This window comes from Nannobrachium achirus, assembly GCF_963921795.1.
Source record: "Nannobrachium achirus genome assembly, chromosome: 12".
Taxonomy (NCBI): domain Eukaryota; kingdom Metazoa; phylum Chordata; class Actinopteri; order Myctophiformes; family Myctophidae; genus Nannobrachium; species Nannobrachium achirus.
This window is the reverse complement of record NC_137832.1, coordinates 58,815,573-59,101,397: the sequence shown is the minus strand read 5'-3', so window position 1 is coordinate 59,101,397 and position 285,825 is coordinate 58,815,573. Positions and strand designations below refer to the sequence as shown.

General features: G+C 41.4%; 14 protein-coding genes across 17 annotated transcripts in view; 11 read left to right on the top strand and 3 right to left on the bottom strand.

Annotated features, from left to right (window-relative positions):
* Positions 1–15,503, bottom strand: part of tcf7l1b (transcription factor 7 like 1b) — a gene marked incomplete at its 5' end in the record, with an annotated part of 42,206 nt that extends 26,703 nt beyond the window's left edge. Inside the window, 3 exons of the mRNA XM_080739136.1 lie at positions 14,863–14,990; positions 15,109–15,181; positions 15,318–15,503. Coding sequence (XP_080595262.1) covers positions 14,863–14,990; positions 15,109–15,181; positions 15,318–15,503 — 387 coding nt within the window. The remainder of the gene's footprint in view (positions 1–14,862; positions 14,991–15,108; positions 15,182–15,317) is intronic.
* Positions 15,504–44,193: 28,690 nt separating this feature from the next.
* ube2d4 (ubiquitin conjugating enzyme E2 D4) lies at positions 44,194–55,219 on the top strand. The gene is made up of 7 exons (XM_080739692.1): positions 44,194–44,471; positions 47,925–47,988; positions 48,265–48,296; positions 48,401–48,478; positions 49,440–49,545; positions 50,974–51,067; positions 51,207–55,219. The coding sequence occupies exons 1-7, from the start codon at positions 44,448–44,450 to the stop codon at positions 51,250–51,252; spliced, it is 444 nt and encodes a 147-aa protein (XP_080595818.1). The 5' UTR covers positions 44,194–44,447; the 3' UTR covers positions 51,253–55,219.
* A 1,528-nt stretch (positions 55,220–56,747) lies between these two features.
* dbnlb (drebrin-like b) lies at positions 56,748–256,144 on the top strand. 4 transcript variants are annotated; one of them, XR_013962616.1, is made up of 16 exons: positions 56,748–56,905; positions 59,884–59,939; positions 60,137–60,249; positions 60,358–60,432; positions 60,748–60,894; positions 65,429–65,506; positions 69,478–69,629; positions 70,332–70,386; positions 71,101–71,175; positions 72,704–72,827; positions 73,734–73,853; positions 74,810–74,932; positions 75,679–75,758; positions 75,887–75,962; positions 76,455–78,038; positions 256,134–256,144. XR_013962616.1 is itself a non-coding variant. In XM_080739683.1 (15 exons), the coding sequence occupies exons 1-15, from the start codon at positions 56,823–56,825 to the stop codon at positions 76,589–76,591; spliced, it is 1,494 nt and encodes a 497-aa protein (XP_080595809.1). In that variant the 5' UTR covers positions 56,748–56,822; the 3' UTR covers positions 76,592–78,970. The 4 variants fall into 4 exon arrangements, 2 of the variants coding, with proteins under 2 accessions (XP_080595809.1, XP_080595810.1); XR_013962617.1 differs by lacking the exon at positions 256,134–256,144 and adding an exon at positions 210,408–210,536; XM_080739683.1 differs by lacking the exon at positions 256,134–256,144 and having other exon boundaries at positions 76,455–78,970.
* Positions 89,217–92,162, top strand: arid5a (AT-rich interactive domain 5A; the record flags this gene model as incomplete). The annotated part of the gene is made up of 5 exons (XM_080738808.1): positions 89,217–89,310; positions 89,658–89,710; positions 90,395–90,492; positions 90,592–90,751; positions 90,888–92,162. The coding sequence occupies 5 exons, from the start codon at positions 89,217–89,219 to the stop codon at positions 92,160–92,162; spliced, it is 1,680 nt and encodes a 559-aa protein (XP_080594934.1).
* gins4 (GINS complex subunit 4 (Sld5 homolog)) lies at positions 95,558–103,099 on the top strand (the record flags this gene model as incomplete). The annotated part of the gene is made up of 7 exons (XM_080738807.1): positions 95,558–95,659; positions 98,726–98,812; positions 100,295–100,408; positions 100,798–100,895; positions 101,619–101,707; positions 101,826–101,916; positions 102,993–103,099. 7 exons carry the CDS (start codon positions 95,558–95,560, stop codon positions 103,087–103,089), a joined length of 678 nt encoding a protein of 225 aa, XP_080594933.1. The 3' UTR covers positions 103,090–103,099.
* On the top strand, positions 115,581–116,838 carry ppp1r3c2b (protein phosphatase 1 regulatory subunit 3C2, duplicate b; the record flags this gene model as incomplete). Its single annotated transcript, XM_080738806.1, has 2 exons — positions 115,581–115,597; positions 115,980–116,838. The coding sequence occupies exon 2, from the start codon at positions 115,993–115,995 to the stop codon at positions 116,836–116,838; it is 846 nt and encodes a 281-aa protein (XP_080594932.1). The 5' UTR covers positions 115,581–115,597; positions 115,980–115,992.
* On the bottom strand, positions 119,670–127,467 carry phyhip (phytanoyl-CoA 2-hydroxylase interacting protein; the record flags this gene model as incomplete). Its single annotated transcript, XM_080739006.1, has 4 exons — positions 119,670–120,216; positions 120,856–120,973; positions 121,837–122,011; positions 127,291–127,467. The coding sequence occupies 4 exons, from the start codon at positions 127,465–127,467 to the stop codon at positions 119,670–119,672; spliced, it is 1,017 nt and encodes a 338-aa protein (XP_080595132.1).
* On the top strand, positions 140,597–147,363 carry polr3d (polymerase (RNA) III (DNA directed) polypeptide D). The gene is made up of 9 exons (XM_080739210.1): positions 140,597–140,708; positions 141,289–141,459; positions 142,165–142,208; positions 142,789–142,946; positions 143,068–143,192; positions 143,616–143,775; positions 144,630–144,889; positions 145,568–145,720; positions 146,868–147,363. The coding sequence occupies exons 2-9, from the start codon at positions 141,295–141,297 to the stop codon at positions 146,982–146,984; spliced, it is 1,182 nt and encodes a 393-aa protein (XP_080595336.1). The 5' UTR covers positions 140,597–140,708; positions 141,289–141,294; the 3' UTR covers positions 146,985–147,363.
* On the top strand, positions 152,165–182,101 carry LOC308295273 (glycerol-3-phosphate acyltransferase 4-like). The gene is made up of 13 exons (XM_080738299.1): positions 152,165–152,247; positions 153,221–153,874; positions 158,891–158,960; positions 161,456–161,762; positions 167,618–167,692; positions 169,806–169,895; positions 174,570–174,663; positions 174,807–174,922; positions 175,358–175,413; positions 175,539–175,624; positions 175,724–175,852; positions 180,152–180,231; positions 180,868–182,101. Exons 2-13 carry the CDS (start codon positions 153,704–153,706, stop codon positions 180,974–180,976), a joined length of 1,383 nt encoding a protein of 460 aa, XP_080594425.1. The 5' UTR covers positions 152,165–152,247; positions 153,221–153,703; the 3' UTR covers positions 180,977–182,101.
* inpp5l (inositol polyphosphate-5-phosphatase L) lies at positions 186,150–224,651 on the top strand. The gene is made up of 16 exons (XM_080739685.1): positions 186,150–186,626; positions 194,483–194,524; positions 198,430–198,530; positions 199,631–199,718; positions 209,725–209,788; positions 211,645–211,748; positions 213,053–213,105; positions 215,147–215,266; positions 216,753–216,837; positions 217,592–217,687; positions 218,056–218,130; positions 219,082–219,155; positions 220,989–221,100; positions 222,228–222,296; positions 222,887–222,947; positions 224,394–224,651. The coding sequence occupies exons 1-15, from the start codon at positions 186,567–186,569 to the stop codon at positions 222,926–222,928; spliced, it is 1,185 nt and encodes a 394-aa protein (XP_080595811.1). The 5' UTR covers positions 186,150–186,566; the 3' UTR covers positions 222,929–222,947; positions 224,394–224,651.
* On the bottom strand, positions 232,077–236,523 carry nkx6.3 (NK6 homeobox 3; the record flags this gene model as incomplete). Its single annotated transcript, XM_080739227.1, has 3 exons — positions 232,077–232,313; positions 234,571–234,740; positions 236,109–236,523. 3 exons carry the CDS (start codon positions 236,521–236,523, stop codon positions 232,077–232,079), a joined length of 822 nt encoding a protein of 273 aa, XP_080595353.1.
* On the top strand, positions 243,640–247,071 carry LOC308295758 (E3 ubiquitin-protein ligase NEURL3; the record flags this gene model as incomplete). The annotated part of the gene is made up of 4 exons (XM_080738805.1): positions 243,640–243,667; positions 245,359–245,871; positions 246,357–246,500; positions 246,923–247,071. The coding sequence occupies 4 exons, from the start codon at positions 243,640–243,642 to the stop codon at positions 247,069–247,071; spliced, it is 834 nt and encodes a 277-aa protein (XP_080594931.1).
* On the top strand, positions 252,249–269,080 carry unc45b (unc-45 myosin chaperone B; the record flags this gene model as incomplete). The annotated part of the gene is made up of 19 exons (XM_080738804.1): positions 252,249–252,410; positions 253,053–253,089; positions 255,069–255,244; positions 255,629–255,718; positions 256,575–256,742; positions 258,019–258,184; positions 259,257–259,427; positions 261,599–261,773; positions 262,249–262,549; positions 262,862–262,956; positions 263,104–263,245; positions 263,816–263,956; positions 264,948–265,075; positions 265,290–265,356; positions 265,561–265,674; positions 265,836–265,951; positions 266,403–266,520; positions 266,993–267,148; positions 268,805–269,080. The coding sequence occupies 19 exons, from the start codon at positions 252,249–252,251 to the stop codon at positions 269,078–269,080; spliced, it is 2,799 nt and encodes a 932-aa protein (XP_080594930.1).
* A 5,225-nt stretch (positions 269,081–274,305) lies between these two features.
* On the top strand, positions 274,306–285,676 carry rchy1 (ring finger and CHY zinc finger domain containing 1). Its single transcript, XM_080739192.1, has 9 exons — positions 274,306–274,422; positions 277,323–277,442; positions 278,442–278,557; positions 280,644–280,722; positions 280,839–280,883; positions 281,070–281,128; positions 282,072–282,101; positions 282,613–282,733; positions 283,538–285,676. The coding sequence occupies exons 1-9, from the start codon at positions 274,372–274,374 to the stop codon at positions 283,748–283,750; spliced, it is 834 nt and encodes a 277-aa protein (XP_080595318.1). The 5' UTR covers positions 274,306–274,371; the 3' UTR covers positions 283,751–285,676.
* The last annotated feature ends 149 nt before the right edge of the window (positions 285,677–285,825 follow it).

Sequence of the window (285,825 nt, the reverse complement as noted above, 5' to 3'; positions counted from 1 at the left end):
AAGTGAGCATACATGAGCTTGTATATCATCGTTGACGGGTGGAAACCTTGTATGTATTTATCATTTTAAAAAGGATCTAAACTAGTGAAAACAGCCGATCTACAAGCACACAACGCCTCGCGGTGCGAGGCGTTGTGTGATTGTAGATCGGCTGTTTTCACTACCTTTGTGTGACGGCCTTGTATGATGAAGCAGGGCTTTACTTTGTGAAAAAACATACAAATTTGAAACTTGGAGATATGAGATTTCTGCCCGACAGTGACAATATGCTATATATGCCTATACCTATATGCAGTTTCACTATGTTAATTACACAATATAAACTCAAGGCATAAAAATGCATTCGGTTTTTGCTATTACTATCTTCCAATCTCAATACATTGTGATGAGAAGGCAAGGTAGGTGATTATGATCAGGGGCTGGTGCAAATATCAGATTTCCAGGATGGAGTTTAGGAGAGGCCCCTACCAATTACACAGTATTCAGGAATGCAGAATCTGAACCACAGAAAAAGAGCTATGGACAAAGGCTCGTGGCTATCCCATTTTGGTATATATAAGTATGGGCTTATGGCGTGTCACAGAAAAAAACGTTTATGAACAGCATAAAAATAGGAAAAGTTTCTGTAAAGCCCTGTTTTGTCTCCGTAAAGCCAAATATGTGCCACAACGCAATGAACTTTACCGATTCCAAACTGCTGCACTTCTGCAAACAATTAGTGATGACCCAAGCACTGTAAGCTGTGTTACAGAGGGAGAGGGAGAGGGAGAGAGAGAGAGAGAGAGAGAGAGAGAGAGAGAGAGAATTCTTGTGAAGGAAAAGAAGGGGGAGTGACAGAGAAAAGGGAGAGGGGGGAACTTGTGCACAATTACAGCAGGGATTTATAGCCTGAGAAACAATTTATAAATCACAGCGCCTAAGCTTAATGTGCTCCAGATTGTTCTCCATGCAGCTGCAATTTTGGTCTGCGTGAAACGGCATAATAAAGCTGGCTGGAGGACATGTTTGGGTGGTGGCGGGTGCGGGCGGGCGGGAGAGAGAGACGCTGAGATTGTGGGTGGGGGCTTCGGAGGGCGAGGTTCCTACGTTCGCAAACTTTTGGAGGTGTTTTTGGACAAAGAGACTGAGAATGTGTGCGTATGTGTGCGTGTGTGTGTGTGCGTGTGTAGTGTGTTTTTTTTTAAGGGCCTGTGTGAGATTTTGCTGGAGGTGCGAGACAGATTTGTTGATCTGGTTCGACATGTGAGAATGTCTTCGCACAAGCTTCACAAATGGGACCTCTCAAATAACGCAAACAATATCAATGAGAAGTAGGGTTTTGTGTGCGTGACTGTGTGTTTTTTCTTTTTCTTGGGGGGGGGGAGGGGGCATAGTGGTAAGTCAACAATTTGGTACAGCAAATGTAGCACACTCAAAATTATGAGCACAAAAGCTGCAATGGTACAATTGTACAAGTTGCTGTGGCACTGATTCTGATTTATATATTATTTTTGGCATGGGACATAGTTGTACGATTACATATAAATCAGGCTTAATACTTAATCCACAATAGCAAAAATGACATACCGGTAATTTCAAGTGGAAAAAGTTAAATTTGGCCATGTCACTTCCAACACTTGTCGGAAGTGGCTAAGTATACATTTTCTGTAAGCCTCTAAGCTAGCATCATTAACTTGTGGGAAACTATACATCCATGACAAAGGCATCACCGACAGCTTAGGTGAAAATGAATTTTATGCAGGCGATTATGATAAGAAAACTCAAACGTTGAAAATTAATCCTTTATTGTCGCTGTAGGCTGTTTGGAAGAGGGGATCGGATCTGTAGGCTGGTGTGGACAGGGGCGTCACAAGGGGGGGGGGGAGTGGGACTGAGTTACTAGGGCCAAGGTTGGAGGGGCCTTGATTATTTTATACTTTAGCTATGGAAAAATAACAGAAATACAAGCTCACAACGCAACTGCGAGCTTGCAGATCTGCTATTTTGAAAAGTCGTGAAAATGTGTGCAAATCTTTGATATATGTATTTTTTAAGCGAACATTTGTAACTCAAATTTTGCTTCTTGGGGGGTCCCTGCAACTAAATATTTTGAGATGGGGGTCCGTGACCAAATATATAATTTTGGGGGTTCTTCGTATGAAAAAGTTTGAGCACCACTGAAACATAGAAACACAGGTTTTTCAAAAAAGAAACCTTTGAAGGATTTGAAATATTCAAAGACTTGCACACATTTTCACGACTTTTCAAAAATAGCAGATCTACAAGCTCGCAGTGCTGCGCTGCGAGCTTGTATATCTGCTATTTTTCAATAGTTAAAGCACAAAATAATGCGTAATAATGCGTTGTGTGAATCCTTGTACCCAGGGCCCAGAATGTGGTGCGACGCCCCTGCAGAGGGGATCGGATATGCTGAGGGGAGACCGGGCCACTCGGTGGCCACTCAGCCAACTGGCCCCGAACCTTGACCTCTGACCCTTCACCCTGGGGGGCAAACAAAGCTCTGAGTGACATCTGAAACTAGACACTCTATGGGGAGAGAGTGTCTGGACAGGACTCAAATGACCCATTAACTCTGCAGAAAAGATTTATGGGGATTTATTCTCCCCTCTTCAAACTCTCTCCAAATGAAGATACGGCTCTTATCACACCACAATCCAGCAGCAACGCTACTAATTAGAGTTCTATATATAATTTAATCTTGTTTACTTGGCAACATCTCCATCTAGCATGAATTAAGAAAAACATTCATTAATCCACAGCAGCTCTGAAACAGCTTCATTCACATGAGTCGTGGCCGTGTGTGTGTTGTCGAGTATTAACAGAGTTAATAAAGAGAAAAGTATCGAAATGAATTCTGACAAACGAACACGAAGACTAAAAAGAGAACTTACTGGTGCGTGTTCACCACCCTTTGAAGGAATCCATAGAATGGATTACGTAAACGGGACCCTTGGGGCCATTAGCATATTGTAAACAAAAACACAGAGAGAGAGAGAGAGAGAAAAGTTGATGGTCGAATGTGGCAGTGGTGAATGTGAGCCTTCATCTCTCCAGAGCGCTCAAAGCCACTGTAGTATTTAACCCATTTAGGCCTGGGCATTATTGAATGCTTTAACATTTGAAAAATAGCAGATCTACAAGCTCACAGCGCGGCACCGAGTGCCGCGCTGCGAGCTTGTAGATCTGCTATTTTTGAAAAGAGTCGTGAAAATGTGTGCAAATCTTTGAATATATGTATTTTCAAAGCGAACGTGTGTAACTCAAAATTTGCTTCTGGGTGGTCCCTGGAACTAAATATTTTGAGATGCGGGTCCGTGGCCAAATAAATATCATTTTGGGGGTCCTTCACATGAAAAGGTTTGAGAACCACTGACATAGTGGTCTCTCAAGAACAGACTAACTGAGCTCCAGTTAAGTGAAAAGGACCTTTCTTTGACGATGGCTGGCCAGATTGCTGACATAGAAACATAGGGTTTTCAAAAAAATCTTAGAAGGATTCAAAAGACACTTATAGAATCGGGACGAGATTCTAATTTTCAAGATTTTTCAAAAATAGCAGATCTACAAGCCCGCAGCGCGGCACTCGGTGCCGCGCTGTGAGCTTGTATATCTGCTATTTTTCAATGGTTAAAGCATAAAATAATGATACACAAAATGTGTACCCCCGTTCTAAATGCGTTAAATCAGGCAAGGAGGGAGGAAGACGGGGCCGAGCATTCTGTAGCTCAGCTGTGAGGCTCTAAGCCGGTTGCCCTAGGGGTCTTTGTCCTGCCTTTCAGGGCAAGTCTGAGGTAGTCAAAGACCCTATTCATGGCCGGCAGCTCCCCCTGCCAACACACCCATACAGCCCCAGTCAAGTCAGCCGAGAGCTATAGAGCCTCCCCATTTCACACGAGAATCAGACCTGCCCCTAAAGCCTGCTTCAGGGATTTCCAATAGCCAGCCCTCCAGCCCATGTACAAAATCAAACAAAGGGGCTCCTTGGCCTACTCCATGTCATATAGGGCCGATTAGACCTTTTTCTCCCCCCCCCCCCAAATGTAGCTACTCTGAATTTGAAGCAAATAAAGTCAGTCACATTTGTAGGGATTTGGTATCCAGCCATGTAAATGGATGAGGGATTATGTCAGTGGAGGTGCATGCAGGACACCCCCCCCCCCCCCCCCCCCACACACACCCCCATCCACATACGGGGGGGGGGGAAGATCCACCATATACCAGTACACACCAGCGGCGACCGAAGATGTTCCAGAAGAAATCTTTTGTATTCTTGTGTAGTAAACAATATCGCTTTGGACAATGCGTTGAGTTAACAATAGGCACATGTTTCAAAACTCAAAACCAACAAAAGAAGGAAAAAAATAATCCAATTCACCCCTGTGTCTGTGTATCAACAATGGGGGGGGGGGGGGGGGGGGCAAAAGAAAAACATAAATAAACCAAAACATCGATCCTATCAATAATTTAGGGAAGCCGGTCACGGGGGAAATCCCAATAACGAAAGAATATCCATGTCTGCGGAAAACGAAAAACTGCTGTCCTCCAGAAATAAAGCATAGCGTAAGTTTATGCAGGGCATGGGAGTCAAGTCGCCGCCAGTCTGAGTGTCAGTTGTCAGTCAGCTCTGTTCTCATACCTCATTAACATATCTGCTGGTCATTATGTCACATGACTGCCATACTCCAATCAGAGCTCTCAATCAGTAGGGAAGGCTCCTTTAAATAGAGCTTGCTTTCCCTACCAATGCTTGGTTCCGAAGCTTCGGAATCATTTGCTGCTTGCTTCCTCCTCCACCCCAGCCTCCACCTTTGCATGATCACTCTGGCTAAGCTCAAATACTTGTGATTGTCTGATTAAGTTACATGTCAATGTGGTTAAGCAAGTACTGTGATCTTGTCTAAGTTTCATGTCATGATGTTAAGCTCATACTGTGATTTGACTATGTTACATGTCACGGTTATTGCTATTTGCTATTCTATCCCTATGGGGGGTATTGCCGCGTTCCCTGATTTTGCTTAGCATGCTCAGAAATGCCTGCACAAAATTCAGGGAGCATCTCCGATCGCGGAGCCCTTCAAACGCCAAGTTTAACTGTATTCCATTTATGCAATAAATGGTTAAATATCCTTGCCAATATCTTGCCGAGTCTATCTGTTCATTATGTTATTAATTGTTATATTCTTGACGTGAATGTTCCTGCCTAAACTACTGCCCCTTTCCCCAGCATTTCTTCTAACAGGATCCACAAGTGTGGCTGGAGAGATAAGGAGGACTACACATTTTAAGATGACTTGTGTCTTTGCTCTGGCTTTAATCAAATTCGACACGCTGCAGAACATTGTGAGTCATTAACAAGTGCAATTGGTTTACTGGGGGGGGGGGGGGTTACTGGAGGTAGCAAAGGGCACCCAAAGGCAAAGTCATTATCAGCGTCAGCCAGGACAACAGCTCTCCCAACAACATGAAGAATAACTCAGCTATGAGAGCAACTCGAAGAATTGTTTCTTCAACATGCCCTGGTTGTCATACTCATAAGCACCACAGGGACTTAAGCATACAGACAAAGGCGTATTGTTGAAAATGAATGTACAGCAACATATATTATCCCGAGAACATTTTTCCAAATCCCTGCTTCATCCCACTGACCTTTTCAACTCGATCACTGCGACTTGCACCCCTGGTGCACCGTTAGACAAACCTCATAAAAGTGATCATATGGAAATATGTGGTGTGCTTCTACATACTCATAAAACCGGGAAACATCCACATACCTCCCTATAGGACCCAAGTGTTCCTTCTAAATCATGAGCAATGCAATAATTACGGCAATACATTTTAGCTACTTGCGGTTTTAAATCAAGAGTTGAGACGGAGTGTGTGGAGTAAGCGCGTCAGTTTCAACTTAACATTTTGATTGTGTGCACATGTTTTTTAAACAATCTTAGCCAGTTTGGATAGGACAGTATAGATATACAGATATACAGGAAAGCGAGGGCGGAGAGAGGGGGGGGGGGGGGGGGGAGGACATGCAACACAGCCAGAATTGAACCGGGGACATTGCGATTATGTGGTCAGCACGCTATCTGGTCAGTTACTGGCACGCCCCGCCAGTGTTCATGTTCAGAGTCACTTGGGGCGGGGGGTATTTTATCAGGGAGCGGAAGGTTGATATCCATGCGCTGAGCCGATCACAGGGAGTACATAGGTTGCAGAGAGAGTGCTTGCAGGTGCAACGCTTCGACTTGACACCCATCTACCAAGAGGCCTTGAGCTGAATCAGCAGTCCAAAAGGCAGTGCACCGTTACGGAGGACGGACGTGCTCAGTGGGAAGCAGCCGAAACTGATTTATAACTCCCACCAGAAGAACAGCTGCTCTGCTCACTGTCAACTAACCTCATCCTTGGACTTGATATCCATCCACTGCTTTATTTAGTACACCTCGGACGTCTCCGAGAGAGCCCTCGCCGATACTACACGTACACATGACATGGCCTTTAACAAAACACACACACACACACACACACACACCAGTTTTACTACTTAAAGTGTGTAGGGCCCGGGAGAAAGCATTTCCAATGCCCTATGTGTGAACTTCAAGTGAAACCTGATAAAAATCTTTGACTGTCGCTGATACTACACGGTGCACGATCTGATAGCCCTCCCGCTGCTGGCCTGATTGGGCCGCGGTGGCTGAGAGTGTACAGGGAAAACGGCAGCAAAGCATTCTGGGTGCGTGGCGTAGAGTAGCCCTATAGCTGCTGCTCTGTGGGAGACAGAATCCCTCAGATAAGTAAGAGCCTCAAGGTCTGGAAGCAAGCCCACCTCAGGATAACAGGCAAAGGAATAGCAAGACCCATATCTGCCCCAGTTTATGCCCCCCCCCCTCACACACACACACACACACACACACACACACACACACACACACACACACACACACACACACACACACACACACCATCTCATCAACAATCTCTGCTCTCTCTCTCCCTCTCTCTCTCTCTCTCTCTCTCTCTCTCTCTCTCTCTCTCTCTCTCTCTCTCTCTCTCTCTCTCTCACACTCTCTCTCTCCTGCTGCCTGTGTTGCTTAAACTGAAAACAGCTGTTTGGAATACCAGACTGATGAAACCCTATTTAGAGTTTTTTTTTTTCTTCCTGCTGTACAATCAAGTTTTATTAGCACGGAGTGAAGAGTTTAAGGTACAATTATGGAGGGCAAACATTTCTTTATATGAAATAAACAATGAGGGGTTGCGGCCATGTAGCGGCTACTTATTATACTTGAGGGGCAGCCTTATGGCAGCATGTCACCGACACTAAACACCCCCAACACACACACACACACACACACACACACACACACACACACACACACACACACACACACACACACACACACACACACACACACACAATCACACACGATCACACACATTCTCATCAATCAAACAAGAGTCCAGATCACCTGGGAGTGAGGAGGCTGATTAACCCCCGACCCCCCTGATAAAACTAGGGAGGCCGCTTCCCTCGTTCTCCACCCCTCTACAGTGTACCCTTGTACACACACACACACACACACACACACCGTACACCTCCGTCCATCACTTTATTTTCATGACAATCTGTGCTTTCACTTTTGATGATTATCACCTGTCTCTGACATTGAGGGGGGAAATTCTATTTTTCGGCGGGGAAACTACACTTATAGTCACGGCCTTGACAGTGAAGTTGAGCACTTTTCGATTGCTGCCTGCGACTAACTCTGTGAGCACCGTGACAGCCCATCCCAAGCATTATGACAAGAGAAAAGGAGAGCATCTGAAATGAGAGGACTGCTATTCATTAGAAATACGCTAACAATATGAAGTGTGTGTGTGCATATGAGTAGCAAATGACTATATGCATAAAAAAAGGCGATTCTCTTCAATAATTGACCGCGAAATGAATGAGCACCACGGGGACCAAGAGGTATTCCAGCTCATCTCCGTTGTCAAGACGTTGTCACAACACATTCTCAAAAAGTGCCCTTAAAAATTACACATTTCCCACTGAGGGAAAAGCACACACTGTACATACTGTTACTGTACGCCAACTCAGGTATATATACGAGACATATCTCGAGTTAGGGAAAGCAAGTTGTACCAGATCTCAAACTCGCACACAGTAGCGCCGGCCATACATAACCAATGTTGAAAAACACATAAATTGATAAAAACACATTTGCACACATATTCATCTTTGGCACATCAAAGGGATTCATTGATGTCACTGAAACGCAGGGAGTGTGCGGCTGGAGAGGGGAGAGGGGTGGTTATCCTCGCCTCAAAGGGTGCTGAGATGCTCCTGATGGGCCCTGCTCTTGAGAAGCCAGAGAGTGCTATAAACAGAATATCTAATGTCGGGCGGGGAGGGTGGGTGGGTGGGTAGGTACTGCACTAGGCAGGCTACGGGGGTGGCGAGAGGAACTGACGCCAGCTCGCGCTTTCCACAGAGACCGGAGCAGAGGGGGGAAGGAGGTGGGCGGGGAGGGAGGGATGGAGACAGGGACTGACACCATTTCACACAAGTTCTACACAAGTGCAGTTAGGAAAGCGAACATGTAGCCTCGCTCCCCAAGTCTGAGCTCTGAAATGCAAAAGCCCCCTACACACCACGAGCCCTATACAACACGCGAGAAGAGTAGCAGGACAGGAGAACATTCTGAAAGTCCAACGTGCAACAGATACTGACGAGTCGTGTATTCTCTCTTCAACTATAACTTCTACTGACACATACTGTGGACCTGTGACAATTTCTTTCCCTTTTTTTTTTTTTTTTTGGTGTGGAAATTCTTTTGCTGAAGAAACACAAAACTCTGCAAAGCTGAAGATGCTTAAACGTTAACACTTGCATTCATATTTTATGATGACACTATAATTGCATCAGGCACTGATGAGTTAATTGAATTGCTTTGATTTACGATTCAGTAATTAAAAACTGGTGACTGACCTTAATTCCACTTGCGTGATATAATATAGTAATCTTTCGGTAATACATTTGCGTAAAACGCACGGCGGTTTTGTAGCGCGCGTGTATAACGTGAAGTCAAACTGCTGCTAATGCAATGCAAAGCATTGAAACATGAAAATCCACAGTTGACTACTCCACGGTCAGTTTCCTCAAGACTTAAAATAATTTAAAACGTATAAATAAATTACCCGGGAACAAGACGTACTGTACACGCCAGCTCAGGGTCTTTTGGAGACTGCCTGCAATCTTTCTTTTAATTGAACGCTGAGACTAAATTGATGTAGATTTGTTTGCCTTTAAAAGAGAAAAAGAAAAAAATCTTTTCAAAAATATAAACTTAGTCAAAAATGTTAGCTCTGTTGACACAGTCCTTGGTTAAAAAAATATTTGCACGCCAACATTCAGGATTGCTCTCAGCAGTGGCATACAACACTGAGGGTTGTCAGAATGTAAGCTCCATACACTGGTTCCCTCTGTTGCACAGAATCCACAGACCCTCACCTGAAATCCACCCCCTACCCCCCCCCCCCCATATACACAGACATGCTCACCAGTGCATGCACACAGACATACTTACAACCCAACCACACACATGCACGCCACGCATGCACACACACACACACACGCACACACACACACACACACACACACACACACACACACACACACACACACACACACACACACACACACACACACACACACACACACACACACACACACACACACACACACACACACACACACACACACACACACACACACACGCACACAGCAAAGTAATGCTGCCTGCCTTATACTTAGTTGCGCGTGTGTGCCCTGCAACAAAAATAGCAGTTCTACAAGGTCTCAATGCGTCGCAGCGAGACACATTGGGGAGTTTATAGATCTGCTATTTTCAGTGTGCGACACCCGCGCGCAACTAAGTATATCTCGGGCTTAAGTGGAAAAGCCAAGTGAGTAACCTGATGAAAAGATACCTCCACACAAACACGGTTTGCTTATGCAGGGAGAGGCTCTTTTATTCAACAGGACAATGTCGCTGTTGACTTTTCTTTGTCTGCACATTTTTAAGCACCAAAAGCAACAGAAAGAATGGAGAAAAAAAGACGTCAGAGAGGCATGCAACTGTAGTCTCCTAACATGTTCAGACTTATACAAGCTTTCCATTCAGGGCTCAATCCCGAACATTTTTCTATTCAGCGGGCCATGCATGGGATTTTGAGAGCCCCCACTGTGTTGTTTGATAAAGATATATTTGAGTGACTAACCTCCCTCTCACTTACTTGCCACATCTCACACACAAGAGACATTTCACTCTTTACTGATGATGATGTACTAGGAGAGTTATCTAGACTGCTGATGAAGCTGATAGAGGTGGTGTCGAGCAGTCTGTGCTCGGCAATTAAACCTTGCGCTAATCCTGCGCTTACGACGCAAGCGAGTGAAAAAAATAAATAAAAAACATATCAATGAATCTCTAGACCACACCTCAAAACAATGACTGGGGATTTTGACAACTCTCAACCCAAGGGGGTGTGGGTGGGGTTGGGGGTGGGGGTGGGGGGCTCGCTATGGGCCTCCACCACACACCAGGCAAAACGTCTGGTGGAACATCTTTCCAAGCATAAAACCTTCCTCCTCCTCCAGTCTCCATGGATTACAGCGGAATGTCATCTCAGAACAGGCTTTAAATCAGTTATGCTTGCCCCTCGGGGGAACTTTGTGCTGATCCCATCTAGGCCTGTCTCTCATTGCTCATGATAGGGGTTGCTACATCCACACTTAAAAAAGCTATGTCTGAAACCATAACCAGCCATTGTGATTCTGCAGCGCACTGCAAGAATTGCAAAGTTGTGTTGACTGTGTTGAGCACATCGTCGTTGTCGGGTGGAAACCTCGTATCTCCAAGTTCCAAAAATGTCGTGTACGTTCTTTCGCAAAGTAAAGCCCTGCTTCATAATACAAGGCTGTCGCACAAAAGTAGTGAAAACAGCAGATCCTACAAGCACAAAACGCCTCGCGTTGTGTGAGGCGTTGTGTGCTTGTAGATCGGCTGATTCAGATTTAGTTTAAATCATAAAAAAACATACAAGGTTTTCACCCGACAACGACGACATACTTATAGAATCGACAGGAAAGGAATAGTCATCAATGCTCTTTTTAATATTCATGAGTTTAAAACATGTCGTGTGTGTGTGTGCGTGCGTGCACGCGCGCGCGTGTGTGTGTGTGTGTGTGTGTGTGTGTATGTGTGTATGTGTGTGTGTGTGCACGCCACTCTCCGCTATGACTCGGTAAACTGTGCCATCGTCAAATCACAACAGAAGTTTGTGAAACTTCCTACATTATGTCTTTCTGATATGTGATTAAAACTGGTGGGCCAAAGGTCAAGGTCGGCAATGATGAGCCACCATGTGGCTCAACGGTGCACAGACTGCACACCTCTAGCATTTCCTTCTTTTAAATGGTTCAAAAATGAGACGTAATTATTGAGATGTCAGCCCAGAGGAGGGAGTAAACAGATTCAAGTGGGAGAGTAAGAGAAAGCACGCATTCCTAAAGTTAGGAACCTTCCTATTCTGTCAGCCAATTAGGAGAGCCTGCAGACATACACAGGGTAGGGAGAGTGTGCATGCATATCACAGTAGAGCTCATTAGCTAAACTAACTGGTTGACCCAATGTTTGCACAGGCTGGTGGGCAAATAGTCCCCGCTAAAATCCTACTGTCTCCCAGTATTCTCCGTTAAAAGCTTGCCACTGAACTCCAGTGATTTGTATAAACAAATCTAGCAAATTCTTTATAGCATGGCGCAGGTAAAAAAAAAAAAAAAAAAAAGGTAATAAGTTCAATGTCTCATCATTCAAATTCACAGCGTTTTCAGTGAGGAGGAGTGAGTTTACCTTGCTGCAACATGGCAAACACTCCGACAGCTTAAGATGCCTCAGTTTGGTATACATTCTAAAGTATGCCAGCTATTGTCTGTCTGCCTGCTTTCTTTTCTACCATGGTGGTGATTGACATAGTAGGCACAGACTGCCCCGTTGACCTCGTTCTCAATTCCTTCTACAATATGGGGGCTTTAACCACCAGATTTTAAATCCTTAGTAATTATTAGTTACCTTGCAGTGAGCAATGAGAACAACCTTTTTTTCTCACTCCAATGTTTGCTTTTGCCGAAGACAAAAAAAAAACACATACAGGGAGGCGAAAGGATTTTAAATTCTATGAGCCATACAGAGACATAACAAAGTGACGACAAGATAAAGGCTTTCTGACATGTTTAGGCACTTAATTCAGCCTATGTGTCTGTGTATTCCCAAAGAGTTGCCATAGTTTTCTGGGAAGAAAAAAATAAAAATCTGATCATTGCTGAAGGGAGATAAATAAATCAGCACGCAGCAATAAAAACACATTTCCATGACAGCAGCACATGTACGCTAAACACACTAGGGATGGGACGATATGAAAATGTCATATCACGATTATTATTATGACAAAAGAAATTTACAATGTTATTGCGATAATCAAAATCCATTATCCTGTGCGGAACACGACGGGTTGTGAGCTTGCAGATTGGCTATTTTTTGGCAAAGACATTTGATAGAGTGAAAAAAAGAATGTATCAAGTACGTACATAGTACCTTTTACCAATTATAGAGGGTTTAAATGGTACTGGACATGCAGCTCGGCAAATACAAGGTGAATTGATCCCAGTGCATGACGGAGGACGATATCACGATAGATAAATCTCCACGATACGATTATCATGAGTGTTTTTTTATCCCGATAAACGATAATATTGCGTATCATCCCATCCCTAAAACACACATTATCCTTCAAACTCCTAAAAAACAAAACAAATGACAGAGGTTCTCCACAGAGGTATGTGTAGCACCTAGTGTGAGAGGAGGAGAGGAGCCATTTAGTTAATGAGCCCCGTTGGAGACCTCCAATGAAGCCATCAAGCCTGTTCAGAATAACAATGGTCAACTAACGCCTTTCTAATTGAATGGAAGGTACAGGGGAGGCAGGGGGTGGGTGGTGGGGGGGGTGAGCTTGGAACAGTGAAAAGGAGATAGGGAGGGAGGGGGGGGTCTTTTCAGTCAAATGCGTGCCCGGTCCTAACGAAAGCGCTTGTTTTTTTTTCCTCCTTTTCGGAGGGCTGGTCTCAGTGGGCTCAGTGGGCTGGGGGGCTGGGGGGGCAGGTTTGGGGGATGGACATGCTCTGAGAAACACAGTAATTCAGTATGGGTTATTTCAAGGAAGTTTGAATATTCATGTCCTTCAAATGCATTTCAGATTGCCCCGCACCAAATAATGCACATACTATGTAAAAACACCAATGTTTTACATATTTCAGTGGAATTAAGATTCGATCCTCTTGTAAGCTATAAATCTGTGTTTTTTTCCCCTCCCCTTTTCAAATGTTACAGTGATCTATGTGCGTGTAATAATGAATTACTGTATAATACGTGTCGAGAGTCCGTGCACCAGAAGTTCACTGTTCATTCAAAATATATCAATGTGGAAATGTTCAAAAGTGTGTTTACTGTAGTAGGCCATGTCCAGAAAGCACTTCTACTTAAGTGAAACATTGTGTTAAAAACATGGTAATTCAGCTGTTGGCCATAGTAGATGCATATCTATGGCTAGAGCTAATCTCTTGCCTCACTTAAAAACACCACAATTGATTTAATGGTCAACCAAAAGGCAATAAATTCCAATAACGATACCAGTTTAAAAAACCCACCATAAACAACATCTGTATGGTCGCCACCCTTGGTCAAGCAGCACTTAATAAGTCCAACTGGCTCAGCTGATGTCATATACAATTCGATTCTTGTTTTGTATATGTGTGTGTAAAAGCATTATCATAATATTACAGCATGACTTCATGCAAAGTGCCCAGTATTTTTCTGAGTTTTTACTGGTAGTAGCCTCCCTATGCCTATGAAAGAGGGCTCGGGCATTTAGCCTCTTGGATGTACAACACAACTCAACATTTAAGTTAGTAAACTAACTAATTCTTTAACTTAAAAAATAATCAACAAGCATGGCAAAGCACTCATAACGTGAGTAGCCCATAATAAGTAGCCGAGGCTGTCACAAACGGTCCCAAATAGGCTACGACTTGTAAATAAAATCAACACCACGTCAAGTTGTGAAAACTTTGGGGCTTCATGTGAACTTGTCAAAACAGAAGGGTGGCAGCCAGGCAGGGGGGAGAAACATCCCAAAAGAACAAAAGAAGTAGTTAGTTGCTCCTTGTGTGAGCAGACTGAGGCCACTCCGGGGAAATATGGCGGTCCGATAGACTGCAGAAATAACTTCAGTGGTGGAAAGTAACTAAGTACATTTACTTACGTGCAATGTACTTTTACTTCTATACTGCACTACATCTTGGATCCAAATATTCTACGTTTACTCCACTACACTTATTTGACAACTTACCAGTTACTTTGTAGATTTGATTGATTATTATTATTATTACAAAACATATTAACCAATTCAACTCTTATTAGGTTTGAAAATATTTTCAAAAGATTGTTATACATTTGAAAACTTCAAATGGGACATTCTGCATAATGAGTTTTAAGCACATTAAGTGCATTTTGATGCCAATACTTTAGCACTTTTACTCAAGTACATTTTGAATTCTAGACTATTTCTAGACTAGACTATTTCTACAGTATTGCAGTATTGATACTTTTGCTTAACATGTCAATACTTTTCCACCACTGGACCTTTTCAAGGCATGACACCCCTGGCTGTTGTGTCGTGACTGTGTGGACTGAGGGAGTGATGGTGGAGAAAAAAGTAACAAAGTTGTTTCACTTCTTTTCTTACCGTTCTTGCGCTGGGAGACAGCGAGCCGTTGGGCAGGTAATGGTTGGTGAGATCAGGGATCATTAGAAATGGGTAGCCAGGATAGTGGGGACTCTTGAAAAATCCACCATCTTGCTGTCTCCTTAGTGCTGTGTGTATATATGGGACAAAAGCGAAGAAATGTCAGAAGAATTATAAGCACCAGAGGGGGAAAAACAAGCCAGACTTTTTAAAAAAACGAATAGATTTTTTTTATTGTATTTTTACCTTCATGGAAGTAATCTCTGGCTTTCTCGTAACTTTCTAAGTCGGGTCTGGTTTGGGGGCGCCTCTCAGCTTGCTGATAAGGAAAGGATAGACCACTAGTGAAAGTCTTCAAACAGCAACTTTAGATCATAATACAAAGACCCCTTATTGGTCATAAGGCGTGCAAAGCAACTAGTATTTCTGTGCAAAAACCCTGCAAAAAGTCTTACCTCTGAATCCGACGAGCTGCTGTTGTTCTCCGACTCGTTCACTAGCGACGATTTCACATCGTCCAAATCCCTTTCTGCCGAAACATTTTCGGATATTTTCTCCTCTTGCTCCCCTTCGTCTTTGAAAGAGATCATCTCATCGTTCGCCCCCAAATCATCCCCACCGCCTCCGTTTAATTGTGGCATTTTTGGGGGGGTCAATCAAGAAAGGGGACACTAAAGCTACTCAGAAAAGTAAATAAAACACTGCGTCTAGTTAGTAGGTCTACAACACTCTGATCAGCTCTAAGAAATTAGTCCCAAATCGCTTTTTGACAGTTAAAACCCTAAAACTAAAACTAAAATAAAAAATAAAAACTTCAAAAATCAATGGTGCATTTTTGTTTTCTTCTTTAAAGCTCCATGCTGACTTTCTGCACGTTTTCCAAGTTTTCCATGACGATCTCGATCTTCTTCCAATAATAATCCACCGTGAAGTCCTCAACAGATTTGGCCGTGCATGGAGCAGCCTGCCCGGATGCTGCTGGCTGCGACTAAACTTCAGACAAAGTTTTGGTCTTCTCGTGGTGTCTGTGTGTGTCAAACAACTTGTAGCCTTGTTGTTGTATCTCCTCCTCGCTGAAAGAAGAAATGCGACGCTGTCTGTTCCCCCCGGGAGAGAGAGCACGATAACACTAATAATATTACTAATGATGAACTCTAATAGCGTCCAAAGAAACGATTGATAGGTTGGTGATAAGATTGAAGAACGAACGACCGCCCCGGTCACCTCCTGTTATCCATGTGTAAGCAACAATAGTTCAGACAAAAAAAATACTGGACGGGACGTCTTCTTTTACTGTAGAACCCACGGGATACGAGCAGTTTTCTTGACTTGTGTCTGACTGAGCAGTCGATCTTTCCCCCCCGAAGTTTTAAGCAAACGTTTCACAATATATAATATCCTACAAAGAAAGCGCGATCAAGCCCATAAATGGCCCCCCAAAAAATGCAATGAACCGGTTGCGATGAAACAACAATAACAATGAAAATGTTCAGCTAGACATAAGAAATAGCTGTTTCCCTCCACATTGCAGCCGGGGAATGCGCTCTTCTAAACAACTTGGTTGTTCAAGTGGAAGAAAAGCGCAGCTTGTCCGTAGAGGAGGAGTTTGCGCTGAAAACCGACACTTCATTCACCAGCACCATGTAGATAAGCTATTCTTAACCCCCAAACGACCAACATACAGCCCAGCATGCTACCCAACATAACCATAAAACTAATTACAGCTCATCATACAGGAATAAGTGGTATAGACAGAAAGGCTATTATGTCTGACTTCATCTCATATAGAATACTTTTTTTTTTTTTACACATGCAGACTAAATAAACAAATAACTGTATTGCTTCATGATGGATGTTTATGCATTACACATTCGGGTTATGGTGTTAAAAGTGGGCTACATTATTAGGCTGTATTATTATTATTATTAGCCTATAATATCAGTATTATGCCCTTTGGCTGTTTGTGTCAATGTTATTTTGTTGTTGATATTGATATGAGTTTGGCATTAGATGAATAACACACAAAAATCTATGCATCAAAATCATAACAGTTCCAAAACAGCCCTTGTAAATCATGAGAGGGAAACTTTCTAAATATTAGTGTAAGAACCATTTGGCAGGGTGGTCTATTAGTCATTCAGGGTAGTAGTATCATGAATCATGCAGGCAGACAAAGGGAAGGGAACTTCACTTTCTTTTGTTACAAGAAGCAGAGGGACAAGCTTAGTAACTATCCAACTCTCGCCCAAAGTGACTACATCCTTATAGGCTGATTCCAGAAGTTTCAAACTATGGCAACGCAAGAATGTGAAAGACTTCATCAGACTATACAGCCCGATTTAGATTTACACTTCATCGTACAAAAGTGCATCCCTATGCAATGTATGGACATGAATTTGACTTGGTGACAATAGGCGCAGGTACACCACAAGACATCACATCACACCACACACAACTGACAAGAAGAAGGACGGAGAGCAAAATGACTTAAGAATACAAATATGTGTTGTTGGCTGTTGTTGTCTTCTGTCTACTGTTACATGAGAGGCTGAGTAAACTGTCCCTGTTGTGCACTAGCCTCTACGACAGTGATGGCCATGTGTGTGTTTCCTATTTAGTGTTAGGCTACCGCCGGCACCCATGTTGCCTTCAGCAGTGTTATAATGACAGGCCAGGCTTAGTGAGAAAGTCATAATTACACACTGCCATGCAAATTGTATGTCTGTGTGTGTCCTAAAACAATACACTGGGAAAGGCAAAGCCCTTCAATACTGGGGATAAGCATGGCCTGTTATAGCACGGTCATAGCAGGTTTGGCTTGGGTAGCGAAAACCATGCAATATTGCAGGTTGGATCTCCAGGCCTCCCACCTTGACAGGAGGACAGCCCTGGCTCAGTGCCCCCCCATAGACTGAAATACATGGCTGCATTGTTGACTCGAGGAATTGAGTTGGAGTCCTGATTCTGCACACACTCTTAAAAAGAGCAGAATAAGTCCTTGTGACTTTCTTTGTTCGTCCAAAAGATGGCCTATATATAAAACTTTCACAATTCTTGGAGGATGTGGTTTAGAATGCAAGAGAGAGAAAACTGCAATGCAAACTCCGAGATGGGCACAGAAATCAAAGTTTTTCCTCCTCATTTCCCCCAAAACATCTCCTGCCTTGTTACCTATTATTCTGAGTTTGTCTCTTAAGTTTCAGCCCGGCTTTCATACCCTCTCTCACCTCTTCTCAGCGAAACTCCTATGGACTTCCGATTTCTCTTAGCTTCGGATGCAATTTGACAGGCTTCCCTCTGTTTGAGAGAGAGAAACTCATTGATGTTGTCGACCACGTGTCAGCAAGCTGAGGTTTGATTGACAATCCAGCAGTGTCTCCACGGGCCTCATTAGAACCCCACACCTCATGGGTGCTTTGTGTGTGTTTGTGCGTGTCAGTGTGTGTGTGTGTGTGTGTGTGTGTGTGTGTGTGTGTGTGTGTGTGTTTTCAGTTAAGAGCAATGTGTGGTTGCATACTGTAGCACTATGAATCCAATGCATGGTGGTCGTGGACAATGGGTTTTCCTTATACACACAGACACACACATACGCATGCATGCACACGCAGGTGAATATTTGCCCTCCGGGCTACATATCATTGTCTTTCTGTATGGCTGTGTGCGCAGAACGTAATAGAATGCAATTTCCAAATGATGCTTACACAAGCCATGTTCATTTCAGTCATCCAAATTAATGATGCAACCGTCCCGCTTTCCCTCAGCAATGACACCTAAGTTATATTTTTAAACTAAAATAAAAAGTGAAAGCATACGCTGGTAGAAAAGTTTTGTGAAAAGATAAGTATTACGAGTGAGAAATATGACAGATTGTGCATGTCCCAGCAGGCATAATTACATTATACCCAGTGTTCATATAGAATACACTTATGAATGATTAATAGATATCAAATATTAAATCAAATCAACATAAAAACATCACAATGAGACACATTAGAGGTCATTGGTGAATCTAAACAAGATGATTTCTCAAACATTGACACTTCTCACCCATGCACAAGTTTCAGTAGTGTGCTATTAAGTGCCATTTGCATGTAGTATTTACACTGTTGTCCACAGTAACCTGTAACAGGACAATGAGATATTACACATCCTTGAAAAATGAAAAACAAAAAAAGAAAGGGAAAAAAAAAACACACCTCATAGCCCGGTGTTTGAAATGGTTCATTTCAAAACAACATAATCACCAACTGAAGAAAAAGAAAATTATGCTTAGGAGGCTATACTCTTACAAAATGATTGCTGGCTGTCTCAAAAGTAAAGCACATTATAGAATTACTATATGCTGCACCATCTCAAAACCTTTGCTTGCTAAATAGTTTTTGATACATAACAGAATTAACCCCATGAACCCTAGCGAGAATGTTCTGTTTTCACATCAGATTTGGAGTGGAGTGAAAAAGGAAGGTCAAACATAGAGCCCTGGGCAACCACGGTCAACAAAGTATTTACTGTTAAGTAGTTCATAAGGGGTTTTTTTTTCTATACTTGTGACATTTCAGATATTGAAAACGTGAAAATATTTAGCCTATGTGTAGTATACTCTGAGTGAAAACCTTCAGTTTCCTCAATATTTCACTCATGGGGTAAACTGCACTCTTAAATGAGCCTGTGCTTTTCAAGAGATTATGCTAAAATGGGTGTTTGATGAAAATGGAACGTAGCTTTATTCCTTACACCCACTACATGTCATACAGTAGAAGGTTTTTTTTAATGTCCTTTAAATCTACCTACTGTATGCTTCTCTTCCTCTCTCTATGGCTCCCTTGCTAGTGTGGGATCGGTCTTAACTGGAAGCTGATGAGGGGTCAGGAGAGATGCGAACAGCCACAATCTTAGCCTGAGGGCAGATCGACTGGTGGCCAGAAAATTAATTCAGTGAGAGCTGTCCCCGCATCTGCCTTACTTTGAAGTTGCTCTCTCAACTCTGACTTGTCGTACGTGACTGTGTGTTCGTTTTTTCCCCCCTGCGAAAAGGGAGACTGTGGATAAGTGTGAAATAGAGGGATTGTGCACTTGTGTGTACACACGCGCGCAAGTGTGTGTGTGTATGGGTGCTTGTGCGCGTGTGTGAGCATGCACGCGCGCAAGTATGTGTGTGTATGGGTGCGTGTGCGCGTGTGTGAGCATGCACGCGCGCGTGTGTGTTGACATGCTTGTCCATTCCACTAACCTATTTGTGTATGTGTGTGTGTGTGTGTGTGTGTGTGTGTGTGTGTGTGTGTGTGTGTGTGTGTGTGTGTGTGTGTGTGTGTGTGTATGTATGTGTGTGTGTGTGCATGAGGATGTGGATGTGGATGTGTATTGGGGAGACATACACAGAGAGAGAGCTAGAGGTGCTGTGTGCCAATCCATACTCGCTTTGGAGAATTCAAGGTCATCCTTTCATGTTTTGCCAACCATCGGTCAATCAGTTTCTGATCAAAGTGGTGCTTAATTCAGCAGTAATTCCCAGCCGAACTCCATCACATTTTTTTTCCCTTTTTCTTTTTGTGCCTCACTGTTTGAGAGGTGTAAAAGACTTCCTCATGTCGTTCCCCTGATCTGTTGCATTGTGTCGGACATATCTGCCTGTGCCATATCTACTGTACATGATCAATTTGAATTTATTTATTAATTTGACCAAATATTGCTATATTGTACAGTTTACAGTTTAGGCAATTAGCAGACGCTTTTAATCCAAAGCGACTTTAATACGTCAATATAATAAGCAAGATAATATGTCAGTACATCAACAGCAATACAACAAATGCATAGGTATGTGTGATTATGTTGTGGGGATAAATATCAGTGCTTTCGCCCCCAAAAAGTACACAATGATAGTTTTGCTAAATAATTATCAGTAATGACTACATAATAACTAAGAGGGCAAATAAAAGTTCAGAAAAATGCATCACTTCACTGAAGTTATTCAGCCTTTCAAACCAGAAAATATCCCAAATCCCTGACAATATCTAGTGTCATTATGATATGATATGATATAAAGTTGATATATTATTGCCCATGCAGCCCTAAAGCTAATAGTATTTATTAATGTGTGGGGAGAGCCAGTCACCTCACACAGGCACAGCTGCATCACTTCAACACATGTAATTCTTACTTCATTGTCTTTGAAGCTTACATCACTTTGGATCATTATTATATCTTTTGATTATCTTGTAACGTTATATTTTTTGATTTAGTTTTAGTTTTTGCCATTTGTCCCAGCCCATGTCACATTCTCTATTAGCTTACCTGTTACATAAATGCTAAATAATCCATAAATACATAAATACGATTCTTCGATTGTACAGTTTTGCATACAAAGACACACGCATTCAGACATAGACGTACAGACACACACACACACACACCACAAGATATGCTTTCATCCCATCATTTGTGATTGATTGTTTTGTCTTGATTTTGGCCACATTCTTGTATTACTGGTCTGTTACAATTAAACAAATTAAATCATGACATATTTGTTTCCTTTTAAACCATATATTGGATGACAGTTTGCCCAAAAATATGTGAATATTGTTAACTTATAAAGCGCTTCATGGTCTAGTGGCACCTTGACTGGTTGGTTACCCAACTGAGCTCCTAATTTCATATAATATGCCAGCTTGTAACCTGAGGTCATCTGATACGGTTCTACTGATTGTTCCTTTGTCAAAGTCGGTGACCAAGGGTGACCGAGCCTTGGCCATCGAGGCCCCAAGACTCTGGAAAAGCCTGCCTGAGAATCTTAAGTTAGGAAGCAGTAAGTATACGTATATATTTAATATATATACCACCGGTATAACTGCACAATGCCATTTTTTTTTTCTTGAGTTTATTTTACAGTACAAAGTATCCCATTTCAGAGTAAAAACTGGAATATCAATTTAGCCGTACAGGTCGGTTTTATGTTACATTTAATTAGCACTTAGTTTAGACACTTAGACGGTAGTTAGCTTTTAAATGGAACCCATTTCTTTTGTTTAACTCAAAGGACAGGACCTGATTTTAGCTGATCTGCTTTGCATCACCTCTTTGCTATTAGCTCAGTGCTTAATCCCAAGCTCCCTCCTATCACCTCCTCAGTCAGTCATCATTGCTGACTCTGGTTGGGAGTGCCTCGTCGTGGCCTCATGCAATCACACATCACACCAAAATAACCTCATATCCGTTTTTTTCTCTCCCTCTCTCTCTCTCTCTCTCTCTCTCTCTCTCTCTCTCTCTCTCTCCACACAGAAAAGATCCCCTTTTCAGGCGGGCATGGGCGTATATGGCATTTAAGACTGTGAGCACACTATTAGATGACAATTTTTTACTGCCTGGAGGGTGTAACTGAAACACTAAACTGAGCTGAGAAGGGAAAATAAAAGACCATGTTTTGAAATTGTATTCCCGCCTCTGCTTCTCTCTGGTGTTGTGTTGCGCTTATAACGGTGTACCTTTCCTTATAACGGTGTACCTTTCCAAAACGTTCCTATTTTCAAGACGGGAATTTGTTGTTTATGTACTGTGCAGGCAGTGTTTCAAACTGTAGGTGTTTCTTTGTATACACTTAAGCCCTATTTTAAGATTTTTCATATGATGGTGTCGTGCTGCGAAAACAGCAAATCTATCAAAGCTTGTAGATCTTCTATTGTCACTATTTATACCAGTTCAAAGTGGCAACTATGTATGAGGAGCAACAAACATATTTACTATTTTGAATACCATATAATCCACACTGATGGACAGCAATTATATTTGTTCACACCATCATTTGAATAAAATATCATCATCACCATAATGTAGGCTCATCAATATCCTGCTTTATCAGAAACTGTAGCATTATGACTGAAAGGCTCCTCAAGTTCAAGTCGTAATTCTGAATTTACATGGCTCTTAAGAAGTGCTCAGGCAGGCCTTTTGAAATAGCCATTCACCTTTTTCTGTATCGCAGAAGATGCTTTTAAGTCGCATTATTTCTGAGAACTTCAAAGCCTGCCAAAAGCACTCTCCTTCTGAACGTGAGGCCTCTTGAAAACATACTTATATTTTCCAAATGGACAGGAAGAGGCCCTCAATGGTATTGAGGTGATGCTAATGCAGTGTGTCGCTTGTTTTCCATGTCGCCAGTGAGGAAGTATATGCTATAGTCATTCCTATTTACCTCTTGCCGAACAAACTGTGCAAGCTTTGCACTTTAAATAGAACAAAATGTAAACCGCATGAAAACGTACTGTACAACTGCACTACACTAACAGAGCAAAATATGGCAATACATCCACCAATTCACAGTAGAAATACTGATTTACGTTCTACAACTCTTTGAGAGATATCATGACTTCAGCCAGTCTCTAATTCCACAATGCCTGAGTCAGACTCTGTCCAGATGCTGTGTTCAGGAATTCCGCTATCACCAGTTTTATTCAGTGCTTTTCAAACATTTTCATGTCAAGGACTCCCATATGAATACATATTAGGCCGTAGATTGAAAAGATTTTGTGCCAGGACCCCCATAAGAGATCTTTCTGTTGGTTTATTTGATTTAGTACAGAATTCTACAGCTGTCTGTACTGTAGGGGGAGATAGTGATACCTATGATCTGAATAGTCATTCATAGCATTGACTCATTCAATCGGCCATCCCTGGTTTGGACATACGGTATGTTAATAGGCCAAAACAATAGCAAAAATAACAGATCTATAATCTCACAACATCGCGTTGTGATTTTGCAGATCAGCAATCTTTGCGATGTTTGATTACAATAAAAATAGGCCTCAAATTGTTCAACTGTTTCTCATTTTCCTGGGGACGCCCCTGGAACCTCCCCAAGGAACCATACAGGGTCCCCGGACCCCACTTTGCGATCCATTGGTTTTATTGATCCAGTTAACATGATCAGTTACGAGTCCAGTCTCTTTAACAGCCTGTGTTTTCTCAGCTGAGGGATGCATTGCACTACTCCTCGGAGGATCGGATGCGCTTTCCTGTGATGTAAACCCTATGCAAGTGAGAGGCTGTTGACTTTATTTAATATGTCCGCCAGATTTTTTATGAGTGTTCTGCGAATGAAATGGTTTGCATTATGCGTGAACCATACGTTCCGCAGAGGCATGCATGGCTGCAGACAGCTGGAAGTAACTCGAGCCCCTCAGTCACTTATCAGCATTGGCATCCCTGCCATTTCCCATAGCCATCTTCAAGCCAGAAGAATCCTGCCATTGTTTTCATCTATGTGGCCCCTGTGTTAACCCAGCAATGCCTTGCTGATTGTTACAGAGATATTAAAGAAAATGGCAGATTTGTCTTTGTCCATATACCCCTGTCTTGTGACATCCAAGATGTGTGCATGCGTGCGTGCTTGTGCATGCGTGCTTGTGCATGTGTGCATGCACGCGTGCATGTGTGTCAGTATTTGTGTTTGCCCGTGAGTGTTTGAGTCTCTGTTGCATGTGGTTGTGTGTTGTGTGTGTGTGTGTGTGTGTGTGTGTGTGTGTGTGTGTGTGTGTGTGTGTGTGTGTGTGTGTGTGTGTGTGTGTGTGCGTGCGCGTGCGTGCGTGTGTTTGTGTGTGTGTTGCAGAGAGCAGCTGCACCTGCCCTACATGTCAACAACCGGGTCTGGAGCAGACACTCAAGAGGAGAGGTGGCTTTCACACCACTGGACCCGCTAAAGCTGCTTACTTTCCAAAGACAACAATGACTACACTGCTCTTCTGTGGAAAGGGCCAGGGCCATGCTGGAGGGAGCTATCCTATAGGCTTGGCGCCTGGTCTGTGTGGCCTCCAGATTATCTCGTGACTGAGCCCTCTACATACAAGCTTATTGGACTTCCTCATGTCCCCTTGTTTTTTCGGGCTCTAAAGTTTCCAGGATGCTTTTTGACTGTCTGTTTTACACATAGAGACAGGATCCCCCGTGGGGGTTGTTACAAGGTTAGAGGGGGGTAGTGAAGAGGTCAGGGAGAAACTGTCAGTCTATTTCCTTTCTCTGGCCTTGGGAAACTGCACCACAAGTCTTTTGCATATTTTTAGTGTCCACGTTTTTTTTACTTTACTTCTCCGGCCTCTGAGAATACACAGGAGAAGATATTATTCCCAGTTTATATGGGGGTTTCGTTTCTCTCATGGATTACTTATTATTAGTCTTGTATTTTTTTTTCCTAGGTATTGAAAGACCATGTCCAGCACACAATCTGTTGGAATAATGTGCTGTGTCTGGAAGTCATCATCTTTATGTGTTGGTGTATAAAACTTGGCTCCATAGAATTACAGTACAGTCTTCTGCTAGCAGTTAGTTGACTCGTACTTGTGAGTACCAATACTGTGTCTATTTAGCTGTGAAAGTGGGCGTGGAGGAGACGAACGCTGTGGAAAAACAAGTCATAGTTAGTAGTGTTAAATTCTCGTTTTCTCTTTGAGACTATGACGTTTCGCAGTAACAAATCATCACTACTCGAACTTAAAGGGATATTTCACTTCACATCGTCTACTCAGGCCTTTGTGAACACTCCAGACAGTTTTTAAGTTTCTCGATTCAGTATTTAGATATGTGATATTCATTACTTAACCGGACACGTTCGTCACGTTTCTGAGAAAAATCCAGCGCAAAATTCTGGCTGAATGTAAGAATGACATTGAATGTAATCATTAAATGCAGAGGGGGTGAAATGGGCAACGTGTTTGTTATTTACTAAATTGATGTGCTGGCAGTATATTCCATGGGGGAAAGGGAAGCTGGTTGATTGGGAGGAGGCATAGAAACTCTGAGTACTAAAAATTGATGTGCCGGCAGAGGAGAGAAGAGAAAAAAAAAGTCTTGTGAGCGAAATAGTATTGGATACGTCCGAGTATTGAGTAGAGCTCAGACTGTCTCTCTTCCTTGGCCAACTCCAACTCCAAGGTCAGGCGGTATTGAGTGAGTGTATTCAGCAGAGGGAGAACTCCTCAAGATCAGCATGCTGGCCAGTCACCACTCTTTTCCTGTACTTTGAGTCAGCCTTCAACACAGCCAGCGCAGTGGAAAAGTATATAAGCACAATTTACCCAAATATACTGAACTTGCAGACCAATTTTGAGGTACTTTTACTTTACTTGAGTATTTCCACATGTCGATAATTTATCATTCTACTCCACTGTACAACTCAGCAGCAAATAATGTATACCATTTTTATTACTTTACCGATTCTGGTTATTAGTACAAAACAAACACGAACCAACTAAGCCCTATATTTTGTGCTTCGGCTCTAAGCCCACAATGCAATGCAAAGCAACGCGTTGTGTGAGCTGGTAGATCTGCTATTTTTGAACGATCGTGACAGATTTAGAAAACTCCATAATGAGTACTTTTACTGTGGTCCTGTGTACTTGAAACAGTATTTATGTACACATTGTGTTATTATTGGTACTTGTACTTGAGTAACAGTCTTCTTCCATCACTGTCTACTGCAGAACAGTCCAACCGATGCCACAGATCAGAAGTTCCCAAACCTTGTCAGCATGAGAACCAGCAGAGATGGATTTGCCCCAGGACACCAACTTTATGAATGAATGAATCACTTAAAGCAGTGGTTCTCAACCTGTGGGCCGGGGCCCACTGGTGGGCCGCAAGGGTATTGCAAGTAGGCCCCCAAAAATAATTGTCAATACACTAATATCTTAATGGTAATATAACATCAATAACACAAAATAATACCAATAAATGAAACCTACAGTATAGTAGACGCTATTTCCATTGATTCAAGGTGGAATGTAATTGATTGATTGATCATTAAAATAAACAAGCTATGGCAATGCACGAGGCCCACATATCTGTCAGATGGGTTAACATTTTAAATAAAAAAACACCTTAAATTATTTTATTTATTTTAGAAATAGTTGATCTTTTACTCAAGGGGGACAATGCTCGTGGCAAGTAGATGATGTAATCTGTCCATGTGTGGTCCAGGCCCTATGGAATGTATGGCATGCATGTGCTAACTAAAAAACAACTGCACCTAAGTTTAATATATCAAAACAATATTTCAAATGTGTTTTTATTAGCGCATGCATTGCATTCATTCCATAGGGGCTGCACCACACATGGATAAATTACATCAGCCATGGGATGATGTATCCTTTTTAACATTATCTTCGTATAATTGGTCCTCCTGACAAATGCTCATTAAAAGATGGCACAATTTCCGCCTACTGCATCTCAGTGGTGGTCTCTGGACAGTTCAGAAACCTGCGATCAGCGAAGGGGATTCCAAGCTAATAGAAACTATAAAGCCTTCCTCTTCCTGTATAGTTAGTGTAGCACCCCACAGTTAGTATCAGCCATGAACCAGTGGGAGTCCGGGGTTCAAACCCCGCTTCCGCGTATCACTACATTAGCATGCTGAAATAAAAGCCATAAAAAGTTTGACATTTTGTTTGAAATGACCAACCCCGCTTAACCATGATGTCATTTATGGGCAGGTTTCTGAACTGTCCGCAGCCCCTCCTCAGAGACACAGATAGAGTAAACAGAGATTGACAAATAAGGAAAAGGAGTAGACCGGAATCTTGTGAATTAGTGAGGACCAATTTTATGAAGGTATTGTAGGTTTAAAATGGGTGATGTGGTCCTTTATTTAAAAAAATAGGGATAATAGAAGATCTTCAAGCTGACAACGCGTTGCATTGTGAGCTAGATTGGCTATTTTCGCTATGAATACGCCTTGAGATTTTGACTGGGCTACCTATGTTCACATTTTTTTTTAAAAGAAAAGAAAAAAAAAGAAGATTTTGAAACAACACAACAAACAGGAAATGGACTTCAAATATAGGTCCGCGGGGCGTTATTGGAAAGGACACCGCAGCTCCAGGGAAACCCCGCCCACCGAAGCTTTTGATTGGCTGAAGCGGAGCTAGGGAGCGCTCAATTGTAGTCGCTTGGACAGGGCGTTTATCGTGCGCTTGCCCAGGCCTTACGGCCTGGGCATAAATATAACGATTGCATTCACCACGGCTTCGTAACTCGCGCGGCGCTCCGCCGGCCGCGCGGCCCAAGGTCCGCTGGCCTTCGCGCCGCTTGCAGTGTCGTGGACAATCGAGCGGCTCCGCCTGGAGCTGCGGCGTCATTTCAAATAACGCGTCCGCGGGCCCTATATTTGGGATACACTCACTGCCATACATAGACAAAATACTGCCTACAGACGTGTCTCACTTGCCCGCCCGCATTCTTACCCGCGTCGAGCTGTCCCTAGATTCACCTTAACTTAACACCTCTCTCTACATCCTTATGCATACACAGCTCTTCCTGCAGGTTATGCAGAATGACCAGCAAGCCCTGTGTGATGCCAAGAGATAAGCAAACATTTAAATTAGATATAGGCCAATAGCATGGGTAAATACAGAGGCTTATGCAACAGGTCAACCTCATCATTAATGTGCAGTGGGACAGCTAGATCTCTGAAATAGCTTGTGGAGTTATATGTAGGACTACTGTAGGGTCAAAATAACACAGAGTGCATGAAGCAAGCCATCTTCCAAAGTATGGAATATCTAAGTAGAGTGCACATTTGGCCACATTAAAATGGTGTTAACCAGACTGTTGTTCTTATCCTCTAATTCCACAATGTAATTATCACACGGTGAATGGGGACTGTATGTGCCAACGAAAATACAGTCATTTCTGTTTAGCTTTGGCCTGTACCTCTACTAATGCACTGCTCTGCAGCTGCACGGTGCTGTGGAAAACAAACAGTGCAGTGCAGCTGGGCTCCTCAAGACAGCGAAAGGGGAATTTTAATCCCCCCCCCTTTTTTTTTTCTTTGGCACCAGACAGATTTATTTGGTCATAAAGAAAAAGGAAAGGCACCCCCACCATCTGAGTGGGATTGCGAAGTGAGAAGGCGAGTCGTGCCAGACCCCCAGTATGCAGACGTACAGTGTAGAAAGAAACACAACGGACCAGGAAATTAAGCCACGAAGGGTCAAAGTGCTCCAGGAAAATTCAAAGCACACAGTGTCTAACTGGCTCAGATAGTGGCACATTGCTGGCATGCCAGGACAGCACAGCCTGCTCACGGGGGGGTAGTGATCCCTCGGAGCCAACCTGACATTCTGTGCTACACAAATGTTCACTGTGACATCGTTCGGCAAGTAAAGTTACTAACGCCAAGAGAGGAGAGCAGCACCGTCGAACCGACGGCTTTGACATGCACGCGTCCGTCATCCACGTCTCCCTGCTCATTCCCCTGAAGCCTGGTCTGAAAACAAACTATCCCAAGACACCCCCCACCCACCCCCAAACCATTTCCAGCTGTCACCTCCCTGCTCCAGTAACTCCTAACCTGATACGATAGGGCAGGTTGGGGGTGAGGGTCAGGCCCGGGGGAAAATGCAGAGTATGTAACCCAAACTATGAGCATTATATTCAGAATTGCCCGTGGTTAGAAAAGTGAAGATCATGGTGTGTAACACCTAACATCGATCGCATTACCGTTGACGTCTCACTTTACAGCTACAATTCTAAGTTGTCAGAAACACAAGTAGAAGGTTAAAAATAAGGTGCAGTCATTGAGCAGCGCTCGACACGTTTAGGAAATCTTTTTGAATACGAAGGATCATAGTAGCCACTGCTGTGTGTAGCCTACAGCAATGGTTTTAGCTCTTTGTGTCCAATCTCAAGGCACACCTGTATTCTATCCACAAGTTTCCAGTGTCCCATGTTCACAGAAGGTGGGCAGCAGTTCCGGTGTCGCGGCCGAGTCGAGCCGAGTGTGATCTACAAGCTCACAACGGTCGCATCTGCGACGCAACGTGAGCTTGTATGTCAGCTGTCCCACAAATAATTCTACAGTAAATTCCCGCGGAAACAGGAGGATAGCAGACATACAAGCTCACAATGTGTAGCGATGCATTTATGTTTTTTGACAATTTGTGAAAACGTTTTATGATTAAAATATATATTAAACCTTTCGCCTATAAAGACATTCCCAAAATAGGGACTAGTTGTTGCAATAATAATGTCAGGTTGTTACAAAATCCCCAAAGCGCACCTGGAGGGCACGCCAGTGTGCTTCGGTCGGTACACCACCGGCCGATAGTATGTATTGCCGCGTTTACCTTCCAAATCTGTGCAGAAACGCGGCAATACTGTTGGCCAGTGGGTAACATGTCCTTACTAAGGTCGAACACCCTTTGGTACGACCACCAAAACCTAACCTTAACCCTAACCTCAGTAAAACTATGCCTAAACCTAACTCTAACCCTAACCCTAACATCAGTAACCGTGACGTGGGTGATTAGCTAACCTGCCGACGCTGGTGAGTATAGCTAACCTGCCGACGCTGGTGAGTATAGCTAACCTGCCGACGGTGTTCCACCCAACGGGAGTTCGACCTATGGGGCAGTCCCCATTTGGGGTATGGCCGTTGAAAAAAAATCTAAATGTATTCAAATGCACAAACATCACATTACTGTTGTCTGAAGGCACTGCACAAATTACTATCGATGGCGTGCCACCATAGGCGATTCTAGCCTCTTCCAGCAGGGGCGCGCACGCGAAAAAAATTGCGGATATTAGCGGTTTTGTAATGTTGTTTTAGCGGATTTCTGCAGTTAATTTTGTACCCAAATGTAACACAATATAAACAAAAAAAAGTGTAAAACAGGTGCTTCTTTTTCTAGACACCATATGTCTATCTATAGGATTTATTTACTTATTTTGCAGACAGAGGCAGCACAGCCAGGACATATAAAGCCAAACATCAAGTTAATCATCATTCATCAAGCAATCAAGCAGTCATTTACAGTGTCAAATAAGCATTTCACAAAAACAAATAGTAGACACATCCTTATTACACAATGAACTGCAGCCTTACATTGCCAAAGCATTAAAGCAATATAACGAAACAGTTGAAAAAAGGGAACATAATAGACTATGCACTTGGAGGGAGTACAACAGCATTGTGTAAACAGAGATGTGTCTTTATGTACCTGTCCTCCTGAAAGCTTGCTCGGCGTTCTCAGAACCAAAGGCCCGACATGGAAAGCAGAACGCCCGGTCATGGCGCACGCTATACTCCAGCCAGGCAAAATCTTTAAACCACTCCTTTCTGAATTTGCGTTGTTTTTCGCCAGCGGCCTTTAATGGACATTCTACATCTTCTGGCTGATATGGACCCAAAGCCAAAAACTGCTTGGCTTTATCCGGGCCATGGCAAGGGTCTCTTTCATGAACAAAGTTGGCTTCATTTGGCTCCTCTGGGTCTGGGCCTGGGGTAACAACAGTTGAGTCTGGAGTGGGGCTTGCTTGCTGTGGAGGAACCGGGGCCTCGGTCTCCAGCAACGGCGAGCCTTCCACAGTGATGTCGGTGGCTGGATCACTGCTGCTGCAAGCTCCGTCCACCTCCTCTGGTTCACGTTCATTAGCATTACTGTCAGTGTCGAGTGAACCCGTGTTCACATTTCCTGATGATGAATTATCGCTTGTGGCACTGGGTTTGCTCTTTTTTATAAAGAATTGGTCAATTGTCTTTGTATTTATAGTTCGTTTCGCCATTATTGCTGCTCTGCTGCTGTATCCATATTGTTTTAGGCGGGCGGAAACAGATAAGGAAATCACGGAATTGTGGGTCATCATATCAGAGAGTCACACAGCCGGCCAGCACAGGTGTCAATCTCACAGCCCACCCACAGTGCCTGCCAAGTCTGCCAACAGCGCCGTCGCCAAGCAAGCTGATAGGTCTTACATTGCAAGCAAGCAAGCTGAAATACTTGCCCCTCCACCTCTCTTTTTGCGCACATTTTACAAATCACGATCACTGTTTTATTTAATAATTATAAAATAAAGTTACATTACAAAAAAAAAAAAAAAATCAAAATGGCCGCCTGGCGGCCAGGGGGTGCACGTGCACCCTAGGACACCCCTTAAAATCGCCTATGCGTGCCACTAAAAGACAGGTAATAAGATGACAATATGCTATATGGAAAGGAGCATCTGGTATATTGTTCAAAAGCTGTGGCCTTTTGCATCATAAAAAAGATGAATGTGTGTCTGAAAATGTCCAGAGAGAAGTGTAATGTCTCATCCCAGTCCCTCAGTACACTGGGTAGAAGACCCGCGCTTCAGGGCCCTAAATCTCTTTAGTTCAAGTGCAATAAACAAAAAGTAAGAGAATATTTCTCACAAGTCTTCAAAAATAAACGGAATAACTTTACAGGAAATGTCATATACAGGCTGTTACGCACACACAGACACGCATGCATGCATACACACACGCACGCACGCAGGGGCGTCACAAGGGGGGAGGGGAGTGGGACTGAGTTACTAGGGCCCCAGGTAGAGGGGGCCCTAGTAACTTTAGCTATTGAAAAATAGCTTGTAGATCTGCGAGCCTGTAGATCTGCTATTTTTAAAAAGGCGTGAAAATGTGTGCAAATATTTGAATATATGTATTTTTTAAGCGAACATTTGTGATTCAAATTTTGCTTCTGGGGGGTCCCCCCTGGAACTAAATATTTTGAGATGGGGGTCCATGGCCAAACACATATCATCTTGGGGGTCCTTGACATGAAAAGGTTTGAGCACCACTGACAGGTTTCTTGCACACATTTTCACAATTTTTCAAAAATTGCAGATCTACAAGCTCGCAGCGCGGCACTCAGTGCCGCGCTGTCAGCTTGTATATCTGCTATTTTTCAATAGTTAACATTCATGGGGGCCCGCAGTGAATCCTTGTACCCAGGGGTCAGAATTTGGTGTGACGCCCCTGCACGCACGCACGCACGCGCGCGCGCACACACACACACACACACACACACACACACACACACACACACACACACACAAACCTCGACGGCACCTGCTATCCTCTGTAGCCTCAAGAGTGGTGCAAAGAGATTTCATTATGGTTGTACGGCGTCTCCATTCTGATTTTATGGAATGCCATTCTTAATCTAGCTGTAAAAACAATATTTACACGCCTGTTTATACAGTTCTGTTGAAAGGCTAGTCATTGTCAATGCGGTGGATATCATAGCTTCTTCGGTCAGTCTGGGCTCTGACTGCGGCTGAGGTTGGCTGAACATTGTGTGACAAGATACAAATAGACCTTTCTTAGCTGTTTTTTTCCCCCTTCCTTCTTTAATGATACGCCTTACCCCTAATTTGCTGGTCAGAATGAATTCCTCATACTTCTGTGGGAAAGCATGCATACTATGCCCTCCATTAAAGGAAAAAATCGCTACACTGAAGGACCTAATAAAGACATACAAAGGACAGCAAACAGCGAACAGTGGCCTACACATGGAGCATTGACCAAAGGCAATCAGGATGTTTAGTATTAAATGGTCAGTCCTCCCCATTGTGCTTTCAAAAACCCTGACTTAGTTTCCTGAAATGCTTGAAATGAATGTGTCCTCCTAGAGTGAAGGATGGCATGACAAGAGAGGAAAAAAAAAGGACCAATTTTGGAGTTTTGTTTTTAAAGGGGACGTTGGGGGGGGGGGGGGGGGGCTCTTTATCATACCTCAAATCCAACCTCTTACCTCCCCCTTTGGGCCTTTTAGGAGCATCCTGTGACCCCTGACCCCTGGCACAATAGAGGCCAGGACGTTTCCCAGTGAGCAGCGACGGAGCCAACAACAGGAACACGAGGGTTGCTCCTGGGAAACAAACTGTTTATTGTGTGACAGGATGGACAGGCCCCCGTGTCCCACTCACTTATACTTTCACACGCACGCACGCACACGCACGCACGCACGCGCGCGCGTGCGCGCGCACACACACACACACACACACACACACACACACTAGGGCATTCACCAAATATTCGAATATTCGAATATCAAAGTCACTATTCAACGTTGTTCACCGAAGTCAAATATTCTCTTTTTTTTTTTTTTTTTTTTTTTTATATATATAGTTTATAAAACTTGGCTAGATGAATTTGTTAATGCTCTATACCAGGGGTTCTCAAACCTTTTAAGGCTGTGACCCCCAAAATAAACATATTTGAACTGGGGACCCCCACCCTGACAAGCACTTGGAATTGTAGGTATTAAATGTAATGTGACTCGGTTCCGCAGATAAATATTGTGATGCTCACAACGCCTCACAATATTGTGATGCTCACGATCTACATGAGCATGTAGATCGGCTATTTTCACAATGTTCGCCTCTTGCTTACTTAATATTTGACAGTTTGGCCAGTCCTGTCGAATATTCGAATACTTTGAGGTCGAATAATTAGAATACTAGAAATCACTATTCGTGAATGCCCTAACACACACGCACACACACACACACACACACACACACACACACACACACACACACACACACACACACACACACACACACACACACACACACACACACACACACCGATATTAACATAATTCTGGTAAATAGTAACAGACACAATGTGTTACCTTTCACTCTTATCTCTCTGATCTAAACTACCAAATCTATTTTCCCTGTAAAGAGTGGAAGAATGACACAGCTGTTTTGTGGTGGTGGTGGTGGTGTGTGTGTGTGTGTGTGTGTGTGTGCGTGCGTGGCTGCGTGCGTGCGTGCGTGCGTGTGTGTGCGCGCGCTTGCGCGTGTGTGCGCGTCTGCTATAGCAAAAACTAAAGATACAAAGGACATTTTTCATCATCCTAAATCATTAAATATTACAGTTGTCTGAAGCAATCAACAGAACCTGAGTTCTCTTCTCCCCATTTCCCGTTTCTGAGCTAATTCTATTGTACCCCCTGACAGGTCACTTTACCTTTGTACTTGACTCTGAAAGTAAAAGAACCTCTTCTGTCTTTTGTTGTTTTCATTCAATATAAACAGGCCTGTGTCTCTACCTGCATGTTTCAAGGACAGAGTCAAGGCCCCTGCTTCAGTCAAGGTAACAAGACAGGAATGAGAAATCCCAGTGAAGAGCTGGCTACCTGTGTAGATCTGCAATGTTTTGTATTATTATTACTACGGTATTTCATTGAAATAGATTATGTTTTAATAACAGATTTGAAAAGAATAGTTTGAATAACTTCTTCTTTTGGCTAATTCCCATCAGGGTCGCCACGGCAGAATATGTTTCCATCTGGTCCTGTTTTCTAGCCCGGCGGCTCCAGAGATAATTGTTCACTTTGTGATACAAGCACCACATTTTGCACAAAGTTTCCTCTGGACCTACTTTTTCCAAAAAGCAAGTTAGCCACTCAATTAAAAACAAATAGGGTTGGGTCCCATTGACTTTCTATACAGTAAAATAATACAACAAAATAAATCTGCTTTAAGTAGCAAGTGAGGGGTCAAACTAGGGTTTTTTCATGAGCCTGAATCCAATGCAAACATTTGTTTTGCACGAAAAACATTCCTTGGGCAGAAAGGCCCCCACAAAAGCGTGAAAACCATGGTGAAAAGTGATGACTCATCACTAAACCATAGTGTTGTGTTGGCCTTTCTAGCCCAAGGAGTGTTTTTTGTGCAAAACAGATGCTTACAATGGATTCAGCACCATGAAAAACCCCTAGTTTGACCCCTCACATGCTATTTGAAGCAGATTAATTTTTTTGTATTATTTTACTGTATAGAAAGTCAATGGGACGATTGGGACCCCAACCCTATTTGTTTTTAATTGAGTGGCTAACTTGCTTTTCTGAACAAGTAGGTCCTAGGCATTGTTCATGCCAAATTTGGTGCTTGTGTCAGTTCTGTTCTGGCCTTGTCATTTCTAATGAGAATCGTAACATCCTCAATCCTGTCACCTCCAGATCCACCTTCTGTCTTTTTGTCAGTGCCACCCAGGGGCATCACAAAGGGGGAAAAGTGGGACTGAGTTACTGGGGCCCAAGGTGGAGGGGCCTTCATTATTTTATACTTGTGATTGTGATTGTAGATCTGCTATTTTTGAAAAGTCGTGAAAATGTGTGCAAATCTTTGAAAATATGTATTTTTTTTATGCAAACATTTATAACTTTTGCTTCTGGGGGTCCCTGGAACTAAATATTTTGAGATGGGGGTCCGTGGCCAAATACATATCATTATGGGTCTCCTTCACATGAAACAGTTTGAGCACCACTGACTTAGAAACATAGGTTTTTCAAAAAACCTTAGAAGGATTTGATATATTCAGACTTTCTATGATTTTTTTTTAAATAGCAGATCTACAAGCTCGCGCTGTGACCTTGTAGATCTGCTATTTTTCAATAGTTAACACACAAAATAATGTGTATAATGCGTTCCCAGTCTAACCCCCTCCCCCTATGAAGAACATTCATGGGGTGCCCACAGTGAATCCTTGTATACCCAGGGCCCAGAAGTTGGTGTGACACCCCTGTCAGTGCCACCATATACCCTAGACTTAAAGGACCAGGTCACCTCTGGGACAACCAGATCATATTGTATTGTTGTGTGGGACACACGATCAACACAATCCTGAATTATTTTTTGTGTTCAATCTGTGTTTTTAGATATTTTAGTATTTCAGCCGATTTCAGCATGCTACAACTGGTCATATGATGCAAAATGCATCATATGACCAGTTGTAGCATGCTGAAATACTAACATATCTAAAAACACAGATTGAACACAAAAAATAATTCAGGATTGTGTTGATCGTGTCCCACACAACAATAAAATAAGATCTGGTTGTCCCAGAGGTGACCTGGTCCTTTAAAGCATGGCTGGACTCACTGCTCTCTTATGCTGTACATCTTCCCTCTGCATGCTTGCTGGTACACTTCTGTCACAAATCACTCCTGACACTTTCCTCCATCTGTTCCAACCTGCGTGTACACTCTCTCTCTCTCTTCTTAGGTGCGGCAGTGGCTCAGGGCCAGGGGTAGAGTGGCCGGTAGAGCGGCAGGATGGGAAAACGCAAGGTTCCCAGTTCGATCACGGAGTTAGTGTCAAAGTGTCCTTCTGTCTGAACCCCAAATTGCTCCCGATGTGCAAATATTGGTGACTGGCATGGTATCCTCCAGCTTCAATCTATGTAAAGCGCTTTGGATAAAAAGCACTAAACACACCATTTATTTAAATGCATCATTCGCCACCTCTACTCATTGCTTCCTCACCATCTCCATTGGTCCATCCTGATGCGATGCTAGGCCAATCAGTTAAGCCGAAGGGTCGTGTTGGCCAATCAGGGAAGCAAGCTGGTTGCTTCACACAGGCCATTGCTCCTTCTTAGGTATTCGGGAATACACTGCTTTGATTGGTTCGGTTATTGGGAGTACGCCGCTCTGATTGGTTGGAAAAGTTGGTTCCCAGAAATATGTATCCCAATATTTATCACCCATTCAAATGTATAGAAAAACATCAAATCACTGGCAAAGTGAAATGCATTGTGCAATGCAAAGTGTCCGCAAACTATTGGTTCAGGTCTCTTTGCTAGAGCTGCCCTTCAGCCAGCTCAATAGATCAGGCTTTAGCAAGAAACTCACTTCCTTCCCACAGAAAACAATCTGGTGCATTTCTGAAGCATAAGCACAATGATAATTAAGCTGATGATAAAGAAAATGTACACTGATTTATTTTGCCAATGACAAAATGATTCCATTCTACTTTTTCCAGCTGAGCAATGTATTGCTTTCGTAGATCCTTTCTCTTTAGATCTCAGTGCAATCTGTCATTGAAGCATTGATTTCCCAGGGTTTTTTGAATAATATTAATAACCAGTAAGACGCCTAAGGGAGAAAAACGACCTCAACCCTTTAGGGCGATGTCGCGCAGAGGGCGAGGTCGCGCAGGACGGAATTCGCACAGGATAAAATTAATTATTAATTATTAATAAAATATATATATCGGACCAGTTACCCATATATGGAGATCCCTGATACCCATACTGTATATGGAGATCCATGTATATGGAGATATGGTCATATTGGTTGGATCGAAGGTTCTACAAAAAAAAATTGTTTCACATGACTGTACATTGTGCACACAGTAACGTACAGTAACGGCAGGGGAAGCAGCTAAGAATATAGACAAAAGTCTGAGCTATCCATGTGCAAAGGTTGGAGTCTGTAGAACCAACCGTGTGCTGTGAGACCCCAGACATGCTTACTCGGTTACTCGTTATGTGAAAGCCCTATGACGTCTATGACGTCTGACATCATATATACAATCCATCCCTTTTATGCACATATATGGAGATCCCTGTCTGTAGAACCAACCGTGTGCTGTGAGACCCCGGACAGACATGCGTCTGTGCGTGTCAGTATTTGTCTCTCGTTGGATCGGCGGTTCTACTGAAAACATGTTTTGTACAACTGTACATCAGGGATCTCCATATAAGGGCATACAAGGGACGGAATGTGATGTCACAATGGGATGTCACAATTTGATGTCACGGATATCCAGGGTTTGATTTTTGATGAGGTGATGTCACAACAATGTGATGTCACAATGTCAACAATGTGACAACAGCTATAGAATGACATTCGTAAAGAAATACTTGTATGAGTCCATGATGTCCCCTAACGTGACTTTAATATTCTGCTGCAGCATGCTAACTTGTATGAGTCCATGATGTCCCCTAACGTGACTTTAATATTCTGCTGCAGCATGCTAACTGTCATGTGAAGCTCAACCAATATTCCAGCTAACACCACTTCCAATTGCACCTCATTGGCCTTTATACTGTCTGGTGGAACTTGATAGATAAATAAATAATGAAGATAACATAGTGTTCTCGCCTTTCAGGCAAGCCCACAATAACTAAGATCTGTACAAGTGATATTTTTTATCATTGCATAATGCATTTCAATTCATTGGTCCTCGTATTTGCTTATATACTCAGGCCGACGTTCTATATCTGATAACAGCACTAAGCCTGTTCGTTGGCATTACCACCGCCTGTCCGTTTCGGAGGAAATCCCTCCTTTGTCTCTCAAGGAAGCTCGACAAACTGTGAAAACCTGAATTTGTCATAGAAATTCAAACAGCTGGAACACATTTAATAATGGTTACACAGAGACGGTAATAAGCGTATTTTAGACAATATCCCAGACTTGTTATTACCTCAAGCTCTGGGGACCACTCATTCCAAGAGCAGCACAGTAAAACAGTTGCTCTAGCTGTCAATCAAATTGCCAGACCTGAGGTGAATCATACAGACAAAGGGGGCTCTGGGGATCATTGTTTAAGTACTTATCCCCCAAGGAGTACTGCTTCTTTATGACTTTATGTGTTGCGTTTCTCTTTCCACCACACAGTGTGATAAGGGTGGCTCAGTGAGGTGATAGACAATGGTGACTTGGCCCACTGTGTTCTCATTCAATTCCTTGCTCTTTAGTAACAGAGCGTTCCAATATGATAAACAAAGAAATGTTAACCAACCAAACACAGGGTCAGAGCAAACACAACTATGTTGTCCTACAACACCATTGGGTCCTACAAATAAACACAGGGAATGGGAAAATGCAAAAATGTGTGTTATTTACTATTACAATACAACATTGTTGGCTTCATTCTTATGCACAAAGCTTTAGCAAATAATCTGAAGCGAGCCCCAAGTTAAACTCATTTAAAGACATCATTGAGCTGAACAAATTAACCACATGTTATCTCAAGCTAAGGCTATATCCTATGCCTATTTGTCTGGAGATTTTTAATTATACGGAAATACTTCAGTGTTGCACTAGAAAACCTAATTCTATACAAGAGCCCTTTTCACCAGTTAACTAATTTGATCAGTTACATCCCACAGAGTTCACTACAGCCAGCCAGACACAGTTAATAAAGCAAATAGTGCCACTTAATGAATACATCCTTGAGGCCATAAATGTTTACACTGTTGTGTCATAGGTTTGCAACAAGCTCTGCAAATCTGAACATGCCACTGACCCTGGAAAGGAAAGCAGGCTAATGCAGTCATGTAACATATGGTATTCATTTCCACAGATATGGAGAAAAGGGGAGGCTACTGTAAGCGCTCATCCTTAGTGACTGACCAAGGCAGCAACTGGAAGAGGAATATTCAAATAAAGATTTAGATATCCTCTGGGTCAAACGGCTGTCAGCTGCCACCTAAACAATGACAAACCAAATCAAATCAACCAAGGAAATGAGCCATGAAAAAGTGATTGCTCTGTCTAGAGTCTAGTCTATACATAATGCCTTTTTTTGCCATTCCGTAACTGGAGAATTATGGGATTGTGTAAGGCTGCTGACTTCACTGCAAACATGAGAACTGCATGCGCATATTGCCTGAATGTATAATCAAATCAAGAACATTGATACAGAGAGTGTACAAATATCTCTTAGTATGTGAGAACAATGGATCTTTGTTTCATGTGAGGGCTCTTAGAAAGCTGACAGACTGTCCGAAGGTAGAGCACCTCCAGGGACTCTCAGAGGCCATTCTGTGCTCAGCGTTAATTTGTTGTGCTTTTATTGGATAATTCAGACATCAGCAGGACCCATTTAAGATAATTGTGTAAATTATTGTGAGCATATGTGCTTTGTCATGGCAACCATGGGAAACGTATCACAGGGAAGATAATGCAAAAGCTAAGCTGGAGCTTTTAGTATGTATGACGCACAATAAATTGAGTTTGCACAATGCATGAGTCCACCAGAGATGATCCATGTGATCGAGAAGACGGAGCAGTAATACACTGTGCTTAGTGCGTGGTCTCAAATTACAAAACTAGACTGCACTCTTGTGCAGCACCGGATAGGTCAACTAAGCCCCCACCCCCACCCATATCATCCCATTGCTGATGTATCCACAGTCACACCTTTGGCTCATACATCATTTTGGATCTGGGGGCGCCAGTCCTGTAACTAAAACCTCAACTACAGGGGATAGGTGGGGATTTCCCCATACAGACCAGAGAGAAGATAGGCCTACCCAAGACACAAAGAAAGTGCAGCCCTCAGTGTTAATTAAACCCTGCACGTGTAAAATATTTACACTTTCAGAGTTAAACGAACATTGGATTTTACAGTGGTCATTTCCTTGGAGGTTTCCTCCAATTATCTGTATGTCTCTTATATCACTCTTAAGGCCAATGCATACTCCACAATTAGAGCCGAGTATAAATTGGTTCAGTCGACTTTACGCCCCCTCGAACCTCTGAATGACATCATATTGAAGTTTGGACAGAGCAGAACTGATTTAAAGTCGGATCTAAAAGTTGAGTATGCATCGGCCCTTAAGCCATATTTCAAAAATTGCAAAAAAGCTGATCTACAAGCTCACAGCGCATCACAATGTGACATGTCATGAGCTTGCAGATCTGCTATTTTAACTATTTTTTTTAAAAAGATTATAATTATTTGTTTTACTTCACCTATTATGACATGCCCAAAATAGAGAAGCCAGGGTGAAAGTGGTTAACGCTCCTGGTAGTAGCAGCCGCTGCTAACTATGAAGGGCTCTCTTGTGGCCTAGAGTCACAAACCCCCCAGTTTGAAGTGCATACAGTAGCAGTTAACAAAACAGTGCACTTTGAAATTTCAGAGGAAAAACTACAGTAAAATGACTGTGGGAAGCGTTGCGAGCCAAGGCTTCGGGCCAACAACGTGTGGGCTTGACTGGGCCTGAAAACCTCATGCTGATAAATGGCCTTTCCAAGTAGACAAACTAGGAACACAAGGCCCCCGCTCCACAAGACTCAAACTGCTACCTCTACTGCTGGCTGAATCTGATTACAGGCAGCCCCTGAGGACAGTCAGGTCATTGAGAGCACAGAGATGAGCAAACAATAAGATATTATCTGAAGGAATCTCCAGCCTTCCAAAGGAAAATGCTCCCTCTCAGTGTCACATTGACGATAGGATCCTCAACCTGACATTGAATCAGCCATTTAAGAAGAATGAACACTGCTACCCATTCATAGATACTCACTAAAATAATGAGAGCTCTTTTTTCACCCTTGTTTAAGACATATAAAGGGAAGCTCATGAGGCTTTGCAAGACAAGGCTGTGCAGAAATTGGAGCATGCAGCTGACTCAGATGAATATGCCTTTACAATGATTGGGTATTGAATGAACAATTCTATAGTCTTTCATTACAGTCTTTGAAAGAGGGATATAGTATACGTGTGCTTGATTTCTTGGCAATTTGCTGATTCAGTGTATGCAAATTTGTACTTACCAGTATAAACTTTTATACTTACTTGTATTTTATATATATATATATATATATATATATATATATATATATATATATATATATACTGTGTGTATATATATATATATATATATATATATATATATATATATATATATATATATATATATATATATATATATATATATATATATATATATATATATACTGTGTGTGTGTATATATATATATATATATATATATATATATATATATTGTTAGGCTGGCAACTTCAGCTTATTCATTTTTACATTTAATATGTTGTTTGTAAAGGACAAATGTATTTCACATAGATTTCCCAGTAGTCTTTCATAACTATGAGAGCTGTAGGCTGAACAAACCTACTTCTCTGGTCATGAAGTTTTTGGACGTGGCAATTCCACTTCTTCATCTTTTCATACAGTGACATCTTGTGGTCATACACCCTCACGTATTGTTGAACTGCAATGAATACATTCTAATGGCAATTGGTAAACATTAGTGTCAGTAAACAACACTGTAGTCTGTTACTCACCAAGGGGTGCCCAGAGGTGCTTGAGGGGGTTCCAGCCAGGGGGTCCCTAGATGATTGAATGATAACCAAATGTATCGTTAGGGGTCTAGAACAACAACAAATTAACATTTAGTATTTTACAATGTAGATTGGGTCCCAGGTATTGTCCCCCCCCCCCTTCTTTTCTTATTATTTTATTGGGGTCCTGAAGCCTAATGGCATCTTGAAATGACTGAAATTGAAATTTGACAATGTCACATAAAAACCAGATGATGAATTATTGATGTGACATATAGCTTCAAAATTAGGCTATATAACTACTTAATAATATATGTGTAATGTAATATATATATGTGTATATTAAAATAAAAAAGCAATTAGGCCTATACTTCAGTCAATGATCTATTCCATTTGCAGTTAAGCCATTCAACATGTTAATAACGTTGTATATGAGACATATTTGGGGGCAATGTCAGTTCACTAGTAGAATTCAGTGAATACTATTCAGACAAAACAATTCTTCTTCAGGGGCATTTTAGCCATGAACAAATTATAGACAGGGGTATAATGGGGCAAATGCCCACTTGCCCAGCGGCCCCTGACTACCAGGGTAGTCTTGGACCATGAGGTTTAATGACTATTGAATACCCGTATACTAAAATTACAGTAGGTTAACGCTCAAATATTTATAGGCCCCTCAGCCTTGTACAGTAGCATTCAAAGACTGTGGCTGAAACCATGGGGCCCTGGCCTTTCTATAGTGCAAGATAATCTGACAGCCCTTTCAGTAAAATAAATCCTGCTAACAGCTTTCCACAGGTGCTTTCTTGACCCAGAAATACCTTACGTAGTCCTACATGTGTTTGCGTGCCGTGCCCTGCCCACCCGACTTTCCATTCTGGGTATGGGTAGCATGGGGGCCCTCAAAGATAATTGGCCCAGGGCAGAGCCCTCTATTGGAGAGTCGCGCCATGGGGCCAACCCAGGTCTTCTCTACATACACATCTATTCATGGGTTGCATTTGTAGTCCTAACCCGGCCATATTGAGGACCAACACAGGTGTTCAATTTGTCTGATTGGCATAGAACCAGTGTTCTACGTTAATCAAAACACCTGTGTCTGTGTTGGTCCTCAAAATGGCTGGTGTAGGACAACAAATGCAACCCATGAACTGGAAGTTTATAGAATTTGGAGTCTATGAGGGAAAAGTGACATTTCGAGTTACATGAACCATGTGACCGGCACTGTTTCTGACCCCCCGCATTGGCAGAACTCTCTAATACAACGCTCTGGCCCAGGGGTCCCTTTGTAGCCATTATGATTGAGCGAAATTATAGCTCTGCCTACATGAACAGTTAACAGTTTAAAAACGTTTAAAAGTTGCTATTTACTTGCCATTTCACTTGTACTCTTCATAAGATCTTGACTGAATCTTCTTTTAATAAATCCTAGTTGACTATTAAGTAAGCCCATTATTGCTCCCCCTCTCTACACACAACAAATATCGTCTTCGCCGAAAATAGCCGAAGAACAGGTTCGCCAAGACTCGCCATGTCATGATGTGTGCGGCTGCTAAAAAACGCATGGGATAAAATTAGGGTTTGAACTTGAAAAAACTACAATCATGGAGAGGCACTTACTTCTTGTCAACTCTCGCCACCGTAACAACGCGATATCGCCAAGCCTGCAAGGCAGCACGAAGAGGGAGAAGAAGAGTACAGGGATGATGATGATGATGAGAGGAGAGAAGACAGTGAAATATCTTTAAGGCTGCTGTGGTTTGTAAAGAAAGCCCAAGTAAAAGAACGAGAATTGATCCAACATTTGGACGCAGAGATTGTGCTTGAAGCTGAGAGTCGCACAGTGTTTGTTTCCACTGGCTGGTGGTGTGATTTGAAAAGCAGCCCAAGCTGAAAAACCCCCCAAATCGTATGGTGTCAAGTGCTAACTGTTAGCTGTCAGGCTAGCTAGCATAGCCATTTAAGCAATGGCGTTGAAAAGAATTCAAAAGGTGAGTGAGTGTGCTCGATAATATTGTTTTTTGCATGTTTTTGTGTCCTTTTAGAACACTGTTCTCGTTTCGTTTCTGACCAGGGCGTCTTTTTTTTAAACGCGAGGCGGTGGATGGAAATAACAGATACTTTACATGATGACCCGTAGCTTGACTTCATGGTTGCTGTTTTGCTTTGTGTGCCCCAAAGATACTTGACAGTTGTACATTTATTATACTCAGTGGTGGTGGAAAAAAGGACTCACATTTTCTTTTAAGTAAAGGGATAAATACTGCAATGTAGAAATACTCTGTTACAAGTAAAAGTCTGGAATTTAGAATTTACTTGAGTAAAAAGTACAACAGTATTGGTATCAAAATGCACTTAAAGACAAAGCACCAAAAGTAAAAGTACTCATGAGGAAGATATATTATGTCCTATTTCAAGTTTTCAAAAGTATACAAATCTTTTGAAAGTAGCAGATACAAGCTCTCGGCGCGACGCATTGTGAGCTTTTAGATCGGCTATTTTCGAAATGTATAAACGTGGTTAATGTATATTTTTGTGATACTAATCAAAATCTAGAAAGTCTAGAAAGTTCTCAAACAAATTTAGTGGGGTAAAAGTACAATATTTGTGTCCGAAATGTGGTGTTGTAGAAGTACAAGTATTGGAAATTGAAAATACTCTTGACCCAAGCACAACCACAAGTACAAACACCTCAAAACTGTACAGTACTGAAGTAAATCTACTTAGTTACTTTGCACCACTGACTATATACTTACTGTCTGGCACTAGCGTGTCGATGGACAAGTAATGTCTTTATTCGCACGACGATGTCGCTCGATAAAGAAAAACGAGACGTATTTTCTACTTATAGAGGTGTTGGCTCGGCCTCGACGCTTTCTTCTGTTGAGAATACACGCATTGTTTGATTTATTTGTTGTTTTCGGCGACGCGTTTTCTAGTTGGGAACACTTAAACTTTTGTTGACACGGTGGTGCGAAGAGGTGTTATTAATTGGACAAAAGACGAGCCAGACACAATGGTGGCCAATTATTCGACTCGTTGGTTGCTTAACCACTGTGGCAAGTTATGTCACAACAATAACATATTTACTCTTATCACCACGCTACAATTACAGTTGTGTAGTTGTAGTACACCTTATTTTAGTGGTGGACTAGTTCATCTCTAAGGGGGTCTGAGTGACAACTGTAATTTACAATAAAATGGTTTTATCTTGTCAACTTGTCGAAGGTGGTCGTGCTTGTTGCTTGACAGCTGTTTGCATGTTGCCAAAATTGAACCCCAACGTCAACGTGGCCATATATGGGGTGGCAAATGGGGCACTGGAGCAGGCCAGTGTGTGTATTTATATAACAGAATGGACCATGCAGGCTTCATGTTAAGACTTGTAATCATTATTAACATAAGAAATGCTAGCTTCTTATGTGAATTCTAGTTGCTATATAGAGTTTGTATCTCTTTCGTTTTGTGTTGGTATCTTTGGCAGGAATGGTTTTAGTTAGCTCTGGTCCATCGCTTTCACCTCCCGCATTGCTCCCGGTGAAGCTCTGACAGACCCGTCGGGAAACGCATGGACTCGAGATTGTCGGCCCCGCCGAGCGCTCAATACTAGTGAAAATAAACAAAACCGTTTCACTACTCACCAAACCAAAGGTCGTTTTGCGCTGTTGAAAGTCTATTCTCCGCGGTGGTGAACCCCTCAGCACCCCACCTACTCTGTAAAATACATTATTTTTGGCATGAAATAAAGTGCATCCAACTCGACCGCCGCTTATTTCCGGGTTGTGAACCATTGTATCTGCGGTGGCCGCTAGGTGGCCTGAGGTGTGTGCGTTTTATTTCATGACAAAATAATGTATTTTACAGAGTAGGTGGGGTGCTGAGGGGTTCACCACCGCGGAGAATAGACTTTCAACAACGCAAAACTACCTTTGGTTTGGTGAGTAGTGAAACGGTTTTGTTTATTTTCACTAGTATTGAGCGCTCGGCGGGGCCGACAATCTCGAGTCCATGCGTTTCCCGACGGGTCTGTCAGAGCTTCACCGGGAGCAATGCGGGAGGTGAAAGCGATGGACCAGAGCTAGGTTTTAGTTAAAGCACGAATAGGTCCCAAACCATTGAGCTGGTTTAGATTGTCTTATCGGCTCTCTCAAAACCACCATGCTACTTGGCAACAGTCACCGAGAATGAATTTGGAGTGGACTGAATGAACATGGCTGCCACTGGAATTTGAAATAGTCAAGTTTGTCTATAGACTAGCTACACACAGTATGACTGTGTAACATTCATTTTAAATGTGCATAATTCTCCATTCAAACTTGTTATACTTAAATAAAGGACTATCAATAATAACTTGTAATATAAAATGTTCTCAGTGTGTAGAGCTCATTTTCCTCTAAGGTGGCAGGTGCTAATCTACACTGCCACACACCCCCTTTTATTTCACCAATCTCTGTAAAAAGGATAACCAGTTCTTGATTGGCCAGTACCAAACTACCAAGTTTTTAGCAAATCTGTTCCAAGTGGACTAGCCTGGTATCACTACCATTTTCGGGTTTCTGATCCGGTCGGGAACAGCTTGCGTCATGTTGTAGTCATCAGATGGACTACACTTTGGCCCGGAACTACCAAACCGGAACCCGTTTTAACCCAAAGTAATTCCCTGTGTTCAAGGCATACTTTTAGGGCCTATAATAAAACCCTTGCACGCTGCCAATAGGCAGAGGAAGTAAATCCCCAGTTTCCGTGTGAGAATGTTTTTCACGTTTTGTGAATTGATCATAATCTCAGATTCTCTGCCCTGCCGTCTGTATTTTGGCAAGACTGATGTTATCAATATGATGTCATCAACATGAAAACGGATGATTGATTAGAGTTGGAGTTTTAGAATAATATTCGATTGCTGTGAAATTACCAGCCCAGCCCAAAAGAAAAAAGAATAGCCTAGAATATGTTGATGGTGGTGGAGGGGTATTGAACAGTTGTACATCTTGGAGTGAGGGGGGTTGAGCTTTGTTACATCTTGGACATTAACTTTTACACGTTTCCTGTCTACTTACCAAGACAGTTGCATCTTTGTAGAGAATAAGGATGTCAAAGTTGCATTTTGCAATTTAAGAAAAATTCAGTTAAAACTCTGTTTACTGATATCTCTTGCCTACTTTTCTTTTTTTAATCTTAAGAGAACAGATTTCCCATGTATTTTCATTCTATTTATGTGATTTGATTTGATTTGATTTGATTATCAGCATGCTGGCATCAGCACAGATTTTACCGGTTTACAGGTTTTACCCCTTCTCATTCTCTGGCAATAATTACAATGAAGTTGTTTACATAGTTTAAAATAGCCAGAATTCAATGCCTGCCCCATATAGGGATCTAATGGAATTAGTGTTGTGTAATTAATGGTGGAGTCTGTTTTACTGTCTTAATTTTGTTATGGATAGGAACTCACAGACCTTCAGAGGGACCCACCTGCACAGTGTTCTGCTGGACCAGTTGGAGATGACTGTAAGTAACAACAACAACAACAACAACAACAACAACACAATCAATTCTTCATCTTTAAGCAAACGCATAAACCTAATTCCAGTACTTCATCAAAGTCTATATAGTGCTTGGTTTCTTGAGAGGCACATTTATTCTCAGAATGCATTCTGAACCAGGGATTTGTTTTGACAGAGGCCACCCGCACTAGTCGTGTGCAGTTGTGTTATTGCAGTGTAGCGTGAATACATGCCTTGACTAGATGCCATGTTATTATAACCTGCATTTTCATTTTTTCAGTGTTTCATTGGCAAGCGACAATAATGGGTCCAGTAAGTGAATCTAACTGTTCACTTACACTAAGTACATTATGTAGCAGATGTTACATATTATGATTTATCTCACTAACTACCATGGTTTTACATTAATTTAACAGAACGACAGCCCTTATCAAGGTGGCGTGTTTTTCCTCACCATTCACTTCCCCACCGATTACCCCTTCAAACCACCAAAAGTAAGTAAAATGGACTGCTATCATTAAAGGTGATATATCATTTCTGAAAATGGTAAATATATCAGACCTGTAAGCTTGGAACACTTTGCGATGCTATACATTCTGAGCTTGTAGATCAGCTATTTTTGTCACATAAAACCATCATACAGAGAAGTATAAAATAGGATAAATAAATATGTAGGTATCAAATTTAAATTCTGCTTGGGTGGGTGACTCAGTCTTATTGATGCATATACAAGATCATTTCAGTTTCAAAATCATAATTTAGTCTGTCTCAAGAGCTGTTCTCTCCCTTCATCTATTGTGCCGGTGTTCTCTGTTATTACTAATATAAATAACACTAGTAAGACGCCTCAGGGCGACAAGCGACCTCGCCGCGCCATGTCTTGGCCATCTGGGAAGTGATGTATCAGAGCAGTTACCTATATATGGAGACCCCTGGTACTTTATGTGGAGATATGCTGTGAGAGCCCAAACATGCTTACTCAGTTATTCGTTATGTGAAATGACATCTGAGATCATCCCCTTTTATGCCCATACATGGAGATCCCTGTATGTAGAACACAGATATGGGCTGTCTTCGCCATCTGTCGTGGCCATATACAGTATGGATTCTGTTAGTGTGGTATGTGACCGATGTGTCCTCCATATATGGGCTTTCCCATATGAAGTCCTGTTAGATATGGGCTTAATATTGATGACATCAGGGAACTCCATATTTGGGCATAAAAGGGATTCTGTTAGTGTGACATCACAGTGAAGCCAGAGCGTGATGTCAGAGCGGCAAAACCATTCTGTTATAGTGGTTCCCCTGACATCACAATGATGTCAGAGCGGTAAATCCATAGAGCGTGAAAAAGTGTACACGTCCTTCGGTCGCAATTAAAATACAAATAATTTTGCTAATCTAAAAGAGATTGTTACCTGTATAAATCACAATACTGTTGCTGTTCCATCACAGGTTGCATTCACAACAAAAATCTACCATCCGAACATCAACAGCAACGGAAGTATTTGTCTGGATATACTGCGATCACAGTGGTCACCTGCGCTAACGGTATCAAAAGGTAGGTCATGATGGGGTGTTTACCGTAAATATCTGGTATTTTGATTCAGCAATGGGATTTATTATTGTCATCATGCCTGTCCATGCCTAACTATTTAACTACAGTATGTTAAAGATGGTCCCATAATCCAGAATAGACAAGGAAGTATTTGTATTGGATTGTGTATCAAAACATTTATTTATTGGCAGGTGTGAGTATAATTGATCAAAAGTGCAGCAAGGTTGTATTCAGTAAACGGTTTAGGTTTAGTTTAATGGTTGCAATTATTCTGCAAGAAAATATTTTTTGAAGTTAGCTTTCAGTACCTGAAACCTTCCAAAGATAACCAACTTATACCCAGTAATAATATTGTTTCTTTTTAAACATAGGGTGGTCAAAATATACATTTCCCATAGTCCATACACGTTCTGACTGAGTGTTTGAATGCCCCCTTTTATTACACTTAAAAGCATGGTTATAAATTGTCAGAAGTTTTGTTTGTAATAGAATATTAACATATTTCTTCCATGGTGGCTGCCAGGCATGCCATGGGCACTGGACATACAACGCTAAATTCAGAAAAGGCACATGCCTGCAAATGTGCATGGACGAACGGTGCATGCATGGCACCAACTATTTAGTCCATGGATAAACAGCGCATGAGAATGGAAACAGATTTATGCAATGTGAGAACAGTGGTGAAATCAAAATATAAAAAGAATTAACAAAACATGTTTGTGATATAGTGCGGAAACTTAAAAATGTGCATGGTAAAACGGTGCATTTGTGGGATAAACTACTGACATCCATTGACAAACACGGCATGTGTGGAGGGAACTGTCCATAGATGAATGGTGCATGCATGAGATGAACACATTCAAGGAAGCTGACACTTGCATGTTTTCCTTTCTGTGAAACTGTGAACGTTGGCATGAACAGCGCCACATTATTGGTGTTTATTACACCAAAGCATGTTGTTTGTAATCATCATACATTTAGTTATGTTATGCTGGAAGCTGTCATGACTAAACTAACCTGATTTAGTGACCATTTACCTTATTTGCGACACGTGTAGCATTTGAATGTCACTATACCACTGATCCTTTTTTCTACCCACTTGCTGCTAATGCTGCTACTTATACTCTGACTTTACATACCATTCTACACTGGAAAAAAACAAACACACAAACGTGAACAAAGAGGCTAAAAGCCAAGCTCAATCTGAATTTAGAATCTCAATCCAATGAACAAGGCTTTGGAAACGTGGATGCATTCGGCTCAGTCCTGTTGAGACCATTTGTGTTTAGAATATTTCAAAACGTAGGTGGTTTTAACAGAAAATGTTTTTTTTTGCATGTCTGCATAGATACTGCTCCATCATTAATTAATCATACACATTTGTTATGCAATCTTGTGTTTTGATTTCTAATCATATTCTTTTGTCTATAGTTCTATTGTCTATCTGCTCTCTTCTTTGTGATCCAAATCCGGACGACCCACTGGTACCAGAGATTGCTCACACATACAAAGCTGACAGGGAAAAGTGAGTGTACAACATAGTATATGCCTCTATCAATGTTGTCTGCCTCTGGCTTATATTAACAACATAAGTTGCAATGTTGTCACTCTTATTATAATTGTATTGTATGAACTTTGAATGTGTTGTTACATTTCTTTCCCAGGTACAACAGACTTGCAAGAGAATGGACACAGAAGTATGCAATGTGAGAACAGTGGTGAAATCAAAATATAAAAAGAGAAAAGAAGTAAAGAAACATGTTTGTGATATAACGCAAGGCAAATGAGCAAGGGAGGGGGAAAAAAAAACTAATTACACTACACACTATTGGCCAGAATTAAGGAGGCGGTACAATGAGGTACAGCGCCACCTGGCTTCCATGTGCTGAGCTGCTGCCGTGTGCTCGCTGTTCTCCATGACTTTTATGGAATCTGTTGAGCAGGACCCCAATGAACTCCTGAACACCCTCCCATACGGATTACAGGAACCACCTGCTCACGGTTCAACGCCACCCACCACCACAACAACTATCACCACCCACACACTCAGACTTAATCTATTACTACTGCTATCGTGATTATTACTATCAGTGTTAATCGACATACTCTTATCATGATCACTGTGGATATAAATGTCATATCATTGTGTTACTGAATGGTTAAAATATTTTTTGGTTGATGGCAGGAGATTTGGCGTTTCTCCCTCATTGTCAACGGTACTGTGTCCCACTGGATGTCTTCTTGTGTTGCTGTATTTTCCATTGCAGTGGCCTTTTTTTTCCTGTATTATTGTTTTCAGACATTTAGATGTGCAATTGAGGCAGAATGTTTCACTGTGGAGCGCAATGCGGTGCATGGCTGTTAACCAGCAGTTGATCTGTTGCTCACGTTCAGAGACTGGTTTTGCTTGTATACTGTCTCTACTAGCCCCCAAAACAATGTGAAAGAGATAAAAGAAGGATTTGTTTTATCATACATGGCATTTGTGAGATGCAGTAGTATTTGGTGTATTTTGAGGAGACTGGAAAGCTACTATAGAAGCTAGCTGACTCTGGCTTTTGTGGGGCTTTAATTGGCAAAAGACAATGGGAATGTCCCACCCATGTCCTTTAGGGCTGAACAGTTGGTAGAAAAGTAATCAAAAATTGCAATATGATCTACTGCAATTTCCAAATCAGAAACTACAATGAGTTGCATAGAATAAAGGGGAATGAACTTAATTTAAACCAGGTTTTCTAGGGGCTTGGTTAATATGTGGTTCTTGAATCACATACAATATTTTCACCCTACCAAAAGGACCACATGTTGCATTTTTAGCTCACTGTCTAGGAGTCATACATTGTATACTTAATATTTCTACTGACCAATTTTCCATTTTTGTGACCTTCCACAAAGCCATTGGTGTCCATTTATTTCAGTATGTTATGCAAATCAACTTGCAGAGAGTTTTTTTTTTCTCAGTTCCATTAATATTGCATTTTTATGCAGTTGAGGGGGTGGATTTACTTAATCTTCATCATGGACATGAATGAATGGTTGACTTCATCACCTGGAAGCTTGAGCTACAACTCAAACTGCCTTAAATTTGGAATTATAAGAATTATATATGTTTGTGGAAACTGTCAATAGTAATGTAAAACATTCATGCCTTGTAGAGACATTTGGCTAGGTTCAGTGGGCAATAAAGCAGTATGGTCCTTTTGAATATAAATGTTGACAGTATAATGTAGTTATACTGTACTGTATGGCAATTATGTAAATAAAATAGCTTAACCTAAAAGATGAAATGGCAAATCAAATCGCAATATTTCGCCTGGAAAATTATTTTTTCTAAATTGTTCAGCCCTATTGTCTGTATGCCATATTAAATTCCCATCCATGGCTGATGGTGTTTATAGTACACAAACCCCTACTGTTGTATTATGTCTGTCTCTTTCTGTAGTTCTGAACATAGCTTCACTTTGGCATACAACTCAGCCGTGTGCCACCTCAATATAATCGCTCAGGTATCTAGCCAAGTCATCAGCCTTTTAACGGCGTTACCGTGACCCATGGTGAGAACAATGACCAGGGCCCATATCATACTGTACTTCTTCAAAGAAACGAAACGGTACAGGTTTAGGTATCAGTGGTCAGTTTACATGACAAAATAGAAACCACGCTATGACAGGTGTCAAACCATGTCAGAGCTGCACTCTTCAGATACTTGGTGCATATAGGCCCTGATCAACTGTGTTGCACAAAACTACAGTTCTAGAAGTACTTTCATTTTCCTTTTGAGACGGGACTCCTGCTCACTATTCTCGCCATCGCCACAGGTTTTCTTTGTTTTTGAACAACACTTGGATGTGAATGTTTTTAAACGGCTTTCGCGCCGTTGACAAACGTGTACTGTACATGCTACTGTTTTTGAAAATTGAAATAGTCCTTTGGTTATGCTGGGGGTCATTCATTACAGTACCCTAAGATGGGAACTTAAACAAACTCTTTGCAGACCTTAGGATTTTGAAATAATGTTGGGAATATTTACTTTAGGCAAAGATCTTTGTATTTGTGGACGTTCTTAGTGTTGTCCATGATTTAATTGGTTTTAACATAGGTCATTGTAACTTAATTCAATTCATAGTAACTGATCATATGAAGCATTGTACTATTTCGTTCATCTTTCATGTTCACATCTTATTTATCCATGGGTCTGTTGGTTTGTTTTAGTATATTAACATCTAAAGAGCAAAACAAGTTTGCCTAGGTGAAATATTCACAACCTTTTATTTTGATTGAAATCTTATACAAAAGCTTATTTTTTGTCATAGGAAATGAACATGATTGTTATACAGTATGTCTTGTAATAATGGTTTAAATATAATCCTGTGCTGGTGCTGGACTGACTTGTAAGCATACTCCAGGTATTTGAATTAAAGTAGCCTATGGAGCTCGAAATGCTGCCAATATAAAGGGAGTTGAAACTTCTGCTGGAAAGGGATAACAAAATGCTTCTGGTGTTATATCGGATACAGGACATGTGGGCATTAGGGACATCTGAGCACCTTGATGTAAAAACTGGCTATTTAAAAAATTTAATGTTTGAAAAATGGTCTTAGTAATGTTAAGTATACTGTACATGATGTGAACATGCAAGGTACATCATTATCAGACTTAATTTTATCCTTCAACTTATTTTTTTTTATGCCACAGAATGGCTGTGTGTATATACAGGTGTTTAAGCATGTTCTTTATTTTTTTAAAACATTCTCAAAATATATACATTTTTAACATTTTGGAATAAATAGCCAATTTAACACAGAGGAGCCCACTCTTCCTTGGTGCCCACCTATCCTGTTACCTTTTATTCAATGGATTCATAGAGAAGGGATTAGCTATAAACATTTAAAAACGTATATGGACCTTGTTAGACTTGAGCTCACAGTTTTGACGCCAAATACAATTTTCCATTAGGAAGAGCTGCAAAGAGAGAGAGAGGGAAAAAAAGAAAAATCTGAACTGGATGTCCTAAATTATATACTCCACTCTGAATGCAGCCAGGAATCCTCTCGCTGCCCCGACCATCTTTGAAAACCTTGTCATCTGTTTTGTTTGCTTTGTGTGGTTATTTATTTATTTATTTGTAAGCTGTGTATCTTCCAGTAGTACGATTGAGAGCATTGGCAGCGCCTCCTCGGTCCCTGTATTCCCCCATTTACAGCCTGGTGTGAGTGATGCTAAACTAGATTGAGCTCATTTTGTCCAGAGTCCTCTACTATGGAGCTCATGTAGGCAGCTTGGCATGCTTTGCACTCTGGAGAATCTTCTCCCAGCCATTTGCCAGATATCAGGGATTTCGTTACAATTCATCTGCCTGACACCTCTGAGTAAATCTTAGCCTTAACCCTCATCTTGTATATAGATACAGAGAACATTAAATGTAAATTTGCTATCAGGGCTGTCCCCCCCTCCTCCCCCCACCCTACAAGGGGTGTTTCATTTCATAAGTAGACTTGCAAGTTGCTATAAAACTATTTAAATAGTACTATTATTAATTCTTTTTTTAATGTTCAGCCTAGCTTTCTCTGAAATACAGGACCAGCCTTCTAACATGAATATAAATGCATCTTAAAAATATTGGAATATTATGTGCTTGACCATTAAGAAAAAAAGAAAGGAAGGGAAAGAAATACTCCTTGCATACACACAATATGGACAAATATCCAGCATTGACTGTAAAAACAAACGAATAAAGCTCATTTTGTTTTACTGGTCTGTTATTATTTGTGTATAGCTGCCAACCTTCAGTTGAGGAACTATATCAACTGTCCTCCCACCACCATGAATGTAACTGATGACTGTGTATCCAGGAATGAATGTCTATATCCACTATAGGATGTGCTGAAGGATTTAATCCAGTTCGTGATGGCAGAACGAGTATTGTTGTTGTTATCTATTATTCTCTGTCCTACAAATATGGGCCATTGATTGATTGATGAATTTATTAGAAGTTTGCAATAGAAAAAAGTACAGTTTCATGACAGCACAAATCACTGGTACAAGGTCAACCAACGTGGCTTCTTGGTAGTTGTGAGCGTTGCGAGGTGTTGTGAGCATGTAGATCTGCTATTTTCACAATTTCTGCTTCTAATATTTGACAATTTGGCCAATGTTTCATTTGGTATTAAACAAGGTATCAAAACGTCCTTAAATTGTCACTTTAGAAAATGTGCAGATACTCTATACACTTAACCTTTATGTTGGTTTGTTTACTGTTGAGAGCGAAAACAATGTTGCACATTAAGTTAATCATCTGGGGACCCCCCAGAATAATTTGGGCCCACAGGTTGAGAACCACTGAGAAGAATTCACAGTGACATCACACAAACTGTCAAGTTGGCTCCTGTCATCATCACCACCAGAGGGGACACATTTTTGGACCAAATTATCCAAGATTTTGCCTCCTCCTCCTGGCTGTCTCCTCCTTGCGTTGGTGGTCGCCTGGCAACCAACTAGCCAATCACAGTGTGAGGGGGCCCTCCAGGCTGTGGGATGTAACTTTTGAAGTCAGGAGTAGAGATGGGATTTATGGTTCTTTGAAGTGAGCTGGATCTCTGGGATTCGTTCCTTTCAAAGAGCCGTTCGAAAGACTGGCTCATTTTAGTTACTATTTACTCTTTACTGTGTAGATTTTGATTATAATTACAAATTCACTTCAACCCTATACATTTCAGCCAAATACATAGGCTACATTTCCGCCATTTGAAAATAGCCGATCTACAAGCTCACAATGCGTCGCGTTGCGGCGCATTGTGAGCTTGTAGATCTGCTATTTTCAAATTATTTTTCTACATTTTCTACATTGGAAAAACTGTGAAATGGGACATTCTGCATAATGACTATTTTAAGTGCATTTTGATACCGATACTTTTGTACTTTTACTCAAGTAGGCTACATTTTAATTCCAAACTTCTACTTGACTTGTGGCAGAGTATTTCCACGTTGCAGTATTGATACTTTTACATAATAAGTAAAGAAATTGAGTACTTTTCCCATCACTGTTGTGTTCATTAGAAAAGAGTACGGCTCCCTACCTACTGCGAACCGGATCCCATCGTTCATTTCAAAGAGCCGTTCAAAATACTCGATTCGTTCGAACGTCCCATCTCTAGTCAGCAGCAGCAGGAGGAGGAGGAGGAGAGAGCAGAGCAGAGCACCGCCCGTCGCCACACCTCCACAGAGGAAGGGCGCATCCCGGATAGCTAGCTGGCTAGCTATATTTCACTGTGTTTAAAACAATGGCAGTTAACCTCAGCAAGAATGGCCCTGCTCTGACAGCTGCATACAAAGAGGTCGTGGACGAAAAATCAGACACCAACTGGTAAGATGGCAGAAACAGGCAAATGAAATGGTTCTTCTTGTGCCTATATATGGGTTAGCTAGGATCAGCTCAGCTACCATCGTTGGCTAGCAGCGAATCAGCAGAGTAGGCAGTCCACTTGATTATCTGTGAAGTGATCTATATCTACCCCGCAGTTATATATCTGTGGTATGTATCAGTATCTAGGTTGCCATAACTTTTAAGCAGTATGTGGAATTATGTCTGACATTAACCTCCTCTTTCAGACATGGATGTTAGATTGGATTAGATGGCTTTACAGGACAAGACAGCCCTGAAGTAGAAACTTATTCATCCATACAAGTTCTGTAATCTGAGCCAACAAGTCGACAGCAGCAGCAGCAGGGCTTTTAGAAAGGAGTTTGCTGCAGCCTTCCTTTGTCTCTTCATCTGCTTCTGGTCAAGCGTGTCTCTATCATTATTGACAGATATAGACTTTAGACAGACACTCATTGTTATGAGCCTACTTCCTGGTAATTGGGGAAGCAATGAGGAACATGATTCCCTATCTCTGCATAATGGCTAGGATTGAAACCTGTTGGCCATGAATGAATGATGGTGTTTAAAGATGACCCGAATAAATGAATCTCATGGAGCCGCTGTGTCTCTATGGGTTTGCATTTCTTTTTCTGCCAAGTATCACTGGCTCCACATGCACTCATAAAATTACTTTTATGATGGATTAATCCACAATCCACTTAACTGGTGAAGTGTATTCTGATTGATATGACATCATGGGAATATGCCGGTTCCTTCCCAGAATTGCCAGCCACTATTATCATTTTACCTTCAGAAATATTTCAGTGACTGAACAGATTAGGTCCTGTCCAGTCCATATGATATGACTGTTGGCTGGTTGAACACCAACCAACCCCACTGCCAAATTGTGGCTACTGTAAATTCCCCACCCTGTTGACGGGCCTCACATGCAGATGTGAAGCTGATGCACTGATTGGGGTTCAGTGTCAGCAATAACCAGTCACGTCTTAATTCTGGGAGGAAGATAATGGCCATGATGAAGCTGTTGATTTGTTAAATGCAAAGAAAACTTGTGCATAAAGGCATTGATCTGTGAGCTCCAAGTGCACTTAAAAAAACACTCTAAATGATATTGTACTGATGCTCATGTCCACTCCAAAATAACGGAAATCCAAAAACAGCTCCTTTTTAATAATTGAGAATTCTGTCAGACTAAGTAGGAGTTGCATAACGACAAAAAGAAAAAAACATGTCCTGCAGAAAAAAGGGAGATCTTTCCAGTAGAGTCACAGTGTATTGGACCAGTCAGCAATCTCCTATTTAGGGGAATGTCCACTGCCAGAGAATCATGGTGGTGTAGAAGCATTCCATGGGAAATGGAATATGAGTCTTTTTGCATTGTTGAAATGAAAGCTACAATTTAGGATTATAATGAATACAATTAACCAATCTGTACAGAGTATGTTAGTATAATAAAATGGTACATTTGCAGTGGTTGTTAGGTAGGGTAGGGCACCTACTGATTGACACTGTCAATAAAGCTATTGAAGCGGACGGCACATCGTATTGGACACTAGATGCTTCGGCATTTTTTTTTACTAATTAATTGCAATTACGTATACCGGGAGAGACAAAACGTATGGATTGTATCTTCAAGACTACACTTCTCTTTGTTCCACATAATTTTAGCCCAAAAGAAAATGGCTTCAGTGGTTTATTGCAATGGTATTTATACTAACGTCGTTCATTTAAATATAGTATCACTCTTATTTTCTACATGATTTCATGATGAAACTGTTTAATAATTCTCTCCAACCACACTTCCTGTTACTAGAGCGTAGCCTACTTGCACTTCTCGTCAGCTCTTGGACCGCAGACTTTGTGGACAGGACGTTGTTGAAATAGTTTTTCCACACAGCTTTTTAGCTTTCTAGTTCTCCACTGTGGCACATTTGATCTTTCCTCCTTTAAGGCCATGAATAATGTAATGCTTTAACTATTGAAAAATAGCAGATATACAAGCTCACTGCACCGCACCGAGCTTGTAGATCTGCTTGTAGATCTGATATTTTTGTATCATTTGTAACAACATTTTGAGATGGGGGGGGGGGGTCTGCAGCCAAATACATGTAATTTTGGGCGTCCTTGATCTGAAAAAGTTTGAGAACCACTGATTTAGAAGAAGGATTTAGAAGACATTTATAGAATCGGGTCAAAAATATTCAAAGACTTGCACAAATGTTCACGATTTCTTTTAATAGTTAAAGCATAAAATAATGGTTAAAGTTGTTCCAATCTAAAGTGACACAGATTTGCGTTCAGGCCTAAATGGCTTAAGCCCTTTGCACACAGGACAGTTGCGTTTTTTTTCGTTTGCTGCATGAATAAAACGCATTGGATTTGGTGTGCAAGGATGTGCGGAATCGGCGCTGCGGATCCAAAAAGGAGTCATAAAAGGAGTGATGAGTTTTTTACCGCATGCGACGACGCACAAATCGAACTGGGTTCGATCGAGAAAAAAACGCACGGCGGCAGCCACTCGTCGCACGGCTAATTCGGAGCCGGTGTGCATGAGGTCATAGAGAATCATTGTTTTCTTTTCAAAAAAATATATTGTCCGTTTTATCCGTGCGGTTAAACGCGCCTGTGTGCAAGGGGCTTTAACATCACCCAGCTCGCCAATGGGGTGACAGGTCCGCACAGGGATAGCTAATTCAAACATGTATTGGCTTACGATATGTAGTTGAACTGTCATATATAAAGAATAAGATATACAATGGTGGTCATAACAGCTGTTTTAAACATGCACATTTTAAAAACATGGATCTTTTCTTGTTTAAAATATCTCCTCACAGCATGTTTCCAATTTGCAATGTATGTAATCCTCTTGTGTATGGGTTACCGTCTTGTCTGATTGTGTGTTTTGTTGTGGGCTTATTTATTTTGGTCTCTCTGTGTCCTTCTGCTTTTCTTATCAACAGGGTCTTGTTCACTTATGAGGGAAACAGTAATGACATCCGTTTGGCAGAGAAGGGGGGTGAGTATTGTTTATCCTTACCAAGCATTTTGCCACAAAACTGGTTCGTCATGACTTGTTTAGTTTCTTTTTAACTGTAACAGCTGCACTGTCAGCATGTAGGTTTGTTGACCGAGGCTTCCTCTAGCCAATATTTTGAAGGGGGGAAAAAGGCTTCTCCAGTTCTACAACAAACAGTATGTTTGTGTTTGGTTCAGATGGAGGACTGGAGGAGATGGTGGAGGAGCTGAACAGCGGGAAGATTATGTATGCTTTCTGTCGGGTCCAGGATCCAAACTCTGGCCTATGCAAATATGTCCTCATCAACTGGGTCAGTTTGTCATTGTCAGCTCCAGTCCACGCCTACTACACTCCTCTGTTGGAGCTGTCCTTGTAGTAACTGTTGAAGAATTATTTATTTTCCCTTCTCTTCCCCCAGACTGGAGAAGGAGTGAAAGATGCCAGAAAAGGGATGTGTGCCAACCATGTCAGCTCCATGGCAAATTTTCTCAAGGTGATGATTGTACTCTGCATACTATGATCATGTTAGTTTTGTTTGAATATTTGAGTTCATCTACCTCTTTGTCCACTGGCTCCTCATGTGAATGACAACAGGATATTATATGAAGAAAATGGATACAAATGCCATGCATCATGCAGCAAGCAATGTTGGATTGTAATTTATATCATGCCATCTCGGACCAGGCAATTGGGCGATGCCTGCCATAAACCAAGATAACGGCGATAAATTGGCCCCGTTTCTTTGTTTGCTTGTCTGAGCGTTAGAGGAACAGTGATTTGACAGCTACAATGCCTGCCTTATTTCCAGGGGGCCCATGTCACAGTAAACGCCAGGGCAGACGAGGACGTGGAGCCTGAGGCGATCATGCAAAAGGTGGCCAAGGCATCGGGAGCAAACTATAACTTCCACAAAGAATCTGACCGCTTCCGAGACGCTGGTCCTCAGGGTCCTGTGGTATGCATCCACACACACACACACACACACACACACACACACACACACACACACACACACACACACACACACACACACACACTGCACAGTACTCAATCCTCTCTGGACCCTCCAGTCGTCTAATCTTCCATCAGAGATCCTATCGAGGTCATTTGAGACCAGCGAGGGGCGGATGGGCTGGTGCTGGAGTGCGTGTTAAGAGTTGAAGTCCAAGTCTTGAGACCCTGATTTCAAAATCCTAATAGGATTGCAAGCTACATTGATTTTAACTTTCATCTCATTAACTCATTCGTAGTTTACGGCCGTAGAGCCCGGAGATTTCTCTATGTCTTTCACTGCCGGCTTCTCCTACCTGTTAACGTGGGCGCTCATCCAGTTCCCATCGTGCGTGATCGGACACTGCTATGCATCGTGTGTTCGCGTATTCCATCAGCTTCTCAAATCCGTTGAAATTTTTTCAATTGATCAATCCGTTCTCCATCTGTAAGCCGCGGAGTTTATACAGAAAGCTAACGGGCCAAAATAGACGACGGACCATCAGCTTCCGGTTCACGGGCTCAATGATAAGTGGTCCGCTCAATAATGTGTCCGTGTAGAAACCGATCACGGAGCATTAGTTCCGGCCTATTTTAGTTCCGCTTCGATAAAAACATTTTTTTTAATTAAAGCTTATTAAATCTCCGGGTTCTACGGGCATGGCAGAGAAGGGGTACAAAGGGGTATTTTTTTGGCAGCAAAATTGTTAAAGCCCATTGTCATAGCATGTATTATTCACTGCAGCAGCCAAGATGACTGGCACCGTGGCACGATCCTACGGCAAGAATCTGATTTGTTGAGAGGGGGGTCATTACATGAGGTCGATTTTTTTGTAGACGATAGTTTTTACTATTGATTCGGCCATTTTGACACACGGAGACGCGGTTTCATGACCCTAACCGATACTTTTCGGAATTCGGCTCTGAAAGTGCATTTCTGCGGTTTCGCATTGGTTTCGCACCGGTGTAATATAGGAAATCGGCGGCGAGGGAGAGTGCGATGATGTCATAGCCCCCTGCTCCCCCTCCCCTGCTGCATACAGTGTCAGTCTGTCATACTAACCGAAAATGTATTATTATTATTTGTGTTGTTGTAGGCCCAGAAAATAAACCCAGAAAATAGCCAAAACTGAACACATAGTGATCTATTAGCCCAAACCTCATTTGGAAAATATCAGGAGTAGGCTAGCCTATATGAAAGCCTTTTAAAAATGTTTATAGCCTACAATTGGAATCCTTCTCCAAACCAATCAATTACAACTGCCAGCAAAAGACGTAAAGATTATGTAGGTGGGATCAATTTAGTATTTAGCGCAGCTGGCTACTATACAGCTCGTTTGACTGGAGTCGCAAGCCCACTAGGCTACCAACAGCTCTCCTCTCATCAAAGTTACTTTAAACCAGTATTCCATTCTCAGCCAACTAATTATTAAATCCATTTATTTCCGAGTTTCCAAGAGACCGACCATTTAATGATTATTAAAGCCCATAGTTGTGCGTCCCTCTCTGCCTTCATGTGCCGATCCATACACTTGCAGTGCAGCCGTGCGCTGTTCTGATTGACAGCGAGGAGTACACTTTATCATGTAACATTTATGGTATTCCAGGCAATAATGCATTCCCCTTGTTTTTACCTAAAAACTGGATTAATTCTTCAAAATGTGGACTACATCACGTCACAGATGCAGCGCACTCAAGGCCTAATTATTGTGACTTATCCAGATGCTTTGCAATTAGGCTACTCACACGAGTAATGAATATGCTGACAGACAGACAGACAGACAGACAGACAGACAGACAGACAGATAAAAGAAACGGCTTATATCACAAAAAAGACAGAACTCACTTTATATAGCCCATCCCCGTAGATAATGTCCAGAAATATGCTCCATAGGCTATAAATGTTCCGACCTTCATCTTCCAGGTGACTTTTGTTGGTGATTCACTTCACCTCGCTAAAAACCTCCTTTTGCGGGACTCATTGAATATGCGAACAGACGATAATAATATGGATTTGGGAGCATAGCCTAATTACAAAGCATGTCTCATTAAAAACAATATATAGACCTATTTTATAGTTGAAGGGTAAATACACAGTATAGGCCTATGTAGGCTGGGAACATGACACATTTTGCTTGAATTCATGCGTTGTCAACTTGTCGTATAAACACAGAAAAACGAACCAACAACCAGGTGTAAACGCGACGTTTTTTGGGTAATAAACCCAAAACGAGACCGGCAGCGTTTCCAATCGTCCTGGTATAAAGACCCCCTTACTCCGTAAGATTTGAGTGCGATAATTAGCCTAGCTTGGCATGTATGAAGTTCTGTCACTAAACGGGGGTGTGGTGTTTACAATGATGTAACTCAGCTAGAATTCAGTGGCTTAGTTAGTGGCAGTCAGTCATGAGGATTGTACTGGTCTGGGGCAAGAGACACAAACTCAGACTGTTATCTCAGCACATTGAGCCATCTGGCCGTGTCAGTCAGTTATAGAACACATCTGATGTTCGTCATATTCTTCTGACACAAACATGTACGTTTTTACCCTGTCATTTCTCCCTGTCATTTGAAAAACTTCACTTCTGTTTTTTTTGTTGCTAGGTATTGCTTATAGAGCATCGCAGCGGAAGTGGATGCCTGGGGTCACTTTCACCATTCATTTTCGCCATAGACTTTTACAAAAATATTTATAACAATTATGTTAAGCCTCGAACCAAGCCATCCAGGATGGAGGTGAATCATGATCATATAACCTTTGATCCTATGTGAAAACATATTTTAATATTACATTATTTGATATACTACATTTAATAACTACCCTTTATTTAGCGATTTTCAAAATGTTCTTTTCATAGAAAAAAAGGTTATATGGTCATGATTCACCTCCATCCTGGATGGCTTGGTTCGAGGCTTAACATAATTGTTATAAATGTTTTTGTAAAAGTCTATGGCGAAAATGAATGGTGAAAGTGAAAGTGACCCCAGGCAATCCACTTCCGCTGCGATGCTCTATACTTATGCCTAATTGCTTTTCTAGGTGTTGCTTAGTTCAGTTCCGTTTATTTTTCAGCACTTTTGGACATCAAAACACATGTCTGTGTTATGTACAATCAATGCATTTAGAAATGAGGCATAATCTCAAAAGGTCCAAGGCACAAGTTGTTCAGTCAATTTGACATGATAAGGTGTCCAAGATGCCAAGAAAAAAGGGGAACCGGGAGAAGCATAACGCTTATCGCCTCTGCAGTTGAAACCAAATGAGTCAAAGCCTACCTAGCAGAAATTGAAATTCAAAAGGATGTTTTAAAATGCATTTTCATGAACACTATGTTGTGATTGGTCGAATACCCTTCACCCTTGTGGTCTGAGGTGCAGAAGACCGCTTCCTATTCTCACGTTTTACCTGGCAGTGTTGCACATCCATACTATAATTAGGGAGAGCAGTCAGTCAGTAGGAGGTCAGTCACAAAATGCATTATCTATTCACTCGCTTCAGCGACTGATCTCAAATTTAACATGGCATTGGCCATTAGCATTATACACATGGTGACGGAGCCCGAATTTCATTTGTCCCAAATTCTAGCTATTTATTAGCGTTTCTTCACTCTACAGCTCTACAGCCTGTTGTCAGGGTTACGGTCCGTTCCTCCAGGCCATGGGATCTGTAGCCCCGGGCCCACACACCTCTCTCACAGTTAGGAATGTTGCAGTCTCTCTCTCTCTCTCTCTCTCTCTCTCTCTCTCTCTCTCTGCATGGGTCACGCATGCAACGGGTGATGTGTGTCTCATCTTCCAACGGGTATAGAAAAATTATGTGGAGCAAATACATCCTCATACTTCTATTCACCTAATTTTGCTGTTAAATTATTTGTATCAATCATAAATATACACTCCTCCATGGGCTGCTCCTTACATTATGATGCTCCCACATATTCTCACGCACGCACCATGCAGTTAGTTACTTTCCCCATAACCCACACTCTGCACATATTTTGCAGCACATATATTCGAACGGGTAAGGTCTAGTAGACATAGAAAGGTAGACGCCTCCTTTCGGCTCTGGTGCTTATGCATCGAGGGACCAAGGGAATCCGTGTGCATTGCTTCCACGTGGGTCACACATACGGGAAGTTGCTAGGCCAATCAGAGGCAGGTGGGGGAGGGTCTTTACGTACGCAGCCTGTAAGAACAGCTGAGCCGCGCGACATCGGAACTGGCTCTGTTGAATTGAATTGTAGTCCTTGGATAAGTCCCGGAAAAGTCGCGCTGTGATTGGCCAGTAGTCGCTTGACTGGCAGCGTTCCCTTGGTTTTTCCAGGATGTGCGAACTGCAATTGTTGCACGTCGCTCCAATGAACTGCAGAGGTGAACGAGGCATCTAGCTTTTTATATCTGTGCTGTGGTGTTGCAGACTCTGTAGCATCTGAAGGTTGTGGAAGAGATAGTCTGGCTGTAGTAAGACTAGCCAGTCGTTATCATCTTTCTTCTCTTCACAGGGGTCAGTGTACCAGAAGACCAATGCCATGTCAGAAATCAAAAGGACCAACAAAGACAATTTCTGGGCACAGACAGAGGTACGTCAATGTACTGGACATTTTCAATTTATGAAAAGTTTCAGATTAACCCATTTAGGCCTAGAATTACTGAATGCTTTAACCAGTGAAAAATAGCAGATATACAAGCTCACAGAGTGCCGCGCTGCGAGCTTGTAGATCTGCTATTTTTGAAAGTCTTGAAAATGTGTGCAAATCTTTGAATATATGTATTTTCAAAGCGAACGTTTGTAACTCAAATTTTGCCTCTGGGTGGTCCCTGGAACTAAATGTTTTGAGATGGGGGTCCGTGGCCAAATACATATCATTTTGGGGGTCAAAAGACACTTATAAAATCGGGTCAAAATTAAAATTTTCATGATTTTTCAAAAATAGCAGATCTACAAGCTCGCAGCACAGCACTCGGTGCCGCGCTGTGAGCTTGTATATCTGCTATTTTTCAATAGTTAAAGCATAAAATAATGATACACAATTGTGTGTACCCATTCTAAATGGGTTAAACACAGCGAGGAAGGGTATCTCAAACCACTTCCTCCTGAAATCTGTTAATTTTGTAATTGTAAAATAAGGAGTTACCAGCAAATGTGGCACAAGAGCTTGCAGTTTTGAACCATTCATTACATATACTGTAGTATCACAAAACATAGAACCATAGAACACACACTCCCTCTCTCTCTAAGAAAATCACAGGGACTGAAACGTTCTCATGCTAACAGCCATACCACAGTAGTAAACAGTAGGGATGCGGAGATATACCGATACGGATCGTAATCGCGATACAAACGTGCGCGACACGAGTGAATCGGTTCATTCAGGGTGGATCGGTACAATTGACGGCTGGAATCGTGATTGTATCGTATCGTGAGAGTGTGGATCGGTACACTCCACGGTTGGATCGGTTTTTGCATAATAGTATTTCATTCTATCCTGTGTTTCCGAGGCGCATTGAATACCCCATCAGCCCTCCCCCAAAAAGCACTTGTAGCGACTCTACAGACATGCGTCTTTTACAGCAGCACTGAGCTGCTCAGCGGAGCGCAGTGAACACCCGACCCGACCGAATGCAGACAGACAGCACTCGTGAGTCGTGAGCGGTGAGCCCACTGGTTAAACATGCAAGATTAGTACCACGTTTAGCTTTATAACATCCCTGTCCAATGTTCGCTGATGTGATCCGTTGTTGTGTCACTGGACTGGAGCACGCTGCGTGATATTATGATCCACATTCCACACCCGTTTGTTCTTGTCGAGTCTGCGACGGAATTGATTTAAACAAAGCAGAAGCTTCCACGCTTTAACTACACACACGTATGAACTACAACAACGATACTGGGCGTGCAACTAGCGATTAAAACAAAGTATTTGACACTGTTTCACAACTTGTTACTGTAGCTGCAGGCTGCTGCTGTTCCCTCTGCAAAGAGAGGCTCAGGCTGGAGCCTGATTTATACATGGCAGCTCGACGGTGTCGCGCACGCACCTAAATAGCAGACCTACAAGCTCACAACACAACGCGTTGTGACTCAAATATCTACGTTTTAAAACATTTTGACTAGAAATGGCAAAATCCTAGATTATATTCATACAATATAATAATAATACAGGTCAAGGATCCTTAACTGAGAAGAGATCAAGCAGGGACCCCCACTGTAGGCTATGTTAGACTACTGTAGGCTATTATATAAAACTGTTGCAGATTAAAACTTGTCAGAGACTTGTTTGACAGCACTATATCATCAGTGACATTAATACATTACTATGTTGTGTTTATTTGTTCACACATTATCTTTTCTATTAATATGATGGATTTATTTTATTCATTATAATCCATTAATTATTATCTCTTAAACCCTCAATAAGTGTTAATGTATTGGCTAATGTTCCCCTATAGGGTTGCTACTTGCTAGGGTTCAATTGGTTACTGTAACAACTAACTATTAATATTTGGCCGCCTCACATAACTCTGAGGACCCTAGGGGTCCCTGACCACCTGTTGAGGATGTAATGATATATAATAATGATATAATGATATAGTATTAATCAAACAATTCTACCAGCCAGGGAGTGTTCTCCCAGATTTCAATAAGTTGGATTGTTAGACAGAGCCTAGTACTACAGTGAAACAATAAATTGTTTGGAAATTAAATGTAATGCATTTTTAGTAATTTTTTTTTTGGGGGGGGGGGATTTACATGGGCTTTATATAAATCCTTTGCATTGTGTTGAATCGCACCGAATCGTGAATCGTATCGCATCGTAAGGACCAGGGGTGTATCGCAAAGTATCGTGAAACATATCGCATCGTATCGGGGTCAGGGGTGAATCGTGATGTATCGTATCGGCAAAATTTCAATGTATCGCAATTATATCGTATCGCTGGTAGTGTATCGTGATGCGTATCGTATCGCCTCAGTGGTCGAGATTCGCATCCCTAGTAAACAGCCAATCATAAAAGAAAGCACAAAATAAACAAATCATTGCAATGTATGTCCTCCTGTGACTTGGACGTTTTTGCCAAGCGCAACCGTTATGCTTTAAATGAACAGAAAATGTCAGAAACTTTCCTTGCATGTTTCATTTTTTTGGGAGTTTCCCTTCAAAATCTTGTAATATAATCTAACTGAGCCTTTTCCGAAATAGAAGTCTAGTAGTCACACACATCTAAAATGGTGCTGGGCTGAAACAACTTCAAGGGGTAAAAGTACATAAACGGTCAGACCTGACGAAGACCCCTGCAGCCCAAAGCATCGTTAAATCTTGCTCCTAATATAATACGGTACCATGTGAAAATGTGTGCAGTTTCTTCACTTTTTAACCCTTTTTGTGCCTATCCCGAACAAGTTCGGCTTTATTTCAATCCAATACAATGTTTTTCTTGTTATTCTACTTACCCTGAGCTGCTTGTAGAGATGTGGGTGGTCCTGGCTCGTCCTACGCTTTCCAACGAGTGATGCTAGATGGTCCGACGATTTATTCCATTGAAAATGGTTTAAAATAAAGTTTAGAGCCCCCCCAAAAAAACTCAATCTATACTGTCGGCGGTGCAACGTATTCCGGGGTGCCTATCCCGGACTAGTCCGGGATATTTAATAAAATGAATTAATTAATCGGAGGCCTCAACGAAGCCCCGGTCTAATTTTCCATCCATGGCCGGGGCCGCGACTCTGTTTACATCGGCCCGTAATCGGGCAACGCAGCCGCACCGTGCTGCCCACTCCAATACAAACTCACATCTTTAGAGACCTTTTTCTCTGAACTGTGTTCCCAGTGCAGCGACAAAGTTTTTTTGCGACTAAAATAGCTTCAGATCGGGCTTCTAAAAAATAAAGAAGCTAATAGCTAACTGTTAGCTAACTTCCTCCTCTCGTCATCCATAACAGTGGATGCAGTGAAATCACAAGCCACTACTGCCTCTGTAGATGGATGTTAGAGCGAAGGCCTATACAGAAATGTCTGGCACTCTAGCGGCACCTTGTGGCCCAGGCACAGTATGAGTTAACAGTAAATCAACCAATCGCCAGGGCTGTCACAATTATTACATAATCGTCTAATGGCAATTATTTGACATAATCGCGATTATTTTACATAATCGTCATAATCGTTTCCATGTTGAAAAATGATCATATATTAAAAATAAGTCAAAAATTGTGGAAATAGCAGATCTAAAAGCTCACAAAGCGTCGCGATGTGACTCGTTGTGGCGCGTTGTGAGCTTGTATATCGGCTATTTCCACTATCAATGTTCTTTTCTTTAACTATAACATTGTCAAATATGTCAGTAATTTCTTTGTATATTTAGGTTATGTGTCATATCGACCATGTGCAACTTAAAAGCCTAAAAGCCAAACAGAAATGTAATTGTCAACGACAAAAAACACAATTAAATCGTTAATCGCAATTATTTAAGTGACAATCAGCCATGTAAAATGTCATAATAGTGACAGCCCTACCAATCGCACTCGCCCTTTTTTTTCTTTTCTTTTTTTTTTTAGAAAGACGAGGAGAAGAGGCGTCAGGAGGACCGGAGTAAGGCGGACGAGGTCCGCCAACATCTTGAGAGAGAACGGAAGGATAACGATGCCAAGGAGTCGGTGCTGAGAGACAAAAGAGAAAAGGAGAGAGCCTCTCAAATTGATCAAGAGAAGTAGGTGTCCCACTGCTGACCTGCAGAGTGCAGCATGGCTTGTGTAGCAGTTCTCATTCAGCAAACCGTTCAGCCACTTAACCCATTCAGAACGGGTACACAGTATTGTGTATCATTATTTTATGCTTTAACTATTGAAAAATAGCAGATATACAAGCTCACAGCGCGGCACCGAGTGCCGCGCTGCGAGATCGTAGATCTGCTATTTTTGAAAGATCGTGAAAATTTGAATTTTGACCCAATTCTATGTGATTCTAAGTGTCTTTTGAATCCTTCCAAGATTTTTTGAAAAACCTATGTTTCTATGTCAGCAATCTGGCCAGCCATTGTCAAAGAAAGGGTCCTTTTCACTTAACTGGAGCTCAGTTAGTCTGTTCTTGAGAGACTACTATGTTCTCAAACCTTTTCATGTGAAGGACCCCCAAAATAATATTTATTTGGCCACGGACCCGCATCTCAAAATATCTAGTTCCAGGGACCACCCAGAAGCAAAATTTGAGTTACAAACGTTCGCTTTGGAAAATACATATATTCAAAGATTTGCACACATAGTCACGACTTTTTCAAAAATAGCAGATCTACAAGGTCGCAGCGCGGCACTCGGTGCTGCGCTGTGAGCTTGTATGTCTGGTATTTTTTAATAGTTAAAGCATTCAATAATTTTAGGCCTAAATGGGTTTTAAATAGCCATTTGTTTGACAGGAAGTTCCAGCAGCAACAGGAAGCTGAAAACAGAGACCAGGAGAAGAAACAATGGGTGAGTTGTCTGGTTGTGACTTGCAGTGTTGCCCCGCTGTCTTGTTTGTGTGTGTGTGTGTGTGTGTGTGTGTGTGTGTGTGTGTGTGTGTGTGTGTGTGTGTGTGTGTGTGTGTGTGTGTGTGTGTGTGTGTGTGTGTGTGTGTGTGTGTGTGTGTGTGTGTGTGTGTGTGTGTGTGTGTGTGTGTGTGTGTGTGTGTGTGTGTGTGAGAGAGTAGACGTTTGTTTCAGACTAGCCTCAGCCCTACTCGGCTACATCACTGGTTCCCATGTGTGGGTCGCGGCCTTTATTCTTTTGTTTCCTATATTTAAAATGTAATTATTATTATTTCAAAACATTGATTCCCAAAAAAGCTAAATCTTTCATGAATTAACAACAAATTCAATGATTTTTCAAAGTAATTTCATGAAAAAATAAAATGTTAAGAAATTCCATAAATTAAAAAAAACAAATGTTTAAGAAGTAGTGAAAATAGCCAATCTAGTGACTCATCCAGGGTGCATTCCTAAATCCATCCTGACTCTACTGTGGAATCCGAGCATAGGCTTATTTGTCATTTACAAATGGGAATTGTTTATCCAGACTCCAGAGTGCCATGGTGGCAAACTAACAGTATAGCCATGATAGAAAATATGATTTCTGACTTTTTTTTTGAGAGTTTGAGACGGCGGCGATGAGGAATATGTAAATAAACTGCTCCTTTAACATCATCAGGAGGTGCAGGAACAGGAGTTCCAGGCGGCCCAGAAGAGAGGAGTCAAGCGAGGTGAATCTGTGGAGAAGGCCAACGTGAGTCCCCCCTTCCTACCTCTGGACTGACTGCTTTATTTAGTTAAAGGCCAATCCTGGATGTGATCCTGGATCAATTAGTGCTACATTCACATACAGTCTTAAACACTGCAAATACAATTCATCACTTGTATCAAGAACGGAGTCAAGCACCTTAGAGCAGGGGTTTTCAAAGTGGGTGACGGGGCACCCTGGGGTGCCGTGACGGCAGTCCAGGGGTGCCGCGAGATAATTTGATAATATTTGGAATTTATGTGGACACTTGAAAAAATATTTAGTATCATTTTAAACTTGAAGTACAAAGTTATTTTCAGTCAGTTCTAACCAAAATGGCTATTATCTCAACGTTTTCCTCGCAAAATAATCACTAAAATATCGTCACTGTCGGGCAGAAACCTCGTATCTCCAAGTTTCAAATGTGTACGTCTTTTGGTAAAGCAAGCCGATCTACAAGCACACAACGCCTCGCTTCACTAGTTTAGTACATCTCATAGATGATAAATACAAAACGAACGATGTTGGACATACAAGGTTTCCACGCGACAAGGACAATATGCTATAAATATAAGGTGCTGGGAGTGAAGATTATAATGTAGGGGTGCCTCGGATTAAAAACATATTATGGGGTGCCCTGAGACAAAAAAAAAACGTTTGGGAACCCCTGCCTTAGAGAATACACACAACACAACACACACTGTCTATTCAGTTTCTCCCTGCTCTTCAGTCTACAGACATTACAGAGAAGAGAGAATGCATGGTTAGAACATTTTATGGTTATCAAAAGGTGCACAGCACATCCTTGTGAGGTGCCAGCCAACAGAATAAATAGCCACACACTCGTAGCTGCCGGTGCAATTTATTGTGGACAGACACCCGAGACCAAAATGACCTGCGTTTCGGACATGGAAATACCCAAAACGTTAAGGTTTGTGTCGGCAGCTACAATTTGCGGCTATGCTCTTTTATCATTTAGTGTTTATTCCGTCGGCTTTGTGAACATTATTGCTGGACTGGAGTCACAATCACTTTCTCCCGGTAATAAAAAGCATCACACACTAGGGATGGGACAATATGAAAATGTCATATCACGATTATTGTGACAAAAGAAATCGCAATTTACAATATTATCACGATAATCAAAATCCATAATCCTGGGGCGGAACATTTGCCAAAAAATAGCAGATCTACAAGCTCGCAACGCGTCACAACGTGACGCGTTGTGAGCTTGTAGATCGGCTATTTTTTGGCAAAGACATTTGATAGAGTGAAAAAAAAGATTGTTACCGATTATAGAAGGTTTAAATGGTACCGGATATACGGCTCGGCAAATAAAAGGTGAATTGATCCCAGTGCATGACGGAGGACGATATCACGATAAATTAAATCTCCACGATGCGATTATTGTGAGTGATTTTTATCACGATAAACGATAATATCGCGTATCGTCTAATCTCTTATCACACACCACTCATAGGCCACTGCTGTCCCGTGCTTATTTTTACCTCCAACTCCAACTGTTTGGTTTCAGGAGGCGGCCTCTCTCATCTCTCAGCGTTCCATGAACCCCAGAGAGATGTTCAAACAGAGGGAGCGGGGCATGACTCCTAGTGACTCAGAGGCCCCTGCTGCTGCCCCCGGCCCCGCAAGCCCAGGTAAGGGCCCCCGTGTACACACACTGCCCTCTCTGTGTAGCTGAGAGATGGCAAAACAGCTTTTCATTACCGCAAGGCTGTTCAAACCAAACGTTTAAGCTCTAGACTATAGGGATGGGACCATATAAAAAATGTCATATCACGATTATTGCGACGAAATAAATTGCGATTTACGATATTGCTGCGATGATAAAAATCCATTATCCTGGGGCGGAACATTTGCCCAAAAATAGCTGATCTACAAGCTCACAACGTGTTGCAACGCAACGCGTTGTGAGCTTGTAGATAAGGCTATTTTTTTGGCAAAGTAATTTGATAAGAGTGAAAAAAAGACTGTATCAAGTACGTATATTATACGTACCTTTTACCAATTATAGAGGGTTTAAGTGGTACCGGATATGCTGCTCGGAAAATAAAAGGTGAATTGACATGACGGAGGACGATATCACGATAAATTATCGCCTATTTTATTTATTTATGTTTTAAGAAAAAATGGAAAAAATATGGGATTTCTTTCTATAAGATTTCCAGATTTTTTTTTCCCTTCAGATTTTTTGGTGTTTGGGTCTACTCTAAACCCCCAGCGCTCAGGTATGGGGAGGGTGTGTGGCCTGTCAAGCGCTCGTCCCAGGCCAGCCATGTCGGAACACGCTAGAGGAGATTGTTGTCTCTTTAACGCTGCCCTTTTGCAGAGCTTCAACTTTTCCATCAGACTGTCTAGCTGTCTCATAGTCATCGTTGACTCTTAACTCATCCAAACCTCAAGCCATTCATTGTATGTCTCTTCTGCTTCTCTGGACAACCTCTCTGCAAATCTTCTCTGTTTTTTGTTCTGTTTTTTCTTTTTCTTTCTTACCTCTCCTGTCCTGTTCATCACCTGTGTGTGCGTTTGGGGGCGGGTCTCAGGGCGCCTGCAAAGCCCCTTTTTCTCTTCTAAGCAAGCATGTGAGTCTGAGCCAGCCAGATCACCTGTGCGCCAAGCCTCTCCTGTGCCCGCAGGCTCCGTCTCTCCTGTTCCTGCCACAGGTGTGAGCCCACACACACACACACACACACACACACACACACACACACACGTACACGCGCCGGCCACGTTTACACGGCAACGATCAGAACAGAAAACGACAACGCGCCGCTGCATTATCATGTTTTATTTTGCGTTTGCACGGAGACGCAACAGTGATTGAAAACGCTGTAGTGTGCGTGCCAGGTGACTAGATGGCGGTGTGACGCGCTGCCAGATAGACCAGTCATGCATGTGTAGAACCACCTGTGTACTTTTTGGCCGTTTTCTCTATTTCACTATTTTGGCCGATTCTAAAAACGCCTTGTAAGCCTGACCTAAGTTGTCTGTGTTCTGTCCATAATGGGCTAGAGAACGTAGTCGTCTAAACAGGGCCTCACACTCATACACACACACACACACACACACACACACACACACACACACACACACACACACACAGTATATACACACAGTGCATGTAAATACATATCATGCACAAATAATACATACGTACATACACGTACAATACAGATACGTGTGCATAAATACATGTACATGCCAAGAAGGCACACATGCATATTATTTATGCATATACGTGCGTGAATAAATACACTACATGCACGTCCTGCATAAAGAATACATCGTTTTTAAACAGATTTTGGAGGCTGGCTCGTGCACACACATTTTTTTTATAATCATCAAAATCTGCTTCATTTGATTTCTCTGTAGTTTCTGCATAACGTCATCCTCATTTTTTAAGCATCAGACTTCATCCGCCCTGTCCGTGTTCTGTCCATTCTGCGCAAACTAAATTTGTGTCCGCCGGCTTCCAGAAAAGTCTCATCTGCACCGACATGAAAAAAGGTCCCAGCCAGGAAAGAATGTCCCTGTGTTTGTGTATTCCGTGAAGTTCATCATGCATGTGTTGGTTGTGTGTATGTTGTTGTGCGTCTGTGTTTTGTGTTGCGGTGATAAGAGCCTGATGTGGATGATGAGCTGACCGGGTGTGAGTATGATGATGAACAGGAAATTCAGGAACCCATTCCCCAAGAACCCATTCCCCAAGAACCCATTCCCATTCCCCAAGAGCCGCCTCAAGGTGGGAGCCATTTCACTCAAACACACACACACACACACACACACACACACACACACACACACACACGCTGCGACTGCAACCATAGTTTATTTTCTTAGCTATTATTCTGTCGGCTACTTTTACGATTAATCGAACGATCGAGAAGCAGGTATTTTATTTTCATATATCGAATAGGCCTTTTTAAATAGTTTGCTAAAGTCACTATCTAATTGTACAACAATTTCACGCAAGAAAGGTGAAAAATAGAACACGTTGTGATACGTACGTTGAAAGATCTGCTGTTTGCACCATTTGTAAAGAAAAATGCCAAATTGAATTATTTAAGTCTAAATTATTTCTTTTAAATAATCGATTTAAATCAATCCCTTTGTTTAATTGTTGCACCCTTAAAGGCCCACTTCACTTGTTTGGGACACATTCAACACAATCCTGAGTTATTTTTTGTAACTCAGGATTGTGTTGATCGTGTCCCAAACAACAATAAAATAAGATCTAGTTGTCCCAGAGGTGAAGTGGGCCTTTTTAAACACACACCAGTCTCTGTCTGTACACACACTATACATACACATCAGATCTCCCATCAGTGGATGATGGATCCATCCGCCTCTTTATTTTCTCCATGACCATACTTGCCTTCTCTCTCAACCCAGATCGTCTGCTTTCAGGATCAGCTGCTGCCACCTGCTGGTAGAATAAGACCATGCTAGTTTAAAATAATTGACCATCAATGTCTTGTCATGTGTCAGTTGTTTCAGAGGAGCCACCAGCGAAATATTCACCGGTCCCAGAGGCGCCCGTCAATGAACATTACGAAGAGCCCCCTCAGGTGATTACCTCGCTACTTAATACACAGTTTGACATCATTTAACGATGGGTTTGCAGTAAATGCAAAGGCTGTTTTTTCTTTTCAACGCCTGTTGTTTGTGTGGTAACCTTCCTTACCTCTTCCCCCAGATGGAGGAGAATAACACCGATGACGTGCCTGCAGATAGAGGCATCTGTGCCAGAGCCCTGTATGACTACCAGGCTGGTATGTCTTCTGTTCAATCACTGCTGTTTTGAAAATCAATGTTTGACACACTGCAAAGGGACAGATGATGCTAACCACTTCAGCCCTATATACTTAGTGGTGACAATGAATATAGCCAACCTACAAGCTGAGCTCAGTGATTGTGGAATCCCATTTACTAACGTTTCGATGGGTACACTTGTGGGCTGCGCTGCGTACAATTTCAGAGCATGTTATGATCAATTAATCGATTGTGTTACAGCATGGATCAGTGAAATGAACACAATAAACTTGAAGCTTCTATTAAGCGGTATCACAATGAAAATTACATTTTCACGGTTTAAAAAAAATACTTGTGATTTATTTTTTACATGATTTCAAAAATGTATATTCATGTAATAAACTTAAAATAGTTTACTGATGATGACGACTATAGCGCTTATCAAATATGAAAGAGGGGGCAGAGTGATATTGCGGAGAAATTCATTCCTTTCTCATTTTGTGTCTTTTCAGCTGACGACACCGAGATCTCATTCGATCCCGACGACATCATAACTGGCATCGAAATGATCGACGAGGGTTGGTGGCGAGGCTATGGCCCAGGCGGCCATTTTGGAATGTTCCCAGCCAACTATGTAGAGCTTGTCTGAAAGCTCAGTTCAGTGCACTCACTATACCAGCGCACTGGCAGCCCAGGCCTAGAGAGGACCGTACAACACACAGCCAAACCAGACCTTGCCACCCTCGTTAGGGCTGTCACAATTATTACATAATCGTCTAATCGCAATTATTTGACACATTCACAATTATTTTGTCATAATCGTTTACATGTTGAAAAACTTTCATATTTTCAAACATTTTCAAAAATAGTGAAAATAGCAGATCTACGAGCTCACAACGACGCGTCACAATGCGACGCGTTGTGAGCTTGTAGATCGGCTATTTCCACTATCAATGTTCTTTTTTTTAAGTATAAAGTTGTCAAATATGTCTTTGTATATTTAGGTTATGTGTCATATTTGCCATGTGCAACTTCAAAGCCTACAAGCCAAACAGGAATGTAATTTGTCAACGACAAAAACACAATTAAATCGTTAATCGCAATTATTTGAGTGACAATTAATCGTCATGTAAAACGTCATAATCGTGACAGCCCTAACCGTCGTGAGCCCGGTCGAAGCCTCCATATCATGGACCAATGAGTGAATGATTGGTAATCATGGGCCAGATAGATTATAAGAAAAACAAAACAAGAAAGCTATTAGCATTGTTGTTGATGATGTTGTAAACCTTTTGATTGGATAGTTTAGGGATTTGTGAAAGACCAAATAGGCTGGCCTACACCCACCCCTCTCACACACACCTATCCCTAAAGAATACCTTTATCTATAAATGTGATGCAGTAAAATGTCAGCCTTTTTGTTATTAATGGTATGATCATAGATTCCATTGTGAGCATTGATGGCACTTCACATTCCTTAAATGAGTGAATTCCGTTTGATTTCAGGTATATCGTTATTCTTATTTGTAGTTGTTGCTCCTGTACATTTCAGGAAAAGAAAAAAAATCAACACACAATGGTACCGGCTACTGTTTGATCTTTGCCTTGTTTTGCCTTTTATTTCCAAGAAGACTGATTCTTTTCCCCTTTTTTTGTTTTTGTACTATTTTTGTGAAAATAATTTTGTGAGATTTATTTTTGTTTGAACTAAAATCCTGTGTGAATTTTTCAAACAAATAGTTTAGTATTGGAATCGAATATTTAAAAAGCAGTTGCATTTGCCGTGCTGTGGGTGGCAGACTTCAGTGCTTCATGGGTGAAATGAGCTTTTCGTTGTACAGCCGTTGTTTCCATAAACACCCATATCACCTCCTTTCTCACGGTTGCACCAAAGTTTAAAACCCATTTAGGCCTAGAATTATTGACTGCTTTAACTATTGAAAAATGGCAGATATGCAAGATCTGCTATTTTTGAAAAATTGTGAAAATTTGAATTTTGACCCCATTCTATAAGTGTCTTTTGAATCCTTCTAAGGTTTTTTGAAAAACCCTATGTTTCTATGTCAGCAATCTGGCCAGCCATCGTCAAAGAAAAGGTCAGTTAGTCAGGAGCTCAGTTAGTCTGTTCTTGAGAGACTACTATGTCAGTGGTTCTCAAACCTTTTCATGTGAAGGACCCCCAAACTGATATTTATTTGACCACGGACCCCCATCTCAAAATATTTAGTTCCAGGGACCACCCAGAAGCAAAATTTGAGTTACAAACGTTTGCTTTGAAAATACATATATTCAAAGATTTGCCCACATTTTCATGACTTTTTCAAAAATAGCAGATCTACAAGCTCGCAGCACGGCACTCGGTGCCGCGCTGTGAGCTTGTATATCTGCTATTTTTCACTGGTTAAAGCATTCACTAATTCTAGGCCTAAATGGGTTCATTCTACCTATTGAGGGCGGATTCCTCCAATGATTTTCAATGGGAAAGGAGCACTTTGTTGCCATTTATATGCGGATTTCTGCAAAAAAAAGACGCTCTGTTCCCATTGAAAGGCGTTGGCAGAATCCACTGTGCCCTCCGTGTGAAAATATTTCAACTTTTCAGGGACTGGTTGGAAAAGCGTAATACTTAAAGCATAATTCTGCTCTTAACCTGTTTCCTTGTTCTTGACAGGCCATGTTTGCCATTGGCCATGAATGAAGAGGTTACAAAGAGCACTAATCCAATATGGGAACGTTGCAAACAGGCAGGGTGGGTCTAATTGAATGGGGGCAATATCCTCTGAGAGACTCATCTAACCGTTAATCTGTCTATAATATTCGATAAATAATTTGGAAACAATCATGCAAATTCAGTGTTTTAATCCAAACCTATATCTAAATCATTGTCATCTGAAGCATTGTGCTCCTGTGATGAATGGAAATGAATTGTGAATAAAAAAGGGCATGTACTTATATTATTCCGTTTTTTGTTTTTCCAGAGTATATTGTAATGCAGAGACATTCTTCATTATAAAAATAATAAAAAGTTTGTTTTGTGACGTCTTTCTCAGGGCTTTATGCATAGCATTTGTTGCATGTTAAGAGAAGTATGTGAATTTGCACAATTCTTGTACGAAACCAGGCGATTTGAGGGACTTTCAAAGAATCAACTGTAACTTAGATTGTACAATAACTTGATAAATATTTGCTCTCAAGATTCGTTTACTGGAATTGGACCATGAAGGCACACGACAGGGGATTTCACCTCCTTTTCACAGGTTTCACTTTCACACAGACGTTTTTACTTTTCCCACATCCATCAAGAGTCGAGACAAACTACAGTATTTCAAATAAAGTGCTGACTGAGTGCCCAAAGAGTATTGTTCCAATTATACTTGTACTTTTTATACTACTTTTGTACTTTAGAACATAAAAAGCAATAAATGATTAAGGTAAGAGTATAAACTAACATTTTGGTAGGGAAAAGCCAGCTGAATCTGAAACTTTGATTACAGTGATCAAGGAACTTATTAGAAGTTCACTTCATTGTAGTTTAGCTCAGTAATTCTCAAAGTGAATTCCAGGGACTGTGGGTTCCTTTAGGGGAGTCGAAATTGACTCATACAAGTCTAATTCTGACAGTGTACAAGTGGAACCCGTTGGGGTCCATTTGGTTTAATTTGTACACTGTCAGAGTTACGGGGAGACCTTGGAATTTGACCTTGAAAAAAACTGTGTTCCATTGGGTTCTTCTGACTTATTTTAGTGTTATTTTGATATTTTGGAGGGCTTTTTTTTAGTCACAGTGAAGTGGGGAGAGAGGAAACAGAGAAATAGTAGGGGAGTGACATGCAGCAAATGATCCGGCTGGCAAGTAATCAAACCAACCAGGTTGTAACTGTCAGGCATTGGTACCACTCAGCTTTCAGGTTTCCCCATTGTTCTGACTGTAGAACAAACTCTGTTATTAAAGCTGCATAACTAAAACTGTACTTGTAAGTACAATAGATGTTGAATTAGTTTGACTGCTTAGGTTTCACAATTCTGCATTTCTCTTTAATGTTACTGCCATCAGACTTTTAAATGCAAAGTGAGAAATGTGCAATAACTCTTTGCACTTTATTGGACTGATTATTATTGCCATGTGTTTGTTTATTAAGTACTTTTACTGTAGGTCTTATTTCATATGCCTTCATTATCATGTTTTTATTGTATTGGAGCTTCCGAGCGTAAGATTTTCACATGTATGTACCCAGTGCATCTAAGTGACAAATAAAGTGAATCTGAATCTGTATAGGCTATATGAAAGGAACAGATATTTTCCTAGGACACTGACTCAAACCTGAAGACATGCTGATTGGAATCACAGCCGTTGTAAAACTTGTGCTGTCCTGATCTCATAACCCATATGCTCTATGTCTGTATCAGTGAAAGGTTCAAATGAATATGCAGGGGATTTTCTCAGACGTTTTTCTTTTTTCTTCTTTTTTTTCACAGCCACTGGAGCACACCGTTCTGACCTCATGCTGCTGTTACAGAATGTGAGAGACGCAGTAGTGGAAAGTAACTATGTTCATTTACTAGTAGACCTTATACTTACAGTTTTGAGGTATTTTCTTTACTTTACTGGAGTATTTCCATTATTTTTACTCCTACACCACTACATCTCAGAGGCAAATATCGTACTCTGTTAACACTTTAGTTATAGTTACTTTGTAGATGGAATAATGATTATTATTACAAAACATACACCAGCCACTTCAGCCCTATATACATTTTTGGCCATTTGAAAATAGCTGATCTACAAGCTCACAGTGCACCGTGATGCGAAGCATTTTGAGCTTGTAGATCTGCTTGTGAAATGGAACATTCTGTGTAATGAGTACTTTTACTTTTGGTACTTTCTGTTGCCTACATTATGATGCACTCTTACTCAAGTCAATTTTGAATTACAGACTTTTACTTGTAACAGAGTATTATTGCAGTATATTGATACTTTTACTTAGTAAAACATGCAAGTACGTTTACCTGCACTGGTTACAGTATGTGAGAGACATCTCATAAGAACTCTTACCCACAGTGTAGGAAGCACTTCTTAGAGTGATCGTATTGTGAAATGAAAGTAGTGCAAGTGAAATTTCCAATAGCTTTGTAATTTGATGTGACATAAAAATGTCATTAAAGGTACATGCAATTCAATGGAAATCTCATTTTGTATTCATCTGAGGGAAGCTGTGATTTCAATGTTGAGCTGTCTTTTATTTATTTTTTTATTGTTTGTAAACTTGGCTACTTTTCATTGAATACTTGCAGTATAGGCAGCCTATCAGGACATTTTATTGCAAGCAGGCCTGGAATTTCATCATTTTAGGGGCAAGGCCACTTGGCCTTTGGTGTTGTCCAATTTTTGGGGCACAAAGGCCAAATGCCAGGGCAGGAAGGCCATCAAATAAAACACGATTTTAGTCCATTGAAAGAATTTGTTGAATATAAGGGTTAGGGGATGATAACCTAATCTGCAGTGAAATAGATTGTATTTACAATCTGATCCATGCTCACCAGTCACTGGATTGGTTTAAAGATGGGGACTCTGGGGAGTTAAGACTTCAGAATCTCAACAAAAAAACACTGGTATCTACATGACAAGAAAGAGACACTGGTGTCTACGGTCTACATATTGACAAGAAAGAGACAGAAGAGATAGTGGCACAGTCAGCTGGGGGCATTAAGGCCACTGTGGCCTCAGGACATTGGTTTGAGGGACACAAGTCCAAAACTGAGGGGCAACGGCGGCCATGGCCTCCATGAAATTCCTGCCCTGATTGAAACAGTATAAATTGTTTCAATTCAATAATATAGGATCTGTAGGGTTGAATATAAACAGTGAGGGCGAGATCCGTTGCTGTGGGATCTCGCCCTTTCTCAATATAAACAAAGTATAAGTATTAAGTAAGTCACACTGAATCACTCACACAATAAAGCTTGTTCTGGGTTTCTCAAGCAGAAAAAAAAAAATCCCTCTGACACCAGGACTAATGAATATGAATAATATTTGACATTTAAATGTTGATCAAATTGAAATGTCACACTCTATCCGCAACAGGTGGAAAAATAGGGCATCCCCATTTCAGTGAGATCAAGAACAACAAGTCAAGCTAACTTGGATCAAGTGTTGAGCGCTGCACGAATTAGACTTAACATTGTAAACAACAAAGTTCAACAGTGTTGCATTAGATTACAGTTTTTTACCATTTTAGTGCAGGATCTTATGTTAAAGTAGGGCCATACTGTAGCTAAAATGTTTTTTTTTTAGACGTCCAGTAAGAATCTGCAAGAGAGATGTGAAAGTGAGATTAGAAGAGGGATGGCACAATACTGATACAGAGGCAAATTCTAACCCACATTGCTAAGATTCAAAGACTGAACGACTTTATTTGTCACGCACTCATACTTGTATGAGCAGTGAAACGTTATTGTGGCAGACTCTATCTGCACCAACATACTGTACTGCACGGGTCTTCAGAGTTACTACAGGGGGTCCTCCAAATCTTTGTGTGATAGAAACCTTTTTTTCTCCTTTGTTATATTAACCACATGAACCCTAACATCCATATTCTGAGAACTTTAGCCAAAGAGGTAGGTGCAGAGGGGAAAAAGAGCAGACAAAGTACAGAGTGAAAGGTCAACTTTATTAAGTGTTGACGGTTCAAGTGGTTAAATATATGAAAACACAAATTGCCATGAATCCAACATACACTGATGATTTTGCTGTCAAACGATGGAACTATATGATGAAACTATGAATCTACGAAAAGGTTGTGGGGGTCCCTGCTTCATCTCTCTCTCAGCTAAGGGGTCCTTGGCCTGAAAACGTTGAAGACCCCTGCTGTACTGCATAAAGATAGTACTAAATGTTCAAAGTACAGATCTTTGGCACTACTACTAGAAATTAAATTAAATTAAATTAGTTAGACATTATAGTAAGTAATAATGTTTTAAAAAACAAATAAATATGATTGAGTGTCCACAGACTAGTGTGTAGTCCTAATTAAGAATTGCATCTTCTCTATACTATAGTAGGACCGACGATATAAAAGAGCATGATAAGGATCATCCTTAAAGTTTTTGTGGAGTGCAAGTCTTTTTCTGACCCTCTTTGAGACCACTGCAGTCAACCCTGAACAAAGGACAAAGAAGGACGCAGTTTAACAGTTTACCCTGTACTAGTTCCTATATTCTAAAACAGGGGTAGGCAACCTTATGCACTGGGGAGGGTGTGCACTGGCACACTGGCAGAAGTGTAAGAGAGAGGATTATTATTTTAAAATCAAATATTGTTTTAAATGTGATTTTAAATTAAGTCACCTAATTTGCTGCAAATTACATCCTGCATATAATTCTTCATTCATTAAAATTCTGGGGAGATATGTGTGAGTCTAATGATCCTTTTAACAATATCCTGACAATCAAAATATGTCTGAATTTTTTATGGCACATCCTTAAAATTTATGTTGACAATGACATGGCACACTGACCATAATAGAAAATAAAAATAATTGCACTTCATTTCAAAAAGGTTGCTGACCCCTCTTCTAAAATATGGCTTACTGATCAACAAAATAGCATACATTCAAGAAATGTAGAAAGTGATTTGTTGATCAGCGTTTGCAGGGTCGTAATTACTATTCTATTATGTAAGGAAAGGAAAGGTTTTAGGAACAGTGACAGCTTTCACAACCAGGCCGTCAGGCTGCTGAACAAACAGGCCTGAACAGGTGATGTACCATGTTACCATGTTACCATGTTACCATGTTACCATGTTACCATGTCAGTCTTGACGACATATAGGCCATCACATTAGCACCGTCGCTTTATGACTGTGTATCATACACTCTTTTGTACTCTCATCACTGTCACTTTGTAATACAAACAGTACAAAGTTTGTACTGTATGACTAGGAATAGCTATGACTATGAATATACATCACTGTGATGTCAGGGGAACCACACTAACGGAATCCCTTTTATGCCCTATATATGGAGATCCCTGATGTCGTCAATATTAAGCCCATATCTAACAGGACTTCATTTGGGAATGCCCATATATGGAGGAAGACATATCTGTGTGGCAGACAGGAATCTCCATGTATGGGCATAAAAGGGATTGTATGTATGATGTCAGATGTCATAGACGTCATAGGACTTTCACATAACGAATAACTGATTAAGCATGTTTGGGGTCTCACAGCATATCTCCATATACAGTACATGGATCTCCATTTATGGGTACCAGGGGTCTCCATATATGGGTAACTGTTCCGATATACAGTACATCACTGGCCAGATGGCCAAGACATGGCGTGACCTCGCCCTTTAGTGCGAGATCGCTTGGTAGGCGTCTTACTGGTATATAATACTGAATAAAAAATATATATATAATCAGAGCACAATAGTATTATTATGCTTGTTTGACTACTCACAGGCTTAAAGAAAATCATACCTTTTTATATGTTTGTTTGTAAGAAGAGATCCTCCACAGGACCAAATGAAAAATGTGAGACTTCAGTGCATGAGGACAAAGAAAACTCAATCTCCCAGACCCACCCTCTGCTATTTGTCAACCAATGAAAGTGTCCTGTGGAGACACCTTCCTATTCTGTGGTTAAAAGTTGAAAAGGGTGGCGCATGAGCTACTCGAAGAACACACTGTCGACTCAGCACTTGTAAGCAACACATCCTCTTGAAATGGGTGAGAATCTTTATTGATTTAGTTGTAAATGTTAATATTTTGCATAGATTTCTTTTTTTTTTTCAATAATAGCAAACACTCTGCTGATTGTCATATAGCCAGCATAATTGCTATTCATTTAGTAATAATCATCATCATCATAAACATTTAATCATGAAGTGCAAATATTAGCTACAACTAATCTTTTTTTTTTTATCTTTTCAAGGCATTTTCAGAAATTCATTCACTAACACTAACACAATCTATTAAGAATTAGAAGTTTATAAGATTAATAACTTGTATTGATCCTGGGAGGGCAATTGATTGAGGTATCATAACAGTAACATCAGTGAGAATGGAGGTGAGAGTAAATAATAATATGAGAGCCAAACCAATGTAAATAAGAATAAATAATTGAATAATCTTCTAAAATACAACAAAAATAATAGTCAATATTCGTTTCAATCTGATATTAGCGTAACAGAAGTTGGAACCTGTGAAATGGAGAAGTTAACAGATATTGAGAGCAGAAATGAAGGTGCAAGCCACAGCACAGGAAATAAGTGATATCAAAAGAGAAGAATATTTGTTTTGCAGACAATTATATCACAGCTGTGGCCGGCGACCACTAGTTTATTGTTTCATTTGAGCGTTATGGTGTAATGCTGCTACTGATTGTAGAAAAAATAAATAGATAGTAGATTAAAATTGTATTGTAGAGTTTATCATATTCATATTATTATACAGGTTACCACACAAGAGTGGTTTTGGCTCACAAGCAGGAAGTGGTTAGGTAAACTGTGGTTTTCTGTCGAATTTCACTGAGTGTAGAGGTGACAGGAATGTTCGGCAAAATGTATGAATTATCAGAAAAATGAGTTTGATACTCACTTCTGTTCATTAATGTTTGAGCTTTACAAAGAAAGCAGTGAAGTCAACATAGAGGTTATTCAGAACAGAAATGGTTCAACAACAAAACATTGTTTGAACCCATAATTATGAACCTGCCTATTTTGAGACTCATGATAAATGTGTCATGTTATTCCTGTCTTGTCTTGTGTTTTGGGTCACATGTTTGAACGAGAAGAGGACCAGAGTGAGAGGTCACAGCAAGGAGCTACCAGTGATGATGAGAGAATGAATATAAGCCAGGTATATAGTAAGACCTTTTACTAATATAATGTCATTCAGTCTTCTGACAGGAATTTAACAGGCCACATAGCCATAACAGCAAGTTACAGTTACTACCAACTTAATATCTTGGGTGTGTTGAACTTAAATTGCACATGTGTTTCCCCTTTTCACTGAATGTCAGATTGTGGTGAATTCGGAGCGCTGGCACAATGGTGGCTACTTTTAAAATGAGGAATAAAGAATTAGTGATCTCTGTGAACTGCAAAAGACATGAATCACATACTGTACAGTACACGAGTGTGCACGCGCATGCACGGCTGCACGCACACGCGCACACACGCACACACACACACACACACACACACACACACACACACACACACACGCACACACACGCGCACACACACACACACACACACACACACACACAAACACCCCTTTATACCCTCTATACTGATAAAGGACCTAAGTTGCACTGTCCTTGCTACACTAAATCTCTTAGCCAAAAATAGCCAATCTACAAGCCGATCTACAAGCCGATCTTACAACGCATCACGTTGTGAAAGTGTACTGTAAGCTTGTAGATCTGCTATATCTGGCTTATGTCCCCCCCCAGAATAGGAATGCTGGAGTTCAAGAGGTTAAACGTCAAGTATATATATATAGTTTTCCTCATGACATACCGTATCTCGTACCGTATGTATTTTTCGTACCGTAATCTGACATAAATGAAATTCAGGGGTGCTGTGGATGAAAACAAGTTACCGTACTTACAGGGGTGACCCGAGCCAAAAGAGTTTGGGAACCACTGCTCTGTCTAGCACATAACGCTATTTCTCATTGCCTGGATCACACATATAGAAACTGCAGGATCTTCTCACAGGCGCAGTTCTGGTAATCAGAATATGAGAAATTACAAAGTAAGCTCATCGAATTTCCAGAGCAGTGAGATGGAAAATCAAAACCACACTTTCTGTGGTGACCTGCTGATTGCATCGACCCAACATGCCACCAACAGTCATTGTGAGAGTTGTATATTATGAACATGCTGTCATCAACACGACCCACGCAAAGAAAAAAGAAAAAAAAAGATCATTTGTGGTGGAAATTAACTGAATTTCTCACAGTGATATTCATTCTTCCATCAAGAGTGTGATAAAGAGTTGGGGCTAACAGACTGCAGATACTTCCTGTGGGAAACCACTGTCACACCAAGCTGTTGTGTTGTGTTGCCCAGATATTGAACAAACCAAACGTTTACAAAATTGGTGCTAAATAATAGCACAAAAGGTTGTTATTTGGCTCGTAATCATTGGGGAACCTCTTTTGACATAACACCCACATTATATAGCACCTTTGTCATAATGATGCTGTACTGTACTATTAGAGACACACTCTAATATTGTAAAACTGTGTAGTAATGTATACACGTAGTGTAGTGTACATATACCTCTGGGAGTCTACATTATACAAAATGGATTTTAAGAAGGTGAGAAAAGGTAAAGAATCTGGGCCTGATGACAGCAGCATTATAAGGTAACAGTGCAAAGAAGGAGACTAGACGGTGTGTGTGATGTCTGGGAACACGGAGCAGCTGTATAGTGCTGTGAGTCAGCCAGGACCAGCTCGGTTAGAGGCCAACACCTTCACTATTACTCACCCCAGACTCGAGAGGCCCACTTCTCGGAACCAAGCAACCACAGAGAGGAACTTGATTCAATATGAAACTATGTTTAGGAGACATGTCATACAAATTCGGCGTGACAAGAAACACACAGCAGTGAGTTCTCTAAATGTGTCAGTTCAAACAGATATTGACATTCGGGTGTTGTTTGATATCCTGCATCTTTCAAAATGAATACCCCCCCCCCCCCCCCGGCGTCAATAATGTACAAAATGAACAACAAATCACTTACACAGGCATGTCTGTAATAAGCAAATCTACTATTCTGGATGTCCAGATTCTGGATTATGTCCATATTCATACCGAACAAACATGTTAGAAATGCCAAGTTATCGCTTTCATTTCCCTGATATTTCTATGTGGGCCTATATAATGAGTTGATGCAATATGTCATTTACAATGGAGTGATATTTTCCTTTGACTTATACAGTAGTATAGGCCTCGTTGCAGTGGCGCCAGTTCAGCAAAAGCTAAGGTATGGTACAAGACACCAGTCATGTTGCCATACCTTAGCAACAGGCATGATGACATTATTTTAAGAAGTACATTACATTTTTTCCCCCTGTTGCCAAGGTATGGCAGCTGCCATACCTTGCCATACCCAATTGACACCTCTGCCTGGTTGGAAATACAAAAGGAAATGTGTGATATTATATTATTGCACCAGTAGCTTCATGCAGGGCACTTCTCCTCTTAATCACTTTGAAACTGATTTCTGCTTACCTACACGGTTTCATTTCTCATTTCTTGCAAACCACAAAGGGTGTCTTTTGTCGTACTTGAAATTCCAAATAGGACATCTACAGAGAAACTATTATGCACTTCAGAGGAATGCATTTGCTGACCAATTGATTTTATAAAACGAAAGCAAATATTTTGTTTTCCAAATATGGTTAATGAATCTGATATCCTTTGAAGGTTTGACATTGCAGTGCAGGGATCCACTGAATATATATATATATATATATATATATATATATATATATATATATATATATATATTCCCCCAATAATATAAATGGTAAATGGTGCATTTATATAGCGCCTTTATCCAAAGCGCTTTACATAGATTGTGCATTACATTCACCCATTCACGCACACATTCATACACCGGTGGCGGAGGAAACCATGCAAGGCACCAACCTGCTCACCGGGAGCAATGTGGGGTTCAGAGTCTTGCCCAAGGACCCTTCGACATTAGCTCAGGGGGAGCCCGGATTCAAACTGGGAACCCTTCGGGAACCCTTCGTGCTCTAATAACGGTTTCTCTACCCCTGAGCTATGCCGCCTCTAACCTATTGTTTTTCAATGTGACATCTTTTGTATCAGGGACTGTTGCTGTACATCTAGACTGAAAACCCTCCTGTGCTCTAGCGACAGACAGGATGCATAGTGGTTATCTATTGAAAGTCGTGGTAAAAAAGCCCTTTGTACTTTTACTTTTAGTAAATTATGAGTTCCGGACTTTTACTTGTAACAGAGTATCTACATTGCAGTATTGATGCTTTTACTTAAGTAAAAACCACTGACTGTTCCACTGAAGTGTAGTTAGACATCTTGATTTCACATTGTGCCTACACAGTATCTTCAGTCTCTTTGCTCTGTGAGTCTTTCATATTTTTTTCTTTGCAGTCTTCATGAACATATGTGTATTGTCTCTGACCTATAGGCTTCTTCCATGATTGAACTTCACGATGACACGCCTGGTGAATGTGAGGCGAAAGCGAGGCCCAGCCCAATGGAAATGGAGATGGAGGAGAAGGCCTTTGTATCAAGCCTGTACAGTCTAATGAAGGACAGAGGCACACCCATAGAAAGGATTCCACACCTGGGCTTCAAACAGAGTGAGTCCGCATTCGTAGGCACTTGCTTTGCTGTTGCATTGAAACCATTAACCACTTTAACGCTGGTGTTCCTATTTTGGGCATATCTTTATAGGCAAAGATTTTGACAGTTTTCAACATAAAACATTTCTTTCCTTCTTTTTTTAAAGAAAATACTTACATTTCGGAAATAGCAGATCTACAAGCTCACAACGCAATGAACGCATCATATAATGATACGTTGTGAGCTTGTAGATTGACTATTTCCGAATCACGGAAGCAGGCTAATAAAAGCTAATAAACAATGTATTTCATTGTGAATGATTAAAGTAATTCTGATGTATTTGTGTTTGTTTTTGTTCTTGTAGTTAATCTATGGAGAATCTACAAAGCAGTGGAGAAGCTTGGAGGTTACGAATCAGTGAGTATTATAGTTGGCTTGTTTGTAGTAAACAAAGCGATTCGTTATACAAGTATGAATATAATAATATGACTAATCAAATCTGTATCTTGCACTATCATGCATTGAGTTAATCAGTCAAGGTGAAATACTACACTAACCTGATGTATGATAGAGGAAGATACAGATTTTATCAATCATAATTTTTATATTCACAATTGTTATCTATTTATATTGTAGGTACCACTGCGGGGGTCCCACTAAATTTCATTGTGCATTGTGCAATGTCAATAAATGCATTCTACTCTAACCATATGCTGCAAAAGGTCATTTCGGTGTCATAGCGGGTTGTCAGTGGAAAATAAGCTATGGGCCAGACACAGCAAACCACCAGTTTCCACTAGGCTACATTAGATAAGCTATTGCCAATTGAGTTCTCATTGTGTAGTCAGTGGTGTTTGATCTTCAATGACTGGTTGATGTTTCCACTCTCCATGCATGCATGACATGCTCAGAGAACCAATGCTTTTTTTAATTGAAATGCCACGAGTAAAAGGCCAAAAGCGTTTTTTGTGTTATGCAAGAAGACCATGTCTCGAGTGATGAGCTATTGAACAACTGTCAGCTTTCCTTGAATGGAAATTAATTAGGTTTGTAGCAGTGTATTGAATGCACCTGCTAACCATGACGTTCCCTGCATTACAGGTAACATCTCGTCGTCTTTGGAAAAACGTGTACGACGAGCTAGGAGGAAGCCCTGGGAGCACCAGCGCTGCCACGTGCACGCGCAGACACTATGAGAGGTGAAGATATTGCCCCTGTACTGAATCATTTCCACATCCTCAGGCAGTTATTCCTGATCATAAAAGATAATGGCTTTTATTGTATTTGTTGCATGGTAGGCTGGTGCTGCCGTTTGAGAGACACCTGAGGGGAGAAGAGGACAAGCCCTTGCCTGCGAGCAAACCACAAAAACAGTATAAGAGGAACTTGGACGGCAAGATCAGCAAGGCTGAGGGGAAGAGAAAGAGGACTCAGTCAGATAGGGACACGGATTCTGAGGTAGCGCACCACTCTCATAAAGCCATAAGTGCCACATTTGCATGTCGCATCTCGGGTTATTGCTCATATACTATTCATTCATATTCTGAAAGTGACCCCTGTGTTATTCTGTGTATGTACTGCATATTGGTTACAGACTCTGGAGCTAACTGAGGCTGCAAGCCAGTGTGAGACAGAAACACGTGCTCTTCCCTCTGCATGGACTATCGCCTGTGACAGACCCCATCCAGATGTCTCGCAGCCAAACAGAGGTGCTGACAATCTCTCTGCTCCAGCCCATGCCTACGCCCACCTGGTCCAGGTCTCTACGCAATGCCCCTGGAGTGGTTATAGCTCTTCTGCTGTCGCCGGCGAGGTCATCTCTCCTCTTGAGAAGAAGAAGCGTGTGGCCCAGGCCAGCCTCGGCCTGCCACCAAGCCCGCATTGTGATGAGAAGGATAGGCCCTCTGTCATTCACTCTTCCCAGTCTCCGGGCCTTGCTTGTTCCAGTCGTAACTGTAACTCTTCGGAAGGTTCCCCGCTGCCTCTTTCTTCCCCGCCTTCTTCCCGCAGTCCGTCCCCCTATTCGGTTTCATCAGAGGACTCTCTGGTACTTACTGAAGATAAGCCTGGATCAAACGCGGTATTACCTGCAAACGCTTCCAGCATCGTCAATGATGTATCTGGCTGCAGTGAAGAGAACAAGCGTTTGAGCTGCACTCCAAAGTCCAAAGATCTTACGAGAGAATCAAAGGATGTTCCCTATGTCTGCTCCGGATCACAAAACAAAGGCTCCTTCAAAGGCCAGAGCAAAGACCCAGGATGGAAGCCTTCCTCCAAAAGGAGCAGCAAATATCCCACTCATCTGTGGCCGTCGTCGACATCCACCTCTTTCCCCATTAGGTCTGACTGGATTCCGGCATCGACCTCCAGTTTCACCAAAGTGATGCCTAAAGCACAACCTCTACGACCCATTCCCTTTCCCCCAAGTTACAAGCTCCACCAGAGTAGGTCGGCGCAGCATGACGACTCACTGGCCTGTGCAAAGAAACTGCATAATGTGGCTCCCTGGTTTCATCACACAGAGAAAAGGGAGAAGGCAAGGACAACACATGCAAAACCACTGACAGGTGGCCACCAGCACCCTCTGTCCTATTCCCACACCGCCCTGCCGCCGGTGTCTTACTACCTGACGGGTTATGACAGGTCAGGGAGAGACTCTCGGCACCAAAGCCCCATACCACCAGCGTTTATACACAGCAGAATGAGACTGCCACTCTCCCATCCAGTATACCGACAGGTGCCAGTGGGTCCAGCCCATCACTCGGCCCTCATTGGGTCTGCTATCTATTCATATCCTTACCACATTCCCGTGTGGAGTCCCCAAACAGCATACAGTCTACCTGACTCCATGTATCCTCACAAGCTCTGACATGTTGGTGAATGCACAAAGCAATAAATCAATGAAGATTCAGCTTTTAGACTCATTTCTGTGTTGAAGAAGTAATGCTGTGATTGTTGTGTGTGAGAAGCTCCACCCTGTGGCCTGGAAATGAACTACCAATGTTGAGTGACTTAACCTGACATTTCCAGCATGTCTATGGTAGAGGGAGATCCAGGACAATGTTGAATCAGTATTTGATACCATTGATTTAAATCCTTTTCATTGCATTTTGTTTTATAATGATGGTCTAAGGAACACTTAAAAAAAACATTATGCACTTTGAGAAGACCAGACAAAAACCTATTGAGCCATTGCATAATTTATGTACAGCCATCTGTGTTATCTTTATTTACTGTATTACCAAGTTTTGGGTGTTATGTCTTGGAATTAATGTATTTAATAAACTTTACGTTTTTTCTTTTTTCCCCCATATACTTTGTGCAGAAGTGTGTCAAACGAAACAAGTCCCCAAATTGCATGTTGTTGATCGAATTTCATCTGTAATCAAAAGGTACAGGGGCTATAATGTCCAATGTCTGCTGGGGGGGGGGGGGGGGGGGGGTCACTGTCTCCTACTGGTGAATTGAGTGGACCCAGCAGGTGCTGCTGATGTCAGTCAATAATCCTTTTTTGGGGGTAAAACCTTCATTACCATATTTTTATTGGCAATAAAACAGAAACGTTTGCGCTCTAAACTCAAGGCTTAACACAGATAAGGTTCAAGGGCCAGCATTACAGTGCAGAATCCCAAATCAACAAAAGAAAAAAGGCTCCCTCACTGACCAAAATGACAGACATCAGGACTCATGGTTTGATTGATTGATTGATTGAATACTTTATTAGCAGTTCAAATAGGAAAAGCACAGGTCAGTACAGTTCAGATACAAGGTCAACTAATATGCCTATATAGGATTTAAATCCAAGAAAGCTGGCTTGTTTACATTTGAGTCCTCAAATCATTCATATTTTTACAGCCTCCATGTCGTTCTGGTCAGTGTGCAAGCCTTTTTTGCTGATTTTATATTTTACTATGGGCCTAGACCCTGCTAGAAAAACCAGCACAGACCAGCACAATTTTCATGCTGGTCTGTGCTGGTCTATGCTGGTTTATGCTGGTTCATGCTGGTCTGTGCTGGTGCTGGTCTATGCTGGTCTGTGCTGGTCCCATGCTGGTCCACCAGCACAGACCAGCATGAACCAGCATAGACCAGCACCAGCACAGACCAGCATAAACCAGCATAGACCAGTACAGACCAGCACCAGCACAAACCAGCACATGTTGTGTTTTACTGCTGGTCTGTGCTGGTGCTGGTGCTGGTCCAGCATAGACCAGCACCAGCACAGACCAGCATGAACCAGCATAAACCAGCATAGACCAGCACAGACCAGCACCAGCACAGACCAGCACCAGCACAAACCAGCACATGTTGTGTTTTACTGCTGGTCTGTGCTGGTGCTGGTCTGTGCTGGTGCTGGTCTAAGCTGGTCATATACAAATAGGGACAAACACCCATTTTAACTAACAGTTTCCAATGGCGCCGAGGATGAGTGTAGGACTGAAGCGCCAGAGGTAGTGAGTTCGAATCCCACTCACAATGTCAAAAATAATGTCACAATCTACTATGGTCAAATACCCATGGAGCAGAGCATCAGAACAGGACTCAAGCACCAGAGCAAAGAGCAATTTAGACCAGCTAAACCTAGACCAGCTAAACCTAGACCAGCACAGACCAGCAGTAAAACACAACATGTGCTGGTTTGTGCTGGTGCTGGTCTTATTGCTGGTCAGCACCAGCACAGACCAGCACCAGCACAGACCAGCACCAGCACAGACCAGCAGTAAAACACAACATGTGCTGGTTTGTGCTGGTGCTGGTGCTGGTCTTACTGCTGGTCTTGTGCTGGTTTTTCTAGCAGGGCTGTCAACATAATAAAGGGAAGATAACCTTACTATTATACTGTAGGCCACATGAAGGCGACATGTCTGCAGAATCACAACGACTAAGACCTAAATATAAACCTAAAGTAGAGGCATGATATTTTGCCTACATAGACTGCTGTTTTATGTGTAGACACAGGAAAAGACAGGGACAAGCCTATAAGATTCATGTCATACCAGCCAAAGCACCACATCATGGCATCTATCAGGGTTTTTACCAAGTTATCAGCATTTCAGGATAGCACATAGAGTACTGTAAAGCATTGTTAGACAAGCTATTGCGTGATAGGCCTGCATCAGCTGCACGCATGCATCTATTTGTGTAAGCTGTACATTAAGTGCATATGGGACACTTATGTAACATGTTCAGCTACTGCTGTACAGTATGGATGTCAAATAGTTCAGACTCCAGGCTATAAATCAAGCTCTTCTATATTCTAGTATTACCAGGGGCTCATTCCTAAGAATGGGTTTTTAGTTTTGGACAATTAATTCAGTTGCTCATTTGAAAATTTAAATACATTGCCTAGTCCTGCAGGCTGTAAATGGAACTGGTAGGCAGTCTCACACTTTCCCTGCAGGTTGTCATGCAGTATGGAGTGAGTGAGTGAGTGAGTGCGTGCATGGGTGCATGCGTGCGTGCATGTGTCGATGTGTGTGTGTATGCACATGCATGTGTTGGGGGATGAGTCCCTTTTGAACATGAACTGTCAGATTTGAACCCATATGAACTTGAATCATGTTGGTAGGTTTTCAGCATACAAGTTACTGTTGTGTCACTATTATGTGACAGCAACACTATGAATAATATGAATATGAATTTAAAATAGGCTATGACTGATTTGCAACTGCATGGTTATTTTATTCTGTCCAGTCAAGCTCTCTATCTATGTTTTGCTATAACATGTGGTTTCTACAAAGTACCGTAAGTACAATATTTGGCCCCTCTAATTTATTTTAAATTATGAAATATAAAAAAAACTCTAATTATAAACCTTATGTGTTCAAAAGAAGTTTAGTGCACTTTTTCAGGACTTTTTTCTTTTCTTTCTTTCTTTCTTTTTTTTTTTTAAATGAAGAACAATTATACAGTAGCCTAACCAAGTAGTGTCATGACATGAACATTAGCTGATTAATTATTTGGTAAATGTAATCTTTACGAGAGGGGAAAGGGGCGTTTTAACTTTGCTACATGCGCAACTCTGCGCATTTTTGATTCCCACGAAGCTACTTTTTCTGTGGCGCGAGTATCAACCGGAACCAGGAAGCTTCTGCAGCTGCGAATGTGTTTTGTTTACAGCTGCTGTTAGTGGCGATATAGTATTCTAATTTATAACGCGTTCAAGGCTGTAAACTAAAGTAAATCAGTCTTTAAACCACGTCTGGTATATTTAATGTTTTAGTCTACACGCGTCGCTTCCCCAGTGTAATTGACCAGGCTGCTATGGACGCTTTGTCTGATGCTGGCAGCGACTCCAGCGGCCGTCAGGATGACAGCCAGGAGGACGTGATGACTCCTGCTGAGCTGATCGATAAACTAGAAGAGGTAAATGATTAAGTATCAATAATGCACTGTAGAAGTACTCTGTTACAAGTAGAACTATGCAAAATTCAAATGTACTTGAGTAAAACTAAAAGTATAAAAATATTGGCATCAAAATAGCCATAAATTATGGCTATTTATGAGACATAACGTCCGAATATTAGCGCCCTCTCCTGGATAATTTATGGCTAGCATCAAAATGTACTTGAAGTACCAAAAGTACAAAAATGTTTGGTAGCCAAGGGGGGGCTAAAGTGGTTTGTTTTAGAATATTATAATTTTATATAATATTATAACCTGTCACTAAAACGACCCTTTATTTATTCATCCAGTCATTCAAGTGACGCTTTTGTTAGTTACATACAGCAGTGGTTCTCAACCTGTGGGTCGGGATCCCCAGGGGGGGTCCCCAAATTATTTTGTGGGGTCCCCAGATGATTAACTTAATGTGCAACATTGTTTTCTTACTCATAATACTCAACATTAAACAAACCAACATGAGGTTTAAGTGTATAGAGGGTATACTGTATGTACATTTCTAACGTGACAATTTAAATACTTTTTAATCTAAAATTACAAAGTAAACGTAGACCAAATTGTCTTTGAGGCAGAAATTGTGAAAATAGCAGATCTACTACATGCTCACAACGCCTCGCAACTGCTATTTTCACAATAGAACCAAAATGTAATGCCTCAACTCTTAGTGCTCGTCAGGTTGGGGGGTCCCCATTTAAAATATGATTGATTTGGGGGTCGAGGCCTGAAAAGGTTGAGAACCACTGACATACTGCACCTATCTATCCTCAGTGGTAGGTGACTGTTGAGCCATTCAGAAAGCTGCAAAGAGTGAGTGAGTGAGTCGTGAGTGTATGTGCTGCTGGACCAGTGGTTCTCAACCTGTGGATGGGGACCCCCAGGGGGGTCACATGGTCTGTAAGAAAAGACCCTTTTAATACTGCATCAGAAGTAATCAACAAACCACTATAAAAACGGGTCCATAATCATATCTTGTCAAATGATACAAGGAAGAGGCAAATATTGTAAAAATATCTGATCTACCAGCTCACAGTGCCTCACAAAGAGTGAGGCGTTGTGAGTGTGTACTGTGTAGATCAGCTATTTTTATTATATTTATCTGTGGAACCGAGTCAAACTAAATGTAATGCCTCAATTCTATAAGTGCTTGTCAGGGTGAGGGGTCTCCACTTCAAATAGGATTCTTTTGTGTGGTCGTGGACTCGTGGTGGCCTGAAAAGGTTGAGAACCACTCCTTTACAGGGTAACCGGAGTACAAAAAACATTTATTTATATTATATGTCCATTTTGTTTGATAAAAAGTGGAGACCTGCGGATCATCATCGAGTCATTTTGGGTATAAGAAGTTGGAAAAGTACATTTCAGGTCTGATAACGATGTATCTTGCATGTTCAAATCACATCTACAGGTGCTCACAGTCCCATTTTGTTTGAAAAACAAAACAAAAAAAATTCTATCTCTGATGGAATAAAAGACAGTGGTAAAACAAACCTCCAATCTGAGGTGAGCAAATGGCGCTCTCGGTGTCCAATAAGCCTGAGCTTAGGTTTCTCTGTGGTTCTTCTGGCCAGACAGAGCTGTCTGGGAGACGATGATGCAAGGCCCTTACTGAGTGAAGACTGCAGCGAGGAGCCTTAAATAAATACACTATCAATCATCCGTTTCTACGTCTGGAGACTCCTGTCCAGGACAGGCTTCAGACGTGCCTCCTGCAGGAGGCTCAGATCTCTCCTCCTCAACCCATTTGATTTGCCGTTAATAGGAACACATTGTGCCCTCACTGACGTCAACCCCAGGCAGAGTTCGAAACCAATACCAATACATGCACGAAATGCACTCATTTGTTTGCACCTTCCACTGTTGTGACGCAGCCTGTACTCTGCAATGCTAATACAATATAATTATTCTTTAATTATTTTATACACAGAGAGAGCAAACCTCTGGACTATCTCTATCTGACTACATAAAACTACAAAAAGCGTAATTATGAACCACTTGTTTAAACGTCGCAAACAGCCTGGACATCAAACTGTCACACACACACCCACACTGAATAAGTGACAAAAAACTGGTTTGATTATCGACAGACAGTGCACACCGTCACATGTACGCTTTTCACACTGAGATTGTAAAACGGACGGATCCCTAATCACTATGGCATCTCTGGAGTGGAGCACTGCCAGGCCCTGTTCCTCAACAGTTGAGATGCCGCCCGGGCCCGGTGCCCGTACACAGGTCAGGACGCCCTGTACCGGCCGGGGTCTTCATGGCCTGCCAGCTCTTGGATTATGTGGCTACACTGATTTCGCAAGATGGCCTTGCACCAACTTTTGCTACTTGCAGGGAAGGCTGTCGTGGTCTTCCCTCCTAAAAAAGCACAAACTCGGTACATGGCGGGGTAAATGATTGTGTCAATTGAATGCAAAGAAGTTAATTATTACGTATATAAATAACACACTGTACTTAGCATCAGGGGTGAGATGCCATGGGCTCGCGTGGGCTCGGCGAGCCCACACTTATTTTGCTGCACGCACGCGCGCCTCATATGCACACACTAATTAACAATAAAAACACTAATTAACAATAAAAACAGCGTGCGCGCATGACGTCATGAATTTAGAGGACCCACACTTCTAAAATCCATATCACACCACTGCTTAGCATCTGTGATCAAGCAAAAAAAAAAACAGCAAAATAACTGGCATCTATCAACAAATAGGCGATAAAAAGTAATAAGGAATGAGGACTGAGTGCTAGGAGGTGAAGTGGGATTTGAAGAGGTGAGTTATCAGACTGGAGGAAGTTATCAGACTGGAGGAAGTTAAGGAGTGTGAGTCTTGACTGGGGAGAGGTCATTCCAGAAGTCAACTTGAGCGCCAGCAGGGAGAAAAGCCATGTTGGACCGGAAGGTCATGCATCTTGTATTAGCTTTTGATGGAAGTGTACAGAGAACCGGTGTAAGGCTAGATACCGTCCTGCAAGTATAGGTTTGAGGTTTGTTTAAACTCACTTAATGTCCATTTCCCTGCACAGGCTTGGCTGAATGAGAAGTTCTCTCCTGAGTTGCTGGAGAACAAATCGGAGCTGGTGGAGTGTGTGATGGAACAACTAACACATATGGTAAATCTAGTAATGTACTCGTCTATGAGTTACAGTATAGCACACTGTTACCCAAACAGTGGGTTTGGGACCCATTTGTGTGTCCCGGACCAATTTTTATGGGTCGCGACTCCCATCGCATTTTCTTTTCCTTTAAAAAAAATCTATATATTTCAAAAGATATATTTTTAAATGATATACTTTTTTTTTATACATTTTAAAAACCAAAAACAATCAAATCTAGGAAATTCCATTAATAAAAAAAATTAACTAAATAAAAAATAAAAAAACATATCTGAGCAAAATGCAAACTAGTTCCGTTGAAACCTGTCAATTTGACATATGGCCCAAATGCGTGCCACCAAAACTGGGAGGAGTAGTGCAGCAAAATAAAGTTTATCCGGAAAGATGGAAGAAAGCCACATAAGTACTATATTTTGGTTGACATTCAACCATATAGAAAAATCGAACCTCTGTTCGAAGTGGAGCTGTGTGTGTGTGTGTGTGTGTGTGTGTGTGTGTGTGTGTGTGGGTGTGGGTGTGGGTGGGTGGGTGGGTGGGTGGGTGTCTGGCCTGGCCTGAACAACAGCGCCCTCGTGTGGTCACAAAAGGTACTGTAGGCTACAGACAGACAGACAGACAGACAGACAGACAGACACGCAGACATACCCACACACACGGCCACGTATAGGGAGCTTGTGTTCCACACAGCTCCAAAAACTTATGGTATATATTTATTTTCTTAAATCTCTAACACATCTTTTTGTTAAAGTAAATGTCTTTATTAGTACAGCAATCACAGCACATTTGCTATGCACAATGTACTGTATTTATTTGCTGTTGTAACATCAGATATGGTAGAACAAAAAAGCATCAGTTATAGATAGATTATGTTTATGCTGCCAAAGGGACAGCTGGGTTTAACAATGATACGTGCATCACTGCAACGCGAAGTCTACAATGTAGGGCTTTCACGATTATGACATTTTACATGCCGATTAATTGTCACTCAAACAATTGCGATTAACGATTTAATTGTGTTTTTGTCGTTGACAATTACATTTCTGTTTGGCTTTTAGGCTTTGAAGTTGCACATGGCAGATATGACACATAACCTAAATATACAAAGAAATTACTGACATATTTGACAACGTTATACTTAAGAAAGAACATGGAGAGTGGAAATAGCCGATCTACGAGATGCGACGCGTTGTGAGCTTGTAGATCTGCTATTTCCACTATTTTTTACTTCAAAAAATGTATATGAACATTTTTCAACATGGAAACGATTATGAAAAATAATTGCGATTATGTCAAATAATTGCGATTAGACTATTATGTAATAATTGTGACAGCCCTACTACAATGTAGAGGTCTGTCCTGCTGTAGTCCTGCAGGCAGTCTATTTTTACTGGCTATGTTGTGAACACACAAACACCTAGTGCGTCTGATTTATGAGAGCTTCACGAGTCTCCCACCTCTCACAACCTTTCCCTTCCACAGGAGGCCAACCTGCAACGTGTGAGGAAAGGGGACATGAAGGCCAGTGTGCATCGCATGGAGATAGACAGGATACGCTTTGTCCTCAGCAGCTATTTGCGCTCTCGCCTGCAAAAGGTCAGCCCCGCCAGTGACTCAAAACATGTCGGGAGGCCTTGAGGGTGCAGAGGACAAATAATACTTGCACAAGCTCCTGTCTAGATTGTTGCATCTGTTTCCTTTACTCTTTTTGTCATTAGCTAAATGTATTCCAAACTGCCAATTCAGATGATCCGAAAAGCTGCAGACCGAATTTTAACTGGCACTAACATGCACCATCGTTAATGTTGTTCGCACATCATTGCAATTACCTCTTACTGTCGCAAGAAACATATCGTACCCTGGCTACATAACTGAGAGAGACAAATAATGAAAAGCACAAAGAAAGGTGCTATATACGGTTAATTTTATTATTATTATTAATGCCATATGTGACATGGCAACCTTCTGTTCCTGTATTTATTTAGATCGAGAAGTTCTTCCCTCATGTCCTTGAGAAAGAGAAGTCTCGAGCTCAGGGAGATCCATCATTCCTTTCACCCCAAGAGTTTGCCTTTGCCAAAGAGTGAGTATAATATCATTTTTCATATTATGATGGGAACATGAGTGAGAAGGGATAGCTGTGGGTGTTTGCTAGGGGATATTTACCTATTCTATCTTTTTGTTTGACTTATTTCATGTTGTTGTTCCATTGTTTTCCTGATGCTCTACACCAGGGGTGGGCAACTTTGATGATGGCGAGCGCCACTATATTTCCACCTTCACTCCAGAGGGCCACATTGCATATTGCTACGTCCTACTTTGTCATTCTAGTATCTCATACAAAAGAAGCAAAAAATAGCAGATCTACAAGCTCAAAACGCATCGCGCTGCGATGCCTTTTGAGCTTGTAGATCGGCTATTTTTTGCTTTTTTTTAATTGGAATCCTGAATATTTTTTTGTTATTTTTGAATTGGAATCCTGAAATGTAACATTTTGATTTAATTTCAAACACGTTTAATTATATACTCATGTTAACGTTATGAACTTGAATACAAATACATTGGACATAAAAAAAAAACATTTTAGTACTACTATACTAGTCATTAAGCTACTAATATAGACTGAAGGAACTAAAGCAGGTCATGTTTGGAATAGTAACAGCTGAAATCAATGATATATCAGTATTCCGGTATTAATCTCAGGGCCGTATTAAGTGTAGGTGGGGGCCGCATGTGGCCCCCAGGCTGCCAGTTGCCCATGTATGCTCTACACACATAAAGCATAAAAGTGTTGGTTTCTGTGCAGATACTTTGCTAACACGGAGACCTACCTGAAGGCCGTGGCTCTGAAACACATGCCACCCAACCTACAGTCAGTGGACATGCAGAAAGCAGGTAAAGACCAGGGCATGGAGGAATATCACATTACACTGTTGCATATAGTTTTGTTTTTAAATTGTGTTTTGGCAAGCTGAACACCAATTCAGCTATTCCATATTCCCCCCCCCCCCAGTTCCTGAGCCCTGCTTGGACTCCTTTGTGTTTCTACGAGTCAAGGAGAGACAGGACAACATCATGGTGGAGCCTGAAACAGACGAGCAGAGGTCAGAGGTCATTTTGTTCGTCATCGTTACAAGTTGATCATATTTCCCACTCTTATCTAGGTCAGTGGTATTCAGTTACATAGCATTTTCATCACAGCCCTGACACTACACTTTCACTTTGTGACTAGGCTGCTTTTAACTCATTCTGTGCCTATCCCGAACATGTTCGGCTTTATTTCAATCCAATACAATTTTCTTTTTATTAATTGACTTACCCTGAGCTGCTTGTAGAGTCGTGGGTGGTCCTGGCTCGTCCTACGCTAGCCAGCTAGCCATTTTACATGGTCCGACGATATATTCCATTACAAATGGTTTAAAATACATTTTTGAGCCCCCCAATGTTCACCAAATGTTCAGCGCCGCTTCCGGAACGACGTCCAGTGTGCCTATCCCGAACATGTTCGGCTTTTTTAATGAAATGAATAAAATGATCCGAGGCCTTCTGAAGCCTGAGCCTAAATTTAAAATCCAGTGTTCCAAATCCGGGGGCCGCCATGCCGGCCGTTAGCCGTGAACGGCGCCGCGAATCGCCGCCGAATCCAATGAAAAACCACATCTTTGGAGGCCCATATCTCTGGATTGTGTTTTTAGGGATGTGGCGCGTGGTTTGTTTACGGTGAAATCGCCGAAAAATGATCTTTAAAATGACAAAATGGGAATAGCTATTCTGTTAGCATTATCATCCGGGACCTTTCCATGACGTGCACGAATGTGAGCACGCGCGTCACTGCAACGTGAGCCCCCGGATGCTAATGCAGTCCCCTATGGGAGAAAGTCTGGCATTCTTTGGTGCCCTCTAGGGGCTGGCACTGGAAGCGTTAAAGCAGAGAGTGTGGAACAAAGTAATGAAATCATTTGTTCTTAAAATGGGGAAAAAATAGAGGGAAAAAAAGAAAAGAGAGAAATGAATACACTCCATGGCATGCAATTGCTTCCCCCACAACCAGTTAAGATACAGCAGGTGGCAGTGTTAACCTTCATGCATTCAGTATATGCAGATTTCACCATGGGCACTGAATAACAATGAATTGACTTTCTTAACATGTCCACTTTCCAAACGGTTTGTGTCTCCACAGAGAGTATGTGGTAGATCTGGAGGAGGGCTCCCAGCATCTGATGCGGTACAGAACCATAGCTCCGCTAGTGTCAAGTGGAGCCGTGCAGTTGATTTAACAGTGGAGGTAGGTATAGGGATGGGCGATATGGAAAAATACAATATCACAATATTTTCCCAAGCTGTATCACGATACACGATTTTATCACGATTCTTTTTCACGTTGGTTTTGATGGTTATTTTTCAAGTTACTTGACAAAAGCTAGACTCTCTGGGTTCCTTTCGGGAGGTCTAAATTGAACTTTACAAGACAAGTATGTAACTCTGACAGTATACAAATGAAACCAAATGGACCCTTACGGGTCCATTTGGTTTCATTTGTATACTGTCAGAGTTAAGTGGAGACCTTGACATTTTAAAGTTTGAGAACTACTGATTTTGACCAAAATGCAGGTTTAAATTGAATTCTGCAATGAATCTCTGTATTAACGATTAAACAGGATGTTTTACAAGGCTCCCTCAATTGTATCACGATTTATACGATATCTCTGAAAAGGCATATCGTGGAGACATTGTATCGTCTCCATGATAATTATCACCATATCGCCCACCCCTAGGTAGGTAGCAGGTAATCATACTGTAACTCCTTGAATCCTATAAAACCTTGTTTTGAATTAATTGAAATACTTAATAGTATACAGTATGGGTGGCAGTGGCTCAGGAGATTTACGGTTTAATCCCCGGCTCCACATGACTTAAGGTCGACAAGTTTACACGGTGTCGACTCAAGCATTGCATGACACAAATGACACACGTGTCTTGTAGGACCTTTACGCATGGTGTCGCGTAACACTGGAAATATGCCTTAGAAAGTGTTGCATACTTTTTGGGGGGCGTCCGATGGCCTACTTACTGGTCAAGGCGCATACCACATAGGCACCGCCACATAGGCATGGTTGCCGCGGCGTCGCCGGCGCGATTCTCGATCCGGACGACGTTTACCGCATGTCACTCGCCATTTCCTGTCAGTCTACTGGACCTACCTTGGTCAATAAAGGCATAAAAAGCCCCCAAAAAATAGATTATAAAAAAAAAAAAAAATAATGTTTGGGCATACTTTTGTAGATTTGTTGAGGAAAACAATGTAAGCTCCAATGCTCCATTACGATGGATGCACAAGACTACAGACTACGTTCACTTCCTTCCTTGTTTACATTTTTGTGGCGATGCTGTTGGCAAGTCATAGACAGTATACATAATTCATGACTCACATTGTCCTGAGTCATGTAGTGATGATGCATCGTTCGACACCCGAAGCATAAACTGACCCTTTGTGTCGAAGTGTCCTTGAGCAAGACACAACTTCTCTCCGGGTGGTGATATTCAGTAGTTGTCCACTGCTCCTAACAGTTAGGTGAATTCCAGATGAGTGTAAATTAACTTGGCAAGATACCTCAACACATTTATTATGTTATAAGCCACTTTGTCTTCTTACTTTATTGTTAGCTCTTTATTTTTACTTGATAGTTATCTTCTTTATAAACTCAATTATTAAAGCTATAATAGGAGGCAATTTTCATTTTCAGTCGACTGCAGTGTGGCTCAATTATGTTGGGGATATAGTTATTACAGTCGAGTTTACACATTTTACATTTTAGCTTTTTGTTTTTCTTTATTTCAGGTCCTTGTGTCAATGGGAATCTGTTATCCAACACATTATTACAATTATTGGATATAGCGCATGCTCATTTGTGTCAGGAGGAATGGACATTTTCTCATCGCCCGAGCTTAAAAAACTCTGAACTGAACTGGAATGCCTGACCCGTGACTTATGAGAGCTCTGCAAGGACACCCCACATCTCTCACCAGCACCCTCTCTTCAGTGTCTTTATGGAGGCTGACATATGAGACAACAATTACAAGAGACTTGTTTTGTGAACGCAGGAAATGGGACTTATGGACCAAGACTGGACCAAGACTGAAGTATTGGCTCTTCTAGCAGTTACTGTTAGTCAACACAGGGGAAGTTACTCTGTGTCTTTGGAAGCAAAGCATTTCAGAAGTGAAGTAGAACATGTTAAATATGACCACACTGTAACTTTGGAAACAAACAATAAGGATGGCATTATACAGATCCTTCTCGAAAAATTAGAATATTGTGTAAAAGTACATTTTCTTGAAACATTAATATGTTCTAGATACATTGGTACATTCAGTGAATTATTCCAACCCTTTTTTTGTTAAAACTTAGATTATGTCATACAGCTCATGAATATCAAAAGTCCATATTTCAGAATATTACAATATTACACGAGACCACTCAAAACAAGGATTTATAACAGAAATGTCAACCTTCTGAAGTCAGAGTTGCTTGAAGTCCAGTGGGAAGTTTCCGAAGTCAGTTATGATTTGGGGTGCGATGGCATCTGCAATGCTTTTTTTACACAATATTCACATTTTTCGAGAAGGATCTGTAGACATTTTCTCATTGCTAAGAGTTTGATGTGCCGTTGGTTGGTGGTGTTCTGTTCCAATCAGAACGGTAATTTTGGATAGGCTGTCTTTATGACGCCACATAAAAGGACCATCATACCAGCAGCAATACATGTCACTGTTTATTCACAGCTACCGCAGCTGTACGATTTCCCCATTCATGGCTTTTGTCTTGTCCCGGACTGGTGGTCTAGGGGGGTAAAGGGACATGACATTATAACGTGTGATAAATGAATAGAAAAATAAACTAATGGACATTGTGAGTTGGTGTTTATTTTACATTGTGAAGGTAAACAGCTACTTTAAGTAGATGGCCTAGTGTATAAGGCACGTGGCACATAGTATAGGCTCTTTTGCAGCCTGACAGTTGGTCGCAGGTTCGATTCCTGAGCTCGACAAACTTTGCTGCGTGTCATTCCTTTCCCTGTCTCTATAGGTCGTTGCACACTGCTGGGTTTTTTCGGCCGAATATAGGAGCGAATTTCGGAGCACGTAAATAAAGAAATCAAGCTCACGTAATGTCAATCACCGTTTGCACACTGCCGCCCGTTTCGTATTCATTTTCGGACCACTGGGTGGGTCCCTTGCTCTCTATCTCTCTTTCTCCTTGCCATGAATAAGGCATTTTGCAGCGAAAAAACGCAGCAGTGTGCAACCAGCTTATCTCCTGTTGCCTGCCACTCTCGAAAAAGCCCCAAAAATATCGGTGGGAGAAGAATAGATAGCCCTTTATTGATCCTGCTGGAGAAATTCAGACGCCACTCTCCAGTGGCAGCACAGCAGTTAAGTTACAGATGCAGATTAAGAAAGGTACAGCAAAAAGGAATAATATCACAAACGGTATACAGTAGCAAAAGCCGGCATTATGCTGGCTACAGCCTACAGGGCGGCTTGATGCTTGATTGCCAAGCACGGACGCCATGGGTGCCAATACTATATTATTATTCCAATCTCAGGGCTGACCACAAGGCCACTGAGCTTATATGGAGGCACACTGGTGATGATCATACAAGTAGAGGATTTACAATGATTGCTAAAATAACTTGAGCTAATGTGTCAGGAACATAGTTTACCGTCTTGGCCTATTGGTTATGTCTCAGACCACAGATGAATTATGCTTCCTTGGTCTGCCATATATAGCAAATAAAATGTTCTGACCCAGCTACATCACATACTGTAGAGACAATTTGTTGACAATGTTGACACATTCAGTCCAAACCATATTCAATACTCATATGAACAGAAAATATACCGGCTCCTGCTGGACAGCTGAATCAGCTTATAGTTGAGGAAACACTCTGTTTCCTCTTAACACCTCAAGAAGCCAATCACACCATATGTCGTTTGCAGGCTGTAAAACGCAGGGTGTGTGCACAGTTTAGTCTACAAAGCAGAGCGGCTTGCAGCACCTTCCATCTTGATGTTGCCAGGCAACCAGCTACGCACCGTTCAGCGGTCACTCACGTTCAGGCCTCTGCCCGATCACACAGGAGCGGTCTCTTTCATAGCTACTTTTTTTAAAGTAACAAAATCATACAGCTCCGGGTAAGCACCGATAGCCACAATTAACCATCTTTTCCACCATGTTCAAGGTAAACTTTATTATCCCGTTCAGGGAAATTCATTTGGTCCAATGGTGCGAGTACAAAAAACATAAAATCACAAACAACATCCAACATTAAATACTGACAATACAGTCTTCTGTACTTAAAAGTGCTTAAAACATGTACCTACAGGCTTCATGTATCTATCTGCTAACTTTTTTATTTAGAAGTCTAATTGCAGATGATTCACCATGACATTGAATGTTCTTTGTCTTTCGGGACAGAAACGAGCCTCTCAACTCATCTGCTTGGACAGTGGGATAAAAGCAGCAATGATCTCGTGCACTTCTCTGCTTCAAGGTTGACACACTATGCAAAAGCAGCAAACAACAAAACACGTTGATGATAATTACAAAAAGACGCCCACATAGATATTAAACAATGTCCGGTGTGATCCTAAATACTTCATCAGCGCTTTTCATCTGGACCCAATCCAGATCTTTAATGAGGAGCATCTTTTACCGTGTGAGTGTTGTTGAAAATGTAATGTTTGTTGTCTCTTGTCTGCAGGGGCGTAGCCAAGGGTGGGCCTGGATAGGCCTAGGCCCACCCATTTTGTTTTTGTGCCCACCCAAAAATAACTAAAAAATGTGCTGTGCGATGTGCGACTATCTAGGAAGCAAAGAAAAACACCACAGTTTGATTTGATCATGGCTCAGTCAATTATGAAGTGATTTCTAAAATTAAAACGTAACTTTCTCCATGCAGGGACAGGTCAGCTCAACTCGATTATAGGAAGCGGTCTTAGGGGGTTCCGGGTGCATAGGAGTATAATCAAGTAAAAAGTTATAATCCGCACTCACAATGTCAGGTATAAGAGTCTTTTTTTAATGAAATTTCAGCAGCAGCAGCAGGCAAACAGATGCGTTTCGGCTAGGCCGTCATCAGTGTAACTGAATATTCATAACGGAAGTGACATATGAATAGTCACAGACTAATTACACAGTGCTTAACAATAGTATTCAATATAAAAAAGACATTAGAGAAAAAAGAAAAACAATCAACATTACAAAAGTTACAATAACAATTCTCTAGGAATCACAACAACTAGATCCACGATATTTATAAAAAACAATTCAACATTAATTCTTCATTCAGGCCTCTAGGGAACTGTGAGGCCTGAATGAAACACTGTGTTTAGGGAATGGATCCAAAAGGCTTCTCTCTGCAGTAGAGCCTTGTCTCTGTCTCCTCCTCTTTTAAGGGGATTCACTACTTCTATGCCCTGATATCTCATAGTACATATGTCATGTCCTATGCTATTAAAGTGTCTAGCTACATTATAGGAGAATTTTCGTTTTTAGTTCTGATGTTGCTTTTGTGCTCTGTAAAATTAAAACGTCTCCATATTGTTTGGGAAGTCCACTTCCAGGACAAATGACTGTATAATGTCCCTGTAAATATTTAAATGCTTGCTATTTTAAAATAGCCGATGTACAAGCTTGCATCTGTGGCCACCCACATTGTGCCAGGCCTAGCCAGTTGGTAAATCCTGGCTATGCCCCTGCTTGTCTGTAAAGTCATGTTCTGGTTGTAGATCTCACAGAGAACTGAATATTGCTGTCCACATTCACCTACATGTACATGGGGGGAAAAACATCCAATAATGTTTAGCATGTTGAATTACCTATATCTCAAGCAAGTTTCAAGTCTCTGCAAGTGCAGTTTCATGGAATATTGACATGAATGGAATCGGTGGCTCCCTCAAAAATCTAACAAAACCACAGTATTCTTTGGGAAATGGTCAGCAGTAATGTCAAGTTGTAACGGGCTCAGTTGTTGGGAAGGTCAAACAATGTATTTCCTGCAAGTCATACAGTATAACCACACAGGCTGCTTGCCAAGAAACTGCAGATCAAATCATCATGACATCAACAGATCACAGACAAAAATATATTTCCTGGTAGATGACGTGGGCTGCGTTGCATTGGAACCGTTTTGTTCATTAAAGGAGCTATAGTCAACTTTTTCATTGTAGGGCCGACACTTTGTTTACAGTCTATAGACTAATGTAAACAAAGTGTCGGTCTGACAATGGCCAAAATAATTATTTTATCATTATTTTACGCTTTTTGTGGTCATTTATGAATAGAAACACATAATATGAAGCTTATCTTTTTATAAAATATTTTCGAAACATTTTTATTTTATCATCTGTTTTTCAAGAAAAAGTTGACTATAGCTCCTTTAACCTTATTTCTGAAATAACGGGACACTTAAGACAAATATTCACACATCCTGATCTGGTCTATAGCTACTGTATAACAAACTCCCTGTTCCATTTACAACTGTAGACTCACTGCTTGAATGTTGTCATGACGGGGAAACTGCTTAATTTCTTTATACTGAGTCAAGTGAGTCATACAGTACGTGTGAAAGTGTATGCACCACTTCCCAGTCTTCCACCGTAATCTGAAGACTCACCTCCTCAACTCCACGTAGCTCGTAGCACTTGCCCTAGCCTTGACCTTGCCTTGCAGGCCTATGCAAAGGCTAAAAGGTCGTTTAGATAGCATGTTATGTAGAGCAGTGGTTCTCAACCTTTTCAGGCCGCGACCCCCCAAATAATCATATTTTAACTGGGGACCCCCCCAACCTGACAAGCACCAAGAGTTGATGCATTATATTTTGTATAACTTGGTTCTATTGTGAAAAATAGCCGATCTACATGCTCACAACGCGTTGCGTGGTGTTGTGAGCATGTAGATCAGCTATTTTCACAATTTCTGCCTCTAATATTTGACAATTTGGCCAATATTCTTTTTAGAGGTATTAAAAAGTCCTTAAATTGTCACTTTAGAATGTGCATATACCCTCTATACACTTAAACCTTATGTTGGTTTGTTTACTGTTGAGTGAAACAATGTTGCACAGTAGGTCAATCATCTAGGGACCCACCCAAATAATTTGGGGACCCCTCAAAATAATTTGTGTATACCCCCCTGAGGGTCCCGACCCACAGATTGAGAACCACTGATGTGGACGGATGCCAGATTCAGTATATGTTCAATGTACAGATTATAGATTTCTTTGTGTGGATATTGTACTGTTTAGACTGGTTCTTGGGGTTTACCTATGATCCTAGATTACTATTTCTATTTGATGTATTACTTCATGTTTACCTTGGTTATTGTAAGTCGCTCTGGATTAAGAGCATCTGTTAAATGTCTAAATTGTATGACTTAAATCAGACGTCCTCCTTCATCCCACAAAGTACTGTATACTGAGTTGCAGTCAATGGGCTAAATATGTCAGACCACTGGTATGGCCCTTTTAAGAAGCTGTTTCATAACCTACTACAGTACTATCTGTTAAATGTTGCAAAGTGACTGCATGTTGTTGTTTGGGGTTTTTGGAACGGGTTGAAGCAGGTTTAACCGGATATCTGTGACATCTTTGTTGTACCTCCCTTTTCTTGACGCAATGAATGTTGCTTAATGAGATGCATCAGATGTGAATTACACAACCTGAAAATTCTCATTACTGGGAAACTGCTTAATTTCTTCATTCTGAAACAATCAAGTCATACAGTACGTGTAAATGTGAATGCACCGCCGAGAGAAACAAATGCGTTTTGCATCAGTATAATGTTTTGCATCAGTATAATGATCAGGACCTATAAAGACAAAGTAATGATTGCCATGATGATACATTTAACCCTGTTTACTATGATGCATACAGTGGGCAAGAAAACATTAATGGAATCTGTTCTATCATCCGCATGCCAGCCGTGTCATCCAGACTCAACTGTTAGAACCAGTGGAGTGTGCTACGTGCTACTTGACACGCCGCTGCCCTTTCATTTAACCATCTGACATGCCAGATTAGTCTATATGGCATACCAGACTGCTGAGATAACACAGGCAATATAACCAGTAAGAATCGGGAGATAAGCGACCGTCAGGTCGCATACACAAACTTTTGAAGGCAATCGTAGCCGATTAGGAGGGAATATGGAAAATGGGACAGATCCATGTTGATGACATGACTTTAGAGATACTGTGTACCGCTTTGTGTGATTTTAGGCCAAAATCTGTAGGAGCAGTGTCCAAAAATGTGTTTCACAAGAATCGGCCTCATGGTAGTGCTAGAAGAGGGGCATGTGTGAAATGGTGGAGGTTGTGGTTTGGCAGCCAAGGAGTGTATGTGCAAAGTTTGGCATGGATAGGAGCAACGGTGGTAGATATATGAGTTGGGCAAAGGTGTGACACATTATGTTGCATAAAGCATTACCGGTGCATAAAGCATTACCGGTACATGTCATAGTCTATTCACAGCTCTGACTGGATATTGTACCGTACATGAACGTCATTTTGTCTTTGTTTACATTCTTTCCAACGTCATTATATTACTAAGCTTACCTGAATAATTGAGTCCATTTTGGCTAAACAAAACTAAATGGCATACTTCCTCCATGGACGCATAAATTAGGTTTGGACTTTTGAAATCTATATTATATTAAGTTTATTGGATTACATACCTGTATAAGCAAGTTTGAATTCTCAGAAAGTTGATTTCCGTACTGTACTGAAATAAATGTAATCCAATGGCTTGCTAAATTATAAACCACGGCATGCTTTGCAAATGGTAATGGTATAAGTAATTCATATCATGAGTTGTCTAGTCAGTGTGCTAAACATGTCGGACAGGAGCGAAACATGAGGTAAACATGTCAGACCATGACCATGGTATGAACCTGTATTTAATAGCAATATGATAATTTGAAACAATGCCTTCTGTGACGGATAGACTAATTGTGGTAGCCTAATCACATTGGTTTTTATACTGAGGGTATTCAGTGCTTGTTGTATTTTCCCTAACACAAATTGCCAAGCCATCGGAACTAATTAAGGATTGAGAGAGAGTGGCTCTGTGCAGCAAAAATATAGCTGACTTTCAGCACATTGTCATCTTTGTGAACTGCAGTGTAAAAATGGGAGCAACACACTAACTACATTAACCACATGAACTCTGACGTCCCTATTCTGGGCATGTTCCAATAGGCAAACATTCAGTTAGATAGATACCTTTATTATCCCAAGGGGGGAAATCAGTTGCCCAGAGGCAGCACAGACAGCAGTATAAGGTTATTTACAAAGTTACAGAGAAGTAAGAAAAAGATAAAAGAAAAACAAGAACAGAGTACAGTAAAGAGCAAGGTACATCAAGAGAGGGAACAAATAATATATACATATATATATATATATATATATATATACATAAAGTGTCCTTAAGCACAACTACAATGTACCAATTCAGCAGACAAATAGAAGAACTACAAGCTCCAAACGTGCCACAGATCAGCTGGTTTTGGCAAATAGATTTGGTGTAGAGGGTAGAAAGGAGGGGGCCAAGTATAGACCCCTGAGGCACCCCAGTCAATGACGTTATGGGTCGAAGACGTTAACATGGAGATTGCAACTAATTCACTGTTCTGTTGACTGATGCAGTCAGATGTGGGACTATCATTATGGTTATTAGGGGTTTTAGCTCAGCTGTGAAAAGATAGTAAAACTATTGTAATTAGGCTCTCTGTATACACAGTATGTCACTGTCTACAATGACAATATGCCGTATCAACCTCAAATTACAGTCCTTGAAACTGTTTTTTTGCGGTCAAGGTCAAGATGGTAAATTATGATTCTAGCCCTATATACTTACTTCATCGTTGTATGATAAATACATCTACAAGCTCACATTGCAACCATTTGTGAGATTGCCGTCTCTGAGAGGCGTGATAAGCACTGGTATATCTGTTTATCCATTTCAGGAATGCTCCCCTATTATATTTGTTCTATGTTGGAGAAATAACCTAGTCCCTACCCGACCCGCTTGAGTGACTTTCTGATGCTCACCGTTCCTCCAGCTCAGACAGAGCTAGACAAGACAGCATTCTCTGTCAGTCCATCTGCTTGGAATGAGCTCCAGAAGTCCTTAAAAATCTGCTCACTTCCGTCTTTGAGTCAATTCAGGGGGGGTGATGTCTCAAGCTTGTCTGCAAGACTGCAATCGAGTGTTAATGTGCTGCTGCCAGTCTTGGCCAGGACGCTATTGAATTAGTGTCCTGATATTTGTAATGTATCATTTAGTATTGATTGAAAAGACATAACAAAACATAACAAACACTAGACTAGACTGCAAAATATACATGCTTCAGCGTTAATTGTGTAATTAACCTATCATGATGATAGTGTCCTGATTGAATGAGTTTTGGTATTCTCAATGAGGCTCTCTTGGTTAAATGTTAAAAAAATAAAATAAAATAAAAAGATTTCAAAGTTTGGCATTGTTGCTCAACTATGTATGCACACCTCTATGTTGCCCTTGTGTGTTAAAATGCACTGGTCTCATTCAGTCTAACCTCGCCTACCAGGCTTTCTGAGAGAAACCCTAACCCTAAAGCACGGAAACCACTAGAAGAAGCGGCGTCGCTTTGATTTGGTTCCCTCCGTTTGTTTCCCCAATCTCTATTAAAATGCTCGAGTAGCCTAGTCTTTCCAGTCGCTACGAGTTGGACTAAAAGATGCATATACCAAACACATTTTTCAAAAGCAAAACTACTCCGCATCAAGGACTTTATTAGGTAGGCCCTAAAAGTATGTCCTTGAGCGCAGGGGAATTATTTTGGGTTAAAACTGTTTCCGGTGGATAGTTCCGGCCAAATTGTAGTCCTTTGAGTACTACAACATGACGTTTTGTGGTTTCCGCTGTGATCCCAGACTATATTCAGTCACATTGAAGTTGGTGTTGGTGTTGCTGCAATCAGATTTAGCTGCACAACAGAAGGATTTTATGAGTCTGCTGGTGTGAGGAAGATTTTCTGGCATAGAATTGATTCATCCCTTAAGTGAATCAATTCACCCAAATCATCCTTAAGACCTGGACACATTCTGAAAACATCACTAAACAAGCAAACATTTGTTTGGCCTTCACCGTGCTATAGATTGCTTTCTTTATTATGTCATAACACACACCACCACCACCACCCATCATCACCTTAATTGCAGAGGGCAAATCTTCAGGCTAGTTCTATATTTGAACCATACCTCTTGCATGTTTAGATTGAGATGCTTACGTAACACAGCAACACTGAGCGCAGCACTGTGTTACCTAGGCTTAGCTGCTACAGAGTGTCTGGCGGCAGGTCACGCTCTCCTCGTTGACATGCAGAAGATTTGGATCCTCATCATAAACCATGTCTCTATGGGACCATGCAGGAGTCCATTAACAGAGCCAGGAATAGAGCACGTGGCCTGACAGGAATAGATTCCTTCTACAGTACATTGTATCAGGGTTTTGAATTACTTGATACATCATCCCCCCAGCACATCACGGCGATCAATGCACTGCTGGCTGGAGTCTAGATGTGAATCCATGCGTTTAAATCTTTCTGGTGGTTGATGCCGTTTTGGGGGCGTGAAAAGTGAAAACAAATAGTGTTACGTGGTGGTAGAGCTATTTGTTGAACAGAGAGAAAGCTGAAACTAAGATTTTAAGTTCATTGGTTTATACAGTATAATATAAATGATGTGAAATCAGGATACACAAATATTACGTTAAAAGTGAAACTCGATACCATTCATTCCCCAAAACAACAATAAAACTAAAGCTTTGCTGATTGGCCAGAAGAGAGCCTGTGTTATCAGGTGGTTTGCTGAGCTCATGATATAAATAGGAGGGTTTACACCACACAGACTCTGGAGAGGAATGACAACTTCAGAAGCCAACTTCCTGCTTCTCCTCAACATAGCTTGTTGAACGTAAGTAACACGTCAAAATGGCCTGCGTTTTTCTAAATACCCCCCATCTATGTACAGATGTGAATTTATATGTTTATAGTTTAGAGATTGTATGTATGAAGCAGTCACTTCATATACTATATGGAAAGTGTGTTATTGAAATATATATTTATATCAATAATAGGGAAGTCTTACACAAACTTCATCAACAGTAATGTGTAATATGGTAGTTACCATTATATCATAACAGTAATAAACATTGATATGTAATTTAATTGGGAAAATAAGTACTTAATTTTAATAGTGATGGTAAATATGCTGCTAGTGATATGAAATATTGTTATAATATAATTAGTATGTTCTAATTGTTTCCAAAGTGTGATATTTGAAGCTTTTTGATACTTCATTTTCGTTTGTTTGCTCCTTCGTTATGCTACTGTAATAATTAATTTTAAATGGTAATGGCAAAATAAGCTTCAGCTTCAGCCCATACCTTTTCGTCCCAAAGGGATCGTGTTGTCTTTATTGTTTAACTATTGTTTAAAACATGACCCAAATAAATAAACGACTATTGCTGCTACTACTACTACTACTACCAACCTGAACTTACAGTATATTGTAGCCTTGAAAGAAGTTGCATGCTGCAATAATGGTTACATAGTGTAAGTGTGTCTGAAAATGTCTGTTTATTTTGTGTAGACAATAACCCAACCTGGCTGACCGCGAGCGGTGCGTCTGTCTCTCAACACCCGACACAAGCCCCGTACAAGCATGGACAAGACGAGCACCACGTAAGTGCCTGACAGGAAGGATTTTATGAGTCTGCTGGTATGAGAAAGAGTTTCTGGCATAGAATTGATTCATCTCTAAAAGTGAACCGGTTCACCTAATTTGACCTACACTAAGTCATCCCTAAGAGCTGAAAAAAAGTCTTATCACTAAACAAACATCCGTTTGACATTCAGCGTGTTATAAATTGCTTTCTTTATTATGTCCACACACCACCCACCATCGCCTTAATTACTGAGGGAAATCTTCAGGCTATGTCTATATTTGAACCATACAGTACAGTAGAGTACCTCTGGCATGTTTCATTAAAATTGACCTTTTGGAGCCATTGTAGCTGTGGGAGAATGCCCTTCAGTTGTTGACATCACTTGTCTATTCACACAGGCTCCTACCCAACATGTATGGGTTTGGCTCCATGGCACATTCGGCAGGGCTGGTGGAGCTTGCTGTGACGCTGTGCTTGAACCAGCGCAAGGAACTGTGCCCTCATGTATGGGTGCCTATCCTCAAGCCCCAGCGACCCTGCCTGCGGGCTCCCGTTTCAGACCAGCTCTCGTCTGACATGTTAAGCCAAGCGTTTCTGAGCTCATCCTATTTCCTGGATGATATGGATGACGACGAATTGCTGATGCCCATCATCAAGAACAAACGTGTGGTCTTCGCCGACTCCAAAGGATTATCTCTCACCGCAGTTCGGGTGTTTTCCGAGGCAGAGGAGCAATGTGGCTTGGGCCCACAGCCGTCCCTCCAGGATTTGGGGACCATGACAGATGTTAGTTACAGCTGCACCGTTAGCACCTGTTGCCCGGGGACCCAGCTCAAACTGGGCTTCCCGCAGCCCTCTGCCGACTTCCAGGCCTTTCGTGCCAGGCTGGCTGAGAGCATGGTGATCCTGGAGAACTGTAGTGTGAGCGACCTGGCCCTCCAAGGTACCGTCCGGGTGAAGAATATCAGCTTCAAGAAGAATGTGTGTGCACGCGTCACCTTCAACTCCTGGCAGAACTACAAGGATGTGCCCTGCACGTACTTGGAGAAGCGCTACGGTGGACCACAGACGGACATCTTTGAATTTGATATTCCCATTCCAAAAGTTGTCGATGCAAAGAAGCAGATAGAGTTCTGTTTGAGGTATTTGCCTGGCGGACATACCGAACCCTTTTGGGACAATAATGGTGGACAGAATTACAGCATTCACGTGGCTGTAAATTCCCATCTCTGCCACAGCAAGAGTCAAAAGGCATAACCATCCCAACGTACACACACAGACACACACACACACACACACACCCTAATGCTGTTCTTATTGCATCAGATTTCCTTTAGCAGAGCTCTTGAATGATTGTGAAGATAGGCTGAAAAATGTACACTGCTTTGTTTCCTATGAACTGAACGTCAGATAATAATTCCTCCCTGTAGCTTTTATTTATGCTTTCATCCTAAATGTTTAGACATTATAAGACACGAGTTGCATTTGCATTGTATATTTTTTATTTAATGTTTTTTTTACATACTCATTTTCTGTGAAGCTTAATATTAAAAATGATCTTCCACAGTAAATACAATGTGTTCATTCATTTTTAGTTTTCATTTTTCATTTTTATTTCTATTTCTTTTTTTTTTTTAATCAAATGTTCATAAACTATTGTCAATCAAAGATCACTGCCAACCTTTCATGAATGCAGGCTCTGAAAGTGATTCCTGACCACTGCTCAGATATTTTTGGCGGTGCATTTGTAGACAGACAGGGGTCCCTTTAATTCCAGGCATCCTTTACATCTTGGCATGGTGGTGTAGGATTGTAGGTCACAGATTATGACACCGGTCGACGACAATACAGACCCACGGGAGGCGAGGTGAAACCGATCTTTGCTCAGCACTGCTGTTTTTAGAACTGAAGTGTGAAGTCAGATAGTGCCTGCCATGACCTTTGACATTCTCTTTTCCTTATCTTAAAGCACTGTTTCCCAAACAGTGAGTCGGGACCCATTTGTACGGGTCCCTTAATGTTTAGTTTCCTAACTTTTTTTAAATGATTAAAAAAAAAAAGTATCATAAAAACATTTTCATGCTAAGATTTTTCAAAGTAATTTCATTACAAAAAAAAAAAAAAAATAGAAATCTAAGAAATTCCATAAATTAGAAAACAAATATGTACTGTAAGAAGTAGTGAAAATAGCCGATCTACAAGCTCACAAGCTTGTAGATCTACTGTTTTCACTAGTTTGGGTCCCGCCGGGCAAACATCTAATTTGTTCTCTTTTAGGTCTCGAGCTGAAAAGTTTGGGAAACACCGTCTTAAAGGGCCTTGCTGCACACAAGATTTACTGTACTGTAGCTTTAAGGCTGATTCATGATCTGTTGTGTGACAGAGTCGCGCCTCCCAAAATAGACGATCTGCAAGCTCACAACAAGTTGCGGATTGTAGATTGACTATTCTTGCCATTTGACTCTGCCACATGACAAAGCATAATTCGCCGTCCGTTTATGGAGTCGCGCAACAGCTGATTTGAGGAAGCTACTTTCACAAGGTTGGCTTTCCTGCATTATGAAGTAATGTGATGTTCTATTATAGCTGTAAACTTTATTACCTAATCTTACATAAGTTCCGAATTGACTACAGTGTGATGATGATATGTTGGCACTGAATAATAGTCACACACAAAATAATCAGAGGCTTTTTGTCACTTAGTGCTGCTATGTAGAAACCAGGCCTGGAATTTCATAATTTTTGGGGGCAAGGCCACTTGGCTTTTGGTGTTGTCCATTTTTGAGGGCACAAATGCCAACTGCCAGGGCAGGAAGGCCATGAAATAAAACATGATTTTAGTCCATTGAAACAATTTGTTGAATTTAAGGGTTAGGGACGATAACCTAATCTGCAGTGAAATAGATAAATGATGGTATTTACAATCTGATCCATGCTCAGCCCTGCACCAATCAAAGTCACTGGATTGGTTTAAAGATGGGGACTCAAACAAAAAATCTAAAAAAAAAATACACTGGTGTCTACATGACCAGAAAGACACAATGGTGTCTGTCTACTGTCTACATATTGACCAGAAAGAGACAGAGCAGAAAGTGGTACAGTCAGCTGGGGCAATAAGGCCACTGTGGCCTCAGGTCATGCCATTGGTTTGAGGGGCACAAGGCCAAACTGAGGGGCAAACGACGGCCATGGCCTTCGTGGCCTCCATGACATTCCTGCCCTGGTAGAAACTGTAGAAACTCAAATTAATCGTATAAATATACCTTACCGGAGATATGACTTACTTTGTGCTGTAGCCTATAATGTTAAAGGGATATTTCACTTTAAAAAAAACTTCTGGTCATTGTATCGTCTAATCAGGCTTTTGGGAACACGTGACAGTTTTTAAGTTGCGCGATTCAGTATTTTTGATATTCATTTATCAGACACGCCCACCTCCTATACAAACCCATTGTGAAATTTCCCTTTAAGACTAGGCTATTATTTTACCTTTTGTTGATTCCAGCCTTTAGAACAACATTTTAGTAAGAATAAATACAGTAGAAACAAGAAGTAACCAAATTTGAGTCAAACACAAATATAAAAACAAAACACCATAAACACAAATATAATTAAATCAATGCAAAAAAGGATATACATTATAAAAAGGACATTAAGTGCACTGTAATGTCAATTTAACTCAAGGGTTAAATTAACACTCCAGACTTTACTGTGCACAACCTAGTTAATGAAGAGGTCAGATTGTTCTCATATCAACTAAATCCCCAAAATAGTCTTGACAAACGTCTCATTCTAGGTGTGACAAATGGACATTAATAACACACCTCTAACACTATCTATGCTAGTTGAGGGAGGGGGACGATAGGGAAAGCAGCATGCATACACCCATCTTACGATGGCGTTGTGCGTCACAAATAGCAGATCTACAAGAGCTCAACGCGCTGCGATGTAACGCGTTGTGAACCTGTAGATCTGCTATTTTATGTCCGTGGCACCATCATTCGAAGATGTACCTCCTAGATTAAGCAATAGGCCGTCCCAGTAGCACAGGATGAGTTCGGTCATGGATTTCTTGGGAGTCGGCTCCCTCAGCGGCCCACGCTGATGTTGCACACCTTGCAGCTGGGGTCCTTCTTGGCGTTGGCCGTGGTCAGACTCATCAGCTGGTGGTGCCCGCTGATCTGCTCCACGTTGCCGTGGTCCAAGTGGATCGGCTCCGTGAAAAGCACCTCGAGGATGACGTCGCTGGCGTGGCAGAACAGGGCCTCCTCCCCTGGTCTCTCGGGGGCAATGTACGTGAGGAACGGATTGGAGGAAATGTCCAGCATGGGCATTCGGCTGCGACAGAAGCTGTCCCCCTCCGACCCGGCGGGGGCCAGCACCAGGACCACGTAGTGGTAGGCGGAGTACATGCAGTAGAAGTCTGCGAAATACAGGCAGGTGTCGGGGTTCAGCAGGGCTCCGGCAGGGATCTGGAATCGCAGGGGCCCATAGGGCGAGTCTTTGGGTGGAAGGCCCGTGTCAAACTCTGTGTTGCAGCTGAGGAAAACTCCGCTCAGTTTGCCGTTGATCGGGGAACCGTGGCTCCCGCTGTTGTCTTTTAGGGCCGGACGCATGACTCCTGCGCACTCAGTTCTGATCAGAAGAGACATGGAGGAAAGGGGGATTATTGAACATACTCATATTGTGGTCATTTTGTGTGGCCATTTGGGGGGTGGTAAAGAAACCCCAAGGTTGTATGCCTTATAATGTACAGCAAGGGTCTTCAACAGGGGGTCCGGGACCCCTAGGGGGTCCTCAGAGTTACTACAGGGGGTCCTCCAAATCTTTGTGTGACTTTTTTTCTCCTTTTTTTATATTAACCACTTGAACCCTAGCGTCTATATTCTGAGAACTTTAGCCAAAAATAGCAGATCGTGCTGCAAGGCGTTGTGAGCTTGTAGATCGGCTATTTTCGGCAAAGAGTTTTGGTGTATAGGGGAAAAAGAGCAGACTAGTAAGTACAAAGTGAAATGTCAAGTTTATTAAGTATTGACAGTTCAAGTGGTTAAATATCAGAAAACACAAATTGACATGAATCCAAAATACACTGATGATTGTGCTGTCAAACGATGAAACTATATGGAATCTATGAAAAAAAAGTCCCTGCGTCATCTCTCTCAACTAAGGGGTCCTGATGTACAGTATAGCGCAAAATGGCTGCACTATGTGACTATTGTCGTTTGATGCTTCGTTTGTTGTACACCATAAAAAGTGAACGTGGCACACACTGACCGGACATGGTGGAAGTAGTCTGGATGCTGGTTGCGATAGAACACAGAGAATTTCAACAGCCTTCCGGCAGAGTCTTTGGCCTTGTCGAGAAGTTGCTGGAGGTGATCCATGGCGTAATCTGAAACATAAAAAAAAAAAAAAAGAGCTTTGTGTAAATACAGTATTCGGTGCTGGCGGTGAACACAGCACAGACATTTTGGCGACAATCATGGACAGAATTACAGTTTCCACCTTTCTGAAACTACACACCTCTGCAGAGGGACGGGTCTGTTTTTACACTATCAAAGGTTAAATTGCATTGTTAACTGTGTAAATAATTATGAAAATGACATTTATACTTCTTATAAAAAATGATTCCCCTTGGTGTTCAGCTCATTATTCACGACAAAGGAATACAAATAACTCCGGGTTAGAGATTATGTTCATCCACACCAAAAACTGTAACTTTAACAATGAATATATCGTTCACCACTGTTGTGATGTGGACGGCGCCATCCACTTGAGTTAGAATGACTTTCAATGACATTTAACAACAATATACAATATTTATACTGCTCGGTATGGATGGCCCATAAGACAGCAATGTCAATGCTTTTCAATGCTAATGAATGTAAAGTGCTGAAATGGCTTTGTTTCTGACTGCTGCTGTGCACAGAAGAGGTTCCCTTTGTTCCTCAACACCTGGGTGTATCACTTTACTGTCATAGCCGAATGCAGAAATCATTAATGTTACATAAGCAGTAGCATATCGTCGCTGTCGAGTAGAAATCTCATATGTCTAAAAATAGTTAATTTTCAGGATTCAAATTCAAAAACAGTGGCAAAGCAGCAGATCTGCAAGATGGAATCCCTGCATGACTTTTGTGTGATGCTGTAGTATGATCGAGTAGGGCGTTAATTTACGGAAAAACAAGAACGTTTGGAATATGGAGATAGGAGGTTTCTGACTTTCTGACAGACAGTGACATATGTAGGTCATACCCCCTGTGCAGAACTCCACCACCTGACTCCATTCTGACACCAGGTAGTCCCCGTCTGGCTGGCGAACTGCGGTTTGAACGGCGACGCAGTACTCTGTCCGTGGGCTTAGGAACCAGTGTCCCCTCACTGCCATGGGAAGAGGGACGGCTTTGGCCACTAGTTTGGTCGGCACGTCCTGTAGAACAGAGCACATGCATGGGTAGCAGGGTGTTAGTTCACACACCACACCACCAGCCTGCTGTTGTTAAAGGGAACACGTCACACATATTCATATTCAATCTTATATTCATAAGATATCGTTGCGGTCAGGCAGAAACCTCTTATCTCTTACTTTTTGTGTAAATTAATGCTCCTACTTGATAGTGTCACACAAAAGTTGCAGATGCACAATGTTGAAAGTTTTGACGTTTTGAAGTTTCCTACTTTTGAACATGCGGCCCGCAGGTTAATACTGATATATCAGAATATTGATATATTATTGATTTCAGCTGTTACAATTCCAAACATGCAAACATGACCCTCGTTAATTACTTCAGTCTATACTAGTAGCTTAATGACTAGTACTAGTCCTTTTTTATGTCCATTGTCCAATGTATTTGTATTTAAGTTCATAAAGTTAAGAACATATAAATGCATTTGAAATTAAATAAAAATGCTAATTTCACGATTCTAATTTAAAAATAGCTTAAAAAAACTATTCAGGATTCCAATTCATAGCAGATCTACAAGCTCAAAATGTGTTGCTCTGCGACGTGTTTTGAGCTTGTAGATCGGCTATTTTTGCTATTTTTGACTGTATATACAATGTGGCCCTCTGGAGTGAGTGTGAAAATATAGTGGCCCTCTCTCCATCTTCAAAGTTGCCCACCACTGCTGTAAAGTAACAGTTGTGAACATACAAGCTTTCCACCAAACAGAGACATTATATTCTTCCTTCCATCTACAGGCTCTGTGTGCCAGAGGTGCGCTGTGGGCTGTTTTGAAACCTGCCCACCAATCACATAATTGGCGGAGATTCCAAGCTAATGTAAACTACAACTATTCCTGGAATGTTGGCAAGCTGAAATAGAAATCGTTATAGTTGCATCAATAAGTAATAAGTAGTAGGGCACTCGGGTGGCGCAGTGGTAAAGTAGCTGCCCGCCACCATGGAGATCATGGGTTCAAATCCACGGCGGTGCATCTGGCTTTATTGAGCGCCTATACACACACACAAACATGATTGGCCCGTGTTCGGGAGAGGGAAGCCGGGCAGGGAGAGTGATAATTGGCACTGCACGTAATCCTACTGGCAAGGCGGCACCTGTCAGCAGGGAGTGTTGGGCGGGGGAAGAGCAGAACGAACGCTCTGTGTTCTCCCGGTGGGGGCTCCTCACTGATAGGTGTAGGAGTAGAAGGATAAAGACACAGACATGTGTGTTGGGAGGAAACAATTGGCTAAATTGGGGAGAAAAATGGGTAAAAATAACAAAATGCAGTTTGAAATTGCCACTGATGAGGACATCTGTATATGCACAGTAGGGCATTAACGAAAAAGTCGACAAGGCGACTCGTCGACTTCATTACACAAGTCGACTCCCACCAGAGAAAGTCGAAAGTCGAAGTTGAAAAAAAAATTAATAATAATACTTTCTATTGTGAAAATAGCAGATCTACATGCTCACAACGTCTCACGATGCGAGGCGTTGTGAGCATGTAGATCGGCTATTTTCACAATTTCTGCCTCTATATATTTGACAATTTGGACAATGTTTAATTTGCCATTTTAGAGGTATTAAAAAGTCCTTACATTGGCACTTTAGAAATGTGCAGATACCCTCTATACACTTAAACTTTAGGTTGGTTTGTTTACAGTTGAGTGAGAAAACAATGTTTTTAATTAGTGACTGTACTTAGTTTGGATCACTAAATGAACAATAATTAACACTCAACAAGTATTGTTCACGCAAACAAAAAGATGAATAATTGTCTTTACAGCACAGAGATGTAATCCCAAACTATAAGGCCTTAATCATCTGGGTACCCCCCAAATAATTGGGGGGTCGTGTGTGATGTGATGACGTCATCAAACGATAAAGTCGACTTCAACTCAACTTTTTACTGAGTCGAGTCGACTTGCAAAAATCACAAGTCGTTAATGCCCTAATGCAGTGTTTCTCAATCTTTTTTGGCTTGAGTACCCCCTTTCCCTGATTTTTGAATCCAAGTACCCCCTTTACCCGACAACAACGTTTCCCTTATAAAACTGCAATTAAAACCATAACTAGTGGTATATGAATCTATGATAACCGCCCCTTTTCAAGAATATAACATCACAAATAAGAAAGGGAGTGAGAGTTTCAAACGGTGCCTCCTGAGCAGATTTATTTTCAACGTGGTCATGGCATTTCAGTCCAGTTTTCAAGTCAATAACTTACATTCAAACACACCCCAGTAGCCTGGTACCATGTCATTTGGGTTATTAGCATCTATCAGGCTCCAAGTGTCATCATTAAACACAACAGTAAATGTTTTTTCTTCTTCTAATTCAATTGTAGTAAATTATATAACTATGAATAATATTATCATGATTTATACTTCTATTTTTCTTTTGGGGGGCATTTTCTGAGTACCCCCTGAAGTACCTTTGCGTACCCCTATGGGTACACGTACCCCCATTTGAGAAACACTGCCCTAATGCACAGTTTCATTTTTCAAACCATCCACGGTCCACCTCTGACACAAAGCATGTAAACAGAAATGCCACTGTCCCATAGAGAGAATGAGGGACACCCAAGAAGGTGTTGAAAAAAATGTCCCTTAAAAGATGATAATACTCTACTCTATGTTGAACAAAATGTGTTCACAAAAGAAAATGTAAATCATGTTCTTAGATTGTTATTCTTTTGTTATTCAAATCAAGCGAACAAAAATGTTAAATTCAATTCATGGTTTTACTCCATAGACCACAGGCAGCGGTCCGTTTGAAGCCCATGCACAGCACTTCAAATCAGTGGCATTCTATTGGCCATGGCTTCTCAGAGGCACAGCTAATTACAGCAAGCTCAGAGGGGCACACATATCCATGGCAACACGGCTGATGTTTGGTATTCCTCACTTTTTAATTTCACGTCCTTCAATCATGGTTATATTGTGTTTCCACCCCTGCTACAAGCTTTGAGAGATGAAGCATTATGACTTACAAGGGCAAGCTATAATTGACATCAACTAAAGAGAGAGAGGAAAAAAATAGTGTAAGATATGGGGGAGTTTTAGTTGCCGACAAAAATAAATCATGGATTTACTCTGCCTAGATGAAAGGATCTTGGTATAGCATGAAAGATAACTTCCCCCTGAGACGAGACAACACTCACAAAAGCCCTGTGCGCAGCCAATTAAAAAGAAAACATTAGTTTAGTGATCAGAGATGTCTAAATCTCTTTGCAGTGCAAAGAGGTTTATTAAGGCCTTATAGTTTGGGATTACGTCTCTGTACTGTAAAGACAATTATTAATCTTTTTGTTTGCGTGAACAATACTTGTTGAGTGTTAATTGTTCATTTTGTGATCCAAACTAATTACAGTCACTAATTAGTTATGTTATGTAAAAGTATTATCGATAATTAATGTATTATTATGTTCAGAGGAAGCCCCCCCCCCCCCCCCCCCCACACACACACACACACACACACACAAACACACACTACTAAGTTCACACTAATTTCACTCGTGTGCTTGATGTGTTTCAAAACATGGAATAATGTGCAGGTATTGAGTCTTGACAGATATGCCATGCTGGAAGAAATGCGATGCAAAACAAAATGTTGAATTAACGCTAGCTCTATTCTGTGGCTATTCTGGATTCAAATGTTTTTGTACAGATTTCTGCCCCTTCATGTTGAAAACAACGTGCGCATGATGTGAGTCACTGGCCTGAAGCTGTTGACTGTGCACATTTTCCATTTTGCCTGTATATTGGACGTGACTGTCACGGCATCAACACTACCCCCAGATTACATCATTCATCAGAGCATTGTCAGATACACTCATCATCTCAAGGTAGGTGCTGTAGGCTCTTTTTGCTGTTAAGTGTTGTTAAGCCAGCTATAGACTGCAAAATAACACCATGCGAGGTCTCGTGCTCTCGTCGAACCATCCTCTCATGTTTCTCATGTCAAAAGGGCATTCAAGGAGAAGATGTGAGTGTGTGTATCATATTTATGCTCGCCATGAAAAACAAGACATGGATTTATGGACATAGACACTCTAACCCTGGCATATTTTAGACATGTGATGGGTGAGAATTTCTGACACAGTATACACGTATTAATGTATATATATATACAGTATATAGGCATATATATATATATATATATATATATTTTTTTTTTAAATAAATGTATAAGTACACAATGCATCTCATAATGACATGCAAACATACTGTAGCAGATCTACAACATGTCACATCGTGGAATTGCATGCCCTTTTTGAGCATGTCATTATAGCCGACCCCCCCCCCCCCCCAAAAAAAAACAAAAACAATAAAGAAATTCAATAAATATAAAACTTTTAAACAAATAGCCTATAAAATGTTGTCTCCTCTGAGACACATTTTGAGTGGACAGAACTGGTACCATATTATAATGAACATCAGTCAGAACCAATTACATGAAAATAGGTTGAAATTGGTTGAAGTAGTCTTTTAACCACCCTAGCATTCCTATGGGCATGTCATGAATATCTGAGAAACAGCTGCAGGGGTGAGATGCCATGGGCTCGCGTGGACACTTATTTTGCTGCACGCGCGCGCGCCTCATATGCACACACTAGTTAACAATAAAAACAGCGTGCGCGCATGACGTCATGAATTTAGAGGACCCACACTTCTAAAATCCATATCACACCACTGGAAACAGGTGAATATTTGCGGTAAATATCTATAAGCTCACAACGCATCACGACACGCGAGCGTGTAGATCGGCTAATTCCTTAAAGGGTTTAACAGCAGTAAGTTAATTAATGAGAAGACAGGCGGAGGAGAGGACTGAGCGATTATTCTATCGATTACTTTTTCAATTAATTGAACAATTGAGAAGCACGTTTTTTTATATAAAAGACCCAGATTAACCACTTAAGCCTTTTCACCTATGATGACATACGGATCGATTTCTAATTATAATTTTTTTTATAATAGATTGAATCAATTGTTAGTTGGATTTTGCCTGGTTAATAAACCAGACCGAACATTGAGATTCTATTTCCTCAACCAGCTTCAAGGGTTGGCCAATCAGGGTTGTATGCTTGGGGCACGTGGTTTCTGTAGGCTTGGGGCAAGTGGTTTAGGGCAAACCCCAGAAATGAAAACTCTTCCTGAAATCCTAGACTCTCTTCCCAAAACGAAGTGTGTGATAGAGGCTGGCAACGCCAGGCAAAGTTGGATTAGCAGGTACATTCAGTAGTGTGGAGTCTGTCCCACCCTGTGTTTGAAGCGGACGTCTGAGCTCTCCTTCCGGCTCAGGTCTAGGAAGAAGTGTGTGGCCCTGGCGGTGTCCTCCGGGCTCATGTCCCACAGGATGCGGAAGGAATCACAGGTCACCTCACATATCTGGATGTTATGGGGGGTGGTGAGCGGCGAGGTGTCCACGTCTGCCATGTTGGCTGTCAAAGTAAGGAGCAAAAGGAGATTAATCAGACCAGGTTAATTAATCAGGTTCTCAAACTTTGAAATGTGAAGGTCTCCCCTCAAAGGAGTAGTTCACCCCCAAAATGACCTTTTGTCTATTGATTACTCATGCCATGGAGACTTGAGTTCAATAATATGTTTTTGTTTTAGTCACAATCCTACGACAAAAGTTAGATTTTATGTAAATTTACCCCCATTGATTCCGGATCTGGAATCAATGAGGGTAAATTTACTCAAATCTAACTTTTTTCTTAAGTCTCCATGGCGTGAGTGATCAATAGAAAAAAGGTCATTTTGGGGGTGAACTAATCCTTTAACTTTGACAGTGTACAAATGGAACCAAACGGACACATCTGTACACAGTCAAAGTTACAGACTTGTAAGGGTCAATTTAGACCCCCATAAAGGAACCTTGAGAGTCCCTGAAATCCACTCTGAGAACCACTGAATCAAACCATCATCAGACCAATAAAAGTCTGGGTTTCCGAGGCTAGACCAGATGTGATCTGGAACCATTCCACCCCATGCTGGAGAATAGCCTGCATCTGCTAAAGAGACTAAATTGTGTCAGACAATATTCAAAGAGCAACAACGAGGGAAATTGTCAAACTATCTCAGAAGTGCCACTAGCTGTCACGGTTGAGTGCACCACAGACAGAATTCAATTAACCTTTTCGTCAACGGTCCAGTGTGTACGTGGCCACGTCGCCTCGAGTTTTATTTTCCATCCCCACCACCACCACCAGGGGTGTCGCACCAAATTCTGGGCCCTGGGTACAAGGATTCACTGCGGGCCCCCCATGGATGTTCTTCATAGGGGGAGGGGTTTAACCCATTTAGACTAGGAACACATTAGTACGCATTATTTTGTGCTTTAACTATTGAAAAATAGCAGATATACAAGCTCACAGCGCGGCACCGAGTGCCGCGCTGCAAGCTTGTAGATCTGCTATTTTTGAAAAATCTTGAACATTATTTTGTGCAAGTCTTTGAATATTTCAAACCCATGTTTCTATGTCAGAGGTGCTCAAACCTTTTCATGTGAAGGACCCCCAAAATGATATGTATTTGGCCACGGACGCCCGTCTCAAATTATTTAGTTCCAGGGACCCCCCGGAATCAAAATTTGAGTCACAATTGTTCGCTTTCATGACTTTTCAAAAACAGCAGATCTACAAGCTCGCAGCGCGGCACTCGGTGCCGCGCTGTGAGCTTGTAGATCTGTTGTTTTTCAATAGCTAAAGTATAAAATAATTAAGGACCCTCCACCTTGGGCCCTAGTAACTCAGTCCCACTTTTCCACCCCTTGTGACGCCCCCCCCAACCCCCCCCCCCCCCACCACCACCACTCTTGCTCTCCGCTGACATTTTCCTCCCCGTAACAAACAACCCTGTAATGAGCTCCGAGCCTGGTGACTGGCCCGCTCAAGATCCCCCGTGCATTTCATAATCCACCTACAGTACAGCAGTCTCCTGGCAACCACGCTACGGTACGTGGACTCTTGCACTCAATCAGTCAAGCACAATCTCTCAATCTTCATTTTCTCACAAAACTGGGAGCTGGAACAATGCCAGATGTTTGGGGTCTGATGTCGATCCCGATTTCGGAGAGTCACCACCGATTAGCAATGTTTTAGCACAGGGTGTCTTCAACAGGGGGTCTGGGACCCCTAGGGGGTCCTCAGAGTTACTGCAGGGGGGGCCACCAAATCCTTGTGTGATAGGATGATTATTTTAAATGAACAAGTGAACGCTCGCATCCTTATACTCTGTGGAGAACTTCAGCCAAAAATAGCAGATCTACTGTAGATCGGCTATTTTTGGCAAGTATCGACGATTTATGATTTTAAGTGGTTAAGTGTCAAACAAGGCTATGAATCTATCTATGAAATCGATGAGAATCTCCATCACACATTTATACAATATGTAGTGGGGGTCCCTGCTTCATCCCTCTCTCAACTAAGGGGTCCTTGGCCTGAAATCGTTGAAGACCCCTGTTTTATCCCGTATTTTGTCCAAAAAGTTCAAAATGTTCTAGGGTCCGCAAATATTGTCATAGCCAACCCTATTTGACTGATACATCTTGATCACATGAATCCAGAGAGAGATTAGATTAGATTAGATTAGATTAGTAGCAAAAAGTGTTTTGAAGAAAAACACATGGTGAAGATTGGCCAGGGGCTACGTTTATTGGGAGTTGCTCATCTGTCATGATGACGGTACAACCTACGGATCAACAGTTATAGGCCAAAACATGAAGTGACCTTGATGGATAAAAAAGAAACAGATAAACAGAACTTTATTTAAGTAAGTAGGTCGGGGAGGCTTATTGTCGATATCAGCTGAGAACAATGGGCTAAAACCCCTGGGAGATGGATCACTGAGGTGGAGTGCCACACCTACCATCAGCTCCCAGGAATTACCGCACAACTTGCCACACCCCTCATACGCTGAGTTGAGAGTGCCCAGGATCAAACCCATTACCTTGTGGTCCGAAAGGTGAGAGCTCTACTGATCTACAATCTTTGTATAAGGACACCAGGTTGAAACTGGTTAAAAATCTGCAATTTTCTTGTCAAATAATGATCAATATATCGAACAGACCGATATCTTGGCCAGACTCTAAAACACCCACAAAAAAGCTCGGCCAAACGTAGCAAGTGGCTGTAACTCTTTTTCAAAACTATACCCGGCTTCAAGTTCAAGCTTCCCACACAAGGGCATTTTGAAAAAGAGCATTGCTGCACAAGAGTTTGCAGCTCAAGGGAGCTCTACAGGCAGTGTTATGTTGTTATTTAGTGTTTGGGTGGAAATAGAAAAAGGCGTATAGTTTAATATTGGTCAGCAACAGAATGTGATATATGATCATATTTATTATTTATTTACTTGTCAGAGCCAGTGCATTCAAGCGGGTTGATGGTAACCTTGAGCATCAGCGGTGTGTGTAATCTGGGGTCACGCTATTGTCTTTGATTAGCTGTCATTGTCCCACAGCCAGACTGATGGCACTGCAGCTCTTGCAAGCGAATAAAAATAAATCTTTCGCTATGAGACTTGGCACCCATCAATTTTGTCTCTGCTTGGTACTTCATTTTCACCCAAATAGATTTTTTTTACACAAACTGAAATAGCCTTATCCAATATTGCTTAATCCCAGAAAGCTATTCGCCTCCCTTATTCTCTCTCCTCTGCCCTATTTATCACCCATCCCAGAAATCCGTCAGTCAGTCACATCACAACACATGGCACATTTCGCTTTTATAACAAGCCCTCTCTCAGCTGAGCATATGCTGAATCGGTGTGGTGCCTATTAATAGCCTCCCACAAAATTACGTTTAGTGCACGCACTGGTTTGTATGCTTATTAAACCTGATGTCTCTCAACATCAGGTTCGGTTACCACCAGGTGTCTGATTGGACACTTACTGTATGGGTCTGTAACTCTTTGTATTGTGCACTCTCAGAGTTAAATAAACATTGAGCATTTTACAGTGTAGGTTGGGGTCCTAGAGGTAAAACTTGATGGATATCAAACTGGGGGTCCTCGGAATGTAAAAAACAAACCCAAGTTTGAAGTGAGCGGTGGTGCATGTGTGCATGTGCGTGGCCATGCGTGTGTGTGTGTGGGCGTGTGCGTGAGGCCCTTGCAGTAGTCACCAGCAGTATTGCCATGCTACGGACTAACAAACTAACAAAGCCACCCACGGACAACGTGACACTATGTGTTCCAGATCTATAAATGATGTGTTTACATTAGGAGTTTTTTTTATATTCTATGTGTTCTAGATCTATGAAATTTATGTGTTCTAGATTACTAAATTCTATGTGTTCTAGATCTATACATTCTATGTGTTCTAGATCTATATTTTTGAGCGGTGGTCACACCGTCTCCATAGCGGCCGTGTGTGTATGCGTGTATCCATCCGTGTGTGATGTAGCCTGAGTACCGCTGGGTGACCAGAGAGGTGCTGTTGAGGGGCCTTGAAATGTACATGCATGCATGCACGCATGCGCGCACACACACACACACACACGCACACACACACACACACACACACACACACACACACAGCCTTGAAATTAATGGACACCACCGCTCAGTTCACACTTGTTTGATTTTTAAATTCTATTTGTTCTAGATTTATGAATTCTGTGTTCTATATTCACGTGCGTGTGTGCATGCATGCATGTACATTTTAAGGCTGCTCAACAGCACCTCTCTGGTGGTCACCCAGTGGTACTCAGGCTACATACAGACAGACGTGCATAGACACATAGGCGCATACACACGGTCACATATAGGAGACGTGACCACCGATCAAAAAGAATCACTGGCTAATTCTATTGTTTATGACTCAGGAGTCTTCAACGTTTTTCAGGCCAATGACCCCTTAGCTGAGAGAGAGATGAAGCAGGGACCCCCATTACATAATTGGATTCATGTTAAATGTGACATTTCAGACATTTAACAATAATTTGTAAACTTCCAAAACCTCTTCGCCAAAAACAGATGCGTTGTGATAGTGTACATCCCGAATAGGCATGTGAGGGTTTAAGTGGTTAATATGTCTTATCACACAAAATGTGCGCCCCCCCCTGCAGTACCCTTGAGGACCCCATAGGGGTCTTCACCCCTGCTTTATGTGAATGTGTGGACCACCACTCTGGTGTGTTGCAGCCGCCGCTGCTTCTGGGGGCGAGGGGCTGAAGAGATGCTCTTGTCCAGCTGATGATGGACAGGCTGCAGAAGCTCATTAAAACCCCTGAACTGTGAAAAGTGCCTGCTAGATCGTTCACACTGGGGCCAAACGAGTGAAATGTGGCATCATACACACACACACACACACGCACGCACGCACGCACGCACGCACGCGCACGCACGCACGCACGCACGCACGTACGCACGCACGCACGCACGCACGCACGCACACACGCACACACACACACACACACACACACACACACACATACAGTCCACACACATGTTTTTATGGGTCCATTTCCCAGATGCACTTCCCATTTCTCATTTTGGCGTCTCTCGTACGCAATATTTGGGGCAAGAGGAGGCTCTCAGAGGAAGCGCACGGTGTTAATTCAACTCAGAGAGTGTACAAATGGAACCACATTAGATCCCCACGGTAAAACTGATACTGAGGATTTTACTGTGCAGTCATCAAAGCCCCCCCTCTCTCTTTCCAACTGATGTGCAGCATGCCCCATTTCTTTTGTGGAAGATGTAACCCATTTCAAATGCAAGATTCCCATATCATTTACACATTTCCCATTGCTCTCAATTATATATATCAGCATGGACATTTGTGGGACAAATCCTTTCTGAGAGACATTACATAGTTTATTGCTCCGAAAATCAGGTAACCGGGTCTCAGGAAGAAAACACATTGAGCAATTCAACCGTTGAATAGAAGCTGGCTTATCCACCTAAACCATATTTCAAAAATAGTGACAAAAGCCCATCTCCATAAGCTTACAATGCATTGTGATGTGTTGTGAGCTTGTAGGTCTGCTGGGTCTGTTTTTAATTTTTTATTTTTTTTTACACAATATAATTTCTGACAATTCTTGAGAATCTTGTGAATTCTTGAGAATTTCTTTTAACATTTCTGACAATCTTTGAAAACATGACCAAAATGGGGACATCAGGTTGAAAGTGATTACATCTCCACTCATGCATGTGATACTGATTCACATCCATTCATCTCAACCCGGCCATTTGTAGCAGTAACTGTCTGGGTGACCTGAAAGTCCTCAGCTACTGTACATGATGTAGAGATTGTCTTATCTTAGGTGAAATACATTACACTAGCGTTGCTATTTTTATGAGACACTATCACTGAGGATGCATCTCCACACTTCAAAGACGCTGAACACTGAATATCAGGTGGCAACAGAGCGAGGCAAAAGTCACATCACTTGTGCAGCCGGGTGGAAGGCATAATTTAACACATGTGTGATGTTCGGTCACTTGAGCAAGGGCGAGTGAGCACTGGAGGCGAGCTTTTTGGCTGTGCATCCTACCATGCAATGGAATTGTAAAACAACCATTAATAATAATCATTATTCAGTGGAAGATTGAGCATCACCGACACATTTTGAACTATTGCTCTGTATTTGCCACTGGTGTGACAAAATAATTCACACAGATTTGGTTATTTGTTTTTTCAAAGATACATGTAGTACATACATGTACATGTATCTGTGCATACAGTATATTCACATGGGCATGTATGCTATAAGGAATATGAGAGGTTCACAAGTTATACATACTGTAGATACTGCATCTGTATCTATGCATACAGTACATTTACATGTGCATTAATAGAGGTTCACATGCAACAATTTCAGATGCAAAAGAGGAAAAAGAGACCATCAGTTCATATTAGATACTGTTATATTCCTGTTAAACAAGATATATATTTAAGTCAAATAATGATAGAAAGACATGTTCTGAGTCCCGCTCAGATTTTTTGAAACGCACTTCTCTCCAAATGAATGCAAAAGAATTGCTTACTTGTATAACGAGGCTGCAAAACTGTGATCACAACAGATGAAGATGCTGTGGTATTCTACTATCGTCCTCTTCCCTTTTGTACTTGCCTCTTGTGCTGCAGTCGATGGTTACAGATGATCCCCCTAGGAAAACCGATTAGGAGGTTCAAACCAGCAGCTTCCTATCTCTCTCCCTCTCTCACACACAAACACACACAGTCGCACACGTCCTCTCCCTCCTCTCTTCTGTTCTCTCCTCTCCCTCTCCCTCTCTCACGCCCCCCTCCCCTCCCTGTCTCCGTTTTGCTGTGGGCTTTGAGCGTGATGTTTACTTGACTATACAGCTGGATCCAGGGTGAGCTGCTGAAGTCAAACGAGGCGAAACGTGGGAGATTTCCAAATAAAGGGTGGCAGGGTGATGCACTCACTCGCCCACATCAACCTCATGTTCCATCCTGGATTCCTGACAAAACTGTGATACACTCCAACTCACTGAACTGTAGACTATAATAACCCAAGGCACACGAATGTGGCACAGACAGCTCATGGGATCTAGGAGGATGTGTACAGTAACTAACCAGATGTATGTAGTAGTAATACACCATACTATATGAATATCCTCAGAGTAAGGAATGATGTGAGTGATCTCCCGGCAAATCCATTTTCAAATATTTTCCAAATGTGGGGAAAATAGCCGATCTGTGCCAGCCCAGTACTAGAGCTCGCAATGCGTTGCAATGCTGTGTGAGCATTGTGAGCTCGAACATCAGTTGTTTTCTCTATTTTGACATTTTGTATACGCACAGAATGGGGCTTAGAAAGTGGTTTAGAAAGAACAACAGTACCATCCCCAGTGTGCCCCAGTATAGAGGCTCAACGAGATACCAAATGCCATGCCAGATGGGCATTACCCGACAGGGTATCAAGTCATCCCCCAATCCATCCGGAGGCAAGGGAAGCCCTCAGTAAACAGATGGATACTGGAATTAATGGTGAGAGTGATATTGTTTTGTACTGGTTCAGCCTGTCCATGAAATTAAACCATTTCATTGGTATTTCATCAGAGATTAAGAACATAAATGGTAAAAGACCTGCATGCTTAGTGGCTCTGTAATCTGCTGCTTAATTTTATTTATTTATTTTTAAGGATAAAACAACACCAACAACAAGGAACAAACATGTCAGGATGATGTGTAGCTTTAGGAACTTGTTATGTTAAGATGATTCATTGTGTTTGTAAGAAAGAATAGAAGGGCACAGGGTTTCTTCACAAATAGTTCCCCAATGTGTGAGAAATTCCAGTACATCAATGATGTTATGGCTAGCAGACTACAGATGTAATTAAACTCCAATCATCCATCATTAGATATGCTGTGACAGCCCCAAGGACAATAGAGGTGGGAGCAGAGACTTATGCAGCGCGGTGGATGAAGTACGTAAGTAGCCTACTCAAATGTTTTACTTGAGTAAAAGTAGCAATACCACAATATAGAAATAATCCATATAGTCCAGGCCCTTAGGGAGTTAAAACATTAATTTCACGCTAATCAAGCACCACATTTTGCCCAGATGTAGCCCAGGATATAATGATATAGCTAGGGCGCCCGCTACAAATGCAAACTTGGTGTGTATTTCATGTTAGACAAATAGAAACATGTTGAAATGCTTATCTTTATGATTGGCATAAGATAAGATGGCACCTATGGTACATTTTGTTATACCTGAACATTTGACACTTTTTGAGCATTCGAAAACAATTGGAATGTTCCGTTTTACGTATATCTAGAGCACCTTTATTGGTTTATTACCCATATGGCCACTATCCACCCAGATGATCAATACAAACAACCTAGCATCTTACAGATATATTTTTATCCAAACAATAAAGAGTAGAGAACAATCCTATAGATACAGCTAATATTAAACAATACAAGTACAATTTTACATGCTCTCATACAGACCAACAGTGTTTAGAATTTGAACATGTTTATATCTGTATCAGACCAGCAATTACTGATACAAGTGACAATGCCCACTAAGGCATTTGTCCGTACTGTCAACATCAATGCTGTAGTCCTTGCAATGCACTTTGACAGACATTAAGCATCACAGAGCTCTGGATTGGCTTTGGCTGCAGAAAGAACGAGCACAGGTCTCCACCAGGCCGTGCGTCCTGGTGGTGCTACTGTATTAGAGGCCAATGTAAAAAGGGTGGCATGTGTTCTTCACCTTAGATCTTTCATGGCAATCGGACGCTGCATGCATGATTTGAAGCATTGTTCCAAAAATATGTTTTGCTAAAGTCTACCTGCTGGTGGCGCTATAACAAGCCAATGTGAAAAAGGTAGCATTTGTTCCTTGACCTAGTGGGAATATGTGTGGTAAATTTCACGGTAATCGCAAGCATGGTTGATGATTTGAGGCATTTTGTTCAAAAACGGAGCAATCCTGCAAACTTTGGAAGCTAATATTAGCCAATCAGGATGGAATATGAAATATCAGACGGATCGTACTTGATCACATGACTATAGAGATACTGTGTACCGATTTGCGTGATTTTTGGATAAAATCTCAAGGAGTAATATCCAAAAATGCGTTTTACATAAGTCGGCCCAAAGGTGGCGCTATAAAAGGCTGATGTGAAAAATGCAGGGCAAAGGTTTATCCTTAGCCTCTAGGGAGTGCGCTTACAAAGTTTGAAACTGATCGGTGGAGTTATAGGTAAAACCACAAATCGGCCTGTTATAGCGCCACCATGAGGCTGATTTAAAAGAAATTAAGTGGCATTTCTTCCTCGGCCTAGTGGGAATGTGTGTGTGCGATTTCATGATAATTGCACTTTGCGTTTGTGATTTGAGGCATTTTGTTCAAAACGGCTCAATCCTACAAACTTTGGAAGCCAATTTTAGCCAATCAGGATGGAATATGCAAATTCGGATAGATCCGTGTTGATCACATGACTGTCGAGATACTGCCTACCGATTTGTAGGATTTTTGGACAAAATCTGTAAGAGTAGTGCACAGAAATGTGTTTTGCGAACATCTGCCACTAGGTGGCGCTAGAAAAGGCCCATTTGAAAAATTTAGGGAAGAGGTTCTAGATTGGCATCCAGGGAATGTGTGTGCTCACTTTGGCAGCGACCGGGCCAACGGCGACTGAGATTAGGTGCTCACAAACTGCGAGGACGCACGGACGGACGGACGGACGGACGGACGCACGCACGGACGGACGGACGGACGGAGGGGAAAACATTCTCTCCCCCATGCCTTCGGCTGGTGGAGACAACTACTGGGACATTCCTGTTCATGAGATCTGCAAAGCTCCTGGTCCCCAGAAGTCACTGGCTTTGCCTCGATTCCATGTGCTAACAGGATGTGATATTACATTCAGCCTTCCTTGGCCAGGGGAAAAATGTGGCAGCTTGGGAGGCAACACCGGATCTCACAGGCACCCTTTGTCAAGTCCCACCCGTTGCCCCGCCACTCTTTACACCCATTGGTTGCTGTGTCTTGGTGGGACATTCGGTGGGACACTCTACACCTCTACATCTTACCTCACAAACTCCAGATATGGATATAGCTGACCTGTTCTGACATCACAATGATGACTCAACCAGCCAGATTAAATAGTTTCCTGCTTCTTAACTGTGCCGTTTTAAGACGCTCTTGGGGCGTCTTACTGGTTTATTCTACAGGCTGTTATTATCATGTATCATATGAGTGTGATGTAGCCTACTGCTATTGTTCCATTGTTTCAATAAACATATATCTGATGTAAAATTTAGGTTGTTCCTACAGCTCTACAATAAATCTGAGTGAAAAACTATGTTGAATACGATACATTAGTGAGCATATTGGTAATAAGCTAATTAGAGTGCTCTAGATAGATTTAATCATAAATCGCATTCCACTAATGCACACACAAATATAAAAAACATATATTAAAAAAAAGGAAAAAAAAAGAAAGAAAAAAAAAACATAAAATAGACACAAGTTTGCCAGTATTGTCAAAAGTTACGGTATAACTCATATGCAAGAAGGTGTCCAGACACAGTGTGTTTATTATGTAAACCACTTTGAGCTGCTTGCTTTGTAGGAAATAATAAATAATAAAGCTTCCCTTGGAGATACCAATAATATTTGTCATTATTATTATATTAACACCGGAAAAGTGGATTTCCAACCCTGATGCTTCTTTTTTGGCTTTAGCCTGAGCAAATCCTCAATATGATGTAACCATGCAGTATATGGGCTAAGTATGACTAATAATAATAAGTTATCTGGAGCATACATGGGGTGGTTAATGACTGTTTTGCATGCATTCAGCCGTCACTGTACACACATTAAATAAAAGAATCACACCCAATGTAAAGTGAGCAGTGCCTTTTATGAGTTAATCTCATTAAACGTCCTGGGAAACTTGGCCAATGAGCCAAGTGGGGGACGGGGTATACAACATACATACAACAAATACATACAAAGCCAGATGTAGGAGACTAGGAGTGATTAGCACAGCTCAAAAAAGGAGATATGAAATGGGGTGGAGACAACATTATCCCATTTGATCTGAAGGGGTTGCTTGCTGGACTAATTATGTATTTTGGGACACTAATCGCAACAAGTTTCATGAATAATTTTTCATAATTGATTCTGTCAAATGCTGCCTCAGATAAACTAGTAAGACGCCTCAGGGCGACATGCGAGCCGAGGTCGTGCTAATTCTTGGCCATCTGGCCAGTGACGTATATATCGGACCAGTTACCATATATGGAGACCCCTGGTACCCATATGGAGATCCATCTACTGTATATGGTACATCCCTTTTATTCCCATACATGGAGATCCCTTTCTGAACCAGCCCACAGATATGTATACGCTTGTATCACCTGTGATGTCACAGTGATGTGTCAGGGGAACCACAGTGTCAGGCATGACCTACAGAGTTAACTCCTCTCCATACTTCGACCAAAACCGCCGTTTTCGGTCAAAAGGTCCTTTTCTACCATAAAAGTATATCCCTCGGGACTTCTGAAAAGCATTGGACCGAACGAGAGTTCGTAAATTTGCACATTGGAAAACATAACTTACCGAACATTTCGGTCGAAGTATGGAGAGGCCTATATGCGGACAAGATGTGCCGGTTTTCATAGTTTCATAGTAAACGGTCACAATCATTAAAACAAAGAATTACTGAGGGATTTTGACTTTCATATGAAAGCAATGAACTTCTTTTAGAGCATAGATGCATACATCTGTGCTGTGTTTTCTCTAAAACCAAACAGATCAGTAGTCAAGACCTATTACACACAGTACATATACATTTCAGTCCTGGACTGTTTAAAAGGACTCTTTCCAGCACTTTGGACAGTATACTGGCAGATGCAATAAGTATATGCTACTTGCGTAACTTCTACTGTATGTGTAAGCCAGGGATTCCAAAACTCTTTTGGCTCAGGGAACCTGATCATAACTGTATAATCTAACTATTTTTAAATAACAATTGTTAAATGTTCTGTTATTAATTATTATAAGATGATGACAACGTCTGAATTAATTAGTGTTTTATTGAGTAAATCAGTTTTGCGTTGTACATTCAAATTAATTCAACTCCATATAGGGGAAACATACAGTGGATTTTTGCCATTACTCTCCCCGATATTATGTTGTGAGGAAAACGTTTTTGGCTAGAACTGACGGACAATAACTTTGTACTTCAAGTTTAAAATGATACAAAATATTTTTTTCAGTGTACAAATAGCATAAATTCCCAATATTATCAAATTATCTTGGGGCACCCCTGGACTGCCGTCATGGCCCCGTCACCCATTTTGAAAACCCCTGGTGTAAGCTATGATGGTAAAGGACAAAAGTAAGATTAAGCGTTTCATATTTGTAATCATACCATAGTGAGAAATGAGAAAGTAGGCTAAACAGCTAATCATTTTTTTGCATATTCATAAACATTGTCCATCTGTCAACATTCATGTAGGGCAAACATTGCTGTTCTACTTTCTCATATCTTCAACTCAAAAGGTCTTCATTTACCTGTGGTATAGAGCATTGGTTCTCAGGGGTCAGGGGGTCCTTGAGGGAGTTCCAGGGGGTCCCCACTCCCCAGATAAATGATAGGCCTACTTAGGAATTATACCCTTATTGGTAGGTAACTCGGAGTGTCAGGTCCATTTTGGTTCCATTTGTACACTCTCAGAGTTATATTACATTGATTTTTACAATAGTCTTCAGAGATAGAAATGCCATTAAATGGGGGTCTGTTAGGCCTACTGCATTTTAGGCCTATGTCAAACTGGGGGTCCTTGAAATGAAAATGGTTGAGAATCACTGCTAGAGCCATAAAGAATCTTCTCTTATGAGGGGTCCCTGGTAGCCTATATCTTTTCAAATGGGGGTCTGCGGGCTGATATGATAAGTGTCAATTTAGGGGTCCTTGGCCTGAAAGAGTTTGAGAACCCCTGCTGTAAAAGGCAGTTGACGCAGCCAAAATAATACTGCGCATATTTGACGCACAACAACACTTACGGCTACGTCACGCAGGCAGGAAGTGTCATGGCGCTGTACGACGGCATCATGCAGTATCACAGATAGCAAATAGTGACCGGCGATATTTTATCAACATATATCAGCTAATGATTTGTTACAAAAACTTTGGAGTTGTTTTCGATTCGGCTGAATATCTGAGGAAACGAGGTAAATACCCGAACTCCAAACATCACATGTCAGCGTTTGTAATCTTGCTTGCTCCATGGTGGTGTGTGTGTGTGTGTGTGTGTGTGTGTGTGTGTGTGTGTGTGTGTGTGTGTGGGGGGCCATGTGTGTTGATTTTATGTTGTGATGTCGACTTGCATGGTGCCAGTCATTACTCATTATTGAGGCCACTCCAGCAATAATCACCTTTAAATGGTAATATCTTGGTTTGTACAGCGATTTTTTATAATATCATGTAAATGTAAAGCAATATATTGGTGCATAATAAGCCTCATAATGCTGATGTGTTGGTATTGGTAATAATTTATTTTTTTATTGATCGTTTTTATTTTTGTTTTTTTATTTTATTATTGATTAGCCAAAGGCTGGTTTCCATTGTGGTCCACCAAGTCGTCCATTGACTCCATTCCCTTAAGCGATCAAGGGACAGTTATCTGTACAGTTATCTGTACAGTCGAACACAAAGTTTTCATTTTTTTTCTTGACAATGTCAAATAGGTTGTTGTAGTAGAACTGTTTGTCAGCCAATGTCAACACAACACTATTCCATTGTGTCCTCCAGTTGAACATGGCTGAATCAGGCTCTAATGACCCCGGTGGCCAGCGTGCATCCCCATCCACGCCTGGAGGCAGGGGGGCGCCGGTGATGGGCCGCAGACTGCCAGCTGCCCTGTCTCCTGGTCGCCTCCCCACCATGCGCTCCAGAGACCTCACCCTGGGAGGGGTGAAGAAGGTAAAACACCAGTTACCCATATATGGAGAGACCCCCCCCTGGTACCCATATATGGAGATCCATGTACTGTATATAGAAATATGCTTGTGAGACCCCCAAACATGCTTACTCAGTTATTCGTTATGTGAAGGTCCTATGACGTCTATGACATCTGACATCATACATACAATCCCTTTTATGCCAATACATGGAGATCCCTGTCTGTAGAACCAGCCACACAGATATGGGCTGTCTTGGCCATCTGTCTTGGCCATATATGGATTATGTTAGTGTGGTATGTGGCTGTTGTGGCCTCCATATATGGGCATTCCCATATGAAGTCCTGTTACATAATATGGGCTTAATATTGATGACATCAGGGATCTCCATATATGGGCATAAAGGGATTCTGTTAGTGCGGTTCCCCTGACATCACAGTGATGTCAGAGCGACAAATTGAGGATTGGGGCATTGCATTCAGTTTGACTCGGATCCACAGATAAATATAATGAAAATACTAGCTGATCAACAAGCTCATGCGTAGATCAGTTATTGTCGCCCCCCCTTTTAGGTATTACGTATTAATAGTCCTTAAAAAAATCACTTTACTGTCATCGGGGGACCCCACAGATTGAGAACCACTGCCCTAAGGCTACTAAAAAGATAATCGTGAATCTGTTTGAATGGCTCTACCACCTTAACCTGTGTGGTTTCTCTCTCCTGCAGAAAACCTTTACCCCAAACATTATCGGACGAAAAACCAAAGAAGAGTAAGTTCAGTTGAGATTTTGACATTATAATGTATAATAATGTATCGTTTATTACTTTAAAGGAGTAGTTCACCCCCAAAATGACTTTTTTTCTATTGATTACTCATGCCATGGAGACTAGAGTTCAATAATATTTTTTGGTTTTTGTCACATTTCTAAGACAAAAATTTGATTCGAGTAAATTTTCCCCCATTGATTCCGGATGGTGACCCGTTTCGAAATTTATTGTTATCACATTTTTGTCTTAGGAATGTGACAAAAACCAAAAAATATTATTGAACTCTACTCTCCATGGCATGAATAATCAATAGAAAAAAAGTCATGTTGGGGGTGAACTACTCCTTTAAGCCTGTTGGCTGGGTCCTCCCTATGTTCCCCAGGTTCTATGTGTCACACAGGTTAACATTCACCAGGTTAGCATTCACCAGCGTCGGCAGGTTAGCATTTCACTAGGTTAGCTTTCATCAGCGTTAGTTTTACTGAGGTTAAGGTTAGGTTTAGGTGGTAAGTGGGGAACATAGAACCTGGGGAACATAGGTACGGTCCCCTGTTGGCCACTAACTTTTGTCTTTTGCGACAGCACGAAAGCCGAGGGCGGGCAGAGGAGAGAGAGGAGGGATGGAGAACGGGGGGGCCGGGGCCGAGGTGATAGAGGCAGAGGCCGAGGTCGTCCAGAGGTCATCCAGTCCCACTCCATCTTTGAACAGGGTCCTGCGGAGATGACGATGAAGAGGAGAGGTAAGAGTTTGTCCCCATTTGGAAGAATAACCAGTAAAGTATCCTTCTACTGCTGTCACATTTTGAAAGCTTATTAGCTCAAAAGTGAGTTCAAAGTACTGTGCCTACTATTTTTATGCAGGTGCCTATGAAAGTGAGAAGGAGGCCCCAAGCCAAGGACCCTCACCTATCATCAATATCAAAAAAGAAAAGAGGGAGACAGAGGAGGAAACCAAAGAGATACTACGCAAACTGGAGCGAGACAACGTGAGTCTTAATGTTACTTGTAAAAAAGAAAACTTGGTACTTTTAATTCTGTATTCTTTGTTCATTCATTTTTACTATGTGGCTCTTCAGGAGGTTGTCATCTATAAGAGGTGTGTGTGTGTGTGTGTGTGTGTGTGTGTGTGTGTGTGTGTGTGTGTGTGTGTGTGTGTGTGTGTGTGTGTGTGTGTGTGTGTGTGTGTGTGTGTGTGTGTGTGTGTGTGTGTGTGTGTGTGTGTGTGTGTGTGTCCGTCCAGAACTAATTTCATAACATAAATCGCTGGACCGTTGAGCGTAGTTGACTCATCATCACAGGCTGGCCAGTGGCCACATGAAGTCCGAGATCCACGTGGGAACTACGCCATTCCCATGTGGATTCCGACTCCAGATCATCATGGTTTTGATTTCTTTCCCCCTTTGCCTTAGTTTATAGATGATCCTTTTTTGAGGAGTGAAGAGAGAAGCTGTCCTGTTCAGCTCCCCCTAGCTGTATCAGGATGGGGATTCAAGGAGGAATTCGCTGATGCTCTTCCTAAAGTTGAAAAGGCAGAGGAAGATGAAGGAGACGCCGGACCCGCGATTAAAGGTACCAGGCTTTTAGTCATTACTCCTCCCCTCATGCACACAAGCGTACTGCTCTTGGCATTACTGTTTGTTTATATTTGTTTAATTCATTGATCAAATCAAAGCGGTCTGCCATTGTAATCAGTATTTTAGTGCTACCTAAGAGTTTGCATAAATATTTAGTTACTTTGAGATGCGTTACAACTAATTTGTGTGGTGCAACAGCTTTAATTTTAGTAATACGTAAGTCTTGCTTTAGAAGCCATTTACGCTCTAACTAGGCTACCTCGGTATCAGGTGGTGCAAGTTCTGGCTACTGTATACACAAGCGTCCAGTAAAAGGTCATTTTGACCTTGCAATCTGTCAAGTCATACTGGCCTACTATGGAAATTATTAACATAGCTTCTCATAACAGTCTAAATAAGAGCTCAACTGCTAGTCAGTAGTCTGTGGTCAATAGAATATAAATGAGTATTTACACAATACATATACACACAAGACACACAGTATATGAGGTGGATTCTGAGTATCTGCACCTTATGGTATAACAATCTATGATATACTATTGTTGAAACAGGCTATATAGTATACTTCTTTTTTTATGGCTAAAATAACCAACCTATAAGATCACAACACCTTGCATCACGACTGATTTGAGCCTACTGATTGGCTGTTTTAGCTTTATTTTTTTAACATTTTTGAAATGTTTGCCCAAATGGCCAAATTAGAGATGCCAGATTGAAATTATATTTTTGTGAATTTCATCCATTTGTTTTCATGCAGCTGAATGGAAACGCTTCTATGACTGACTATGCAAAAATAATAGCTGACAGCCCTACACCATTTTGTGTTTTTTTTTTCTTTTTTTTTTCCAGTGAAACAGGAGCCTGAAGATGGCGCCCTCCCGAACAAGAAGGTGCCATTAGAGAATCAGTTCAGGCCTCCCCCGCTCCCCGAGCCTGAGATCCTGCCTGACCTCCTGCACAGATGGAGTCTCAGCAAAGAGGAGGAGCTGTTCTTCATGCAGCTTCCCGACTCCCTGCCTGGCCAGCCCCCCACCGTAGAGGCCCGTCCAGTGGCCACAGAGACACGGACGGAAGACGGGCAGTCTTTGCTTGTGAAAACAGAAACTCAGGTACAGTAGATGCTGGGTCAACGCCATACCAGTATGAGCTAATCTATTCTTATATACCAGGGGTGTCCAAACTTTTTTCAAAGGGGGCCACATTAGAAAATATTAACACACCCAAGGGCCGACTATATCTCCTGACATAATGTACTTTCGGTCAGACCATAACAAAGTCACATACATATGCATCGCATTTAAACAATTTTATTTAACTATCATCATCAATATTTAATCTCAATAGTCTTTTGTCAACAAAACACAAATAACACAAATATAAAATACAATGCAATAGCCTTTCTTTGACCCCTTCAGAATGAGACAACAGGGAACAAGGAATCCTTACAAATTACACTGTGGGAAAATATTCCTGTGTGATGGTGCTTGTGGGCCATTTATAATAAAATTTTAGGAATGATGCTGCGGGCCGTATAAAATTTGTCCTCTGGCCACATCTGGCCCCCGGGCCGCACTTTGGACACCCCTGTTATATACTGTATCTATGGTGATGGGAACCAGAGCCAAGTGCATGATCACATTGTCGATAAGGCTGAGTCTGATTTTCTCTTTCAATTTAATACACAGTGACGATTTTATTGCTGCAGTTGACCAAAAGTGGCAAAGCTATTATTAATTGTTTCAATTCTGTGTGGTGCTCAAAGTGTTCTTTCACCTGTTGTCCAATAGGAAGAGAAAGCAGAGGAGAATAACTGCACCCTGCGTGACCTGAGGGAGGGTCTGGTGGGGAAAATGGTGGTGCGGAAGTCTGGCCGCGTTCAGCTCATTCTGGGAGACATCACACTGGACGTGGCTTTGGGCACTTCATGCGCCTTTCTTCAGGTTACATACTTAATACATGATATATATATATCGCTGCTGTTGAGCAGAAAACTCATATCTCTATATTTAAACTCGTTTTCTCATAATTGGATGCCCTACTTCGTCATACAAGAGTGTCGCACAAAAGTATTGAAAATTAAATAGCAGATATATAAGATCACAACATGTCGCATCGCAACACACTATTATTTTTTTGTTTTTACATTTACGGTTTTGCACATACAAGATTTCCACCCAACAGCGACAATATATAATGTTATGATATTGATGTATACAATACATATTGATTATTATGAATGTTGTGTGTGTATGATCCCACTACTCGGGCAGAAAACTTGCATATTTCATGTTTTTCTTTTTTTCCTTTTTTTGATAAATTAAATTCTCTATTTTAAATGTCATCGTATGACAGTTTCACGCAATGTGTTGCCAGGTTGAAAGTCTGTCTGTGGGTTTTATAAAAAACAATTACCAATGAAAAATATTAACAAGAACATTTGACTAAAATAACTAGACCAGGTCACCTGGTCGTGCCAGACCCGCAATGAAAACTAGTATGGCACTGAACTAACACATGAACACACAGGATTTTATAGTCTCAGCAACAAAGCGTAGTGAGCTTGTAGATCGGCTGTTTTCACTAGTATGGCACTGAACTAACACATGAACACACAGGATTGTATAGGCTGAGCAGCTGGAAATGTTAGTGAGCTTGTAGATGGGCTGAGGAATTTATAGTGTCAGCAGCTCGTCAGCCAACTCAACTCAGCTGGTCCTGTACAGGTGACGGCACTCAAGGCAATCAGCCCAGCAAGGGAAGGGAGGGGCAGATGAGCAGGCACACTGAGGAAAAGAGGGACAGGCACACTGAGGAAAAGAGGGACCGACAGACCGACCGACAGACCGACAAAGCCTTATGTAGGCCGACCCCCTGGGTCTGGCAATAACTACATTGCAACATTGCATTCATTGGAACATAATGTTATTTTTTCCATTTTCTGAAAAGTAAACATTTTGCACAGCGTTTTCTGCCCGACAGCGGTGAACTGTCATTTAGAGTATGTTTACTTAAATTATAAGAATTAGGAACTTTTTCCACCGATTTTCCTCAGCAATATTTTCGAAAATATCCCTTTTCCCTCCACAGGAGCTGGTGTCCATTGGGACAGAGGGACGAAGCGGGGACATGACGGTGTTGGGACACATCAAACACAAAATGGTTTGCTCTCCAGACTTTGAGGCTCTCCTGGAGAGCAGAACATGATAGCCAATGGAGTCTACAAAGTGAATCTTTATCGTTAATTTAACTCAAAGAGTCAGTGTACAAATGAAACCAAAGGGACGCCATATGGGGCCATTTAGTTCCATTTGTACCCTCTTTGGATTTTGCGGAATATATAGATGCAGCACAGTGAAGGCCAATTTGTTGCTACTATGCCAGAGAAACCCAAGGTTCTAATCATAAAAATGCTGTTTGTGGATTGCGCTTCTGCACAGAGTTAAATCTATATTAAAAAAAAAATCTATTTTATTTGTGATAATGGGAACGTTTACATTTCTTTTTTTATATACAGTACATATTATTATCCCCTTGTGGTGGATTAGAGCTGTTTCAAGCTGAAGAACGCATAAAAAAATGTTGGTGTGCCAAATTGAAATGCTGTTTATTGTGTTTGGGTGGAGCGAGTGACCGGTGTAATACAAAGGCACACAAAGGCAATAGCCATTGTACATTGATGTGTGTGAATAAATATACTTGTAAACTTAAGTCCTCCCAATGTATTTTATTATGAAGTTCTTTGATTGCTCATTATTAGCCTGGCAACCAGACTATAGTTCTGGGGAAACTTCTCTGTTTCTAGACTAGAGTAACTAAAAGTTTAACGCCTACTCCTCCCACAGTTTTCGCGCCATACACTCGTGCCATATGTCAAATCGACCGGCTTCATCAGGAATTTTCAATTTGCATTTTGCTAAGAGAAAAGTTGTATCACTTAATTGATATTAATTTATTAGTGAATACATTTTCCCCACTGACATTAATTAAAAATGTAACTTTTCCCAAATATGGAGATCACAGACCACATGAGACCATATATGTCCATATATGGGCATTCCCCCTGAAAACGTTAATATTAAGTCCATATATGTATATGTGTGTGTGTGTGTGTGTGTGTGTGTGTATATATATATATATATATATATATATATATATATATATATATATATATTAAAGGATGAAATAAATAGAATGTCCATATACAGTATGGGCATGGGCATTCCCAGATAGGCTCTGTAATTAGGGTTTATATAGATGCCCTGTTAGGGTATCCCCCTTATACTCATATATGGGGATCCCCAGGCATCTGGATGAATTTAGTTCATTGACACACTAAAAGCAGGCTATGGTCCCACATAGGTCAAATCAGCCCCGTAATGCATTACAATGCTCAAGATGCAGCACTTACTGGTAAACAAACATAGCCCCCAAAATAATGGAAATTCACTTCCCAAAACTCAAATATGATTTGAACCACAGGGCAACCACACTTGCAATTTCACAAATTGCAAATTTTCTAGTTTGTAATTATGTTGGTCAGGCAAGGTTACATTTACCATTTTGTTATTCTTATTTTCACCACCAGGTGTCAGAGTAGGACAGGCCGATATTATTACTTTAATGGACTGAACCGAACCAGACTCAAGTTGAAGTAGAGCCAATGGGATGGTCTAAATTGATTGATTGATTGAATACTTTATTTGAAGTTTGCATAGGAAAAGGTACAGCCAGGACAGTACAGTTCACTGGTACAAGGTCAACTAAAAGGATAATTAAACAACACAAAAAAGCTTTTGGGCTTTGGGTTTAAATTGGGACAGACAAAACCAGGCCTGAAATTTCGTCATTTTAGGGGCAAGGCCACTTGGCCTTTGGTGTCGTCCATTTTTTTAGGGCAAAAAGGCCAAATGCCAGGACTGGAAGGCCATCAAATAAAACAAGATTTCAGTCCATTGAAAGAATTTGATGAATTTAAGGGTTATGGATTATAAACTAATCTGCAGTGAAATAGATAAATGGTGGTCATCTGATCCATGTTCAGCTCAGCCCTGCACCAATCAAAGATTGGTTGATTTCAGAATCTCATCTCATCTCACTACATTAGTCAGAATGCGTTCCAGACACGTGTGTCTGTCTGTCCGTTCGTATTTCTGCTAACTCTGTGTCCAGCAATTGTTCAATTGTCTAAAAAACATACTACAGAAATCAGTAATGCTTTTGTCTTGCTGACCATCTATTTTTCAACCTTCAGATGTGTCTCTATTTCTCAATAATCACAAAATGTTTAATAATTTTCCCCAAATATTGGCCTGTAGGTGGTGCAGGGCCGGGCCTACAGGTTAGGAGGCTGCCTGGGGCCCCACACACTCATGGCCGTGTTTTGCTGTAGACAAGTTCTTCTTTTCTTTCTTATAGAGATAGAGATGTTTTTGGACTGTTTGGATGGTTTTGGACTGAACCGGGCAACACTCCCTTTTCTGTGGAATATACACTATACTACCTACACTACACTCCCTTTTCTGTGTGGAACATACCACGGCTTCTCAACCACTGTGCCAGGACCTTTAAAACCTTTTTAATACCTACTATCAATAATGGTAAAACATTGGCCAAATTGTAAAATAATATAAGGAAGAGGCATTTTGAAAATAGCCAGTAGACACACACACACACACACACACACACACACACACCGTATATCTAGGTGTGCCCTGGGTTATTTTGGCTATGAAAAGTGTGCCTTGACAAAGAAAAAAGGTTGGGAAACACTGTGTGACTACTACCTACACTACACTCCTCTTTTCTGTGGAATACACTGACTAACCAATTAAAATGGGCACATTTCCAGATGTCTTCACCCAAGCCACACTCCCTTTTCTGTGGAATTTCTTGACTTCTGACTCTGCCCCCTGTTTCCCAAACACTCACAAATAAAACACAATATGCAGAAAATATATATAAAAAAATGAAAACATCCTAACAGGTCAGGACCCATTTGTGTATCGTGGACACATTTTTATGGGTCTCTTAATGTTTTAGTTTCCTACTTTTTGTTTTTAATTATTATTTCTGTAATTTAATTTAGAATCAAGGAAAATTTTAAGAAATTCCAAAAATTAGAAAACACGTTGAAGAAGTAGTGAAAATAGACGATCTCCAAGTGACGTGTTGTTGTGAGCTGTCGGAAAACAAAATAAAAAATACATTATATTTATTATTTACAGTCAAAAGTGGGCGGGCAAGGATAGGCTTTGTTTTTGTTTTGTTTTTTTACCCACCGGTGGGGTGGTCGCTCTGTGATTGGCTAGTTGGTTGTCAGGCAACTGATACTTGTAGAAGTTGTAGGCCTAGTTAATTTATTAATTTTAAATTATAACTTAACACATGTAGTATTTTATTTTAATTTTACTATTGCATGTATGCGTTCTCACAACGTAGATGAAAAAAATGTACAACGTGTTGAGACAAATTTAATAAGATGTGTTATTATGTCATCATACTAGCATGCCCGCCCCTCCAGGCTATGGGTAGTTTAGTATCTCCCTATCATCCTCATCCAGCAGATAGAGATGGGATTTATGGCTCCTTGAAGTGAGCAGGATCTCTGGGATCCGTTCCTTTCAAAGAGCCGTTCAAAAGACTCATTTTAGTTACTAGTTACTTTGTAGATTTTGATTAGAATTACAAATCAATTCAACCCTATATGTATATCGGCCCATGTATATATTTTCAAATTGCATTTCTGCAATTTGTAAATAGCCGATCTACAAGCTCACAATGCGTCGAAACGCGACACATTGTGAGCTTCTGCTATTTTCAAATGATTTGTCTACATTTTATTAACTGAAAAAACCTGTGAAATGGGACATTCTGCATAATGAGTACTTTCTACTATATGATACTTTGTCCATCCATCCTTCCATCTTCAACCGCTTATCCGGAATCGTGTCGCGGGGGTAACAGTTCCAACTGAGACTTCCAGATTTCCTTATCCTGCGCAACTTCCTCCACTCCCTCTGGGAGTATACTGAGGCGTTCCCAGGCCAGTCTGGAGATATAATAATCCTTCAATCTGGTCTTAGGTCTGCCACGGGGTCTCCTCCCAGTGGGACGTGCATCGAGGACCTTCCTAGGAAGGCGCTCGGGGGGCATCCGAACTAGATGCCCGAACCACCTAAGCTGACTCCTTTCCAAGTGAAGGAGCAGCGGTTAAAGTCTCTCTCGGGTGATTGAACTTCTCACCCTATATCTCTAGGAAATACCAGCCACCCTTCTGAGAAAACTCATTTCGGCCGCTTGTACCCGAGACCTTATACTTTCGGTCATGACCCACACTTCATGACCATAGGTGAGAGTGGGAACGAAGATTGCTCGAAAGACAGAGAGCTTTGCCTTACGGCTCAACTCTTTTTTCTTCACAACAGTGCGATTCAGCGACCGCAAAACCGCTCCTGCTGCTCCGATTCTCCGGCTGATCTCCTTCTCCGTCTTCCCCTTTCTCTCACTTGTGAACAAGACCCCGAGATACTTCACCTGGGGTAATGTCTCATTCCCTACGTGGACTGCACAATCCATCGGTTCCCTGCTGAGAACCATGCCCTCAGACTTAGAGATGCTGATCCTCATTCCGGCTGCTGTACACTCAGCTGCGAACCGATCCAGTGAGAGCTGAAGGTCTTGGACCGATGGTGCCATCAGGACCAAGTCATCCGCAAAAAGTAGTGACTCAACCTTTAGCTCACCAAGCCTTATGCCTTCTCCACCACCACTTCGCCTCGAGATCCTGTCCATGAAAATCACAAAAAGGATAGGTGACAAGGCGCAGCCCTGGCGGAGGCCAACCCCCACTGGAAAAGAATCCGACTTTGGGCATAGGCCTACAGAGATTGGATGGCCCTCAACAAGGTCCCCCTCACTCCATATTCCCGCAACACCTCCCACAGAACCTCCCGGGGGACCCGGTCATATGCCTTCTCCAAATCTACAAAACACATGTAGACCAGATATAGCATGCTGAAATACTAAAATATCCAAAAACACAGATTGAACACAAAAAATAACTCAGGATTGTGTTGATTGTGTCCCAAACAACAATAAAATAAGATCTGGTTGTCCCAGAGCAGAGGTGAAGTGGTCCTTTAAGTACATTTTGATACAAATACTTTTGTTCTTTAACTCAAGTACATTTTGAATTCCAGACTTTTACTTTTACAAAAAAAAAAAAAAAAAAAATGAGAGAGGAAAAAAAATCATGCGAACCGGATCCCATCGTTCATTTCAAAGAGCCGTTCAAAAGACTTGGATTCGTTCGCGAACGTCCCGCCTCTATCATCCAGCAGACCGCTAGTACCCGTCTGTTTGTGTTTTCACCGCCAGTGAGCCCATGGTCACACTGCCACACACACATAGAGAGACAAAAGACTGATGAATATGGACGCCTCGCATCGATAATAGAAACAGATAAAAGGTAAGTGGAGCACTGAACTGAACAGAGGAGGCCGCGGGTGGAAACGCACTACTAAACGACCGTAAAACGGACTAGAAAGAACGCTGCGCTTTTATTTGGTACACACAGTTCATTTTTAGAAGAATAAGGGGTGCTAGCCTAGCGTATTGGGAAGTGAAGCTTCTTTAGCATCCCTCGGAATAGGCATAGAGTTAGCCACCATGCTAACTCCCACCGGCACGAGACTTTTTACTGTACATTTTGGCCGCATCATGGGATGAGATAACCGCTGCCACACAACCTAACGTTTTCGTACGCCGCCTGAGGATTTGCGTTGAATTGACTGGACGCTGCCACTATCCAGGAACGCTAGGAGGTGGATAATATTATAGCTACACGTGTATAATAGTGGCAGGAATCGGATAACAGCGTCAGTTAGTCGTGTTGGCTTCTTTAGCTAGGCGCTGTGGTGCTGCTGCTGCTGCTGCTGCATCAGGGGGCCCAGCCTGAGCCTTGCATCATTCATGGGCCTGTTATCTCTAATAAACGTTCCCCAGGCAGACTAATCTCTCTCTTCAACGTCACTCACAGACAGTGGTGGGGGGAGAAAAAAGTACTCAAATGTTGTGCTTTAGTAAAAGTATCAATACTGTCTGCAATGTTGAAATACTCTTTTTGTTTTTGTTTTTTGTTTTTTACAAGTGAAAGTCTTGAAATGTACTTGTGTAAAAGTATTGGTATCAAATTATTTCTAGAGTGAATTCCTGCTTGGAAGGGAGTACATTGTCTTATGGAGTTGTTTGACCCATTTGTGTTTGTCTATTTCATTGATTGATTGATTGAAGACTTATTAGAAGTTTGCATAGGAAAAGGTACAGTTTCATGACCGTACAGTTCACTGGTACAAGGTCAACTAAAAGGAGATCCTAGAAAAGCACTTGGCTTATTTACACAGGAAACCATTGAAGTGTCTCATATAAGTATCTCATTTCAGGTCCAGTGGAAAAGAACCAACTGCAGCTGTGCACTGGATTGCCTTCGGCCCCATTGTTGACATGTCCTGGAACAGCTGTTCTCCTTACCAAGAAAGCACATGCTATCTGTTGTAATTAAAGGGTTGGTTCATCATCACTTGATTCCATTCCTCGGGCAACTGGAGGAGCAGAAGTGGTCTTAAAAAAACTGATTGGGTGGTGAAAAGTATGAAATATGTTAATTTTGCCCAGAAGGGCCGCAACAACCGCAACGTATCCACTTCTGCAGAGATGGATTCCACGGTCCATGTGAGGAGATGTTCGATTCCACAGACTTCTTCATCTTAATGAAGATATTGTTCTGACAACAGAGACTAGGGCCACGTGCTGGTCCAAGAAGTGCAGACACACTGTACCCTCCCCTGTTCTGCCGTTGCCGAGCCTATAGGTTCCTTAATCAGGTGATCACTTAACCTACATCTTCCATCTTCACTACATTCAAGATGGAATTTATTTTCTTCAACCCTTTCGACAACTTGTTGTGCATTCTCCTGGGCATCTCCCTCACCGTGTGGTTCACCCTGCTCCTCGTTTTCATCATCGTGCCTGCCACCCTGGGTGTGTCCTTTGGAATCAGACGTCTCTACATGAAATCTTTGTTAAAGATCTTTGAGGTAAGAGTTTGGCATGCAACCATTAACCCACGTAAAAACCCTTATATTCTTACCAGAGTCTGCCTGTTTTCGCTCTACATTAAATACCGGGTATAGCCTTTGGCCAAAGTAGCTGATCTACAAGCTCAGTAGATCTGTTTGCCCCACCCAGGTCAGGGATGCTAGAGTTCATGTGGTTTAACTGATTTGTGTCAAGAAATGAACTAAGAAAGTAGTATTCTATACTCAATAGCCTTTTCAGCTGTTGTGGCCAATCATCTTGCCCCTCACAATAGTACACAAAGGTTTGTCTGTATTCACTATTGTTATATGGGGAGTCTGTGTTTTTTAGAAATATGTTTCATAACACAAGCCATGTTGTACACAACAAGAAGGACATTTATATATTAATTAAAAACAATGTGTAAAAGGTAGGTGGGGATCTACAACTATGCTGGTCCCACAAGTGTGTTCATTATTCAATAACAAGCCTGGGTCTCTGTTGGTATAGATTGCATCATAGCCAGGAGGCCTATTCTCCCTATGATGTAACTAGACTCTAGTTACTGAGGAACCAGACCATCAATAGCTACTGTCTTCCATTGTTGAATTAGCCTATTATCCAACTTGCCAGAGAGGACTGCTGTACAGCTTCAGTTCACTTGTAGCTTGATTTCAGACTCGGCTGAAGCTAGTCTGCTCTGAGAGTGGGCGGTTCTATGTGCTGGAACCAGGCTAGTTCACTTGTGCAATGTGGTTAATAGTGAAAGATCTCAGTGTTTGCTGCTTTTCTGAGCTATATTATTCACTACTTAAAATGGGAAAAGGTAGGATATGCACATCCCCACATTTCGTTAAACACATTGCGGGCCCCAAAAACAATCAAGTGAAGAAAAAATTTCTGTGCGCACAATTATGAACTGCTCTTATGTCTTTTATTCTAAACCAAAGTGAACAACGCTTCGCCCATGCACTATGCAGCAGACCACTGTTAAAATTGAACCTTAGGTGAAACCAGAGAAGGTTATATCAGCTCTCTCTCTTCTCATGCTTTCTCTGGTTTGTCTTCAGTTAATGCTGTCAGCACTTTTCCAACATGTCCCTTGAGAGCAGGATCTTGTGCCAGAAATAAATGTACCTAAAGGGAGACATGAGAGATGGCACATCATATTCTCAAGTAGCTGCTGTACTGTGCGATCTAGAGAAAAGGTGAAGTGGTGGGTGTTGTAGCTACAGGTGAATGCACTGAACCACATTGCATAATGTTTTTGTTTTATTATGGCTCAATAAGTGAAAAAAACGTCTGTATTCTGTGAATCTTCAACCCCTTGTTAAACTTAAAAGTGTTTATATGCCGTAGACTGTTAAAACATCTATAGACCTGCTTTGAAGCCACATTTTCAGCGAATCATCAATTTCAAAATTAATGGAACAATAATTTACTAAAACACATATCCTGGTGGTATTAAGAAGACTTTAAAATAGTGACTGAAAGCATAGTGACTGAAAGCATAAAGTATTTATGACAGTGATTATTACTAAGGTAATAAAATCAAGTGTCAAGTCCGGTCAAATATATGGTAATTATTCTGTAGCAAATAGTGTCACCTTAAGTTCTAGGCCTTTTAATTGGCCTTGAATAAAGAACTGCATTGCTGAAAAGCACTCCCTTATTGGCCACATATCCAGTGGAGCTTCCTTTATGCCTGGTGGTATATGCCCCCAGTTGACCTGGATCGGTGCTTTCCTATAATGAATCCTTTTAGGGGGTGGAAATTGACACCATACCAATACTTGGCTAGTTCAATTACGGTACCGTTAGTCACTTCGGCAGGTGACTGGCCATAATGCTGAAGTTGTAACTTAAAAGGCAAAGGCTGGTTTCTTGAGTCATTGTCTTGGATGTCACCGAGTATATGAGCAACACATTCCGTTTTCTGACTGGTGACACAGACGTTATTACTGTTTACAGTACAGTGACTTGGTACTCATCATTTGAATAAAGATAATGTCTAGTGTGCCTATTCCATGTATTGATTCACCCCACTCTTGCTGCTCTTTGAGTATTACATAAGACTACTTGGACTCCCTAACTCTGGAGCCATGTTTCAGAATGGATTACATGTTCCGACATGTCTCCATTCCAACATGTCTCCATTCCGACACTAACCCTATCCTTTGCCTTAAACCTTACCTCTATGGAAGTGTTGCCACTCCGACAATAAGAAGTCAATGTCAGAAAGGAGACATGTCGGAATAGAGAGAGCCCCCGTTCAGAATGATTCCACTTTGCTCTTCTTCAATTCACTGACTTGAAGCAGCAGCAGATGCAGATACTTAGTGTCAGTTTTGACTTGTGACTGCATTTTAATATGATGTATATACCTTTGTCAATCATGGCAAAGTCAAAAGAGGAAACTTTCATTTAAACATCGTAGTTATTAGTTAAAGCTATACTGTGTAAGTTCAACTAGTGGTCAGTAGCGGTATTGCTTTTTTCGGCCGTTTTTCGGCCGGAGTCGTCGCGGACCACCGCCGCGGACCACCGGAGCGGCGCCGCAAACCACCGCGACCGATAGTAATCCGTGGAGGGGTAGAACGCATGGTAGAACGTAATTTTCTGGCCAGGATTTGTGGATTAAGAGGTTAAAATCCTTCACCATGGTAAACACTGTAGCCAAGCGGAGGCGCTTCCTGGAGACCAGAGCAGATAAGCTGTGATTGGCCGGTAGTGTACCATGTGTGCATGATCGGCGATGTGATTGGGCAACGTATACACAACGTATACAGATGATGCAGATTACGTCATTTTGGCGCGAAATCCGGTCCACGGCCAGGATCATAGAAAACATATAAAGAGAAGGCTTCAGAAGCTGAAAATAACGGAGTGGGTGTTCTAAAACTTTAGTGATTTAACAGTTAGGACAATTTTAAGATTTGTTTTATAAAAAAAGTTACATGGTACAACTTTAACTTATGACTAGCTTAACTGAGAGTATAATGGTCCACTAGGATTTAGTAATTAGTTGTTCTCCTTTAAAAAAAACTGACATTACAGTGGAGAGGCAGCAAAGAGAGATGGGATAGTGATATGAGAGAAGCCCATGATGGCACAATTATGCATGTGAACTTGTTGAGTTACCAGGAAACCCATGGTCACGCTTTCTGGTGAACGTCACTTCACGCATGCTTATCTTTCTGCAGCAAAAATTGGCTCAATTCCAGTTCCGCATTCCAGTGATGGGCAAACAGTACCAGTTCGCACCATAGGAATGTAGCAACACTGTGGTATGCAAGGTGATGTGCAATGTGTTTCATCAATAGGTCACAGTGAACTTAAACTTGTAATTAAAAGTCCATAAAATCACCAAAACGTTAATCAGCAGCAGTTTTTCACAGCAGCAGCAAGTACCTGCTTCAGGCATAGCATTCCTTGCATTCTTCTTTAAATGGGACCATGAGGTGTTTCCAATGGCATTTAGCATGGACAAAAACATAGGCTTAAGTATTGGATGATATGGCTATTGCTTGCAACCTGGTAGCTGGGTCAGTCGGTTCCCAGGGATTGATATACGTGAATGAGTTGATTCACTGATGTTTTGTCAGTGTAAATCTTAGGGAATCTCAAAAAACACGTGTGTTCTGGTGTGATCCGAGTTTGAAAAGGTCGCAGCAGGTCTCTCCTCCCACTTTTTTCCCTTGATATGTTCTGCCTGTTGTTGCTAAGGGGAAGGGAACACTCTGTCCTTTTCCTGTCTCAGCGTACACATTGTCTTTGTTTTTTTGTCCGTGTGTGTACACAGGACCCTAGGCTTTCAAACATCAAACATGACATGGTAGGCGGCCGCTTGTAGCACATAATATGGTGATGAATGCCGTTTGGCAGATAGTTCTGAAATGGGAAGTTGTTCTCACATTTGCCATGTGGATGATTAGCCTAGTAGTGAGAACACTCTCCCTTCTCAGTTCAGAAGCTCTCTTTCCTGAAACTGTTTGGTTAAAAATAATCAATCGTTTTCGAGATTGACAATAATAATCTCCAACCTTATGACCTGTTGGCCGACTGCTTTTATTATTGTTGAGATAACAAAAAATCATGATCTCTTAAAGAAATGGCCTATTTCACCCCAAAATGTTTTATTTTTTATATATCAATCAACTAAGCTAATTGCCTTGAATTCCTGGGGAATATTATCTTTTTCTTGCAAGCCTCCTGGTAGAATGAAGTATCCAAAACCAAGAAAATGCTTGATAAGTTAACATTGAGGGCTAAACATAAATGTTTCGTTATAGTTGTTGTTCAACTTAACCACCAATCCATCAAACATTTTCTCAGTTTCTTTATTCTTTGTTCACCATGGAGGCATGAAAGGATTTTTTTTTCCATGAATTCAAGGCAATACGGAGTGTCAGGGTATTGCAACTGATATAAGAAATAATAATTTGGGGGCATGAACCTGTTGTTTGTCTGCTAGAGGTCATATATTACTCATCTGTCTATTAAAGGTCACAAGTTAATATAGGTCTTTGAGGTCCCCAGAACGAAGTTGTTTGCTGAAAATACATTTTGGCATGCTTTGTTTGTCTTGTTTGTTTGTTTCAGTCCAGTGTGTTCTACCGTCTTACACTATATACGTAGTAGGTCGTGCAGAAGGTTTTGGAGAAATACCGTCGTCTAACCCTTTCATTTCATCCATTGACCACACGCGAGCGTATAGCCTATGCGTGCATTCTGTGCAGGAAATTCCTGGATAAGTTCCTGCATAACTACGGGTTCATGAGACCGCGATTTGATATAAAACAATGAATAGATCAATTGACGGACATACTCTTCAATGGCACATAACCTGAATTTCTGAAGAACATAACATCCATGACATAACACCTTAAGATACTACTTTTAAGTTATGACTCAACTTCTAAAACGGTGTTGCTTTGGATGGCAAGTATAATGTGTGAAGAATTGCTGTGTCTGATATGTTTATTTTTAAAATGCCCCCCCGTCCACCCTAATTTGCCTTTCTACTTCCTTTCTAGTGGGCAACATTTCGGCTAGAGCGAGGAGCAAAAGAGAAGAATCATCAACTTTATAAACCCTACTCAGATGGTAAGTAGTTGGGGGGGGGTGTGCTCCTGCATGAGCAGGGGCGTCACAAGGGAGTGGAGTGGGACTGAGTTACTAGGGCCCAAGGTGGAGGGGCCTTCATTATTTTATACTTTAACTATTGAAAAATAGCAGAGAGCAGATCTACAAGCTTGCAGCGCGGCTACTCTGCGAGATTGTAGATGCTATTGTTGAAAAGTTGTGGAAATGTGTGCAAATTTGAATATATGTATTTTTAAGTGAATATTTGTAACTAAAATAAAAATTGCTTCTGGTGGGGGGGGGGGGGGGGGGGGGGTCGCTGGAATTAAATATTTTGAGATGGGGGTTCGTGGCCAAATACATTTCATTTTGGGGGTCCTTCACATGAAAAGGTTTGAGCAACACTAGGGTGACCATACGTCCTCTTTTGCCCGGACATGTCCTCTTTTAGGGGGCTGTCCGGCCTGTCCGGGGGGGTTTTATAAATTCCTTCAAATGTCCGGGGTTTCGCGCATATCACAGTTAAAGCACGAGCATTTACAATGCACGTTCAATGGTTCGTTTGGAAACACACTGTGAGAGGCGGGTTTCCACCCCTAACCCCGGAACGTGTATTATTCATACTACTCTCTGCCTGCGCTGCGATCCCTCCCTCGCGTGTATCAAAACAGCGGCGCAGTTCGGCCAGTGGAGACGCCCCTCTCGTTCCCCACTGGCCGAACTGCGCCGCTGTTTTGATACACGCCCCTCCCTCAGCCTGTCTCGCTTTCAGATCAGAGGCAGAGCAGCGCGAGCTCGGCAGTCGGCAGCATCGCGCTGCTAAAGCCAAACGAACGAACTGCAAACGCAATTAATGCTGTTTCACTGATGAAATGCACACAAAGTGCCAGTGACCAACAATGAGAAGCAGAGGGTTCTGCCAGCAAAGCTGGTACTCTTGTGTCTATTTAGGCATTTACAAATAAAAATTCTTCTGCTTCAAGCCCATATCAACACTGCAAAGTAGTCTACAAGACAGTCTGTGCGAGGTGAGAGCTCTTCCGCTAACTAAATTGACAGAATCTTTTGTACAACCTTGTAAAGCAGAACGGCGGTTTGGGTTAACTCTCGTTACAAAGCTGAACGTTCATACAGGAGTCAAAAGGCATACTTTATCAGTGGATCTCATTCTCTAGCCTATAGATTTGTAAAGGGTCCAATTGGAACCCCCTCAAAAATGAATACATAACTAATAACATAATTGAGCTGTAAACTAGTACTATAAATTATTTTGGGAAAAAAATAAAAGAAAAAAAGATATATGTGTGTGTGTGTGTGTGTGTGTGTGTGTGTGTGTGTGTGTGTGTGTGTGTGTGTGTGTGTGTGTGTGTGTGTGTGTGTGTGTGTGTGTGTGTGTGTGTGTGTGTGTGTGTGTGTGTGTGTGTGTGTGTGTGTGTGTGTGTGTGTGTGTGCGTGCGTGCGTGCGTGCGTCCTCTTTTTGGATTTTCAGAATATGGTCACCCTAAGCAACACTGACATAGAAACATAGGTTTTTCAAAAAACCTAGAAGGATTTAGAAGACATTTATAGAATCGGGTTAAAAATATCCAAAGACACTCGGTGCCGCGCTGTGAGTTGTATATCTGCTATTTTTCAATAGTTAAAGCACAAAATAACGCGTAATAATGTTCCCAGTCTAAATGGGGGGGCCCGCAGTGAATCCTTGTACCCAGGGCCCAGAATTTGGTGCGACACCCCTGTGCATGAGTGTACATGTTCAGAATGTGTTGCACTGACATGATTAAATGATGTAATTGTTGATGTTAGTTGTTGATTTATCAATGAACATTTCTCCAATCTGCCTACATTAGCTGGTTGTCCTAAAATATCTGCACTGTTAATTCCTGACACTGCTTTGTTCCACCTACATTACATTATTACATTCTGAGTGTTAATCTATCTCTTGATAGCGAACAAATGGAACCAACAAAATGATCTGCCGTAAACAAACACTCCAGCACCAATCAGGATAAACCAGTTCCAGTGGTTGTCCTAAGATATCTGCACCATCAATTCCTGGCAATGCTTTGTTGCACCTACTGCACATTACATTACTGTGACCTCATTTACCCTTCACAGCTAGGGATGGGATATTATCGTTTATCGTGATAAAAAAAACACTCAAGATAATAGTATTGTGGAGATTTAATTCATGGTGGTATCGTCCTCCGTCATGCACTGGGATCAATTGAATTCACATTTCATTTGCAGAGATGCATATCCGGTACCACTTAAATCCTACAAAATTGGTTAAAAAAAGGTACTGATGATTGATCAATACTCAAAAAATAGCCGATCTACAAGCTCACAACTTGCGACGCGTTGTGAGCTTGCAGATCTGCTATTTTTTTGGCAGATGTTCCGCCCCAAGATGATGGATCTTGATTATCGCGATGATATCGTAAATCGTGATTTCTTTTGTCTCAATAATGGTGATGTGAAATGTTCATATGGTCCCGTCCCTAATCTATTCACAGCCATCATCGCCAGGGAGCCCACCTCCTTGGAGGAGGAGATCAAAGAGATCCGGCGTAGCGGCAGCAACCGAGACCTGGACGACTCGGCCTCGGAGTTCGAGATGTCCGACATCTTCTACTTCGCCCGGCGAGGCGTGGAGAGCATCGTGGACGACGAGGTGACCAAGCGCTTCAACACGGAGGAGCTGGAGTCCTGGAACCTGCTGACCCGCAGCAACCACAACAGCTTCCACTACATCAGCCTGAGGCTGACGGTGCTGTGGGGGCTCGGCGTGGTCATCCGCTATGGCTTCCTGCTGCCTCTCAGGTTTGATTGATTGATTGATTTTATTTGATAATTTCACATAGAATTATCTGGACAGCACAAAAAGTCCAAGGACTTAATTCCGTTGCGTATCCAAAAACAACAATTCATAGTAACTGGCTAATATGTCATTCTAAAAATCCCTATACTAAAACATTCAATAAAAACAACATAAGACATTACAGGAAACAAACAAAATAAATAAATAAATAAATAATAAAACATTGCATTTTACACCAAACAAAAACCATACCAACAAGGTCATGTTAGACCCACCCTATTCTAGTTTGCTTATCAGCCACTTTTTCACATCTTTTTTAAAGACATTTAAGGACTGGGCAAATTTTATTCTATTTGGGATTTTGTTCCATTCCTCCACACCTGTGTATTGAAACGATGATCTGCCTACCTTGCTTGTCAGTTCGGGTGTTTTGAGGTCAGCTATACTAGCTCTTGTGTAAAAACTGTGTGTCTCTCTGACATTCTGGAAGTATTTTTTAAAATAATTTGGGCATTGCTCTTTTAAAACTTTATAGACCATAGTGAGTCGAATTTGTTGTATCTGCCCCTTCTCCGCCTCTCAGATTCTACCTGAAATGTAACGGGAACTAGGGCTGTCACAATTATTACATAATCGTCTAATCGTGATTATTTGACATAATCGTGATTATTTTTCATAATCGTCATAATCGTTTCCATGTTGAAAAATCTTCATATATATTTTTTTAAAGGAAATAATAGTGGAAATAGCAGATCTACAAGCTCACAACGTGTCGCATCGCGACGCGTTGTGAGCTTGTAGATCGGCTATTTCCACTATCAATGTTCTTTTTAAAGTATAAAGTTGTCAAATATGTCAGTAATTTCTTTGTATATTTAGGTTGTGTGTGTCATATCTGCCATGTGCAACTTCAAAGCATAAAAGCCAAACAGAAATGTAATTGTCAACGACAAAAACACAATTAAATCGTTAATCGCAATTATTTGAGTGACAATTAATCGTCATATAAAATGTCATCATCGTGACAGCCCTAACGGGAACGGCTTCAATCCACCTGGACATCATACACTGCACATCCACATTCCACACATCAGAGTACAGTACATGTACAGGTCGATGCCAGTAAAACTGAATTGTTGAATACCAGTAAGACTCCCTAATCGGGAGGTAAGCGACCGTCATGTCGCATACACAAACTTTAGAAGGCAATCGTAGCCAATCGGGAGGGAATATGGGAAATTGGACAGATCCATGTTGATGACATGACTTTAGAGATGCTGTGTACCGCTTTGCGTGATTTTAGGGCAAAATCTGTAGGAGTAGTGTCCAAAAATGTGTTTTGCAAATGTGGCGCTAGAATGAGGGCCATGTGAGAGATGAGGGACGGAGGTTGTGGTTTGCCATCCAAGGAGTGTGTGTGTTTGCAAAGTTTGGCATCAATAGGGCCAACGGTGGCAGAGATAGGAGTAGGGACAAAAGTTCACACCAAGACAGGCGGAGAGACAGCCGGTGGAGCTTTTCATACAGTAGTAACTTACAGGTCGATGCTAGTAAAACTGAATTGTTGAATCAAAATCCCATCCTTTTGGGGAATTCTCCATGTCCGCCTCCTGGAAACGGAGAACATAAGGCTTTTTGATTGATTGAAGACTTTACTAACAGTTGGCAAAAACAAGGCAACGGTGGCACAGATTTATACAAAAGAATACTAAAAGGATAAACCAGATAAGGCCCCAGGGCTTGTTTCCAACAAACATATATATACACAGTATAGTAGTAAGGCCGGTAGTCTGTAATATCTTGCAACAATGTAAATGTGCTTTTCACTGATAGACTTTAGAGAACGATGAGCCCAGTCAGTCTGTCAACAGTCCCACATACTGTATGTGTGCTTTGCCAATTGGCAGTTACCTTACAAAAGGTCACAAATTGCAGACGCCGGAGGACAGTGCTCCCTCCAGCTGTCTTGGATTAAGGACAGTGTCATATTTCTTTCAAAATAAACACCGACTGTGCATTACCAAGATTCTGTAACAACAATATCAACAACAACAATAACAGTTCTTGGTAATTCATTTCTACTGATTTGATTCTGAATGCATTTGATGTTTTGGGCGGTGACTGGTTTCCTTTCCGACATATCCCCATTCCGAACACCAGGTTGGCATTCACCAGCGTCGGCAGGTTATTATTATTCAAATGCAAATCAATCATTTCTATATATTTTTATAATGGCAAAAGGAATGTCCCTTTTTAACTGTGAACTGTGACAGTGATAGTCTTGTCAATCTTTATCTAGGAGTTATCTTTGTCAAATAGCATTTTTTCAAGTCCAAAGTTTTATCAGTGTTGGATCACTGTTTACTTTTACACACTTAACTGGTTCATCCAGGTCTACTCAGGTCGTTGTAGCTGGAAAATACCTTGTATGAGCTTGTATGAGCGATACAAAAGTAAAATTATATTTCACTAAATCCAAATTTCGAAATCATGACGGCTAGTACATCATCGTCTAATTGCAATTATTTGACATAATCGCGATTATTTTTCATAGTCGTCATGATCGCTTCCATGTTGAAAAATGTTCATATATATATTTTTAAAGTAAAAAATGGTGTCTTATCATTTTAGTTTAATTGGTGCAATCTAAAATAAAGACAAAGCGACGCGTTGTTAGCTTGTAGATCTGCTATTTCCACTATCAATGTCCTTTTTTAAGTATAAAGTTGTCAAATATGTCAGTAATTTCTTTGTATATTTAGGTTATGTGTCATATCTGCCATGTGCGACTTAAAGCCTAAAAGCCAAACAGAAATGTAATTGTCAACGACAAAAACACAATTAAATCGTTAATCGCAAGTATTTGCGTGACAATTAATCGTCATGTAAAATGTCATAATCCTGACAGCCCTAGTCCCAGTCCGTTTATAAGGTGGTGAGAGATCAGCCCATCAATTTGACAGACAGAGACAATACTGTAGTCTCATGGCTCTCTAACTACTTACTCAGTGCTTCCCCTAAGTTATAGACTGGCTTCCTCAGGTCATTGTCACCCCCTCTAAGCTGTACCGTCTCCAACCCTGGATGAACCCTGATTCAGCAAGATTTAGTCGGCTTGCCAGGAGGCTTATATAACCATTGTCTCATGTGCCCTGTTACAGGTCTCTGTGCTGCACGTAGTAACCAGCACTGGAAAAGAGATCACACTATACTTAACTTTTGTTTAGAACCAATACTCTTAATGACTAGTATTTTTGTTAATTTTTATATTATTTACCGTTGTCAGCTTGCATAAAGTTCACCCTCAGTCCCTCACAAAGTAAAACCGTTAAACGTATAACCTGAAGATGGTGTTCAGGATGATTTATCAGGTGCTCTCTTATGACCATGCTGTGTTTTGTGACTAACACTTGAGAACAGGGGGAGTTACGTCAGCATTACACACGTATTATTATTATTGTTATTTTGAGCTGCTATTTGAGACAAGCGTAACGGCTGTCATTATTGTATTGTCAGCAACTTGAGTGATATTACATTTCAGTTTTCATCGGGGTGTCATCTTGACTTGACATTTGGGCTCCTATTAATGCAGTAGACAAATCCTGATCATTAACAACACTGCCAGGTTTGTCTGTGAGTCGGCTAAGTTGGATGCATAGGGGGATAGCATGGCCTTTAGACCAGGGGTCTTCAACATTTTCAGGCCAAGGACCCCCTAGTTGAAAGAGAGATGAAGCAGGACCCCCACAAATTGTTCATAGATTCCATATAGTTTAATCGTTTGACAGCACAATCATCAGTGTATTTTGGATTCATGTCAATTTGTGCTTTCAGATATTTAACCATTTGAACCATCAATACTTATAAAACTTGACCTTTCACTCTGTACTTAGTCTGCTCTTTTTCCCCTCTACACCAAAGCTACAAGCTCACAGCGCTGCGAGGCACTGTGAGCTTGTAGATCGGCTATTTTCGGCTAAAGTTCTCCCAATATGGACACTAGGGTTCAAGTGGTTAATATAAAAAAGGAGGAAAAAAAGTTTCTATCACACAAAGATTTGGAGGACCCCCTGTAGTAACTCTGAGGACCCCCTAGGGGTCCCGGACCCCCTGTTGAAGACCCCTGCTTTAGACTAATAAGAGGACTCCCATACACCAGGATGAATTGTCTTGTTAGTTGTTGCCTTACGGTGCTGTTATCATCGTTACTCTCCTTTGACTGCTGGTAGTGACAGTGTTGTTAGCATTTTGAAGGAATTAAGTATGAGTGCTTAACAAGGACCTTGGGGAAGTGGCACCTGCCAGCATGTAAACACTGTTCTGTATTCTGTGATGAGATGCTGTCTTACAGTCACACAGCAAGTATCTCACACACCTAGGGCTGTCACGATTATGACATTTTACATGACGATTAATTGTCACTGAAATAATTGCGATTAACGACTCAATTGGGTTTTGGTCGTTGACAATTACATTTCTGTTTGGCTTTTAGGCTTTGAAGTTGCACATGGCAGATATGACACATAACCTAAATATACAAAGAAATTACTGACATATTTGACAACTTTATACTTAAAAAAAGAAGATTGATAGTTGCGACGCGTTGAGAGCTTGTAGATCGGCTATTTCCACTATTTTATTACATAAAAAAACATATATGAAAAAATATATGAACGTTTTTCAACATGGAAACGATTGTGACGATTATGAAATATAATCACGATTATGTCAAATAATTGCGATTAGACGATTATGTAATAATTGTGATTTGTGACAGCCCCCCACACACCAAATACTGTAGATCAGAAGTGGGAAACTACTTCTTGGGAAATTTCTTGGTAGTTTTGGTTTGTTTCTATTGTTTGAAACCAGCAGTTTTGTTTACTCTTGGGGTGAGATGTAAATGGTTCAGAAAATGTTTAATTGTTTTTGGTTATGTTAATTTCGGGGTATTTGTCTGGGAGTGAGATATAAAAAAGGCTATTCAGAATAGCCTTGTGTAATACAGAGATGCATCATTAGCCAGTGGAAAATGGGTTTTAAAAGCCCATTTTCCACTGGCCCAACTCCACACCACTCCACACCACACCGCCCACTTGTGCCAGGTTTTCCACTACAAGGACCTGGGTAGAGTGGTGTGAAAGTGGTACTAAACAGGGTACTAAAAAGTATCCACTCTAGAGTAGGTCTGAGCTAGGCCAAACAGGGCCAAACACTTCATAATGACTGATCACTCACTGACTTTTCATTTAGACCACCAGGATATAGTTGTAATACATGATAATAGATTTTATTGTGTTATAACCACTATTATAATCTATTAGTGTATTTTAATTATCATAGTAATACATTAATACTTTATAATCTATTATAATCACAGTTATAATCCATTACAGTGCATTATAATTAGGATAGTTGTAATACAAATGTATATTGTATTATAATCACAGTTAAAAGGGTCAATTTGTTTCTTACCGATAGGGGTACTATTTTGTAATGGAAAATGTAGATATTTTATGTGGTGCGGTGTGGTGAGGTGTAGTGTGGTCTGTGGTGTGGTGCTAAAACTGCAGTCGAAAAGGGGCTTTTGTGTCATGTAGGCCAAAGCACACATCCCAGTCTCAATTAACATTATGCACCATTAATGCCTTGTGCATGTTGTATTGGCAAATTGTAAATAATTCACTAAAACTAAATACATTTTCTGTGTAAACTTTTTGTTTCTGTATTTTAGCTTGTTTTGTCATTTAATTTGAAATAACCTTGTTTTGAACAACCGCTTACTAAAGCGGTCTGGTCTCTGCCTATTATTATTCTCCTAAACACTGTCCCTCTTTTTGTTCTGTTTGTCTGGCAGGGTGACGCTTGCCTTTACTGGAGTAGGCCTGCTTGTGTTCCTCACTTGTATCATAGGGCTTCTACCAAATGGGAGGTAAGACTCTTAAAAATGAGTTTGTTCTTTATTTGATAAAATCACTTTTTGTATTCTTTTATTACCCGTCCTGTCTGCTGAATCTGGTAAACCACTTTAACCCTGTTGTCAACTTAAGATGGCTCAGGTGCCACTTGGCAAAATACAAAAAGTCCAAAGGCTGCAAGCTAAAAATGATGGCCCTATTTAGCCAATGATTTATGTAACACACTACATGAGTGGTCTAGAAATTAAGGAAACACACAGAAAACAGACACATTTCCATCTATAAGGCCAAACCTCATTGAACAAAAGTATTGTCATGGAATGATTAAGATTAATGATGACGTTTCTTCTTTTGGAACAAACACATTTGCAAAAAATGGTTTCCTATTGAGGTTTTGGAGAGAAACTGAAAAATGACAACAGAAATTATTTGTCCACACTGAAAGTAGACAAAATATATTTATTGGTATGACCATGACGGGCCGCATACATGCCTCAGGTTGAATAGCGCTGATCTAGGTGGAAGCTCAGAACATGTAGCGAGGTGACACTTTTTGAGCTTGTAGATTCCAGAAACCTTTTGAAAATAATAATAATAATAATAATAATAATAAAACTTTATTTGTATAGCACCTTTCATGACATGAAATGCAGCTCAAAGTGCTTTACAGAGCATAAAATGAAGCACACGTGCTTAACAGAGAAAAAGTAAAATAGAAATAAAAAATACATAAAAAAGAGATAAGTAAAATGATTACAATAAAGCAAGAAAAAATAAAAGCATAGAACATTGAAGAACAATTTCAGAGCCGTGCGGACGTCAATAGCAGCATAGGGATTAAAAAATTTAGCTAAAAGCAAGAGTAAAGAAATAGGTCTTGAGCTGTGCTTTAAAGCTATCCACCGAGGCTGCCTGTCTTAGGTGTAGTGGTAGTTTATTCCAAGCTGTCGGTCCATAGAAGCAGAAAGCTGCTTCACCATATTTTTTATATGTCATTGTTGGCACCTCAAGTAGGTCTACACTAGAGGACCTGAGTGGGCGGGTTGGAACATATCTATGCAGGCAGTTATAGAGGTACGAAGGTGCCAGACCATTTAGAGCTTTATAAACAAGTAAAAGAATTTTAAAATCAATCCTAAAAACAACCGGGAGCCAGTGTAGCGACGCTAAAACTGGAGTAATATGTTCTCTTATCTTAGTTTTTGTTAAAACTCTGGCTGCTGCATTTTGAACAAGTTGTAATCTGTCAGTTGTTTTCTTTGGCAGACCAGAGAGAAGTGCGTTGCAGTAATCAAGCCGAGAGAAAACAAAAGCGTGGATCAGCGTTTTTGCATCGTTCAGCGACAGATAGGCTCTAATTCGCGCAATATTTCTAAGGTGAAAGAAGGCAATCTTCGTGACATGATTAATGTGTGTATTAAAATTTAATTCAGCATCAATGATCACCCCCAGGTTCTTAACAGAGGTGTTATTTTCTTTAGCCAGGTTACCAAGTCTATTTATTATTGATTCTCTCTGGGCAGTAGAACCTATTATGAGAACTTCTGTCTTGTCCTCATTTAGCTTGAGAAAGTTCTCACTCATCCAGCATTTTATGCTGGACACGCACGTCAGCAATGGGTCTAGAGCACAGGGGTCGTCCGTAGCCACCGAAAGGTACAACTGGGTGTCATCAGCATAGAAATGGAAATTCACACCGTGAGCGGAAATAAGTTCTCCCAGCGGCAGTATATAGAGGGAGAATAATAAAGGACCAAGAATCGAGCCCTGTGGAATACCAGAGCAGATGTTGTGTTTGTTTGACTCGAAGTCAGCTAGATTAACAGAGTAGCTTCTGCCTGTCAGATAAGAGCAAAACCAGGACAGAGCTGTACCTGACAGTCCTACCCAGTGTTCGAGACGTTGTATTAGAATTGTATGGTCAATTGTGTCAAAAGCCGCCGATTGGTCCAGCAGTAGGAGAACGGACACATCTTTGTTATCAGCAGCCACCCTAAGATCATTAATAACTTTTAAAAGTGCAGTTTCTGTGCTGTGTCCTTTCCTGAAGCCGGATTGGAATTTGTTGTGCACCTTATTGTTCTGCAGAAATAGAGGTTAATCACTAGTGTTGTTTTCTTCCTGAAGGACTAAGAACTTCCTGAGTGAAAAGGTCCACTTGATGTGCTACAGAATATGTGTTCGAGCTCTCACTGCCATCATTACCTACCACGACAGGTGAGGAGGAACATGACTCAACACTTTCATTTCTCTGTTCTCTCTACTATGTTTTTGTTGTTTGCATAAAATCTCTTGAAAACATCAGTGGAAAAAAGCCATATACGTAGCTACTGACTTTGGATAGTTATCAAGTGACTAGTGCTCTAACCTTGGGATAAAGGCACATTTGAAAAGTGCCTCTATATACAAGTCTAAATATAATTTCACTCAAAAATTAGGACTGGTTCTGGGTGTCACTGAAAATGATTGAATGAAGTAACTGCACACCATACCGAGTCCAGGGGTTCCAATTCACTGCGGTGCATGCAGCTGTGTTGAGCAAGAGCATCTATACAAACACATTTGGCGTGATCACAGGAGGAAAGCTTGGTGGCGAGGGTGTATTTGTCACTGCATGTACTCCTATGGGCTGGGCCGGCACCTGTCAGCAGGGAGTGTTGGACGGGAGGGGTAAGACAGAGGCATTGCGTCCTCTCTGTCGGTCTTCTCTCTGGCAGGTGAGCCATTAGCAGTGACAACACACAGAAATGTGTGTGGGGAGGAATACGTTGGCGTAGACATGGGTCTTCAACAGGGGGTCCTCAGAGTTACTACAGGGGGTCCTCCAAATCTTTGAGTGATAGAAAGTTTTTTTTCTCCTTTTTTTATATTAACCACTTGAACCCTAGTGTCCATATTCTGAGAACTTTAGCCAAAAAATAGCAGATCATGAGATCTACAAGCTCACAACGCCTCGCAGATCGGCTATTTTCGGCGAAGAGGTTTGGTGCAGAGGGGAAAAAGAGCAGACTAAGTACAGAGTGAAAGGTCAAGTTTATTAAGTGTTGACGGTTCAAGTGGTTAAATATCTGAAAACCCACATTGGCATGAAAATATACTGATGATCCTGCTGTCAAACAATGAAACTATATGGAATCTATGAAAAGGTTGTGGGGGTCCCTGCTTCATCTCTCTCTCAACTAAGGGGTCCTTGGCCTGAAAACGTTGAAGACCCCTGGCATAGAGAATAACTGGGTAGCAAAAGGGTAAAAAAAATGTTTTAGCTTTGACTCTTGACTTCCTGATTTGTAATAGGGTATATTAGAGATTTAATACAAAGTAATGTGGTTTGTCACTAAGTGCGTTACAATCACAGAACCTTTCTTGAAAGATGACACTCGAAACAGCTGCAAAACTCTGGCCTGCTGTGACTCTGGTTATTGGAACGCCAGCTTGCGAAATAATGGCTCGCATTCTGTTCTCGCTCCAACGCAGCAGGTACCCTAAAGGTTAAAGAAGTGCACTTTATCCAAGTCAGACCAGAACAACTGGAACATTTGAGAGAGCGTAAATGTTTTCCTGTATGATGATCAAAGCCCTAAACCTGTTCAGTGACAAATGATACAAGACTGCAAATCTAATCTTGTACCGTCGTTCTTGTAAATAAAAGTAACACATCGTCAGCTACTAGGTCGGCTATTTTAGTAATTTATGAAAATCATGGATCGTTTTAATTATCGATGTTGTTTTTATATTAGTTAATACAGTATATTAACGGTTGAACCCCAATGTTTTCTCTATTCACTTGCATTGCACTGGGCATGGTCAGCTTAGATGAAGCCCAGAGTCCTGCAAGCATGGGCCTGGGCTATAAAACCAGGATGTGCCACGCTACTCTGTGATGACTGTCTGCTCTTACTCAGGGCAGGGGTTTCGGTTTCTAAAGGGCATGGAAAGAATCGTATAACATTGCAGTGAGCGAGAGTGAGAGAGGGAGGTCATGTGGGAGGATGTTACACCCAACAGGAAGTGGTTCAGGATGTCAATCTGGCTGTATGTTTGCCCCTGAACACAATGCCAACATAATATAATACTATAATGCCCTCAACGACCTGTAAAACGTGGTTAAGTGTGAATTAAGGCTGAACGATGAAACGTTTTCAAACCGAAATAGAATCTAGAATCTAGTAATATGAATGAGAAGATAACGTACGCTTCTAGTGTAGTAAGCTTCTAGAATATCCTTAGTTGCGTAACGACGTTACGTAGCTGCATAGCTACGTAGTTACGCAGCTATAAGTCAGAAAAATTGCAATTCGATATTTTCCCCAAATCGTTCAGCCCTAGTGTGAATTCAACCAGATGTAACATGATCTGTGAGTTTGAAAGTAAGTACAAAACTAACTTGATAATCCAGTCTAGCAGCCTGTCACAATTTATTGATTTATTGAGTCTGGTGTTTTTATTTTATTTTATTGATTCTGACTTGTTGTGTCGAGGCTGCCAGACACAACCACACAGCGCTTTAAGCAGGGTCCAATCTCTTCACTGAAAACAAAGCTACACCAACACCATGCATTTGATAATTAAAGCTTTTTTTCTCATTTAAACTTTATGCACGTCAAATTTATGGGAAATGTAATAACCTACTGCAGAAGTGTTGCAATCAATTGGGAAATGTGCAGGCTGTGCTTGTGGTTCAGAATTTGAAACTGAAAGTATGACAAACTCAACACTAACTTGATCATCTCAAACCAAAGGAGCAAAAAATAATATATAAAAAAAAAATATGCCGTTAATGACAGGGTTCCCAAACGTCTCTGTGCCAAGGACCCCTGAATAGCCATAGCCTCTGCCTATTGAGAGAGAGAGAGAGTCTGATTGATGTTATGCTTTTGAAACTGATATTATCCTAGATAAAGTACTATGTTCTTTCCGTCTGTCCTTCAATGTTATATGAGATACTTAAAGTGTGGTTCCTGTGGAAATAAGCCTCTGCTTTCTAGGATCTCCTTTTAGTTGACCTTGTACCAGTGATTTGTACTGTCATGAAACTGTACTTTTTTCTATTGCAAACTTCTAATAAATTCTTCAATCAATCAATCAATCTACAAGCTCATTCAAGCTTGTAGATGTGAGCTTGTATATCGGATGTTTTAGATGTTTTCAAAAGATTTTTCTTTTAATGTTATAATTACGTATCCAAAATAGCGACAAAAGATGATACAGTAATATGCGCGTTGAACTAGAAAAACGCCCTCCTCATTCCAACTGGCCTCCACTTTGTGCATGGTAGTCAGTCTTATCGTGTCCTGTCATGCCTACACATATTCCTGCCTTGGAAAGACTGGGCCTGTAGTAGCTTGATCAACTCCATTCCACTCCACTCCACTCTGGGAGGAACTAAAAATATACATAGAGAGACATATAGAGAGACTTAAGCCCCTTTTCCACTGGCCCAACTCCACACCACTCCACACCACAACGCCCACTTGTGCCAGGTTTTCCACTACAAGGACCTGGGTAGAGCGGTGTGAAAGTGGTACTAAACGTGGTACTAAAAAGTATCCAATCTAGAGTAGGTCTGAGCTAGGCCAAACGGGGCCAAACACTTCATAATAACTGATCACTCACTGACTTTTCATTTAGACCACCAGGATATTGTTGTAATACTTGATAATAGATTCTATTGTGTTAAAACCACTATTAAAATCTATTATAGGGTATTATAGTTATCATAGTAATACATTAACACGTTATAGTGTATTATAATCACAGTTGTAATCCATTATAGTGTATTATAATTCAGGAAAGTTGCAATACAAATTTATATTTTATTATAATCACAGTTAAAAAGGTCAATTTGTTTCTTACTGATAGGGCTACTGATCGATATATTATTATTAAACAACAACACCTTCTTATTCCCATATGAGATACAATAATCCATCACACAGAAATAAGACAGGAGAGTGATCAGAGTGAGAATGGTATGTTTACTATGGAGAGAGAGTATTCAAGACAGGTACAGTACAGAATAATCAATGGTTCGTGCTCTCTCTGACAAATTATGTTTTGACATGAGTATAAGTATGGTCATTTCATCAGTCAATGGATGACGTTTCAACACAAGACAAAGAGTCCATATACAGGGTTCCTGGGAGGAGAGATGTCCTTGCTCGTGTCTGGATGACACTGAGCCTTATAAACCAAAACAATTCTCATTGTTTTCGGTACAGGCTCCAGGCAGTTGATAAGGTCTGATTTCAACCAGACGGAGACCTTGTGTTGTACTGTACATGACATTTTATGACACAGTCACTGTGCCTTCAACTTCAGGTGGTCATCAATATGTATTGATAAAAAGATGATATGAACCATAACAAAATACCTATCAGCTACTTTTGTGTAGTGGAAAATGTAGATATATTTATGTGGTGCGGTGTGGTGCTAAAGCTGCAGTCGAAAAGGGGCTATAGTGACGTTCTGCTGTTACTTTGGAGATGTGTAACTCTATCTATTGACATGTGGATAAGTCCAGCGGGGAGGGCGTCTTATCTCCATGTGTTGCTTTGTCTCTCCGCTAACGTCATCGCTATAGACGGATAAAAATCACAAGTGGGAGAGAAAAATTGGCACGAAATCTATTGTTTCCGTTTCCATACATTCCATTATTCTTTTGTCAGTCTGAGTGAATGAGCACAATGTGTGTATGTGTACGCGCGCCTGCCGGTGTGCTCGCGTGTTCCATACAAACTAACTTTCAATTATATTTGCTTCAAACGTCCTTAACCTGCTGGCTTGGAACTTAAATTCTCAATGTGAAGCAACTCATGGCATCATGCACATGTGATTTATTCTGTCTTGTCTCTCGCTCTCTCTCTCTCTCTCTCTCTCTCAATGCCCCCCCAGTGAGAATAAGCCCAAGAATGGTGGGATCTGTGTGGCCAACCATACGTCCCCCATCGATGTCATAATCCTGGCCAGTGATGGATGCTATGCAATGGTAAGCACACACGCCACAATCCAGTGGGAGCTCATTAAAACCACTGGAGATCACGTTTACTCTGTGGCTGTTCGACCGGCGCTTTGACATTTTCATCTGATAGAAATAAATTGGCTTCTATTTGTGTCTTGCGTGTGTCCCAGGTTGGCCAAATCCACGGAGGGTTAATGGGAGTCATCCAAAGGTCCATGGTCAAAGCCGCTCCACACATTTGGTTTGAACGTTCAGAGGTCAAGGACCGCCATCTAGTGGCCAAAAGGTAACATTACAGCCTGAACACTTGAGCACATCGTTTTCCTATGCTATTCCTATGTTGCAGAAGAGCGTTGGTATTTGTATTATCCTGGACTATAATGTGATTCAACAATTTGTCAATTGATATTACAAGGAGTTCACATTCAATATTCAGTAATCCAGTATGGCCCAGAATCGTCTAGAATAGGCGAGAACACCAACTTGCGCCGAAGACTGATTAACATGTCTTGGGCACAGAAAGTGTTAAGCAATACGATTTGACTGAAAACACTTCAACTGAGCTACATTCTATTTATAAAAAGGGCTTTACTACTACATTCTACTTATGAAAAGGGCTTTACACAACAACAAAAAGGGCATTAATAAGCATGTCGTGATGTCTCCCATGTCCTGATGTATGATAATACATGTGATGATGTGCTAATGGCTTACATTGCAGATTGAGCGACCACGTGGAAGATAAAACAAAACTGCCCATTCTCATTTTCCCTGAAGGTGAGTTTTCTTTGGCCTGCCATCAATGTTTCCATTAAACACTTTCACCCTGGTGTCCTATTTTGGACATGTTGTTTTTCCCTTGCAGGTTACGTTCTTAATATTTCATGTTTTTCCATCACCAGGTACCTGCATTAACAACACATCGGTTATGATGTTCAAAAAGGGGAGCTTTGAGATCAGTTCAGACGTCTACCCTGTGGCCATAAAGGTCAGAAATATGTTTTCTTTCCTGCGTTTTGGCCTAGTATATTCACAACCTGTTTGGGCAATGATCGAACTAACTGTTATTATCCTGTGTCTGCTCCAGTATGACCCACGTTTTGGAGATGCCTTCTGGAACAGCAGCAAGTTTGGTATGGTCAGCTACCTGCTGCGTATGATGAGCAGCTGGGCCATCGTCTGCAGTGTGTGGTACCTCCCTCCCATGTCCAGAGAGGTGAGTGCACGCCTGAACGCGTGTTGATTTCGTCGACTAAAACCATGACGAAAAATGTTTGTCGACTGCCTTTTTTTTACTGACGGAAACTAAATAAAAACTAAATAAAAAAACGAATCTGTGATGACTAAAACTAAGACTAAATATATTGACAATTTCGTCAACAAAATTAAAACTAGACTAAAACGTCAGGGAGGGACTAGTGGAGAAGAGAGTCATTTTATGTTTGGTTGCTCTCAGGTGTTGCGTGCTGAAAATAGCAGATCTTTCACAACGCACTGCAACGCGTTGTGAGCTTGTAGATCGTCTATTTTCAGCACGCAACCAAGTGTAAAATCGGTCATTACGATGCCATCAAGGCCTGCCAAAATACATTTCAGTTGACTAAATGAATTGTAGATTTAGTCGCCTAAAATCTTATGACATTTAGTCGACTAAAATTTGACTAAAACTAAACATTTTCAGGTGACTAAATTATGACTAAAACGAAATGACATTTTATTCAAACGACTATGACTAAAACAAAATCAAATTTTGCTGTCAAAAGCAACACTGGTGCTGAACTAAACTCACTGTTGTTCACATCTAACCCAACGTCTTTCAGGTGCAGGGTAAAGAAACGGCTATAGAAAGGAAGGGTGCCTGTAATAAACTACAGATATTAAAGCTCCAATCTGTTAACTTTTAACGGACCTGTATGTACCTACCTGGGATTTAACCTGTTTCTGCTGTTGAGCTATCACAGAGAATCCATTTGGGAAGGCAGGTTATTTCATTTGACAGATAAGATTGTGTGCATGTATTGTACCTGTATTTAGGCCAGGTGTTGGACAGGCGAGAATCAAGGACAAAACATCCGCACACTGGTTTAGAGCTCTCAAAACATATTTTATTTAATTGCGCAACATTTTGACTGATGAAGGTGAGCTTGAAGCCAGTGCCCATATAGCAATGCATTGACAGGGTTGCACAACCGTGACGTGAACCTCGGCCAATCAGTTGAGCCGATGGGTCGGGTTGGCCAGTCACACCCCTCCCATTGTGACAAAATAAAAAGCACAGGTCTATTATAGGGCAGTCCGTACAATTGACAAACCCATTATCACAGCATGACATTTAAGTTCAAATTCCTAGCCAATGTTTGTAGTATAAATATCCCGAAGGCTGCCCTTCTTTTTAATGGAAGGTCCATATCACCACCACCTCTAGGTGGCATCTGGATTTGTTCTATCCCCTGGAATCTAAAGAAAGAAATGTTGTGTTTTGCATCTTTGAAATTAAGTAGTCCTGATGGTTCCTGTGTATTGAGCTCATACCCACTAATACTTTGTTTTAATTTTCTAGTTGTTTTACCAACATGGACTAGACCACAGAATCCTGAAAAGTAACAGTTTGGGTTTCAGTTTTGGTTTCCACCTGACAAAGACGATACATTGCAACATAATTATTATTATTTGTTACATTTTCAGAAAACACTATTTTGGGCAAATATTGATAACTATTTGCCTACGGGTTCATATGCTTAATCATATGTCTCTCTGCATTTAGGGATCATCAATCAAAATCATTATTTCATTAAGATTTCTGTAATGAAATTATATTGAAAGCGGTAATGGAAAATAAATGCGTCAGTAGAGAGGCTCGCCCCCAGGCCTAGTTCTAATATTATTAGACCTTTGCCTTTTTCCCCAATTTGATTTGGATAAAGGCCATGACATTTGACTAATAATAATCACATGCTTGTTGTAGACAAAGGGCAGATGATGTTTGTCTTGTATGCATCCTCTGTTTGTGACGTATTTTGTGAGAAAAAGAAAATAATTGATTTGATACGAACTGGATGGGTTGGGGAGTGGGAGAGGAATAACAGGAAGGGGTTTGAAGGCAAACCACCCTTTTCCACAACAAAGACCATGTGATGCCAAGCGGGCAGCAGCCTCTGTGCTGCTGCTCTTTCCAGCCCTGTTGATGGTGAAAGCAGAGAAAAACAACGGAAAAAGTTGGCTCAGTCATTGCACTGCTGTGATGCAATCGATCCACAGAGGATTTCTGGTCTTTGATGATATTTTCCTCTTGCCACTTGGGATGAAAATGTTGCTGGAGCACATAAATTGGATGAAAGGTCACTTAACTCTCATAAGTAAAGACTAGCGCTACTTGGCAGTAATTGTAATATTAGCACAGGGGTTAAGGTTCTCAGTCCTGGGGACTGATTTCAGTCTTGAGGATTCCATGGGGGCTATTTCTGAGATCAGTGCAGATCCACAAAAAACTAGACCAGGTCAACCTGGTTGTGCCAGACCCCCTGTCTGTCATCATCATTTATGACATCATGCCTTTTGTAGGCATGTCATCATCATGTCATCATCATATATACCCTTTATATAGAAAAGGGACAGACCGACATTTGCTTATGTAGGCCTACCCATTTCATGGGTCTGGCAAATATATAACATAATATTATGGGCTTTCTTTTGTTCTCACTTGCAACCTTTCCTCTTCCCTGCATTCAAGGTGCATAATGGTTCAAATGACTGCTGAAGGCTACATGTGTATAAGTGTCTTTTTCTGTGTTTTTAACTTTAACACACTGCTGCTATGAACCATGTGGCCGTAAAGTCAATGCCTACAGTTGCTGTAGGTACAGTAATAATTTCCAGATATGAGTATTTGAGTTGGCCAGACTAGCAATAGAATACAACAGAACTTCAGAAGATACTTCTATAAAATGAAGCATGAATTGGCGCGCACACATACATTCAGTGAAGGCAGTTCAGAACTGTTTCAGAAATGTTTCAAGAATCACATATTGGGACAAAATAGTTTTCAGTCTTGGGATTTTTTTCTGGCTTTAACCCCTGTTAGCAACATCTATCCTGCCTTCTTACTGCACACAAGTGGTTACGGAATTGTTGTCTTTACATTTTAATGTCTGAAAAAAGATTTGGTGATGAAGCAAAGTGTGTAGTACTAAGTAACACTTGTTTAATGTAAGACTTGTCTAGGCTAGTCTTAATTGACCATATTCACCTGGCGGCCATGTTTGAAATTTGCATTGCCGTGTGAATATGGTCAATAACTAGAAAGGTGCAATTCTTGGAAATTGCAAGTGTGGTTGCCTATATATTGTGGTGTCACTTTGTGGTGTCACTTGATCAATCCTCAAATCCATTATATTGTCCGGAAACAGGAAAGTAAGCTTTTCCGAGCCATGAGGCCCATAGGGCAGGAGCCCATCTTCTGTTTCTGTAGCATGAGGCAGCTTGATGTACTAGCACACCCCCTGGACATGGCGCTAGTATGTCGCAGGGACTTACCCCCAATCCAACCCTTGATGCTGAGTGCGCCAAGCAAGGGAGTCTTTGGTATGACCCGGCAGACCAAACGGAAAAGGGACAGAAAAAATCCATTGAACTCCATAGACTTGAGGGGGTTTGGGGGTTACTCTAGATCAGGGGTCTTCAACAGGGGGTCTGGGACCCCCAGGGGGTCCTCAGAGTTACTACAAGGTGGGCACCAAATCTTTGTGTGATAAGAACTAGCATCCCTATTCTGAGGAGGACATTAGCCGAACATAGCAGATCTACAAGCTCACAACGCTGTAGAGCAGCTATTTTCGGCAAAGAGCTTTGGTGTAGAGGGGGGAAAAAAGACCAGACCAAGTACAGATTGAAAGTTTAAATGTCTGAAAAATCAGAAATCCACCCTGCACTGATGATAGTGCTGTCACACAAGTCTGTGAAGCAAGAAAACGTTTCATCTGTATCATTTTATACAGTATGTATTGCTTCCTCTCTCTCTCAGCTAGGGGGTCCTTGGCAAGGATCTTTGTTAGCCTCTGGGTCACCAATTATTTTCCGATTCCACTGGACGTCACCTGGCATGTTGATGACGTTACCGGAAACAAAAAAAGATTTTCCTGTTTTTTTGGAAATTAAAAGGGGGAGAAAATGGAACGAGGGGCTGGACGCAAGGTTGACGCAGCAGCCTCTATCTTTTGAGTGGATCATCACGTGTGGACAAGGATTCTAGGACACCAGTGGGCAGCTTTTTGCTCCCGTGCACGGATCAGAGCGACGTAGAATATTCAGCGTGTAGTTTCTTTCTTTTATTTTAAAAGGTTGGTGTAAAAACGCTCTGAATCCTGGCAGTCAATGAGTTGGCTCGCCACTGTGAAATTCATAATAGAAACGACCGTGGTCATGGTCTCACAGTGCGGTCACATCGTGATGCGTTGTGAAGTAGGGCCTTTATTTGTGCCTACTTTTCACTCTTGATTTGTTTGTCTTTGTGAAACAGGAAGGAGAGGATGCCGTACAGTTTGCCAACCGTGTCAAGGCTGCTATCGCCAGGCAAGGAGGACTGGTTGACCTGCTATGGTAAGACACTACAGTACGATTACACTGGCTTTGCGAGATAACATGTTTCATAGCAATTCTGCATCATTTTGTTTTACATGTCACACACTGTTGACCAGTGGGACTGGGATCTATCTTTATTTCCCTCGATACCAAATGTCTTTGCCAAAAATAGACGATCAACAAGCTCGGCTTCTAAATTGTCTGTTTTCATCTAATGTCCTCCCGTTGGTTAACCCCCAAAATGAGTTTTTTTTCCTCACGCCGTGCAGACTTCAGTTCAATAATATATAGTCCTTGTTGCATTCCTAAGACAATAATTTGATTACAATAAATGTACCCCCATTGATTCCGGATGGAGACCCGATTGCAGGGGGTAGATTTATTATAATCAATGTTTTGTCTTATGAATGTGACAAATACAAAAAAATATATTGAACTCATATTATATCATTTTGGGGGTGAACTACTACTCCTTTAAAGTTCTCCTTTAAAGGTACCACGATATTGCGCAGCGAAAATAGTCATTAGGACTTGGTCAAACAAACATTTTCAGTTGTGAGACATTTTGCTTTGATCCATGCCTCCCCCCCAGAATAGGAACGCACGATAGGGTTCACGGTCAAATAGTTTCATTTATTTTATTTTTTTTCATAGGGATGGGGGTCTGAAGCGAGGGAAGGTAAAGGACACGTTCAAAGAAGAACAGCAGAAGCTGTACAGTAAAATACTGGTGGGAACCCAAGAGGACCGCAGTCGCTCCTGAAGGAAACGCTCTGGAGACTGACTGGCTCGGAGGAGGCCCACCTTCGCCTTCGCCCGGCGGGGGGAGAAAACTGTATAGAGGCGGTCGACACTCTTCCTTCCCTTGCTGGAGTTTCTTGGACCGGACTGTCCTCTCTCTCTCTCTCTCTCTCTCTCTGATGTCAACAATACTCCTTTTGGCTTCCTCGGTCACTGCCTCAGTCTGGCATGCCCAGTTCTCATTGTTGTCACAGAATGTTGAGTCCCCCTCCCTCCCTCCCTCCCCCCTCCCGCTGTCCTCTTTGATGTAATGGTTCTAACGCGGAACGGAGGACCTGGTTTGTGTTAAAACGAAGGTGCACACATACACAAACGGTGGCATGTTGTCTTCCTTGCTGACAGTCTTTTGGACAGCGGGCAAAAATAAGGGTGTATTTATGCTCTTGACTTGAGTTCCTTACTGTATTTGTTTGGTAGTTTAACCCCATTTGAGTTCTGTTTCATTATAATGTTAACATATGACATTTGTTCATATGTTAAAAAGTTGCAGGTCTGGTGTAAACCCAGGTAATAGAACAAGAGGTATTGTATATACTGAACCGTTTTTACTAAAGGGAAACCCTGTGACTGTGTTGGGAAATGCATGGCTGGCTTGTAAGTTACCCAATGTATTGTAACTTGGGGGCACAGTGCCACATTGTGCGATATTTTTTTCATCTGCTTTTTTGTTTTGTTTTCTCCAATGTCGAAAAGAGCCTTATATTTTAAGCTTTTGTGTTTTACAAGTAAGAATTGTATCTGCACATGTGTAAAAAAAAATATAGGAGTTACTTTACAGATGAGATCTGGAAAATGTCGTCTTTTTTTTCTTCCCTGTACTGCTTTCCACGGAATGTGTTAACCGTTACGCGTTATGAAGTGGAGAATGTGCAGGTTGTTGAAATGTAGCCGATCTTCTTGTCCCAGCCAATATGCAACCTCATCCCAACGTCATCCCATCCTTCTCCATCAGTTCACCCAGGAAAGTTCTTTACACCTCGAGTTCAGACAAAAGATTTGCGTAGAGACTAAACTGTTTTAACCCATTAAGACCTGAGGCCGAATCTGCAAATGTCTTCTAACAGTTTTCTGAAAAACTCAAGTTCAAACTTTTTCCATGTCAAGTATATGTATTTGGCAGCGCAGCGGACCTCCACCTCAAAATATGTTGTGCCAGGGACCATCAGAACCAAAGATTCGAGTTAAGAATGTTTGCTTTAAAATAATATAAAATGTTTAGCACAAACTTTCAAGATTTTTCTAAAATGGCCAAAGTATCCACCTGTTTCCGCGGGAGTTTACTGGAGATTATTTGGACCTGTTTGGACCACACTTCCGGTTTAACAGCAGACATACAAGCTCATGTCGCGTCGCAGATGCAAACGTTGTGAGCTTGTAAATCACACTCGGAAAGTTGTGGATAAAATAGTGCATTAATCTATAAATGCCAGATCAGACTTTCACGATTTTAATGGGTTAAGCCTGATTTATATTCAATCTTGTAAAAGTCTCCTCCTGTGCGCCCTGTACACTTCGCTGAATTCCTATCTCAACTGTTCTCCAGACCAAAACATGCTTATCATTTATTACTACAAGTAGCTGCATAAATCACCACCATACAAAAACCATGGACACCCTTCTTAAGCTTCTCACGGTCTTGCCAAATTTACTTAAAGTGACCTCTCGAAGCCATCATGATGTTTTCGCTTCGGGGTTCCTTTTTTTCCCCTTCTCTCGTTTGGCAGCTTCTTCAAGGAGGCACCAAAGGGGTGATGGAGTACAGCTGTAGTCTTGGACTCCCTGCTAGGCTGTAGTTCAGGGAGATGGACAGCCTTTGCATCCCCCCCCACACCACCCCACGGCTCAATGGGGCTGTCATCCCACCACTAGACTTTGCTGTATCAGGGTTAAGTCATTAAGTTGAAGCGTCAAATCTGTTCACCAAAATAAAAGAATCAAGAATGTGACCTCATCTATGGACTTTACTTTATAAAAGCCATCTGTCGTGCAAGCATGTACGCACGTGTCTTTCTCTTTCAGCATTCCTTGCTGGAAATGCATGCATGAAAGCATTGGACGTGGCTGAAATGTGTGAGGCTATATAGTCATCAGTTTGCCAGAGTGCAGGTGGGGTTTGTCAGCTGAGCAGCACAGCAGTGTCAAGTAAGCCGGTTTTGTTTATCAAGTTATTACTGAAGCAACAGTCTGCCCCACTGGTAATGGAGAATTCCTACATAATCCAAGCTTTTGTTGTAATCAAGTATATTCTGTTTTTATCCCTGTTTGGTTGATCTAAAAGGATTTAGTTAATGTATTGGGTGTGCAAATTGTGATTAACATATACTCTACTTGACCACATTTATAAGGGTAGGCCCTGACCTGTTCTTGCTCTACACTTTAATATTGTTGCTGGAAATGGTCGACCGAGAAGCTTGCAATGTTTCGCAAATGCAATGTGTTGTGGTCTTGTAGATCTAGTAATACTACGTTTCAAGTGGTTAGAGATTATAGAGAAAGCTGTCCGCAGCAGCCTGCCAGAGGTTTATGTTCAGTGTTGTACACTGAAATACAAGGATATTCAACATGCAGCTTTAGTTTATATCATTTTTTTATTCGGGAATCGTTCCATAAGAAGTTTGAATGGATAACGTCCTTCACTGTTCCTTGAATGCCATTTATACTTCCCTCGCTAGCCTGTCGGTGACTCCTTCCTGCTGGGAAACCAGCTTTTCTGCATATCTGACAGAAATAAACCATTGCTTTAGTTTTGTGAATTGTCTTGTCGTGTTTTCCAACTAGCTGTGTTTTAGTGTAATCAAATGAGAGACGATTCTTTGTCAAGGTGACCAGTACACAGCCTGTGGTGATTTCCTTGACCACAGGCCAGTGAGCCACAGAAGTCAGATTGAGCTCCTGTCTTCATTGATTTATCATCAGTGGCAACAGGCCACTGGAAGAGTTTAGGGGTTAGGACAGAGCGCTCAGAACTCTGTGTTGCTATCACAGTGGTTGTCAACCTTTTCATGCTGTCACACATTTTTAAACTTTTCTTTTACGATTTGGCCAATGTTTGATCAGTTACTTTCTATAGGGTTTGTTAATTACTTTTTGATGCAGCAATGGTCTTTTTAATTTAATTCTCCCCCCCCCCCTGCTGCTCTATCAGATGATGACCATACACTCAGGAACACGCTGTCCAGCAAGGATGCCTTTTGGTGGATGTGAAATATGTCTTGATTATTCAGCTGAAGACCTAATCCTGAAAAACCAACTGGTCCTGTGCTGTGACAAACTGCCAGCAGTTGGCTTTGTAGAGGCGAGGGTTCCCCTTTAAAATGGTTTTGTTTTATAACTGGTGATGGACAGGGCAACATTCTTTTGTTTGGGCTCTGCAACGGACTCAAACGGGCCCATTCATTGATGGGTGTCTGGGGGGTAAAGCATACACAATGGTCAGGCAGGAAGCAGCGAGAAGACCTCAAAAGGTTGCATTTAGTAAGCTGTGCCATGTCTTCACAGCTCAGTGCCAGCACTATGGTGAAGCAGCCAGGACTGCCAGGGGCGTCACACCAAATTCTGGGCCCTGGGTACAAGGATTCACTGCGGGCCCCCCATGAATGTTAACTATTGAAAAATAGCAGATATACAAGCTCACAGCGCAGCACCGAGTGCCGTGCTGCAAGCTTGTAGATCTGCTATTTAAAAAAAAATTGTGAAAGTGTGCAAGAAACCCATGTTTCCATGTCAGTGATGCTCAAACTTTTTCATGTGAAGGACCCCCAAAATGTTATGAATTTGGCCACGGACCCCCATCTCAAAATATTTAGTTCCAGGGACCCCCCCTAGGAAGCAAAATTTGAGTTACAAATGTCAGCTTAAAAAATACATATTCAAAGATTTGCACACATTTTCACGACTTTTCAAAAATAGCAGATCTACAAGCTTGCAGCGTGGCACTCGGTGCCGCGCTGTGAGCTTGTATATCTGCTATTTTTCAATAGCTAAAGTTACTAGGGCCCCCTCTACCTTGGGCCCTGGTAACTCAGTCCCACTTTCCTACCCCTTGTGACGCCCCTGAGGACTGCACACATCTTAGCCCTCAGCTGGTGCCCAGACCGGTTCCATAACCCCAGCCCCTATCAACCCCGCCACGCAGATGTATATTTCACTGCTGTCAGCCTGAGACCTCTTCTTATTGCCATATTCTTCTTCTTTTTGTGTGTTTTTTGTAAGTTAATGCCCTATACTTGGTCATCCTAGAGCGGTGTCACGCCACACGTATGTATAAAAAGTAGCAGATCCACAAGCTTGAAAAGCAGTGCGAAGTGACACGTTTTGAGCTTGTAGATCTGCTGCTTTTTGAATTTGAATCCTGAAAAGTATGTTTTGGACATGAGGTTTCCAACCAGAGATGATTTATAAAGTTAAAAAGAAATGTAAGCTCTTTATTTCCTGTGTGAAGAAAGAGCACCATGTCATGCTGCATATTTTAGGATTGCAATAATAAATAAAGTAGCCAGCTCATAGTATTACCATTTAAAAAAATATATATAGATAAACAAGATTGTAGCCCTATGCATAACCAGGACTTTGCAAATTGCCACTACACTATGTTGAAACAAGGTTAGGAGGACTATAAAAATGCAAAAATGTTGCAATAAATGGATTATGCAAGCTACTGTTGCCACTCATTCAAGGCGGTGAGTAATATACAGTAGGCTATTATATTGCACATCCAAAGCTAATCATAATCACTCAGTATCCAGAGATAGGGTAATAGCCTACTCAAGTAAACTCTTTCACACAACACCTGCTATTATAGCCTACTACAAAACCTATAGTGCAGTTAGTTTTTTCTTTTCTTTCTCCAAATAGGCCTACAGTGGTATTTTGTATAGTCTTGACTCCTGGCTATTATTCATACAGAAAAATCATTTATTCTGGTGTGAATTACAAGATTTCCACACTTCATCCATTCCTGGGTAAAGGTACAAAGTAAGTGGTAATAAACTTGACAAGGAAGGCTATAATTAACTGCACAGCAACAGGGCGGAGCTCCGGAGTTCATAACACAACAGTGACTGTGTAGCAAGCAGCCAGCCTACTAAATAAGTGCCTCGTCTGTCTGGTTCTTGGTGCGTTGGTTGATTCAGACAGCAGATGCACCGCGCAGGGCAGCGTTAAGTCCGCTAAGAACCTCCTAGTCCAATTAACGACCATGAAGAGCGACGGAAATCCGTGCGTGCTGCTGCCGCTTGCGTTCGGTCTGCGATGGATTTGAATTCTGATCATAATCATTCACAACAAGAAGCGGCAACAACCCGCCATCAACAACAGACCCGGACAAGTTGGAACGAAAGCAACAACGCCTGCCCTGCCTGACCCGAAATAGTAGTTTTTCTTTCAGTTCTGTTTCATAGGATCTATCTAGGGCTGCTTATCCATTAAAGCTACCCTCCTCCCGGTCAGTCTTGAAGAGTAGTAGGCCTGTCCTGCACGCACGTCATCTGGCCGTAGGCTACGCTATAGACGGAGTTCCTCAGTCGGACTGTTCCTGGGAGTCGATCGTTAACATGGAAACGTACACAGATGTGCTGCTCGTCACTGCAAACGTGGGATCGCTGTTTGACAACGTAAGTACAGCCAAATGATAGGTTTTCACGCTTATGCGTATTAAAACAGCTAAATAAATGGGTGGTCGTGGTTGGCATGGCATTGGCAGGCCCCCAAAAAGCTTTATACTACTGTATACTCTCAATTAGAAGATGATAACGGCGATACAAATGAGGTTTTAATCCAAACTAGTTGGCGTATGGAGAAATAGCCTACAATCTGAAGTTAGACGCGCATATTAACCGCATAATCGCCGCATATGGACATGCGCGTAATGAGTTGTCTAGAAGGCGGTTGTCAAGAGGAGCAGTGTGGTTCTCAAACTTTTCCATGTCAAGGACCCACAATTAGTCCGCGGGCCCCCATTTGAAAAGATAATGCCGGGCCCCCATATAAGAGAAGATTTTTACGGCTGTAATTCTCAACCATTTAAATTTCAAGGACCCCCATTTTGTCATGCGGCTACGGACCCCCATTTAATGGCATTATATCTCCGGGACCCCACTTAATCAATGTTAATTTAACTCAACGGCTCCATTTGGTGCTATTTGTACACTCCTGAGTTACAGACCCATTTACAGGGTCCATTTGGTTCCTATAACTATCCTTTATCTTGGGACCCCCTGGAACTCCCTCAAGGACCCCTGGGGGTCCCCGGACGGACCCCTCTTTGAGAACCAATGCTCTATAGTATAATCAATGAAAGGGCTCCCCAAAAAGTCACAGATTAAAATATATACAAGTAGATAGGGCTATAAGTGTAGAGCAAGTTGCATTTGTAAGCAATTGCCAGTTGTAGCCTATATAACCACCTGCCATGCTGCTGGAATGTGTGCACTTCATACCTGTCCAGTTAACGCCATGGGGTCCACGGTGAACCCAACCCCACAGGGGGCCAAGGACGATTGAATCCTGTCAAACTGCAGTCTTTGTTAAATATTTTATTATGTTGTTTTTACACTACTTGGTCTTGTTGGATGTGTTGTCTATTTTTGTTTGGACCCTACCCCCCTTAAAGGCCTGCAAAATGCATCTGTATTTGTTCCGTTTTAATGTAATTGTAATATTATTATGAGGGCTCATGGCTGCACAACTAGGTTAAGAGGGTTTCTATTTAAATCCCAGCACTTTCAGTTGTTCCAGCTAGTCTGGGCTGTCATAAAACTTGCAGGCTTTCAGACATGGGGGAGGAGAGCACTACCAGGGTCGTCACAAGGGGTAGGAAAGTGGGACTGAGTTACCAGGGCCCAAGGTGGTGAAGGGGCCTTCATTATTTTATACTTAGCTATTGAAAAATAGAAGATATACAAGCTACGAGCTTGTAGATCTGCTATTTTTGAAAAGTCTTGAAAATGTGTGCAAATCTTTGAATATATGTATTTTTTAAGCGAACATTTGTAACTCAAATTTTGCTTCTGGGGGGGGGGGGTCCCTGGAACTAAATATTTTGAGATAGGGGTCCGTGGCCAAATACATATCATTTTGGGGGTCCTTCACATGAAAAGGTTTGAGCTCCACTGACATCGAAACATAGATTTTTCCCAAAACCTTAGAAGGATTTGAAATATTCAAAGATTTTCATGATTTTTCAAAAATAGCAGATCTACAAGCTCGCAGCGCGGCACTCGGTGCCGCGCTGTGAGCTTGTATATCTGCTATTTTTCAATAGTTAAAGCACAGGGGCCCCACAGTGAATCCTTGTACCCGGGGCCCAGAATTTGGTGCGACGCCCCTGAGCACTAACAGCACACTCATGGAAATCTGGCCCTGGACCATGTTTCCGGTTGCCATATCTGGCAGTGGCACCAATGGAAACACGTTTGATCCCATTGTGGGAGATATCTGTAAACAGAGTATCTTCCCTTGGGGCCGTAAGCTTTTCTACTTATTTGGCCCCTTGATTTGTATAAACAAACCCTTCATAACATTTTAGCCAGCCTTCAGGATAAGACCAAAGGCACAAGGCCAAGTACTGTAGGCTACTTCACAGGATAAATCCTATTGCTATGCAGGATTTACTGGTTTTAAGTCTTTGTTACAAGCAATTGTCCATCTAATATGTGGCTGTATAGTTCCTTCGAGATAATCTCTGACACTGCAAATTATGAAAATCATTTTAATTTCAAACATTGCTGAGTCCTGGGGTATCCACTGGCCTAGCGGTCCAGGTGCATACCACATGACTGACAGCGTGTCGCGGGTTCGAGTCCCGATCCCAATGTCCTTTGCTGCGTGTCACTCCCCGTCTCTCTCCCCTTTTCCTGTCAGTCTACTGTCCTATCAAAACATTGCAGTCCTTCAAGAAGTTGAAACAATACACAGAATATATTGAGTTCATAGCTGTGTTATAACTTTGTATTGTATTATTTGTACGGTACATGATGTATCAGTCTGGTCCACTCCATAAAGTACACCAGTAAGACTCCCTAATCGGGAGATAAGCGACCGTTGGTCGCTTATCTCCACAAATAGGCCAAAAGTTTGTTTTACCAATTATCAAGACATACGGGCAGTTGACAGTTTGCCATGGTTACTCATTGAAGTTGAATCTCCATATATGGAGATAACGTACGCATCACACTAAGTCTGACCTCACCAGCCCATATTTGGGCATGAGCAACTTATGTCTCCATATATGGAGATATGATGACATCACACAGTCCTCAGCCGATGATGTGGCGTGATGTCATACAATACACAAACGAGCCCTACAGTATAAAGGGGCAATTCTTGCCAGGAAAGAAGCATTTCTTCGACTCAGACCTTATCGCCAGGGTTGGCTTATAGCAGCTGTCGGTAGATAATGCCGGTCTTATATAAGGGTCATTTGTGTACGGTGTGATGTCATACTGATGTCAGCAGTGTGATGTCATACTGATGCGGAGATATGAGCAGGGCAAAGGTGTGACGTGTGACGTGTGTGACGTGACGGACGGCCGGTGGAGGTTTTGATACTAAACTGCGACCTGACGGTCGCAATCATTATTATTTGAACATTTTTGACAAAATCAATATGTAGCTGATGTTGTGTCCCAATCATTAAAGGGGGAACAATTCAAACATTTTCATATATGGCAGATCTACAAGTTCACAGCAACGCTTCGCAATGTGTCATTTCGTGAGCTTGTAGATCAGCTATTTTTGTCATTTTTGAATATGGCTTATAACGCCCAGTCCATACCAATGATCTACAACGCAACTAGTTGCAACTTGCAACCACTATTATTCCGAAACTGCGCCGACCGGCAACGGTTCCATTCAGACCGTTGCAATTTCCTGCCACTGGTTGGTCGCGCTCTAATGGTAACCTTTCTACTATTAACATTGCAACTTTATGAGCCCCCAGCCCCCACCCCCGCAATTTGACTACCCCCAATTAGGAAACCCAATTCAGATCTTGATAAACACCTGGATTTGAACCTGGGTCTCCCACATGTACATAGGGGTGTAAGCCACAGATATACAGTAAAGAGCCACCCTGGTCAGAATAGCCGATGAAAACAGCATGAACCTACAGACACCGGAAGTGGCGGAAGTGCTGCGGTTAACGGAAGTTACGTCATGCGTTGCAGTCCGTTTACATAAAGATTGTAGCTCTTAACTACTTAAGTAGAACAGTTTTTTTTTTCACCAGCGGGGAATATGAAAAAACAATAACATCCGGTGAAATTCTCCCGGCGGAAGTAGCACTGTTTCATGCCGTTTCAGCCTATGGTCTTGACCAGGCTTTTCTCTTCGCAGATGAGTTAAAGCCTGGCTACGAGAGGCTAATAAAGAGCTAGATGCTCGTTCGCCTCTGCAGTTAATTGGAGCGATGTGCAAAAGTTCTAGTCGGGACTTCCTGGAAAAAACTAAGGGAACGCTGTCAGTCAAAATGACTACTGGCCAATCACAACGTGTCTTTTCCGGGACTTATCCAAGGACTACAATTCAATTCAACAGAGCCAGTTCCGATGTTGCGCTGCTCAGCTGTTCTTACAGGCTGCATACGTAAAGACCAGCCCCCACCTGCCTCTGATTGGCTTACCGACTTCCGTATGTGTGACGCACGTGGAAGCAACGAACACGGAAGCGATGAAGATTCCCTTAGTTGCTCAATGCATACGCCCCCTATAGCCGAAGGAGGCGGCTACCTTTCTATGTCTATGGTGTAAGCAACCCAATGTATAATAGTGTCCATTACTGGCAGGCTGCTATACATGTACATACCGTAGTCACTGTTTACTGTTCTGCAATGGAAATATCACTATAGTCCATTTATGTCAGTGCTTACACTGATCACAGTGTCATTATATAAGTGGTGTGCTTGTGTGCGTGCGCGTTGTGTGTTCTTCAAGTATCCTTCGATTCCTGCAAGTGCAAAATCATGCAGAACATGTCATGAATAAGCGTACACAATTACTACAAACTTTGGAGAAACAAAAAGCTAAGTTTCGAGACTGAGAAGTTGACCAGTTTATCCTGAAGGTATCGTTCAACGTTGGAAAACCCAGAAACTTCATTTACACCTGAGAGACCCTTACAGGTCCATTGTTACATATGGTAACAATGGACCTGTAAGGGTTTCTTGGATGTAAATGAGAGAGAAACTACTCCAAAATGCTTTGAAAATAGCAGATCTACAAGCTCACAACACACCGAAACTACAACACACGAAAACTGGAAATACAATAAAATAAAAGTAGTACTGAACCTCAAAATTGTACTTAAGAACAGTACTCGAGTAAATGTACTTATACTTGACACCACTGATTGTTAGACGTGGACACACATATTTTACAGTGTGCATGTAAGGTATATTTTGACTTAAAGGGACATTCCACTTTCAATAAAACCTTTGGTCATGTTATCGTGAACACCCTGGACAGTTTTTAATTTGCTTGATTCTATATTTAGATATTTAATATTCATTTTATCAGACACTCCCCAACCAGGGCCCATTCCATTGTAACTTCAAACTCCATTTCAACTATGATAGATTCATCAAAAACACCCATCTTTATTTCTGGTGACTCATACTACCCTCCTAATACATGAGCTGGCCGTGTTTTTTCAATAACTTTCTTGATTTATTTTTTATATTTTTGGGTGGAAATGGAAAAAATGTAATACAATAAGGGTAGTATGAGTCACCAGAAAAAAGACTATCATGGTTAAAATGAAGTTTGAAGTGACAATGGGCCCTGGATGGGGAGTGTCTGATAAAAATGAATATCAAATATCTAAATATTGAATCAAGCAAATTAAAAACTGTCCAGGGTGTTCACAGAAGCCTGAGTAGACAATAAAACTACCAAAAGTATTTTTGAAAGTGGAATGTCCCTTTAAGGCCAGACCTCACCAAAGCAACTAGTCGCAACTCCTTGTAACAAAACAGTTTTAAGGCCATGTCACAACAATGCAACTCCAGTTGCAACTGCCATAATGGTTGCGAGTAGTTGCATGTTGCAAGCATTGGTGTGGACTGGCCATAGCATAGCAGGCTCTGATGAGCAAGCACAGTCTTGATGCCTCAGACACTAATCTTTGGGTTTTGCAACACAAGGAAGGGCATTATGATAAAAAAAATAAATAAATAACATCATGGCTATTTTGTTCCTTCCTCAAACATATTAAATGTCAAACCAAAGAATGTATAATCCATGGTTGTATCATTTCCTAGATGAAGATCTTGATGAAATGCTTCGCTTGTAATTCTACCCGTATGAGTGATTGACATATGAACCCTTCTTGATTCTTGAAATTCCTAGAATCCTGAAATAAAATATAAAAGTTTAATGATTAACCAGTTAAGCCCTATTTTAGCTGATCATGAAGAGCTGTTTGTAAAGCCGTCCGTTTTCCGCTGTAATAACATCCCCAACAGTCTTGTTGGGCAGAGAAGGCTGATGCTCTTGTTCACATGTGTGTAGAAGTTGTCTGTGTCGGCTTCTGGAATGACACATGAGGTAAATCCTTCTGGACACATTGGCGATTCTGGCATGCAAATGCAGTATGCAAAGCCACTGCTGCTCAGCCAGTGTCAGTCCGGTCCACCTGGCTAGGGGGAAATGTTGCATACATGTGCTGTTTTGGGTTCTCTGCACGCCTGCCATTCACTGGAGGTTTTCGGTTATGATGACGTGTCCTCATGTCATGTCTTAGCTCAAGGAGGAATTGATGACACATATCACAGAATGTTATTTGTATTTCTGCCCGAAGTCTTAAGTGAGCACAGGTTATGTTTGGTATTAATGCAGACGCTTTTGTTGCCGTGGTTAGATGATACTTAAAGGGATATTATATTTCACTTTGAAATAAAATAAACAAAAAGAAAATGAGTGAAAAGAAAAAAACGGTGGCGCAGTCGCCTCACAGCTAGAAGGTCCCGGGTTCGATTCCTGCTGGGGGACGCTGGGGGCGTGTTCCCTCCTCCGTGTCATCAGCGCCCACACCCTAGGTGGGGTTGGCAAAAGGGCCTTTCTGTGTGGAGTTTGCATGTTCTCCCTGTGTCTCCTAGGGTAGATACCCTCACAAAAACATGCAGTAATCCTGGTCTCTATAATGCCTCCCCCTGGCCAGCCGGGGCGCCTGATGGAGGGAAGGGAACTGGTTGGAATAATGTGTTCCTCCATGCGCTACGCCCAGCCGGGGAAGCTCTACCCTGTGAAGAAAAGCGGCGTGCTCACTCCTCATGCACTGAAGGAAGCATGAGCTCAGTTCGGGGCTCTCCCCAATATATATATATATATATATATATAACCATTTTAAGAGGGTAGTAAAAAATACGCGCATGCCCCCAACCACTGAAATCAAAGTTAAAATCGCTAAAACGATAGAAAACAGTAAATGAAAACATTTTAACATTTTTCTTTTCTTTTCTTTTCTTTTCTTTTCTCTAATTACAATCTAAAATATGAACCCTTGTTGTGAAAAAACAAAGTTGTCCTTAAAGGAGAGGATTCCAAATAATCCTGCTGACTTATTAATTTTCTTTTCTTTTGCACAATTTGTTTTCTTTTAATATGTGCCGTTTCTATTTTATATTTCAATGTTAATAATAAACTTAACTAAAGTAAATATTGTGTACAGACTATATTGTCTGGCTGCTGTGTGAGGGACCAAATACACTCCTTACCACTAGCTGTATATAATGTGAGCTTATTCACCCTGGATAAGACGCACCAGCAACACACACACACACACATATATATATATATATATATATATATATATATATATATATATATATATATATATATATATATATATATATATATATATATATATATACACAATCTAAATGTAAAAAAAAAAGAAAGACTGGGAAGAAAGACTTGCTTGGTAGTGATGTGTGAGGTTGATCTGTCTGCTCTACTCATGCATTTTGTAAGTGTTCTACCGGTCATGCATTATTAAGCAGTAAGCACACCCTCTAGAACTAATGAATGGAATAGGTACACCTGCTCATGTGTATATGTGTGAGGATTGAATGGCATACACAGGATATAATAAACAAAACCAAAATCATTGTATGTTTGTGTTTATTCATGCATGCTTTTTTTAAACTGTGCAGAAGATATATATATTTTTATAGATCTAGTGCAGGGGTCTTCAACAGGGGGTCCGGGACCCCTAGGGGTTCCTCAGAGTTACTACAAGGGGTCCTCCAAATCTTTGAGTGATAGAACATTTTGTTCTCCTTTTTTATATTAACCACTTAAACCCTAGTGTCCATATTCTGAGACCTTTAGCTAAAAATAGCAGATCTACAAGCTCACAACGCCTCGTGCTGCGAGGTGTTGTGAGCTTGTAGATCAGCTATTTTTGGCAAAGAGGTTTGGTGTAGAGGGGAAAAAGATCGGACTAAGTACAGTGTTTTTCTTTCTCTTTGCAGGTGGGAGAGATTCAAAGCGAATGGCTAAGAGAATTTTATACGGTGAGTTTGGGACCTCTCTTGTTGATTGAACAGCTCATTCATTGGGACTCAGAGTTTTTTGTGTGTTTTATTTTTACATTGCTCAGGTGTGCCCAGCCTATCATTACAGTGCATGTATAGAACAGTTCAGTATGTCCTATGTTTGTTTATGCTATAGCAAGTGTTTTGCACACACTAAGGTTTGGTTTAGAAACGCTAGAAGCACACAAACACAGCGAGTTGGATAACGATACTGTACCGTGCCCAACCAGTACTGTTAATGGCACCATAACTATAATTATAAAAATATACTTTTAAAAATCGTTAAAAAGTCAAGTGGTTGGCAGAATTTACACCGACTATAAAAAAGAATACAATGGTGAACAATAATAGTTATAGTTATCTTTATTGTGCTCTGTGTGAACAGTGCACCCTGCTGGACAATTCTGTACTTTTCAGGACAAGTTCATGAAATACTGAGCTCTGGTAATACATGTGTAGACCAGTGGTTCTCAACCTTTTCAGGCCGCCATGCACCCTAACATAATCACATTTTAACTGGGGACCCCCCCCCCCCCCCACCCCCACCCTGACGAGCACTAAGTTCAACACAGTTCTATTGTGAAAATAGCAGACCTAAATGCTCACATGTAGATCGGCTATTTTCACAATTTCTGCATCTAATATTTGACAGTTTGGCCGATGTTTAATTTGTCATTATAGAAGTTCTTAAATTGTCACCTTAGAAATGTTCATAAACCCTCTTTACACTTAAACGTTATGCTGGTTTGTTTACTGTTGAGTGACAAAACAATGTTTCACATTGAATTAATCATCTGGGGACCCCCTTGGGGGTCCTGACCCAAAGGTTGAGAACCACTGGAGTAGACTAGGGATGGGAGGGAGGGTTTAAATAAACTTCAATTATTTCAAAATTCAGCTATTGCTCACTATAGTTTCCTTCCTCATTTCAGTGGGCACATTCTCACTATAGCCTAGCTCAGCTAAACAATCCACTCATGTTAAAACAAGGTGGGGATATGCTGTAGTTAGTTTAACTAGCTGCATTAGTATATAGTCAGGCTACATTCTCACACTTTTTTTTTCTTTTTGCATTAATTCTGCTCTCCAGTCCTTTCCATACCCCCCTCTCTATCTAAAACGGCCACTGACATATAAAAAAAGGGGGAAAATTTGCTAATATTTTGATGATGTATTTATGGGAATGTGCAATAAGCCAATCAAATTCATTGACTGTACTTACTGTACTAAATGGTTATCCATTGTTGTTGTGGGCGAAGGGGGAGGAGTTTAGCCCTGAATCTGCGACACAGAAAGCTGGCCGCAATGAAAAAATGCGAATTTAACAAAACATTTATCTAGCAGTTGCAGGCATAAACATTATAAAGATTCTGCAACTTCATGGCATATTTACCACTAAAAGTGTACAAGCCGCCAGAGATTAGAATTCAGGTGTCTTAACTTTCTCCTCCCGTGCTCCGGTCGATTTTACCGGCTAATGGCAGCTATGTAATCGACTGGAAGCACCGGAGCGATCCTACAGCCTTGGTAGTAGGCTAATATTGACTGTATGACTTCTCCCCTCGCTGATACAAACACTGTGTGTGTGCGTGTGTGTGCGTGTGTGTGTGCGCACACGCGTGCGTGCGTGCGTGCGTGCGTGTGGTGACAGAAAATAGCCGTCGAGCGACAAGCTCACAACATGCATTTCTCCTGGTCAGGGCACGTCCACACATCAGGCTTGTAACGAGTGGAAACTCCACTGCCTATAGCAGCATTAGACTGTGTCCAGACAGAGACAGGGGCAGTAACACCCATCCACTCCCTCTGTCCCGTCCTGTCTGGACAGGCCCTCAGGAAGACCACAGTCATACATATGTTGCACGCCGTTCCAACCAAACTGCTTTCAGAGAGACCACGTGACTTACTGCAGTGGTCCTCAACCTTTTCAGGCCGCGACCCCCAAAATAATCATATTTTAACTGGGGACCCTCCCACCCTGACGAGCACTAAGAGTTGAGGTTTTACATTTTGCATAACATGGTTCTATCGTGAAAATAGCAGATCTACAGGCATTGCGAGGCGTTGTGAGCATGTAGATCGGCTACTTTCACAATTTCTGCCTCTAATAGTTGACAATTTGGCCAATGTTTAATTTTTTCATTTTAGAGGTATTAAAAAGTCCTCAAATTGTCACTTTAGAAATGTGCAGATACCCTCTATACACTTCAACGTTATGTTGGTTTGTTTACTGTTGAGTGAGAAAACAATGTTGCACATTAAGTTAATCATCTGGGGACCCCCCCAAAAACTGTGAGGACCCCCATGGGGGTCCCGACCCACAGGTTGAGAACCAGTGACTTACTGTATCATACATGATAATTTTAGTCCGTGTCATAGGCTCTTTAACTAATTGAACCACATGAATACTCAATCAAGTTGATAGGTTAGCTTCTTTTTAATAGAGAGAGCAAAAAGATGTTGTGAAATGTAAGGCAAAGTGATTCCAGTATGTTTCTGTGCCATTAGCTTCTTTTTAATAGAGAGAGCAAAAATATGTTGTGAAATGTAAGGCAAAGTGATTCCAGTATGTTTCTGTGCCATTTTCAAGCCTCATTATGTAACCTTTCTTTAACAAATACATTTTAATTTTGTCCAATCTGTATGGCAGATATACAATAGGGGGCGGTTGTATGTTGTCTCCCTGCTCCTCTATTGAGACATTTAGATCGGGTCAAAGGTCATGTCTCACCTAGACCAGTGTTTCTCAACCACTGTGCCTGGGGACCTTTGGTGTGCCCCTGAGAAGGGTCAAGTGTGCCCCCTGAAACTGCTTGAAAGCCAGTATTGCATTTATCGTTTTAAAAATGATTTAAACTAGTGAAAACAGCTGATCTACGAGCACACAACGGGCGTTGTGTGCTTGTAGATCTGCTGTTTTCACTACTGTTGTGTGACAACCTTGTATGATGAAGCAGGGCGTTACTTAGCGAAGAACCGTACAAATTTGAAACTTGGGGATACAAGGTTTCTTCCCGACAGTGACGATATTTACACCCCCGTAGTATGTTGGTGTGCCCATGGATTCTTGGGACATGAGAAGTGTGTCAGAGAAAAGGTTGAGAAACACTGACCTAGACACAGGATCTGACAAGAATTCTGACCTGATGGTCAAGATTCAATTTATCCCCTGATCAAGCAGGTCCGCTCTATTAGCTCACAGGTAAAAAAAAAAATATATATATATATATATATATGTCACGGTTTGTTAGAGAAACAGTACGGTCGAGAAACGGAGCACTCGCCGTGCTGCACGGGGCGGAACAAGCGGTCGCCACAACAACGTCATCCAGGCGGAGCCGCTCGATTGTCCACGACATTGCAAGCGGCGCGAAGGCCAGCGGACCTTGGTCCTGCTCTTCGCCCCCGCCAGGGCCGGCCGCGCGAGTTACGAAGCCGTGGTGAATGCAATCGTTATATTTATGCCCAGGCCGTAAGGCCTGGGCAAGCTAGGCTAGGCTAGGCTAGGCTAGGCTAGTAAATAAAGAAAGAGAGTCGCTAGTGAATGGCTGTCGTCGCCATCTGGTGGTGATTAGTGTGTGGTGAACGACAAAACAAGCGCTCTTACAATGAACGTCCTGAGTTACCCAAACATACTGTAACATATATATATATATAATAAAAAATAAAAAAAATCTGATCAAATCCAGGGTAGAAGAAGAAAGTTACATAGTGCTGCTTTACAAATTACTTGTAGAGTTTTAAGCTTATTTTGATGACTATAGTTATCAACTATAGTATAGTCATAAGTTGCTATTGTCACAAATATCCTGAATTGCAATGAGTTGGGCCAGGATAGTCGTGACATAACATGTTCATATATCATCCTATTCTGTACCATACAGACTGTCTACAACTACAAGCCACGGTTCATCGCCCTGCACTTCCAGGAGGTGGGAGGGAAGGACTACATGGCCAACATGGGGCACGCAGAGAACTTCTTCAGGTAGGACTAACTGTTCTTTATAATGGTCCATGTCTAAACAATGTACACACTCTAATATTTACACTCTTCAGCACACGAGGAGCACAGTTTTCAGGGCAACCATGTGAAAACAACTCAAAATAATCCACGCCGGGGGCACGGTGGCGCTGTCGCCTCACAGCTAAAAGGTCCTGCGTTCGATTCCCGCCAGGGACGCTGTGGGCGCTGGATGCGTGTTCTCTCCTCCACGTCATCAGTGCCCACACCCTAGGTGGGGTTGGCTAAAGGGCCTTTCTGTGTGGAGTTTGCATGTTCTCCCCGTGTCTCCTAGGGTAGGTAGTAGGTACCCTCACAAAAACATGCAGTAATCCTGTTCTCTATACTGCCTCCCCCTGGACAGCCGGGGCGCCTGATGGAGGGGAAAGGAACTGGTTGGAATAACGTGTTCCTTCCACGCGCTACGTCCAACCAGGGAAACTCCCTCATGTTAGGTCAAAAGAAGCAACTTGGACTCCTCTTATGTTGAAGGAAGCATGAGGTCAGTCCGTTGTCTCCCCAGGTTGGCAGAGGGAGTGTAGAGCTCAGGATTACATTAGATAATTGACACCGGGTGAAAAATGGGTTACAAAATGATGAGATAAAAATGTAGAAAAAAAAGAAAATCAACACCTCCATGAGAGTTGATTTTCTTATTAATTAATCTAACTATTAATTTGCATGCTGACTTCACTGATACTAAACAGTGTCGCCACCATGTTAACAATGCCCAACTGACATCAACAAAGCCCAACTGACATCACTGAACTGACATCACTACAGTGGACAGACAGATACAACAGGTATTGCACAACTGGACGTCAATGGTGACTATTATTCCGCCCAACGGGTACCGGTCTGGGTTCTCCAACATTACTTCTGAGACTCCTACATTCAATCCCTCATCGCACACCCCCGGGCACAGGACTAGTTTCTAATAATTTTTGGACAAACTACAAGAACACCAAGATAATAACACATACAACTTATAATTTACATATACCATGTGTACGGTATTATGTGAGTATCACAGAAAAAAATGTTAATATCCGTAATTGTTAGTAATACTTCTTCTCTGTGTGCAGGATCATTGAAACCAGTGAGGAGATGACAGACTTTGACCGGGGCTGCATCTACGTGGACAACCACTTCAAATCAGAGGACAGCTTCACGGTGAGCAACCACAGCAGTTCACCTCTTTGTCCAGTAGATGGAGCCCTCCACCACGTTAGTGTTGTGGAGTTATGAGGAGGGCACAGTAGCTGTAAGTTACTGATCATGGGTTTTGAGGCTGACAAACTGGACTGGGTGGGCATAGCCAATGTTGTATTGTCTTCCTAGCCTAATATTGGACAGTTTTATGTTGTCTATTATGACAGTTAATGTTTGCTGTTGTGAAACTTGACGTGATGAGGTGCATCATCAAATATGCAGCGGTATTTGTCCAACAACATGAGAGTATGTCAATTTTAATGCTGTACAAATTTCAAATTTGTAATCTGTTATGAAGAAAAGTTTCCCATATTCCTTTCACTTGATGGTTTGCATCAATGTAACCTTATGTAAAAATGAAATGAGTGGAGGTAGGCCACTTCTGTTTTGATTGATTGATTGATTGATTGATTATTTTATTTGTCAAAAAATGGAGAACAGTACAAGTATAGTCAATACAATGGAAATGTAGTACAGTACAGGTACAGTTAAACACCCTGCCTAAAAGGAACATCCCAAATAAGTCCTTTTACGGTCTTTTTTACGTCGGTATTCAATTCACGGACATAACAAATATCAAGCAAAGAAAACATTCAATAATATGGCAGTTATAAAAAAAACACTATATGTACAGGATAGGGGAAACCAGGGGGTGGGTGCTCACTTCTCACCTGTCTATGGGAGAGGTGATAACTACCTCCGTCTCTGGCCTCCTGAAAGGTGAGTTCTCTGGGCAGTTTTGAAGGATGCCAGCGAGCTACATGTTTTAAGGGAGGTAGTCAAGGAATTCCACACCTGGGTGGCAGTGTTGTAGAAGGAGAATTTACCCATATTTGTCTTATGGGTTTGTGTTATCAGATCATTACTGTATGTGCGCTCCCTCTGGTGCTGTGGCTGTGGGTGTCGCTAACTGTGGCTAACTGTCAGTGTGCATAGAAAGTTTCGTTTCATAACACATACGCATGCATGCACGCACGCGCACACACACACACACACACACACACACACACACACACACACACACACACACACACACACACACACACACACACACACACAGACCTTCTCATAGACAAGCTAGCCTCATGCCCACAGTAGGATGCGTGTGGTAAGATTCTAGTGTTCCACAAAAGACTGAGCACTGCATTGAGGTTCATTTGCATATTTGTAATAGAAAATGGCATTCTTTGCCTGTCTGAATACAAAGAATATTTGCTTTAAAGCTACAGTCCATACATTTCATGGACATATCACTCTCTCCAAACTGAGAGAGGTAATTGCCTATTTCAGATATAAGTATGTCTGAAATTAAAGATGTAGTGTCCATTCCAGTGCACTGTTTCAAATAACCTTATTGACGCTGTCAACCAGTTGAATCGCTAGCCCGGAAACTAGACGAATCTACCCCTGCAAAAAGAATATATAGTGTGGCCTAGGAGATCACATCCTACCCGACACCAGCGTAGTAGTAGAGTAGGAACACCACCTCCACCGTGGATAGTACTTGTTATATTGTATTTACATTAATATACTCTGACATACAGATCGGTTCAAATACAATTGTATTCATTAAGGTAAGTCCTTTATTGCATCTTTAATTAGTGTGGTTGCCCGACAGGGCAACACACTGTAGTCCTGGAGAAACTTAATTTTTTCCAGATAAACCTTATTCTAGATTAACTTTATTTGTGAATCCTCATTGAGGATTGGTCGAGCTTCACATGACAGTTAGCTTGCTGCAACCACACTTTCTAGTTAGAGTGGTTGCCCAACAGCATTAAGCCCTTTGCACACAGGACAGTTGCGTTTTTTTCGTTTGCGGCATGAATAAAACGCATTGGATTTGGTGTGCAAGGCTGTGCGGAATCGGCGCTGCGGATCCAAAAAGGAGTGATGAGTTTTTTACCGCATGCGACAAGACGCACGAATCGAACTGGGTTCGATCGAGAAAAAAACGCACGGCGGCAGCCACTCATCGCACGGCTAATTCGGAGCCGGTGTGCATGAGGTCATAGAGAATCATTGTTTTCTTTTCAAAAAATGATATTGTCCGTTTTATCTGTGCGGTTAAACACGCCTGTGTGCAAAGGGCTTTATAGTCCTGACTTTATCTATTACTAGGGTAACCTTTCCGCTGCCATTGGAAAAGGCAGGGATAGGGAATCAATAGGGAATCAATTGGAGTGGGAATCAGTAGGGAATCAATGGGAGTGGGAATCAATAGGGAATCAATTGGTCGAGCTTCACATGACAGTTAGCTTACTGTAGAATACAGTATAGTCAGCAACTGTCATTAACCACACTCGCAATTTCCAATTGCATCTTTCTAATTATAATAGTCATGGGGACATTTTACAGTTTTCACAGTGATCAATATTTCTACACTGGACCTCTGCGTTTGTTGAGGTTTGTGTTGTTTCTTCCTGGTGTCTGACCTGCATACGACATTAGACTCGCTGCACAACCTCTCAGACCGTACCTATAGTTAGCGAGCAGCAGCCTCCATGGAAGTGACATTGATCTTAAAAATATAGTACAATACAGTGTGGCGTTTGGCATGGTAGCTATAAGAACCAAGCATGAGTACCGTCAGAGACTGACCGTTTAAAGGCAGGTTTGTAAAGAAACTCTGGAGTCTGGACCCATGCATGCTTCATATCCACATCCATCATTTAAACTCTGGTTTCTTGTCGTCGTAGCTGTAAAGCCCAGAGCATGTCGCTCTGCTGCTTGTGTCTGTGATGCTAAACAGCCATTCTATACGCCTGCCAGGAGGCTGCCTTGCTCATGGGGGGGAAATACTAGGGCCCAAGGTGGAGGGGCCTGTCTTTAGCTATTGAAAAATAGCAGATATACAAGCTCACAGCACGGCACCGAGTGCCGCACTGCGAGCTTGTAGATCTGCTATTTTTGAAAAGTCGTGAAAATGTGTGCAAATCTTTGAATACATTATTTTTTTAAGCAAACATTTGTAACTCAAATTCTGTTCCTGGAACTAAATATTTTGAGATGGGGGTCCGTGGTAGCCTAGTTCCAGACCCTGAATCGCTAGCCACACCCCTTAAGATTTTAGTTTTGGCGATTCAGGTAGTGAAACGAAATGTCAATTCAGACTGAGTGTCAGGCTAGGTCCGTGGCCAAATCTATACTATAATTTTGCGGGTCAGTCAGTAGGAGGTCAGTCACTCAGTCAGTCAGTCAGTAAATGCTTTTCCACTACAAACCACCCACCAACAGGGGGTGGTGACGTGCGGACTGAAGTCTAACACACACCAATCTCACAGTTAGGAATGTTGCAGTCTCTCTCTCTCTCTCTCTCTCTCTCTCTCTCTCTCTCTCTCTCTCTCTCTCTCATATATGTGGTTTGCCTGCATGCACGGGTCACTAATGCACCGGGTGCATTTGATGTGTGTCTTATCTTCCGACGGGTATGGCAAGCGCATACATCCCCATACTTCTATTCACCTAATTTAGCTGTTAAATTATTTGTATCCATCAAAAAATATACACTCCTCCATGGGTTGCTCCTTACATTATGATGCTCCCACATATTCTCACACACGCACCAGTTACAGTTAATTTCTCCATAACCCACACTCTGCACATATATTGGAGCACATATCTTCAAACGGGTAAGGTCTAGTACATATCATTTTGGGGGTCCTTGACATGAAAAAGTTTGAGCACCACAACACTGACATAGAAACATTTTTTTTTCCAAAAAAACCTCCTCAGAAGGATTTGAAATATTCAAAGACTATTCAAAGAAATGTTCATGATTCTTCAAAAATAGCAGAAAAGCTCGCAGTACGGCACACTGTGAGCTTGTATATCTGCTATTTTTCAATAGTTTAAAGCACAAAATGTGAGTGGATCCTTGTACCCATGGCCCAGAATTTGCCTCAATCTAGTCTCCACACCTCTCCTGAAAGCTACCTCTGTCTCCTCCTGCCACCCTGTCCAATGACCTCTTGATATTATACCAGAACAGGTCTGTTAACTTCAGCCAAAAACTCCCGAGTGTTAATTTTAATCATGAAAGAAAGTGTAAAAAAATAGATGTAATTTTTTTCTCTTTAACCATTTCATTACCCATTTAATATCTATGCTGCCCTACAAAGGCAGAGTGCAGTAACTACGAAAATGAATTTCACCAAAAAATGGATTTAAAAGTGTTACAACTGATCAGCCAAATGAGATATAGGCTTATAAGTGATATTACACTGATTGTATATCTGTTCTTGAGGTAATTGTTCATCCCCCAATATCATGAATGCTAATTTGACCTTTGGGCGACACAAATAAGTCGGTGTGTCCCAAAACGTAGTTACTGCACTCTGCCTTTGTAGGGCAGTATGGCCGATTCTACAAATGCCTTCTAAATCAGTAGTTTTCAAGTCAAGGACCACCAAAATCATATGTATTTGGATCTGAAAATGTTTTGTGCCAGCCAGGGACCCCCAGAAGAGAAGATTCAGAGAAGATAAAGGGCAGCTGTCGCTGTTGCTTTAAATTCCTCCGTCTTGATTGGGCCCATGTGGTCTATCTAGGTGAGGAAAGTGGCTGAGTATTTCTAAAACTATTAACCCCAACTCCTCCCAGGTGAGACCCCCAGACTGGCTGCCGTGACAGTAGGGGTCAATGTTTGTGTCCGCGCGCCGAGGTGAGTGAAGTCAAAGGGGAGAACGTCAATGGCCAGGTGTTGGGGTGTAGACAGCGCAAAGTCAATACATTTAACTCTAGATTAAAACTATTGATCCCAGCCCATTTGTGCACAATAAATAAAGTGTGTGAGGGGAGTTGTAGACAGCTGGGACTGTGTTCCCCCCCCCCCCCTGTGCTGGATCAGTTGCACCCCCACATCGCTTTGCCCTGAGAGAACTGCAGAGCCCCCCCTCTCCCCTCTCCCCTCCACCCAGTCCCTCCACCTCCACCCCCCGATGCCTCATTCTCATTTGGTCGGTGCCACCTGCATTGATTTTCAATTTGTTTCCCGTTGGCTCCAGATCATCAGTTATATGGCCAAGAGAGAGTTTGGGGAGGGGGGGGGGGGTTCTGCCCTGTGAGGGGATGCAGAAGTGTGTGTGTGTGTGTGTGTGTGTGTGTGTGTGTGTGTGTGTGTGTGTGTGTGTGTGTGTGTGTGTGTGTGTGTGTGTGTGTGTGTGTGTGTGTGTGTGTGTGTGTGTGTGTGTGTGTGTCGGGGGAGCAGACTTGCATGCATTCCCAGTACAAATGGAGTTTTGATAAAAAATCACTTGTAAGTCAATATTTTTTTATTAAACTGTGCACAAACCTGATTGATGAAGATCGGTGTTTGGCAGAGTATGTGGAGGAGAATATCGGTGTGTGTGCGTGTGTGTGTGTGTGTGTGTGTGTGTGTGTGTGTGCGTGTGCGTGCGTGCTTGCTTGCACGTTTGGATGTTATTTTTGTTTTTGTGACTGTATGCGTTTTATTCTGCTTTCTGCTTCAACACACGTGTGTGTGTGTGTGTGTGTGTGTGTGTGTGTGTGTGTGTGTGTGTGTGTGTGTGTGTGTGTGTGTGTGTGTGTGTGTGTGTGTGTGTGTGTGTGTGTGTGTGTGTGTGTGTGTGTGTGTGTGCGCGCGCGCGCACGCAAATTGTAACAACTGCAAAATAAAGAACACAGATCAAACCTCCTTACTTAACCATCTGTTATAACATAGTTTTATCAATTAGAATAGAACATAATGATAAGACAGCATTACAGACCATGATACCCATGATACCACAAAGGCAGCTTATCCAGCCTATTTATTCATCAAGCACTAACAGTCCATCCATCTAGGTCTATGGTTGGAATCCTTTAGAATCTTAACGGTCCAATGCCTTAACGGTTCCCTTTAACGATTTGGGATTCTAAATGAACCCTCACAGGTCTGTAATTCTGAGAGTGTACAAATGGAACTCAATGGATCCATTACGGGTCCATTTGGTTCCACTCTGGGTTCCTCAATGTTAGAACCGGGTCCTGCCGTTCCTCCGGTTCGGGTTTCACATCCTACAGTAATACAGGTTTTTCATATCTGCATTTTATAGCGCCACCAGGAGGCCGACTTATGTAAAACCATTTGTTTTTCCTATTATTCCTTCAGATTTTATCCAAAAATTGTGCAAATCAGTACACAGTATCTCTATAGCCAAGTGATCAAGACAGATCTGTCCGATATTTCACATTCCAAATTGGCAAACATTGGCTTCCAAAGTTTGCAGGATTGGTCCATTTTTAACAAAATGACTTAAATCATGAACGCAGCTTGTGATTACAGAGAAATTCTGCACGCACATTCCCACTAGGTCAAGGAACAAATGCCACTCTTTTCACATTGGCCTGTTATAGCGCCTCCAGCAAGTTGACTTATTTTGCCAAACTCATTTTTGGAACAAAATACCTCAAATCATGCATGCAGTGTCACATTGTCATTAAAGGGCAAAGAAGACGTGGCACCCTTTTCACATTGGCCTATTATAGCGCCACCAGGAGGTCACAATAACATGCCTGACCTGATGGAGACTTGTGCTCGGAAGAGCACTTCTTCTAGTTTTTATTTATTTTATTTTATATAATTAAAAATCCTCTGTATTCCGCTGTTCTTTTTCACCAATTACACCCTCATTATAAACATTTGAGCGTGTGAAATACACTTACAAATTCAATATCGGTTTTGATTGATCTTTATTCGCGCACACAGGCTGTTTGTCGTGCACGGGTGGATTTATGGCAGACTGCTGCGTGTCAAACAGTTCAATTCCTATGCATATTTCACGTGTTATTTTCACATCTGTCATGTAATGTTCCGTGGAAGGAAATGAATAAAAAAAAGATTGTATCTCATCATGGCATCTCTCCCTCGCACCGGTGCAGGGGAGGAGCTAACACGTGCCTCTAAGCGCGCTCTACCCCGGCGCTACCCCATGTCTGTACAACTCATCGCGTTTGTGAGCTTGTACTGTAGATTTAATTTTGCACATAACACCATCGTACGACGAAATAGAAATTGTGCAGCCAAACTGAATATTTATATATACACTTCCATATACTTATATACTTATATTATATAAGTAGAGCAAGTCTGCTGCTGACTATCTCCTGTTGTATGCAACACGTGTGAAAGTGCACCTGATTCTCTGGACATTTTCCGGGGTTCATAATATGTGAAAACAGCTGTGTCCCTCTAACCCTGCTGCTTCTGAACTGTGGTTCAGGGACCCAAATGGGTCCTTTAGGGCATTGGTTCTCAAATGTTAATACAGCATCACAATCATGTTTAACCACTTTAACCATACCTTATCGTTGGCTATTCAGCAGATGTACAAGCTCGCAGTGCGGCACGAAACCTTTCTGGAGATATGTTGTGAGACCCCAAACATGCTTACTCAGTTATTCGTTATGTGAAAGTCTTATGACGTCTATGACATCATATATACAATCCCTTTTATATCCATCCATATATGGAAATCCCCTTGGCACGAAAAAGTTTGAGAACTACTGCTTTAGGGGTAGTCCCCCCAGCTAAATGACTGGAGTGCATCTCTCCACTCCGACATGTCTCCTTTCCGACATGTCTCCATTCCGACACTAACCCTATCTCTAACCCTAACCCTAAACCGAACCCCCATGGGAGTGTCGCCACTCCGACAATAAGAAGTCAATTTCGGAGTGGCGACATGTCGGAATGGAGAGAGCCTCCCAAATGACTGATAGTTAGGAGGAACCAGTTACTATTACAGAGATAAGCATTTCATCCTAATGCATATCAAACTATAGAGGTCCTTGAAAAAAGGTGGAGAATCCCTGCTCTAACCTCTATACTTTTGGACAGGCTTGTCTCTAATTGCTGGTCACTGGTGCTGGACAGTGGGGACAGTTCAATCCCATTAAATGAGGATGGCTTTGGCACTTAAGATAAATGGTCTCTTCAGGGAGAGATCTCTCATGCTCGGAGCTTGGGTGGGGGAGGGGGGGGGGGGTATATGTGGGTGCACACAGTGGACCGTCACGCCCCAGGACCCCCTGAGTGCCCCCCCCCCCCTCCCACACACACACACACACACACACACACACACACACACACACACATACGGAGTCCTCAGTCACACAGCAGCCGCGATGGCAGACAGCAGGCCTTACTGCTTAATACCTTTTAAATTGTTTTAATTTTCTGTCTTTATTGATCTCTCGGGGCATGATTAATCAGATCAGTGGAGCAGGCAGTTAGTACATTAAAAATTGTCAGCCCACGTCAAGGATGATTGGGTGTTAAAGTGTGTGTGAGAAAGAGAGAGCGAGAGTGTGTGTGAGTGAGTGAGTGAGTGAGTGAGTGAGTGAGCGAGCGAGTGAGTGGGAGAGAGAGAGAGAGAGAGAGAGAGAGAGAGAGAGAGAGAGAGAGAGAGAGAGAGAGAGAGAGAGAGAGAGAGAGAGAGAGAGAGAGAGAGAGAGTGTGTGTGTGTGTGTGTGTGTGTGTGTGTGTGTGTGTGTGTGTGTGTGTGTGTGTGTGTGTGTGTGTGTGTGTGTGTGTGTGTGTGTGTGTGTGTGTGTGTGTGTGTGTGTGTGTGTGTGTGTGTGTGTGTGTGTGTGTGTGTGCGTGCGTGCGAGTACGTTTTTAGCACTGCTTCACAAAGACTGTTGCACTAGACTAGTGAAAATAGAAGATCTACAAGCACACAACGCCTCGCATCGTGAGGCGTTGTGTGCTTGTAGATCGTCTATTTTCACTAGTTTAGTTCAATTTTAAAACGATAAACACAAAACGAACGGTTTTGGACATACAAGGTTTCCACCCGACAACAACGTCATGTAAGGATGTTAATACATTTCTATAGGTGCTGGTCTGCTGAAGTTGTGTTCATGTTCTGTTTGTACAGACTATACTGAGATGTGATATGTGATCTATTCTGAAGTGAATTTATACTTCATCAGCACAACAGTGTCAAAAAGAAAATATCGCGGCTTAAGCCTGACAAAAATAGCCACTTAATCTATTCTTCTTTCAGTGAATGTTTGAACACTCTGTTTGAATTGGTTTAATGTGAAGTATCTTTTCTTTCTTACATTATAAACCAATGTAATCCTTTTCTCACTAAATACAGAGATCATGTATTATGTTTTGTTATTTTTATTATGCTAGGAATTGCCTAACAGAGTTGGGTTCTCAAAGTTGGGTCCGGTATCCCCCTTGAGTGGGTGCTAGGGGTTTACAGTTTCATTTCATTATTTAACCAGCTAGAGAATGTATAAGAATGTCATTCTGACATTATGTAGCTTTCACTAACTTAGACAGTTGTAGAATGATGTACTAAATCTAATCTATCTAATCTATTAAATAAATGTTTCAATCAGTCAACATCTTTTCAATTAATTGGGGGTCCTTGACATGAAAGGTTCGAGAACCACTGGGGACTGCCACTAAAAACTAGCCTTTCAGATAACTCGGGTGCATTTACATTTATTTGATTACAATTCACAATCTACAATTTAGGCATTTGTCAGACACTTAATCCAGAGCGATCAATACGAATACATCAAATGCATAGAAATAGTAATCTAAGGAAATAACGTAGGTAGACCACGCACCTATTCAGTAAAAAAAACATTATAAAAAAAATATATATATATATATATATATATTTATATATTACATATGGTCATTGAGTTGTAGTTAATGGTAAGTGCTATGGTGGAGTCTGAATAGGTGAGTCTTCAGACCACGGTGGAAACTAGGGAGTGATTCATTTATAATGTCACGTTTGCAGAAATTCAACATTCATAATGTACATGATAGTTTTGGGTTATTATTTTTAAGTATGTTTTTTTTTGTTTTACTATATAAGAATGTCATATATTTTTGCGGTATCTTGCATATTATGAATATGTTTTGCAGTATGAAGCAGTGTCATCATCATACATCGATCACAGCTGTCTGACATCGTGTTCTCCTTTCTGTCCTCAGGCTTTGGGCAGCATGTACTTCATTCACAAGGGACTGAGGGACATCTACCAGTATGACTTTAATGGTAAGCCATTTCCCACCCCGTCTGACCGAAATTCATATCCACTCCAAATAACAAAAATAACCAACTAAATAGATCAACAAAACAATTATTATCCTCATCGATTTTGTTCCCTGGCCCTGAATATACAAAATGCTTTTCAGAGCACAAACACAACTAATTCCCCACAGCATCACTTTCATCTGTTGGCTTCACAACGCATTAGCAGGAAGAGCAATGTTGCATATCATTGCAAATCATCCAAGAGATTCCTGTCAGGAATTTATTTATGTGTTTTGTATTTATATCAGGGTTTAACGTGCGACTGTATGCCGTTGAAAATCACAGTTTGATGGCAACCCCCATCGCCCGCTGGCCCAGACATTTGCACAGCATCTGAATTTAACCCATTTAGAACGGGTACACATTTTGTGTATCATTATTTTATGCTTTAACTATTGAAAAATAGCCGATATACAAGCTCACAGCGCGGTACCGAGTGCCGCGCTGCGAGCTTGTAGATCTGCTATTTTTGAAAAATCTTGAAAATTTGAATTTTGACCTGATTCTATAAGTGTCTTTTGAATCCTTCTAAGGTTTTTTGAAAAACCTATGTTTCTATGTCAGCAGGGTCAAAGAAAAGGTAATTTTCACTTAACTGGAGCTCGGTTTGTCTGTTCTTGAGAGACTACTATGTCAGTGGTTCTCAAACCTTTTCATGTGAAGGACCCCCAAACTGATATTTATTTGGCCAAGGACCCGCATCTCAAAATATCTAGTTCCAGGGACCACCCAGAAGCAAAATTTGAGATACAAACGTTCGCTCTAAAAATACATATATTCAAAGATTTGCACACATTTTCACGACATTTTTTCAAAAATAGCAGATCTACAAGCTCGCAGCGCGGCACTCGGTGCCGCGCTGTGAGCTTGTATATCAGCTATTTTTCACTGGTTAAAGCATTCAATAGTTCTGGGCCTAAATGGGTTAAAGCGAGGCTGTTATTTTTCCCGTTGCATAGTCCAGTCACGTTAGGCTTGAAAAAGCTCGTCAGAAAGGCTTATGGAAGGACCATAAACATCCCGGGCCTGCCACTTTCCGTGTGACCGGGAGCCGATTGGCGCTCGCCAAACACTGCCTAACCCATTTAGGGCCTGGCCTAGAATTATTGAATGCTTTAACCAGTGAAAAATAGCAGATATACAAGCTCACAGCCGCGCTGCGAGCTTGTAGATCTGCTATTTTTGAAAAAGTCGTGAAAATGTGTGCAAATCTTTGAATGTATGTATTTTCAAAGCGAACGTTTGTAACTCAAATTTTGCTTCTGGGGGGGGTCCTTGGAACTAAATATTTTGAGACGGGGGTCCGTGGCCAAATACATATCCTTTTGGGGGTCCTTCACATGAAAAGGTTTGAGAACCACTGACATAGTAGTCTCTCAAGAACAGACTAACTGAGCTCCAGTTAAGTGAAAAGGACCTTTTCTTTGACGATGATGGCTATAGTCAGATTGCTGACATAGAAACATAGGTTTTTCAAAAAATCTTAGAAGGATTCAAAAGACACTTATAGAATCGGGTGCCGCGCTGTGAGCTTGTATATCTGCTATTTTTCAATAGTTAAAGCATAAAATAATGATACACACAGTAATGTGTACCCGTTCTGAATGGGCTAATGGCCCCCCCTTATAGATCCTCTCATCATGTATGCTGCTCTGATGAGGTTAACACCACTTTATTGATCTGTGTTTGCATGTGTTCTCACTCTTTTACCTTTCTCACCCTCCCTTCTCTCTCTCTCTGTCTCCCTCCCTCTCTCTCTCTCTCTCTCTCGCTCTCTCATGTCTCCCCTCGGCCCCCCCCCCCCCCCCCCCTCACAGTTAAGGATTTTAAAGCAGTGTCGGGACAGAACAAGTACATGGGGTCCCTGGACGGGGTGACCACGGTGGAGAAAGAAAAATTCCCAAAGAATTTCTGGCCTGATGTGAGTATTTGTGTGTGTCTGTGTGCTAGTGTGTATGTAGTACACGTGGACGTGGTGCATGCATGCATGATTGAGAGTGTGTGTGTGTGTGTGTGTGTGTGTGTGTGTGTGTGTGTGTGTGTGTGTGTGTGTGTGTGTGTGTGTGTGTGTGTGTGTGTGTGTGTGTGTGTGTGTGTGTGTGTGTGTGTGTGTGTGTGTGTGTGTGTGTGTGTGTGTGTGTGTGTGTGTGTGTGTGTGTGTGTGTGTGCGTGCGTGCGTGCAGGGGCGTCACAAGGGGTAGGAAAGTGGGACTGAGTTACCAGGGCCCAAGGTGGAGGGGCCCTAGTAACTTTAGCTATTAGAATAAAAATCAAACCTCGGTTCGAAGTGGAGCGGTGAATCTGTGTGTGTGTGTGTGTGTGTGTGTGTGTGTGTGTGTGTGTGTGTGTGTGTGTGTGTGTGTGTGTGTGTGTGTGTGTTTGTGCCTGCACAACAGCGCCCCTCCTTTAACTTGTGTGGCCACTCAAGGTATTGCCAGGCTACAGACATACCCAGCCAGCCAGCCAGCCACATAGCCAGCCAGCCAGCCAGCCAGCCAGCCAGCCAGCCAGCCAGCCACAGACATACCTGTCTATTGGGAGTGCTTTCACCGCTCCAAAAATAGCAGATATACAAGCTCACAGCGCGGCACCGAGTACCGCGCTGCGAGCTTGTAGATATGCTATTTTTGAAAAGTCGTGAAAATGTGTGCAAATCTTTGAATATGTATTTTTTAAGCGGACATTTGTAACTCAAATTTTGCTTCCGGGGGGGTCCCTGGAACTAAATATTTTGAGATGGTGGTCTGTGGTCAAATTCATATCATTTTGGGGGTCCTTCACATGAAAAAGTTTGAGCATCACTGACATGCGGAAACATGGGTTTCTTGCACACTTATTCACAATTTCTCAAAAATAGCAGATCTACAAGCTTGCAGCGCGGGCACTCGTGCCGCGCTGTGAGCTTGTATATCTGCTATTTTTCAATTCTAACCCTTCATGGGGGGCCCGCAGTGAATCCTTGTACCCAGGGCCCAGAATTTAGTGTGACACCCCTGTGTGCGTGTGCGTGTGTGTGTGTCTGTGGGGAGGGATGCGGGGTGGGCCAAAAGGGCGCTGCTGGGAGGATAAATGGGTCTGCTGGGGTCAGAAGTGCTGTCTGCCTGTTCTGACAGGGAGATGAGACAAATTATGTGAAGCGATCAATAATCACCAGTTTGTCCCTCCGACGAGTGCCTCCTTCTTCGCGAATCCTTTTAATCTGAATGGAATGTTGCTCTCTTACAGTTCAAGTGGTCCAGAAAGGGCTTCATGCGGACCAGATGGCTCATACACAACCAGTACGTATTGCACACAGTCTCACATTACCTTCACAAAACAGGGCTGGTGGACTTAAGTTAGCCAGACAGTCGATGTTCTTATCCAGTAGAAACGTTAAGCTCAAGAAGGTTCCATACGGTTTATTATACCACCACACATCCTGGACAGAAAGCTGCCCTGGTCGTTGGGGCTGTCACAATTATAATCGTCTAATCGCGATTATTTGACATAATCGCGATTATTTTTCATAATCGTCATAATCGTTTCCATGTTGACAAATGTTCATATATATTTTTTTAAGTCAAAAATAGTGGAAATAGCAGATCGGCTATTTCCACTATCAATGTACTTTTTTAAGTATAAAGTTGTTACATTTCTCAGTACTTTTTATATTTAGGTTATGTTTCATATCTACCATGTGCAACTTCAGAGCCTAAAAGCCAAACAGAAATGTAATTGTCAACGACAAAAACACAATTAATCGCCATGTAAAATGTCTACTGGTCGTTCCGGACACCTTGCCGTAACCAGGAGATCTTGTTTGTAACAGCAGTGTTTCCAGAAAATCTCTAGGAGCTACTGTAGCTTGGTCATCCGTGGCGTGCTCTGAACAAGCGTCTCCAGTATGGAACACAGTGATTCATGTGCTTTAAATTTGAACATTTAAATGAAAATAAACTAGAGAGGTTCCTGTCTCTGCTGCGCCGGGTGTCCACTCTACGACAGCCAAAGTTAAATGCTTCAAAAAACATAAAACGTGAAAAAGAGTTTAATGGAAGTATATCGTACATCCTTGGGCTACGCCTTCATCCAAGGCACTTTGAATGTAATGCACAATCTATATAAACTTAATATAGATTGTGCATTACATTCGTCCATTTACACACACGTTCATACACTGATGGTGGAGGAAACCATGGCAAGGCACCAACCTGCTCATCAGGAGCAGTTAGGGGTTCAGAGTCCTGCTGAAGGACACTTTGACACTAACTCGGGGGAAGCCCGGGATCGAACTTGGAACCTTCCGGTTGTCAAGCGGCCACTCTACCTCTGAGCCACTGCCGCTCTTAAGTGAATAAGAGGTGATCAATACAGCAGTTTGCTAGATTATCCCCGGAGAAGCTGACAAACGCACATGCACGCATGCGAGCGCACGAGCGCGCGCACACACACACACACACACACACACACACACACACACACACACACACATTGCACACATCCTCTGTCAGTAGCAGAATACATTCATTGCTGTTTTTACGTGCATTTCAAACAAGACTCCGCTGTGACGAAGCCGGTGCCCTGAAAACAACAGAGAGACTTTCCTGTTCTCAACCCATCTGTTTTGGAACTATTATTCGCTGTTGCTGCAGCAGCCTCAATTAAGGCCGATATAGCAAACACCTTCTGTTGTCTGGGTACAATAGTCACTATTTGCTCTCCTGTGTTTTTTACCATGGGGGGAGGGTGTTTGGCTATGAAGAGCCCAGAAACTGTAGCCGTAAGGTCGTGCTGTAAGTCAACACAGCCCGCGTGTTGGATGCACATTAATTGTTTTCTGGTGACAACCAGAGAAAGGGAGTCTGAGTGAATGTTCGTGGCTCAGAAAGACAAATGTGTTTGTTTGTGGCCACAAGTGCACTGACTGATAAGTAAGCTCCTCTTAAAGTGACAGCCCTACAGGCCTGTATGCAGTAACACACACACACACACACACACACACACACACACACACACACACACACACACACACACACACACACACACACACACACACACACACACACACACACATACACACACACACACACACACACACACACACACACACACACACACACACAAATAAACATCCACGTACCAGATAGAATTCAGGATTTGTCATTGTGAGAACACTTCCTGTTTTCTTCCTCCATCTGCCATGTCTCACATTATTGTGTGTGTGTGTGTGTGTGTGTGTGTGTGTGTGTGTGTGTGTGTGTGTGTGTGTGTGTGTGTGTGTGCGTGTGCGTGCGCGTGTGTGTGTGTGTGTGTGTGCGTGCGTGCGCATTCTCTTCACAGAGGTCTGGACCTGGTCAATGTACATCTGTTCCACGATGCCTCCAACCTCATTGCCTGCAACTGCAGCCCTTCCATCTACTCTGCTAACCGCGAGAAGGCCCTCAGATACGTCATCAACAGGTTCAACATTCAAGCATTATTACATGCAAAAGTCAAAAGTATTCTGAAACGTTTACGCATTTGGAAGGTTCAGGGTTGCCCTTCGTAGTGGAGAAGCACCATGTTCCAGCATAGAGGCTTAGGCCTCGTCCTCACAGCGAGACTGTAGGCCCTGTTAGTTTTGCTCTCTTTATGGAATAGGTCTTCCTGGTGACATCATTGGGTGGGGTCAGTTACAACTCATTAATTGTCAACTCGAATGAAAGTAACATTTAATGTGAAAAATACACACATTCTGGATATTAAACAGTGTTCAATATGAACCACAATATTACTATGACCTTTCCAGGACTAGCCAATAAAGATCTGATTTCATTCATTCAGGCCAAGTGTGCCAACCTGGATACTTGCAATGGATACGTTTGTTGTCAGAAGCAGTTCTGCGTATGATCCAAATGCTGGTAAAAAAAACACGAAAAGGAGTAAAAAAAGACATCATGATCCTACTGTAAATACCTTCCATATGGTTTTACATGAACTGGCCACGAATATTGGGTCCCAAAGACATACATTTGCAGTGACCTTTTGGCTTCCTTGTACCAAGGGTGTAGTTCCTGTTGTATTTGGAGAAAATTCTGCAGATCAACAACTCGGCTGTATATATATCGTCAGTGTCGGGTGGAAGCCTTGTATGTCCAAAACCTTTTGTTTTGTATTTATTGTTTTAAAAATGAACTAAACTCGTGAAAATAGCAGATCTACAAGCACACAATGCCTCACGGTGCTAGGCGTTGTGTGCTTGTAGATCGCCTGTTTTCACTACTTTTGTGCGACAGCCTTGTATGATGAAGCAGGGCTTTACTTGGTGAAAAAAACATACAAACTTGAAACTTGGAGATACAAGGTTTCTGCCCGACAGTGACGATATACTAGTCCTGTGCCCGGGGGTGTGCGATGAGAGGGATTGAATGTAGGAGTCTCAGAAGTAATGTTGGAGAACCCCGAACGGTGCCCGTTGGGCAGAATAGTCACCACCATCCATGTCCAGTTGTGCAATACCCCTTGTATCCGTCTGTCTGGCTGGCACTCTTTTATGCCCATATATGGTGTTCCGTGTCCAGGCCAGTCTGTGATGTCATCTCCAAATTTGGGCACTGTAGTGATGTCAGTAGGGCATTGTTACCTTGGTGGCGACATTGTTTAGTATCAGTGATGTCAGCATGCAGATGGTGGTACAAATGTGTGTACAGAAACACTTCTTATTGATTTTATTAATTCATTTTATTGATGAGATATGCCTATAAATCAGCAGGAATCAGTGCTGTAATGTAATTTTCTAATAAATATTCATATTCCAGGACAATTATTTTATTTCAAGATATTTTGACTGCGTTTATAGAATGGGCCTCGGGACACAATTGGTTAATGGTACAGTGTACAGTAAGGTGATGATACAGTATACAGTTATGTCACGTGTCTGCTGATAACCACCGCCGTTTCCTTTCAGGATATCAGACAGCAGCTGCGCTCCCCTCCCCTTCTTCCTGTTTGGAGACTTCAACTTCCGTCTGGACACGCTCAGTCTGGTGCAGGTACTGACACACACGCACGCACGGACACATACACGCACGCACGCACGCACACACACACACTTAGTCTGCAGATGCCGTCAACCACAGTTTATAGCATTGTTTTGCTTCCTACTTAGGTTAGGGTGACCAGACGTCCCGGTTCAGCCGATTTCAGCATGCTACAACTGGTCATATGATGCAAAACGGGACTGTCCCGTTTTCAAGCTGCGTGTCCCGGTGTCCCGACAAATATCTCTAAAACACTAATATGTCCCGGTTTTCAACATTCACTACAAAATTGTCCCGGTTTTCGGCAAAATTAAAATAATAGTAGCTGTTTTCAGTGGTTGCATAGACATTTAACATGTTCTTTTCATGTAAACATGCTCACCTAACCAATCAGAAACATGAACAAATAGGCTACATTGCATGTCTGAACAGCTGAGGCTGTTTGTCAATCACTCACTGCCTGTATGCAACCCTGCGGTGCGTATGTGCACGTGCACGAACGTTAGAGAATGGGCACACGTGTGCACATTGCTTTGAGGCTCCCGGTTTTAGGCTGAAAATATGGTCACCCTAACTTAGGTGTGCTGGAAATGTATCACATCTGATAGATAGATAGATACCTTTATTTATTTGACCGTGTGCGTGTGTGTGTGTGTGTGTGTGTGTGTGTGTGTGTGTGTGTGTGTGTGTGTGTGTGTGTGTGTGTGTGTGTGTGTGTGTGTGTGTGTGTGTGTGTGCGCGTGTGCGTGTGTGTGTGTGTGTGCAGCACCTGTCCACCTCTGCAGATGTGCAGACTGTGAAGAAGGACAGCAGCAACGAAGTGGAGAAGATCATCTGTGAAGAAAAGGACAACGACCACAAGGTGACACACACTTCTACGGGTGACACACTTCTATGGGTGACACACTTCTACACATAAACCAACCAAACGCAATGGAAATATACTATGTTATGTTATACGAAAAATAGAGTGCAATCATATGGCGTCCTTGTCGGGTGGAAACCTTGTATGTCCAAAACCTTCCCTTTTTTTTGTTATTATTTTATAAACGATTTAAGCTAGTGAAAATAGCCGATCTACAAGCACACAACGCCTCGCGTCGCGAGGCGTTGTGTGCTTGTAGATCGGCTATTTTCACTAGTTTTGCGTGACAGTCTTGCGTAATGAAGCGGGGCTTTTCTTCACGAAAAAGAAAACGTACAATATCTATCCCATGTGTTTGCCTTCAGGTTCTTCTCCACATCGAGGCCAAGCTGTTCGCCTACCTGCACGAGGCCGTTTTCAGGGAGGACAACGGCAAAGCAGTAAGCCGTTCCAACTTGAACTTTTAGCCCCCTTTGATCAAAGCTGTAAAACTCTTGACCTGGCCGCACACGGCCATTCTTTGGTTCGGAAGGGCGGGGAATTTAGGGGTGTATCGATATAGTAACTGAATCGAAAAATCGATTTTAATTTGCAATGATCTACTATATCATTTGCAAAAGCAAAATATCGTACCGTTTTGGCTTTGTATCGTATCGTATCGTATCATTTTAAAATGTGGTAATCGGTATCGAATCGTTTTGAAATGCAAATAACTGATTGTATGGAAACTAAGTATTTGTGCCTTGTATTTGGCAATTTTAAGAGGGATAATGAAAAAGAGGGGTCTAATTACCTTTCCGTTGCTCTTGGTCTATCGATAAATGTGTGTAATCTCTGTGTTCATGTCAAGGTGGGTTTGTCCATATGTGTTGAAATATAATGTTCAGGTATTTTCTAGATAATCACAGCGTTTACTTATTTATATCCATAATAATAGATTTTTTACACCGGCACGTGTCGGCACGTGTCGGTCTCAAAACCGCTGGAAAAAACACTGCACGCTGTCCCTAGAGAGGAGCGAGTGGCAGGTGTGTCGTACCCATAGGAAAACAATGGGTTCGCTGATGACGCATTTGTAGCAACGCGTCTCGTGTGAGCGTCCCCTAACTCTGACCCACATCTCTATAGCGCAGCGTTCCTTATGGCACGATACAACACACTGCCTAGCAACAATCTATAATAATGCACAAGATTAATCACTGTCAGTGTAAATACACTCCTATTAATGGGTGATAGAGTGATCTGATAAAACAGCAGCTTCTCAGTGCACATGCTTTGTTGTGCATGTGTGAGTACATGATTTATTAGGCCCTAAGTCAGTGTCGTACGTCATTTTATATTCAGAGATCGTCCGGCAGTTCTAAGTCCCTTTATTTATTCTCATCCTTCAGCTATTGAAATATGACAAGGAGGTCACGGGCTTTCACGATGTCATCAGGGAAGAGGAAATCCTGTTTCCACCCAGGTACGTGTCTTATCTGAGCTACATGTTGTTTACATGTTGACTTAAACACATTAACCCATGTTAACCCTCTGCCCTCTGCCTCCGTACACATTCCATGCGATTCACATTGCTGCTAAAGATACTGAACCTGCCCTGAGAGGCTTCCTTATACCCACCCACTGTTATAATGGCCCTATGAGAGGCTTCCTTATACCCACCCACTGTTATAATGTTATAATCTCAAGAGTGTGTGTCAAAACACAAATTGATAATTTAATCATCTTATGTGATATAACTGACAGACAGCATTATTTGTATGGCAATATTGTTTTACTGCTACGGACGTTCCCGTTCGCCCCATTTCTCTGTGTCGCGTCGCGCCAATACGGCCGTTCGTTCGTTTACCTTGTTGATGTCCGTAAGCTGATGAGGGGTCGCGCCGCCGTGTATTGTAATCACATCGCCAGCAGTGATGGTCTTAAAAATCCCTTATGCGTTAAATCAACGGAGACCAATTCTCTTCCGTGTTGATTTCTCTGGCCCTGTGGCTCTGTGGCCAGAGACTGGTCTCAATGGATGGCAACACATAACGGCCAAATTCACATTAATTCTTGCATGACGCCGCCCTCTGCTGCCTGGTCTGCCAAAGTGCATGTTGCACAATCCAAAATAATAATAATAATAATAAATAAATAAATGTCTATCTATCTACTATAACGTCGCAAAGGTAAGCCGCTTTTTGCTGGCGCCAGACCCAATAAATAAATAAAACATCTGGCAGTAAAAGAGTTAAGAAATAGCATATAGATTGTTTTGGTTCAGTTCTCTTCTGTTTTCTGAAAAATGGAAACGAAAAAATAAAGAAAATTATTAGAAGCAATTATTTTAGCAAGGTGACAATATGTCTAATAGTATAGTAGTCTTGTGTAGCCAGACTACTATTCCACAATCTCCGAATGCTATATAGAGTCTGGAGCTACACCTCCTGAACGGCGAGTAATGGAAGGTGGCATTACTGTTCATGAAAATGTATTTTAAAATGTAATTTCTTCTAAGCAGCAAGCTAAATATGCTTAGATTATTTTTATTTATATAAGGATAAATGTGCGCGATGTTAAAAACGAAACGGAAGTGGGGAGGGGGCTTCATTTCCGTTTTAACCGGATACTCATCGTTCTTCTTACGTTACCCCAGACTGTATGACGGGAGCATTTCCAAATCGTGGGAGTCAACAGTCTGGCCACGCGAGACTAATAGTATAGCAATAGTAAATATAAAGGGCTTAAGTGATTTAGACCAGGGGTTCCCAAACTTTTTTGTCTCAGGGCACCCCATAAATATTTTTTTAATCTGAGGCACCCCTACATTATAATTTTCACTCCCAGCACCTTATATTTATAGCATATCGTTGTTGTCAGGTGGAAACCTTGTGTCCAAAACCGTTCGTTTTGTATTTATCATCTATAAAATGTACTAAACTAGTTTTGTGCAACAGTCTTGTATGATGATGCAGGGCTTTGCTTTACCAAAAGACGTACACATTTGAAACTTGGAGATACGAGGCCCGACAGTGACGATATTTTAGTGATTATGTTGCGAGGAAAACGTTGAGATAACAGCCATTTTGCTTAGAACTGACTGAATATAACTTTGTACTTCAAGTTTAAAATGATACTAAATATATTTTCATTATCTCTCGGCATCCCTGGACTGTGCCCCGTCACCCACTTTGAAAACCCCTGGTTTAGACTCTTGCCATTGCCCCTTGTGTATTATTAGTTGTAACCTATCTCTATTTACTTTCTCTCTCTCCACATGCCTTTTCTCTCTCCTCTCTCTCTCTCCCCCTCACAGTTACCCCTACAGTGAAGAATACACTAAACCAACGCAGTACATGAACACTCGCTGCCCATCCTGGTGTGACCGTATCCTCTCCTCGCACTCTGCCCAACAGTTAATCCACAGAGTCAGTATATATCTGTGAATACCAGTAGAGTCGCCGAAATGAAGCTCGCCGAGAAACGGGGGGTGCGTTCGGAAATGCACACCGGGTGGGGCAACGGTGCGCTTTTTCAGTCTGAACTCTGAAGGTAAACTTTCTGAAAAGCAGCAGTTGCTAACCTAACGTTGCTATTGATGTTTATAAACTAGGGTAAATTATAATAGAATATTAGAATATTAATTCATGTTGATACTGAAGAAGGCATACTGTGATTGTGTGTCCTACTTTACATGTTTGTTGTTGCTAGCATTAACATTTATGATACTGTGAGATTAAGACTATAACCATAATTTACCCTAGTTTATAAACATCAATAGCAACATTAGGTTAGCAACTGCTGCTTTTCAGAAAGTTTACCTTCAGAGAGTTCAGGCTGAAAAAGCGCACCGTTGCCACACCCGGTGTGCATTTCCGAACGCACCCCCCGTTTCTCGGCGAGCTTCATTTCGGCGACTCTACCTGTTACCTATATCTGTATATCAATTAACCACTTGAACCCTAGACCATTCTGAGGGGAACCTTAGCCTAAAATCTGTAGATATACAAGTTCAAACCTTTTCATGTCAAGGACCCCCCAAATGATAAGTATTTGGTCACGGATCCTCACGGATCCTCAACTCAAAATTTGAGTTACAAATGTTCACTTTAAAAAAGATCCATTCAAAGATTTGCACTCGTTTTCACGACTCTCACGACAAAGATAGCAGATTTACAATGTGAGCTTGTATATCTGCTATTTTTCAATAGCTAAAGTATTAAATAATTCTAAATGGGTTAACATGAATCCACCGTATTAAAAAACATTAATTTAGGCAACACTGTGTAGACATTACTGTCAAGCAAGTCTATGAAGCCATCTATGAAATCTATGGAAAAAGTTTAATCTGCAACATCAATTTATACAACATGTGGTGGTGGGGGGGGGGGGGGGTCCCTGCTTCATCTCTGTCTCAGCTAAGGGGTCCTCCTTGGTCTGAAAAACGTTGAAGACCCTGCCGTGCCGTGCTAGACTTTAAGTGAGCATTGAGCATCGCTCTGCCTGTTGGCCCTGGATTGCACTACAACAACATGTTTTGCTTTTGACATTGCAGAGGGACGACAGTGACAGCAGTGTGGTTTACAACACCCTGGGTCCTAATGTCTGTATGGGAGACCACAAGGTAACTGGCTTTACACTTGCCATACATATTTTTGGCATGTCTTTGTTGTCAAAAAATGTCACACATTTTCAAAGCATTTTCATTTTTTTGTAATGTTTTCCAAATGGAGAAATAGCAGATCTGCCAGCTCACAACACACCACAACGTGACATGTTGTGACCTTGTAGAGTGGCTATTTTCACTATTTGTCATCTGATAGGGCTTACCGATGTTTTCTGTTGAGATTGGCACATTTCACGCAGGTTTTTTCATCTCACTCCCTTCACTTTGTCTGCTGACCTCACTCAGCAACGAAATAAACAGAAAATAAACAAAAATAAAAAATATAATAATTCACTGGAGGCAAGCAGTGATTACCCCATGATGTGCACTGCAATGTAGTTTCAAATGCACTACATTGCAGGCGCTCTTTGAGAGCGAAAAAATAAGAAGAACCAGTGTGACATGTGTGATCTGGGCAGCTTGCCCCAGGAAATGTGCCAACCTCAACAGTGGTTAATTACATTACACACTGTGTGTTCTAACAAATAACCACAGTAAAAGTATACCGATTCTAACTTGTGTGCCTTGTGTTGTCTGCCCCAACACAGCCCGTTTTCTTGTTCTTCTCAATGAAGACAAATGAACACTGACTCGGATCCCCTCTTAATGGTAAGAGTCTGAGTGCCAGCGATTGCATTTAAGTGTACTGCACTGTATAGTCGGTGTGTGTTCGCGTGCGTGTGTGTGTGTGTGTGTGAATGCTTGTGCACTTGCGCGAATGTGTGTGCCAATTCCAGGGGGGTGTGAGGGTGGGGGGGGGGGCTCAGTGTGTAAGAAGAGAGTGATCACAGTAATCTTGTTCAGCTCATGGGTCTGGTCCCCAGGGAGCCATAGCGGCCAACTGGCCCAGTGGACTGGGGATATGAACTAAGATGAAGTGGCGAGGGGACACGGCCATTCCTTTGTGCATAATGTAGTCGGACCATCAGTGATCAGCACTTTTCCCTGATCTATGTCCATTGAATCCTCTGCACTGTCAACTATAGCTACACCAAGTGCAATGTTGGCCCACTCTTCATTAATTACCAGATGGACGGCCGGCTGGAGAGACATACATTTCGCCCCGGCGGGAGGTATTGGCATTTTTACGGCCGTGATTTTGTTTTGCTGCCGTTTAAATGGCTTTTTCAGAGGATGGACAACCGTTTGATGAGGATTCCTCTTTGGACAGACAGAGAATAATGAAACCCATGTATTGGTGGGACTTAAGGGTTGTCAAGGAGTTTTATTTTTTCTCCCTCTCTCTTTCTTTTACTTGAACAGGAATGCACTGCAGAGGGGATTTCACAGCACTATAGGGTTTTCCTTTCTATGTTTGCCCTTTTTGAGAAACTTCCAGTAGGCCTAGAGATATTATTGACATTATGGCACATCATTTATTTATTATTGTTGCCATTTTATGCTTTTCTTTAGATCAGTCAGTCACTGTAGAGCAGGGCTACTCGACTTTAGATGGCTTAGGGGCCGCAAGCTAAAAATTACAGTCCTATTTTGGACGTTTAGTCAATGGTTTTGTAACACGCTACTTGAGTAGTCACACACAAAATTAAGGAACACACAGAAAACAGACACATTTCCATCTATCAGGCCAAACCTCATTGAACAAAATGATTGTCGTGGAATGATTCATGATAAAATGATGAAGTTTCTTATTTTGGAACAAACATAATAGCAAATAAGTCTTGTATAAAACAAGACAAAAATAGTTTCCTAGTGGTTTTGGAGAGAAACTGAAAAATGACATCAGAAATTTGGCTATTTGTCCACACTGAAAGTAGACAAAATATATTTTATTGGTATGACCATGACGGGCTGCATGCGGCCCACGGGCCACAGGTTGAATTGCGCTGAATCGGGAAACATGCAATGCAAGTGGCGACTTGCCAACTGCCATAAAATAATGGTACAGTGATTTCTTGGAAAATGAAAGTGTCGACACAGTGAGCCTGCAGTACCTGTTTGACTACAATTTCCTATAGCACCAACATCGTGTTACTACTTATCACAAGCACTCGTTCTGCGCGTGTAAATGTTTTCCTGTGCCACACACTGTAGGTCCAACCGCAGCAACCTCAGAGGTCCTGCCCCACTGCACAACGAGCACCAGAGGTTCAGCTGTAAGATTTCCACCCTCCTCTCTTCCTCGTCTCTGACAGCACCCTGCCTCAACTCCACCCTCCCCCTCCCCACACCACCACCAGCCTGCTGCGAGCGCTCTGCTCTCCCTATCCACACATCACCGACGTCTCACTCCCGATCTCACTGCGACGTATTGATTCCCACGGCCGTGGGTGACATCAGCGCAGATTTGATCATCAGCAGCATTATGGATTTTCGGGTGACAGACAATTTGCCGGATGGATCCTCCGCTTGGCCATAGGTCTTCCATCCTCCGACATGAACACACGTTTGACACCAGGGGATGTTCCCCCCCCCCCCACAGGGTTCCTCCCTGCGTTCGTTGGCCTTTTGTACCCAGGGGGTGCAAGTGTGCACGATCGCTTTGAGAATGTTACCAGATGATGTTAGGACTTTGATCGTTCCGGGTTAGTCTTTTGCCCTGAGTACCCGTACATCAATATATGCACACACACACACACACACACACACACACACACACACACACACACACACACACACACACACACACACACACACCTATACTTACATAACCAAGTAACCCAAGTAAATCCCCCGACTTTTACAGTGTCAGGGGTTTACATCTGAATATTGGTCATCAGTTCTACTGTCATGCTTTTATTTTGTATGTTAGACCATTTTTCAGTTGTTATTTATTTTGTTATATCGGTTCACTCTCCATTTTGCAGTACTTTAACCTAGTAGAGAAACATCAGTACAGGAATGCTATTTCACAGTTTCCTTTTTATAATTGATCTACTGACCTATAGGCCCCCGAACCACAAAATAATCATATCTTAACTGGGGACCCCCCACCCTGACAAGCACTAAGAGTTGAGGCATTACATTTTGTATAACATGGTTCTGTTGTGAAAATAGCACCTCTACATTGCGAGGCGTTGTGAGCATGTAGATCGGCTATTTGCACAATTTCTGTCTCTAATATTTGACAATTTGTTTAATTTGACATTTAAAAAGTCCTTAAATTGTTACTTTAGAAATGTGCACATTAAGTTAATAATCTGGGGACCCTCCAACATAATTTGGGGGTCCCGACCTTCAGGTTGAGAACCACTGGTCTGGCAGAGTTGTAGGCCTTCACTGTAGCGACTGTAGCATATGTGCAGGTGAAAGAAGAAAAAAAACATTCATGTAGCCTCTTTATTATCACACCTCACACTGTGTGGTCTTTGTATTGATTGATGACAATAAGATCAATATATTGGATTTCAGACAATGCTAGATTAACTATTCTTGTTGTTTGTTGTGGAAGTGGTGGTAGCATCCTTGTCTTTCTAATCAACAACATAACATTCTCTCGAGACAGAGTCATGATGGCTTACGCTTCAAAGGAAGAGGGACAACCCGAGTGGGCGTTCCCTTTTCTTTGACGATGGCTAGCCAGATTGAGAACATAACAACTACAAACGTAATCTTAACAAGGTTACTGTTTTAACCACATGAACGGTAGCATTTCTATTCTTGGGCAAACACTCCGCGCAAAATGGTCAATCTACATTCTACAGCATGTGATGCATTGTGAGCTTGTAGAACGGTTATCTTTGGTGAAGATATTTGGTGTAGAGGGGGGGGGGGGGGGAACAGGGGGCCGAGTATAGGCCCTTAGCACCCTGTAAACTCAGTATAAAGGGTTGAAGTGGTTAATGACTGCACAACAGCTATGCGATTTGACCAAGATGCCATTTTTGTTGATTTTAGTGAGCATAACTTTGTGTTGTCCCTTTTGTGCTACTTGCAGTAGGCCTACCAACTGTTTATTATTAATACCAAGTGCTTTATTATGTGAACTACTCGTGATCTTTCTAGACAGACTGAATGTTGACACGAATGAATGGAATTTTTCAATTGTCTACACACGGCTGAATCCACACCCTCTGTTTTTTCACTCCCCTCTGAAATGACAGGTTTACCACAACACTGTAAGAAACGCGGATGTTTCAGAATGATGGGAAGTGACAACACACGCACACACACAGCTAAATGCGCAGACTCTTGCTTGACTGCAGGAATACTGTACAAACACTAACAACATACAGATGCACTCAAAGAAACATGCCCACATCACAATGAAGCAGAGGATTTCTTTGTCTATTTAGTTGTGTTTTGCTTGGCGTTGTAGTGCCAGTTTTGTGTTGTATTTTCCTTGCGTGAATTATTTCTCTGGCTTTTGGTTCTGGATTTAATAACTGATAATTCCATTTTTTTTTAAACCTAGACCAACCTCTCCATGTTTGTAAATATTATCTTTTAATCTTACATATGATTCTATCTATACACATGTTTGCCCCCTTACATTTCCTGGTTGCATCCAAACCAAACAATCTAATGTATTTTTCATTCATTCAGTTTTAGACGAGTTGGGCTCTCGATTGCATTTGTAGCGATAGTTAAAAACCAATGGACTCATTGTAATCATGACTGTCTCAAAATTGATTTAATAATGTATGTGTTTGAGTGGGGGTGGAAGCATGTCTATATTAGACTTGTATGAGTTGATTCATGCTTTGGTCAACAACGCGCTATAGCCTAATGCTCTCTAGATTTGCAGATGGTCTCTATATAATATAGCTACAGTGTACAGCACCATTAGATCAAATGGTCCCTATATAATATAGCTACAGTGTACAGCACCATTAGATCAAATGGTCTCTATATAATATAGCTACAGTGTACAGCACCATTAGATCAAATGGTCTCTATATAATATAGCTACAGTGTACAGCACCATTAGATCAAATGGTCTCTATATAATATAGCTACAGTGTACAGCACCATTAGATCAAATGGTCTCTATATAATATAGCTACAGTGTACAGCACCATTAGATCAAATGGTCTCTATATAATATAGCTACAGTGTACAGCACCATTAGATCAAATGGTCTCTATATAATATAGCTACAGTGTACAGCACCATTAGATCAAATGGTCTCTATATAATATAGCTACAGTGTACAGCACCATTAGATCAAATGGTCTCTATATAATATAGCTACAGTGTACAGCACCATTAGATCAAATGGTCTCTATATAATATAGCTACAGTGTACAGCACCATTAGATCAAATCACCAATTCAGTCATTTATTCAGTTCTGGTGAGAACACCAATAAACACTAGTGCATTCCAGTGATATATTTCCACTTTTTGTAAATAAATAAAAATATTTCTCTCACAAATTGTGTTGCAATGTCATACTCTGCGAAACTGGAATTCATGTGGTTTGTACAGTGTCTGATTATAATCTCTTAGTGACAGTTATTGCCATTGCACATTCCTACTGCATCTGGCACACCTCCTTCTGAGTAATACTAGAGGGCATAATGCCAGATGGTTTTAAATGTTTTACTTAAGTAAAAGTATCAATATTACAATATAGAAATACTCTGTTACAAGTAAAAGTCTGGAATTCGAAATTGACTTGAATAAAAGTACAAAGGTATTGGTATCAAAATGTACTTAAATAAAGTACCAAAAGTAGAAAGTAGCCTACTCATTATGCAGAACGTGACGTCCCATTTGAAAATAGCAGATCTACAATGCGACCCGTTGCATTGCGACCCGTTGTGAGCTTGTAGATCGGCTATTTTGAAATGGCCGAAATGTGTAGTGCTGAAGTGGTTAATGTATGTTTTGTAATACTCTGCAAAGTAACTAGCAACTAAAGTATTCAAATAGTAGTACAATAATACAATAATAAAGTAAAATATTTTTCTCTGAGAGAAAAAATGTAAATACTCCGGTAAAGTAAAATAAATACCTCAAAATGCATAATGCTTTATACTCCATATGCCAGTGTCCCATATATTGAAAATAGCCAATATACAAACTCGTAACACCTGGTGCGTTGTGAGCTTGTAGATCAGCTGTTTATGGTGTACGTCTAAGTACTACACAGTATATAACGAGGCTATGAAAAGGCACATGGTTGTCTTCATGTGTCAACAGGGGCGTCACAAGGGTTGGGGGGAGTTATTAGGGCCCAAGGTGGAGGGGCCTTAATTGTTTTATACTTTTAGCTATTGAAAAGTAGCAGATATACAAGCTCACAGTGCCGCGCTGCAAGCTTGTAGATCTGCTATTTTTGAAAAGTCGTGAGAATGTGTGCAAATCTATGAATATAATGTCTTTTTTAAGCGAACATTTGTAACTCAAATCTTGGGGGTCTGTGGCCAAATACATATCATTTTGGGGGTCCTTCACATGAAAAAGTTTGAGCACCACTGACATAGAAGGATTTAGAAGACATTTATAGAATCGGGTCAAAAAATATTCAAAGCAGATTAAAATATTCAAATTGCAGATCTACAAGCTCGCAGTGCCGCGCTGTGAGCTTGTAGATCTTCTATTTTTTCACTATAGTTAAAACACAAAATGATCTAATGCGTAATAATGCGTTCCCAGTCTAAATGGGAACGCATTTGAAGAACATTCATTGGGGGCCCCACAGTGAATCCTTGTACCCATGCAGGGCCCAGAATTTGGTGCGACGCCCCTGTGTGTCAAACATGTGTTTCTTTTCAGTATTTTTCCAGAGGTAGTGGACAGACCTGAACGATTACGTAACAGTGCTACTACTGCATGCCACAGGCAGAGAGTACAACTTTCTGAGCAAACATTTGGAAGTGCATGGCTCTCTGACCAGCCAGGTTAAACAAACGTAAACCCCCTTTCAATCTGGGTGACTGCGTGTCTATTTTTGGGCATGTACTATTATTAAAGGCAGAAACTTTCCACGATCTTTTAAGAAATATCCAAAAAATAGAAATAAGATCTACAAGCTCACTAAAAGCTGTAGACTTGTAGATTGGGTATGCCATTTTCAAACATTTTTGAAAGTATAAAATGGGGCACAAGTGGTTAATAATAATCAGACTTTCTTTTGCACATGTAATTTCTTTGTATTCTACATTGTGAGTGCAGTGACCCACACTGGGATCCTTGACAGGGGTCCAAAAGGACCCTTACAGGTCCATTAGAACCAAATGGACCCTTCTATTTGGTTCCATTTGTACACTCTCTGGGTTATTGGTGGTCCTTGAAATTAAAAAAAAGTTTGGAGAACCACTGGACTAGTGCTGACCTTTAGGTAGGTCAAGCTAAAAAATCACTAGGCTAGATGGTTGAGAATTTCATTGCACTCGTGCTTAGCTTCGGCAAAAAATGTCCCGAGGTGAATGATCTGATTGCGTTCTATATTCTGTGGTCATAGAATTCAGCTGTGCGGGGTGAGCCATGCTTATTTGGTGGGCAGGAAGAAGAATGACAACAGAAATAGAGGAGATATTAAGCCTGTGCTCTGAAGGTGGAATGGACAAGCTATTTAGGGCAGCCAGAGGTGGGCATCGTACAGATCGATGGTCTTTAAAAAAGAAAGAAAGAAAAGGCTGATGGAATGGTGACTGTGACTCTGGATCAGACTTGTACCATTACTGCATTTCACAGCACTGCAGTTTTGTTGATGTAATGCTCCGGGAATCACTCATCTGTCATCATCAGAAGTATGGAATGGGGACGGGCAAAGATCAGAGCACCAGGAAACAAAAAATATACAAAACAAACAAAGTCACATATTTGTGGGCAAATGTTCCTTTGTTTATTGGCGTGTCATTCCCTCTGAGCATTACCGGTAATGTTTATTACTAGCTTGTATATTGAACTGTACTTTCCTGTGCTCGATTTTGCAAACTGTTAATATATTCAATCAATAAAAAAGGGGCGTCAATGGCCTGGAACATAGCAGCCTGACAGCGAGTTGCAGGTTCGATTCCCTGAGCCGACCTTTGCTGCTTGTCACTCCGTCTCTCTCCCTTCCCTGTCTATCTCAACTGTACTATCCAAATAAAGGCAGAAAGGCCCACCACCCCCCATAAAAAAGGTTAATAAACAAATCCATGATACGACTATTTACAGTATCTCTATAAGTGGCAATTATTGAACCGTCTCTGAGTTCATTTAACACTCCGGATTTTAGTCTGTAGACATTTGTTGATTCACAATATGCAATAGCAGCTTGTTGCAATGTGACCTTTAGTCCCCATTACCATTAAACTGCTATTACAGTATAGGAGACCATCTGCTTTAACAGCAGTTTGCTGAAGCAGGGTGTGTCGTTGATTGGAGTGATTCTACTGTCATTGATTTGATGTGAGAACTGCTCGCTGCAGGGTCATTGTATTCAATTCAGCTGAAGCATGATGGTAAATTACACAAGACTTTTAACCTTTGAACCTTAAACTGTCCTCCTTGATTGTGCCTTTCTATTGTAATTTCATGTTGGTGTTGTTTGCGGCGTGAGGTGATACCAGATTGTATTCCTTTCACGAAAGAGTGTTTTCACGAAAGAGTGTTGTGTTTATAAAGGATGACACATTGACCATCAAAATCAATAAATAATTCACAATAATTTATTGTACAATATTTCAGAGGTCCACTGAAATTAAATGCTCGCAGGTTTGTCACCACTGTGCTTGCACACAAACATTATACTTCACTCCCATTATTAACATTACTGCCAAACTCCTCCTAATAACTGTAAATATTTGTCCCACTGCCCGCTGTCTTTACATAGTGATTTAGTGAACTGAAGACATTTTTTTTGCCATTCTCCACAATTAAATAATAGTGTTGATTTGATTAGAAAGTGTAACATTTTTTATTTTAGTAACATTTTTTCACTCTCTGACTGTGGGTTTCTGATGTAAGGATTGATTGTATATGGCAATGTTTACATAAATGGATGTAGCCTACAGTAAAAGTGTTGCACATTTTTAATATTTAACCTCTGGAATAAAACATTTTATAAGTAAAAAATAAGTTTCCCATTTGAAAGTAAACAGTGCAAAAAAGAGTAAATAATAGCAAAATAAAGCAGATTAGCAGAAATAAATTAATTGTCTTACATACACCTGCTTTATGTAAAAGTAATACAAACAGCATCGTGCAGTGTTTTTAATGTTGTTTTCTCAGATCGGATTTTCTTACAAAATGATGGGACTGCACCAGCTCATTTTAGGATTGAATGAATGAAATAAATCAGACTTGGCTATTTTTAAGTAAGCACATCCTCCTCACCTCCTGTTGAACATGCTTACATGTCCAAGTATGTTTTGAGTGACTTCTGTGCCCTTTTTGTTACAACATGCATGTTTGCGCGCGTGTATGTGTGCGCGTGTGTGTGGGTATGCGCGCGCACGTGTGTGTGTGTGTGTGTGTGTGTGTGTGTGTGTGTGTGTGTGTGTGTGTGTGTGTGTGTGTGTGTGTGTGTGTGTGTGTGTGTGTGTTATATGAGATACTTTAATGGTTTCCAGTGGAAATAAGCTTAGTCTTTTCATGTAGGCCTATCTCCTTTTAGTAGACCTTGTACTAGTGAACTGTACCGTCATGAAACTGTACCTTTTCCTATGCAAACTTCTAATAAAGTCTTCAATCAATCAATCAATCAATCAATGTGTGTGTGTGTGTGTGTGTGTGTGTGTGTGTGTGTGTGTGTGTGTGTGTGTGTGTGTGTGTGTGTGTGTGTGTGTGTGTGTGTGTGTGTGTGTGTGTGCCTGCGCGCGCGCATGTGTGTGTGGAAAAGGTCAGACGTGGTGCGGTCCAATGCGCAGCACGCTGAAGGCCCTGCGGTGCTTGCGCAGCAGCATGCGGATCTTCTCGTCGTCAGAGTCCGGGTCCAGGGGCTTGTTGTACTCCTCGTCCTCCACCTCGTTCTCCGAGGCCTCGCCGCCGCCCGGACCCCCGTGGCAGCCGGCCTGCGTGGAGCTGGGCTCCGACGCGCTCTTCTTCCTCCACTTGGTGCGTCGGTTCTGGAACCACACCTAGAGAGTCGAGCAGTAGCGTCAGTTCAGAAAAAGCTAAGGTATGGCAAGTTTGGCAACATGACTGGTGTCTTGCACGCGCGCCCTCGCGCGCGTGCAAGACACCAGTCATGTTGCCATACCTTAGCAACAGGTATGATGAAAAGTACATTTTATTATTTCCCCCTGTAGCCAAGGTATGGCAGCTGCCATAGCTTGCCATACCCAATTGACGCCTCTGGAGTCAAGACAACAAGAGAATGTTTGATCTGTCATTCATTTTCTCTGACTCAACTCAGGCATTGTAACCTGCAGTTACTCACGTAAGCAAGTTAATTTCCACCAAATCGTAACTTGTTTGAGACTGAAACTGTACCAACGTGCTCGCTCCTGCTGCTCAAACAGGTTTGGGGTGTTGTTGGCTGAAGTTCAGTATTTTTATTTAATGTGGGGCAGTGGGGTACGTGTACCCCTAGGCCCTAGGGGTATATTGCGCAGAGGCGACCGAGTATTTCCCGGTGAACCTGCAGTGCGCAAAGGTGGGGGCCTTTAAACAGCCTGCATGCATTAGCAAGAGATTAGATGAGGATAAAGGAAATCGTTAAATGGAAAACATTAAATTAACTTCTGAAAAGGCTTCTTCTAAGCCTACACTATCGCTGCGCAGAGGTAGGTCTACTACAGGCAGGCTACTTGAGAGAAAAAGGGAATGGAAATATTTATTTTACAGTTATGTTTAAAAAGCATGTAGGCGGCCTATGTGTGACTCAGTGACTGTGAACATGCTGCTCCGTAAAGCTTTAGTTTAAACCAAATTAAGTGAGAATTTTGACTAGCACAACTGTTACTGAATAGAAAACAGGCTACAATACTTTTATTTTCAACATATTGACAAAAACTGGACTTTTGATGTCAGTATTTTCTAATCAAAATGTTGTTGTCGATTAAATTAGGGATACTTGGATTCAGCAATCAGGAAAAGGGGGGTACTGAAGCCCAAAAAGTTTGAGACCACTGGTCTAAAATATGGATATGTTCTGATATCCTAAGTAAAGTAGGCCTATAGTTTACAGTAGCCTATATAACCTAGCTGCCACACACACACACACACGCACGCACGCACGCACGCACGCACACACACACACACACACAGAGTAACACACACACACACAGAGTATACAGCATATGACATGGTCACAGCATTTTCTTATTTTTCTGCAGAAGTTCCAATAATAATTATTAGATTAATAATACAAATAAACGTTGCTCAGATGAAACATTCCACTTGAGGTTAAATAGTTGAAATAGTTTATATATTGCAAATAAATCACAGCTTTACAGAAGTTCAGGAGACTCCTTGTAAAATAATGGAAGAAAAAATCAGTACAGGATTTGGGGATTTAACTCTGCTATGCCTAAATGGTAAAATGTCAGCTTTTTGTCATAGGAGTTTGAGCCTGCTTTTTTTTTTATATAGTTTTTTATTGGATATACTATAACTATACATTACACATAATGTTATATGTAACCCATTTTTTCTTTCTTTTAAAAAACACAGGACATTGCACGCAACAAGACAACCATGAGCCCGCTTTTCATGAAGAGTGGAACTCAAAAGAAACATCAGTATAAGCAGTATAATATAACAAATACAAAATAAAAAACGATATAATCTGTGCATTGAAACTATACACACTATAGTATGTCAGGACCTGGCATCTGGTTATTAACCACCTTCCTATGCTTCATCATACAACAAATAACGAACGTGTCTGCAGATCTGCTATTTTTGCTATTTAAAACATTTAATAAAACACAATTCCCTGGTGTCCCAAAATAGGGACGACGCCAGCCTGGGTTAATGTGGTAAATGTAAACATTTTGGCTTTTGTTCTTGCCTACCTGGGGCATAAGCAGTAACATTTGCACTCTCAAACTTTTAATGTTGGTGGTAGATGTAACACAAGTGCACTATAGCTGCTGCTGCACTGAATAGTCCTTCTGCACAGATTATTTGAAGGCCAACAATGTAAATCGTCTCTGTCGGTTGAGACAAATACAGTTTCTTTTCAGGTTTCAAATAAAAAAAATAGCACAAGTATCAGATCTGTACAAACCTAAAACGCGATGCGCTTCGAGCTTGTACTGTATATCTGCTACTTTTGATGTGACGCTGCTGTAGTATGATCAAGTAGGCTACTGCTTTAATTTATGGAAGAAAGAACCTCACAAAAAGTTAAAATATGGAGAGAAGATGTTTCTGCGATGAAATGTATACCTTGACTTGTGACTCTGTCATGCCCAGGGAATAAGCCAGTCTTGCCCTCTCTGGTCCTGCCAGGTACTTGGTTTGCTCAAAGGTTTTCTCCAGGGCAAATATCTGGTGTCCACTGAATGTTGGTCTTGTGTGTTTCTTCCTGCCTGACATCTCCCCCAGTGTATTACTGTCTGGAATTAAAAAAAAGATACAAAACACTTAAGCAAATCTTTGATAAATAATACACTTGTACAGTTATGTGCATACAGTACAGTACAGTACAGTACAGTACAGTACAGTACAGTACAGTACAGTAATAATCTCACAGAAGTTATTCCTGAGCACTGAGAAGCCAACTGACTCTTTTTGTTTGCAACTTTAAATTACATGTATTTAAGATTGCACAGATAGCTTATAGCTATTCAAGTGATCAGCCATTTGCAGTCCCTTTTTTACTTGGTAGGCCTACGCCTACCAATTATTCTAGCATATATGACAGAAAAAGACTATTTCTTTCCTCATTCAAAGTTCCATTTTTATACGACAATGTTCCATTTTTATACGGCTCATAAAGGCGTATTTCTTATGAATCATAATATAACTGCATATTTGTTATGCACATTAATTCATCACCCACATTTAGTTTTACCAGGAAACAAATGAAACCCTTGCAACAGGAAAGTTCTGTCATAATTACGGTATGTTTAGAATGCAATTTACCACAGGTGTCGGCTTTCATCAGACACTGTGATGTGTATCTGAATGTCTGCATGCAGAATCATACACAGTAACACTGACTGCCAAGTCATCTACTTGGTCTTGAACGAGAGCGTCTTGCTCTCTGTCAGTAAAGTCATAACATTATGTTGACAGAGGAAGGTAACTTCTGCATGACAGAGAAGTGAACTAGCAAGGAGAGGAAGCTGTTCTATTGTGTGACCTGTCTGCATGCTCAGGTCAGACAAGAGCATAGAGCAGCAGGGGTTCCCAAACTCTTTGGTCTCAGGGCACCCCGTAAATATTTTTTTAATCCGAGGCACCCCTACATTATAATTTTCACTCCCAGCACCTTATATTTATTATAGCATATTGTCGTTGTCGGGTGGAAACCTTGTATGTCCAAAACCGTTCGTTTGTATTTATCATCTATAAAATGTACTAAACTAGTGAAAACAGCAGATCTACAAGCACACAACGCCTCACGATCGGCTGTAGATCGGCTGTTTTCACAAGTTTTGTGCGACAGTCTTGTATGATGAAGCAGGGCTTTGCTTTACCAGAAGACGTACACATTTGAAGCTTGGAGATACGAGGTTTCTGCCCGACAGTGACGATAATCTAGTGATTATGTTGCAAGGAAAACGTTGAAATAATAGCCATTTTGGTTAGAACTGATTGGAAATAACTTTGTACTTTAAGTTTAAAATGATACTAAATATAAGTGTCCAAATAAATTCCAGATATAATCAAATGATCTCGCGGCACCCCTGGACTGCCGTCGCGGCACCCCAGGGTGCCCCGTCGCCCACTTTGAAAACCCCTGGCATAGAGAGACTCACTGTTGGCGCATTGCTGCCTTCCTCCTCGCCAGTCATAGCCGTTCTCAGCCCAGCAGCTGACACTGCGAGCCTTCATCGGGCAGTCAGTGCCAGGCTTAGAGAAGCCACCGAGGGACGAGTTGTAATCTCGGTTATAATACATCCCCGCGCCGGTAACGGACGGGCCAAAGCCCCCCATAGTGGAGTATCCAGAGAGCAGCGTGGTGGTGCCCGATGATCCCATGCCCAGCATGGAGCGGCTTAGGATGTCGCTGATGCCGTGAGGGGTGCCCGCCGCAAGCTGGTTGTTCAGGCCTTGGTTGAGTTTATAGAAGGAGTTGGGCACGGAGTATTGGCACACCTGTGCCTTGAGATCAGAGGGGAACTGATTCAGGCTGTTGTTGAACAGGAAGGACCCCTGGATGTTTGGATCCATGGGAAGTGTCTCTGGCTCCGGGTTGCACCAAACTCACTCAGTAACGTCCGGTCGGTCAGCTCAGGTCAGGCAGACCCAGTTTGGCCCACAGGATTCCACTTGTGCACACTGAACTGATCTATAACCGCACTCCCAGTCTCTATTATGTCTCAAATGATAAAGGCAATGGATGCTGCTATCCGCTACCTTTTTCACCAAGTTTCCCCCAAGTCACTGATGTCTGCAAAAGTTGCTACTACAGCGTGGAGTATAGTGCCAATAGAAAAGCTTTCTTCACTCTCTCCCGTCACCTGTTCTCAGCCATAGTGTGGTGTATGATAATTCCATAATCACCTTCAGGTGAGCCCTCTGGAAGGATATCACAATGCTCCTAAAAGACCGATACCTCCTGTCGGCTCAGGGGTCATAAATAAGCGTTATCTTGAAATGGAAGTGGCACCTTGATAAAGACCGGCCACATTAGAATGCAGCCCTCGATTGGTCAGGTTCTTCGACCTCCAATGCATTTCCATTGGCTCCCCGGTGAAAGCCAAGCCTTTCATTGGAAGGCAGCAGATTGATAGTGTTTTAAACAGGTGGAGTGGGAACAAGTTGGCTTTTGATGGCCTGCCATGGCCAGCCGAGTGTGGTGGAGCAGAGACGGCTTGCTGGCCCTTTATTTTCTCAAAATCCAAAATAGAATTAAATTGGTGCTAATGCGTCTTAAAACAATTATTCCTGGTGTTATGTTATTTTATATTAGGCCTATCCCTTTTTTGCACATTGCTTATTAAACATCCTTAATAGTGATACAAGTTTTTACTGTATTAGAAAATACGATAATGCAGTAATGAATTAAAAGGGGTAAGTCAGACATGATCACTTGTAATTTTTGTGTGCTTTGTGAATTTATAGTCTATAGAGACATTTGTAGCGTGTTATAAGTGTATCATGGGTGTATCTTACAGTACAGACTGACTTAATTCACTATGAATACATTTTGTGCGTGTTGTCATTTTAGAGCTACACATCTGTGCAGAAATTGAAACTCCAGTTACCTCATTGCAAATTTTAGATGTGCAGGAGCAGCACTGTTGCAATAATTACATTCACATTAGCATTTTGATTGAGATCTAACCAGAGGAATAAATCATAGAAATGCACCTTCTAATTGAACAATAGCATTTTTTAAGATTTCTCCCTCACAATGGGGATAAATTGTCTTGGAGTTCAGTTCACTCAGCTTAGCAGCAGCTGTAATTCAGTAGACACATTTGATTGACTGCATCTCATATATCTTCATTTATTCATCATCACATTGAAATAACATTCAGCTGAGTTTTAGTTGAAGCGAGGGTAAATTAAAGCTTATAATTATGATGCCATTTTGGAAGTGGTTAAGGATTGAATTGTTCAAAGAGAAAATACAATATCAAAATATGTCCCCCCCCCCCCAACACAAAACGAAATCACAAAAGTAAAAACTAATGAAAAAAACAAAACATTCTGAATATTGTTTTACCAGCTCGATATTTTCTGACTTTTTATTTCATGGGAACAGCCTATGAACACGATTTGACTTTATGATTACGATATGTTTGAGAAGTCCTCTGCGTAAAATGCTCTAAAAACATGATGATAGAATACAGTGGATTGACATTAAGCCTGTGCTTTTAATGTTGAGGGTGCAGCTGACTCAATACTATCCCTCCAAGAGAAGTCTACACACATGCGCACGCACGCACGCACGCACACACGCACGCACGCACACACACACACACACACACACACACACACACACACACACACACACACACACACACTAACACACTAACACATGCACGCACACACATGTAGACGACGAGCACATGAAGATAAATGTGTGCACGCACGCACACAAATCTTCTCTCAGCACCCCCCTGCTTCTCATACACTCATGGGAGTCACAGGCAGCATTGTTACTTTGCAAGCACAGAGAACATCAATTATTAACAGACTGTGTGCCAGTTTGTGTGAGTGTGCACATGAGTGTGTGTGAGTGTGCATGTGCCGTGCGTGTGTAAGGGGAGTACCCGAACCACGTTAAGGGGTGGGGGAAGTTCGGGATTTCCCGAGTTGGATGAGGACCCTTGGGTCATTGTAGGGGCAAGGAGTGGGCATGTTGAATGTTTTATTGTGTTTGCATGTGTGAGTGTGGGAGTCTAATAGTGCCTAATGTCTTTTAAAAGCTTGAATAGGCTATTACTCCACAAGGGAGCGTTTCGCTGTTTCTACGTGTCATCTTTTCGACACCCAACCTTACCCTAACCCTAACCTCTGTCTCCGTGGGGTGAGTCGCTGTACAGTTGTAATTTGGAGTATAATCCTTAAAAATGCTTTATTTATTATTCAGGAAGGCAACTAGTGAGCCACACTTGGCCTGCATATGGGCCATATTCCTTGTCGTGTGTCCTGTTGTATACGTGATATTCTTGAAGTTGAGCTCTTTAAAAAGGGAGCAGGGTAAAACCGCAGTGCAATATGACAGAAACGCTAGTAACTTTCCAAGAGTGAGGATGACGCAAGTTTGGAATTTCGCTGCCCCTCTGGTCCTCATCATTCCTCCCTCATCCTGTCACATGAAGACTTGACTCAGTGGTCACATGACCAATGCACAACATGCATTCTCCTTTAGGGGGCAGCAAAAATCTCCAGACACTTTACAGATGAAAAAAGATGAGAATTCTATATTTAATCTACCGGTATATGTACAGTCTACACGCGCACGCGTGGGCACACACACACACACACACACACACACACACACACACACACACACACACACACACACACACACACACACACACACACACACACACACACCTGACTGTTTGTGAATAAACAGGATGCTCTTTTCTTTTCTCGTTGCTCTTTTGCCTTTTGCACTCTTTCTTTTTTCATCTTTCTACATCTTATTATTATTATTACCCATTTTAGATTATTATTATTATTATTATTAGATGTGGTTTGCTGTTATTGTTATTTTGATATACCACTGTATTGTCTGAAGGATGCCAAACAAAAACAAGTTTTACTCTTATGTACCTGTACAAAAGATGTAACAATAAAGTACAACCTTGAACCCTTGAACCTTGAGCAAAACCAAAACTCAAGAGGCTTGCAAGTGCTGCTATCTTTGCAGCACGTGCAAGACTCTTGAGTTTTGGATTTGTTATTCCCTTCAACTGTGGCATTGAATTCACAATATAATGTTCTTTGGGGATGGGGAAACAATGCTGTTTAAATTGCCCATATCTTATCTATATATCTATCTATAAAACCTTTGCCCTTCCCCAAACACATAAAGCTGTTATCAGACACATGAGGAATACAACAACATTAACCACAAAGACAACAATGTCTTATAACGAAACTGATATCATATCACTGTAGGTGTGCAAATGTTGAACGTGCGTAAAGACAATTCAACCGGCAGACTGAGAGGCTTGTTGAGATTATTGTGTTGAGCTGCAACTGGGGCTTTGCTTTCCTAGAAAATGACCTTTGTAACACATTGATTGATTGATTGATTGATTGATTGATTGATTGATTGATTGATTGATTGATAGATCGTCAAAAATGTTACAAAGAAATGTCAACAGCACGTGGTACAGTCAGACATTTATTTAATGCTTTAACTATTGAAAAATAGAAGATAACAAGCGCCGAGCGGCACTGTGTGCTGCGAGCTTGTAGATCTGCTATTTTTGAAAAATCTTTATTTTTGAATATATCTTTTTAAAAGCAAACATTTGTAACTCAAATATTTGCTTCTGGGTGGTCCCTGGAACAACATATTTTTAGATGGGTGTCGGCAGCCAAATGCATGTAATCTTGGGAATCCTTGACTTGAAAAGGTTTGAGAACCACTGATTTAGAAGAAGGATTTAGATTAGAAGACATTTATAGAATCAGGCTAAAAACTTTCAACAATATAAAAAAAAAAAAAATAGCAGGTCTACAAGCTTGCATGTGAGCTTGTATATCTGCAATTTCTTTAATAGTTAAAGCATAAAATAATGGTTAAAGTGGTTCAAACAGATTTGCGTTCAGACGTAAATGGCTATAATGCTAAAAGGATAACACAAAAAATGTAGGCCTACGTGTTTCCGTTGTGGTCCTATCCTATGCATCCAATTCACAACATAGCACAATAAATAACCTCCAGTGCTATAGAAGCATCCACACCTCAGCAAATGGTTAAATTCAAGAGATGTATTTGTCATTATGCCTGCATGTGTGGTACACTCAACCACACTATAACATTGTCCAACATACCGTATATAGTACCAGTAAGACACCCTGAGGGTGAGAAGCGAAGAGTGAGGTCGCGCACATGGCTGCGTGCACATGGCTGCTTTGGCATGTAGGTCTATACTTCTGCTGAGCTGGTCGAGTCATCACTGTGATGTCAGAACAGGTCAGCTATATGGAGTCCGTGAGGCCAGAAGTATAGAGCTCCATATATGGGCCTCTTAAGTCTGACATCATTTTGTAGGCGGAGGAAAACATCTGAATCTTTCTTTTTACTATAAGCAATTTTTTCTTCTCTTTCTTGTTGACAGGAAACTGGTAGAATTATACTTTAATTCTACTCTAAATAGCGAGGGACACAGCACTGCCCATATGGACAATAAATCTGCTTGGCATCAGGGGGGGGGTCTGACTACAAAATCACGGCTTAAGAAGCCCATGGAAATCTAGGTCAGCGGTTCTCAACCTGTGGGCCGGGACCCCCAGGGGGGTCCCCAAACTTAATGTGCAACACATGTTTTCAATTCAATTCAATTTTTATCTCTCAACAGTAAACAAACCAACATAAAGTTTAAGTGTAGAGGGTATATGCACACCAGTATAAGTGACAATTTAAGGATTTTTTCATACCTCTAAAATATCTAATTAAACATTGGTCAAATAGTCAAATATTAGAGGCAGAAATTGTGAAATAAGACAATCTACATGCTCAAACGCCTCGCAACAAGCATGTGCATGTAGATCAGCTATTTTCACAATAGAACCGTATTATAGAAAATGTAATTCCTCAACTCTCTTAGAGCTTGTCAGAGTGGCGGGGCCTGAAAAGGTTGAGAACCACTGATCTAGGTGATGATGCAGTCGTCTCCATGTATGGATATCCAGGGGTTGAAGAGGTCAGTGTCGATATGGATATCCAGGTGATGATAGTCAGCCGTCTTGATTTGCAAATGAATTCTGTCTTGGGCATATGGAGCATCCATATATGGGCATTGCCAAATATTGGCTTAATATTGATGACATCAGGGATCTCCATATATGATTGCCAGAACATATGACTTGGTCATTGAGTCAACAATGTGATGTCACAACAGGTCAGCTATATAGACATTGAGGCGTTACCCACTGACTGACTCACAGACGGACAGGATTGCCGGGTTTCATAGTAAACTGCGACCTACTGCTGCAATAATAAAAACAAGGTACACAGGTAAGTAATATGTTATAAAACTGTGTGTGTACGTACACTGTACAATGTCACTGTTTAGGTCGCTATGCATTCATTTTTCACTGACATTCTAGGTTTTCTGTGAAGACATCTGTTGCATAGCTGTTGCCATAAGACATAAGTAATTGGAAGACTTTCCAAGAAACGACACTATTTTAACATAATCGGAATTATGACCTTGATTATGATGTGTGGATCTATTAAACACTTCAGAAAAGATAAGAAGTTAAGTTTCGTTATTACTTGGCGGTCATCTTCACAGAGCACGTGAGGCTGACCGCCAAGTAATAATGAAACTTAACTTCTTATCTTTTCTGAAGTGTTTATCTGTTTAATAGATCCACACCATATAATCGGATCACCCCTTATAAACCCCCCCCCCCACACACTTAACCACTTTCACTTTCACTTGAGATTCAGAAGCCACAACAACTCTGTCATCTTTTCAGAACATGCATGTTATGCATAGGCTATGTATATTGTTGTGCAAAGCAAATAAATCAAATAGCTAGAAAATAGCAGATCTACATGCTTAAAACATTGGTGTGCAAAACACTAGCAATATACACAGAGTGAGGTACTATAACTGTATGTTGCAGCCAGAGGATGTTTACACAATAGAAAATATGCAGAATATAAATGTGAGAAAAAAACGAGCAAGAAAGATAATACAGAATACACACACACACGTACATGCAGCAGAAAGTTGGCCTAAGAAGTAGCAGTGAAGGGTGAATTTTATGGGTGAATATTATATGGTGAACTGTAGCAATTTTGAGCTGAATACAACCTAGCTCTGGTCCAGAGCCGCTCTGACAGGCGGCTGACTAAAAGACAATACCAGGATTTCTCAGGCCCTACGAGCTCAACTTCAGTCAAAATAAACAAAACTACTTTGCTACTCACCATACCAAAGGTAGTTTTGTGTTGTTGAAAGTCTATTCTCTGCGGTGGGAAACCTCTCAGCACCCCACCCACTCTGTAAAATACATTATTTTTGTCATGAAATAAAACGCATCGAACTCGATCCCACCGCCGCTTATTTCCGGGTTGTGTCTGCGGTGGCTCGAGGTGGGTGCGTTTTATTTCATGACAAAAAATAATGTATTTTACAGAGTGGGTGCTGGGTGGGGTGCTGAGAGGTTTCCCCACCGCGGAGAATAGACTTTAAACAACGCAAAAGTACCTTTGGTTTGGTGAGTAGTGAAGTAGTTTAGTTTATTTTGACTGAAGTTGAGCCCTCGTAGGGGCTGAGAAATTCTGGTGTAGTCTTTTAGCCCGCCGCCTGTCAGAGCGTCGCTCTGGACCAGAGCTAAATAACGCACCATTTGTGTTCAGAGTTTGGCACCAAGCCAAGGGAAGGCGGCCCCAGTCATAGATATTATGGTCCCAGCTTCCATGTCTGAGTAACTTTGGGTACTTTTCCAAAGTCCCTCCCCTTTTGTTGTGATTGTTTTGTATGTCAGCCTCTGGGCACGTGTGTGGAGTGGAGAACATATAAAAAGGAACCATGCACTCCCACCTCAGAAAACCAAACTCAACTCAACAAGACAGATGTATGTAAACGGTCTCCTACTGTAGATATGCTCAACAATACATTCCCTGACCTCTTCAAGATGATGAACAAGATCTGCACCGACTCTGGTAAGGCTTTGTTTACTTTATACTGCAACTCAATATTTCATAGTAAATCCTGAGTTTATCTCAATCCTGAATTTAACTCAGAGTCTTATTTGTCAGTTCTGCACTGTATATCTGATCAGCTTAATTGATGGACATTGATACTGAAAATACTGCACATCACATGTGATAGAGGTACAAAATGTACTGTTATTTCTAATCCTGACTGAGAGAATTTGTTGAGGTGACAAGAAGAGAGATTTAATTTTTTCATTGATGATGACTCATTGTCTAAAATGATGATACAAAATACCATCATAAGCCAAAATGTGTTGCATCATTAAGGCAGGGATGCATGCTGTAAGCAGAAAGTAGGTTAATACATGCCTATGCATGCCTATGACTCTTGCTTACAGTAAAATGCCGTTGCAGATGATGACACACTCATTGACTTGTAAGAATGGGGACATGCTCCCCATTCTTAGATAAGTGAGATTAGATTAGAAAGTGTAATTTACAGTTAGGCAGTTATAAACATATCTCCCACAGACAGTTGGACAGTTCATCTGGATCTACTAGTATTGATTAGACCAGGGTTTGTTTATGAGAGGGAATTAGTGTTAGCCTGACACTCAGCCTGAATTGACATTTCGTTTCACTTCATTATCCAAAACAAAAATGTAAAGGGGTGTGGCTAGCGATTCAGGGTCTGGAACTAGGCTAAATTAGTGTCACTATGTCACTAAGTGCATAATGTATGTGTTTTATATTTTCAAATATAAACCTTCACACAAATAAGTGATGACATGATTTTAATTTAGAAAAATAACATCATAATCTGCCTATTAACGTTAACACTTGCTTGATAGCAGTTAACATAAGAAATTATATGACTTACCAATTCCCATATAACCAATAGAAACCGATCCTGTTTATCCTGTTAAGGTAGATATTAATAACTTCTGGAAAGATAAGAGGTTTAATTTTTACTTGGCAGACAACCTTGTTTTTATATTCTTCACCTGGCCGTCAGCCCACGTTTTTCTTTCATGTTCTTTCAGTCAACAAACCTCTTCCTCTTAGGGCTGTGTACATTGTATTCTGTAAAGCACAATCTACCTTCGTGTCAAAGTATAATTCCATACATTTAAGTATAATTCGTTTTTAGTCGCTGCAAATAAAGATCACATCTCATTCCATTAATTCAGAGTAAACATCGGTTGTTTGTTTTTCCGTGTGACCCTCATGCTCCTCATCTTGTTATATGAGTTAAAAAAGGACCCCTATTGAAACAGCCCGGAGGCTTCCTTGCGGTGTTTATCCTTTTAGTTGACCTTGTACCAGTGAACTGTACTGTCATGTACCTTTTCCTATGAAAACTTCTAATAAAGTATTCAATTAATTAATCAATCAACCGCTTTGGCCATGTCATAATAAGCCAAAATGTTCAAAATCTAGCTAAATCTTTTTGTTTTTTTGGCATTTTTCTGAATTTTCAACATTTTCAATTTTCATTTTATTTTCAAGCAACAATAGTAGATCTACTATACAAGATTGCAACATAATGCAATGCAATACTTTGTGAGCTCATAGATCGACTATTTTCACTGGTATTATGAACTAGGTCTTAAGCAATTAACAACTACGTGCTTCCTCTCTCTCTCTCTCTCTCTCTCTCTCTCTCTCTCTCTCTCTCTCTCTCTCTCTCTCTGCAGGATCAGAGGAGTCACACAAGTGTGGGGTCTTCTGCCTGGGTCCTTTAAGCTTCCACATGCAGGCTTTGGGTGAACGGGTCAGCCTGAGCCAGGGGGGCAGACTGGCAGTGAGGGCCTCGGGCACATTCAGAAACGGCCTGGTGTTCAGCAGCCGCCCGCTGAAGGTACGGGAGAGGCTGCGTCTGAGAGTGGTGCAGGGGAACGTGGGGAACTGGCACGGGGCGCTGCGAGTGGGCTTCACCAACGTACCACCGACGTCCAGGGCTGGGCCTCTGCCCACCATGGCCATCCCTGACCTCACGGACACGCTTGGGTACTGGGCCGCACCCTTACCCGAGACTCTCTGCTACTCGGGTTCAGAGCTGGAGTTCTGGGTTTCTTCTGGTGGTAACATCTGCTTTAAGAAGAAGAATGACGTTGCCAAGTACAAACTGAAGGGAGGAGTGGACCTGCGTCGGCCCCTATGGGCCATGGTTGACATCTATGGACAAACATGCTCCGTTCTACTGCTAGGTAGGTACATCATGAATAAATCCATTATCCACATCAACCCTATCATATAGGCTAGTGTTTGTACAGCTTGTAGATCTACAATCAGATTAACTTGTAGATCATGTAATCTGCTATTTTTAGCTGAAGAGATTTGGTATAGTGGGACAAAGCGAGGTGGGAAAAGTACAGACCCCTGGGGGACCCCAGTCAAAAAAGAATAGGGTTTAAGTGGTTAACGATATTAACCCTGGTGTCCCTATATTTCATAGGTGGACATTTTAAAACATTCTTTTCTCCAAACTTTTCATGTGACATTTCTCACACTGTGAGTTTATTGATCTGCTATTTTTGCTATTAGTATGACGAGGTATAAATAAAGGGCTAAGTGGTTAATTAGCCTGTTATTAATTTTAAGGACAAAGCTGTTTTTTTCTTTTTTTTTACTAGCCATCCTACTTTACATAACATGATAGATTAAATGACTCCCACCTGATTTCTTGTTGCAGGCTCTGAGTTAACCGGAACTTTTAGATCCCGGAGGTCCTGCCCCACTCCTGAACAGCTTTCCTCACCTGATGTCGACAACCATTACAATTTGAACTGTTCTACAGAGGACGTCTGTGCAAACATGGCCGAGGAACTCAAATCAGGTAAACAGGCTCAGTCTTTCAGACACAACACAATGTTTACAAATCAGTAGGCCAAGATATCGTCGTCGTCGGGTGGAAACCTTGTATGTCCAAAACCGTTCGTTTTGTAATGATCATTTTAAAAACGCTCTAAACTAGTGAAAACAGCCGATCTACAAGCACACAACGCCTCGCGCCGCGAGGCGTTGTGTGCTTGTAGATTGGCTGTTTTCACTATCTTTGTGTGACGGCCTTGTATGATGAAGCAGGGCTTTGCTTTGTGAAAAACGTACAAATTTGAAACTTGGAGATACGAGGTTTCTGCCCGACAGTGACGATATACAGTATGTACTCTTTCTTGTTTGAACTGAAGTTGTAATCACATACTATTTCATGGTTGTTGATTTAAAAAAATCAATGCGTCTCTTTTCTTGCATATTCAGAGAATGTGAAGAGCTGTGTGGCATGCATGGCAAAGGATGCCAGCGTCACTCTGCTATGTGGCCACACGTGCTTATGCCCGCAGTGTGCCACCAGAGTGATCCAGGAGTTCGGCACCTGCCCGCTGTGTCGAAGGTGTATCCGAGTCTGAGATTCACTGGAGGAGGCCACTGCCCACGAGCCAGGCATGGACCGTTAATACTGTGAAAATGAACTCTGCTGCAGAAGGTCCCAGGGGAATTGTACCATAATGATCATCTGGTTATTAACCACGTCCCAATTCTGGGCATGCCATCATAGGAGAAATAAAAGTATCCATTTTCAGAATGTGAAACAATTGCAGATCTTGTAATGATAATGCCCAATGATGTGACGCATTATTACTTTGTAGATTGGCTGTTTTTTTTCTGCCATTCATCGCACAACAAAGTACATAGGACTCAAGTAGTTACATCTATAAACGGTGGTATTTAAGCTCCCATGTCACCCCAGAGACCCTGGGATCTTCCCAACCTTTCTCCACTACAAGCTTCTCACTTTGAAGCACTATGAAGAAGCTGTGGATTGTGAAAGTCTTCTCGGCTCAGGATGAACAGACTTTGCTTTATATGTACATTTTATACATGAATTCCTTTAACTGATTGTTCTGTTTACTGAATCTCTGACACTGAAGAACATTCTGATTGCACTAAAGACAATGAATGCACTGTATGTAACTGTATACAATGGTATACTGTACTATATTCCTTGAAGGATGAAAGAAAAGAAAAATTACATTCTTTACATATACTTTATGTAGTTAAATTTATAATCTCAGGTTTATATTTGATATATACTGTAAGTACCAGTATACTATATTAGTATTCTGTATGTTTCTATATGTTTGATACATTTTTTTCCTGTTTGTATATAATATATAGTATATTTATTGTATGTATTATTTATGTGTTCAGAAATATTGCTACACTTATTGTGCATGTATGTGATAGTCATCAAATTCATGAAGTTAGTGTGCTGCTGATAATAGCCTATTTGTTGTTAATGTCAAGGATTTACCTGATTAAAGTCTGCCCAATCAAGATTGACGTGTCCCTTATTGCATGTTAATACAAAATTATAAAAGGCTTATGATGCAGACTAATTGTTTTCACAATAACCCACCTATAAAAGTTGCAGCTAAAATTAACGCATGCACTTCTCATTGCGGCCACTAAGGGCCAGTGTTGAATTGCTGATTATTTGAAGAAAGAAAGAAAGAAAGAAAGAGAAAATATGTAAACATGTTTGATTGATGATTCTGAATGCTTTATTACAAGGCAGTGATGAAACCCCAACAAACACTATCTTTTCTCTTTTTCTTCCTTGTTTATAACTGTTTCTTGTTTTTATTTTTTTAGTTATTGATATCCTATGCATACTGTATTCTATCCATCTGTCTTTCAATGTTATATGAGTTAGACGACTAATAATAATAATGAATTGCATTTTTATAGCGCTTTTCCAAGTGCTCAAAGCGCTTTACAATGGTTCATTCATTCATACATTCATACAAAAGAGTTGCTGTGTAAATAAGCCGTAAAGCTTACTAGGATCTCCTTTTAGTTTACCTTGTACCAGTGAACTGTACTGTCATGAAACTACCTTTTCCTATGCAACCTTCTAATAAAGTCTTCAATCAATCAATCAATCAGTCAATCAATCAATCAAGATTGATTTATTGAGTTTGAACCAATCAATTTCCATGGCAACCCCATTCCAGCCCAGGAATGCTGGGAAATCTCCCATGATGCCCTCACTGCAAGGCTATTTGTCTAAAAGCTAACAACCTTACCTGTTTGTTGTGCGTAGCTGAAAATATGTAAGTAGCATGTGTGAGGTTAATGACGTTAACAATTATATTTAAGTGAAAGAGATTCGAATTGTATTGAGTTGAATCCTAAATGCCAGTTTGTTGCATCATGTGTGGAGCTAACTGTTGGCATTCAAAGTTTTCCAATGAGAGTTACTTTATGTTCAGGCTGGCTGACCTAATAATCATTTGGATAGTAATTTTTGTCTCTATTTACTGTAATTTAATTAGTACAGTTACTCTCCCCTCTCCCGTTTAGACCAATCCTAAAGCATTGTGCCTGTAAAGGCTGTACATAACATGCTCTTACTAATGCTTTGCGATGCAACAAGTTGTGAGCTACTATGGTAGGCCACAGGGTGGTGCTATAGGACTAATGAAAGTGTCAAACTTTACACATGTTAAAGGCCACACAAGTTGGTATTCTGGAAGAATCTATGCCAAATATCCATTCCAAATACAATACAAGTACAAGATGAATGAATAGTAATGGGTAATATAATATACATCCAGTAATAAGTAATATAAAATAAATATAATGTATTTAATCTATAATATAAAATAAAATAAATTAGGACTTTCGAGAAATCAAAGTGTGAACAAGGCATTTGATCAGGCTTTTTTGGTGTTAAAAGCTCTGTGATGTTGCTGTGCGATAAACCCTAGTAGTGTTCAATACAACCTTAACAGCACGGAATTTGTAAAAACAAAACAAATCAAAACAAAACAGTCTCTCTCTGCACTTCAGAATTTTGGACAGACTGACAGATTGGCTTATATACTAACTGCTTGACCATAGTTAATAAACACAACTCTGTATCACAGTGATAGTGGCAATACTTTCTATTCTATTCTATTCTATTCCATGTTCAGACCCACATGTAATGGACAGACCATTTGTGCAGCACGCATGAAGATAACACACACGCACGCACGCACGCACGTCACACGCGCGCGCGCACGCACACACACACACACACACACACACACACACACACACACACACACACACACACACACACACACACACACACACACACACACACACACAGATGCAGACACAAACTCCTATCTCTGTTGGATAAGGATTGATTGCACACACACACACACACACACACACACACACACACACACACACACACACACACACACACACACACACACACACACACACACACAGATGCAGACACAAATTCCTATCTCTGTTGGATAAGGATTGATTGATATCAATATAAAATTACATTTTAGTTAGACAACACTTTCAGTTTTAAAAGTGTCAAGGTTATTTTGTTTTGATCTGATAACTTTGATCTGATAACTAATGCACGTGACGAGATGTCTCCACTCCAGGTCTGTACAAAGATATTGACCAGGGAAATGATATCTCAATAAATGTCAGGCTGCCCAGGACACAGGATAACAAAATGATATTGTCAAGCCATGATATCTGGCCTGGCTACTGGGCCCAACAACACGAAAACATCTGATATCCATTGTTATGTTTAATTGTCCAATCATAATGTGACTAATGTATTCTGTAACTCCATATATCGGTGAAGTTATGTTTTGTATAGGCAGAGAAACAACGATGGGTGATTTTGTTGTACTGTACTTGCTGTACTGTACAATTTGAACTCTGAACTATTCTTTCATTACAACTAACAGAAAACGGACTTACACTGGTGTGGACTCATTTTTTTGTGTGCGAGTACTTTAATATTTTTGGGGAAAACTGTCTGTTCATATGGAATATAATAATATTTCCATCAATCTCCATATCACAACTTTTTTGTGTTTTCTTCGTAAATTAGTGCCCTACCGATCATACTACAGCGTCACTCAAAAGTAGCAGATCCACAGGCTTGAGCTTGTAGATATGCTACTTTTGCTATTTTTGAATTTGAATCCTGAAAGGACGACACACTTTTGGACATATGGTGTTTCCACCCTATACACAGAGGATATTCTACTTAACATTGCAGGTCATGCAATCTCACACTCGAGGACCTTCTCTTTCCAGAAGCCACCAGAAGCTGCCAGCTTGTTCTGTGTCATTCCAGCTGTCACTCTCTCTGTCACCCCCTCCCAGTCTCCCCCACACTCAACCAACCTTGTCCCTTGGCTTACACCTCCCCCCCTGGCCTGCCCTGCCCCCCCCCCCTCCTCCCGACACTTTAGTGACATAGACATTTGCTAGTGAGTTCTCAGCTGTTACCATGTGTGTATGCCCTAAATAGACATGATCAGGACCAGACCATGTTTCCCAAGGGGTGATTCCATTACAGTTAAAACCACAAACGTTGGCGTCACGTGTGCTTTGTTTCTGATACTTTGCACATTGAGATGTTCAAAATGGGTATAACATAAAAAAAAGATATAAATATATATTGAGCAGTTGATTCCCTAGCAGATTGTTGATGGTCTTCTCTCTTTGGGTCCTGGGAGTGTGTTTAGTGTTGGCCCCTATGTGTTATGACAGGTGGTACCTGCCAGGTTCCGTCCCACCCTATGGTCCCACCTCATTGAGATCCAATATAAAATGGGGTAGGGGGAGTGCTGACGTAAGACAAAAAAAACTTGGTAAGTGCAATCAGGGATAGAAGCTCTTAACTACCACAACCAGGGAACGAGAAGAGAAGACAAGACAACAAGAGAACAGAACAGGACAGAACAGAACTGAAAAGAAGACACGAGTGCACAGTAAAGGTAATGTACGGCTGCAATGGCACTTTGTCTTAATTTTCATCATCAGGGTCTAAAGTGGCATGTTCTTATGGGTTAATCAGACCTGGGTGAGAGAAGTGATCAACCACTGACATGAAATGTGCTGGAGGAGATGGTTGTTGTTGTTGTTTTTAATTAGAAGAGTGGTATCTGCTAAAGCCCCCCCGCTACGGTACGTGTCAATGCCCAAATAAGGCATGAGGGGAGGCCATTTAAAGTTAGAGATAACATGTGCCAGGCCATTGTTGAAGGAGACCCAGGGTAGAACACATTGAACAACCAGAGTGGTGAGAAACTTGACTTTATAAACTAACAATAACAACAAAAACAATGTATTATTACTATGTTTTAATGGTGTGTGAAACGTCATAAACCAGTTATGTTTCATGTGGCATAATTTGCAAAAGATTCTGTTTTGGTATTTCAATTGTTCATGTTTTTGTGTTTTACACTTTGACTTGTTTATCTTGGAGACTGAAAAGTCAAAACTATCAAGTAAAAACTTGATTTAAACGTATTTTAGTGTGATATTTGCTATAAGGGCGGAAGTGATTTAACTGGCTAACAAAGGGTCCAACTACTGTATTTATTTATATTTTTTTTTACATTTTTGAAATTTTCAAAAAGGTTTTTAAGACTAAAAGATTTGATTTGATAAGACGTGACTGCTGACCAGCACTTATGAATGCAGCATGAAGTATACACACCTATAGATTTCACACCCAGACATTACTAATTCATTTTATCTCCATCAGATGGAAGATCCAGTCCAGTTAAAAGATGAGGGGAATACATATTTCAAGGAAGGCGACATGGAGAAGGCTATTGAGTGTTACACGAGCGCTGCCAAGGTGTGCAAAGACAAGAAGTTGATGGCCATCATTTACAAGAACAGGTCTGCTTGCCACCTGAAAAATGTAAGTACCTCAGCGAGGAAACAAACAAACATAAAGGCATGACACGCATGGATACAAGTGTGTACACATGCACACACATGCACGCACACGCACACACGCGCACACACACACGCGCACACACACACACAGGCACGCACGCACGCACGCACGCACGCACGCACGCACGCACGCACGCACACACACACACACACACACACACACACACACACACACACACACACACACACACACACACACACACACACACACACACACACACACACACACACACTCTCTCACACACACAAAGACAGTGTGACCAGTGGGTCCTTCCAGGCGGACCCCAGCGAAACAAGGAATAGTTGAACCTTGTAGATGTTTTTTGAGAAATCTTGAAAGATTGTGAAACTTAAGATCTGGAATAATTTTGAAAGACTTTAACAGATTTCTGATAGGGGGCTCATGGCACAAAATATTTTCAGGAGGGGGTCTGCAGTTTAAAACGTAACAATTTAAGGGTCCTTGACATGAACATTTTTGAAACCCCCTGGTTGTGAGAGAACTGATCTTCATCCGACACGTTTCTCGTCAACATGTGAGAAAATCGTACTATGAAGAATAACTGAGGCAAATCTTTAATAGAATACTTCCCTTCTCTTTCAGGAAAACTACACTCTGGCAGCCGCTGATGCCTCCAAAGGTACAACAAACATGACAGAAACTACCCTAAAACAAAACACATTATTCCAAATGTCCAAAGCAACCCTTCATTACAACTTACATGCATATTAGAGCTGATTTAAAAGTAGTTTTAAGACCTGAATGGACTCGCACCTCCCTCAACTACTGTGTCCCTTGACACCTCTAGGTCATTTATCCTCTGACCAGGTGCTTCTGATGTTCCCATGTGAACTCAGTTGAAGCAAAAGGGTGATTGTGCCTTTTCGGTTGCTGCCTCAAAATGATGGAGGAATGGCCTACACCCAGGGGTGTCACAAGGGGTGGGAAAGTGGGACTGAGTTACAAGGGCCCAAGGTGGAGGGGCCCTATAGTAACTTTAGCTATTGAAAAATAGCAGATATACAAGCTCACAGCGTGGCACAGAGTGCCGCGCTGTGAGCTTGTAGATCTCCTATTTTTGAAAAGTCATAAAAATGTGCGCAAATCTTTGAATATGTATTTTTTAAGCGAACATTTGTAACTCAAATTTTGCTTCCGGGGAGGGGTCCCTGGAACTAAATATTTTGAGATGGGGGTCTAGCTGTGGCCAAATACATATCATCTTGGGGGTCCTTCACATGAAAACGTTTGAGCAACACTGACATAGAAACATAAGTTTCTTGCACACATTTTCACGATTTTTCAAAAATAGCAGATCTACAAGCTCGCAGCGCGGCACTCGGTGCCGCGCTGTGAGCTTGTATATCTGCTATTTTTCAATAGTTAACATTCATGGGGGGCCCGCAGTCAATCCTTGTACCCAGGGCCCAGAATTTGGTGTGACGCCCCTGCCTACACCTCCCTGTGAGCTTTTGCCCCTTCCCTTGACACTTTTAAATCAAGACTCAAAACACACCTTTCCTCCCTGGCCTTTGAACCTTCTCAAACCCTTTGCCATGATGTCATGCACACTCCTTTTACCTTCTGTCCTTTGTGTTATAGTCATTTGGTTTACATGTTATGCAGCTTTAACTACATGAAACCCATTCCAGGGTGATCAATTGGCAAGTTGTGTGATGAGCTTGTAAATCAACTTTTTATGCCAAAGATATGTAGAGCGAAAACGGAAGGGTGGCCTAGTATATACCTAGCCATAAATTATAACTTCCAGTAGAGGGTGCTAATATGCGGAGGTTACGTCTCTCCTGGAGTTATAACGCAGAGTAAAATAGCTCTCGCTGGTTGAGCCTCCATGTCCCTAATCGCCTCAAAACATGTTTAAATCATGAAGTTGCTCACCTCATCGTCGAAACAGCTTTATATCTACCGATGAGCCCACTCGTTGGCATGTGTTAGTCCATATGTTTCTAATAAATTAATGTTTACTAAAACTTCTTTGAGTCTCATCGCTTTCCTTGTTTTTGAACTGCTTGGGTAAAATGGCCGAACATATCACGCGAGATGAGTAAAAGCCTGGCTACGCGAGGCTACATATCACGTGACGTTGATCGCCGTTGCGATTTGCTCATACTAGGACATGACGTTTTTGTATGCGGAAGTATTCCAACGTTCTGTAGTTCTGAAGCGCTCTGTATGCGGAAACATTCCGACGAGGAAACGCGAGTCTCAGAGAAGTTTTAGTAAACATTAATTTATTAGAAACATATGGACTAACACATGCCAACGAGTGGGCTCATCGGTAGATATAAAGCTGTTTCGACGATGAGGTGAGCAACTTCATGATTTAAACATGTTTTGAGGCGATTAGGGACATGGAGGCTCAACCAGCGAGAGCTATTTTACTCTGCGTTATAACTCCAGGAGAGACGTAACCTCCGCATATTAGCACCCTCTACTGGAAGTTATAATTTATGGCTAGTATATACCCACTCCACTAAACTTAGTACTTGATCTCTCGGGTATTAACATCCTGTTATTGTCTGTTATATTTTATGTTGTGTGTTTATTTACGCTGTGCTTTATGAATAAAATTGACTTGACTTGTGTTTTGAATGGCAGCTATTGACATCGATGCAGCAGATGTTAAGGCGTTGTATCGGCGATGTCAAGCTCTGGAGAAGCTTGGCAAATTCGACATGGCCTTCAAGGACGTCCAGAGGTGTGCCACCATCGAACCAAAGAACAAGACCTTCTTGGAGACCCTTCGTAGGCTGTCGGCTGATATCCAAGCTAAGGTCATTCACCTATGAAGAATGTGGAAACAAATGTTCATACTACATACAGTTGTCGAGTAGTTTCACTGCATGTAGTAACTTCATTTTGAACAGTTTCATGGTAGTTCAACTGAATCTTTTTTTAAAGACTAACTCACAATATGTTCATTTATTTTCTTATGATAAACTAATCTGAGTTGAGCCATAATAATAATTTATACAACACTGCTGCAGATTTTTTCCAATACATTTTTGCTAGTTTTTCCTCAGTAGCTTTAGTTCAAGTGTATTTCTCTTGATTATAACTTTGCTGTTCAGCTGTTCACCTATAACGACAAAATATGGACAGGTTGAAAGTGGCTAAACATTTGCTGTTTTTTTTTTTGTTTTTTTTTGCCCCCACAGCTGAAGACAACATTCTCCACTGACTCCAGGGTACAGGGCATGTTCGACATTCTGACGAACCCAGAGTCGGAGACGGACAAGATAGAAAGAGTTAGTACTGTCTTTTAGCCTTTCCCTTTTGCTGTGTCATTACAGCTGTCACCCCGCCCGCCCCACACACACTCTGCCAACATACTAAACCAACCCCTTCCCACCATGCCCTCCTGGTAGTCATTTGTCTGTGATGATCACAACGTGTCCCGGTGTAACGTGCTGTGAGCTTGTAATTCTGCTATTTTGGCTATTAACCCATTCAGAACGGGTACACATTATTGTGTATCATTATTTTATGCTTTAACTATTGAAAAGTAGCAGATAGCAGCTTGTAGATCTGCTATTTTAGAAAAATTGTGAAAATTAGAATTTTGACCCGATTCTATAAGTGTCTTTTGAATCCTTCTAAGGTTTTTTTTTAAAAACCTATGTTTCTATGTCAGCAATCTGGCCAGCCATCGTCAAAGAAAAGGTTCTTTTCACTTGAACTAGAGCTCAGTTAGTCTGTTCTCGAGAGACTACTATGTCAGTGGTTCTCAGTCCTTTTCATATGAAGGACCCCCATCTCAAAATATTTAGTTCCAGGGACCCCCCAGAAGCAAAATCTGAGTTACAAACGTTCGCTTTGAAAATACATACTACATTCAAAGATTTGCACACATTTTCACGACTTTTTCAAAAAATAGCAGATCTACAAGCTCGCAGCGCGGCACTCGGTGCCGCGCTGTGAGCTTGTATATCTGCTATTTTTCACTGGTTAAAGCATTCAATAATTCTAGGCCTCGAAAATGTATGGATATTCTTGTGAATGTTGGAACATATTCCGGAAGATTCTTGCCTATACAATTGCATGCCCAAAATAGGGAGTGACGTCTGACTGAAAGTGGTTAACTTCTGCTCCTTTCATCTCTAGGCCGCCAACAACCTGGTGGTCCTGTCCAGAGAGGATGCCGGAGCAGAGAGGATCTTCCAGAACAACGGCGTGCCTCTGTTGCTCAGCCTGATAGAAACAGCCAAAGCGGATTTGATCCTCGCTGCAGTCCGTACCTTCGCAGGAATGTGTACCGGCCACAAAGCTCGGGTGAGTACCCACCCAAGCGTCCCGTTTATCGGTGATCATAATGCATTCGCATGTATTACCTGACTTCTCTCGAGGTTTGTTTGGTATGGGTAGAATATAGGTAGAATATTGAATATTCTACTGTTAGACTGATGATAGGTTCTTGGTTTGATCCTAGACTAGGGTGACCAGACGTCCCGTTTTACCCGGGACAGTCCCGTTTTCAAGCTGCGTGTCCCGGTGTCCCGACAAATATCTCTAAAACACTAATATGTCCTGCAAAATTCACTGCAAAATTGTCCCGGTTTTCGCCAGAATTAAAATAATAGTAGCTGTTTTCAGTGGTTGCATAGACATTTATCATGTTCTTTTCATGAAAACATGCTCACCTAAGCAATCAGAAAACAGGAACAAATTCATTGCGTGTCTGAATTCAACGCTGAGGCTGTTTGTCAATCACTCACTGCCTGTTTGCAACCCTGTGGTGCGTGTGTGCGCGTGCACAAACGTTAGAGAATGGGCACGTGCGTGCGCGGTAACGTGCTTTTAGGGTCCCAGTTTTAGGCAACAGTGTTTTTCGTCCCGGTTTGAGTGGCTGGAAATAATTATGGTCACCCTATCCTAGACGACTCTTTCTATGCATTTGATGTATTACGTTGTGTTGTCCTTGCTTACTGTAAGTCGCTCCGGATGCCTAAATTGTAAATTGTAAACAGTATTCACACTCAGACAAAGGTAAGCACGTAGCACTTACAGAGACACGAGGAAAGTACATATAGGAAATAGCCTATAGTCTATTATAGTTCACCATATCTGGCAATCAATCAAAATAATGTGTTGGTGACACAAAGAAATTAGTTAGGAAAAGGAAGAATAAAAGGTAAGTGAACACATCCTCTCAGTGGTGAACGGGTGTGGCCAGACAATACGTGTAACAGGATCAGGATTTGATCCCAGTCAAACTATAACATGTGGGTCGGGACCAGGGGGGGTCCCCAAATTATTTTGGGGAGTCCCCAGATGATTATCTTAATGTGCAACATTGTTTTCTCATTTAACAGTAAACAAACCAACATAAAGTGTAGGTGTATAGAGGGTATCTGCACATTTCTAAAGTGACAATTTAAGGACAAATTAAACATTAACCAAAATGCCAAATGTTAGAGGCAGAAATTGTGAAAATAGCCGATCTACATGCTCACAATGCTTCGCAACGTGAGCATGTAGATCTGCTATTTTCACAATAGAGCAGTGTTATACAGTGCGACTAACATAATGTTTCCATTGACCTCTTCAGACCATGGCCATCATTAACATGGTGGGCGTCGACAAGATGTGCAGCATCATGGCTCTTGATAACGAGGCGATCGCCCTGGCAACGTGCATCCTCTTCCAGTGCATCAACGACTCGCTCACCACCGCCGACCATAGGATTTATGGGAAAGAAGAGGCTCTGGTTTTGGGTAAGTAAGACATGTACCGTGGCGTGAGCAGAATGCAAATAGCCAAGGTTTGAATAGGGCAGAAATGGTTAATGTATGTTTTGTAACAATAATAAAAATCTACACAGTAACTAGTAACTAATGTTTTCAAATAATTGTAGTGGAGTAAAAAGTACAATATGTGTCTCTGAGGTGTAGTGGAGTAGAAGTAAAAGTAACGAAATTTGGAAATACCCCAGTAAAGTAAAAAAAAACACCTCAAAACTGTACTTAAGTACAGTACTTGATAACATATACTTAGTTACTTTTAACCACAGCGATATGTTTGCCATGGTAGAGTTCAGTGAGAGAGAGAGTAGTTCTGTCAGTAATTATAAGTCATCTTTTTCAGTAAAAGGGATACCCTTGTGGAATACCCTATCAACAAAAAAGAGAAAAGTAATGATTTCAAAATATTTAATGAAAAGGTTAAATACTGGTTGAAATCAAACCAAAGCTGTGAACATTAACACCGTTTTACACCGTTAATGTCAGTACTTTCATGACTGTAATTTGGGAATTTTATTGCTTTTGTACTTGTTTAGATTTGAGCTTATTGTGTTGTTCTTATTGAATGTTCTTATTGTTATTGGATTTCTTTTTTAAACTAGGTAGGCCTACATATTTCTATAGATAGGACTAACCAGGACAGGTTAGGGTTAGCATTAGGACAGGGGTTGCAAATTAGCCTCGGCTAGAAAACTCATATACAATTTTCTTTTTTTTTCTTTTCATGTTTTTATAACTTGATACATTGTTTTTTGTGTTGTCGCTGTCAATGAAACATAATCGTCATTGTCGGGTGGAAATCTCGTACCTCCAAGTTTCAAATGTGTACGTTCTTTTGCAAAGTAAAGCCCTGCTTCATCATACAAGGCCGTCGCACAAAAGTAGTGAAAACAGCAGATCTACCAGCACCGAGGCGTTGTGTGCCTGTAGACTAGTTTAAATCATTTTTAAAATGATAAATGCGAAACGAACGGTTTTGGATATACAAGGTTTTCACCCGACAATTAAATAAATAAATTGCACACTGCCTGTCTGTTCCATGCAGATGCAACCAAGGACCTGAAGACCATTCTGCTCTCCCTGCTGGAGATGGTGAGCAGTAAGAAGGTGTCAGGACATGGCAGGGACCAGGCCCTCAACCTCCTCTCAAGGAACGTGCCCCGCAAGAACCTGAAAGAGCTCGACCACTCCAAAACCATTTTCACCATTGACCATGGTGAGTGGGACCGCAACAGCGTTCAGAATCAGAATTTGTTCTTACCAGCAGTCTCAATACATTAGTCTCCAAGACACAAATATTCTGCAGATATTTAGTTGTGTGTGTAAATGTGTTTTAAGCACATGGCACTAAATTGTAATGTACTAGAAGTTTGCGGCCCTTCGGGCCGCAAAAGTCTAGAGTTCAGTTTTTGGAAAAAAAAAAGTTTTTTGAAAAAAAAATGTTTTTGGAAAAAAAAAGTTTTTTGAAAAAAAAAAGTTTTTTGAAAAAAAAAAAGTTTTGTGAAAGGTATTGGTGATGCGATGACGTGGTGTACAGTGATGTAGTGGGGGGGGCACGCGTGGGCACGGCGTGCCCACACTTCTCTCACGTCGCGTGCACGCGCATTGACGCGCGTGCACAAGTGATGCGCGTGCCGGCAGGCTGGCTGCTGGTCCGTGTCATCAAGTACCTACAGTACCGCAGACAGCAAGTACAGAGCAGATCGTCCACCGATTGGTTGTAATATCGCCATGACAACCACCAACCAGCAAGCTGACTGTCCCTTCGGGCTATGGGATAAGACTCACTGACCAACAGTGTCTTCAAACTTTTAGCGGTTCGTAGCCTGCAGCAGTTTGTTTGTTTGTTGTGAATTTTTGTTACCTTGGATTATCTACCCAAGTATTATACCAGCACTGTCTGTACAACGGCAACATGGTACTACGTGCTAAACGTGAGTAAATAAACATGTCTTATTCTTATTGGAGGGCTGGTTAGGTAAGACATAATGCTGCCTATATTAACTATTATATTAAGCCTAAAACGGTTCTGTTATGCCGCCGTGCATTAACCATGTGAATTGTGAAATATCTCTTGTGAAAAGTCTATAGGAAATATTGATATTATATTACAGGTCGTTCTGACCCAGAAATTGGTTGAAATAGGCTCGCCTGCCGTGAGCATGATTGACACAGCAGATGGTAATAGAATATTTGAGAATGGATTAATGAATTGGAAATATCAGTTGTGCAGCTATTTTGCATGGTTTAGCTGATGATCTGGTCATCAAATTATTGGTTGAGTGAGAACCACTGGTCTATATCAACTTGTTGCACTAACTAGCATTGACTGCTATGGTCACTTTTGATTTGGACACTGTACTATTTTAGGTTTAAAGTCATTCGATTGAAAGTTATTGCTCTACATGCGAGCCATCTCGCTGCGGCCGTTTTGTTAGGCGACAGACAGGGAGTGCACAGAATGTTAGAGAGGCATGGGCTGAAGGGCCTTTTGGTGGACAAAGTTGGTTGATAAAGTTAAGGGCTCCAGCCCCCTTTGCTGTATGTGCGCACGTGCCTGGCGGCAGCGCATCACATTACAGACTGATCATTTCAATCCCACCGTTTCTTTGCAAAAACACATTTCTTTTAGAAAACATTTGTATTCTTCTTTCTCCTAGTTTTATTGTTTTTAATGTGTAAATATGGCACTTTATTGTGGGGAAAAACGGGTGTATTTTCCTTTTTTAAATCGTTAAAATAGCGCATTTTTGAACACATTTCGTCACGCGATGCGCGTGCACATTGGCGCGCGAGCACGCGCATTGGCGCGCGTGCACGAATGTGCGTGCACGCGCGTGCGTCGGTGCGTGCCCACACTTCCAAATTTAGCACTACAACACTGGTGGTGTATACGGACGCTCAGCTCCCCGGGCCCTTCCCCGTCTTTCTTCTCTCTCTCTCTCTCTCTCTCTCTCTCTCTCTCTCTCTCTCTCTCTCTCTCTCTCCTCCGCTCAGCTCCCCTCCCCCTCCCCCCCTCCTCTGTAACTTGATACTCTGGTGACCAGTTCATGAGCACTGTTAAGATACTCCTTCAGGACTGGCTGCTCTGCGTGAGGCGAAAGGCGAAACTTTGTTAAATTGAAATAAATGCGGTTCAAAGCGTGGCATGTTTAAAATGTGGACAGTGCAACATTTTCACGCTTGTTTGACGTGGTGGCTATGTTTGTGAGAGGTGTTGTGAGAGAATGGAGCTAAAAATTCTGTTTGAGAATTGCCACCACTTTGTGTTTGCTGAATTGTATGTATTAGATATGTGATGTGATGTGATGTGATGTGATGTGATGTGATGTGATGTGATGTGATGTGATTGACTGGTCAATGAATTGATAACCATCTCGTCCCCAGGCTTGAGGAAGATCTTGAAGGTGTGTGGTCAGGTTCCTGACTACTTGCCAGACCAGCTGCCCATGACAGAGAACACACAGCTGATCGCCAGCGTGCTTCTCAACAAACTGTACGATGACCTCAAATGTGACCCGGAGAGAGACAACTTCAGGGACATCTGTGACGATTACGTCAAGTGAGTCTGTTGTTCTCCCAGCGTTGCTTTCCATCAGTGACTCAAAGGCAGCTGGTTGCCGCTATATACATCTGAGTGATTATTAAGCGACGCGTTGTGTGAACTTGTAGATCTGCTATTTTCCTTGCTATTTGTTTTCGCTTATAATGACACTCAGTCATTACAAATCAAAACCCATACAGGACAGTAAATCTTTTAACTGAAGTAAAGTGGATCCAATTGAAAGAAAGTTTCAGAATTCAGGTCCATGAATCAGTTGATCTGAATCAGAGGCGTCAATTGGGTATGGCAAGGTATGGCAGCTGCCATACCTTGGCTACAGGGGGAAAAAATTAAATGTACTCCTTAAAATAAATTCATCATGCCGTAGCTAAGGTATGGCAACATGGCAACACCTTAGCTTTTGCTGAACTGTCGCCACTGACCTGAATCCAAACGAACCCCTCCTCATCCATCTTTCTCCTTGTCATGACAGGAACAAGTTTGACCCCACCGACATGGACAAGAACATCCATGCCATCAACACCATCTCGGGTCTGCTGCAGGGCCCCTTCGACGTGGGCAACGCCCTGGTGGGCCGGCAGGGTGTGCTGGAGATCATGGTGGCCCTGTGCGGCTCGGAGCGAGAGGTGGACCAGATGGTTGCCGTGGAGGCCCTGATCCACTCCTCCACCAAGATGAGCAGGGCCTCCTTCATCATCACCAACGGAGTGGCCCTGCTCAAGGACATCTACAAGAAGACCACGAATGAGAAGATCAAGATACGCGCCCTCGTGGTGAGTGCCACGAACTGCGCTACGCAGTGTATTTTTGAACCTCATACTTAAACACCTGAAACTTGGGGAGAGCATTATTCAAAAATAGCAGCCCTACAAGATCACGTATCGCAATGTGACGCGTTGTGAACTTGTAGATCAGCTATTATTGGCAAAGATGTTGGTGTTGTAGATGGATACAAGCAATCCAAGTGCATTTCCAACTCATGTCCAGGCTACTAACTAGTAAGTAGCCAAGTGGATAGACACTAGACAGTCCCCCTCATACTGTGCTTTGTGTATGTGTTTGTGTACGCGTGTGTTCTCTCACAGGGTTTGTGTAAGCTGGGTTCAGCTGGAGGTGATGACTACGCAATGCGGCAGTTCGCAGAGGGCTCTACAGAGAAGCTAGCCAAACAGTGTCGGAAGTGAGTCGTCCTGAGATACCTGAGACACCTTTGTTACCACTTTTTACAGAAGGATAAAAGGGCTGGGCCTCAAGCCCCCTTTCATGTGCCTGGAGCATATGCTACAAACCCATTTAATGTTGTACACGTTCTGTCTCACTCTTCTAGGTGGCTCACCAATCCCGCGATTGACACCAAAACCAGGAAGTGGGCCATCGAGGGTTTGGCCTACCTGACCAATGATGCTGACGTTAAAGACGACTTTGTTGAGGATGAGCCCGCCATGAAAGCCATGTTTGAGCTGGCCAAGGTATGAAACCAACACCACATGTGACACCAGTTGCAGTCATGCAAGTACAATATTTTCCACTGAGAGGTGTGGTAGAAGTAAAAGTATAGAAAAGTTTAAATACTGAAGAAAGTAAAAAATACCTAAGAAATGTAAAAATCATAACAAAAATGCCATAGCCAACAAAACAAATGCCTATAAGCTAGAAAAACAACAAACTGGTTTGTGACATCTGGGTTCTGACATCGCCATCCCTCGTGCAGTTAAAATATGAAGGATAAATCAAATAAATAGGGAATTGTGAGAGACAGAGCGCGAGCTATCAATAGATTGAAAACCTCAGAAACTCACCAAACAGCCACATGCAAATAAGAAAGAAAAAACGAACTCAGGCGGACAGAGCAGGGATTGATTGACTGATTGATTGATTCATAGATTGAATACTTTATTAGATAGAAATGTAAAGAGCACGGCGTACAGCCAGAAAGCAAAACACAAACATTTCCGGGGGACTTGTTGTGGTCCTATGTACGTACAGTACATTGACTGAACACAGCTAACCATCTCCCTGACCTTCCCTTGTGTCAACAGTCCAAGGACAAGACCATCCTGTACTCTGTGGCCGCCACCCTCATCAACTGTACCAACAGCTACGACAAGAAAGAAATCATGCCTGAGCTGGTCCAGCTGGCCAAGTTCTCCAAACAGCATGTCCCTGAATGTCACCCCAAGGTGAGGGGAAGGGAGGGGCGGGTAGATTTATAATAGCCACAACATCCATACATACCGTAGACTATATGCATTAGACACACCATCCATTCAGACAGTAGACTATGCATTAGACACAACATCCATTCAGACAGTAGACTATGCATTAGACACAACATCCATTCAGACAGTAGACTATAGATTAGACACACCATCCATTCAGACAGTAGACTATAGATTAGACACACCATCCATTCAGACAGTAGACTATAGATTAGACACACCATCCATTCAGACAGTAGACTATAGATTAGACACACCATCCATTCAGACAGTAGACTATAGATTAGACACAACATCCATTCAGACAGTAGACTATGGATTAGACACAACATCCATTCAGACAGTAGACTATGCATTAGACACAACATCCATTCAGACAGTAGACTATAGATTAGACACAACATCTATTCAGACAGTAGACTATGCATTAGACACAACATCCATTCAGACAGTAGACTATGCATTAGACACAACATCCATTCAGACAGTAGACTATGCATTAGACACAACATCCATTCAGACAGTAGACTATGCATTAGACACAACATCCATTCAGACAGTAGACTATGCATTAGACACAACATCCATTCAGACAGTAGACTATGCATTAGACACAACATCCATTCAGACATACACTAGTAAGACGCCTAAGGGAGAAGGGCGAGGTCGCGCCATGTCTTGGCCATCTGGCAAAAGGGATTTGGTTCCCCTGGCATCACAGGGATCTCCATAAATGGCAATAAAAGGGATGTGTTCCACTGACATCACAGTGATTATATATTGGCATTCACAGATATGGGCTTAATATTGATGACATCAGGGATCTCCATATATGGGCATAAAGGGGATTTGGTTCCCCTGGCATCACAGGGATCTCCATATCTCCATATATGGGCATAACAGGGATTTGGTCGCCCTCCTAACTGTCTCCTCTGTTGTTGCGTGTCCTCAGGACAAGAAGGACTTCATTGAGAGGAGAGTTAAAAGGCTCCTTAAGGCTGGAGTGACCTCAGCTCTGGCTGTCATGGTGAATGCAGACACAACCATCTTGACCGACCAGACCAAGGAACTGATGGCCAGGTGAGAGAGTCTGACGTTAAATGTTTTTATTTGATTACAGTGGTTCTCAAACTGGGGGTCGGACCCCCAGGGAGATCTGAATCTGTCTTGAGAGATTACTCACACACACACTCACACACACAAACACAGTGTAGTTCAGTAAAGAGCTGGTCATTTCTGCTGCAAGTACAATGTGAAAATATTCATACAAGCGTCTAATTCTTTTACACCTCAGGATCTTCCTGGCTTTGTCAGAGGACCCTAAGGACCGTGGAACACTCGTTGCACAAGGCGGAGGAAAGGTCTGTATGACACATAGTGATGTGTGAGTTTACCTATAAGCATCAGTTCATATCAAAAGATTTGGGATTAGATGTGATGGAGTGAATACTCAAACCACTTTGGTTTGCTCAGTTAATTACGGTTTTACCCAGTTAGCTGAGCTCCAAAAGTTCAAACATGGTACATCTTCGGTGTTGTCAATATATTTATTGCTCTGTCCTCAGGCTCTGATACCATTGGCCATAGAGGGGACAGCTGTTGGAAAGGTAAAGGCCAGCCATGCCATTGCCAGGATTGCTGCCATTTCCAACCCAGAGATTGCCTTCCCTGGAGAGAGGGTAAGAACAGCTCTGTGTTGAGGGAGGGACACTAGATTAAAAACCTCTAGAAGAATATAGAATCTAAATGTCCCTTTGTCTCTCTACTGTCTCCTCTCTCATCCCCTCTGTCTGTCTGTCTCTTTCTGTCTCTCTGGGTCTGTCTCCCTCTCTTTCAACAGGTATACGAGATAGTGCGTCCTTTGGTCTCTCTGCTGCAAACGGATAGAGATGGAATCGAGAACTTTGAAGCTTTGAAGAGCCTTACTAATCTGGCTGGTTTCAATGACAAACTGAGGTGAGACCTGTTATTATAACATAACATAACATAACATAACATAACATAACATAACATAACATAACATAACATAACATAACATTCTGTAAAATCACAAGAATGCACTCAAGATTCAAGATGGCTTTATTTGTCATATTTGTTTTCCATCTGCAAGCAGCTTGGAAATGTTTCTCCTAGTTTTCTCGTAAGGCAAACGGAATTGCAGAAAAATATGAAATTAATGATCTCATCTAATGCATAGGAATGCATACCTCCCACATTCATAATATACTCTCTAATATAATCTATTAGGGAGATTGCAGTTCAAAAGATCTATTCGCAACGTTTTGCATCCTTTCCGTCCTTGGCTGGCACTTCACAAAAGAAGTTGATTGAGAAAGATAGTGGATCTTGGGGCTTTCTTCCTCTCTTGTTTTCATGACTGATTCAGTTGTTTTGTTTTTGTCTTCAGAAAGAAGATAGTGAAGGAGAAGGCTCTGCCAGAGATTGAGAACTACATGTTTGAAGAACATGACGCTATCAGACAAGCGGCCACCGAGTGCATGTGCAACATGGTTACCTGCAAAGAGGTGAGCCTCTTCAAGAATCTGATTACATATTTCTAAATAGATCAGCATTAAGGTTTAAAAACCGAAGGACTGAAACAAAAATAACGACCTCTTAAGACGTTTTGGTTAGTTTTCTGTTTGTTTATTATTATTATGGTTCTTCTTCCCTAAGGCTTTTGCAAATTCCAGTGAGATGTTGAATGTTACAAATAGTACGCTTTATGTGCAAACTTAGATACTGTAAAAATGTTCTCAGGGGCATGTAATGAATATGGTTTGTGACACCGTCTTTCCCAGCTCCCCAAAAAGACCAGATAACATAATGATCCATTTAAATAAAGCAATCAAGTTTCCTAACCAGGGATAACAAGGTGTATCTAAAAGATATATAATGCACATTGCAAAACGCTTTGGAGAAAAGCACAATATAAATGCACCATTTACAATTTAAAAACCTTGAACATTGACGTATGTATGTGTATGTGCTTTCCAGGTCCAGGATCGTTACTTGGAAGATGGTAATGATAAAATGAAGTTGTTGGTGTTGTTGTGTGGTGAAGATGATTATAAGCTACAGATCGCTGCATCCGGCGCCCTCGCCATGCTCACTGCTGCACAGAAGAAATGCTGCAAAAAGATGACACTGGTGGTACGTACAGTACTTACTACATACGTTGCGCTTAACACATACTGTAGGTTGAGTTTCTCAATGAAAAACATAATGGGAAGTGTTATGTCAGATTCTCACATGACCTTCTCACAATAGATCCATAAGATTAAGTATTCCTTCCTTACTTTATACATATACAGTATATTAATCAGTATTTCAAATTATGATTCACATATAGATACCTGATGGAGGTCAGTTGGATCAAAACGTACCCTGATAAAATACTTTTCGCTGTAAGTTAGTGAAGACAGTGTGTGTGATCTCTATTTTTTCCTAAATTATGAGTCACAACACTGGCTACTAGCTGAGGTGTTCTTTTGTTCTTCAGTCTAGTAGGGTCCCATGTAATTGTTTGGTTGCCTTTGCTGTTTCATGCAATGTTTTAAATCGTGTAGCACTTTGCAAAAAATGTAAAGTGCATTATAAATAAAAAATATAATTATTATTATTGGGTGTCAGACCTAACTAAAACCATCTAACTACAAATTCCACAAATCTCTGTCATTGTGTGAGTGAGTGTGATCTATCCTTCACATATCTTTAGAACCGTCCGATCACCTTCATATTCCAGCGTGTTTGTGTGCCCGAGTGAGTTTGTATGAGCACGGCTGCAGCCACCCATCGGTGCTGTTGAGCAGCCCTTGAAGTGAATGGACAGGGATTTAACACTGTTCCTCTAGTCTAGATCATGATATATCTTAACCCATTTAGGCCTAGAATTATTTAATCAATCAATCAATCAATCAACTTTTATTTACAGACTTCAAGGTCCATTAAAAACAAACAACCACATAAAAACAAAATACATACACAAAGTGCAAAAAGAACACCCCTAGTACATAAACAACACAGCTATAACAAAAGGCACTCATACCAGTGTTTCCAAAACGGAGACTGATACCTGGTAGCACTGAGGCAAGGGTTAGTCAGCAGCATGATAATAGAGTTTTGAGACTCATCCAGACGGACCATAAATTTGTACATTGGACATTGCTTACATTGCTTTAACTATTGAAAAATATGAGATATACAAGCTCACAGCTTGTAGATCTGATATTTGCTTCTGGGGGGTCCCTGGAACAACATATTTTGAGATAGGGGTCCGCAGCCAAATACATGTAATTTTGGGGGTCCTTGACATGAAAAAGTTTGAGAACCACTGATTTAGAAGAAGGATTTAGAAGACATTTATAGAATCGGGTCAAAAATATTCAAAGACTTGCACAAATGTTAAAAGAAATAGAGAGTGCCGTGCTGTGAGCGGTGAGTATATCTGCTATTTTTTAATAGTTAAAGCATAAAATAATGGTTAAAGTGGTTCAAATCTAAAGTGACACAGATTTAACTCATCAAAGATAAGATCAAAGATCAAAGATCCAAGATAGCGCCGCCCATGGCTGCTGTGGTGTCTACGTGTGTTGCGTTCTGTCTGTGTTTTTGTGTTGATTTGAATGCAAAAATGTAGTATGCCAAAGCAAATTCCTATGTGTATTACACAATGGTTAATAAAGAAATCTGAATCTGAATCTGAATCTGAAAGGCACCACTTACTTCACACCAGGTGTGATTTTTCCACACACATTATGACAAATAGCCAGTGAGTGACCAAAGCGTTGTGTCCCTCCTCCTCCACAGACCACCCAGTGGCTGGAGATCCTGCAGAGGCTGTGTCTCCACGACCACCCGGCGGTGCAGCACCGCGGCCTGGTCATCGTCTACAACATGCTGTGCTCCGAGGACGAGGAGCTGACCAAGAAGCTGATCGAATGCGAGATCCTGGAGATCATGACGGTCATCGGCAAGCAGGAGGACAACCCCAATAAGCAGCCTGTGATCGACGTGGCCCGGACCTGTCTCGTCAAGGCCATGGACATCGGTCTCATTAAGCCTTTTAGCACACCAGCCTTTTAGATCACCGATGGACTTTTATATTTTTGAGCGGTGGTCACACCGTCTCCTATACGTGGCCGTGTGTGTGGGTATGCGTCCGTCCGGCCGTCCGGCCGTCCGTGTCTGTATGTAGCCTCAAGCCTGCAGTACCTTTTCTGACCACACATGTTAAGGGAGGGGCGCTGTTCTTCAGCCTCAGGCCAGTCCCACTCACATTCACACACACACACACATACACACGCACGCACACACACACACACACACACACACACACACACACACTCACGCAGCCTCCACCGCTCAGTTCACACGAGTGTGATTTTTTATTTTATTTTATGTTGAATAAGGACCCTTCCCCCAACTAAGATCTATGTTTTGTCTTTTTTTTTCTTCTTTTTTTTTTATCCAAGACAAAACTATATGATATTTCTTAATCGTTTCACCCACAATGTTTATAACAATATGATTATTGACATAAAACTACCAATGTCTGTCAGTTATGTAAAATATTATATTAAATTATAAACATGACTTGGGCCAAATTATTTACTGAATTACTCCAGAGTTCACAGTTTGGCCAAAGAAATTACCTATAAGTCACACTTTTGAGATAGGCCATTATACTAAAAGGGGCAGGAACAGCATGATCCTTTTAAATTATTAGGATATAGGAAATTTTACCAGAGGTGGCCAGTGTCATAGGCCATTATTTTAGTTTTTTGAATGAAACACAATATTGAAGAGTAGATGGAGAAACAGTTAGGACTGGATTGAATGCTCTGCTTTTGATATTGTAACTTAATGTAATGTTTTAGGATTTTTTTTTTATCAGATTAACCTTTTTTATGTTAAGCCTTCCTGTTTGTTTGGTATTTGTTTTATTAAATAAATTGAATAAAATTCTAGAAAAAAAAATCAATCTTACTTTTTTCTCATGTGTGCACTATTATTATTGTGTTATTGTTATGTGCTGGTGCAGCATTGACATTATGCATGTGTGTTCCATTTGCATTTGGGTCCAAATGCATGGTGTCAGGCACTTTCGCCTAAAACATATATATTCGCCTAAACGCATTTGGGGGTCCTTTCGCCTACATTTGAGTCCCCATCCGGAATCAATGTGGGTAAATTTACTATACATTTTTGTCTTAGGAATGAGACAACGGCAAACAAATATTATTGAACTCAAGTCTCCATAGCATCAGTAATCAATAGAAAAAAAGTCATTTTGGGGGTGAACTACTCCTTTAAAGGACCTACACCATGAATTTTCACTTTTTCTATTTTAAAACCTTTTTTTGGGGTCCCACTGGCACCTTCTATCCTCACAAAGTCCTATTTCTGTACATTGTGTCTTTCTCTGGTTTTGGGAAGACAGAGATGAAAAGCTTTCCACGGGTTCTCAGAACAGTGCTGTTCTGAGAGTTGACGCATGTGACGTCACACGCGTTTCCCGTTTTTTTTTCAGAGTCAAAAAAAAAAAAAAATTCAAAAAAAAATTTTTTTCAAATTTTTTTTTTCAAAACTTTTTATTTTTCAAAATTTCAAAAACTGTCAAAAAGTAAAAAGTTTTTTTTTTTTTTTTTCAAAACTTTTCAAAAAACTTTTTTTCAAAAACTTTTTTTTTCAAAAACTTTTTTTCAAAAAACTTTTTTTTCAAAAAACTTTTTTTTCAAAACTTTTTTTTTCAATTTTTTTTTTCATTTTTTTCAAAAACTGTCAAAAAGTAAAAAAAAATATATATATATTTTTTTTTTCAAAACTTTTTTTCAAAAAACTTTTTTTTCAAAAAACTTTTTTTTTTTTCAAAAACTTCTTTTTTTTTCAAAAAACTTCTTTTTTTTTCAAAAAACTTCTTTTTTTTCTGGAAAAACCCCACTAGATGCGCCCCTGAGCAAACAGAGGCCGTTTTGGTATTGCAGCTGGAGAGCCTCATTATAGTAGAGCTAGAACAAACAAAAAGAATGGTCAGAGTGTTTGTTGAGGGTTAAAACCTTTCTAAGACTCAATTTTGAGCATATATTTATACAAAAAATATAGTTTTAAAAGCATGGTGTAGGCCCTTTAAGGTTAGGGTTAGGCACTTGGACATAGAGTTTATTTGAGGTTAGGGTTAGGGTTAGGCATAGTGAAGTTAAGTTACTTCAAAGTGAAGTGAAATGTTAGTCAGTGGCGTCAGTTCAGCAAAAGCTATGGTATTGCAACATGACTTCGCCGAGTGCAAGACACCAGTCATCATGTTGCCATACATTACAAAGGCATGATGAATTTATTATTTTGCCCCCCTGTAGGCTGTAGCCAAGGTATGTAGTCAGTAAGTAACCCAAAGAATCTGCTTTAAGTGGGATGTAAGGGGTCTAACTAGGTGTTTTTAATTATTCTGTATCCATTGCAAGCATTTGTTTTGCACGAAAAACATTCCGGGCTAAATATGGACACCACAAAACTGTGAAAAGTGATGACTCGTCACTAAACCATCATAGGCCTATAATAGAGAAACGAAGCCATGTCGTCATTTGTGCGTAATGACGCCCTCTAGGGGGTTCATGCTGGTATTGTTTTGTATTCAAATCGCCATTGGGAAATTTGCGTTTGCCCCATATAAGGACTGTGTTAAAAAAATAAACACACCATGTGCGCGTTTCTGTCAGCGGGGGGGTTCTGCATAGTTTATGATATTCATTCATATCTGATATAGCCTGTTGTCAGAGAAAATGTAATCAACGCTGTCCTAAATGTTGGAAACTACAGAGAGACACTCGTGTCTGGGACAGACTGTCGCTGAGAGCATGTCCGCGCACATGGTGTGTTTATATTTTTAACACAGTTCTTATATGCGGTCATCGCAAATTCCTCAATGGCGATTTGAATACAAAACAATACCAGCATGAACCCCGTAGAGGGCGACATTTCACGCCATTTCACGGAAGTGACATCACACTTCGCTGCTCTATAGGGTCCATTTTTAGCCCAAAGAATGTTTTTTTGTGCAAAACAAATGCTTGCAATGGATTCAGAATGATTAAAAACACCTAATAGACCCCTCACATCCCACTTAAAGGGATATTACACTTTCAAAGTCATTTTATCGTCTAATCAGGCTTTTATGAACACCCTGAACAGTTTTTAATTTGCTTGATTCAATATTTAGATATTTGATGTAAATGTTACCAGGCCCGACACGCCCAGGCCCTCTCCACATACACACCCATTGTAACTTCAAACTCCATTTTAACCGTGATAAATTCATTAAAAACACCCGTTGTTTTTTCTGTTGACTCATACTACCCTCCTAATACGTGAGCAGGCCGTGTTTTTTCGATAACTTTTTTCATTAATTTTTAATAATTATTTGGGAAAATGAAAAATATTTAAAACAAAAATGGATTATTAAAAATAAATGAAAAAAGTTATCGAAAAAACACGGCCTGCTCACGTATTAGGAGGGTAGTTTGAGTCACCAGAAAAAATAATGGTTGTTTTTAATGAATCTATCATGGTTAAAATGGAGTTTGAAGTTACAATGGGTGTGTATGTGGAGAGGGCCTGGGCGTGTCGGGCCTGGTAACATTTACATCAAATATCTAAATATTGAATCAAGCAAATTAAAAACTGTTCAGGGTATTCATAAAAGCCTGATTAGACGATAAAATGACTTTGAAAGTGTAATATCCCTTTAAAGCAGATTTTTTGCGAGTCATGTTTTCCTTGAATGAGACCCAAGCCAAGTTACCCCAGCTGTCAAAGATTCTCCTAGGAATTTTGAATTGCCGCGCTGGTCACGTGGTTCATTGTCACTTTACGCCTTCGATGCATTCTGTAAACTTCCGGTTCGGTTTGTCACTAACGGGAGTGATGCAACATGCAACTCTCCGTATGTAAGGCTCTGGGTTCTCGGTTAGAGATGGGACGTTCGCGAACAAATCGAGTCTTTTGAACGACTCTTTGAAATGAACGATAGGGGCTGTTAAGTCTGACATCATTTTGTAGGCAGAGGAGAACCTTTGGGGCCAAAAGGCCCCAGCGCCCGTGAATCTTTTTACTATTTTTACTATTTACTAATTTTTCTTCTCTTTGTTGTTGAAAGGAAAGTGGTAGAATTATACTTTAGTCGTTATTTTTGTCTCGGATCTGTTGAAATAGCGAGGGACAGATATTGACAATAAATCTGCTTCTAGGTCTGACTACAAAATGATGTCACGGCTTAAAAGACCTGGAGCCGTTCCTTTTTTTGATGGAGAGTAAATTCTTTACAATACTTATATTAGGTAAAAGTATAAATAGGCCTGCTGCAATGTAGACATGTTGGCACAAAAGCACAAAAGTATTGGTATAAACAAATGTACTTAAAGGGGTATTTCACTTTCAAAGAAACTTTTGGTAATTTTATCATCTAATCAGGCTTTTATGAACACCCTGAACAGTTTTTAATTAGCTTTATTGAATATTTAGATATTTGATGTAAATGTTATCAGGCCCTCCAGGCCTAGGGCCTCTCCCCACACACACCCATTGTAACTTCAAACTTCATTTTAACCATGATAGAGTCATTAAAAACACACATAATTTTTTCTGGTGACTCATACTACCCTCCTAATATGTGAGCAGGCCGTGTTTTTTTCGATAACATTTTTTATTTATTTTTAATAATTATTTTTTTGTATTTCATTTTTTTCCATTTTTCCAAATAATTATTAAAAATAAATGAAAAAAGTTTTCGAAAAAACACGGCCTGTTCACGTATTAGGAAGGTAAAATGAGTCTCCAGAAAAAATAATGGGTGTTTTTAATGAATCTATCATGGTTAAAATGGAGTTTGAAGTTACAATGGGTGTGTATGTGGAGAGAAGCCCTACCACTGCTCCCTGTTGAAAGTGCAATATCCCTTTAAAGTAGGCTACCAATAGTAGAAAGTAGGCCCGGCCCCTACTCATTATGCAGATAATGTCCCATTTCACAAGTTTTCCAATGATTAAAAATTAAAATATAGAACAATCATTTGAAAATTTCAGATCTACAAGCTCAAATGGTCAAAATGTATAGCCTATTAGGTTGAAGTGATAAACAAAATCTACAAAGTAACTAAATAACTAAAGTAACTAAATACATAACTCAAATGAGCCTTTTGAATTGAACGGCTCTTTGAAAGGAACGGATCCCAGAGATCCGGCTCACTTCAAAGAGCCATAAATCCCATCCCTATCCTCGGTTGCTCTGTTAGATTTGATTGGATGGTCATGGTGGTGAAAAAAACAGACCTCTTCATTGACCTCGCTGGGAATGTGGTGCCGTGGTGACACTGGGAAATAATAATGGCTTCACCTGCTGGATGTGAACACTACGTGCGCAGCTGTTTATTAAAAGTGAGTTTGTTTCCTCATTGAATGTGCAAATGTTGTAACTGAATCAATAACTGAATTCATAGCGGGTGCTGCTTCTATGATCCACACATGGGACACAGCGTACACTGTACACATAGCGAGCTAACTCACTAGCCCATGCACTAGCCATAACAGTACTGTTATTTTGGAGTAAACAGCAGCGCATTGGTTCTCAAACATTTTCATGTTCAGGACGTGAATCCCCATTTGGAGCGATTTTATTATTAACATTATGTGACGCGCTGTGAGCTTCTAGATTTAGTTATTTTAGAATATACGCAAAACGAAAGGAAACGTTTTCAAATGTTTTGGGGGGTCCCCCTATCATGCTGTGGGGTCCCGAATCTCCCGATGGACTCCGAGCCCGTTTGGCCTTTCGATAAATGTAAGGACTGACTGGTGGTTCTTGCGAGAGAAACAAGCAGCCAGGTTTATGAAAACATGACCAAAAGAAGCCACGTGATCACATATTATAATAGATTAATACTGTGTGTGTTATGGGGGAATGGAAGGGGTGGAGGGCAGGTAGGCTATTGTTGAAAGCCCAAGTTGTGATCATGTGAAAGCAATGACATAGATAGACATAAACAACACATAGCAACATAACATACAGTACTGCACGATTGTGCCAACTTATGTTTAATGTCCGGCTCTTGTCCTCCTATCCGAGAAAAACCTGCAAGTTGTACTTTGGACGTCACCTGCTCATAACATGACATGAGCAAGGTTACGATCAGGACATTAATTAACAAATTACTACTACATGCAATTAAACCCGTTATTAAGATGGTACAGGGTTTGACACTAAGGTGTCAGAGGCACTTGCCCATCGGGCAAGTACAGGTCATGTTCTACTTACCTAAAGGTCATGCCCACTTGCCCGAAAAGTAAATAGTCCATTATAAAACGATAGGTAAGATTTCAATTTAACACTTATTTCTTTACTTTCTTGGGCTGTGCGATAAAAAATGTCATACCTCAATACCTCCAAATCTAGCTCGGGAGGTGAAAGCGATGGACCAGAGCTACTCCAAATCCAAATATCAAATACCTACATAGCTATGATTGAATTTGTCTATGGTTTCACACTTATTTTATATTTTAAAGTGTAGCAACAGTAATAAAAACAGCACATTATAGGTAAACACTAAACAGTGCCATTATTTTACTTTCCACAGACCAAAAGACAGAGCGTGCTGGTCAGGTGTTTAGACCGATGTGTTGTGCTTATAGACGTTTGGGTTCGCTCTCAAATGAACACTTGCCCGGTCGGGCAACCTGAATGCAAACTTCACCTGCCCGAAGGTTTTATTTACCTGCCGGAGGCAGATGGGCAAGCCTTAGTGTCAATGCCTGTGGTATTATCAACAAACATAATTTGTATCATGAAGAAAAACATAATGGGTTGCTTGCTGTATTCTATAATACTAGAAGCTGGGCCGCCCTTCGGGCGGCCCAGCGTCTAGTCGGCGACCTGGCCAACTCGGAACAATGTAAATAGGGAATGAATGCCCCGCCCTTTAATGCAAACCCCATTATACCTGTTTTCATAGGACCCGTTTTGACCATCTGTCTGCCTGTGTCCATTTATGCCCATATATGGAGATATCTGTATCTGTCTGTCTGTCTGTCGGCGTCCATTTTATGTCCATATATGGAGATCACTGCAGTTATAGTTCCGGGTCCATTTTATGCCCATATATGGAGATATCTGTCTATCTGTGTCCATTTTATGCCCATATATGGAGATCTTTGACCATCTGTTTGCCTCTGTCCATTTATGTCCATATATGGAGATATCTGTATCTGTCTGTCTGCAATCCATTTTATGCCCATATATGTGCCTCCAACTGTGTTGCAGACACAGTGCCGGTTCCCCCTTTAATGCAAACCTCATTATACCTGTTGTCATAGGACCCGTTTTGAACATCTGTTTGCCTGTGTCCATTTATGCCCATATATGGAGATATCTGTATCTGTCTGTCTGCGTCCATTTTATGCCCATATATGGAGATCTTTGACCATCTGTTTGCCTCTGTCCATTTATGTCCATATATGGAGATATCTGTATCTGTCTGTCTGCAATCCATTTTATGCCCATATATGGGGGCATTCATTTTATGCCCATATATGGAGAACGCGCGTGCCCGTGGGACGAACACCTGGAGAACGCGCGTGCCGGTGGGAAGAAGGGTTCTCGAGATACGCGGATTACATACATACATACACATTCACAGAGATTTTGTGTTGACTCATGTGGCGTACGTGATGTCAGAGCCTTTTATGAAGTGATGTCACAATGACTCAGCGCTTGCGCCGATTTCCTCCGGAACAGCCTGATGTCAACAATCAGCTCCGCATAAGGAGATTCCGAACGTTTCGCGCCGGTTTCGGAAAACCGCGAGTCGGGTCGGGTCGAGGCCTGGCACTGCACTCCGCGCGGCGGCGGGGAACGCGCGTGCCGAATCTGAAGCCGGTGGGACGAACGGTTCTCGAGATACGCGGATTACAAACAAACTAACAAACAGACAGACAGAGATTTGTCGCATTTATAGATAGATAAACTCGTTGAATCTTGTAAAGTTGTACCCAATTTCTACAAGTTTTGTTCCGGACGCTTGAAGTCGCGCAATCTGATCAGCTAACCACCCTCCAGTCCAGATCCTTACCACAAAAAAGCCACACCCAAACCTAACCATCAATAACCTAATGCCTAAACACAACCATTTCAAGATTATACCAGAACTTAGATTGGGCCTCTGCACAACTCTGGCTGTTGATGCAATGCATCGTGGGTATGCTACGGTTCTACTACTACTAACTAACAGCTCTTTCGCTCATGTCTCTAGTCTTAGTAATCAATGTTTTCTTCACGGTTATAGGCACCATGCTGTGGTAAACTGTATGTCTGCAGACTGTGCCATGATGCAGAAGAGAATCATCAAATGGACCGCTTCCGCGTCAAAGAGGTGGAGTGCACGGGCTGTCACACATTGCAGCAGGTATAGGTATAGATTTTCTTTCAGCTCAGGACTGTGCTCCACAGTCCACACTCCGGAACATGCACTCAGCTAAGCAATGCCGCCACAGTCTTCATGGAAGAGAAGATATTGAGAGTGCTGTTCTGAAATGAGATTGAAATTTGAGTTGAATAATGATAACCCGAGGTAACTCGATGGCACACACATCAAATATAGTACATCAGAGTGGACAGATCTCACCTAATTCTGTCATATCATCTTAATTAAAACTTACAATTAATTTATGTCAATATATTTGGAACGTATTGTAAAAAAATGCAGATATGTACATTTTTGTGATTAATCTTTTACCTTGTTCATCTGCCGAAAAACAATAAAGAAATTTGTTAAAAAAAAAATATATATATTTGGAACGTGGAATACAGTTTGAAACGTCACTGTTAAAGCAATGGCAGAATCAGATTAATCAGATTTCTCTCTCCCTTCCTTGATTATCATCTTAACTCAGTTTACGGCCGTAAAGCCCGTTAATCTCTCTATGTCTTTCACTGCCGGCTTCTCCAAGTCCTACCTGTTAACGTGGGCGCTCGTCCAGTTCCCATCGTGCGTGATCGGACACTGCTCGTGTGTTCGCGTATTCCATCAGCTTCTCAAATCCGTTGAAACTTTTTCAATTGATCAATAACTTCTCCATCTGTAAGCCGCGGAGCTCAGACAGTAAGCTGGGCCAAAATAGAGGACGGACTTCCGCTTCCGGTTCAGGGACTCCAATGTTAAAGTGGTCCGCTCAATAATGTGTCCGTGTAGAAACCGATCACGGAGCATTAGTTCCGGCCTATTTTAGTTGCGCTTCGATAAAAAAATGTTTTTTAATTAATTTTTATTACATTTACGGGTTCTACGGGCATGGCAGAGAAGGGGTACAAAGGGGTATTTTGATGGCAGAGTTTGTGTTAATGTCATTGTTGCTCCAGGCTGTGCGTGTGCAACAACCTCTATTCATCAGTATTATGTTTCTAGGCACAGCAGACATGCCAGCAGTGTGACGTACAGTTTGGGGAGTATTACTGTGATATCTGCCACTTGTTCGACAAAGACAAGAAACAGTACCACTGTCAACCCTGTGGAATCTGCAGGTGAGCACTGAGCAGTAGATCCATCTAACTATGAGCTTGTAGATCTGCTATTTTTTATATATATATCATCTCTTTACTTCTGGAGGTCCATGGAACAAAATATTTTTGAGATGAGGGGTCTGCAGCCAAATACATATAATTTTGGGGGTCTTTGACATGAAAAAGTTTGAGAACCACTGTAGTAACATTTATACTGCATGTCTGGTAAAAGAAATTTGTAGAATCGGCCTCAGGTCGGGTGCTGTTGGCTTTCAAAATTCACTAGTCACTGTTTTTTGTTATGAATTCTTTATTTTATTTTATTCAAAGCATGAATGTAGAAAGTTACACAAATATATTATGAATAAAATAAGAAAACAATAAAATCACAAGATAAATGTACAATGATACAACAACTCAAACAACAACGACAAGACAAGAAAGGAAAAGAAAAGAAAAACATACCCATCCACCCCCTTTCCCCGGACCAACATGGAATTTACAATAGTGCGTGCTTGTGCCAGGCTTTTACCACTATGTAGTGACTTCTTGAATCGTATCCTAGAGTTTATCAGCAATGTCTGTCTGATCATATAATAATGTTTTCCTCTTTCGCTCTGTGTAATCTTGCTGTGGACTGCTCTAGATATCTAAGAAGGTTAGAGCCCACTGGCGAAATATTAAGGTATAAGGAGGTTTCCATCGCGTAGCAACCATCTTCTTAGCCGCTGTTAATCCAGTAAAGAAGATGTGCTTGCGTATGTTATTTAGACGCAACTGTGAGATGTCATTTAATAAAAATAAAGAAGGAGATGTAATATTGACTCTAAAAAATGCTGAAAGTTTTGAGGCAACCATATTCCAAAATGAGGACACATTTGGGCATTCCCAAACCATGTAAAGGAAGGTACCAATACTGCGACCGCATATTTCCCGATGAACATAAGCACAACGGTGGGGGCCGATGGGCAAGGAGGGTCGCGAGCTTATGAGAAACAACTAAAATAAGACCTTAAACCTGGCAAAAACAGTTGTGTGCATTAGCCCTTTATCATTAAAGGGAAAACATTAAATGAACTTCTGAAAAGCCTACTAGGCCTTAAAACCTGGTGAAAACAGTTGTGTGCATTAGCGCAAGATTAGATGAGGATAAAGGAAATCATAAAATGGAAAACATTAAATTAACTTCTGAAAAGGCTTCTAAGCCTACACCAGCCTACTAGTAAAACTAGTGGAACCGCGAATAGTCAGTGGTGTGTGTGTTCCCCACACTCCCACGCCCCCACCGTTGCGCACAGGTTCACCGGGAAATACGCGGTCGCACCAATACTAGTGCAGAGAGTGCAGTTGGGAGTATTCAAGATCCTCATAGCACATAATCTGCGGAAATTCACTAGTCACTGTTGACTATATGACACTACCAGACATACATACATACAGTACAGTACTGTATACCACTGGTTTCCAAACACTGGGTCAGGTCCCATTTGTGGGTTGCGGACAAATTTTTATGGGTCCCTTTTATTTACATGTTGTTTTTAATTATTATTTTTTCAAAACATTTTCAAAAAACATTCTGAAAAAATCAAACTTTTTTCATGATAAAATCAATGATTTTTCTAATTAATTTCATGAATAAATAAATGAAAAATCTAAAAATTCCATAATTGAAAATGTTTAAGGAGTAGAGCTCACAACGTGGCACACAGCGACGTGTTGTGAGCTTGTAGATCTGCTGTTTTCACCGAGCAAACGTCTAATTTCTCTTTTGGGTCACGAGCTAAAACGTTTAGGAACCACTGCTGTATACCACCTTTGTTATAGAAATGAGTCCCCGATACAATGACTGTTTACCTGCCATGTTGCTGGTTGTGAACACACGCCGGCCAGCATTCCACCTCCAACATTGCGTTCTGTCATATTTTTAAGTAGTTTTAAGTAACAGCATTTCAAAAATGCTGCATGACTTAACATGAACAAACATGTTAAAGCAAGATTTGAAAACATAATTATGCTTATGTGGGCTTCCAATATACATGTGCATACTGTTTTGTATTACTAAACAAAAATTACCAATGCAGTAACACTGGGCTTTGACGTTATGCAGGATTGGGCCACAGGAGAAATATTTCCACTGTGAAAAATGTAATCTGTGTTTAGCCAGCGATCTGCGTGGAAACCACAAGGTGATTGATAATCCTTCCTTACCGCTTGTGACATACCAGAATTAATGTTATTCCTTATGAACAAATGATTGCCCTCTCTGCAGTGCATCACGCATCATTTTTGTATTTTATTTTAGTGCGTTGAAAATGTGTCAAGACAGAACTGCCCTGTGTGTATGGAGGTAAGCGATTCACCATGGTGAGTATTATGGGATGCCTGCAGGTTTTTGGGGAGGCGTGCTATTTGTTTTCATTTGGGTTTAATGTGTTGTGATTTTTGAGTATTATGGGTTGCCTGCAGGTTTTGGGGAGGCATGCTATTTGTTTTCATTTGGGTTTAATGTGTTGTGGTTTTCTTCATAATGCAGGACATTCACACTTCCAGAATCGGAGCCCATGTTCTTCCATGTGGCCACCTTCTTCATAAGTAAGACATGATATTTATTATTATAATTACAACATATTTGTATATGCATTTTGAGCCACATGGACATAGATTAACCCATTATTGAATGTTTTAACCAGTGAAAAATAGCAGATATACAAGCTCACAGCGCGGCACCGAGTGCCGCGCTGCGAGCTTGTAGATCTGCTATTTTTGAAAAAGTCATGAAAATGTGTGCAAATCTTTGAATATATGTATTTTCAAAGCGAACGTTTGTAACTCAAATTTTGCTTCTGGGTGGTCCCTGGAAGTAAATATTTTGAGATGAGGGTCCGTGGCCAAATACATATCAGTTTGGGGGGTCCTTCACATGAAAAAAGGTTTGAGAACCACTGACATAGTAGTCTCTCAAGAACAGACTAACTGAGCTCCAGTGAAGTGAAAAGGACCTTTTCTTTGACGATGGCTGGCCAGGTTGCTGACATAGAAACATAGGTTTTTCAAAAAATCTTAGAAGGATTCAAAAGACACTTATAGAATCGGGTCAAAATGATAATTTTCACGATTTTTCAAAAATAGCAGATCTACAAGCTTGCAGCGCGGCACGAGTGCCGTGCTGTGAGCTTGTATATCTGCTATTTTTCAATAGTTAAAGCATAAAATAATGATACACATTAATGTGTACGCCTTCTAAATGGATTAATATCACGTAAAGTTGACATGCACCATTTAGTAAGCGCTTTGATTCAGAGTGCCCTGAGTACTATTAATATTTCTGAGAGGCACCAGTGGAAATAGAACCTATAGCTCTGACATTCCTGGTGTCAGATTTAGGGGTTCACAGGGGTTATAAAAGAGCGTCATGTTGTAGCACAGTCTTGATTGAATTTCTTATCCCTAATATAGCTATTTGCAATGTACTGTATAACACAAAAGTGACCATTTCATATTTTTGACCGATAACATTTATTTATTTCCTCTTCAGGACATGCTTTGATGACATGCTCAGAACTGGGTATGTTTCATAACTCCTTTTCATTGTGTTACTTGAATGATTTGCAAAAGGTACAGAGGTACAGTTATACAGTGATGCTAAAAGGATTACACAAAAATCCCAGAGGGCTTGTATCCATCGTGGTCCTGTTTATTCAATTCATCAAGGTGTATTTAAGACATAGAATACAATACAATAAATCATCAATACTAGGAGCAGTAAAAATATATTTACAGTAAAACAGTGGGGTAATTTCTTTTGGCAAGGCTAGAAGACTTGTCTAGGTCCAGTTGTAAATTGCAGGCTGTGCTCTCTTATGGTAGTTTTGTTCAAAACCAAATCTCCCTTCTGGGAAATAGTCTAATCTAAAATGAAATGTCTATGATTCTGGGGAGGAAATGACACCTACCATACAGTCAAAAAGAAAAAAAAGAAATAAGAACAAACATTGAACAGTGAAGCTGCACTGTGTGATATTAAATACTGAATAACTAATCTCTATATAACAACATTGCTGATTGATTTCTCACAGTTCATATCGCTGCCCTCTGTGCATGCATTCTGCCTTGAGCATGGAGAGCCAATGGAGGGAGATAGACAAAGAGATTGCCCAGTCTCCCATGCCCACGGAATACCAGGATGCTACTGTCAAGGTAGGGAATAGGGCAATTAAAGGAAAGCATGTCTGACAACAAGGTGCAAGGTTTTTTCTTTTTCTTTTCTTTTAATCAATACATTTCCACAAAGAAAATGGGAATACATTGTTTATAACCGACTAAATAGTTCATTGTGCAATGGTGCCATACACAAATAGTATAAATAGCTTGTAGATCTGCTATTTTCATGAAAATAAATCATCCAATAATCATAATTGAGGCAAAAGTTTGAAATGGTGTGGGGGGATCTGTATGTAGATCTACACCGCATTATGTAGGACACTGGTTCTCAAAGTGCAGTCTGGGGACCCCCAGGGGTCCTTGAGGGTCCCCAGACCACATTTTGAGAACACAGTTCAAACACTTGTGTTGTGAGCTTGCAGATCTGCTATTTTGGAAAAGCTAGAGGTTCGGGCAAAAGACAGTTGGACTATCTTGCTCTTGTATTGTTTGTCTTGGTTCCAGTTTCCAGAAGGTGGCATACCTGTGTCCTGCTCCTGTTAATTCTCCCATAGATTCATTTGATTCGCTTGGAAGCAGATTTGAACGGGAAGCACACATAAAGGTGTTATTTATGCTTTCCGTTCAAATCTGTTGCCAAGCCAAATCAAACGAAGCTATGGGACAATGAACCAGTACATGAATGAAACAGCCAGGTATGCCACCTTCTAGAAATCTTGGGACTACAGTTATGCACAGTGCCAACTAAGTAGTATTTTGGCCAACAGGCTATGCCTGGGACTCGAGGACGGCCATTGGGGACCATTACATGATGCAATCCATTACACTCTTTTGCTGCAGATTATATGCAACGACTGCCAGGCTCACTGCACGGTGCCATTCCATGTTTTGGGCATGAAATGTGGTGGCTGTGGGTCCTACAACACAGCCCAGGATGGAGGACTCATCCAGCAACCCCCGAACCAGCAGATCCTGGAGAATGAACCTGAGGCGGACACAGGGTCTGAGGCCGAAACGGACACGGAACCAGAACAGCAACATCAAGCTCAGTGACCCTCAGTAACACCAGGTGCCCCCACCCTTAGTGAGCCAGTGACCCATGGTAACACTAACCCTCCCTACGCCAACTTCAATGACATTATGCTATATTATTTACATTAATTTAAAGTTTTTAGCTGTGTCTTAAGCCCTTTGCACACAGGACAGTTGCGTTTTTTTTCGTTTGCCGCATGAATGCATTGGATTTGGTGTGCAATGCTGTGCGGAATCGGCGCTGCGGATCCCAAAAGGAGTCATACTGTAAAAGGAGTGATGAGTTTTTTACCGCATGCGACAAGACGCACAAATCGAACTGGGTTCGATCGAGAAAAAAATGCACGGCCGCAGCCACTCGTCGCACGGCTAATTCGGATCCGGTGTGCATGAGGTCGTAGAGAATCATTGTTTTCTTTAAAAAAAAATGAAATTGTCCGTTTTATCCGTGCGGATAAACGCGCCTGTGTGCAAAGACCTTTACTGTGAGTATTGCGGCTATTTCTAAATGAAGCATTCTACAATGAAGACCCCATATCAACCCCATTAACATTATGAACCTCAAAAGTTGTGCCATATGTCAGCATTTAAAATTGTGTCGCTTATATGAGACATAATGTGCTGTATGGTTATTAAAGAGGAATCTCTCAAGCTTCCATCATACAAGTGCTGAAAATGTGCTGAAACTACCGCGAATGTCCGGCTCCCTCCCCACCACTTTGGTTTCATTTCAGCAGTCACTTAAATGTGTCCTACTGCAAATGAAATTAGTCAAGCATATAGCTTGCTGCTAAGCAGAAATGTAAATTAAAAAATATATTTTAAAGATATTTTAAAATATATTTTTGTTAACAGAAATGACGAACAGATGACTGCTTCCGTTTGTGGCTTTTAGGAGGCGTAGTTGTAGACTATATAGCGTTCAAAGATTGTGGAATAGTCGTCTGGCTTGAGAGACTGATAAAAGGATATATACATAGTGGAGGCTTTAAGCCCCATTTTATACGTTGCTTTTGAAAACATTGTCAAAATAGCGATGCATGCATACATGCAGTCATATACGCAATCATATAAAAATCCAACTATGAAAATACATCCAAAAATCGTGGGAATATGAAGGATTTACCATAGCTAGTGGCCAGCATGACACCAGAAAACGTTGCGATTCGAGAGTCAATGAAGTAACGTATTCAAAGCACATTTCAGAGGTGCCTTTATAGTTCTGGAAGTTGAGATTCAATGTTCTCTCATGTTTAATATAAAACAAGATAATATATACAACAAGAGTGAAGGAAAAGGGAACATGAAGGGGACACTGTGTACAGTCATCTGGGAGTCTTGGGGGGTCAAGCTGATCTCATTTTATAAAATAGGTAATTCGTTAAATATTAACCTATATCTATAATCTATAAATTCATGAAATCTCTGAGTGGGTCATCAATGCATCTCAAGAACTGCCCTAGTTAGTAAAAGCCAGCTGATGCAGCTGTATCTTCCGACCTTCGACCCTGATAAGTTAAATGGCGTTGGTGTTGTTGAAATGTGTTGTTCTGTGAAACTCAGGTATAGGGGCATAACATTGTTTGATCCCATCATATATGAATTTATATATAATTGCAATGGCTAAAATGGATTATGAGCAGTTAATTTGAACCCATGCGAGTTTTGAATGTTTACAAAGAATACACTGTATAGAGTATACAGATTGCCAGAGCAAGTCCTGTTTAGTATTCCCGACATCTGTCAGTCAAATTCAGTCCTCCGTTGTATTCCCGTTGAATGGACTCGAAAGAGTAGCCTGGTAAACCATCCCGGTCTCGGAATTCACATTAAATTGAATGTGAACTTCGCGACCGGAACGGTTTACCAGCCTATAGAAAGAGCACTTAATTTTTACAATTATAATGATGGAAGTTGCTATTGAAGTACCATACACTCAAATAAACTGTTGCAATGAAACATGTCAGTGATTTCTATGGCATTTATTTTTAATACACTTTCTTAAAGAGATGGCACCAATATGACTTATGTACATCACATTTTCATTTTTCGTCATCACTCTGACCAATACACTTGGTTCTGCTGGTAGTTGAGGT

Coding starts and splice junctions, on each gene's coding strand:
- ube2d4 (XM_080739692.1), top strand. CDS start 44,448: ATGGCGTTGAAAAGAATTCAAAAG. Junction 48,479..49,439: donor ACCCCTTCAAACCACCAAAA/GTAAGTAAAATG, acceptor GTTCCATCACAG/GTTGCATTCACAACAAAAAT. Junction 51,068..51,206: donor TACAAAGCTGACAGGGAAAA/GTGAGTGTACAA, acceptor TTTCTTTCCCAG/GTACAACAGACTTGCAAGAG.
- dbnlb (XM_080739683.1), top strand. CDS start 56,823: ATGGCAGTTAACCTCAGCAAGAATGGCCCTGCTCTGACAGCTGCATAC. Junction 56,906..59,883: donor GAAAAATCAGACACCAACTG/GTAAGATGGCAG, acceptor TCTTATCAACAG/GGTCTTGTTCACTTATGAGG. Junction 65,507..69,477: donor ATTTCTGGGCACAGACAGAG/GTACGTCAATGT, acceptor TTTTTTTTTTAG/AAAGACGAGGAGAAGAGGCG.
- polr3d (XM_080739210.1), top strand. CDS start 141,295: ATGGCTGAATCAGGCTCTAATGACCCCGGTGGCCAGCGTGCATCCCCA. Junction 141,460..142,164: donor CCCTGGGAGGGGTGAAGAAG/GTAAAACACCAG, acceptor TCTCTCCTGCAG/AAAACCTTTACCCCAAACAT. Junction 143,776..144,629: donor CGCCGGACCCGCGATTAAAG/GTACCAGGCTTT, acceptor TTTTTTTTCCAG/TGAAACAGGAGCCTGAAGAT.
- LOC308295273 (XM_080738299.1), top strand. CDS start 153,704: ATGGAATTTATTTTCTTCAACCCTTTCGACAACTTGTTGTGCATTCTC. Junction 153,875..158,890: donor CTTTGTTAAAGATCTTTGAG/GTAAGAGTTTGG, acceptor CTTCCTTTCTAG/TGGGCAACATTTCGGCTAGA. Junction 158,961..161,455: donor TTATAAACCCTACTCAGATG/GTAAGTAGTTGG, acceptor ATCTATTCACAG/CCATCATCGCCAGGGAGCCC.
- inpp5l (XM_080739685.1), top strand. CDS start 186,567: ATGGAAACGTACACAGATGTGCTGCTCGTCACTGCAAACGTGGGATCG. Junction 209,789..211,644: donor CTACCAGTATGACTTTAATG/GTAAGCCATTTC, acceptor CCCCCCTCACAG/TTAAGGATTTTAAAGCAGTG. Junction 221,101..222,227: donor CCCAACAGTTAATCCACAGA/GTCAGTATATAT, acceptor TTGACATTGCAG/AGGGACGACAGTGACAGCAG.
- rchy1 (XM_080739192.1), top strand. CDS start 274,372: ATGGCTTCACCTGCTGGATGTGAACACTACGTGCGCAGCTGTTTATTA. Junction 282,102..282,612: donor GATGACATGCTCAGAACTGG/GTATGTTTCATA, acceptor GATTTCTCACAG/TTCATATCGCTGCCCTCTGT. Junction 282,734..283,537: donor ACCAGGATGCTACTGTCAAG/GTAGGGAATAGG, acceptor CTTTTGCTGCAG/ATTATATGCAACGACTGCCA.